General features: G+C 40.5%; 3 protein-coding genes across 9 annotated transcripts; 2 read left to right on the forward strand and 1 right to left on the reverse strand.

Annotated features, from left to right (window-relative positions):
• Nucleotides 1-1,427: 1,427 nt before the first annotated feature.
• Nucleotides 1,428-45,374, forward strand: GUCY2C (guanylate cyclase 2C; the record flags this gene model as incomplete). The annotated part of the gene is made up of 27 exons (XM_083860602.1): nucleotides 1,428-1,638; nucleotides 2,565-2,677; nucleotides 3,881-3,948; nucleotides 5,840-6,055; nucleotides 8,400-8,521; nucleotides 9,384-9,480; nucleotides 12,154-12,283; nucleotides 13,548-13,683; nucleotides 15,420-15,505; nucleotides 15,933-16,044; nucleotides 19,397-19,478; nucleotides 21,688-21,793; nucleotides 22,321-22,383; nucleotides 22,930-23,001; nucleotides 23,943-24,047; nucleotides 25,217-25,303; nucleotides 29,419-29,551; nucleotides 31,333-31,470; nucleotides 35,702-35,790; nucleotides 36,544-36,635; nucleotides 38,155-38,313; nucleotides 39,699-39,891; nucleotides 40,278-40,452; nucleotides 41,368-41,466; nucleotides 42,238-42,332; nucleotides 42,960-43,036; nucleotides 45,200-45,374. The coding sequence occupies 27 exons, from the start codon at nucleotides 1,428-1,430 to the stop codon at nucleotides 45,372-45,374; spliced, it is 3,231 nt and encodes a 1,076-aa protein (XP_083716728.1).
• Nucleotides 45,375-48,288: 2,914 nt separating this feature from the next.
• PLBD1 (phospholipase B domain containing 1) lies at nucleotides 48,289-85,930 on the forward strand. Its single transcript, XM_083859737.1, has 11 exons — nucleotides 48,289-48,382; nucleotides 54,910-55,129; nucleotides 61,171-61,254; nucleotides 63,103-63,241; nucleotides 69,603-69,767; nucleotides 70,938-71,082; nucleotides 77,717-77,917; nucleotides 78,026-78,166; nucleotides 82,377-82,562; nucleotides 84,227-84,333; nucleotides 85,682-85,930. The coding sequence occupies exons 1-11, from the start codon at nucleotides 48,304-48,306 to the stop codon at nucleotides 85,847-85,849; spliced, it is 1,635 nt and encodes a 544-aa protein (XP_083715863.1). The 5' UTR covers nucleotides 48,289-48,303; the 3' UTR covers nucleotides 85,850-85,930.
• Nucleotides 85,931-89,636: 3,706 nt separating this feature from the next.
• ATF7IP (activating transcription factor 7 interacting protein) lies at nucleotides 89,637-150,683 on the reverse strand. 7 transcript variants are annotated; one of them, XM_083859735.1, is made up of 15 exons: nucleotides 141,619-141,696; nucleotides 135,410-136,464; nucleotides 131,092-131,169; nucleotides 128,990-129,135; nucleotides 127,706-127,843; nucleotides 126,515-126,580; nucleotides 125,909-125,982; nucleotides 125,313-125,401; nucleotides 123,349-123,987; nucleotides 121,769-121,836; nucleotides 105,639-105,717; nucleotides 99,846-100,028; nucleotides 98,779-98,964; nucleotides 96,431-96,540; nucleotides 89,637-95,040 (listed from the first exon to the last, which is right to left on the reverse strand). In XM_083859735.1, exons 1-15 carry the CDS (start codon nucleotides 141,636-141,638, stop codon nucleotides 94,624-94,626), a joined length of 3,348 nt encoding a protein of 1,115 aa, XP_083715861.1. In that variant the 5' UTR covers nucleotides 141,639-141,696; the 3' UTR covers nucleotides 89,637-94,623. The 7 variants fall into 7 exon arrangements, with proteins under 7 accessions (XP_083715861.1, XP_083715862.1, XP_083715860.1 ...); XM_083859736.1 differs by having other exon boundaries at nucleotides 99,846-100,025; nucleotides 141,619-141,695; XM_083859734.1 differs by lacking the exons at nucleotides 89,637-95,040; nucleotides 96,431-96,540; nucleotides 98,779-98,964; ... (1 more) ...; nucleotides 105,639-105,717; nucleotides 141,619-141,696 and adding exons at nucleotides 114,094-120,335; nucleotides 150,573-150,683.
• Between the last annotated feature and the right edge of the window lie 123,096 nt (nucleotides 150,684-273,779).

Genomic DNA, 273,779 nt, shown 5'->3' on the forward strand with positions numbered 1-273,779 from the left:
ACCGTATTATTAATTACAAATGCTAGATTAAATATGCAACATGTTTATGGACTACTTTTAAATGCTGGGTCATGGTCTCAGCACTTCTCTGGGTATTAGAAAGATTCAAGCAATAGTAATTTGGTATTACAATAGAATCATATAAAAGGTCTGTGTAAACATATCTGAGGTGTATTCAATACCTTCTAAATATAGGCTTTGAAAGAAGCCATGAAATTGCAGTCTTGTTTATACCACAAGCCGTTACATTGTTTTTGATTTATTTAATTATTTGTCTTAAAATTATTTCAGGAAGGTAATAAAAGTTAACTTTTATTTGATTCATTATCTGACAGCCTCAGTGTAGATTTCAGCAGAAAAACAGAAGCTGTTGTATGTGTGCATAAACACCTCATATTCAGCAAAAGCACACTCTGTAGTTTATTTAAATTTGTTTTCTTTGTGCCTAGAGTGCCTAGAGTTTCCCCTAAGTTTTTGTTTGTTTGTTATTTTGTTGTTGTTGTTTTGTGGGATTTTTTTTAGTGAATGCCATTTAAGATTTAGCTTTGGTCCTGCAGGTCTGAGAGACCTTCAGCTTTGCTGATCCTTACCTGATGCAAGAGGTTCATCACATAAAGTATGAGTATATAGGCCCCCCATTGAGGAGGTAGGAATGGACGATGAGAGCTGTACTGGCTGGGAGCACATGTGGCTGGGGCAGATCTGGGATGCTTTGTTGCACAGTGCCGGGCGAGAATGAGTGGATAAGCCTTGTACTGAGTCTGTAAGAAGAAGGAAAGGCTTTGGTCTGAAGGACTGCAAGTCAGATATTTTTGCCAACATAAAAAGTACTTTACTGTTATAAGCTAAAGGAATGAAATTGGTAACTTATCACAGAAGAAAATACGCCCTCGATTTATGAGCTCAATCCGCAGAGATGGTGTGGCAGTGTAATCAAGAGATGTAAGGCAATGCAAACATGAAGTAACCATCTGTTTTCCTCTAGGCTTTAACAAACCTTATATTTTATTTCCATTTTGAAGAGTTGTCTTTATGGTTCATTTGTCTCCTCCCCTTTCTTCCCTCAGCTTATGTCTGTGAAGTGCACTTATCAGGCAAGATTTCTGGTAATGTTTCGGTTTATTGCCTCAGCCTTTCCATGAGCAAACATTCTCAGCAACCTTTAGCCTTTCTCTTTTCCTGAGTTTTGCTGCTTCTAGTTTTTCACCTTGAAGTGCCACCTAGTACACTGGAGGGACGGGCAGAGGTGAAGGAAAGGAATAGGGAAGTGCAGGAGAGAAGGATCACATAGCCCGTCTTTGAACCTACAGAGTGCAAATCTTTCTTTCCATCCAGGAACTAAATCAGTGTAAGGTATCTGAAAGAAAGAGAGTTAGAAGACAAAAAGAAGTGGGAGAGCACGCACAATGGGTCTAAACTGAGCAGTGATGAAGCAACTGGTATTGCTGCTGGCCATTTGGCCTTTATTATCCTCACTGCAGCTGCTGAAGCGAGTGGGTTCAAATCGGTGTAGCAACAACAGTTATGTGATCAATGTGATGCTTATGAATTACTCGGATTTCCCAGCAAATACTGATAGTTTGAAGTTAGCTGTGAAACAAGCCTTGGAAAGGGTACAAAAGGAATTCCAGATGACAGGTAAGCCAATGGGTGTTATACCCTCTCTTTGTGTGATTTCTTGCCACACTTTGTGTCCCAGTTTTATACTCATCTGACCTTTAGCAAGGTGCTTCTCAGACAGGCTCCTTGCTTGCCCATCTTATGTAGATCTTATGAAAATAATTACCTCTCTTTGTATAAATAGAAGTGCTCTACAAATGGACAGAACCATATATGTTTTCATAGTGTTTGGGCAGACTCTTCCTGCGTGCTTCTCTGGACATGTTCAGCTGAGTTTGGTAACATGGAAATTATTGAACTGGATCAGACAAGACCAGTGATCCATCTAGTGCAGTAATTGGGTTGCTCTTGCTTCCTCTCCTGACTGAATTAGCCTCTATTTTCTGAAAATAGTTTTCATCTTGACCCTATCTGTTGATCACATCATAATCTGAAGTGTGAAGTATCTGCAGTCCATATTTCCTTCATTTAGAGTTATGTTGCTTTTATTTATTTTGATATCTTACCTCTCCTTTCAACATTACCAATCTACTGTCATTCTCTAGAATATCATGGGAAAGAGATTCCAAGGAAGTAATAAAAGAAGTAGTATCTATTCCCTATCTGCCTTCTAGTTTAAAAGTTTTTGTCCAATTTTATTAGAAAGTGGTCTCGCAGTTTCTTCTTACAGAGCCTTAAAAATTTGTCTAGTAATGGCTAACACTAAAAGTACTTTCTACTGAAAGTACTAACACTCAACAGAAATCAGCAGTCAGCATTGGAGAGACTTCACAGTCACATCCATAATAGTGGGGGCTGGGTTGTAGGGAGACTTTGCAGAAGCAGGGAGACCTCATAGTCCTGTGTCAGACCTGCTCAGACCTGAGTCAGAAGGAGAGGGGTAATAGTGTATTAGTGCTTATCTGCAATTCATGATACTGTTTGCTTTTACATTTGTGTTACAGGAGAAAATGTTACAGTTGATGCCATCTTCCACCACTTTACTTCATCACTCTATGTCTCACAAGGCTGCCGTACTAGCACCTGTGAAGGTGTGGAGCTCATCAAAACCATTTATGTGAGTAGCAGACTTCTTTCCTTCTGCTTGAGTGTGCATGTGTGTCTCCGTCTTTCCTTCTTAACCTTAGATCCTGCTATTCTGTTCCAAAGAAATTGGACAATGAAGTGAAGTTTTCAAAGAGAGGGTGTTCCTGTATGTTTTGTGAAAAGAAGTAGGCAAATACTGGACAGAGATTCTGTGAATGCTTCTCAGAGACTGCCTTCAGCTTCTGGCTCCTTTTCCTATGCTTAAGTTGTCCTCCTTTTTATATCTGCACAAGTCTTTGTGTAGTCAGACAGCCAAAGCAATCCATTAAAAAAAACCCCAAATAACAACTAAAAAAACCAAACCAACAATTCAAACACTCAAAACAGCCCAAGCAGAGCAAAAAGATCCATTTCCAACTGATACAGATCCTAATCTGGTTCACCATCAGTTTACACAGTATACAAAAGAGAGAGCTATAGTGAGGATAGGGACATGTGGGCAGGGAAATCGTTAGGCTGGGTCTGTTACCAGTGAAATGGTTATGGAACTATGCCCAAAGGTCAAAGATGAAGTGCTTGCTTCTCACTTGAAATCACAGAAATCATGTGAGAGAAACTGTGTGAATACTTCAATATGAGGAAAAGCTTCAGTTAAAATCAGTGCATTACAAGAAGCCATGTTTTTGAAGATTTTCACACCTCTGAGTGATACTTGGTCAATCCAATGAGAATTTTCAAATCTACTAATCTATGACCATGCTCTAGTCTTTGCTAAGAAATTGTCCCTCATGACACACAAAGATACAGGTCAGGCCTCATTTGATAGTCATGGAAGGATTTTTTAAAATATGAGTTTCATATGCACTTAACTAATAACTTTTCTGATACACAGAAAAGTTATTGTAATACCAACCACCCTGTCTTGTGCAAATACAAACTCTTCTGGGGTGCATAATATCAAATGTGCAACTATAACAATATTTTAGTCCTTACTCGCTGTCAGTGTCTTAACAAATGTTGTGTTCTATCTTTTTTTTGGCTCTCTATGGTTTTTTTCTCCTCCTCTTTATGTTTGTTCTCCTAAACTTTCTGTAGCTCCTTTCCTACTCTTCTCGTGCTTTTGCTAAATAAATTCTGTGACTCCTCATATCCTACAATTTTCTTCATTCTCTCATCCGCCTCTCTCTGCCAGTTTTCTGCTTTATCCTAAATGACCCTTTTTGATCCCTTGCAGGATTCTGGCACACTTGGCTGTGCTGTTATAGGACCCGCTTGCACTTATGCCACCTACCAAATGATCTCGTAAGTTCCAATTCTTCCCTCTTATATTGTGATGTTAAGGATGTCAGATACTGAACAAAGTTGTTTTGTGAACAACAAACCTGCAGAGACATTGTTGTTTAGAGTACTTCAGAGACCTCAAGGTCTACAGTCAAGGCAAGCAAGACCTTTTTGCATACCTACTCTGTTTGGTGGGTGGAAGAAAATCCCCTTCCAAAGGCCATGGATAAAATTCCAGCTTTAGCAGGGAAACTTCTAATTCCTGACAGTAAGTTGAATGGTTGATTGAGGAGCAGCTGCAAAGCAGCCCTCCAGAAACAGATCTGGGAGTGTTGGTTGGCAGCAGTCTCCGCATGAGTCAGCAGTATGCCCAGCAGTGCAGAGGGCAAACCCTCCCCTAGGGTGCATCAGACACAGCATCACCAGCTGGTCAGGTGAGGTGATTATCCAGCTGTACTCAGCGGCGGTGTGGCCTCACCTTGAGCACTGTGTGTAGTTCTGAGCCCCACAATTTCAGAAAGATGTGAAGGTCCTTGAATGCTTACGAAAGTGGTGAAAGGGCTGGAAGGCATGTCCTGTGGGGAGTTGAGGGCACTGAGTTTGTCTAGTTTGGAGAAAAGGAGGCTGAGGGGAGACCTTGTTGCTTTCTACAGCTTCCTGAGAAGGGCAAGAGTAGAGAGAGGAGCTGATCTCTTCTTCCTGGGATTCAGCTACAGGACAAGTGGGAATGATTCAAAGCATTGTATATAGGTTGGACATGAGGAAGCATGCTTTTAGTGAGAGCATGGCCGAACACTGGAACAGGCTTCCTAGAGAGATGGATCATACCTTAAGCTTATCATGTTTAAAAGGCATTTGGACAATGCAGTTAGTAAGTGGTCCAGTGGAAGGTATTTCTGTCCATGGCAGGGGATTTGAAACTAGATGATCTTTAAGGACTCTTCCAACGCAAACCATTCTCTGTTTCTATGAATGACATGCATTAGATTTTGGTCAGTCCTAAAGTAGTTAGGACTGTATGATTTTTGTAGGTCCCTTTTAACTGAAATAATCCATTCTCTTCTATTCTAAGTCTGTCAGAAAAAAAAACAAACCGCCTGTTTAACTAGTGAAATACTCTCACAGTCATTATTTATTACATCATCTATGTGTTTCTGTTGCAGTAAGTAAAAACCCTGTAACTGGGTAAGTGGACTTTAACTGGAAAATAAAATTTTGTCACAATAATGCCAACAATTCTTATGGCCATGGTTTTATAACAGGCAAAATTCCCTGTTATAAAGAAACACTATACAAGAGCAAAAATATTTTGAGTTCAGTCTGATGACATAGCAGTATCCAGGGATATACCTTTGTCCTTAAAAGTTTACTGTCTCTGTTTATAAAATGATCTTTGTTTTACAAATTCCTTGTCAGCAGAGGGTTGCCTTAATTTTTTCTTCCTGACTGCTGCTGTTGTACAGCTCCTAAAATACACCTTTGTGAAGCGAAAAGATTTTTCCTTTGAATTGTAGGAGTAAAGCTTTTTTGATGGCAAAAAGCTGTCACCCCATAACACTGTCACAATAAGGAGATTAAATCCAGCCCATGGTTATGGCAGCCAGAGAGCAGATGCCTGTCTTGAGCCTTTGGGCTCCTGCCACAACCCTTAGGGTTGAAATGGTTGTGGTACCCAAAAGGGCAGGGGTAATTGGGGAAAGAGAGAAGCTGCTGAGAGCAGTTCAACAGGGCTTTTTGGTACACATACAGACTTGAAATCTGCTTGTGTTCTTGAGGAGCCTTCTGGTTTAGGTTCAAATTGTGTTAAACTAACTCAGGGCACAAGAGGAGAGAGGGGTGAGGATGAAAATCAGGTAGCTGCCTTGGTGCCACAACAATCTGTTCAGACTTGTCCTCTTATCTCTTCCTTCAGACTTGAAACAATACTGAGCCTGCCTCTGATCTCTGTAGGGAGTTTTGGACTGTCCTGTGACTACAAAGTAAACCTAACCCGCCTTCTGACCCCAGCCAGGAAACTGAATCAATTCTTCTATCATTTTTGGAGACATTCTGAGCTGCCATTCAAAACCACAACCTGGGAATCTGTCTACATTTACAAGAGAACTGAAACCTCAGAGGCATGCCTCTGGTAAGATCTGGATTCGCCTCTGACCCAACTGTTGATAAATGCTGTCTCCACCCTCAGATATGGTTTCTGCAAAGTGTTCTTTCAGTCCTACACTTTGGGAGGTGTCTTACTACCGAGAAATGAAAGAAAAAAGGAATTGTACTTTTAGCTGTAGCACTTATCTGAATGTTTCTCTCAGTCTATTTTAAATATTTGCAAGCCTTTGCTTTTCCTTTGGTCAACATAACCCCCATGTTGTCTGTGATGAAAATACTTGTTTACAGCATCCTTAATATAAATAGTGTGACATGAGAGGCTCCTCTACAGGCTTCCAATAGATGCTTTTTTTAGGTCAGGGGTCTTAGTAAGGTCTTAAAATGTTTATCTGCATTAATGGCTTCAATCTGTAGACACTATTTCCAAAATTCAGACGGTATCTTTCTTCAAACAAAATCGCCCCAGTGACTGCAGAGTTTAAGCTATACTCTCACCAGTTTGAAGCAAAGGAGACAGCATTCATTTTGTGACCTGAAACAGCAGGCTGTGCTTGATTCTCAGAAATGCTGGGTTTTCTCCTTTCCTTGGCTGCTTTTAGACAAATAGGCTCTTTTATATAGTAGTATTTATAATTACTTTTCTGTTATTGAGTCTTATTTGAATTTCAGCTCATATGTTTCTATGGTCCTTTTATTTTTTTAATTTTGCAATATAAAAAGCTGATTAATTAAAAAAAAATCTGATTTCTCCCACTTATTTTATAAATGTAGCTGAAAGGTAGCAAAGAGTTAATGGAAATAACTATTATATATATTTCTAATTCATAACCTGAGGGACTTGCAGAATTCTAAGGAAAATTTATGATTGTGTTTGTTTCAGATTGATAGAAGCATATACTTAAGGAATATTTTGGATACAGAATTAAAAGGGACTTTTTCTGAATTAAGAGACCTAAAATCTGATTTCCATTTAACTCTTTTATAGGTATTTATGGACTTTTATTGTTTCCTTCTTCTTTCTTAGTATAGGTAGCAACTTGATTACATGATGTAATTGCTATGATTATCTCTCTTTGATGTTTTGAAATATCAATGCACTTCGCTCATCTCTTACTTCAATCCCTGCTCTTCCATGTTTGCAGCTGTAATTGTCAATGCACTACACACACATTAGCCAAATCCCTTTAATTCTGCAGGTTTCACACCTTTCAGTGAAGTGATTGCATGGAAGTTATTTCTGACCTTTCCAAGTGTTTCTTATTTCACTTTTTTAAATGCTTCTGACCAGGACTTTCTTTATGACTTCAGAATTGTTCAAGCCCCTTTATTGTTGAATTAACAATAAAAAAATTAATTTTGTATCTCTGCACCCTTTTCATCCTAATTTAGTTGTAACAATGCAAACCATCCTGCCTTAATAGAAACTGCCAACATGAAGGTTTTTGAAGTCTAATTTTAAAAGATCCATTTTCTCTAAAGCACAAGTATTACTGCATAAGCTAATTGCTTTCCCCTTATAAAAATAAGTGAATATCCACAGTGATAGCAAAATTAGGTTATGTTTCAACTATGCATATGTTTCTGCAAATTAATGGTTAATGATTCTGTTCCTGAAGGAAGCAAAAGGTATTTAGTAGCTCATAGGACTGAGATCTCAGTGCTGGTGGATCAAAGGTTATGTACTTTGAAAACAAAGAGAGTTCTTTTGGTATTCCCCCTGCATTAACTTTATTTCAAAAAGAATATCTCTTCTCAGAAACAACATATTAAAGCAAGAGTAGAATTTAGGAGCTGACTGTTCTTCCTTAATCATTTGGCAAACTTTACTTGCTTGCTTTTTTCTGCTTGAGCTCATTTTCTCCTTCAAGTTCTAACTGATTCTGTATGGGTTTTTTGTTGGTGCTTTTCTTCCTTTATTTCTCTCACAGTCATGGTACATGTGTAGTTTTTAACTCAGTTCTTTATGTAGTTTCTGTTTAGTCCTTTGAACTTTCACATGTGCCTTCTTGCATTACCACTTATGTCTTAGATAGCAAAGCTTCCTGGCTGTGCCTTGCTGTTAGTCTTACTTCCTGCAATTTCCTCATAGCCCTGATTTTTTTTCTTAATTGTTAATGTCTTATTACATAGTTGCATTTTCCAAATCCATCCTTTGTATGACCATGCTTAAATACCTCTGGTTGACTTTCCAAGCATTTCTGCATCTTTCATGCCATATATTGATTCTTTCACTTTTATTGCTGCAGAAAAACTTTCATACCAGCTTATAAACAATCTTGTGTGCTATGAACAGCCTATCTTGAACTATGGTTGATTTAGGAAATGTGAGTTAGGAATTTCCTGACCATATCTTTGCTCCCTTGTGCCAGGTACATGAATGCTTTAGATGCTGGAATCACAGAGTTCTCTGAAAACCTCAAGTTCAAGGATATTTTAAGAACTCCAGAGCTGCTTAAAAAAACTGTGAAAGATCCACACCGGAAAAGCAATGGTAAGGAGGGGTTGAGGCTACACTGTCCCTGCAAGTCAGTTGCTTTTCCAAGGAAATCAAACCCACTTCTTAGTTGGGTTATAGGGAAAGCCTTTCACCAGAAATGGTGGAAACAAAGGTATATCATTTTACATGGATGTAAAGATTAAATGGCCTAAAATTCCTAGATTCCTCTCTTCATCCTCATAAAATACAGGGGAATATCCTGGTTCCATAGAACTTTTGGGGTAAATTATCCCATCTAGGCACAAGCTCTTTTTTGTGAGAGATTCAGAAATCCAGGGATCACAATTTCTCTAGAAGGGCTTTAAATATTGCAAGAATATAGATACTGCAAGCTCTCTATCATTCATGTGTTTGCAGCCCTGGTACATTTATGGACCTCATTTTGCCATCAAGGGGCACTTCTGGGAATGATTCATCTAAACTAGAAAATGAATTAATAAATGCCTCATCTTCTCCTAAGACTAAGCACCTGGTATCAGCAGGCCAAGTGAGTGTGAGAGTAAGCAAGCTAATGAAACCATTACTTGCAGGCCATTTAACCTCGAAATGTTCATAGAGAGTAGCTGTTAAGGCACCACAACTCCTAATGCTTATTTGAGTGAGATAATGGTAGTGCTCTGGTGCAATCAGACAGAAAATGGTGCATGTGTTGAAACACCTTTTACCACTTCCCATCAGATATCCTCGTTTTACTGCATAGAGGCTGGAGTTCTGTGCCTGGGCCCCAGTACAACACAGATAATGTCCCTCAGCCCAGAGTTGCTCTACTGCCTGCTACTCAAACATGGGGGAGCAGGCAAACATCTTCTTGTCTGTAAATCTCACCAATCTGTGTCAATTTTTGCCCCTTCTGTAGTGATCATCATGTGTGGCTCTCCAGAGGATGTCAGCACAGACCTAGGGACAGAGAAGGTGGATAATGACATTGTTATCATCCTGATAGATCCCTTCAAGTAAAGTATCACCTTTGCTTTTCTTCTTTTCTCTGCAATTTGCTAATGGATACAGATAATGGAAATAGTCTGAGTGGAACTGTTTTGTTGAAGAAGTGCTCTTTCACAAAATGTTTCTATTGCCATTTTTCCTCATGTCTTGCCATTTATGTAATGTGCATAGTGTTTAATTCATGGCACATTCTCTACAAAATCTGTTTTGGTTCATATAATATTTTTCTAAGGCAGTGACAGAGCAGGTAAGTTTAATGTCGTCCTTTGGGCTCCTCAGTACAGGAAACCATGAAAGAAGTACAGAGCCCAAAGTCAGAATGGTCATGAGATATGGTTCATTTGAGATATGGAACATTTTTCATACCCTCTATGCAAACAGACAATTATGTAAATAAGACTTACGGTATATTTTTCTAGACTCCCTTTATTCAAATTTTAAAATATTTATGTGATGTAACTGTTCTCCCAGTTTATAACTCATGCACTTCATAACTATCTCTTCAACATCTTTATAACCACAGAAACATAACTTCTCAGAGAAGCTTCTTAGTATACAACATAAATTTTCTATTGTTTAATTTCCTCTTAGTATTGCTAATTACAAAACTCTTTATAGAAGACATCTGACATAAATTGGCCTTACCAATGGTATCCTCAAAAGCCTTGGCTGTACAAGGACTGAGAGCTGATCTAAACCCAAGTGACACAGCAGAGATTACATCTGTACAATTAAGTGTAGATACCTAAAGCAGGTGTTTTTTGGGTGTAGCACCAGTTGCCATAGCAAGTCACAGTCTGGGAGAAAGTTAATTGCCTGGGTCAGTGCTGGTGGTGTGGATGGATGGGTGGATGGATGATCGCAAAGTAAATGTGTGTGCCCATGTCTTGATGTTACTTCACTGTTGGTGTAGCAAAAAGATTCCATGAACTTCCCAGCTCTTGTGTCTAAAGCTGACCATAACAGGTCAGTTCTGAGAAACTCTGGGTTAATGACTTCAGAGATTTAACCTTTGGTTCCAAACTGGATCCTGTTCAGGTTTTAACAGGATCTTCTCCATCCCGTATGCTTTCAGCTTCACCATATCTATTTTTCAGAAGTGCCTCTAAGAGCTTTTTGCATTCCATGATTTTTTCCAGGCACTAGGAATCCCCATTTGCTTTTCCTGAGGCAACTGGCCTTAGCTCCTGTTTCTTCGCAAATGCACAATGGGAGCTATGTATGTGAGTGCTTTAACACTGGTGTTGTAGGTATAATTGTTGTATTACAATAGGTGAGGGTGATTAGGGGATTCTTTTCTGTGATATGCATCCTTCTGATATACCCAGCTGCCTCAGGCTGCTGTATATGCTGCCCTTCTTAAACTTTCTACAGACCCCTTATTTTCTCAAATCACATTATTGTTAGAAAAAACAAAATACAGACAGCTGTATTAGATGAAAACTCAAGTAGGAGGGAGAGTAGGCAAAGTCCTGCACTTCTACAGGAGTGAAGTGCCTCTGAAAAAGTGATAGATTTAAATTTTTTTTGACTCTGAGCTGTCTGGCAAGCAGGACACAAACACAGTCTTTAAGCCTCCCTCAAGAGAGGTGGGGTCCTAGACGATTATCCAGTCTGGTGGAGTCTAATGAGGTTTCCTTTCCAACTGGATAGTTCAGTCCAAGCCTGGATGAAACACATTTTGAAATTCTTTAGGATGAAAAATGCATTGTAAAAGCTAGAAGGTTCAGGGAAAGGCAGGGGCAGGGCTCTGGTGTCAGAATCCAATTAGATGGCTATGGAGCAGAGCTTATGGTCTCCAAAAAGCCTTAACAGAGTACTGACGGTACTGTAGAGTCAGTACTGACTTACAAAATAAAAGGATGATCAAACATGAATAATGAGAGAAGGCTCATACAATTTATTTTCTTTCTAGCCATAGCAATGACAGATGCTGCCGGTTGACACTAATACCTATTGCTATATTCTTCTTTAACATGTGAATCTGGTGGTGGCCAGTCTGTGAAGCATTTCCTGATGGCCTGCCAGAGTGATTAAGCCAAATATGATACCTGAAAGCTACATCTTCTGCTTGTTTTAGCAGAGTTTTCAAGTTGACACAGTTTCCTCTAATTTTCCTATCTCACTGAATTAACCAAATGAATCAATAATCTGCCTGCTGCACTTCTGTGATTGTTTTATTTCCTCCTGTTAAATGCTTTTAGTGCAACTCCTGCTGTGCTTAATTCTAGCAGAAAATATCAAAATTAGAGGAACAAGCAAAAAGAATGCAAAAGAGCTCAGAAACAGGCACAGTAATATGAAGAAACTATGATTGCAATATTGTGGATTCCAAGGAGAAACTGAATTTTAATAAATGTAAACTTTGCTTGAAAAAAAAAAGAGGAAATAAACAGGACAGAAAACAAACAGTTAAAATAATAACAGTGGTTCACAAAAACCTTTGAGTGTCAGATTGGCAGATCTCCTTAATATTACCTTTTAATATATTTAGGCACAGAAGCTGGCATCAGAGAACAAATGATACAAAAGAGTTGTGTGCATAATGAAATTTTATTTTTAGAACTACTGTTTTAACCTGTTAAATAACAGTGCTGTTGGGAACAGGTGGGTGATTCTGTCATGCATACTACTGACCCTGTTGTTCAGTGTTCCTGGGGTTCTTGTGCTTTGCTTTGCAGTAATGTGTACTTCAAGAAGAACATCTCAGCTGATTACATGCACCATATACTTGTCCTGACTCTGCCACCAGCTAATTATAGCTACAATACTATAATTAGAGACTACGTAGAGATGGAGGGGAACATCCTGGTAAGAACACTATTTTATATCTGATTATTGCATTCAGTTCATTCCGGTTCATGTATGAGGAAATGAAAACTAAAAATGCAGCTGTAATCATCGCCTGTCATGCTTTTAAGCTGATATTTCCTTATATTATTGCAGGATGGTATTTTGTTCTGAAGAAATTATGTCAAAATATAGTATCATTAAAGTACTATCATCAGGCAGATCTGCAAGCTGTCATATTCCTGCTTTGTGAAGTTCAACTCAAACTTTTAATTTGTTCTACATATGTCCTATTCACACAGCATAAGGGAGACTTATAGGCACATGCTTTTTTCACTCCACATCTGAGTGACTGACAATCTCACATGTAGCTGCAAGGCACCACTCAAGAAAGATCTATAAGTGTAATTGAGATGTGAGCAGGGAAAGTTCAGAACTAATAATTGTTGACTTATTTGTCTGTGCAGATATGTCTAAGAGATGACAACCATTGCAGTTTCTTTCCAGTGGCTTTCCAGATGAGCTTCAAAAACAGGAACCGTTTTTTTTTCCGTAGGAAACAAGTTGGGTTTTTTTTAATTTCCAAAAAAGCAGAACCTTGGAAAAAGCTGTATTTGTTTAGTGAAACTGATACTCCTGCTGTCTGCCAGGGAATCAGGTCCTTCATGTAGAGTTCCTCCCAGGATTTGTGGCTTTGAGCTCCAGCTCTCCAGCAGGCAGCCTGAAGCTTCTGGCTGGATTTACAGCGCTTCTAGATCCTCCAGCATGGGCTCAATGCTTTTTGGGTGCCAGCTCTATGGCTGGCTGCTAGAAATTCTGGCACAGCTCCTTGCCCCTGAGCTGTGGCCACCAGGAAGCCCAAACTTGCTGACACCATACTGAATTAACTGCACAGTTAATTCAGCATGTTGAATTAACTGCACAGAAACCCTAATCCAAAGCCAGGGTCTTTGGGACACGGTGAGCAAAGCATAACTACCAAGAACCCACAGTGTAGGATTTCTTGAATCTTTTGCACCAGGATCAGCATGCCAGACCTTTACATTGGCCTCTTTTAAGTTTTCAGCACCTTCCTGTCTTCATACATCAAAAATATATTTTGTTTACCTTTCTTTTTCGAAATGCAAACACTCATATGGCATTGGCCATCTACTCACTCTGTGTTCAGCAGATTCTGGTCTTCCATGCTGGAGTTTCTTCCAAATGGAGCCAATCAAAGTTATTATAGCTTTATGACAGAAACATGAACTCTCAAACAGCCATTTTTAATTTTCTTTTGTTCTAGATGGAAGATGACTTTCTTGCTGGCTATTTTAATGCAGTGTTGCTGTTTGGACATAGTCTCAAGAAATTTGTCGTCTCCCAGAGCCCAGTGTCACCTCTCAGTTTAATCAATGAATTTCGAAATACCACTTTTGAAGGTAAAAAAAAGGACCATCCTGTTCATCCTGTTCACTAAATTGATGAGGGGAAAGAAATTTGATTTTAAACACTGTTAGGTTAAGTCAGTTCTACACTAAACAAGTCCAAGCCTTTCAATGAGTTTTATTCATAGATTTTTTTCTTTATATATAATTTATTATACAAGGGTGTTATCTTCAGTATTTGATGTTCAAAATGACTCTGAAGTCACTTGGCTGAGCTTTAATGAAGTGGTTTCAACCTTTTCCAGTTTACAAAGCCATGTAGGCCTGGGTACCTGCAGTGTGGGTGTAGGCCAGCCAACAGTTGGCTCTACTTAGTCAACTTCCTTGTACCTCTCACAGGTTGTCTAGCACTGGTGGGCTTTTGTTTTGTAGGCCATGGGCTTAAAATCGCAGAATTCATTCACTAGAAAAAGACAGAGGCAAAACTTACATGAAGAAGTGAAAACATTATCTCTCTGGGAGTATAATTCCAGTTGTCGCTTCACATCAGACATCTGTACCAAAATGATGACTGAAAGTTTTGTGTATATGTCCTAACTATGTTCAGCAAATATGTGTGTAGAAGTTTACCAGATTTTCATAAGATAGGAAAGGCTGAAGGCTGCAGTCTTATCTTTGCTTTAACCATGGTATCCAATACCTAGTAAAATATAGTTTACTAATTCCTCCTGGAGACAGCATCTCTTTTTGAATATCAGCAAACTCATCTCTTTAGTTTAAGTTTGAAAGTTAAGTTGCACAAAGATTTTTACTCATCCAAAATACAGCACTGTAATGCTCTTCATAATTTATAGGCTTAGTTAAAAAAAAAATCCTAGAAGTGATGGGTGTTGAATCACCTTCATTCTTTCTTGTGGTGGAATCTGGTACAGTATGGGTTTCATACAATAATTATTTTGATATCAAGAAGGTGGACCATGAAAAAGTTAGCATCAGTTTTTGAGGTGAAAAGGGGGAAGGTAATTCCTGAACTAAAATAATGCTGATACTGAACTTAGGAGAAATAAAACAAGTCATCATCAGCAGCAGCAGCAAACGGACAATGTGAAACTGATCAAAAAATCCTCCTATTAAAAAAGGGAAAAATGAAGGTGAGACTTTCCGGAGTGGTGGATATTAGCTAAGCTTGTGCTCATGTTGAAGCAACTGACTTCATGGGAGCAAAGTCAAGCTGTGCTGAGGAATTTGGGAAGTCCCACCTTAAAATCCTTATAATGTGGTACCCAGACAATTTCTCAATGAGCACATTTGCTGACATACAGAGAGAGAAGGCTAAAGGCAAAAAGAACATGGTTGAAACATTATTAGATTTTTCAAAAGAGTAAAGGAAATTAAAGTATCCTTGTATTTCCTTTATTGCTGATAGATTCAAACTGCAGGTGGAAACAGACTATTTTGCTTCTCACCTCCAAAATGGTGTCTTCAAGGGAAGTGACTCTGACATTCTTGGTTATGCTGAAGAAATCTGACAAGTATATTTTCCTATAGCTAGAGGGAGACTTTTGTCTTCAATGCTGTCAGTTCAACACATTTTATTGGATTTTGTAGAGAAAGTGTAGTGTGGTGTTAAAAGAGAAGTAGCACCACACTGAGCTGATATGTATCTAGCTCGTACATAAAAAAGAAAAGTATCCTAAGTATCAGAAATCCTTTTATTTATCCCACCCTTCCTGCCCCATATTTGTGTTTCTGAAAATGCAAGCCCTCTGACTAATTCCTTGTGTCTGCAGGTGTCATGGGTCCTGTGACTCTAGATGAATTTGGAGACATTGATACCAATCTGACTGTGCTGTACACATCACAGACTGCAAATTACGTATGTATGTCCAGGGTGCAACTGTTCAACCTTATATATGAAAGGAGAAACAAAATGCCCTGTACTATTTCATAAGAATGATGAAAATAATTACAGCAGGAGTGGTGGAGTGCCAAGGCATGCTGTGCGTGCCAGAAGGGGGTCATGTGAGGTGTGCTGGAGACTGACAGGATTGATGTAATCTGGTGGTACAGTAAATGAAGTGCAGCTGGTATTTTGTGGGATTGGTAAATTTATTTTCAGAGAGAGGGGAGGAATGAGAAAGAATATGGCAGCCAAACATATGGCTACACTGAGAAATGCACCACTGTAGCAGGAAAATTAATTTGAGTTTGGGCAACACATTTATTAAGGACAGTCTGAAGCATGGGACAAATGAGAATGAACACAGTTGCTGACTGCATTTCTTCCCTCCTCCCATGTATAGTTCAAACCTCTCCTGTATTTCAACACTCAAAGCAATGAGACACACGAGCTGACGAACAGTCCGGATTTTATCTGGAAGAACCACAAGCTGCCCAGTGATACTCCAGGCACTGGTGAGACACCCATTAAACCTACCACCTACCTCTTTGAGGATAAGTCCCACAGTCCTGTGATCCAGCATGCTACCTTCACACTGCCCCCAGCCAATGATGCCAAGAGCTAGGTGCAAAACATCATCTTTCCTTCTCTTGCCTCATTCCCCCATGTTCTCTGCCTCCAGTCTAGATCAAAACCTTTATTTCTGTTTGGGTGCTGATATTAAGTCTCTCAAAAACTCAATACTGTACCAGTGATTATGGGGAATACCATGAGGTATTTCAGAAGTCAACCCTGAAGAAATAATCTTCACTAGAGGATGGTAGTGGTGTGAACTGCTTGAAAGACTGTTCAGGAAAGGCAGCAGAATTAAGTTTATGATGAGTTATCTGACTCTGCATTTCTGTATCTGATGGAGTGTGGTGGCTTCTGCTTGACCCTTTATCCTTGTTGTAGGGAGCTGGGGAGAGGACACAGCACTGTGCAGATTCAGGGTGCTTCTCTGGAGGAGTCTCTGAGAAGAGCTGACTCTCTGAAGAAATACCATGGGAAACTAGGTTGCAGCTCTATTTACACCCAAATTAACAAATTTAAAATCTCAGAAATCACCATCTCATTTCCTTTTGAGTTTTTGGTGACTCCTGGATACAATGGATGAAGTCCCTTGTTATTCAGCATAGCAGAGTACAGCCTTGTCAGTCTCATCAGTCTGTGATTGTTTCCCCCTTTAAGACTGCTGTCACATAGTGATTGGCAATGGAAGAGCATGTGCATCAGGATATGATATGCAGAATAAAAATTATTGCAGTGGCAGTTATTGCAAGGCTTAGTGCACAGTGGGTTAGTGTTTACCTGAGTAATTCCATCAGTGAGAATCCAGAGATGTCACTATTAAAAGTCTCTGCTAAAGGCTTCCCATTAATTTGCTGTACTGCTTGCCTCCATTAGGGAATAGGCAAATCTTAACTGGAGAGGTAAACACCTTCTGCTAACTAAGAGTCCATTCACAGGAAGATGGTAAAATGTATTTAAACATTTTTATTCCTCAGTAAAGTAAATCAGATGCCCTCAAGTTAGGTTTTATCCCTCATAAAAGAGGAAGGAGTAGTGGTTAATTGCCATAGACCATGGGAGTTTCCAGGAGGAGGGAGGCGGCAGCTTTGAAAATACTTGAGTTAGTTCTGGGAAGAGCAGAGGGATTTCAGTGGAGCTTTCATTTTTCATCTCTGGTCAAATCTCATGGTATGGCCATGAGTGCTATCTGTGCAGAGACAGCAACATTGCACACATCAGCCACAGGGTCTCCCTGTACCAGCTCCATGAGCTCTGTGCTTTCTGGCTCCTGTCCTCTTGATCCAGTCCCATTTGAGAATCCATCCTTTGAGCCCCATAATCTGCTGTTTTGTCAGTGGATCTGAAATACCTTTCAGTTATTCCTTTTGGTATGTCCTTGTTTGAAGTTGCTGCACAAGGGGGAAAAAAAGAGAATTGCAGAAAGCCAATGTCTACAAATGTCACTAGCTTAAAATCTAATGCTTACCTAAAGCCTGTCACTGTGGCCAAGCCATACTAAACTAAAGTAAAACTGCTTCCCAAAGGCACTTGATTATTTTGTTGTCACATTTTCAAGAAACAAGCTTTAATGTGATCCTAAATAAATATATCCCTCCCACAAGGGGAATGGTGAAAGTTTAAGTAATCACTGTGCCTTGCTAAAGCCAGTCAAAATTTTACAACCTGGAATATCTTTTTTTCCTCCAGGTAGGTGAACAGCGCAGACAACCAGATCCCTGCTCCTTCCTAAGCCGTAACTGAGAACAGCTGACCCAGTTCTGCTGCCTACCTTCCTCCTAGTATTCAGTGAAAAAACCGGGGGTTCATCCATATTTCCCCCTTATTCAGAAAGTTTTAACCCTCATTCTAAACATGGCTAAGATCATTCTTCAATACACAAACGTTTCTGGTTCCAGAGGACCAGTTAATATGTGACGCACTCTCCCTCTGCCCGTTGTTAAGACTAAGAGCCAGAAGGTGGTAGCAGAACCTCAGGAAAGGGAAATTACAGTCCAATAGCACTCCCATGGGAAACTATAATCTGTTTATTGAAGCTGCATGCCACAATTCACAAACCTAAAATTTCAGACAATTTTCATGCAAAATATCTTTGCACATTCTCATTTATCTCTCATTTTATAGTGTGACTTAACTTGTGGAGGAAAACGATAGTACTGATGGTTTTCATCAGACAGCATCAGACTAATACTAAATTGTCGTGAGGCCCTTAGACTGATGAACATACCGAAAGAAGGTGGAGAGATGTGATACCCAGAACAAGAAAAATCAAAGCAGAAATCTGGGTCCAAAATCCAGAGGAGTTCATAAACTGAATCCTATGTCAGATGCAGGCACAAAAATTGGTATGTTGAAAATCCGTCCTCAATTGTTACTTGATTCTGAAGGTAGCTAGCGTGTGTAAATTTGATTTTTATTTATTTACTAATTTTTACACTCAATCACTTTTTCTGTGTGCCTTCATTTCTGTTTCTGGGCACAGACAGAAGTATATTGACCTCAGTGAGTCTGAAAAATTCAGCTCTTTTACTGTCCTTAATCAACATGGCGATCTGCAAAACCGGATTCTCCTCTGCCTTTTTTGCCTGAGACACTTGCTTGGTAAAGTAGGTACACATGTCACTCTAGACATGTGACCACCACCTGAAGCTCTGTGATAATGGCCTGTTACTCTTCAAATTAAGTTGGTGGCTGCCAGCTTTCCTTCCCAGTACCCTCAAGCTCCAAGAACAGATCCAAGAAAGGCTTCAATTTGCTTTTCCACAGTAAGACAATCAACATTAAAACCTTTGTCAGTTCCCAGCCTTGTTCATCCTGCCTGCCTGCTCAGGAATATAGAACCCTTGTGTGCTATGTGGCTTTTGGGTCTAAGTCCTCATATGCCCGCACCAACATGATTTTCAAACTGTTTGGCTCCTGGCAGCTTCCAAGAACACTTTATTGGCTTTGTGCTGCCACCAGATTAATTTCCCTCTATAGCATATTAATTTCCTACTGTAGAGTACGGTCCACCCTGTAGCACCATTGCCTGGGTGTCCCTACAGAATGCCTATACCTCAGATGGGGATATAAGACTGCACTGCTCTGGTCATGCTTTATCCCACAATGAAAGAGGCAAATGTCATCCCAAGGTAGTGCTGGACTTTACCAAAGCCTCTCAATTTGGATGTGACCAAAAAATTTTCTTGGTCAGATACTGTTACTTGCAGGTGTGTGTGAGGGTAATTTCTTAAATACAAGACTGTTTTTCAGCATCCTCCATGAAGTTGTTTATCTTTCATTTTTTCTTTTCTGCAGGCCCACATGTCTTGACTATTGCTGTCTTTACGCTCGCGGGAATTGTGATTCTGGTTCTGTTCATCTCTTTGCTGATTCTAAGGTACCAACCCCTTTGGCTTTCTGTTTGTTTGTCCTTGAACAGTTTTCCCACAAAGACAATGCCTTTGATCTCTTCTTGAAGAGCCATTCATTAGCTTACCTTACATACCTATGTGATTGGCCCTAGTGTGAACGCCTTGGTGTATGCCAAATAGTGCTTGCATCCATGGTGCTGTTATGACAGGTTAATAATCAAGGGAGAAGATGCAGCAAGGCTCAGTGTTGCTGCATCTGCTAAAAAGCTCTGATTCCTATTATACACAGAAATATAAGTTCTCAAACCAATCTTCAGAATTTTACCACTTTTATTACCCATCTTTTGCTTTCTTGGGATTCACTTATATTCCTTTAATGTATTGGTGAAATAGAAGTTTAGTCTAGAAGGTGGTATTTCTCTTGAGACACTGTAGGAGTCAAAACACCACGAGGTTTTGGTGTTTTCATTGAATGGATCCATTCCTTCAACTCAGTCCAACACCCTGTAAAAATTTTTCTAACAACTTGGAATTTCATGCAGCATTTCAAGATTTATCATTATGGAAAATGCAGAAATAGAAATCATTGATACCTCCTTTTGATGGAAGAAATCCCACCACAATTCCAAAGTATAGGATTTTCTTTAATCCTAAAAAAATATTATCTTACTTGTGCATTCTTTTTCAGTCTATATCTTTGTTACATATCAGAGAACTTCAGAAAAAGAAGAAAATCATATCTTAAGGAAGGTTTATTAGAAACAGATACTACTCAGGCTCTCTTATTTTGAGTAGACCAATCTGCCTTGCTAACCAAAACAAAGGTAAAATCAAAGATAAAGATACACAACTCTTACATATCCAATTGTACTCAAGATACGTAGTAGCTAATAATTGTCACATCTAAGAACTAAAATATAAGTAGACAGTAAATTTTGCAACACCTATGAAAATTAATAAACAGAAGTCTGGACTTGTAAAAGATTCTATACTTTTCCATATTTGCAGATGAATAAAATCTAAAGATTTTGTTTAGATTACTAGATTATTATTGTATACATATGTCATTGTGATATTCCCAAGCATCAAATATAGAAGAGATTTCTGAGAATTTTTTAGACTAAAACTTGTACTTATAGTGTCAAAATAATAGCAAAATTCTCAAATATAATTGCTACCAAAGATTCTCCCCTAACAAGCAAAGAAGAAAATTCCTATGAAAATTTAAAAAAACCCTCATTATTCATTCTTTATCTCTTAAGTTTCTAGGACATTTGAATTATTCCACAGCTACCTGTGAAGTTCTGACTGCAAAGTAAAAAGTCCAAGTCCTGAAAAACATATAACTAAATATTAGATCTAGTAGATTTTAATTCAGTTTGAAATGTTCTTAATCACCAGCTGATACCAGTTTGAACTCTAGTGCATCCTAATGACAAGCAGACACACCTTACAAGGTAGAACAGAGAAAAACATTTCTTACTGCAATTGTTGGTCTTCCTTTTCTTATGCAAATATATCCTAAAAATGTAGTGAACAAGGGAATATTTGTGTTATTAGTCAATAGTATAAGTTCTGTCATTTGGAGCATTTGCCAGCAGTAATCAGTGTGTCAGGATTCTCCTGCACACTCTTCAGTCAGTACTGTGTGGCTTTTTAGTAGAGGAAGGACTTGCATGAGTAAGGAGATATTTGGATGCATTTTCAAGGACTCTTCCCTCATTTTTACAAAATGTGCAGAATACAAGGGACACCCATAAAAAGGCACCTCATCACTCAACACCTCCTCTCCTGGCATTGTATCCACAGGAGTCTTACTATCCAATGTTGATGGCAGGACTTCCTTTGGCTTGCATTTATTTGTGGGGCCTCTCTTCCAAGTACATTTAATAACATGGAGGAGAAAATTATATAAAATCCAGATGGTTCTTTATGCTTTAAATTCTTCTGACCATCCCTTGAGACACTGGCACTTGCCTAGCAGTTGTTCTGCTAAATCTGTTCTGTTCTGCTACAGAATGAATGAGCATTTAGGATTTCCCTAAGCTAGGAGAATTAAAGAGTATCCTCAAACTGAAAATCTGGATAAGAGCCACAGGGCTTGTGCTCAAGTCTTATCAACCTGTAACACCATCCTTGTATCATCCTGACACTAGATGCTTGTCTGTCCCAATCTCCTGTTGAGGGTTTCGGTTCACTGGTAGGATATTCTGAAGGACTTCTCTTGTTCTTCAGGAAGTACAGGAGAGATAATGAGCGCCGGTGGAAGAAGTGGTCCCATATACCACCTGAAGAAATCTTGCCTCTGGAGACCAGTGAGACAAGTCATGTTAGTTTGAAGGTAAGGGAAACACACTGCCGAAAGCTGGGTCTTGGATTCTGTCTCCTAAACACAATCAATGCTGGAGTTCTGACGTGTTCTGACTACAGCACCCTATGGCTCTGGTATAGGACTTGTTGACTTTTTTTCTTTTTTTTTTTTTTTTTAATATTTTTTAACCCACACTTGCTGTATTGAAGAAATAGAGATTATTCCAACCTATTGCTCCCTAATAGGATATACCTGTTCAGATCAGTAAAACTCATTTTGTGATGGAGGAATGGGCTAGGTATTGACTTCCAGTCTCTGTTATAAATGATTTTCCAGCGCTTTGTTATGCCTCTGTAATGCCCAAGAGCATGAAAACAGCAGGTGGAAGGCCTAGGAGTGGCATGGATGTCCCCCACCTTCTCCAGCATGTAGTGACCCTCACTAGAGAGAGGCTTATGCTCCTCTATGTGGCACACAGAGACATTACTAATCTCTCTGGACTTGTCAAGTGGGGAGTAGGTGATAATTCCAAGTTAATTATTCTTCTTTGTTCTCAGATTGATGAAGATAAGAGACGTGACACCGCCCAGAGACTTCGACAGGGCAAGTATGACAAGAAGGTAACCTGACTGCGGTGTCCATGCTCCCTTCTTCACCTTTAGGAGGGCACTTTTTAGGAGGAGGTCATTCCAAGTCCCCGAACTTGCAAAATGGTTTGTTCTTATGGAAGGAGTAATCCATTTGTTCCCTATCAGCTGTTTTGTATTTTGTTTACTGACAGAAGGCTAAATATTAGACTCCATGAACTCCTAGCCTAGGAGCACAGAAGTATCAACACAGGGATCAGAAATCTGATACATTTTGGTACTGAAGAGGTGAATAGGTTAATGGAGGATAGGCATTTACATGGCAATTCTTGTGCATTCAGTAGAGCTGTCTGCCTGATTGAGGTATATTCTTGTTAAAATCTGCACAACTGATAGATCTAAATCCTTTGCAGAAAATATAGTTCTAATACTTATTAGCTGATTCACTGAAACTCCATCAGTGAGGGTAGGCGGTATTCCTGAAGTATTTCTTTGTATGGACATTTCTGGGAAAAGAAAGATTAATTGCTGTTGTACTAAACCTATGATTTTTGTCCCCTTCTGGTATTTTTCCTTCAGGTGGTGATCCTAAAGGATCTCAAAAACAGTGATGGTAATTTCTCAGAGAAGCAAAAAATAGAACTGAACAAGGTAACTGTTGCACATAGGAACTGGACATAGCAGGGTGGGATGGAGTCTATGAGAGAAGTAATTGCTTTCCATTGTCAAATCCAACAGCCATATGCTTGTGCGTGTTTGTGAGGTGGACAGATAATGAGTTCCTCAAAGGATATTGCTTGATGAACTTTATCTTTTTTATGTGATCTCATTACCACTTTAGAGTTTGAATTTTGTGCCAGTCAAGCTGAGGATGAATGAAATAATTCATGCACTGTCATATGGCCTTACTAAATTTTTATAGCTAAAGCTAAAAGGCAGTGCACTCTTTTGGTTCATATCATACTAATTCATCAGTAGCAGAATGTTGTAGTTAGATATTATTATTGAATGCCAATTGCAGCTCTTTAAATATAAGTTACTCTCTGCTGACTTCTGCATACAGACTCTTTCAACAAGGGAGATTAATTTGGCTGCAGTACTGCATCTTTTTTTGAATGGCTTTTCTTTTACACAACACTGCTATATTGTGAATTCAATTAACTCTAAAAATACCTCAAAGTAAACTACAGTTGTCTATTTAAATGGACAAACTCCATAATATTGTGCAGCATCATTAAATTTTTATTACTTGCTCCTTTACTGACTGATTCACAACATTCTGTCACTCATAATGGCTATTCTGATCAGCTGGGAGGTTTGATAGAGAGGCAATAATAGATACGACAGCGGGCTCTGGAATTAACTTGCAGTATCCAACAGCAACCACTCTTATCTCCCTAATCCAGAAGGCTCTGGAATGACAAATGTCTTCAAGTATTTCACATAGTGCCTTAGTACACTCTGGTTTAAGGGAAAGTCATACATCTTACCAGGGCCTGAGATAAAAAGCCATGTCACACAAATATCCATGTCCTATGTTTCTGTACTAAAAATGATTGCTTTTAAAAACAGATTAAATATCTCTGCTCTAGCTGCTGCAGATTGATTATTACAACCTGACCAAGTTCTATGGCACTGTGAAGATAGACACCATGATCTTTGGAGTGATTGAATACTGCGAAAGAGGTTCTCTGCGGGTAAAGAATGTTAAAGGCCTCCTTCTACCCCAAATTATCAAATTTCAAAGTAAGAAAAGAAATCCTCATCTCTGCGTCTTAGACCCTCATGCAGCAGCCATGGACTGAGCAAGCGGTGGCAGGTTTCTAAGTTTCCTCTCCCATGCTTGGTTGTCTCCATCCCTCCCCAGGTGCTGCTGTCACTTTGATGGTTCTCAGCAGCAAGAGGATGAGGTGAGGTAGAGCCAAGGAAAAGTACAGGCCCAGGCCATAGTAACAGACAGTATTTGTATTGTGTCCCCTATTGGAAGCATTTAGGATATAACTTGTTCTTTATTTTCCAAGCTCTAGCTTTTGTCTCTGCTGATGTGCTTGTGTACCACAGCATGTGCAAGGATAGAAAAAAATAATAAATTCCACATTAGTAAGTGAGAAAAATGGAAGTTCTGCATTATAAGGAAAAACAACCCTTAATTTTTGTTTATAAAAAGAAATGCTAAATTGATGCTGGCAAAAGTATGGAAAGACTTATGGTTTATTACTACCAATATTATTTCAGTGCCAATCATGAAGTGATAATCATCAGCTCTTCTGAGGGCGTATATTGTCTCTGCTTCTGTGATCATACAAAGACTGTCATCAGTAGCAGTGGTCTCTGGAACAAACTCACAGCAAGGCAGCAAAATAATTGTTCTCTCTCTAAGTTATTTTCTGGTAAACTGGCATTCTCATGGAAGTTTACTTGTATCAATGGATGTTATTGTGGCTGAAACAACTGTAAATGACTGGCAGGCAAAGATAAAGCAACAGTTAACTTTGAATTTGTAAGGCTAGCAGTAAATTGGTAGGAAATGGACTGTGAGCACAAAACATGGAAAATCCTCTCCCTCCCTCTTGCAAAACTTGACCATTTTTTTTCTCAGCCATCTTGTGTTAGTAAAGACTTGTTTGGAAGACCAAATTCACAACCTATTTTTAATTGCAGAAACTTCTCTCTTCTGTAGTCTCCACTTTTCTAGCTCTGTGTAAACTTAATATATATTTAATATTCCCTACTTTTTTGAGTCAACTTCTGTTTAAGTGCATGTACTCTCTATAAAAAGCAAAGTTGCTGGTTGAAAGGCAGGCAATTTGTATATCCATTTCTCATCTTCTGCTTTTTCCCTGAAAAACTTTTCTTCTCTTGACAGGATGTTTTAAATGATAAAATATCCTACCCTGATGGCACGTTCATGGACTGGGAATTTAAAATCTCTGTCTTGTATGATATTGCCAAGGTAAGTGGACTGCTGACAGTGCAATGTAAATCAACCTGTCCTGTCTTGTAAAACAGATCCTCTGAGGAGTGTAGCTCTCGAGGTCATCTTCTTTCTTAGAGCTATATGCCCTTCCAGTCTTTTCTGCTCTGGGGATAGGTATCTGAGACAAGAGAAGCCAGTAGCTTTTAGACTGAAGGAGGAGATCGGGGCGAGAACTGGCTTGGGGCTATTTACAATAATAAATAATAAATAATAAACAAACAAATGAAGTATACTCCAAAGAAATGTGGCCCAAAGATCAGAGGATTACAATCCGCTGACTGGTGGCTCCTATAAGTAGGTCTTATGCAGTCAAAAGCTCTGCAAATCACATTGCTTTGTGGTCTCAAGTAAAGCATACAGAGCAAAACTGTATTTTTTCAAATCATAGAATTATTCTAATATATATCCAGAGATGGGACCAACTTTTTCTAAACAAACTGCTTATGTACCATCCTGATTTTCTCACTAGATTGAGAAACTCTAGTTTATCACTACAGGTATCCATTTCAAGCAGTTTGAAAGGGAAAATATTAATCTTGTACAGAAACCAAGGCTGGTTTTCATTAGCTTTTAGTAGATCTTTGCTTTTTAGGTCCTTGTGGTAGGAAAAATCAATGTACACAGTAAAGGAAATTCTGTTCTACATTAGAGACTTATAACTGTTTAGCTAGTAGGTAAGGACTCTTTGTAATTCACTGGTGTAATAATTCATTATACGTCTATAGATAATGTAGAGAATACCCTCTGTCTTTTTGCTAGCTTTCAGCTGTTCTCCTCTTTCTATTGCTGGTTTGCAGTCAGACGGTCCTTCTGTTTCCCTACATGCACCAGTTCAGATTTGGTCTCCATGATGAATGACTCCACTGTGTCTGTTTTAAAGAGATATTGAAAATCTTGTGCTTTATTAAAGCTGCCTTAATCCAAATAGTCACAGTTTGTTGGCTTTGTTAATGACTTTCAAGTTCAGTTAACGTTCAGGTAAAGTTTCATTTTAAATAGCAGCAGAGGAGTTTCCCTTCCTTCTTAAAACATATCAAAACCCAGGGAATTTTTTGACCTCTGCAGTTCATCTTCAGATGTTTCCTTAGAAAATAAGGATGCTCCCACCATTTTTGAGGAAAGAGAAATCCTAGTCTGTCTGATAAGGGTGGCCAAATGCCCAATGACTGCATTTGTACTGAGATGTCACAGCCAGTCATTTGCTGCACCATTGGTAAAGGAGACATAGCATCTGAGGATGCATTGGCATACAGCATCTGTTATGTGGAATGGCTCCTGAGCATTATTAGCTGTGTTAGTAGGGATGGTTCACAAACTCTTTGTGAAAACTTGGAGGTACCTAGGAATATCAGAAAATTACTGTTGTTTGGATGATCTGCCAACCTCTCCTATTCTGTGACTTGATACTGTGGTGAAGCTTCTGGGACCTACACATTTCCATGAAACTAGTATTGCTTTTTCCAAACTATATCTTCTAAACGTCCAATTTATATTTACTTGAATGGCTTCTCTTTTTAAAGAAGTCATTTCATAGCCTCACAACTCCAGTTCCTCTTGTCTCAGATTCTATCCTTTTCAAGTCCAGCTGCAGCTCTCCAGGCTGTTAAAATACCTATGACCAGGTGCAGCAGTTCCTTGTTCCTTTTCCTTCCTTTTGAGATGCTTCTTCCTCTCCACACCACCACCTTAGTACACTCTGCTTTTACCAAATAGTCCTCATACCGTGCTTGCATGAGAAGCTGCTGCATTTGTTTCTGAACAAAGGTTGAGTCACTTGTATTCTCTGGTGCAAACAGCCAAGTGATGACTATTCTTGGAGCAGTGTCTAGTTCAATACAGAAGGTGGGGTGGCCAAAGAGGAAGCCCTAAATGTACTCTGTTTACTTCCCCCCACCCTCACCTTTTCTTTCTGTTTTGTTATCATAGCTGCCTCTAGGATTGATGGGACCACCTTGTAGCTACATGGATTTGGCCATGTGACCAAAGAGCTCTGATGAAAAGTCTGATGAGAGGGAATTGCAGTAATCAAGCCTTGTAGTTATTAGTGCATACACTGTTTTTGCAATACTATTTATTTAATAAGTGGCTGCTGCAGGATGTTGTGCAAGGGATTGTAATATTCTTGCATTGTGCCAGGAAAAGGTTTGTCAGTCAGAACTAAACTTTTGCTCCAGAGCAAAGGTTACAAGAATGCTCAAAAATTTGCAAATATTGTACTGAAAGTCATTATAAATTTTGAAAATCACATTGGGGGTTTTTAATAGGTTCTGTGTTTTCAGGTAGGTGCATAGGATAGTGGGGAGGAAAGAGGAAAATTTTATCAGGTATATCTATAAGACCTTTGCCTCTAGAAAATATTAACAAGAAAGCCTTGGGGTAAGGAAATCTAAATTACCTTTGCCTGTCATTTGAGGCTGATACTAATTGGGAATTCTGCTGCAGTAATGGGAATGTTTTGTGGCTTATGAGAGCAGGAGCTGGAAGGAGGCACTGCTGGAGGAAATAAGGCCTAAAGCAGCCAAAACATCCTGGGTAGTGTCGTCATGGCTGCATGCTAAAAGCTGCTTAATCAAGAAATGTGTTCCTTGGGCATAGTGTGCACACAGTCTCTGTAAATTTGGCATGGTCTAGATAGGTCCAGGATAGCTAGTCCAACAACGTTCTCCAGAGATTGCATCTTTTGCAGGCTGCTTGTGTCTCAGACATACATCTGCTCTGCCCAAAACTCAGCTCATATCTCAGTGATCTCTTGTAGCATTGGTGATCCATTCCCAGTTATGGGTAACCCGGTAATCGAAAAGAAAATCCAGCATGTCATACAGTGCATTCATGAACACATGGGCCCTGTAACCCTGATGAGATTCTATCTACCATTATACAAAAGGATGAGCTATACGTGTAGGAGCCTAAGTGGAAGATCATTCAAAAAAGAAACTAAACAGATATGGCATACCTGTTCTAGCTTCCACAAGATATAGATCACATTTCATATACTGAGTATGAAGAAAAGAGGACTATAGGGAGGAAAAACAACCAGCAGTAGGTTATAAGTAGGTGTGAATTTAAGTAGTTCAGAAAAGGGAGATGAAACAGAATAAATAATAGCAAGAGGGTACAAATTAGCTCAACTACTCACTTCTTCAATTGACACCCACTTAATAATGTTATTTTTGCTGTGCCTCAATGCTAGCCCCTTCTCATGTACTGCACTGTATTTGAGTATCTTAGACTAAATCAGATAATTTCAGAGGCAATGAGTAAAAAGGGGCAAGCCACACACCTCTGTGTGTGTTGTGAGTCAGGAGTGTGAATCTCAGGAAACAAAGATGAAACTGCATTGGCCAGGCCTCATGCTCGCTTCAAGTTTAGCTCATGGATAGCTGGTATGTATTGACTTACACAGAGAAAACCATAAACAGTCAGGTCAGTAGAGACCTTTATGACTGTCTAGTCTGATCCTCTGTCTAATCTAAGGCCTAGTGCATCATCTGACACTCTCTGCATTGACTGCTCTGGAACCTTCTGCTTTGCAGTTAGAGGATCTGCTGCAAATGTTTCAAATAACATCTCTGGTACATGGTGATTGTCAAAGATGATACAGACATAAGGAGAAATTCCTCTCACACCTCTTGTGTCTGTAGGACGAACGTGTAGTTGGAAGTATTTATTTGTGTGACATTCTAAGAAATCTTTATTAAATTTACCAAAAAACATTTATTGCAAATGCAATTGAAACTTTTGTGGAAGGAAATACATTTCCTTAATTACTTGTGTTCTAATATTGACAAAACCAAGATGCTATGTCAGATTGTTGTTAACTAAGAGGAAGGCCTCCTATGACATGACGCACTTCCTCAATGACATGACGCACTTCCTCATTTCTTAACATTGACTATTCCTAAGACCTTGGAAAGTCTCCTTTGTAAAATAATAATATGAAAAGGAATTGTGATTTATGCATATCCATTGCAGACTGTGAAGTCATTACTTGCACAGCTATTATGCTAATATTCACATTCTTTTTGAGTATGGTAACATCTGAGAGTCTCATATGTAGTTGTGCTTTCCTTCTCCTTTATTCTCAACCACAGGGGATGTCTTACCTGCACTCAAGCAAAACTGAAGTCCATGGTCGACTCAAATCTACAAACTGTGTAGTAGACAATCGCATGGTAGTGAAGATCACTGATTTTGGCTGTAATTCAATTCTGCCTCCAAGGAAAGGTAAAAAAATGCCCAACTGGACTCTCCTTCATGGTTTCCAACTCAGTGAAATATTCTTATCTTCATAGACTAGTAGGGTCTAATTTTACGTCTTGTACACAGTACAAAACAGTGCAACTCTTTCATATTATAGCAGCCATTATATTGTTTTAACTTAAGTAACACAATGAAAGAATTACTAGAAGGTAGTGAAAGAAATTAGGCAGTGTGAGAAGGGAGGAAAGATGAATATTCAATTTTTAGTTTAGAAAGCAGATTTCACCTGTGATTGAGATGTAAGAAACATTTTCAGTATCCAAGTCCTTCATGCAAACAACTCTTTTCAGCAGTAGTACTGAAACTGTATGAAGGAAAAAAGGAGTAAATTTACCATAAATCTTGTAATTTACTAGATATATATGTTACCATAGTACTCTGTGATATCATTTAAACATTAACAGGCATGACTCTGATAATCCTTGAAGAAATCTGTACTGATATGTGGTGATAACTATTTCTTATTCCTTAGTTAGGAATCTAGTAATATATGCTCAACCAGATTGGAATAATATTAATAGCTTTTCTTCACATTTTCTATTCACTTCACATTTGTAGAATATTTCTGTAAAATAGAACACTCATTTCTACTTATCTTTTCCTTCTTGCTAGATCTGGAATGAAAAGATGAGCCCATCTGAAATTATGTCATATGAATCTGTAGAGTAGAGCTTGGGGTATAATAAACACAGCACTGTGCTGTAACATATAACCTGAAAACAAACTGGTTGCAACTGGTTTGGAGAAAATTTTTACATTCAGACACAAACATACTCAAGAGTAGCAATAAGAACACAAAAAAGGACTATGAAAAGTGCACTGAACATAAAATGTTCTATTCATTCTTCATTTTACAAATTTTAAATTTAATTTTATATTATTATTATTATTACATAGTAATGTATTTATATTCTTTTATTGCTTGTAAGCAACCTCAAAATTTCTGGCTACTCAGTCTATGTCCTTGAAGAAAACTCACTGTTTCACAAGAGATCCACAGACTCATTGTGGCTGGATGTTACAGCCTAATATCATAACACTGTCTTCAGGGTCACTGTTCAGTGTTCAGTTCACTGTGTTATGGTATGTCACTAGCAGGTCACAGCTGTTGTACCATGGCAGCATTCTGGTTTTGAGGTACAATGGTGCTCATTGCACTAGAAATACATATCAATAATTTCTGTAGAAAGCAAGTAGTTATGAGCAGAAAATACTATGTCAGGCTCAAAAGCACTTGAGAATTATTTCAGTAGCTTCATGATATCAAGGCCATTGGGAAATATTGCAGTCTTCTCATCAGACACTGTGTATAAAAACTCCTTGCATCTCTTAGCTCAATAATTTATGGCTCACAGTTTTTTTTATTATAGCACTGACATTCCTTGGTCTTATCCAGATACATAGGCTATTTCTAAGAAGCCTGTGAAACGCAGCTAAGAAAAGCAAGTTCATTCCCAATAAACATAACATTTCTGAAGGTGTAAGAGTCTGCATCTACAGTGGAAAGTAGCAGGGTCAGCAAATCCCAGAAAATTACATGAGAGGTTTATCTAACCTGTATTGATATCAGCTTTTCAAGAAAAATGCTAAAGTAGGAAACACACAATACCAGTGGGCTCTGGATTGGATATGAAAAGAGTAAAAGAAAGTATCTTCATAGCCAGTGGATGGTCTGAGAAAGTTCACCCTTTTTGCAATTACTTTTCTCCTTTCCCTTTTACATCATCCCCCATCTGTATCCTCAGACCTGTGGACAGCTCCTGAGCATCTCCGGCATGCTGATGTATCTCAGAAGGGTGATGTATACAGCTATGGGATCATTGCCCAAGAAATCATCCTACGCAGAGAGACGTTCTACACTGGACACCCTTGGGACAACAGAGGTAATTCTAAAGATTTCTTCTTTATTGCAGCCTTCTGGAATAGTTATAGGCCAGCTGTAACCGGCCTCTTCTCACTATTTTGTGAAAGGCACTGTCTCTGATAACTGCTTGAACAGATGCTTCTTTCTCTGTGTGGTGATTGAAGAGCCTGTTTGAAGGATCTCACTGTGGGGGCAGGTGTCTCTACTTCTGTAAATAAAGTTTGCATTGAGATTTCTTGCCCTTTTTGTTCCCTTCTCACCTGGAACAAATCATTACGGAAGTTAACATTATACAATGCCGTCCAGACTTACTGTAACATTTAAAGGCCTCTAAGGTTTTTTATTTTGACTTGTAAGCAACATGTAATATGCCATTTATTTTAGGCAGCATAAATCACCATTGTCAACACAGAACAACAAAAACTCAGCTGCATGACACAAGAATATTGGCATTTAAAAACTGCCAATTCAGACTTCATTCAAGGTGGTTACAATTAACTTTAGCAATTTAACTTCTGTCAGAAAACTTATCTCCTCCTGTAGTGCATCTATAAAGTCCTGTATGGTGCAGTTTGTGACATTGTTTTTGAGTGGCTGTTGTGGTTTTAAGCCCAGCTGGGAATTAATGACCATGTAGCTGCTTGCTCAACCCCCACCTCTACTGTCCTTCCCCCTCGTGGAATGAGGAGGAGAATCAAAATAAAAATTATAGGTCGAGATAAGAACAATTAAATAATTGAAAATAACTTAAAATACAATAATAATGATAAATTATAGTAATAATGATTGTAAAGGAAAATCAAGTGATGAACAATGAAATTGCTCAGTACCTGCTGACCGATACCAGACTCCCCTTCCTGAACGCAGATAATCCTCCCTTCCAGGTAACTTCCACCAGTTTATATGCCAGGCATGATGTTCTTTGGTGTGGAATACCCCTTTGGTCAGTCTGGGTCACCTGTACCAGCAATGCTCTCTCCCAGTTTCTTTTGTGTACCCCCTCACTGGCAGAGGACCTGAGACAAGTTAAAAAAAAAAAAAAGTCCTTGATTTAGGATAAACACAGCTTAGCAAAATACCAAAACATCAGAGTGTTATCAACACTATTCTTATTCCAAATTCAAAACAAAACATGCTAAGAGTTTCTGAGAAAAAATTAACTACCCTAGCTAAAACTAGGACAATATCCACCCCTATCCAGCCCAGTCAATCCCAATTCCCAGATTCCAGGCATTATTATATACTAGAACTGACAGAGAAACATGTGTGGGTTTGGGATTTTCCTAGTGACTAACAACAGTTACTAACAACAAATTTAGACATTGCCTTTACCTCTGAGTCATTCTGTTAGATCTGCCTCACGTTTGTTAAAACATCTAGAGCAGCAGCTCAACAGCCTAACAGCTCTTTTACTGAGTTACATTTGAGAAAAATTTCTGGGGCATGTTCATCATCCTACATTATCACAAATCTGTGTTCATATTTGGGGAAACACAGTTTTTGACATCACCAACTCTATAATATAAATGTAGATCTAAACGAGATTAGAAATGGCTGTTCCCCTTAAAGCAAACTCTTCAGGATTCCATGCTTAATAAAAGGAAGAGAAAATAAAGCCTTTCTATTCCCATTTCTTTGGAAGAGGCAGGCACAATCCTTATGAATGCAAGAACTTTACAAATATTGCCAACATGGAGAAAGTGTAAAGCCCTACTTTGCTCATTTTGACTTGTAAAACAAATCCATAGCAAACTACATTCTTTTAATTGCTTGTTGAGCAGATGCAATTTTTCTGTGTTGTATTAATGGTTATTAAGTTAGCCTCAGACATAGTGTTTCCTGGCTTTTCCGAGATGTGGTGGCATCCTCACTGCTCTGTGTTTGACTCTGGCTGTCACAGTGGTTCCTTGTTTTATCTTTGACCTGTGTCTTAACACTGTATTCTGTCCTTTTGGAAAGACTGTCCCTTTCAAACAGCATGAGGTTAATCCATGCAGCTTAAAGAATTTGTAGCACCTAAGCTAGGTACCTAACAGCACTTAAGAGATGTTGCTGGAGATGGTTACATATTAGCATGTAAGACAACAATAAATATACTAGGTGTGAAATCCATTTGGTAATTCTGGATCCACTGTAACTTAAAAAAATAATCTGCTTTGTAAATTTCAGCTGAAATTTTCCATTTTCAATTCAGTGAGGAGATTGTTTTCTCCACAAACCTTTTTTTCTATAAAAGCATTATTAGATGCCTAAGATACATATTGCTGGTCTAATAGCTTCTGGTATTATTCTTGACTTTTGTTTATGCAATTTGAGTAAAAGATGTTCATCAATTCATTGAAGTTCATGTAACAGAAAGGAATTAGTTTTATTACATATTGCTGAAGTGGCTCCTCATTTAAATGCCTGATTCATTCATTAGCCAAGATGAGCAAGACAGTGAACCATACTTATTCAAACACTTCTGCATTTTGTTTGTGGCAACATCTGACTTTGGAAGACAGTAGCTCAAACTTGGGATGACCATTAATTTACAAATATCCAAGAGAAAAAGAGGGGGAAAAGTACTAAATTAGAGTCAGTGGTAATGGACAAAGAAATGTCCCTGTTGTATGTTAGATTAATTTGGTTTTTAAGTCATGAAAGAAATTCTTTCAATGGCTAGGCTACCAGAAGTTACTCTCTGCAAATTAGAAGACATGATATTGATATTTCAGGACAACTGATATAATTGCTTCTCCACGCATAAATGACAGCAGCAAAGACTGTGTTCAGACTTTAAAAGACTTATTTAACAAACTCCATACCTGAGCTTCATCCACGAACTTAGAAAAATGAAGCTCTACTTTCAGTTACTCAGTGAGCCAATTTTCTGAACATGAAAATATGTGTCAATCAACTTAACGTACAATAATATTGCTGCTAATGAGAGAGAAGAAGTCCCATTACAGGTATACAGAACTGGATTTCTAATGCGTAGAAGTAAGTAGGTCATAGTCCTCTTCACTGACATCTCTGCAAGAAGCTGTTCCCTGTCAGGTTCCTCCAAGCTTCTGCAGAAACACCTCATTCACTGCTCAAGACTGTAAAATCTGCCGTGTACCAATGCTCAATTCAAGCTACCTCCTTGTTTCACTGTTTTCTGCCACTGACTAATTGCAGTATTGCTAATAGGTGCTGTTACTTCCTCTCTCAGGTGCATATCCAAGCATGGAAATCCAGCACATTCCTCCTGCATACATGAGCCCTACACAGACTTTCCTGCACCTACCCCACAGATGACTTCTCAGCAGTTTCTCCACTCTTTAGCATTTAGGAAACTCAAGTTTTCTGCTCCTTCTCTAGTGTGTAATTTCTGTACCAAAAAGTTGGAAACTTCTGTATCATTTTGGGGTGATGATGCACATTGGGCATGTTTAGGCATCTGTAGCTGCCTTAGACCAGTGCAATTGCAAACCTTTCTCATGTCATTATACACTTCCTTCAGTAAAATTGTATCCCAAATATAATCAGACATTATTAATAAATAATCTGTTCTGATTCACAGATACCTTTCAATTTTCCTTTACTTCAGAGGTAAAAAATTACTTCTCTTTTTTAAACACCCCCCTTCCCCTAGAATTTTTGAAGTCTGCAGGAGAAAGACAAAGGAAGATATTTTTGCTTTAGCTCTCTCTTACTGTGCTTAAATTGAGTTGTGCAAATGCAGCCTGATTTTGATGTGTTCAGAATCCAAATAACCTTCATAGAATGTGTTTAATGACTAGGAGTACAAACGAGTTAACAAATGCAATGCTTTTAACCCATTTATATTAATAGCTTAATTTTAAGGAAGGTAAGCATCTGCAGGATGATTTGAACTGCTCTAAGGAGCAGCGTTATGTCGCCATGCTTTTGATCAAGTTGCAGTGGGCTTTTCACATTGTTTTTTATTATAATTATACTTCATGCTGAGAGGCACACTAATGATGCCCAACATTCATTTGGGAAGATGCCATAACCGTGTCTACTGTGACCCATAAATACTCATGTACATTTCTATTAATTTTGCTTTCAGGGGCTTTCGAGCCAATTTGTTTTGGTCTTGTGCCATATATTTAGAAATGCTCCAAAGTTGAAATTCACATCAAAATGAGAGAACTGTCATCAAGACTTCTGTTTGCATGGCACCTTGTAACATTATAGACTGTTATACACAGTGCCCTTCTTATGCTTTTTTGTTTAAAATTTTGATCTTTTTTGTGTATTAGAGAAACTTTACAGAGTGGAGAGTGGCAAAGGAGCAAAGCCTTTCCGGCCAGACCTGACCTTGGAAACAGTGGGAGAAAGACAGATGGAAGTAAGCTAATAATTAATGAAGCCATTTTCTGGGTGAAAGGTGGAAGTCCTGGCCAAACTAAAGCCTGTGTTTGGGCTTCCTTCATGGGAAGGTGAAAGTTATGTATTTTATGCCAAATGCCTTAACATGTGGGAAGAAATTGCATTCTATAGTTGTTACCAGCAATATGAAATATGACTCCTGGAAATTATTTCACTGGAAGGAAACAGACACTTATATGGTGTCACGCCTCTGACCTATTTTAGATATCCTTGAGATGGGATGAATTATAGTATAGTATACCTCTCAAGTATATCTCTCTCCACTGATATAGCCTCTGTGGCTTCTCATTCAGGTGAAAATGTTTGTATTGTAGATATTCACATATTCAGCAATCAACCCCATTCTTCTTGGCTGAATCACCAGTTTCAGAAAAATCCCAAACACGGGATATTGGAAATATAATTATGGCAGCATTTACCACCATGTCAGTTACTGTGTCTGACACCAGTCTGCAAGACAGGATCCATTTATTTGCCTTTCATTTGCATATTGCAAATGAAAGGCAAGTTAAGATCATGTCACTAGTCATCACAGAGTTAAGATGCCTGCAATGAGTGTTCTAACTATAGGTTCAAGACAGTTAGTCACACAATTTAATATGTTGCTAGTCAAGAATAACCAGAAATTCCCTAATGAACTAGTGCTGTTTAGCACTACTCTCTGTCTATATCCATTACTCAGGTATACTTTTCCTTAAATTTTTGTTTGAAGATATATACACTAGTGAAGAGCTGCTGGGAGGAAGATCCAGAGAAAAGGCCTGACTTTAAGAAAATTGAGAGTACCCTGGCTAAAATATTCAGGTGAGCAGCACAGGCTTTATTTTTAAGATGCTCCAAATTCCTCCTCTATTAGAAAGCTCATATTTTTAAATGTGTAAATTGATGTGATTATGAGTCAGTCAGTGGAAAACCCTAGTGTCTTCACTTAGATCCTCATTTATTCTTTGGCAGAAAAGTAGGTGAGCATGTGCATATGTTATGTATACATACACCTGTGTACAATGTACTAGCTGGTGAGGATGAGACAATCACCATACCTCAAACTGGTGCATTAGGAAAGTAGCAAGCTGGATAATTAGGGATTTAAGCCAATCAAGTATTCCCTCTCTGTCTCTAGTCAAGAGTTGGATGACCCATGTCATTTAAATTTTGGTAAATTAATGCACATAGATGTTTGAATGATTTGAAAGTTTGGATGGTGCCAAATTAAGCTGACTAGAAATGTTGAGTTGTAACTCACAAGAAGTATTAATTACGGGGCTTTGGTGGTAAAACATTGTGGGAAAAAAATAAGGGTCAGAGATGGATAAACCCTGTGGGGTTACACAGGCCTTTCATCTGGACAGTGCTGCATTGTTCCTGCAGAATTTTATTGGAATTAATTATTTCAATGACCAAACTGTGAGCTTTTAATCACTCCTCCTGGGACATTGCTCCCCAGTTTTTAAGGCTCTCCCCATCAACAAACCCCAACAGCATCATTTTACATTTTACATGGGCAGGACAGTTGTACTATGCATAACTGAATGTATCAGCTGGATAACCTTTCTACAGCCGAGTATAGAAGCTTCCAGGTACAGCTCCTAACCCTCCATCCTACATAAGCAAAGAGGTTGCCTCTTGTTACACGCAATATGGTGTTCTTCTCAAGTGAGTCTAAGATAATGCAAAATTTGTTTAAAGTAAAACTGATTTAGAAGTCCTGTTGGATACAATACTAATCTGACTCTTCTAGTCAGCCTGGTCCCAATTACTTCCAGACTGCTTTGGTGCATGCAGGCTGCCCAGACAAAAAGGGGTTTGAGTGGCTCATGTTACCACGCTCCTGCTTCCAGGGGTTAGTAGGCTTGAGTAGGCTTGAGTCGGCAGGATTTTGTGAGTAAAATTAGTCTTAATTCTTCTGGCTGAAGTCCCTATTTTAGATACATCATGTACATTTTGTACACTATGTACAATTATCTACCTATTATTTTTAGCTTTGTCTTAGAATCTGAGCTTCTCAGTTACTTTTTACAAATTAATCTTCCTGGATTACCTAAAGTAATCTGGAATTGACAATATTAGTAGGGTTAGGTGATTGAAGGGAGCTCTGAGAATTATCAGTTCCAACTGACAAGTGTGGATTACAGACTTTCAATTCATCTATGTAAGGTCTCCAAGCAAGCAAAAGAATGATGCACTTGAGGCACTTTGTGTTCTAACTACAGGGAAGTCAAACACTGGAGTTTTCTGTTGCTTTTTTGCCTCCTTTTAGTTGCTCCTAACAATGTACATCTATCAGTCTTTCTTCTTTACTCCTGTGTAATTCTGTTATTTGCAGTAATTTCTATGGCCAGACCAATGAAAGCTACATGGATACCCTGATCCGGCGTCTACAGCTGTACTCCCGGAACTTGGAACATCTGGTAGAAGAAAGGACAGAGCTATATAAAGCAGAGAGAGACAGAGCAGACAGGCTTAATTTCATGTTACTTCCAAGGTAACTGGCCAGGAGGATTTTCACTGGCATTTTATTTACATACACCCGATTCTTGCAGAGTAGGGGATAGGATTAATGTTTATATTCTATTTTCTTTCCATCTAATCTAATCCTGCGAGGAAAGCAAGAAGCAGCAGCTGTTCCTGAGCTCTCCACCCTATAGAGAGTTTCATGCCAAGATGGTATTGGGACCCATTATCTCATTATCTCAACATTTCTTCATGCACAGGATGCCCCTTTCCAGCACAAGCCTCTCTTTTACTGCCTTCCAGAGAGCACAGATCTACAGTGATCTCACATCACAGAGCTCTGCTCTGCTCCAGCACCTTGATGGTTAGAAGGAGTGTCTTCAGCTGAAGAGCAGGAATGGAGTCCAGCTTCAGGCTGGGGTTTAGCAATGCAAGAGAGGAGCTGAGGTTGGCTGGGCTGTACTGGATTAGATGGATTCTTCAGAGTATGCTATAGAATAAGTATTATTGACATTCTAATATTGGTAATACCAGTAATTTTGGTATTCCACACATTTGGAATAGTAAAACTATCCTGGTATGCCATTACTAGTTTCAAGGGCATTTCAGTAGTCAGGTTATTGATTTTATGACTGATCACACACACACACACACACACACACACACACACAAAAGTGTTTGTTCAATCCAGTTTTGGGGAAAATCAGGAATGATCTGGATGCATAGACAGTGCAACAAGGAATTAATGTCTCCTTCCACTCTGTTGTTCCTACCACACTGTTACTGTTTCATTGTAGATGGAACACAGCATTGTGCAAAACCTATTATTTTCTGTGTCCCTTTCAGTTCCTCTCTTCTAATATCACCACTAGGAACAGATATTTCCCTGAATTTAGAATTACAAGGAAAAGAAGGTCCCTCTTGAATAGACATTGACTGTCATGGTATTGAATTTTTCTTCCATAAATTACTAGACTAAGATATCTCATCTGAAATCAGGATGAGTTGATGTAATTATTATAATGAAATTACTTCTGTGCTGGGAAAAAAGAAAAAAAATGTCTGTTCTTACTTACTGTATGGGTAGAATATAGGTCTACATGTCAGAAAGTTCAAAATTTCAGTTTTAAATGTGACTCAATATCCCTGTTTCTGACCTTAACCAAGAAGCTCAGTTGCCTGTGTCTCAGTTTCCTCATGGCTATTCACACACGTGGATTTGGAAAGTCTGTAAGTACTTTGAGGTCCCTGGCTGAAAGACATTATGGGCATCTAAAATGTGATTACAATGGCAGTTCTCAGCAAACTATTTAATGTTTCCTACACAGAAAGTTATACTGTGATAGGGTTGCATGAAGAAAACCTTTTAATAGTAAACACTAGTCATCTGTGTTCCTGCCTTCTCTATTTCCACAGGCCAGTAGTAAAGTCTTTGAAGGAGACAGGCCTGGTAGAGCCAGAGCTGTTTGAAGAAGTCACTATCTACTTCAGTGACATTGTTGGCTTCACCACGCTCTGCAAATACAGCACCCCTATGGAGGTGGTAGATATGCTTAATGATATCTACAAGAACTTTGACCACATTCTTGACCATCATGATGTTTACAAGGTGATTACCTCTGTACTTCTGCTCATTTACAAGCAGTGGACACACAAATCAAATTGCATGATGTGGATTTGGGAATATGCCTTCCAAGCAATGCAAAAGAGAGAAGAACAGATCAGGATTACTTCATTTAAATATGCTTTTGCTCTGCCTACTTATACCAGATTTCCTACAGTAGGTGGTCACACATTCATTAATTGGAATGGTGGGTATAGTTATAAACACTCATATACCCAAATGGTGTCAGCTACCTTAAACTAATAATCCTGCTCTCAGGGAAAGAAATAGTTTAGTCATAAACAAGAGGATCTGATAGAATCTTTCTGTGTTTAACTAAAGAGGTACTTTTCTATGTCTGGAAATAGTGAGTTCTGATTTTATTTCCCCAGGTGGAGACCATTGGTGATGCTTACATGGTGGTGAGTGGTTTACCGAAGAGGAATGGCAACCGGCATGCAGTGGACATCTCCATGATGGCTCTGGACATCCTCAGCTTCATGGGATCTTTTGAACTGAGACATCTGCCAGGGCTGCCTGTTTGGATTCGCATTGGAATTCACTCTGGTACACAGTAGTGCTGGATCAACAGCAACAATGTTGTTGCCTGGTTTTGCACAAAATTAACACCCATACAAGATCTGGTAATACACCATGCACAATTGCCCTCCTCATGAAGAATCAGGTTGAAAAAGGTGTTCATAGAAGAAGAGTAACAGAAGTAAATAAGTGACTGTTTTGCTCCTGGTGTAGTGAAATAATTAATTCACAGCCTAAGTCAGTAGCTAGGATGAGCAACAGCCACTGTTCCTGGTGTGATTAAACCAGTTGTATCAAATAAGCCTTGACAGATTATTTCTCTCTGACTGATGTGGAGATCAGTCATGGCCAGCTATGCTTATCTAGGCAAAAAATGCAAGCCTGTGTTTTGTGCTTTTGGAAGCAAAACTTTTGTTGAGTCTGTGTGGGACTTAGTGTTTTAATTTACCTATAAAATATTTTTTGTCAAAGGGGAACTCCAGATAGCACAACAACTTCGGAAAATTCCTCAACCACCTCAACACCTGCTGCTGGCGGGGGGGAACACATCAGAGAAAGTGACTGAGGCACTGGGAAGCCTCTTGAGGCAACACTGTTCACCCTTGCATAATGAAACTTATTCTATTTTTCTCCTGCTTCCAAACCTGTCAGTTAATAAATGTACTTCTTTTTTTCTGCACAGAAATTGTGCTTACATACAATTAACACTGTGCAGCTGTGTCCTTTTTACGATCTTATTGGATTATGTCAGAAAAACAGAGCTTGGCTTGTTTTGTAGTGGTAGACCACAAAATTCTGTGGAAGTGAGGTAAAAAGTATTGCCATTTGGTGAGGAATGCCGAGTTCCCCCAGGCACTGCACTGCTATGCAACAGTGAGACACCTCCCAAATAAATCAAGTCTCTTGATTCACCCTTTTTATCTCTCTGCATCCCATTTCTAGGTCCATGTGCAGCTGGTGTGGTTGGAATAAAAATGCCTCGTTACTGTTTGTTTGGAGATACAGTAAACACAGCTTCACGGATGGAATCCACAGGCTTGCGTAAGGATTTAATTTTAGCTGTCAGTGTAACAGGACCAAAGGCTATTGGTTAGTTTGTGACCCACGTGTCTGTTTTCAGCTGAGAACAATTTATTAGCAGCTTGCAGAAGTTTTAAAGATAAAGAAGCCATATTTGTTTTGATTACCAATTATTTAATTGTCGAAAGTGACAGTGGGCACTTCACTGGGCAATGAAGAGTTGTTCCTTGTTTATGCTTCAGCCTTGGTAACTGGGAATTTGTAGGCTGGTTCACTGCCTGAGTTCCTCTGGAAGATACGATATTTATATGTCTGGAATTTAATTTTACTGTATGAACCACAGATTTTAGTTTGACCTAGAATTGTATTACAGCTTTGTTGTGTAAATATACTGACTGTGTATTTAAAGTTGAAGCAATTATGTCATCAACTTCACCATTAGGGAACTGTGGCAAGAGCCAGTTTTTCCTCCTTCTGCTCAGTGTCTTCACATGAGCATTCTCTTATGTAGGTCACTCACAATTACTCTTTTCCCTTTTGACATATAACTGCTACAGATACCATTGTCACCTGTATTTCAGATCAAGGGCTGTACCAGCTATTCCTGCTTGGAAATGCTCTATAGTGGAGTCAGATTTTTCATACAGCAGTATAATTGCTTCTCATTTAAATTGGCTCTCAGAATTTATGATGATAACAATTGAAGGAGCTTCTATTATAGCACCACTTTTCACATTTACTTAATGCATGTGAGATGTTTCCAAGCTGAGCTTTCATTCTTTATTTTTTTAGCTTTAAGGATTCATGTAAACGGTTCCACAATTAACATCCTGAAAAGAACAGACTGCCAATTCCAGTATGAAGAGAGAGGAGAAACGTACTTGAAGGTAACCTTTACCATGTGCAAGCATGAACACAAAGAAGAGGAATAGTAAAAAGCATTGTATAACTGAGAGTACCCCAGAACTTAATTAACAGCTGGGGAACAAGGTTTACTGATCAACTGATATCGCAGTCTCTAATGGTTGAAGACACTTCTATAAGGACAATGAAGGCAATGAAGAGCTCCCTAACTCATACAGTAAAGCAACATAAAGATGTGGAAAATAAATGAAACATACCATTTAGAACAGAAGATTGTAGAGTGAAGTCATCTGCTGAAAGGGAAGTTGAATCTAGTGTTAATTTGTTAATGCTCCAATATCTACCAATCCATATATCTCAATCTATTACATTTGTCTGTCCTTAGGAGTTGATGGCAGGCAGCACAGTCTACCTCTCCTACAACTTGCGTTTCAGGTCATGGAACAAGGAAGAGAGTGTGCAGCTGCATCTCCCCCATTCTTCTTCTCACATCTAATTTGTAATCCCTTGTCGTTAGCATCAGTTACTGAAAAGAAGGAAACGCAAACATAGCAATGTGCAATAGAGTATTATTTAAGTAAATTAACTACAGGAAATTACATTCTAATCCCAAAACTGTGCTCTCTCTCTTCTTTGTCATATATATTTAGGGCAGAGGAACAGAAATTACCTACTGGTTGACGGGTACTGAGGACAAGAAATACAATCTCCCAACACCTCCTTCTGTGTAAGATGGTCTTTTTATAAGAAAAGGGAGGAGAAATTCCCATTCTTTGCACTTTAGCCTTTATTGTTGCTCCTTGGCACTTGCTGTGGATTTTTTATTACCACTGAATTTTCCTTCAATTGTTAGAGGCTTAATAGTGTATATGCATTTAAACATGTAAATATTCATTACATTGGACTATGTGTGTGCTGAAGTGTTGTAATTCTCTAGGGGAATGGTTTGTCCCTTCTGACTCCCTGGAGTTCCTTACCACTTAGAGTGACCCTTCCTTCCTTCTTTGACCCCATTGGCTGTGGTCCAGCTATCTCTTCCCTGAGCTGGGGGGCTATAAATTGCCTCCCCTTTCTTTGTTCTATCTCTTTCCCCCCTGGAATTTCAAAGAATAAATGCCTGTGACAAAGGTCCCGGGGAAAGGGCCTCTTCTGAGATCTCACCTCGTCCTTGGTATAATTCTCTCCAAATCCTCCTAATAACTGAGCTAGCTAAAGCCCCCGAGAGGAGGGCAGGAGAGTGAATTATACACTGAAGGTTGTTCGTCTGTATAAACGTTTAGCAGGTTCTTTGCCTTGGAAAGGGTATAATACTTACAGGACAAGTTGCTGATGCAATATTAGCAAGAGATGGACAGGAAAATTAGAAACATTAACATTCCCAAAAGTTCAGTCCTAGTGGCACCTGTGTGTCACACTACAGGACGATGATAACCCCAACTCAGTGTGCAGCTCTGTAATACCATGTTATACCTGTGAGCTCTTGTTGAGGAATTTGTAAGAGGAATGAAACTTGCAGGACTTCAAGCACTATTCTGCTACAACAGGTGGGCAAAGTTACTGTAGAACTGCACAGGAATAAAGCCTTTAAAAATTAAACAATCGCTTACTTTCTAACATTTAGAGAAGTTATCAGGAAAAAAAAATATGAGGTTCATGTTCTGGAACTGAGCCATCATTTTGCATTAGAATTGAATAAAATATAGCAATAGTGGAAGTGATGTTTTTGAGCAACTGTAAAACTGAAGTCAGGATAACTTGTTGCATTTTTTTAGTATATTTTGCATATGAGTACCTCTTTATTTCCTGCAAACTCACTAAATGTGGAAGTTCCTCACTTTCTGCTCTAAACACCTGTGTACAATCGCTCTTCACTAAGTGGGAATTTGTTGCCATCTGCTTTGAAATGACAGTGTTTCATTACAAATTGAGGCAATGATATTGCAAATTGGTGTTTGCCAGATACATGGGGATCCCTTCTCCTGAAACACATAAGTAAATGCTACAGCTTGCATCTACTGTAAGTTTTGAGTCTTACACAATGTGTCCTTTGCACAAATAAAATTCTCTGTCCATTTATTCCCTAAGAGAAAAGAAGAGATAAGGTGGAATATGAGTTTTTTTAAGGGCATTTGCAAAATAGAAATAATCAAAATTTTAATCTGCTACAGAATCTCATGACCTTTGCAATTTTTTAAATGGAAAGCAGAAGTGTTTGGGCTGAGCAGGAAATACTGTCAAGACTACCTCATGATACACCTCTTTTGTAAACTCAGAACTCCTTTATAAAAATAATGTGATCTGTTGAGACTACCAGAATTATTGAATTGGCAATCTTCTGGAATTCAGAGGTACTATTAAAAGTACCTCTTGGGCTGGATCACAGTGATGTTTTTGTTTTCTCTTCCTCACATACAATTGCCCCTTAAAAACTGTCATATGTGGGGTACTCCAGCAAAAGCTAAATACACTGAAGAAACTTCTGAAACACTGGCAACTCTATTACCGAAGGCCACTTGAAGTTGAATATGTAAAGTCCTGGTGCCAGTAACTGTGTTGAGAACTAAAACCTGTCTTGGTTAGGATTACTTCTAATTTGTGTCTTCCTTTTCGTGCAAGTGATCATGACTTTTAAAGGTCAGTAATGACACAGCTCCTCAGACCTCTTGTGCGAAGACACTGATCTATACTATCTGTAAAACTCACATGAAAATCCTGACTTCTGTTCCCAAATTCAGAACCAGAATTTGGTCGTGCCCACAGTTTTTGTCAGTAGTGTGTGAATGTCATTAAGAAAAACATGGGAATAGAAATGTTTCAAAATCTCTGGGACCTGAGGATCACTAAAACCATATGAATCACTGATTTTTTTTCCCCATTCTGTTGATTTTAGGGAGAATCAGCAGCAGTTACAAGATGATTTAGCAGAAATGATAACCAATAGTCTTCAGAAAAGGGAAAATGAAGGATCCAAGGCACAGGAGCTTTCACGGGTAGGTAGCTACCGATCAGGTACCCTGGAATACCTGCAACTGGTCAGCACAGAGAATTTTACCACATATGTTTAAAACTGGATGTCTAGTGTGACTCAAAAAGCTGCAGCAACTCTCTGGACAACTTCATGTGGAGGCTGGAGGCTTATAGACTCAGTTAGAGGAAAAATAAAACACCTTTTCAAGCATCCTATTTACCGTCTGACCTGCTATCAGTAAATTAAACCTCTCTTCACTGTAATATTGAAATTGTTGGATGACTTTGATAGAACACATGCAGTATGATTTGGGGTAAATTAAAGTGTTTGCACTTGAGTCTGGAAAATAGTGGGGGGTTTTGTTTTAGTTAGTTTTTTTTTTAAACTGTGCTAGCCTGTTCAATAATCCACCTCTGAAAATATTCACAGCAAAACCTTAGTTTGTCATGATCTTTAGATGTTGTATCCAATCTGTAATTTTTATTTGAAGAAAGATCTGGTGTAATATATTTGAAAATATAATTAAACATATCATATGTAAAACCTGGATATCTTGCGATTTTGTTTCTTCTGCTGTTTTCCTCTGTGTTTCACATGTTTTCTTTAATCAAGCTGACTTTGTTCAAGAGACAACACTTCTGTTATTTACATTGGGAGGTTATTCCAGAAGTATGGTTTCTAAAGTTTATCTGAATTGCCTGGGCCTGAAAAATGAAACTGTTATTCTTGCAAAACAAGATACTTTCATACCTTTTCACTACTTCTGCTTCTGCCCCCAAACCAGAAGTGAAACAGAATTTAAGGAAATAAAATTATCTGGACTTCTTAACCTCAGACCTTTTCAATTCAACTTTTGGATGCAGTTTTGCAGTCAAGCAGGTTTTACTCAGATGACTCATTCTTCAACTGACACCATGGCACTGATATTAATAAACAGCTTTCCAGAGCAACAAAAGCACAGGGGCTGCATTTAAAAGAAAATCAGCATTCATATGAAGAAATAATATCTAGTGAATGAATAATATCTGCTTTTGCAAGAGTCTTTTGTGCACTCTTGGCTTTCAAAGTGGAACTACTTCCACCATTGTCAAATATTGGTCAGCATTCAAACAATAAAATTAGTGCAAAATCATTATTTTACAGTTTTGAACAGCATTCTTGCTCAACTAAACAACATAAAAAGAACTAAATGAGAGCAATCCAGTTGCCTCTGTTTTTTCTTTTTAAGAGAAGCTGGCTTTGTATGAACACACACACGTGTCAAAAGAACAATGTAGATGTAAATAGATCTGAAGTGCAAAGATTACTGGAAAAATTAAACAAAGTTCTGTAGGGCTTATACTTTTACCTAATAAATGTAAATTCCTACACTCAAGAACATGATACAGAAAACTAGCAGAAAGTGTGTATCCACAGCTTTCACATTATATATAACCAATATGAAACTCAAACTGGCATTAATACTATACCATCTTCTGTCTATGTTCTAATGGAAACATTCACTGGGATGAGGATAGAAAAAAAACCCAACAAAACAAAACCCCAAACCCTTGAAGTGCTAAAACTGGTTTGTATTAAAAAGAGTATGAGTACAATGAAAATACAAAGTCTGCTATTTCCTATCTCATAGTGCCAATCAACAAGCTTTTCTCTATGTCTGGGTTCTTGGGCGTGACTGCTTCTCTACTGGGCACTGCTGGGCTATTCTGGTTGCTGTAGCTGAAACACTCAAGTGTTTCACAAGCAAGTGTAGCTGCAATGTAGTGACAAGTGCTGGATTCATCAAGCCTGAAGATGACCACTATGATTACCCCAAGCAGAGCTGTTCTGATCTTTGAAGTGATACAAGTGACCTAACTTCTCTTTTTAAAAAAGAGTTTTATGGGTTTCATCCTTGACACCCCTGAGATATAAATTATTTTAGAGCACACGTCTGCTGACATTGAGAGAATTAGTTTATGCAGCGCTTAGTTTTCAGTAGCCCTCATCTTTCCAGTGTTCTTCAGATAATAAATTTTGTATCATTTTGTGAAAAGAAAATGTTACCTTAGAAATGAACTGATGGACCCATCTTCTGGTAATTTCTTTTTCACATGATTCTGTACCTGCACGTATCTCTTACCTACACATCAAAATAAAATCAACTTTGACTACTCTTTTAAAAAATCCTGGTTTCTGGTTTGAATGGCTGGTTTTTTTCCTTCTCTCTAAGTGAAAAGTAGCCCAGAGCAAAGCAGTGATAGGTATGGAAGGATCTCTGCAGCCTGGAGATACAGTGCCCTCACCCTGGGCTTGAGGCCAAGGCTTGCTACATGGTCTGAACTGGCTGGCATGTGACCTTATCCTATGAGGCTATTACAGGCACCGGTGTCAAATCCAAACTGTCTAAAACAATCACCGAAACGCAAAGTCCAAATAATAGCCCTTTTCGGATAATGGCAGAATATCCAACACCGGGTGAGACAAAAAAAAACAGTGCCCCAGAATGGTCTGAAACACGGGTGCAAAGGAAAACCCCACGGAAAGTTGTGTCTATCTGTAAACTCCAGGAAAAGTTCTGTCCCTCATTTCTTCTGCTGGGACACACACAGTAGCTGCTGTTCCCAACAGGGCTGAAAGCTGCCCTTCGCGTGATGCAAAACCGCACAGTTTGGCAAGGCATCGCCCAGCTCCTCTTGTGTCTTTTCGGAGGCGTTTCTCGGTAAACCTTCGCCCCTTTTAGGTTAATCATCCTCAGGGCCCCACAGGTTCCTGCCTGGTGACCCACCTTCACTACCCTGCGGGACCGGACTCGGCCGGGAGCGATTCCCACACCTCAGCCAGGCCCTGGGGTCTCCAAACCCGCACCGGGGCAGGAAAGACACGTCCCAGGACCGCCGCGGGCGGCAACCGTCCCCGGCAGGGCCACCGCCAGCACGGGCCGGGGCGGGCGCCGGAGGAGGCGGGGGCAGCGGCGAGACCTGCCCTGAGCCAGGGAACTTCTTAAAGTCCCGCCGCCTCCCGGCTCCCGGCGGCGGAGCGGCGGCATGGCCCGGGCGGGCGGCGCGGGCCGCTGCTGCTGCTGGGCGCTCGTCCTGCTGTGGGCGGCGGCGGGCGGCCGCGCAGGTGAGGCGGGCGGGGGGCGGCTGCCCAGAGCCCCCTCGCCGCGGTGGGCGGGACGAAAGGAGGCAGCGGGGCCGCCCCGCCAGTGCCCGCAGCCCCGGGGTTGCCGGGCGGTCGAGAGGGGCGGCCCGGGCCGGGCGGGTCTCTCGGGGTGGGGAGAGGCCACACGCCGCCCGTGGCAGCCGCGGCTCCTCCTCGTGCTGCCCGGGACGCGGGTGCGAGGCCGCTGGGGCCCGCTCCCCACGGCGGGCCCCCGCTCCCCACGGCGGGACCCGCAGGCCGAGCCGGTCCGGCCGCGTTCAGGTCCGTCTGCCCCGGAGCCCCTCGTGCCCCGGCGGCCGGGCCGAGGCGCCTCGTGGGCGTTCGGTACCGGCGCCTTCTGATCATCCCCCGGCGCCCGGGAGGGGCGCGGGGACTCAAACCGGGGATCCAACAGGTGGGAAATTGCCTTGCGCTCCCAGCCGAGCTTGTTTTCAATGTCGTGGGGCGGCACGTGAATCATTCCGGGTGAAGACTTCGTTGTGGAGCTGTGGCCCACAGCGTGCTGCGACTTGTGACTTAACAGAGTTCTGGTGCTGCCTTGGGGGTGTCGGCCACGGCCAGAACTCATAAGAATCCCAGAATGGTTTGGGTTGGAAGAAACAAGGATCATCTTGTTCCAACCGCTCTTCCTCGGGCAGGGACGCAGTATCTCGGTCTTGTGCTGCTTTCAATAAATTCTGTAGGTTTTAAGGGCTGCATTCGGTGCTTATCTTCCAGGAATTTCCCAGTTAATTGTATTAAGTGCTACAAACCAAGGAGAAATCCATGTAACAGCTGTTTCAATGTGTGCAAAATTTTATGACCATATAATTTTGTGGGCAGTCCTATCTCATCTTGCAGATATACTTTTAAAACTTTACCTGGATTGGCAAAAACTTCAGTTGGTAGGATGGAAGGAAGGGTCAGCTGTGAATTATCTAGAGGAAATGAAGTTTAGGGTATGAGGTAGTTCCACCTAATGCCCCACTGATTTCCAGCATCATAATTGAATTACTGGTAGAAAACTACAAAGGAGCAAATAGCTTTTAGGCTATTAATTAGAGTAAGTAGTTTTCAACATTGTGAATTGTCTATATTCTGTTCTTTTGTTTTTATTAAATTGGTTCATTGTTCTTTAGCATTTTGAATGCCTTGAAGATGACTCATCACACACTTTGGGAAATGTTTCTAGAGAATGTTTTTTAATACGACTTAAATCAAGGTGCTCTGAGATTAGTGAAGCTACTTATTGAATGGTTATATTTGTTTCCTCTGGGTGACCTATACTGGGTACCTATAACTGTTTTGGCAAATTTGCTGCATTTGCTAGGCTTTACTAGTAAGTCTCCTTGTGAACATGAAAGCCATACAAGACTGAAACTCTTAATTGATAGGTCACATTTGAATATTGCTTTTCACTGGTGTAAGCACAATTCAGGGGATTAGGCTTCAAATAATGACAGGCCTGTTGGAAGCAGATTGAAAAATTACTTAGACCTGAAATGCATGAGGAAATAGGATGAATTAAGGCCAGTAGAATAGAAAGCACAAATAGCTTATATTCAGGCAGACCAAGAAAGCATTTACTCCTTTATTTGAAAATTACTGGGCTTTGTGTTAATTTCTTGTGTGGTTTAAGCTAATCTCTAAAGAATCCCTGAAATACTTTTGTTTTGTAATAGATTCCAATTGTAATCATATATTGAAATCTCCCTTGTTCTTTAGAGTTATATAGCCTTTTAAAAACAGTTAAAAGGATGCTTCTAAAAAAATAAAGACATGGATAGGCAGGATCAGAAGAGTGCCACAAAGATGATCAGAGGGATGGAGCACTTCTACAAAGACAGGCTGAGGGAGCTGGGCTTGTTCAGCCTGGAGAAGAGAAGGCTCTGGAGAGACCTCACTGCAGCCTTCTAGTAGGTGGTGGAGGCTTATAAAAAGGAGGGAGATTGACCTTTTATATGGCCATGTGGTGACAGGACAAGGGGCAGTGGTTTTAGACTGAAAGAGGGCAGACTGAGATTAGATATAGGAAGAAATTATTTTCCATGAGGTGTTGAGGCATTGGCACAGGTTGCCCAAGTAAGTTGTGGAGGCTCCATCCCTGGAAATGTTCAAGGCCAGGTTGGATGGGGCCCTGAGCAGCCTGGACTAGTGAGAGGTGACCCTGTCTGTTGTAGGGAGGTTGGAATTAGATTGTAATTAGATAATTTTTAAGGTCACTTCCAAGCCTTAGCATTCTATGATTCTATAACATTTTTAATAGAAAAATAGGTCAAGCACTTTCAAATTAAAAAATTGACCAGAAACACCCTTATTATGGTTGACCTGAAACATATGAATGCTATACTGTGATAATATAATCTTTACTACTGAATATTAGTTATAGGGGAGGGTATACTGAAATGAAATATGCGATTTTGTTCTAGTTGTTTAGGGGTTTTTTTGTATTTTGAAGTGATGCAAAACTAGTTTTCAGTGAAACAGGAGAGTGATATCTTCCCTATTTTATAGAAAGTTTATAGGTAGTATTTATGAAGAACCCCTCTACAAAAAAACCAGCTTCACATTTGGAAAGCCACAGAAAAAAATTAGTACTTAAATTAGTAAAATTAGTAGTTTAGGAAACCAGTAGTTTTCGTATTATTAGGAGATACTCACAATTTTTAATTTAGCTTGTTACATGTGAACTAACCAGTGTTCCCTTGCTTGTGAGTTGGCTTGTTTGTCAGACTAAGGAAGAACACAAATATTGTTTCTCACCCCCAGACCTTGTAGTTCTTTCATCTGCAAGGAAAAGAGTTCTACTCATTTCTCTGATTATAAAGTCCAGTAACCTAACTTGATACATCTATGTTTTGAAAACAACTTATAGGTGGAAAAGCATAAGGAAAAGCAGCTGTTGCATATTGCCAAATAAATTTTACTGGCGTCCTTAAGCCATGTCAGGTGTTATTTTGGTAGCTCTAATTTATTTAATAAATATTAGTAATAGCCTGTTTGTTAGATTGTCTTGGGCCATTTCCATAGTGCTTTTCTTTCATTTTTCATCTTCCTTGTCAATTCTGTTCTTTTATTGCAAATTCCTGCTATTCCTTCATGTACTCTTCAGCATCTGCTTTCCTCATCCTTCATCTTGTGTCACTCCTCTATCTTAGTATTTCCTTTAAATGCTCTTTTCATATTCTAATGCACATGTATGTATTTCTACTCCCCCGCTGCCACCAAGTAAAAGACAATGTCCAGTTTTAACATTACTTTGGAAATGCCTGTACTGAGCCCAAAGGGCAGAGAACAGATTTCGTTCTTGCTATTCCTGGCTGAAATATGTTCCTTTTTCCATTATTTAGGGAATAATTTTGTCAAAAAGCAGATGTTTCTCACTTGCTATAGGAATTCCAGCACTCTCCCAGCTATAGTCCCTGTTTCTGGATCTATCTTTGGCAGAAGGGTTGATGTGTCTTTAAAAGCAGGCAGCTTGAGCGTGGGTTCCTCCAAGTCTGCAGAAAGGAGAAGAAACTTTTTTCCAGGCTTGTTCTATCACTGCACTTCTCCACGTCTCTCTCCCACCCCCTTGGTGGTTGTGGTGGAAACTCTGCATTGCTGATGCTGTGCAGTTCTCCTGGCTGGCTCATGGAGGGGAAGGGTGATTCCACTGTCCTACCCTATCCCCTGGGATTTTGACTCAGTAGATAGTGGTGTGCTTTGGTGTGTTATTGAGGTTATTCTAAACAACACTGTTGTGGAATAGTTACAGATTGTCATAGTCTTTGATTCATCAGTCCTAGTAGGCTGAACACTTGGAAGTCTTAACTTTGATGATGAAAGGATGATTTGTAGGTTCATGGAGACGTTGCAATTGTTTTATATGCAAAAATTGGCCAATACGACTGCTGGGATAAGAGGTGCTAGGGCACCTGCCTCACCATCTAAAAATAAATGTAGAAATGCCAATATTATTTAATAGGAAGGCTCCTGTTTCAGAACTCAAACACGACTGATTGAAAATGTGCACATGCTTCTTGTATATCTGTATTCCGTTTTATACTTCTGGATGGTTTTCTTGGCAAAGGCAGTCCTGCTCATTTAGATGAACACAGAATAAAATTGTAACAGATTAGATGGCATGAAATGCTTTGTTTACATTGTAGTATAGACAGGTTTATAAGCTTGTAGTTTTAACTCCAACTGCAAGGTGAAATGAGATAATGAGTCAATCAAAAGGTAATGCAGTAATGGGAAATAGTGTTTTCCTGCATTGTTGTTAGACTATAACAGCTATCTTGATGCTATTTCTTTAAAGACCTCTCAAAGTTTGTTCCAAATGATCCTGTAATTAATGTTTCCCCTTCCCTCTCATCCTCTTTGAGTCCTGGTTTTCCTCAAATTAAATTTGTTATGTAGAGAAGTTGGCACAGGGCAAACTCCAGGGGTAATTGAAAAGTTTGCTCTGAATTTTGAAAATAGCTCTACATGTTCATGCTCTGGCAGAGCATAAAACAAAGAAATGCAGCCTGCTGTGTAAGAGTACCTGTGTCAGATGCGTCTGTATAGCTTTGGCATCAACTTTTTTCCTAAAGGAAAGCAACAGCTGTTTTGCTTTAGGCAGACACAGTTTCTGGATAATAGATATTCTGACATACCTGTTTAGTTTGCAGGTACTAATGACAATATGCAGCTGCCCTGGTTCCTCTTGACTTCTAGCCACCTCTCCACAGCCTCCTAAAGAGATGGAAAAATGGTCATGGCTTGCCTTACTTTGTTCTTTCTCTTTTTATCCATTCCTCAACATCTTTGTTTACTGTGCAAGTAGTCTCTCCTCTGCCCTGCAATGGGCTTCTTGGCTGGAATCAGCCCTCCCATTTACTGCTGGACAGGTGAGTCGTGTTCTGCTCTGACCCCTTGCATCACCCCCCTGCCCCCCCCCCCCCCCCCCCCCCCCCCCAGAACTTCCTTTTCCCTGACTTTTTTGGTGGGTAAGCTTTAGCTTTGTAAGGTGGTCTTTGGCTTTCATCAGTGATGACCCTTATCTTCTGTTTACAGATTTTTTAGTCTGAGTGATTCCCATGTCTTGTTTTAACCTAAAGTAGAAATTACTACTTCTATTACTAGAAGATAGTTAAGGAGACAACAGAAGACTAAGCTCTTAGCTGCCTGAAGAGTTACTGAAAATCTGTTATGTCTGTCCTTTAAATAGCCTCAGTACCTGGCAGATGAAAACATGTTTTTAAACACTGTGTTCCAAATCCCTGAAACTACTTAATCTCTAAACAGATTCATGTAACAATTTATTTTCATAGAATGTGGAAAAAGCAAAATTCTTTCGCTACTAAAGTTCTGGTTCTGCCAGTGCATTTTCTGTTCCCATGAGAAGTGTCGCTAGTACATCATGAGGACTGACCTAGTGCACAGTGGTACAAAGCCTAGCTGGAGGATGGTAACAGCAAGTGGTCTGTGCCAGTGGTTGATACTGGTCATCATCTTCCTTGATGACCTTGGTGATGAGACAGAGTGTACGCTCAGCTACTTTGCTAGCTAGTTTGCTAGCCAGAGAGCTGTGCAGCCTTTCAGAAGGGCTGTTTATGAATTTATCCCTTAGAACTTTTCAAATAATTCTGGGACCTCTGACATACGATTTTTTAACTCTTCTCTCAGTGATGTAGTAGTGATTTGATCAGTCATGCATAGAGAGCTAATGTAATCACAGCCCATCTTAGGGAGGATTCAATTAGAATTGTAGGTCGTGGGAGTTTCTTGATTTTGTTGTTGTCTGTTGGGTGGTTTGGTTTGTTTTTTTTTTCAGAAAGCGGTTCTTCAGCTTTGCAGGATTAAAACACAAGTAATCAAGAATGTTTCTTAAAACAGCAGTCCAAATGGAACTCTGGGAAGTCTAGTGCCCTTCTTTCCTGTTCGTATCATGCTTGAGATCAATTCTGTTTCAGATGGATGACAGACATTGTGTACCTTGTAAAAGATTGCTGTGCTTTTGTCTTTAAGCTTGTGATCCACTGAGTCCTGGTGCTTCTGTTATGCCACCTCAGGGATTGATTCCCCAGATGGTCAGTGTAGAAAGCTTTTGTAAATTCTTGAATCTTAAGATGGAAAATTAAGTCATCAGTAGCTTATAATCCTTTGCAGTTGCTAAGTTGCTCTCTTCTAAAGTTGCTTTCAGTAAGATTTGTTTAGATTGTCTTCTGGGTCCGATAAGGAAATACTTCTCAGTTTTATGTCAACAATATTGAAGCTGTACACTGAAAGAGTTGTTGATAACTTCCAGAAGAATAACATGAGAATGTTTAGCTGTGAGCTTCTGTAAAACCGCAGTTAGTCCTCATGCCCTTTTTCAGTACATTAGCATTAGTGTTGATCTCTGTAGTAGAACTAAGCCTGATGGAAAGCTATAAAATTAACTTTTTTAAATTGCCAAAATATTGTCTTGACATTTCAGTATTTTGTAGGAAACATCTACTTATGTTTGTTTCCCTTATCTCCTTTCTCCTCCACCACAGAACTCCGCTATGCAACTGTGTACTGGAATAAAGCTGAAAAAATACTTCAGGTCAGGAATACACTGGACAGGAGCGGAGATGCTTATGGCTTCTACAACAACAGTCTACAGACAACAGGCTGGGGAGTCCTCGAGATCAAAGCAGGCTATGGCACTCAGACATTAAGCAATGAAGATATTATGTATGCTGCTGGCTTTTTGGAAGGCTATCTCACGGCTCCGTAAGTACCTCAGGAAGCAACTTATGACACTTCCAGTGGATTTCTGTACTTGTGAGGTTTTTTATTTGCTTTCATTGCCCTAAGTCCCTTTCCATTTAAACTAATGATACATTTTGCAGTTGTGTGCTGTTCTTTTAATTAGTATCGGGTACAAAGTATAACTTCTTCCTTGTGGGAGCAGGATGCACCCTCACCTTCTCATCCTGCAGGATCTTCCAGCACCTTGGTGAGATAGATGGGTACTGTATCTGTATTACTGGTTAAGTCATGTAATCACAAAATAATCTAAGTATAAGGAAGTGCATAAAGAGTAGCAAAAATTGTGGTTATTTCCCCAGCCTGTAGTTAGGTGACTGATCAGACGATTGAGAGCAGATCAGGCAGGGTCAAATGTTGCTAGCAAGGTCTGCAGGGCTTCCTTAAGGATGTTTTTCAGCAAATACTGTCAGGAAACTGCTGGGGAGCAGATACTGAGACTTCAGCATGGGAAGTTGTCTTGGCCAACTTGAAAAAGAAAAAAAATAAAATATACACTATAGGCCTGAAGGCAGACTGGAGTGTGTCTAGAAGGGTTAGTGTTTTCCTGAAAGCCCTGAGCGACTGAGCCTTTCCCATAGTGCACATCTATGAAAAGTGACAGAATTTTGTACTTTTTGTAAATCCAGTGCAGGATTTTTTTCCTATAATAAAACAAACAGAAAAATTCATAACCCCAAATGATAGCCAACCAAAGAAAACCTAACCAAACTTTGTTCTTTCTGCGGCTAAGTTGGAAGACAGAATGACACTATAAAATACTTACTGATAGCGAATGGTGTTACTAGGTTGGACTGGATGATCTTAAGGGTCTTTTCCAATCTAAGAGATTCCATGATTCTCTATAGCTGGTGATACAGCTAAGAACATGACATATGGCTTATTGTTGAACAAGCTCCATCTTTTGTTCTATCGACATAGTCATACAAAAAGAAAACTTCCAACATTCTTATGCTGGGACATTGTGGAGGCCCTTGAGCCTATAAGGGGAACTTCCAGGGCAATGCCCTGGAAGAATCTACCGTAGTCTTCAAAAATACCACATCGCTTAGGGTGAGGAGAAAGGTTTCCCCCATGGTGTCCTTGTTAATCTACCTAAGTTTTACTTTTCCAAGGCCTGTTGGTCTTGCCCACCTCTATTGTTCATGTATATCCCTGGTTTGAGAGGTTTCTCCTTTCTCGTTTCCTCATTGGTTGTGGTATCACTGATGGTCTGTCTTCTTGTTCTGTAGGTCATTGCCCCTTGCCCTGCCCTCATACCCGCCCCTGTGCCTGCAGACCACTGGCCTCTGACTCCATACTTAACACTAGGCATTCTTTTGATCTGGGTCTTTCTGTCTCTGGAACCCTTCAGTGTGAGTCTGCAAAATAAACTTTGCTGGAACTTTATATAGGAGACCCTTTCCATCTTTCTTCACTGACTTACCTGTGGTGTGTGAGTGTAGACTTGAGTGACTGCCTATGTGACCACCCGAGTGGCTTCTAAAGAAGAGACGCTTTTCTGGGAGAGGTAGTGGCAACAACTATCCATCTCCATGCTGCTACAGGATGTAGCTAGGAGAAGTTTGCAATGGCTGCTGTGACTTGACTTTTTGGCTTCACCAACTTTGCTTTCAGAATGCTGAAATAAATACCCACAGACTGTGTTGCACAGGCCAGCAAGGGAAAGTTGTCTGCTGGACATTTGTCAGATACAGTTCCAGGACAAGATTATATTCATTTAGTTAGTAAGATATTTTAAGATCGGCTAATATTTATGGATAGTTTTCTGAGCATATGATAATGTGATTTTCTAGTAGGTTTTGCTGGTGAGGCACCTAGGTGTCTGGAAGTATATAAAGGAAATTCAATAAAGTAATACTTGTCACTTTTCACACTTCTGAGAGAGTGAAAGAGTCCTAAAGTTCATAGTATACAACCTGTACTCCAGACAGGAAAGGAAATTAAGTTCATGAGAGATCTGTTGTTAGATTATTTGGTGTGAGAAGTTACTGCCTTGCACTATTTGCTCAGTTTATTCCTGAATCTGGGGAATGCTAGCATTACGTTTAGAATATTGTTAAAGTTGGGTATTGTTCAACAGGTTTTTTTTCCTAAGACTTTACTTGAGTGTGTAAATAGGTGATTAAGCTTTAGTTTTATCATACTAGAGGTAGCCCAGTCCATGCTAAGCTTAATTAAATGGCAAGTAGTGCTGTAGTAGGAAACACCTACACATTCATATGCTATTCCTCTTCTGCCTTCACAATAGATTTGTGTGTCTTCTGGGTTTGAAACAAACTTAAGTATACACCTGTTCCTTTTAATGTGGTTTGAATGTGTAACAGTGTCTGCAGGGATTTATCTGCTGTCTTATTCTAGGCTAAGTTTTAGAGAAAGGAGGTTTTCTCCCTTTTTTTTTTTTTTGTTTTGTTTTGTTTTGCCATGTGTGTTAATTGAAGATTTATAGAAGTAAAGTTATCCAACTTATTCTGCCCAAGGCTTTTGCCTTTTGCAGGTCATGTGCTTCCTTAGGTTGGTTCTGAGCTCTGGTTGCTGTTACTATAGGACTAACAGCTTCAGCACTGAGTGGCCCTTTGTAAAGAAGTGGATATAACAGAACTAGTAATGAACAGAAGTGAAGCTGAGAGTATTGTGGAAAAGTATGGCTTGAGACTTAGGCTTTTAAGCAATATGGGAAAGAGACTTAGGCTTTTAAGCTAAATGGGAAATTCAGCTGCTTGAAAGGAGATTAAGTGCAAGAGTGGGTTAGGATGCAAAACCAAAAGTAGCCAAAGCCTGTCTTTTCTGGGGAGAAAATCCACCAAGAAATCCCCTGACAAGTGCAAAACCTAAAAATACTTGTTGTCAATAAAATGAATATCAAATATTATAGATACTGTCTGAGTTCAGTTTTTTTGGCTATTTCTTTGCTCCATTATCCATGTGTAACTGCAGTGCAAGCGTATTTGTCACTGGAGCTTACAAACAAATTTTTTCTGTAAGGTTGTGTAAAGCTATTTTGGATAAAAGAGGGTTTTTCCAGAAGCTATGAATATGTTTTGATAATATTTTAGGTAAGGAGTAGAGATGAAATAGTAATGTACTTGACCCTTGATAACACAGAGGACCTATTACTTCAGGTTTTAGCTACATGACCTCGGTGGGTTTTTATTTGGCAAACTGCAACTAACGAATCCTTTTATTTACACTGCATTTGCAATTTCCTAAATTGCAGGAGAAGTGAGAATTTCATAAGTCTGCAGATGTTAAGATTGCATTCAGAACTCCATTTCTTCTTCATCTTGCCTAGAAATTTAGAGAATTTCGATTAACATGCAGGCAAGTGTTCTATCTATGGGACAGTTAAACAAGTCTTCTGAAGTAAAACTGGGGAACAACCTTTCTCAATCGGTAACTCTATTCCCATCAGACTGCCTGGCCCAATATGCCTGACTTAGGGAAACTCTAACACCATCACAACTTTCCTTAGAGAAGATGTCTCTAAACAGTCCTCCTACTTTTCCCTACGCTGGTGCCCACAGCTCGAGCTTCTCTTTTACTTCCTGGTAGGAACAAGGGAGAGTGTAGGTACATGTTTAGCCTTGGGGGAGGCTTTATTTCCATTGTCAGCCACTTAGCTGCTGGAGTGAAGCCCCTTATGTGACTTACTTGTACAAGAACCTCAGGTGGTTCAGGTAGAACCTTCCAGTGTGAAAACATTGGGTGTGCTTGGTAATAAAGGGCTTTTTAGTACATGGCTACCTGTAATCTGAACAACTCCAAGGTCTCCTGCTGTCTTGCAGGACTATGGTAAAGACTCCATGAAGCAGAGCCAGGGTGGCTCTTTGCAGAAATCCTAGAAGTCCTACTAGGAAGAGCTCTGATGTGATGCATTGATAGGAAGGAAATGTTGGTTCCTGAACCCACATTGAAGTACAGTAAAAATTCTTGATAACCTTGGTTAAAGGTTAAAAAAAAAAATCAATTCCAGGAATTGTCTGTCCTCTATTAGCAAATGAGAGTGAAAGCCATTAAAGAAGGTGTTTTCAGTCACATGGTTCTGACCTAACCCAGTATCTACATCAGTCATGACAGCTTAAAAATAGTACTGCTGTCAAATCTGCCTTGTGTTGCATAACCTTTGAGTGTAAAATAGAGTAGAGCTAATGGTTGAGTCTGGAAACCTGATCATTTGTCTTGGCCCAGGGCAGTGGTTAGGCCAGTGTCCTAGCTGGATTTTATCTTCCTCATCTGGCTCTAATCTCTAAATGATCATCTGCCAGATGAACCAACTTGTGCTATTTGCTCCTCTTTAGTGACATGAGACCTCTGATTTCTAATATGGAGTATGTTATGCTCTAGTTCCCTTCCTAAAATTACTTGAGATTTTTTTATTTGCTAAATTCCCTGTGAATATGCAGGGGTGGAGAATATTGATCTGTTTCTCCAATTTTCTTGCTGTCTTCTGGAAGTAGGTTATGATATTTTATGTAGTCATGTGTTACATGAGAGACAAGAAACTCTAGAACTAAAATTGTTGCTGGAGCTGCAGTTTTGTGAAAAGTGTAATGGTGCAAAGCTGTTGAATGCTTTCCTCTTGTCCCAGCATATCCCTTCCACAACCTAATTCAAACTACACATAAAAACAAATCACAATTTTGCTGGATTAATGTTCTGCCTGAATGTGTGAGAATTAGATTTGATTGTCAGAACGGTGCCAGAGCTGAGATAAGAAGCAGCAGGATCATGCTATCAAGTTTATGCAATTGTCTGGGAATAGGGCAAGGGACAGAAAGAGGGGAGATAGTCTGTAGTCATCAGCAAACTGTTCAATCATCTCTGTCTGTATTCTCTACTTATACCCAGAGGGAAATTGGGAAGATCCCTTGTCTGCATCCCTCTCAGAGAAAGCTGCCCTCATAAGTTTTACTACTGGAATTCTGCTATACTGGCATGTGCTTTCCTTTCCTTGAGGCTGGTATCTGTTTCTCAGTACTGTTTTCTTTCTCTCAGCACTTGGTAGGAGATAAATGTACTGTTGACTGATGTAATTCTATCTTCTATCAACTCCAGACTTCAGCGAAATAATTGTCTCCTGATGTGTCTCTCCTTTTTTAATTTTATCAGTGATTGGAAAAAGTGTTGGTTAAGTTTGACTCGCATTAATAGAAATGTTGAAGTTTTATTTTGGCTTGGAACAGACAATTATTTTTCAGCTGAAATGGAGGGGTGACTTTAGTTCTGGGCTCTTGAGCATTTCTTTGACGGCTGATTTCATCTTGAAGGACTTCACTTCAAGGAAACAAACAAAAAAGCTCTAACCAACCAAGCAACAAAGCCCGTTCAACTTTTGTTTTTAAATATTTGATGCAGATAAAAACTCTAACTGAATTTAACAACAGAAAAAATGACAAGAATTTTGGTCTCCATAAAGCTGAATCTATTTAGGGCTGCCATGAGTGGGAGTTTGTGGTAACATGTAGGATCATCTTATACACACTTAAAAATGGAGATACTTAGCTTAAGCAGAAAGGAACGTGGTTACTGGCAAGTAAGACCTGCTAGATATCATGTTGAAATTCTCTCTCTGAAGAGTGAAATTAACTGAATCAGCAAATTATATTACCTTTGCCTCTGTGTTTTGTTTTTTTTTTAATTTCAAATAGAATAGCTCTCCAGAAAAATATTTTTGTTGTGCTTAAATGAATGTGCTAATTCTTTCAAGATGCTTCTGGCCTACAAATATTCCCTGAATGTGCAGTTTTGTTATGACGTAGTTCAGTCTCATTCTTGCTTAACTTCTTTCCACTGTGCAACAGTTTGAGCAGACATTAACAAAGTGATTTAAGTCACATTTTAACAATCCTTTTGTGTTACTTTTGCTATTTTTCATGCACTGGAGTGTTTTCTGTGAGTAGGAAAAACTTCGTGGGCTGTGTTGCTTGTCTGTCAAGGCATGTTGATTAACTGATGGGTAAACAGAAGATGCAAAGGAATAATTCCTGTTACTCTTCTTCTTTCAGGCAAATGTATGACCATGCTGCAAATATGTATCCACAACTAATTAAGACTCCCACCATTCGAAGTGGAGTTCAGAATTTTATGGCGTATGTATTTATTTCCTAAAAATAAATCAGCCAAGACTTGGGGTTGGAGGATGACAGAATTTTCAACCTTTTTTATTCTCTTCCTTATGGGCTGAGGAAAATGTATGCTTCCTTTCCCTCTGTTTGAATGCCGTAATTATTAAAAGCAATTCTGAATATACATGAAGAAGTGTATATACCCTTCCCTAATTCTGATTCTTTCAAAGAAATGTTTAAAACCATTGCTGCCAAAGGATGGGGAAAATGTCAATGAATTCTGAAGGTCATTTTAGTAAAATTCCTTATTTGAAAAGCTGATATTTTCAATATCACATTGAACAGTGGTCTCCTGGCACCTTGATCTTTTTGGCGTTGTGTATCCTTCTGTTAGGTTAGTGTTTTATTCTACCACTAATGTAAATTCTATTCTAATCAGAGAAGTCCTGATTTACTTTTCTCTTTAGCTGCAAAAATCAAAAGTAATTCTGCTTGAATAATGCAGCTACACTGGTGGGGAAATTACAAGTAGAAGAAACAGGCCGGATGCTGGGAAACTCAGCTGTGATTATCAATTATTTTAATCTCCTTAGACTTGTGGGTTTTTCCATTCCAAATACTTGTATGAAATGGTCACTTTTGGGGACTATTTTTTTGCCATCTTTGCCTTGTCTTGCCCTTTCCATAAGGGGTTGAATATCTGACTGTTATTGGTGTGCATATATAAAGTCAATTTGATTTAGCTTATCCAAAAAATAGAACAAATAATTTTAGTGCTCCCTTGCTATCATTTTTCAGTATTGCTGGGCTCCTCCTTGTGAGAAAAATGGGATATCAGCGTGTGTGTGTTTTCTCCTAGAATGACGCAGCATAGCAGTTGTATTCCCCAAGATGCATTGTTGGATGAAGGGGGAACAATATTAGGTGGCCTTGTATTGCTTTTCTATTGCCTCTGTCCTCAACTCCTGCATCACTACTTTATAGCAGTTTTCCAATATGGGTTGCTGTGTTGCTTGGAAGTCCTTAGCCTGTCCTCTGACCATATCCTTATTTCACTGGACATACTTCTTGCATCTTGTTGTTTCTAGAAAGCTAACTCTGGTTGGTTTTCTCACCTATATACTGTTGGAAGAGTTTGCTTCCTTTACAGGTTTATCCTCTCTATTTTGCTACTTTACCTGATGCTGGATGGATAGATACAGGAGGATGGAAGAGGCCAGCATCCGATCCTTGTTTCCTGTCACTTTCCTGTGGCCCTCTGTGCACAGCAAAAGAGAGAATTCTGAGAGATCCTTACAATGTTGGTGGCTCCTGCCCTAGCATGTGCTCACCTCATGTTGCTTCATGCTCTAAACCTCAGTGATTTGGCTCTTGACTGGACAGGATACAGTTGTTTGGCCCCCACATGTTACTCAGAGGAGCATAGACATGGTTCTCAGGCAACATTTGAGCACCTAGCAGAAAGCCTTCATTGTATTTGAACCTGGGGAGAGGAAGAGGCTCTTCAAATGTCAGTCTATTTTTATTCTTAAAAAGACATTCAAAAGGGAATGGTTTGTCAGACCTGTCAAATCCTTGTTTCCCGTTACTGACTGGATCTGCTAAAGCAAAGTCCCCCACAAACATGGAGTCTAACTCCTCTTTGACACTATAATCTGATAGAGCACATGACTGTAGGGTATTTTGCTTAAGTTTGAACATTTGCACTTGGGGGATGTAATGTTTATATCTGCAGGATTTCCAGAGCATGATTTACCTGAAATCTTTAGTAAGATTGGATCATCTGGGTCATAATGTATTTGTTCCTTCCCTGCATTATCAATTATACTCTAAAAACCCCAAGAAAACCCCAACCTGTTTGTTCCTCTGCAGGAAACAAGACCAATGGACAAGACAACAAATCAGAAATAATAAGGATGACCCATTTTGGAGGCATGCTGGCTATATTATTGCACAGTTGGATGGTCTGTACATGGGAGCCCTCGAGTGGGCTAAACTACACAAACAAACAGTAAGACTACTGCACCTCTTTTTCAGTAGCTGGGGCTGGGATGTCAGTGAACAAACATGGGAGAAGGGGATCCTCATTTTAAAAACAAAAAACGAAAGTAGGATACTTACTGGCAAGTACTCATTCTGCATACCATTCTGCAAAATCTTTGGCTGTGGCTGTTCAGTGTAGATAATGTGACTGAGCACTTGGGCCATGTAACCACAGATTCTTCTCCAGGGGCTTGGAACCCTGGGCACTGTGTGATGATTAGGTTGGGGGTGGCGTTTGTATCCATGTGAATGTTGGAAGGACAGGCACTTCACTAAAGTGCTTGTTGCTGTCACTTTACAATTGTTATTAAGCAAATGACCCTTTAGATATAAAGAGTACCTGCAACAGCATGAATTAAAGCTTTCATTCTTATTTCCAAGCATTAGATTTCAAATCGTAAAAGCCTTTCTGTCTTTAGAGTATGTTTTACTTTACTAAATGACTTCTCCTTTTCTGTCTTCTAAGTCTAAAAAAAAACCATGGTTACAGAAGATGTGGTCTATGTTGTGGCAGGTCAAATGGGATAGATTTTGGGGTTTTGTTGGGTGTTGGTTTAAGTTTTTTTGTATGTGTTTTTTCCATAATTTATTTTTTTAAAAAAATTCAATTAGAGTTGTATTCCAGATCATCAGTTTGTATGTAGTACCAGAACTCCTTTAACTCCAGTAGAAATGTGACAATTATAATGCTGTCCTAAGGTCTAAGATCTGATAGGTTTTTCAGTGTGAGAGGAAGGACTTGAGTAATTGTAGTTGACCTTCTTACCGAGGGTAATCATACGAAGAATTTTGAGAAGTTGGGAGTCCTGAAATATAAACAATTGCATTTTAGTGAAATGTATATCTTTCTTGCAGAGAAGTCACTCTGGGGCTTTCATGAATGGGGAGCCAGCTCAAACTGGGGAAAAAAAATAGCATTTACTAATCCATCCTGAGGGACCTGAGTTTGCAGGGGAAAACACTAGAAACATTGACTTTCTAGGAAAAGAACACATTAATATCCTTTTGTAACTCCTGTATCTGAGGAGCCCTGTCAAGCTCATCAGGTTTGGGGCTTTTTTGCTACTTCAGAATCTTTTAGATTCGTGTGAGGGGAAGTGAAAAGTGCTGGTTTGTGTCTGAGTTACTTCTTTGTCATAGGTGTGTCCTACCTGCAAAGTGTGTTCTCTGATGCTTTCTTATTTAACTATCCATTTGATACTAAAAAGCAATGATCTCTGAAGTGTTTGAATAAATTTTATCCTCTTTTTAGAGATCTCACCAGCATGTCCATATAAAAATGATGCATTTAGTGAAAGTTCAGATATATGGTCCAGGCTGAAATATTTGTGTTCTCCATTCTTGAATTATATGCAGGAAATATCTATTTTTTTCTTTTCCCAAATATGCTTGCAGCAGTTGGTGGGATTTATTTTGACTCTTTTCCATGCCAATCACAATTTTAGCTTTGGACATTATCATCTATGTTGAGGTGCATATACTTATATACAGAGCAAAAATGTTTACTGTGTGTGTATTTCTTACTTGAAATGTGCAGCTGTTTTCTCTCTTTGCCACAGCCAGTAAGTTAACATCGGTCCTTGTCTCGGAGTATGTTTTGGACAGCTGCTCTTGCAGCTAGGTCCTTGGTTTTCCTTGGCATCAAAATGACACCTGACAATTCTGTAAAAGTACAGGAAGTTCATTTTGTTGGACACCATGATACTTTTCAAGTACTTTTGAGAGATTAGGATACCACTGTATGTACATATTTACTGCTGTTAGGATCTCCTTCAGGAATCAGCTTGAAGGCTGTTGCTCCAAGCTTACATGGGCAATAAAAACAGGTGTGGATGCAAAGCTCCTGGCTAGTATTCTGGCTTTGGCACATCCATTTATCTGAGAATCAACTCAGCTTCTGTAAAGTGTTGGCACTTAAAAGCCCCAACTAAACTCGCAAACCAACATAACAAATAAAAACACCATCAGTATCTTCCTTATTCCTTGTGATTAAAGAATCTGCCATCCAAAGTGCAAATAAATTCACCTAGTAGGTGATTTTTTTTCTTATTTTTAAGTATTGTACTTTGCTTCAGTTAACCCAATTGTTTTGATTTTGTTTGGACAACAACTCCAGTAACAAGTACTTTTCTGTTACTCATTTCTCAAAATAAAACAATCAAAGAAATTTCATACTGAAAATCTCTGTAACAAATGCTGCATGTTTTTAAAAGCAAAACTCATTCCTTTTGCACATTTTCCTTAGTGCTTTGAAAGTCTCTTTTTACCTCTTTGCTTTAGTATAATATACTGAGGTTTTTTTCATTAAGAAAAGAACCCTTTCCATGTGTTTATTGTGTTTGGATTATCATCATCAGGAACAAGTTTATCTTTTGATCTCTAGTAGTTCAGCAGTTTGGATTCATGGTGGTAATGAACATCAGAAATATTAAAAATACCTCTAGTTTGAATTGTGGCATTTTTCTTTTCCTTTTTTTACCCACACTCAAACAAAACAAAAGAAATCCCCTAAACCCCAAAGAAAACCAAGCCAAATGTGACAGTCTATTTTGTTGCCTGATGTTCTACTTGCTTTTGGGAAAGCTATGTTTACTTCTAAAATCCACGTATTATTCTTTGTATGTAGAGGACAATTGTTCCCACTGTCTTAAGCCTAAAATAAGATTAAATGCTGTAGAAGAAAGGCTAGGAAGCTCTTCCCCTTAACTCCCAAAATACCAGAGACATGAGAAAGAAGGGGAAGACAAGATGGGTGTCAAGGTTCTTATGTTTCCCTGCACCATGAATGATCATACGTAGACAGGATGCTCTCGTGAACATTGGGAAGTTGTTTGGTTGACACCAATAGGCTAAAAGAGAGAAAGGAAATGAAGAAGAGGAACTGTGTTTACAAAGTCTGTGAATTGTAACACTGAACACTGGGCAAAGTTGTATAGTACTATTTCCTTTTCAAGAGAATGGAAACAAGCTGTTTCATAGCTAATCTGCTTTCAATTTTTAAATTCTGTTTTCTGGTACTATACGTGCTAGTTTGAAACCAGAGCCAGATATGTCTTAAGTGATAGTTGGGTTATGTGCACACAAGTAACTCTGAAATGTTCTGTTTTTCTGCTCTCCCCTAAAATTCAGATCTGCTTTACTTGAATATTGTAGAACCTTTGTGTCTGTCACAGGTAACTGAGCCTTACTGCAGAAAGAAAATTTGGGCTTTGAATTGTTTGACCGTAGCACTAGTATATATTTTTTTATTCTTTATGAAGGAAATGCTTTGTATCGTATTGTTCTAAACTTTGGGTTTTTATTGCATGCAGTCTGTCCTCCTGAGGACTATTTTGGGTAGGTGCTTCCATTAAGACCTGCATGAAGGCAATGTAGATTGTAGACTTCTGTATTTTGAATTTGATATTTACAGGTATCATTAAGAGTGATGTTAAAATTTGAATACATCTTTATGTTAAATTGTGACATTATTCCATCTGGTTTAGCAACATTTTATGTTCAGTAAACAAACCCAACCCTTTTGTCAAGACAATTTCTGAGGGAGGGGCACTCAAATAACATAAAGCCTTTTCATCTGTCTAATGCTCTACCAACCCTGTGATTAATCTTGGGCTTGTCTACACAAGGATATTACTCTTGAATAAGGAGGTGTCAGAATTTTAAATACTGAAATGACTGTAGCTCTCTATTTGTACTTCCTTATTTTGTACTCACAGTGCTCAGGTATGGAGAAGTTACTGGAAAATAACTGTTATAGAATAACTTGCCTATTTTAATGTCCCACGTAAACGAGGCTTTAGGGCTGGTTCTCTCCTTTCTGCTGCCATTTGTAAGTTTATTTCTCCCTTCCTTGGATGTAACTCAAACTCAAATTGATTCTTTGTTTTGCTGTTCAGGACAGCACCCTAGAGGAGCCACTTTTTCTAGAAAAGGACTTCTGATATGGCTTTACCACCTCTCCACTTGTCGGTTTAGTTCATTCATTCTTCTTCTTCTAAATGACGTGTATAAGGAGTTTTTCTGACATCGCTCTGTGAGATGGGAGAAGGTGGTTACAAAAAATTGTAATACACCCTATATTGCGCACTTGTTATAATGCAGTTTTTTTATTTAATTCTTGCTAGTGGGCGGTAGCAAGATTAACTCCTCATAGAGAGGATTTCTCCATATATCCTGGAAATCAGCTGTAGTTTTTCCAAAACTGGGGCTTTTAGCCTTGTTGTGGCAGATGCTTCAGACCATTCCTAAAATTCTCAAAATTGGGCCTGCAGTGCAGATTCCTATGTCTTCTGTTTTAATGCATTGTTTTACTGAGACCCAGAGGAGAACAGTGCTTATGTGATGTCACATCTGACAGTCTTAAACACAAAACCAGGTTTATTCAAGGAGAGTAATGAATTTTTGGAAATAAACTGGAACAAAATTTGCTTGACCCTTAAAAGGAGAATGAAAACAGAACCCTAGGGAATGCTTAACAATCTAGACCCTCTTTTGCATCTCTGATATTTTGGCTGGCTTTGGCAGCTGGCAGCCTAATCTCACCCAGTGCCTTAGGAATTTGCATAACCTGTGCTTTGATGGGTCTCTCCTCCTGCTCTCTGGGCACCTTTCTGTGCCTACTGTTCTAAAAGCTTCATTGCTTGGCACTTTAGTTCTAATTTGAATGGGCTTCCCAATATTTACAGAGGTTTTGATTTGGAGTGATGGTAAGAAAGCACAGAAATGTGAAACTTTTAAAAAATACACAGGCAATTCTGACTGATGCTGTAGCAGTATCAATGTAACTACCTGTAGATATCACAGTGAAAGCAGGTTTTATGAAGGAGAATATGAAGTGGTAGCAATTGGATGTCAAGTACAATTAAAATGTCTTGGGGCTGGCTGAGCAATCTCATGCAAGCCACTTTGCTCCCTTCCTGGTGGTACTGCACAGTGATGCCTGTGTGAATCAGACACTGGAAAATTGCTTTTTCTTATTGTGTGGTGGGTTTTCAGTGCAGCTGCATGGGGGAAAATGGTGCTGAAACAGTGCCAAGTCTCTCTAAATGGATTTCAATGAAATAGAAGTTGTGACTGGTTTGTAACTGATTCATACCTCTAAGTTGCTTAAAACTATCTAAAGACATGGCTCTTGATGTTGCTCCCTGTTTGGATCCTTACAGCAAAAACATGATGATCTAAAGCAATGTAACATACATGAAAACTTGTTTTGGATTTCTTCCTCAAACTATAGCTGCTGTTGGGGCCTTCTGCCATGAATGGTTTTAGTTGTCAGAATGGCTTATTTCTCTTCCATGCAAGCATTGTGGGAAGGTTTAATTCCTTCCCATGGGATACATGAACTGGAGTTTGCATTATTTCTGGTTTTCCTGTTGGTTATTTTTTCTGCCAAAGCAACAGATAGATAACACAGAATTCAGCCTTCTGAATAGAAAGTAAATGGATTTGACACTGTTTAATTTTTCCTTGTCCCCCTTTCCTGGGGATTGTAGAGAGGTCAGCTGTATGGTTTAGTAACAGTGATTTATATTGCAAGTAATGTGTTTCTTTGCTATATGATTATGTGGTATGATAAAGTTACTATTCACAGCCCTACAGTGCTGTGTGTTCTGACTTCTTTTCCTTAAGCCTTGCCTTAACAAAAGGCATGGTGAAAGCAAGAACAGAACAGATTTAGAAAATGGTATTTGAAGGTTGAGGTTAAATCGCTATTAAGCTCTTACTTTCGAAGAGGCAAAGTAAGAGGAGGTTCTAATGAGCGTATTGCACAACCAGCTGTGTGTAATTAACCCTGGCTAGCTCCAACCATAAGAAGTTTTCTAAAGCACATAGCAGAATACCTTTCCTTTTTCAGCTAGTTTGATTGGTATTGTTAACACTGTTTCCCTCATTTGTTTCTCCTTCTCAGTCCTGAGGATTTCCTAAATTGCATAGTTTATAAAAACGCAAGAGCTCCCAAGAGCATTAGTGTAAGACTCTTCAAAGATATCTAGATAAACAAAAAAATTAAATTTTACCGTAGTATATCTGTAACAACAGACGGATTGGTATGCTGCTTGCAAACACACACCAAGGTTTCTTGAGTTACAGTTACATCTTCCTTTGTGCCTCAGAAATTGTAGCACTGATAATGCCATTACAAGGGCCAGATCATGATAGTTTCCTCAGTGTCTGGTGCCACACTGAGTGTGAGCATCTGGGCCTTGTCAGTAGGCATTTCATAGACCATAGAAGAGCTTCCTTCAGGAGCAAAAGAAAAGTTCTAACCACCGAAGCTGTCTTGATGTTTCCGTCTCAAAGTGTTTTTTGTTGTCTTCTCCTTTATTTAGCCATTGAGCAACTTCGATATCCAGTTTCTGAATGCAGTTGGAGACCTATTGGACCTTATTCCTGCATTATTTGATTATTCTGCACGGGGTGGACAGTGTAACGTAGATCCAGGAGGCCATGGGAGATACCAGTGGGACATGGGACACTGCTCTGCACTGATCAAGGTGAGCACCAGAACTTCAATCTCCAGTGACTGTGTTGATTTGCAGTGTCACGAGTCTGCATTTCTGGAGTCTGCCCTGTTTTGCACGTGCATAAAGAGACTTCTGTCGGTGATCAAGATGCATTTATGCAGTTGTCATTTGTGCCTCCATAGGATTTTGAGCCCAGTTTTTCTCACTTGTGTTCGGGGGCGGGGGGGGGGGGGAGGGGAGGGAGACTAAAAAAACCACAGTTGATGGATGATGAAAAGCTGCTAGAATTACTAGGGAATGAGGAACTACCAGGGAAAGGAAACTGGATGAGAATAACTCATTTCACCTAGAAAAGTGAAGGCTGAAAAGGCGTATTTTGAATGACTACAAATACATTGGTCAAATAGGCAGGGAAAAAAGGAAAAGGATTATTTAAACTAAAGGACAGTGCTAACATAAGAATAAATTGGTGCAACTGGCTGATGTCTTCTGTTATTAGTGATACCTTTGAATTGTTTTTCAGTAGGAGTGATGACAGAAAAAAACCTCATGTTTTTAAGATAAGTGATTGATGCATCACAGTGGCAATTACATTTTTCAGTTAAAATTATTAAGGAGATTTAATCAGCATCCAGACACTCAATATATCACAGAGAAACAATATTCACCTTAAATTGAGAAAGAAGCATTTGCCTACAGCAAGAGGTTTCTGAACTAACAACAAATCATAAAACCAGGGAAATATTTTGAAGAGATGTATTATCAATATATATATTTACCTTTTCAAATTGAATTTACTTGCATTTCCTTCTGTATTTCACTTCAAAGTGAACCAGAGGAATTCTCACAGAAACAGCATGTTTTAAATGAATGTTGGATATGTTTGCGAAGATCTGATCTGAATGTGTGAATAGAAATATTCAAAATGAAACTGAGGGAAAAACCATACCATGTGATGCAGGTATCCCAAATAACCCCAAGGTGTTTTATTTTGAAAACTACACATGGGCAAAAATTGTTTCTAGATGTTTCAGAAATCACTTTAATACACACCTAAAAGCACAAGAATCTGGTCTTTCTTCAACGATGCAATTCATGAAACTACTTAAAACAAGTAATCCTCCCAGTTTCTATCAAGTAGAAAGTATGCAGAATATTGTGGCATCTGAGATTATTCATCTTTCTCATTCTGTTTTCCAGGTTCTGCCTGGATATGAGAATATATATTTTGCCCATTCCAGCTGGTTTACTTATGCAGCCACACTGAGAATATATAAGCATTGGAACTTCAATATAGTTGATCCATACACCAGCACCAGCCGTGTCTCATTCAGCAGTTATCCAGGTAAAGTCAAGAAAACCAAAACAATGTAGATACTCAATTTGGCATGAGCCACCTTACTGTCTTGTAGCTGTCCTGGGTGTGAAAAGGATGGTAACTCAACAAGCACTGCGTTCAATCTACCTTAGAACTTTTAGCCACCAAGAGGACAAAATGCCAGCCTGAATTTTCTGTCTTGAACATGATATTTATCTGTAGTTGTTAATTAATCACCTTCAATGCTCTGAATAGTACTGGTTAAATATTTTACCTCTGGCTCAAACATGTTGCTTTGAATTCTGCTTGTGCAGTCTGCAGTCATCTCAAGTACTGAACTCCTTACCATGCCTACAGCATTCACCTGTTTGGTAACAACAATTTTGAGCACTTCTGTTTACCACTGTGACATGACTCCTGCTGTAATGGATTATTACTGAGTATCAAACATTCATTGTTTGAAAGTGTATCGGCTTCTTTGATGTTGGGTTCAGAAGCCTTCAGTAGTTTTGCTGTTGGTGATTTTTTTTTTTCCCTCCACATCTTTCTCTTCCAGCTTCTCTATAAGCTGTTGCAGAGGGGAGTGTTTTTTAATGATGTTTTGGTGTGTTAGTAATATAGCCAGCCAAAATATTTAGTCTCGTTTGGGAAGATTAGACCAAAGGTTAGAAATTGCCAGTGAGTAATGTTTGAGTAGCAAAATATGTACTCTTGCTACAGAATAGCACCAAGAAATAGGAACATGAAAAACCAAAGCAAATGTGTAACTCCCTCTTAGAGCTGACATTGCGTAAGTTTTTAGAGGTGAAATTTCAAGTTCAAAAATACCCAAATAGTCAAGAATCTTCATAAAACATTTTAAGTGAAGTAAGTACCACAGGAGACTATCTCATTCTCATGAAATTTTGTTGGTTGATGATTTCAAAATGTGCTTTTTTGAGTAATGGTGCCTAACTATAAGGGCAAGGGTCTTTCATGGCAGGGGCTCCTGAGACTATGACTGGGATAATATTTTTAAAAACAGTTGCTTTCATTTCACATTGAAAACAAGCTTTTTTTCTGTGGGGATCTGACCCTTCTCAGTGACCCTCCTCAGAAATGCAGTGTTTTTTGACAACTGAGATTTTTAATTTGAGGAAGAAATAGAGGTAGTCTTAATGTCTTTTAGTGTACAGCCTTTCAAGAGCTTGGGTTGTCTGTGATTGCCTTGAAGGAATTTCACTCCCTTGTTGCAAGGAATTTTGCCAAGCCTGTGTAATTTGGTCGAAAGCAAAGGTTTCTGACCTCTGTTCATCATGTGAGTGTTTATAAGGTTACACTGACTCTCATATCTCTCAGCTGAAACACTGATGATAGCACTACCCTTGACAAGGATGTGGCTCTGTTTAGCAACTGTTGTATGCTACACTGTGCTGCAGATTCAAAACTGGGGATCAAGATCAGCCACACAGAGCATTTTTTATTTTATTTTTAGTGGGTGTCTGTGGTGATGTCTTTCATTTGTCCCTTTTCTATAAGGAAATACAAATATTCTGCTTTCATGAGACTGGTAAAGCATGGTGTGTGGCAGGATACCTAAAAATCAGCTACTGCTTTGCAGAAATGGTTGGGATCTGTTAATTCATTCAAAATCCCAGTGTGCTTCCCTGAAAATGTTGAGGTCTGCACAGATGGCTTATTTTAAAGCCTCCTATTGCCATGTGGACTCTGACACAGTGATGTGGGAAGGTGTACTTCTACCAACAAAACTGAGTGAGAACTGTTGAAAAGCATAGTTCCCATGGCTACGGTGAACTTTGAAAGGTCTGTGGTGTGCAAAGTGTGCTCACTGGCTGCCTGATTACAGGGTGCTATCACAAGCACTACACAAGCGTGGTCCATTGACTGCAGCAAATTGCATTAGTTGTGGGTGTAGTTCACAGACTTGCTGTTTTCCATGGGATGAGTAAGCACTGGCCTAGAAATGTTCCAGGAACATCACGTAGGAAGGAGGCAACTGCCAAATTCCTCTGCTCCGTGTTATGATGAGAGATGTTTTCAGAGCATCTGACTCTGAAATCTGCAGCTCCTGGCCATGGTTCAACTCGACAGTTGTAATATCTTCCTGCTTTTAGTTCTGCTTTTAGTCTCTGTCCTGATAGACACTAAGAACCAGTAAGAAGGGCCAACCTAGTAATCTCTCCTAAAAAGTAACATGATACTATGGACATATTCACTATTAAATTCTGGAGGAAACAGAAAGCATTAAAGGACAAGTGCCCTTCCAGGCCCTCAGTAACACTTAACTGAGTTATTCAAAGATTGTTGTCATCCAGTAAGATTTGATATAAAGTAAAACTATGCTGCTGTCCAAAAGCTGTGTCAGAAAATGTTAAGGGGTCATTTGTCTTCTGAGAAGGAATGTACCAAATCCATGATTTCTCCTGGGGTCACAGAGTAAAATTATCTGTATTTTTTTAATTATTATTATTTATTGAATTTCAAAAGACAGACTACTAGGTTGCAAAAATTAGTATTTGCTGTGACTCAGTTTAGAGGTTCTGTGGCTATTGACTAACCATGATTTTTGTTCGGGTGAACACTGTGGTACAGCTGGAGGGCCTTGCCCTGTACCATAATGCAAGGTGGTACAGTGAGCAGGTTGTGAATGAGCAGATAGGAGGACAGGCAGGGATTACAGTGTCCATCCCAGCTTCCCCAGCAGTTATCAGTGTTCTGCCACCAAGTTCAAATGTCCCTTGTTAATAGCATTTACTGCTTTCTCCTCTTCAAAGCAGCAATAGTCCTGCAGAGGCACAATCAAGTGAGAATTAATGGCAGTTGTAATATCTGGTTTTGCAGAATGATTTCTTCACTTGCTGCTCATTTCCACACTAACTCACCTTAATCTTCACTTGAACTCTGTTCATAGTCTTCATCTGCAGAGCTGCACGTAGGATAGTTCTGTGAACCTTTGGAAAGGAGGAATGTCTCTGAACTGAAAGCTTGAGCTTCATTGCCTTCTTCAAGCTCTGGACATGAGTAACTGCCTGTGGCTGGTGAATCAATGCACAGCAGAGAACAGAAATTGTACAGAGAATGTTACTGTTCCTTAAAAATGCTGAATGAAGCTGTGCTCATTTGAGGTAATAAAAAAGTGATCATAGAGACAAGGTTCTATGTTTTGCCCCGCATATCTAGTGGTGCATCAGACAGGAGCCTGTACCTCCTCTCCCTCTGTGCGCCTTTCCCCTCACCTCCAGTCAATTCTTTACACTGCCCATTGAGGCATTCAAAGAAATGAGCCAAGCTGGTAAAATTTGTGATTTTCTTTGGATAGCAGGGAGGTTACAGCTTCTGGGATTTTTATCCATTTGGATGGAGCTCTTTTGAGCTCCATTTAAGAATAGGAACGTGCCATTTTGACCAAGCACTCTGGTTTGGATAGTGAGCTACCTTCTCTGTGCTGACCCACAGTCTTTTAAAGTATGTTAATTTGATTTTAGCAGTTTAAACAGAACAGTTGAAGAAGAGTTGAAGAATTTTTCTTCTGCCTTTCCTCCTCTGGTCCATTATTGGGATCTTTCTTAGTTGAGCTAGGTGGTGATATGGGAGTAAGATGGGACAAGTTGTCTTGATGGATGACTATACATGTCATATATATATATCTACATGCTAAGGCAGGAGGGAGGGGTAGTACGTATCCCTTGCTTTGAAGGAATTTGGTATTAGTGCAGTATAATCCTTCCCCACAGCTTGAGGAAGAGCTGAGAGGAACAAACTATGGAAAAGGTAGTAGCCTTTGTTCTCAGGAACACCTTGCTCATGAGGTATTGCCAGACCATTTCAGACTTCCCTGCTTCCTCCAGCATCTGTTTAAAACCTGGAGGAAAGCAAAGGAAAGTGTCTGGTGAGCTTTGAAGATGAGACCAGAGCTATAGTGTGGGATGTGCTGTTTCTTAGTGCCTAGGACAGATGTGCAAGTGGACGGAAAGCAGCTGATGGGTGTACAGTCTTGACATGAGAAGCAGCTGCTGATTCTCTGCTAATCTGGAGAATATCTTTACTTTCTCATATTCAAGTGTGTTTATACACCAGAGCATTGGGCATCTCAGCCAGGAGCTACACCCATCCGTGAGAGGTGGGCTAGACCTCATAGCTTTACCTTCCAGCCTGTAAAGCTGACCCCTTCTGCACTTGAATGAGCACAGTGACCTTTTAAAACACAAAAAAAGCTGATGTCTGATTCAGAAAGCCACAGTCTATCTCTTTCAGAACAATAGCAGCCAGGAACCTGATGTCACCCACGTGCTCTTTGATATGTTGACTTTCTAGCGAATGCTTTGGCTCAGATTGCAAAAAATGCTTTGCTTTGCCTGGCTGATTAATTTCTTGGTGAGTGAAACTGCAGACTCTGAAAACTTCCGTTTTCTACTACCATTTGGAAACTGAATCTAAATGGCTCAGATCCAGAAAATACAATCAGAGGAACTTTTGCTTGTTTCTCTATAGGGTTGTCAGGTTCATTGGAGGGAGTGGATGATTTAAAAAAAAAAAAAATGGATTGAGTGTTCTTAACAAAAATGGAAAGTGTGTTTGCAGAGATGGTTTTACAGGAAAAATGCAGAAGTGTGCAGTGAGATAACACCTTCAATTACAACATATTCTCATACACACTTAGAATGGCTCAAGAGGACATCAAACATTTGCTGATATCTCTAGACTTGTCTACTCAGGTTTTATTTTTCTGGGTGTCTTTACCATGGGTAACCTCTTGCTTGTGTTCTAGTTTCCCTTTGTTTCAGAGTTGCCTGTCTTAAATCAAAATGGTATATGCCATTAGGCTAGTAATGATGTATCATAGAGGGCATGTTGTGTTATAAAACATTGCAGGATTAAACTTGGTAAATACTAAGGCCCAGAAGGAAATCCCCTTCTTTTCAGCTTAGCTGAGCTTTGCAGTTTATTTGAATTACAGAGTTCAACCTTCAGTTAATTCAGCATCATTCCTTGTATTAGCACTTGCTTTGAGTCAGGTTTTTCTTTTCTATCTCAGCTGTTGCTTGAAATTGAAGAAATAAACTACTTGGTTTGTTTTGAAGTAGGACACTTGGCATTGTCACCCACAGGAACTGATGCTCAATTCACATAATTTAACAATTGTTAAAACAATTGTTTTAATAATTTCAGTTATTGTCTCAAGTGGGCAAGCACCACTTGACTTGTTATGCAGCAGATTATTGCTAGAGTATCCCATGTCTTTGTATAAAATAGACTGGCAGAGCCAAGTTTAGGATGTTTCTCTTGTCCTTACTTATTTGAGAGAGATCTCTACTGATAACATACATAATGTATTGACTCTCTCTCTCCATGAATAAAATACCAGATTCCTGGGTGTTCAGTCTATTCTATACTGATACTTTTTTTAGAGAACAGATGACCACAGAGTGTATTTTCCTGGATCTGAACTCGAGAACTTGTTACTTTAAAGAAATTTTGCTGAACTAGGACCCTTAAACATTACTTTTGCTTGAAGGTGGTCTGCCTTTTGATAAAAGCTCTGGAATAGGAGGCAAAGCTGGGTTGTCTTTCTTGCCATCACAGGTTGGTGACCTTTGCAGATTGTGTTAATAACACTTGTTGTGGAAGATTTCATAGAGGAACTCAATTATTATGGTGTAGTGCAGCATTTTAGCATTTTGTACTCTTTGAAGACTGATGCTGTTAAAAATTTCTTAACAAGAGTTTAAGTTCTGTATGACCTCCTCACCAGGAGCTCTGCTGAGTAATCTAAAAGCCAATTTATTTCTGCTGTACAAGTAGTCCCCATGCTATCAAATGCATAGCTGACCTTTGCAGCTCTGTATGCCACCTCCTGGTGAAGGGTTTGCAGCTGGACCTAGCACCTCTGTTGGCACGTAACCTGCAAGGGAATCCTGCCCACAGATCCATCACTGTACTGACTTCGCGGAGCTGGCAGGCATAAAAAACCCCAGTGAGAATATGTCAGAAAGAGGAGTAGGTAGAGCTTCTCCTCATACAGGATGTCCTTTATGATATTAGAGATGCCTGTGTCTTGGAGATGCTTTTAAGAATACTTAGGAAAAGATGAAACTAGAAGGAACATTTTTTCTGGCCAATTTAATGCAGAAGGGGTTAATTTAGAGGATTAATTCAAATTAATTAAATTAATTTGTTGTCTTTACAGAATAAAATCTAAAACTGCTACTGGCTGATAGAAACGTATTTGTGGAGTTTGTACTTTGCTTTGGTTTTCATTCTTGAATTTTTATATTTTTTTAGTTCTCTTCTTTGTTAGAAACATTTAATAGATGTTTAGTATGTAATATATAGTTAGTATGTAATATATGTTAGTATGTAATCCTTAGCAAAAGACATAGGTTGACTTATGGAGAAGATTTCAGGCTTGGCATACAAATCAAATGCTTTAGACAAAGAATTAGATGTCTTGAAAGCATGACAGTTTCTCATTTCAAACTGCATTGGCAGGTGGGCCTAAAGCCCTTGCAGAAGTTACTACCTCATCTTTAATCTTTGTACAGTTTGAGTTCATATACACATGCATTGACTCATTAATATCCTTATGGCTTGTCTCTGTTTTTTTCTATGAGTATATCAAAGGTTCACAAAGATAACAAGCTTTGTATTATTGCTGTTTAAGGCTTTTTGGTGTCCCTGGATGACTTTTACATACTAGGCAGCGGCTTGGTAATGTTGCAGACTACCAACAGTGTTTTCAATGAAACCCTTATTAAGCAAGTGGTGCCTGAATCCTTATTAGCTTGGCAGAGGGTCCGCATTGCCAACATGATGGCAAATGATGGCAAAACTTGGGCAGATACCTTCTCCAAGTGCAACTCTGGTAAGTACATCTTCATATGCATCTTAGAAAAAAAGATGTGTTCCCTCTATCTCTTGTACTTCTTTCCTTCCCTTGGCAGGACATGTAACTCTCTGTTCTCATACCCAGGAACCTACAACAATCAGTACATGGTTCTAGACCTGAAGAAGGTCAAGCTGCAGAGGAGCCTTGATGATGGTGCATTGTACATTGTTGAGCAGATCCCAACCCTTGTGGAATATTCTGATCAAACAAATGTTCTCCGGAAAGGTAATAGTTCCTATAGTAGTTGCTGGCTTAGGAAAACCATCTCTTTATGGCAACTGAGAGTTGTGTTTTGTACTAGGGAAGGATTTGTTGAACACTAGTCCTGAGTTTAAAGTAAGGAAGCCTTTTGTGAGCAATCCTCAGCTTTGCATGAGCATCCCTCTGTAGCTGGGTCAATTGCAATCTATTCATTTATCTGGTATGCTATGGCAGAAATGTAGTGAGCATCTGTGTCTCCTAGATGCAGAGGAGGGAAAAATAGACTGTCTCTTTGCTTGCTTGCATCCTTGCCTTTTTTCTGGTATTATTTTGCCCCGTCATAGAGACCAATGAGGGAAATGTGAGATCTGTTTGGAGCTAAAATACTAAATAACTATGACGCTGTGGGCTACTTGAAATGATTGTTGAGTGGGTCACCCTGCAAGAAGATGAAATTTTGAATACCAGAGAAGTTCTATGTTAAATTCATCTCCTGAACTTTTCTGGATCTGTTTTCTGGTAAGTATTTGCTCTTTAAAAGGTCCTTAAATTCCCTAACAAGACTAGCAACAACTTAATGGAAAACAAACAAAAATCCTGGTGAAGCTGAGGACTTGATATTTTCTGAGCTTGAGAAGAGCTAGCTCTTCTCAGGGGAAACTTTTCAACAGTTTTCTTTTTCCCAAAACAACCTTGTGTAAACAATATTTCTTTCCCATAACAACAGGGATTGTTGCTATTTCTGTTACTTAGCCAGTGGGAGAGGTGTCAGTCCTATGGACCAATAACATGCCTTTTAGGGTAGCATGTTATAAAAGGGCTGAATGAAATTACAAATAAAGCCTTCTGATTTCTACTGCCTTCTGACTGGAGTCAAGCATCTTTATTTTGTGTCCTAGTGTGACAGCCGAACACTCACTGTCAGGTTTAATTCTCAAGTATTTACTAGACATGTCATTAACAAAAAGCCTGAGCCTTAAGTGTCTGGTGCTTTGTGCTCCTTTCCCTAATCACATGCTGAGGGGATAAATTGGTGAATTGCTCATCATAATGATGGGAAATTTGTCTATGTTAGCAGCTAGGGTTGCTTCTCTTTGAAATTTTTCCTTGTGTCTAGCTTCTTGGAAAGTTCTGGCTTATTCCAGGCATTGCCATGTTGTCAGTATGGTTTTATAAGATATTTCTTATTGATAATTTGTAAAAGTCCCATATCTCTCTTAGGTATCTCTGTATCTTTTGGCTTCCTTTGCCTTGGGCTTCTCAATGCTCTATTGTGTGTGGGGTGCAGACAAAGAAGCTGATAGAGACATTCTAGCTCTGGCACTGGAAACATTGCAATCCCATCATGGCAGTGCTATACCTGTGCAGAGAGGCCAGGCTTGGCAGGTACCCTGAGTTCCTTTTCAGCAATGATTTTGGAGCAGTGTGGTATTCTCTGTAGGACTGAGCCCAACTCCTGGGCTTGGGGACACAGTGACTTCTTCCCTCTGAGATGTTGTAGCTGCTCTGTTCTCAAAGGTAGCAGCATGTATTAGAGGCTACACATTACTTCACACCTACAGTATGCCTTTTCCCAGGTATCTAGATGTACCTTGTGCATATTGGATAACAGAGCAGTCAGTCTCTGGGACTTTAAACATTAGGAGGATAGCCTTCAACACACACGGTGGGCTAAGCACTACCAAAGTGCATTTTTGGAGACCTCATCTGCTGTAAGCAGCAGATCTGAACTCCTCCATGCTGTGCAGAACACCAGACAAGTCCCATCAAGGCCCCTGCCTTGTTCCCAGGTGCTTGGAGCAGCTCAGGTAACGGAGTTTTATCTTTCTCAAGAGTAGTGCTGGCTTAAAGTCTTTGTTGAATAGCTGACCCTGGCACACTTCATAATTGCCATTTGGTCAGAATGAGTTTGCCACCAGCATTGGCTTTTTAAGTCTCTTAGAAGCATAAACCTAGAAACAACAGAGAATGAGAATTGAAATCTGTGGTGAACAAAGGCAGGTATTACTGTGGTAAGCCTTGTACTGAGGAAAAATGAAGCATTTTCTTATACAGGTTTAGAAATTGAAAGATTTTTTTTCTTTATGGCTTCTGCCATCTTGTTTTTTAGGCCAGTGCAGATGAGTTCTCAAAACCAGGCATCTCTTACGTTGCCCTTTCCAGGCAAAGATGTCCAGGTGCTTTCTGTATATTGACAAAGAAAACTGAGAAATCCTTTAGGTGATTTCTAAATGTGAGAGAGGGCAACTGTCTGGGGTTATGTACGTAACCAAGACAGCAACACGATCTCGAGTGAAGGAATATGTCACAGAAGTAGGCTGTTCATGTTTCTTGATGATGAATGAGTAATACATCAAAAGCAGCACATCAGAGCAAAACCTGGGATCTGAGTGGCTTCCACCACATGTACAATATTCTTATTGCTCTGTCTCTTGATATTGCTGATACCTTTTGCTCTCAAGGGACAGAGGAGGAAAGCATTTTGATTCAGGGATTTTTTGTTGCCTTCATGTCATCCCTTCCTTTCAACCTCACAGTCTCTCTTGACTTGCTTTTTGTCACTGTTCACCCTGCCAGGTTTCACTGGCTTATAGCAGCCCTTGGGTAAAGCCTGACTTAGATTGACTGCTGCACTCTCTGCATGGGGTTTAGAGTCTTGCAGAGCCCAACAGACAGAAGACCTCTTGCTGGAGGAGAACTTCAATAGCTTCCTCTGTTTTAGCAATTTTAACAAAGTTTTTCAAAGGTAGGAGAAAGGGGTCATATTACGCACTGTATTCATGTGAGACAATAGTTCCTTTTGGAATCACAGCTAAACTTTACTGGTTTGGAAGCTGATGTATCCGTATCCTCTGGCCTGTGTTGTTAGAGGCTGACAAGTTGCTCATTTCTGGAGGATGCCTGTATTACAATGTAGCCTGTACACAACCTGTTTCCTTCAGGAAGGCTTTAAGTCATGTAAGCGAATGCCAGCAGACAAGGTATTCCAGTCTTTCCTATCCTAGGCAGCTTGGGTACTGCTAGTGAGGCCTCCACTCAGACAGTGTTCCAGTGCTTATGCTATCTGCGTGTCTTTTGGTTTGTGTTTGTGCCTTTTGCTCCCAGTGAGTTCCAGTTGATTTTCTTGAGCTTCTTACACCAGACTCCTCACACTGTGCTGGGCTGATCTTAATATGTGGAGGCCTGCATTTAGCAGTGCCTAGATAGTAAATCTCTAAGCTAAATCCTGATGTGTGTGACTTGAGAATGAACAACAGGGAATGTTGGTGCTTTGGATACAACTTGAAAATGTGCTACTCTTGGGCCTAGCTCATGTTACATACTTGCTGCCTAAAAAAAAGAAAAAAATAGATGTTAAGGTATAGATATCTATTGAGATATTATTAGATAGATATCTATTGCTTATTCCAGGACTTGCCGTACCCACATTCTGACCTGGAAGGTCTCCTGGCTCTTTACAAGACCTTTCCACAGTGGTCTTCTTTCAGGCAGTTTTATGTCACCTACCTAAAATTCTTCTCCAGAATCCTGCCTGGCATCCTTTGCTCTTCAGAGTTAACAGAACTGCAGGATTGCTTTTGGAAAAGTTAGAGTAAGGCTCTGCTCTGCTGATCAATCACTTCTTAACCTTCAAAGGCAGCTACTGGCAAATGTGCAGCAATCCCCCATCTTTCTTTATCACTGTGTGTAACCCCCACTGCACAAAGTATGTGTGTGGTGGCCTGCCTCCTGTTCACCCCAAGTAGCTCTGTGGTCTTCATGTGTTTGTGTGTGTCAGTCCCTTCCTGACACCTCATCATGGGGTGTTGTTCTGCTTTGCTGAGCTGGGAAGGGGGCAAAACCAGACAGGCTTCAGGCCTCTCATTGTGAAGTTTGGTGAAGGTAAATGATCTTGCAGTCCTTTGAGGTTCATCAGGGAAACCTCTGCAACAGGGCTGTGGCCATGCTGCATGTTTAGGCTCCTGCATGTCTGATCTTAGCTGTTTTGCAGGATGAGTCCTGAGGGTGGAAGTCTGGGGGCGAGTTGCCTGGGCATGCACAGTCTCCAGTAGTGTTACACTGGGAGTCAACCCTGGTCGTGCCAGTGACTGTTGCCTTACTGTGCTCAAACCAGTTTTCTATGTTGTTCCTAGACATGCTATTAAGGCAATGCAACATGGAAAATTATTTAGTTTTCTGATACAAGCAAGAGCATCCAGCTTTTCCAAGTGATTAACAGATTTGTCTCTGGCAGGTTACTGGCCTTCATACAATATCCCTTTCCATGAAAAGATTTACAATCTCAGTGGGTATGCATCATACGTTGTCAAGTATGGCATGGATTTCTCCTATGAGCTTGCTCCAAGAGCAAAAATCTTCCGTCGAGACCAGGGCAAGGTGACCAACTTGGAAAGCATGAAGTACATCATGAGATACAACAGTAAGACACGTGTTCATGCGCTGTGGAGCTGATCTTAATAAGTAGTGTTACTTTTATTTCTTGGGTTATAGTGGGAAGCTGCAGCTTCACATACGGATCAGTTATATTGTCCTAAGTGCAGAATACACTCAAAGCAAAAAAGGTAACAAAAGCATACTTTGTAGGTAAGAAACTGGGCTAAAATTGCTCTATCAAGAACAAGGCCCCTTTGGCTTGTTACTTGACTTTTCGAGAAAGCTTCTGACTCCAAGAGACTTCATGGACCGCTGTTACCTAATACATCTACAGCCTGTCAATCTTGAAAGCCTTAAATCCTAAGCTACAGTTAGATGTGATCAGACCTGAGAATTTAATGTAAAACTTAATGTCTTTTGCCATGTTCAGGTAAATGGTCTTTTTCAAGTGGCATAGAGTTAATTTTCTTAGTGGTTAATACAGTAGTGTGTTTTGGATTTATTATGACAGTAATGTTGATAGTTTAAGTATTACTTAAACTCTGTTGTTTTAGTTGTTGATAAGTCAAGGACTTTTCAGTTTCCCATGCTCTGCCAGCGAGCAGGTACACAAGAAGCTGGTAGAGCATGGCCAGGACATCTGACCTGAAGTGGCCATACGAATGATATTCCATACCACTAAACCTCATGCTTATTGCGTAAACTGTGGGAATTGGCTGGAAGGGGCTGATCACTGCACAAGGATGGGCATTGCACTGGTCAGCACATGTTGCAATTGTATTGTCAGTCACTTGTTTCTCTCAGGGTTTACTTCTCTTGCCCTCCCTCTCCTTTTAAATTTTTATTATTAACAATTCAGTTATTGAAATTGTTGTAATCTCAACCCATGGTTTTTACCATTTTCCGATTCTTTTCCCCATCCCATGAGGGGTGGGGTTTGGAGGGATGTGGATGAACAGTTGTGTGCTACTTAATTGCCAGCGGGGATTGAACCAGGAGAGTGGGTAAGACTGTTTTCTCCTGACCAGGGTTCTCCTTAACTGGATTAAACCCAGTTTAATTAACTTCTGGCTAAGCCCATCTCGAAGTACTGATAGCTTTAGATGTATATTTTTGTTCCCAATTATAGGAAGCTTGCTTATTACTGGGCTTGAGGTTTGGGAGGCCTCTCCCTGGGTGGGGTATTGTTCCTGTCTGGGCTGTGAGTTGCAGCATGATCATAGATGCTGAGCTCACCACCTTCCTTCCCCTCCTGGCTTGCAGCTACTGCAGTAGGTGTTCAAAGGTTTTGCTCCTTGACACTTATTTTAATCCAGAACACGAAAACAAAGGCTCTCATTGCTGCATTTCCCCCTCTCCCAACCCCCCCTTCACCCCCACAACCTGCTACTTCCATTTCTCTCCTGATAAAGTTTCTGCAAGCTTTCGTCATGTGGAATTTCATCAGGTGGAATTGCAGATATTTGTGGTTAGAGGTTGGCAGTGGTGCCCCTGGGATGCAGAAGTAGCTGTATGGTCTTGAATTAGGAGCTTGTCTACTTAATGTCCTGAGTGCTGACCTGTAGCTGGTACCTAGGGAGAAGCACAAAAGCAATGTGACAGAGTGCAGTAACTCACCTTTTAGTGGCTCTAGTACTTGACATCAGCTTTTTGTGAGGGGGCTAACTTTTTTTTCTTTTCTTCTGCCCTTCCCACCACATTTCACCCCAGACTATCAGCATGATCCTTATGCTGAACACAATCCTTGCAACACCATTTGCTGCCGGGAAGACCTGAATCCTTCTTTACCAGTGCCTGCAGGCTGCTATGACTCCAAGGTAAAATTACCTCAATTTCAACATCTGCTGAATGTTTGCTGCAGCCTGTTTGTGCTTCTGTCGGACCTGTAGCATGTTTCTCTGCACCAGGGCAAGCATGGCCAGGCATGTCTGTTCCTTCTTTTCATGCTGTCCCAGTGCTTGGGTACCTCCTCAGATGGGAATTTTCTGCAGAGTCTCATTTTCTGTCCCTGGCATTAGTCCTGGCATAGTGGCAGAGGATACAGGGAGAGGTGTATGAAACAACTACTTCCGTGGGAGCTTGTGGTATTCAGGGGTTAAACCTCAAAGCCTTACAGCAGGAAATGAGTCTTCAGCTCGATCAGGGAAAGAGACTGTTGTCTCAGCCTCCTGTTCATGAGGACTCTGTGGGTGCCTCCCAGAGCCCACAGGAATGTGGTTGCAGTCTCACTTTAGGTTTACATTTACAACAGCCTGGCTCTCTAGTAAGACACCTCTCTCTGCAAAATTGCTTTCTGAAAAGTTCAGTGGAGATCACTTTGCATTTTAGGAGGGTGTGGGAAAGTCCTTAGACCCACTGTCCTGGAGAAAGTGGCATTTGTTTTAGGCAGGTTATATGGTATTTTCACTGTGAAGAGCAATGCCCAAGTAAGCAGCTGTGCAGCCCTGTTGTGCTCCCAGAGCTAGGTAATACAAGAAGAATGCAGAAAATGGCTTTGTAGAGGAGTCTGGTAAGGGAGTGGTCAGTGCATCTGCAGTGCCTTAGCCAGCAGTTAGGCAAGGGGAATGGGCTGGGCTGGAGGTGAAACAGGGAACCTAAGAGGGGCATTGAAAGAACCCAAAGCACAGGCCAAACTTCTTCTAGTTATAAACTCTACAGACAAATTTATTGTTTGAGTTTGGCAAGATGGAGCAGACAGGAGACCTTTTTGGAAACAATGAAGGAACAGTGCAGAGCCTGAGTAGCAGTATTAACTCTGTGCTGCATTTCTCCATTCCCAAATTGCCTTGACATGACCCAGGGGATGGCCCAAGTGCTCAACATGCAGCAGAGCTTAGGGCAGACCCCCTCATCTGGCCTGCTGCAGCCCCATGAAACCAGGGAGGGTTGTCCTGAGGGCCAATGCTCTGGCTCTTTCAATCTGGCTAGTGCAAGGGCTAGACAGCAAGTGTGGACTTTGTGGTTTGCTGGTGCCCTCCAGCACTGGGTGCTGCATAACTGGAGATGCCTCTGCGCAGGGGAGGAATTGCTGCCTGTGTATGTTTCCCTCTGCTCACTTCCCTCACCTTATTATCAAATCCCACAGAGCTGTTCCTGCTGTCTGGGATGGCAATGTGTCAACCCTCACACTGCCCTTTTGCCCTGGGTTCCTGTGCTTTGTTCCAGGTATCAGATTTCAGGCTGGCTGCAGCCTTGACAGCCTCCGCCATCAATGGCCCTCCAGTGCAGGGTGGTCTCCCCGTCTTCAGCTGGAGACGGTTCAACCGCACGCGGCACCAAGGCCTGCCGGAGTCATACAACTTCAATTTTGTCACCATGAGGCCGATCCTGTAAAACGAGCATCAATTGCCACAAGTGGATTTTTTTTTAAATGGAAATTTTATTTCTTGTGAAATAAATTGACCTAGATGTCCACATCCCTGTGCCTTGTACCTGCCTTCCCATGTCCTGCCTGCTAGGCACTTTGTACTGATATTGACTGCTTTTCTGCAATCCAAAGCACGTTCCTTTCTTCTGAGCTGTTTGGTTGGCCCTTCCTTTGATTAGGATTGATGAGAAGCAGGTGGCACAGCTTTCTGTTGATCTGAGCCATCCTCACAGCTGTTCCCAGAGCAGGAGTGAGGAGCAATGCCACCAGTGAGACCCATCTGTTTCTAGTAGCAACAGGGCACCTGTCTCCAGGACTGGGCCGAGCCAGGTGGCTGTTTTGGGCCATGATGGCCTTACCTCAGTGCTGGCTTGATGTCTGCTTTTTGTCTGAGTAGTGTGCTGCAAGTTGCTTCCCATCAAGTGTGTGTTCTCCATGGCAGGATCAGTCTGTTCTATACAGGATGTGGCTTTCATTGTCATTGTCAAGACTTCCTTTGTGTGGAAGGAAGCAGCTCACAATGTCAGGCTGCAAAAGAGGATGAAGGGAAGCAGCCTGATGCTTTGGAATTGCCCCCACCCCAGGCTACAGGGATGGAAATGTAATGCAATGGATCTCGTACAAGGGATCTCTTGGAATAGATCAGCCCATGCAGTTGGTCAGTGCCATCTTTACCTGCTCTCTCAGCTGTGGCAGGGGAATGTGACAGTGAAATAGATGGCTGTGAGGGCCAGGGCTGTGCACATTACTCTTAGTTACCTGTGTTTACACCAAGGAGTTGAGTCACTGGGCTGTTTTGTGCTAGATATTCCATGTGTAATTAAGTAAAACAAAATAAACAGCTCTTTCCTCATGTCCTTGAAGGTCCAAGCTAAACAGTGCACAGAACTGCCTGTGTTATGAAGGTGAAGAATGATGAGCAGTGTGAGGTTTTAATGAAGCCTCTAGAGTTTAGCATGTGTGATGGGGAAGTGAGCAAGTTATGGCAACATGGGTGAGGTTCTACCTAAGTATTTGGCTGTCGTGGTAAGGGTGATTTTTGCCAAGGGAAGAGGGAGACCAGAAGTTACTGTTGTTGACGATGAAAAATCCATGAAGGGTTTGAAATGATTTGTTTGCTGAGGTAGGTGTGAGATGCTGTGTGCACAGACCTCCTTCATGTGGTGGTAGAGCCACTGCCACAGGTTGGATTGAATTGACCTGGATTGAACAGGCTGCAGCAGGCGTTGAGGTGGACGCTTAAGGAATGGAGTTTGGTCATGAAGAGCAGTGCAAGGATCTGAGCTGGCAGCAGAGGACCAAGAATCAGCTGCTTGTTTGAAACTGGAAGTACAGAGGGGCTGGAGGATGGCTTGACTTCATTGTCACTCCTAGACAACACAGCAACATTGCAGGATGTATTTACTGCTTTTTCACACAGTTTTATATAAAAATGCAAATTGAGAAGTACTGTTTAAAAGTTGGTCCCCAGGAAATTGCAATTTCCCCAGGAAATTGCCAATGGATGACTGCAGTGAACAGTGATTTTACCCAGGACACAGCTAGATGCTTCCACCTGCAGGAAGTGGAGCTGTGTGGCACCTCTGATGTGCCCATGACATGACAAAATATGCCTGGAAATGGCAGCTCTGCCCTCCTCTCACCTTGAGCTTCCTACCCTGAGGTATGACGTGCTTTGTGCTCCAACCCTCAGTTGTGGGAAAACAGAGCTCTACTATAAGAGTCCCTTTCTGTAATTAAATATTTACACCAATAGGACTTTGTGAGCCTTTGGACTCCAATCTCTGTGACTGTGATTATTGCTTTTGCCTTTGGTTGTGCTGCTAAAGGCTGCTGCATTCCTTTTGCTGTGCTGTACTTTGTGCTCTCTTTGTTGCCAGGCCAGCTGGGTCTAGCTCCTCGTCCCTGCACAGCTTCATTAGTGACCAGAGGAGGCTTTGATAGGGATTCATGGCCCTGTAGGCAGGTGCAAAAGAACTGACAGCTACATGAAGTTTAAAGGTCTTTTTGAGTATCTTATTTCCCTCTGCAGATCCCACTTGGAATAAAAATAGAAGGTATGCTCTAAGCAGAGGATTTGTGCAGAAGTTGCCACCTCTTTCATACCCTGCTTCCAGGTTTTTCCAAGTCTTGTGGCTTCTAACACTTTAACTTCAGCTTTCCAGGTTTGAGACTTAGTTTGTGGGGATGGAAGTGGTTGTGATAAATTTCTCTTGCCATAATGAAAATTTCTCTTCAGTCAATGCCTAGAGGACATGACTCAGCAGAACTATCAAAATTGTCACATATAATGCAAGCTTTCACATGCTTTACCATTCTCCTTTTCTGAAACTCCGTAGCAAACTCACCCCTCCTGGTTCTAGTGGTCATACTCTGCACAGCCTCAACTCTTAACAGGGGCCAGTCTGTCACAGCATCCTCTCTCTGTAGCAGGAGACACCTGGGCAAGGTCTTAGCAGTGCCTGTCCAGGCCAGGCTGCACAGCACTTCTTTGGCGGTCTCCTGGTGCTGTGCTGCTGGCTCAGATTTGCTTCCCAGCCGACTGCTGGGGTCCTTTCAGTTTCCTTAGCAGAAGCATCAGTGGTGTGCAGAAATGCACTTCACTGTTTGTACATTCTGCTCTGGGGGTGTAGCACTTACTTCCTTACCTACCATGGAATGTGTACCAGAGCTACCCTGCAGCAGAGTGAGTGTTCTGCATGTTCACGTTCTCATCTTGCTTTTCTTCAGCAGAAACCTCAATTACAGCAGTGCTTGAGCAGAGTTGTTATGCTGTATTTGATGATAAAACATAGGTTCTGCACTATGTGCAGTACATATGCTCTTAGTCTAAATAGGCAGTTTGAGAAACTCAGGACTTTCAAGTGGGATTGTGCTGAGGCATCACTTCACAAGAGTCCATCATCTTTTGGTCAGTGACTTGAAGCAAATTTTAGCAAGCACATGGAAACTAATTATTACCATCACAAATTAATTATATGCCCTTGAAGTACAGGCTCAGCACTAACTCAGAGTAGGCATGTCATAACTCCATGTTCTAAGTACTTTGAGTTCTCTACAATTTGGCATCAGAGTTGGGTCTAAGAGGCAGATTTTCCCAGACTGTCTTCTAGTCCAGCTGTTTATTGGTCCCATATGAGTTGCACAACATCTGTCCTGGTGGCGTTCCTGGCTTCTGCCCTTGAAGCAGCTGAGTGGGGTGCAGAGCCCTTCATAATACCTGCACTGAATCACGCTTTTATTAATCCTGATTTCATTATCCCTGAGTGATGCACTTCGTGCTGTGCACAGCAGTTGCTCCCTGGCCAGGTGAGTGGGCCCTCATGCTTGAAGGGTGCTCTGAAAAATTCCAGTACTTTGTCCAAAGCCTCTTGCTGAAAGAATGACCATTGCTTCAGAGGTCAAACTTGATATCTTGGAGGGCAAGGAAATCAGCACCACCAACTGGATTTCCATTCCTGTATTCATTTGAAGCAACTTGGATGTGCAAGTCACTATTCTGTCTGTCCATGCTTTGCAAGAAATGCATGGAAGGCACCTTGCTGGAAGTTACAGCATTGCTTTGTTTTTTTGCTTCTGTGAGGGCAGCACCATGCAGTCGACTTCCTGGGAATGACCAAGAGCCAAACCTTTGCTGCTCAATGTTACTTGAGCAAGGTGGCAACGCCTCTGAAGAGGAGGAGCAGGGTCTGGGCTCTTTTTTGAGAGTTGCCTTCTGAGGTGTTAGGAACTAAGCACAGATGACTCAAAATGTTAAAAACCCAGTAGTTTTATTTCAAAGTATAAATTCCAGGCTTGTCAGACAAAACCCCACTACAGTTAACACAGACACACACTAATCTACAGTACATACAAAAATGGGGAAAGCTGGCAACTCCCCAGGTAAAGTTGGACATTAAATCAGTCCTACATTTTTTTCTTCTGTATTTACAAGTCTAGCTGCAAAACAAAACAAGAAATGAGATATGGAGTTTTTCAACAAAAGATTTTGCACATTTGACTTCTGCTAGCAAATAAATTACTAAAGCTGAACAGGAATCCCTGAACAACTACTAGTCAGCTATCTTATTTACAGCTATACCCTATTAATTTAAGACAGCAGTACAGATATATATATATATATGTGTGTGTGTGTATATATGTGTGCGTATATGCACACATCTATACATATATATAGGTATATGTATATAAAAGAGAAGAAGAAAAGAATGCTCAGCCTGCCTAATGACAATGACAAAGATGTCTTTTTTAACTTAAAAGGGATGAAAAGGAAAATTCATTGATTTGCTTTCTCCTAGCTATCCTTAATTTTTTCCTTCTCCTCTCAGAATGTGTTTGGAAGGAAATAGATCTGCATGGCAGGGCTGGCTTAGTGTCATTTGATCTCCTCTCCCTCCAGTGTTTTCATACAGTGCCCACCCCTACCCAAATCAACAAATTAAAAAAATATATATTTAATATATCAAGCTTCTATTTAAAATATCTGCATAGGTATTTTTGACAAAAGGAGAATACTCAAAGGGTGTAAAAGAAGGCAGAATCACAACTTGATTTTGTACAGTGTATTCAATACTCATCCTGGGGACTGACTGCCTCAGGAACAGACGTGACTCATCCCTACATATAATATCAGTTTTTACTTATAAATGTACAGTGACTGTACATTTAAGACAGCATCAAGGAAGGGCTGAAGTGGCTATTTATGTTACAGTACAAAATGATGTTCAGATGCTACCACTGAGCTGAGTCATGGTCGCAGTGAAGACTGAGGCATTTTGCCTTTGTTTTCAAAGGAAGCAGGGTAAGACTCCTTAATTTTACAGGGAGAACACTATGGGTGTTTCGAGCCTTGTGCTAAAAACTTTGGGAATGGGTGTCTCAGTGCTTATGCTCAATGGTTTAACATGGCCAAGGGCAGCACAAACAATTCCAAGGAGCAATGTCAGACCAATGCATAGGGAAGCTGCTCAGAGCATGGAAATAATTACAGGCTGAGAGCTCTGTATCCTTGTGTTTTCTGAAGCTGCCACTGGAGACATTACAGATGCTATACCTACAGTCTACCCTCTCTTAGCATTTATGTTTTTGTATCCAATGAAGTTTTTTAGCCGTGCTGCAATATAAAAGAGGCCAGTGAAGCTGTAACTAGGAGAAATGCAGAACACTATTTTGTCATCAGCACTCCACAGCAGGGCTCCTTTCCAAATAGATGAACTAAAATTACTTTCAACCTGGACATCCAGATGCCCTTGTATCACACAGAGAAAAAACTCAAACCTAAAACAAACCAGAAAGTAAATGAGGATGGAAAACAGACGTGTAGTCAATGCTGTTTGCAAAAACACGGGTAACTCAGTCCAAGGCAGTATGGCTGAAATGTCATGTACCCAGAGGCAGCAGCAGGACACAGGATCACAGAATTCAGATACAGAGTTAGGAACAACTTTACACCAAGATATTGAAAGATGGAAAAACTTGCATTAAGTCCAGAGAAGAAACCAAACCAAACACTTCATTTTAAAAGCCATATGGAATTTTTTTAGCACATTTAAAAGTGGATTATTGGAAGGCTTCAGCAATTGACACTTTTCATTAATGAAGAGACCAGTCTAGAAGTTCAGTATTAACACACGTGTACTGAATGTTGCAATATTTTGGTAATACTTTCAAATAAAATCTGTAAATGAAACAAACTGTTTCTGATTGATTGTTGCTAGCAGAAAGTTTCTCAATAGTTTTAATCTCTCTGGGAGGTAAAGGATAATAAAACCATCAGCCACTTGATTACATGGGCAAAACTGCCATGAGGGAAGGAACTGAGCACTACTTGTGTCTGTTAGCAAACTCACTGCAGAGATCTGCTCCACAGTGACAGTGACTGCACAAAACTGGCATAGTTCTCCGAGCATCAGTGATTTAGGGACTAGCTCCCTTGGAGGTCTCCACAGCAAACTAGGCACCTCAAAATTAAGCCATGCTTTATCACATACTTCTCCACCAGTACTTGCTCAAGATACTGAAATCAGACCTTTAACTGCCCTACTGGAATAAAACAACAGGGAAGTAATCTTTCACCCCAAAGCTGCAATGTCTTTAGTCAACAAGGGTGTCTCAGAAAATCCTTCCAAAAACCCAGAACTGCTGCCACATAGACCAGAAATGGATCTGTCTTAACAGAAGCCAGTTTTTACAGTCAGTTCAGTGAACTAAACCTTTAGTAAATAAAAAATAATGTTCTTTCTCTAATGATGCAGTGCACAAAGCCTCCAAATGGAATGACAGACCATCCTTATTAACACCTCCACTGGAGAAAAGAAAATACTCTAATTGCACCCCCTGCCTATCCCAAAGGAGACAAAACTAAGAACAAGGGATATCTAAATGGAAGCTCAAGCTATAACAAAGCTCATGTATAGTTTGGGCTGGAATCACAACTAAATAAATGAAGTAAGTTCTAGGTTGTATCCTCATGTTTATTTTAACTTTCAAGCAGTAAAATTTCATAGTACTGATATGGCCAATAGCTCTTTGGTACCTCAAAGACACATTAAAAATTGCCCAAGGACTTGACAGCCATCAACTGGAAACAGCTGTTCTAATGTCTATTACAGAACTCTTTATAAGAACCCATAAATATTCCATAAATAGACTAAATGCATTATTAAATAATTATCCCTTGAAATAAGCAAATAAAACATTTACTTAAACACAGAAAAATTCAAGGCATTTTTGATAATTGGCACCAGAAATACAGGGAAAACTGCAGTTCAGAGGAAAGGCTACACATTGTTCATACATGGTGTGAACCTTCTCTGAGGATACTTGGATTTAGCCAGAATTTTTGCTTGCCCAAATCAACAGAACTGCTATACTTTTAAATGCAAGTTTCCATACAGAGAATATCCATTACTCACCTGAGAGAAGTGACACTAACAGCTACATGAAGCAGTGCAGTAAACCAGATAGGTCTACACTACCATTACTTTCAGTGTAAAGGTTCTAAAAAAAGGAACAACACAGAATCCATAAACTCAAAGCATATTTCATCAGCCCTGTTTAGGGATTTAACTTCTCTCTGACACTTCTTTAATCTTGCTTCACACTTCAACGTGTTGGTTTTGAAAAAGAGAGCACTGAAATGAAAAAATGTCATGCTCTGCAGTTTTGCTATATGGTGAAGTGGATTAGAAAATATTCTTTCCCCTCTAAACCCACAGTTTGGTTCTATTGGGCAGGAATGCAACTGACAATTGCCAAAATTAAAACCTTGCATCTGTTTTTTTGTCCAGGTGCATTACAACTTTGTTCTGCAAAAAGCAAGTTTAACATGTCAAGGACAGCAGGGGAGATGCACCAATTTCTTTTCTCAGCTCAGAAACATCATGAAAGCATCTATTAACATTTGCAATCACTCACAAGGTTTAGGCCAGTGTCTAAAATAGTTTCTAAACCCCCTTGGCTGTGTTTGCTTTCTGCAGAGGCAGGCAGGTGATGGGAGAGAGAAGCACACTAGGAAGCCATCTCCTTTTGTACTCACTGAGTATCCAAACGAGTGCAAAGAGGTAGAAGCTTTCATGGCACCGCACCATGGGGGTTTCTTCTTTGGCTGAATTGCAGCATACAGCTTTCCCAAAAGAACCAGGAAAGGCTCTGGTGGAAAATAATGTCTGTATACTCAACATTCTTGACAGGACAAAAACAACTACTCAGGAATTACAGTGGGGAAAGGGTTGAATGATACTGCAGATAAGAATAAATTCACCATCAGCAGATGTTACGCTTTCTTGTCTTTACAGAAATACTAATTAATTACTGCAGGCCTGGAAAATGAGAAGCACTGATAAAAGATTAGAAGGGTAAAGGGAAAAATAACTCCAAGCAAATAAAAGAACACCACAAGGTATTCTGGCTACATTTTATTTCTGAAATTATTCTTTAAGGCACAAAATAAACCTAAAAAATAGGGCTGGATGTATGAGGGGAGGGACAGAGAAACTGTCTGAACTAGAGAGGTGTGAATGCAGTCTTTACAAGTTCAGATCTGATCTGGGAAGGCTCCCAGAGTGAGTAGGGGAGGATGGTGAAAATAGAGGAGCATTCTTACTTAGAAGAGGTAGGAGGTTGTGGGATAATTTACTTTTTTTTTCCTACCACCTCCAAATTTACACAGGTTCCTGGCCAGACTCAAGTTCCCTTCCCTCCCCTCAGAGAGCTTATTACAGTTTGTAAGGTAAGACCAGACCACTCAAGCCTCCAGTACAAAAAGTGAGACCTTGAATCACACTTCATGTCACAGCCTGCTCATAGAATGCTGGGGGGAAGAGGGAGATCATTCTTGCTCTTGTGTTGGTGTTTCAATAGACATTACAGATGTGTATGTTTTACTTCAGACAAACTGCAATTTACTATTTTGTTTCCACTCTGAAGCAGAATCCCAGGCATTCAGGATGCTCTTGGATAAAGGATAGCAGGTATCTAGGTAGAACACCTGTCGTGGAAGGAAAAACAAAATTTTCAAACGGCCAATGACATGAACTATTCAGAAGAAACAGGCTCTCTTGCTGCAGGTCAGACTTTATTTTTCTTTTGGTTCTGAATTCATGTAGTGTATCACACGACTGTCTAAAATAATCCTGCAGAGTGGGTTTAAAGGTGAATTACATGCATGGGATCAACTCCTCCCAAAACTCGGGTAATTCTTGATAGCAGGATAGGTTTAAAGGGTCCAAAGATCTCTAGTTTAACTGCTCTGGGAAGAGATGACATCTGTGGACTGGGGGTCACAGAAGGGTCCAAAGCGTCCATAGATATCCTTAGCCCGGACTGCAAAGTAGTATTTGCTGCCAGACACGAACTGTGTCAGAGTGCATGCCATGGGCAGTGGCAGTGCCTTCACCTCCCCAATCTTCTTCCACTGTGAGGGCATGGTGGCACTGGGGTCCTCATGGTAGGCATACAGGTGGTAACTGTCCACAGTGGCACAGCTCCGGTCCACCTCCATCACGCTCCATGACAGCACAATCCCATTCTGGCTCTGTACCCGAGCCAGTTTCAGCTGTGGTTTTTGAGGTGGAGAAGTGCTGGCAGCTTCGGGGGGCAGACGTGGTGGCTGTGGTGCCTCTGGAAGTGGGGCAGGATGTATAGGGCGTGGTGGCTCCTAAGCAGCATAAGAGCAATAAGGGAAAGGTCAAAATCTACAGCAATGCAAGGAGGCTTTAATTCATCATTCCCCAGGTAACTGGAAACAGATGAGCCTGCAATCACCCACCCATCACAACTCTCAGTCCTGTGTGCAGAGGCAAGGTGGCAGCAGCAGCAAATGATTAGAAGGGGTGGGACCAAGGATGCCATAAATTCTTAAGTTATTCTCATATAAAAACCTAGTTGTGCAAATGATCCTTGCTACAGTAATTTCCCTGTATCTTCTTTGCTTCCCAGTCAGGAGGGTATGAACTCAACACTGTGCCCTTTACCAGGACTGAGCAAGCAGGTTCACCATGACTTTGAGCCAATCTACGTTTGCGCTCCTGTTCCCACAGCACCTGACACCCCAGGCAGGGCATTAAACTGACAGCTCATCATCTTTTCTACAGACAGGTATTCAGTCACAAAAGAAAGAAAGGGTAATGGTGCCACATAGATTGTATCACCTTAAATTGATCACAAAAGCTCAGCCTCACTTCCCGCAAAATTTTGAAATGAGGGTACAAATGTGTCTTTCCAGTGATACTTCTTTTTTATACAGCAAAAACAGTCCTAGGTCTCTCATTTATATTAGTTAAGATGAATTTAGGAATGGGGTTACAGTGCTTTGAGCCTGAGATCTTTCAGGCTGGCATCTGGTGTAGTTTTTGGCATCTTAAGTGTTCTATGTGGTATTTGCTCAATTTATTCTCATTATTTATCACTGGAGAGTGCATTAAGTTGATGGTGTCTAGATGAAAGGATGGTAAGCCATCTTCTTGGTAATATATTTATCATTTCAGGACACCATAAGTAAAGTGATTGCCCAACAGTGAGTGTACAAGCAACATATTTGAAATTATATTAAATGAGTCAGAGAAAATTCTTGAATTCTTACCAAAAGGGGTTTTAAGTGATGCAGAAGTAATCACCCTCAACATTGACTAAAAACCTCTGGAGTTGACAACCTTGGAGATTTGGTCTGTGCCTTGTTCTCCTACTTCAGTTCTGCAAACAGCTGTACTGAAAACTGGTCACCCAATTCATAGCCAAACCATGACTAAACATTTTACTTGCAGTTCTTCTGTACCCTTGACTCCATGAGTCACCCACAGACAACTCATGCACTAATTTTCAGTATGTTCTCTTGGTAATTTGGAGAAGGCCAGGGTGAGCTAACAGATTGCACAGCTTTTACCATTCTCATTCTGGGCAGGAGTTGCTGTGGGTGACTGGTGGTGCCATGTATGTGAACTGGCTGAGAAGTGCCAAGAAGGCATTTCACTGTTCTGCAGCTCACACTAAGAGCAGCGTGCAGAGACAAGGCAGTACATTGCATTGGGTGACTGGAAAGCCCCACTCACAGTGTGTGCTTGTGGTGGTCGATGATGCACCGTGAGCTGAGGAGCTCCAGAGCCCAGAGCCAGCCCGTTGTTCACCACGTAGGTTGTCTGAGGCATTCGCACAGTCACACCTGCAAGGAGCACAACGAACACTGTGAGTATTCAGTACTTACATGCAGCTAAACAGAACCTTGGAAAACCAACTCCTTGGTTCAGCTGGATGAAGCTAAATTTCAGATGAACTCCAGCTGCCAGCAGATTGATGAAGCGCTGCGTAACAACAAAATCACCTCCCATATTCTGAAGCTATAAAAGTGAGAGAGAGCAAGTGCTTGTGTTTGCAGAGGGGACAGAATGTTGTTTTAGCACTTTGTAGCATGAAAGAAATGGGTAAGGAGGAGAAGCGTGGGAGATACAGGGAGCTTAAATATGAAAAGAACAATTGCATCATTTTGGGATTCAGAAAGGAAAAGAGACATGCTACTGAAGCACAATGTTATCCACTCAGAAGGCTGTGCTGCGGATGGCACTGAAAGCAAAAAAAGGTAAGTCACTGTCCAAGAAGCTTGTCCTCCCTCACAGAACAGACTTTATGATGGGCACTACTCACAGGCATCACCATTTCAGTCATTCCTACAGCAAACTGACCTGCTTGGCAGGAATAAACTCGACAGTTTCTATAGCTTTGTAAATACTATCCAAAACTCTTGCAAGCTACCAAGTTTTCATTCATTTTATACCACATTTAATTCTCTAAGTAACACTTGATCTATTCACTGTTGGAACATGTATGTTCTGTGAACTCAAAGCTTTTGCACATTGTTATGGATTGTCCAGGTTGTCCCTCAATTTCTGTCTAGAAATACAAGATTTGGAGCAATCTCTACAACACTCTAGTTCCACACTTGTGTGAGACTGAAGCATTCTAATACTCCAGAAGACAAACTCACAGAACAACACATTATCAGGAAACCACAGCTATTGTATGGCAATGTCTTCTCTTGATAAACGCTCATGAAGCTACAATCCATAGGAGATGAGTGTCAGAAGATGGTGCAATCTGCAAGTCCAAGGCAGGGAGCTCAGAGTGCTGAATTGTAATGCTTTAATTATAAAGTGCTAAACACTGGGTATGTGCTTTGTATCTTTTTCTTACTGGAATCTCTTCAAGAAGCTGATGAAGATGGGTGAACTCCTGTGGGATAAATAGTCACCTGACCTGGCTACTTCTCCTCTATGAGAACCCAGTAAGATATGCTGGTTTAGTTCTGTCTCAGGAAATTAGAACCATCTGAAGATGGTCAGAAATGTCTTAATAAGACATAAGATACAAACACACCATCACTTGTAGGTACGGATACTATTCACTTGAGGCAGAAGTACAAAACTGCAACTTGCAAAACACTTTGGATGGGTTCTCACAACCCAGTCAATTTTTCAAAGACAAAGTGCAGCAATCTTACTCAAGAAGCATCTGCTACTGGCACTAAAGGCTGTTGCAATGATAATATAAACCGATATACATCAGTAGCAGTATCACTACACCAGGACATCACAAAAATAGGCACATACTCATAAAACAGGGGAATTTATGTTAAACATAAAGGTGTTAAAATAACCATAGTGTAGAAATTGTGGGGAGCAAGAAAAAAAGACAGTTAAAATCTACCACTTTCTAACAAAATATCATTTAAGTTCTTTATTTTTGACGTCTATTACTCATTTCAGAAAATGAGTTTGCTGCTAGCAGAAAGTATCAGTCATGCATTTGCAAAGTCAAGGGGAACTTGTCCACATATCTACTCAAGGAAACTCAAGCATGTATCAATTTCTGATACATCCAGTGAGAAATTTCATCTCTTCAGATCTTGAGAAAGGAAGAAAATTTGCTGAGCACAGGACGTCAGAGATTGTTAAGGAATTACATTAGCGTGCCTAACAGAAATGTAACTTTTAGACAGGAAATCAAACATGATTTTCTACGTAAGTATGCTTTAAAATTCTGCCATAATAAAAAAAATAGTCTCTATCTTTCTCAGAACAGTGGTGCTTGTCACATTACTTTCCAGTGCATTGTAAAGTATGGGGCATATCAACCACAAATGCCTAATTGGCAGAGCTAGAGCCTGGGATGACTTAAATCCAATTTTTCCTTATTGACATAGCTGCAAGTGGATTTTCTTAGTATTTCTTAGAATTTTCTCTAGTCTGTAAGATGGGAAAAAAACCCCTAACCTCTTTAACTAGGACCAGTATTGTAAAAAGACCAAACAACAAACCCAAATCAAAAACCTGAATGCCACATCCATCAGGTAGAACATAACAAGCTCTGTCACGGTAAGAAGCACATGGAAGGGACAATTCCCTACCTCCAGTCTGTGGGGTGACTGGCCTTAAGCCTGGGCTGGTCATGACAGCTCCTCTTCCAGGATTCTGAGCTGGTGGTGCAGGAATAGTGGTATAGACCACCTGATGGTTAGTAGGGGTTCTTGGTATAGGAAGCTTGGGAACAGCTGGAGCCATGGGCCGATGAGTTACATTCACTGTTGTTGATGCTGAAAAAAAAAGACAGAGCACACCCTAAATCTGAATTCCATGACTCAAAGCCATATGCCTATTCCAGCATGTACATCTCCTTTGGAAAACTGACTCATCTGAGCCATGTAAAATAAAAACTGTCACTGTCTGCTTTGGGTACTGCAAGAAAAGTGAAAACAGCCCAAACAGTATTTTCACCTGAAATATTCAAGTCAATATAGATACAGCTTCCTAACAGAAAAGATAAATATAATATCTCCCCCACTCCCTGCAAAGGTCCTGTGTGTAAGGACAGTGGAAGAATATAAAATCCACCAGTCTGAAGAACGCAGCTGTCATAAGATAATTCCAATGCCAACTAATGTTCAGCAGTCATATACAGAAAAAGAATGAAAGAAAAAAAACAAGAGGATCCATGTTTCTTTAGAAAGGGAAAAACATAATCACACTACAAAGTAATATCTAACTAGGGCTAGAACTTCAATGTCAGCCTTGCCATTCCCTCTGCCAAAAGAATTAACTGCCAAGTGCACAGGGACAGACACAGGAGGGATGCTAATAATGTTTTTCCCCCATTACTTTAAGAAGGTACAGGTCTCTTCTCCTTCACTTTTACTAACAATAGTATATTTAATAATTTCCATGACCATCCTTAGCAGGATTTCTTCCTCTCCATGGAATTAAATTGATCCTGAATTCTTTCCAAATCAATAGTACTATCATTCCCCTTCATCAGTTTAAAAAAAAAAATTGTTATGGGAAACTGACTAGAATGAAAGATTATGAAGTGACTCAAACATTCTGAATATTCATTTTAAAGATCAGCACCATGTAGAACACAGCAGTCAAATTCAAGAAAAAAACCCAGCCACTGCACTCCCACCCTGATGTGAGTTACCTGTGGATGGTAATACATGGATGGTGGTCTGGGAAGGGCCACTTGTTGGCACACCTGGCTGCTGCAAAGGGCTTGGCTGCAAGGGTGGCAAAGGCTGCAGGGGTCGAGTCAAGGGCTGGGTGGGTATGCTCAATCCTGTCACAGGTGCCTGGCTCTGGTTCTGCTTCTGCTTTTTGCCATCTGCTTTGAAACAAACAAAAGATATAGCCAATAGCAAACAAAAATTTTCATTTCTAAATCACAGTTTCAAGCATCACAGAGGTTTACAATCCTTTCTTTCCTCTCCCATTTACAGACTGGTGAGGATATTCCAAGCATGACATTTCTCTGACCTTTTTTGCTTATGCAAACAAATCTGCAGAAAACTCATTCAATTCTACTTGCTTTCATCACTGCAATCTCTCCTGTCCAGACATACTCCACAATGTTTTATTCTATTATCATGAAGTCCACATATTTCAGAGCAATTTGGAAACTCAAATTCAATGGAACACTGCCAAAGTCTTTAAAAATTTCTATTAAAAAAAACCCCTAAAACCTTTAAAGGCCTAAACACTGCAGTACTCAAATTTTGTTCCCTAAATAAGTCTTGTCTACCTTTGATGTTTACATCTTTTTATTTGCTGACTCTTTCCTTTGTTCAATCTATTAGTCAGTCCTCTTGCTGCTATTTTGAATTTTCATATTTACTTAAAAAAGGGGAAATTGCTTTCTAATTTATAGAAAACTTTAAAAAGAAATTTTGTTTTATCACACTGACACCCTCCCTCAACATGACTTACTGACTTGTGATACTGACCAAATATTGCCTGTATCTGTAGTTTACTACAGCAATACCTTTTCCTGATTTAGTTCATTTGTGACTACATAAAATATTCATTACAGTGCAAGTCTGTATCTAATCAAGACTTTGCACAAGTTGAATAAAGAAGAATTGAGAAGCTTTCATCTGGACATTAAAGCAGTAATGGGCAAAGGAGGCATCCCTGAAGAACTAAAAAACACAAGATAAAAGAGTAGATTTTAAGGGCAGTCATTTAAAAGGATTTTTCCCTAATAAAACTGTACATGCATCAGCCACTAGTTTAGTAAAAGAGCATAGAGTATAAAGATGAAAATGTGTAAATACTCATTTTACTCTTGAGAAAATATAACAATAAAATGAGGACCACATTTAAAATGTTCTGTTAAGTACACCAGCTAGATTTCAAGCGTTAAGAACAGGTTTAATACTGGCATAGCTCAAAGTGTTGGGGTTTTTAGCAGTTTGAGACTATTTTGATGGTCTCACTATTTTGATGTGTTTCACACTAGCTGCTAACAGCTTGAAGTGGCAGTGCCCTTCACAAACTGCTGTACGATTCTATGAAACACAATTAAGAATCACAGAATCATCAAGGTTGGAAGAGACCTTCAAGATCATCTAGTCCAGCCATCAACCCAGCCCCAGCATAATCACCCTCAGACCATATCCCCAAATTCAAGACCTCAAAAAAAACCCACAGTATGAACTGCAGGCCATATTGTCTTTCTGTAGACTCAACAACCAAGCTACTTCACTGAAGCCATTGGATGATGTTCTTTTTTTTTCCCCCCTAAAGTCTATAAAAGGAGCAATGAAGGGATGCCTATTTTGATAACAAAAGGTGAGATCCTTCCTGCTCTTTGATCAACTAATAGGCCTTGTGATTGGTTCAAGCTTCTTTTATTGTCCATAATTGTGAGAGATCTCCTAGTGTTCAATAAACTACTTGACTCTGAAGAGATTCCTACAGAGATGCATACATCTGTTTACTTCAAATATTTACAGACTGAAGCACATCTCAACTACCACTGAATAATTTCAGTGATGTGAGTGCATTCTTAGTCATGACTTAAAAGATGCACTTACAATCCAACAAGCAAAAACCTTTACACCCTAGTGCTGTAAATGTGGTTCAAGGAAAGATGACAGTCTGGAAAAATGTGAGGGCATTTCAAATTTTGTTTTTAATTTCAGACAGAGCAAGTTCATTTACCCTTGACAAATCAAGGAGAGCCCTGATGACATTCCATGACTAGAAACTAGGTCAGTGTTGCACCACCCACAGGAAATGATGTCAGATAACTAACTAGACATCATTAAATAAATGGAAAAAAATGGCAAAGGCTAAGTAAAAAAAAACAGCGGGGAAGACTGGGTATGTAGTAAGCACAGGACTAAGGTTAAAAGTCATTATGGAACAGTTTCAAATATTAAATGAACACAGCATCGTATTACTAGCACATGTGGACCTAGAGGAAACAGAAAAATATAGAAATGAGCAAAAACCGGAAATTGTTACTACTGGAGATGTAAGAAAAACTACTGATTTAATACACAAAACAGAGAGAGGGACTAGCTTTCATGCCAGAAACAGTCTACAACACTGTAATTACAGCACAAAGGAGTTTTGAACAGTGTTCTAGTTCATAACTGGTATAGATGGATTACAGAACAGCAAGCATGCCACAGGTATGTTCAAGAATATGAAAAAAATTATCCAGAGATCTATAGATTTGTTAATCAGATAAAACCTCATAAAATAAAAAATACTATGTATTTAATGTTTTTCCCTACACAATAATAAAAAAGCAGAACATAGCTGTTTTATTTTAAGAGTACATTTACATATCTTTCTTAGACTACAGACCCACTTTAGACTAAATCTATTAATTGTTTCAATACTCATACAAAATAATTTTATAATCCTTTTATAAAAAGGCCAGTAAGGCCCAAAGTGCAAGTATGGCAAGATACTTGCAGACAGAAAAGTATCTAATTACTCTTATCATGGTTTCTCAAAAATTACACACCACTTTCATTAATAATTTTTGCACAAATCAGAAGATGTTATTAGATATTAGTAGATATTATAATCTATTTAAATACCTTTTACAAGTAACAGAATTAGGTTTACTTTTTACATGAGTGACAATGCTGTAAAGAAAATAATCAGGAACTGAGTGTTCCTAACAACACAATGTAAGTGTTGCTCTTCAATTTGAATTAGTATTGAGCTAATATTCCTGCAGGAAACACCATAAGGCTGCAAGTATTTTCTCTCCTGAGGTTGTGTAAATCCAGGAGAAAATAAAATCTGCTCCACATTTGCTGTAAACAAAGTGCAGCAAAAAAAAAAATTGGTCAAAAGTCTACAGATGCTTATGATCATGCAAAAATTGTTACAAGTGTACTCTTCCTCTGTTTAACCTTGAAGTTATCAGACTACATTCCTGAGAAAGTTGGTCAAAAATCCTAGTGCTGTGTTCTCACTGCATGGTGAAACTCAAGGTTTTATTAGAGTTTCCCATGTTTCTACAGCTTATATAAAAAGCCACTGACTTCTCACACAAATTCTAAACTTGAACTAATCTACATTGGCTTCATACTATCAGCTTCTGCTTTGCAGTGAAGAGACACACAGGAGCTAACCCAGCACAGAAGTACTCCACTAACCTTTCTCCTAATGGAAGGACAATATTCCAAGACCTTACAACTAAGGGGAAAGAATCTCAGAATATCCCACTGCATAAATTTTAAGATACTGGCTCAAACTCCAAAAAACCCCCAAAAAACTAAGGAAGAATTAAGCTGCAGTGGAGCTATGATTCTGTAGCACTCCTACCCAGAGAAGCAGTCTTGCAGTTGTATGTGCAACTGTGGTATTGATCCTTTATAGCCATTGTGAGGTGAACATCTACTTAATGCAATTAGGAAGAAAAAAGCTTTCTGGAAAAGGTTATTTTTAGAAACTTTTAGATAGAAAAATATTAGCTGAAATATATTACAATACTGTGACATGCCACTTTAAAATGATTCTATGAAACGCAAATCCATTTTAATCTATCTGCTGGGTGTCTTTTACAGAATATTAAACAGGACTGAGGAGGATAACCTTACCTGACAGGCTTGCACAGTCCCAAGGTAACCATCTTTTTATCTTTTTGAGAACTAACCCTCAGAAGAGATGACAGTGATAAAAACGTGATTGCCTCAGCTATTCTGCCACTCAGCTCGTCAAGTCAAAATCCTGGTTGAAAAGGACCTCTGGTGGCTATGCAGTCCAATTTCTTGTTGAAGCTGGACTGTCAATAACTTATTCAAATGATCTGTGGTTTTGCCCTGGTGAATCTCAAAAAGATTCAAGAAGACACTTTCTACCATCCCTCTGTGCAGCACTATGGTGACTTCTTGCCTCCTCAAGTTGAACGTCATGGCCACTGCCCCTTAATATATCATCTGGAACTACTGAAGAGAGTTCTGCTCTATCATTTTTGTAAATATCCTCCAAGTAGCTGTAGGCTGCTCTTACATTGTCTCTTGCTTAGCTTTTCACCAAACACCCTGGTCTATTGATCTCTTATGACAGGTCATGCACTCCAGGCCCTCATCATCCTGACATCATCAGTGGGGGCCTCTCCAGTGCTACCACAACTCTTTAGAGCTCGAAGAAGAGGGAGCCAAAACTGAACACTCTATTTCAGCTGTGGTTCCACTAGTGTCAGTTTGGGGGAATAATTAAATTTAAATGAGAACCCACTGTTGGCTCATACTCAATTCACTGTGCATCACATATCCTGTACTGATAAGAGAACCAGACACTCAGCTATATGAATTGCATCATGCTTCCCTAATACTTGTGTACATCACACACTCCCTTTTTGGTAATAACATCACATGGAACTGTTCAAGGCCAGGCTGGATGGGGCTTTAAGCAACCTGGTCTAATGGGAGGTGTCCCTGCCCTTGGCAGGGGGGATTGTAATGAGAACACCTTAAAGATCCTTTCCAAAACAAACTATTCTATAACTCTATGATTTCTTTCTCATTTCTTTCTGGAAGAAATGCTACCACATGCCAAAATGATTTTCTACATTTGTGTAATACAAACGCAAGGCAATAAGCTATTAAGAATGTTTGCGTAGAACTTGAATGCACAAGCTAGAGAAATAACTTATCAAGGTTGTCCAGAGGAATCAAACTTCTTGATGGCTGGACTTGAGAATGTAGCACAGGGACATGCATTTAGAGACCTGAGAGAATGGAAATTTTACCTCCAATAGTAGAAATATGATTTTTTTCCAATGAAAATGACAGCACAATACAAGGTCTTACATAGAGACTCTTTACTTCTGTTAAGTACTATCATTCTTCACTAATCCAATGCTAACTATAATTAGACTGGCCTACATTTACACATGATTTATATAAAAGGAAATGTGTTCTTTTAAATGACAAAGTGCATCTGAACTGCCAAAGTACATAAGAGCACAACTGTATTTACTCTGCTCTTAGCATACAGTCCTAAAGCAAGCAACAGTTTGCATTTGGTCTTTAAACTCTTGCACACAAAGTGTTAGTTAAACAAAAGATTAGAAGCTGTAATACTCTAATGCCTAAATATCAAATGTAGAATTTAAAAGGCCTTTAATTATTATCAGTAAACAGAACAAATAAATACATCTAGAAGAACTTTTGGAAAGATCATCAAGAACTCAAGCATCACAAATTACTCCCCAAGCCTGAGGTATTTAAGCACAGATAGCACTAATGCTTAAAGTAAAGGAATGGTAAAACTCTTTAAGACTGTAAGCAAAATTTATTTCATTTAACACCTAACAGAATTTTTTTAACCAGAGTCCTATCTAACAGAAACACTGAAGAAAATAGACTAAGCAGAAACAGAAGTCCATTTCTTTCTGCCGTTCACAGGATGAAATAACACTTATAGCTCAATTATCCCTGCAGCTAGGAAAGTATTTTTCACCCACCTTGAGAACAGCTGTCATCCTCTTCATCCAGTGTAAGATCAATGACACCTCCTGATTCATTTCCTGTGAATTTCCCGCTCTGAAAGACAAAACTCCTTTGTTTTGCAAAAGCAAATCCAGGGAACACAGGTGGAAAAGGGACACACTGAACATTCAGAAGGAGAAGTCTCAGAATTGATACTTATTAGAAAGGAACTGATGAAATGAGGAAGAGAAGGTAATTTCAGGCGAGTATCTCAGGACTTGAAAAATGGTCAATAAGCAAAAAACTGTATTGCAATAACAAGTATTGAAGTATTTTCAGCTTTGTAAAGAGTAAGAACCCCTGATGAATAGTAGCATATTGCTGTTTTACAGGTAAATGCATAACAATTTGCTGTTATAAAGTATATTTCAACTATGAACTAACATTTTAATCTGGTTGTAATCTGTCCTTTCATCCGTAATGGCATAACTTTCTGACAGAGCAGTCATCAGGGCAATATATTACTTATCTTGAGACAGCTTTGCCTGTGTACTTATAAAGACACTGACTTCACATTAAAAAAAGGGAAAGCTACATGGAATTTGTATGCTTACAAAACACATCAAAAAGCTATCAGAAAACTCCAATTGTATTCAGTAATTTCATTACTGTATTCTCACCCATTATGACAAAGCTTAGCATTTATCATTCTATATACAAACCTATTTTTAACCTTCCCTTTAGAGAGCATAAAGGGATCTTTTAAGCTATTGCTCAGGTTAAATGTTTTAACAAAAAGCCCTAGAAGACCACCAAACAAGATTTATCTTCTAGATTAACTGCTGTCCCTTGGCCGGTCAGACTCTGGAGATCACTGACATTTTCATTAGGTGATGAGAAAAATATGGTGGAGGTCTTATATATTTCTGTGGTTTTAAAGGTACTTTCTAGAAAAAAAATCATGATTATGAGTTTCTACTTCCTTAAACTTGCTACAAAAATTAGTTGAGGTTTCTTCTTTTTGTTGTTGTTTTGTGGAAGAGATTATCACTTATTGTTGGACTGAACTAAGATTTATGGATTAGAATCAACAAGTTTCCTTAGGACAAAGAGTTACAAAAACATAATTATCAAAAATCTTTGAGTAATTAACATGGAAAAAACCATAAGTTTTGTACCATTTGTACACAGTCTGTACAAATGCTGACATGATACACCCTAGGAATATTAGAGATTTTTCTGTGCAGTCAGATGGCGACAGATGCACAAAGCCTACGCATTGAGATTATCTGCTCTATGACCTTTCATTTGGGTAAAACTAAGCCTTTTAAGAGGTCTGGAAGGCAATTCTCACACAGACAGGGTTCTGAGGAGAGGCAAAAAGAGGTATCTACGTATGATTATTAAATGCAAGTGGAAGCTGCCTGGACTATCAGTCACTGAATTTGGAGTGCCTGACATGACAGTTCTCTTTATTATCCATTAATACAACCTGGTTTCTTTTTGCCTTTAAGTTCTGATGCTGCCACTGATGAAATTCTGCTAATAAAATACAATACCAAATTTAAGTAAGAAATATCTAACTACTTATGTTCACAGGTGATAGAGATCTCTTACAGGAACTCATCTTTCCTATAAATAGAGAAATGTATTTCAGAATTATTAACTATGGAATTCTTCTGTTGAGTGTTGCTATTTAAAATACTTTCTAGCTTCAGGTTTCTTAGTATGACGAGCTGATTTAACCACTTGAAGCTTAAGAAAAAGGCATATTAAAATAATCAATGATAAATTGATTTGCATTAAGTCAAGAGAAATTTATTTCCAACTGGATGATTTTCCCAGCCAACAATTTTGAACCATGTATTGTGTATTTTGAACCATGGCTCTCTCTGCCAGGATAAAGCAGATTGAAAAATGGAGAGGGAGATTTAAAAGGAACTAGAGAAAGAAAAAAAAACTAATATCAAGCTATTTATTTCTTTCCACTAAAAAAATACATTAGTCTGAAATAATTTCCTTTCAATTCTTCCTCTGCAAGGAAATCAAAATCCTTAGAAAAATACTCCGTATGACAGCTAACTGTTTTGAAGCCCTACTTAACTGTGCCAATTGAGAAAGTTCCTTGAATTTCCAAGTCAGCAAGTGTCACAGCATGCATTTCTTTATTTTGATGTGTATGAAAGGCCAAAATCTTGAGTTAATTAAACAGGCAACTATTAAATCGACTCAGCCAACAATGTCTCATATATGCAATTCTCAGGAAGAAAGACCTCTTGGGCAGCTACACTATTCGAAGTTTTTTATTAAATGACCCTGGACAGCAATGTCCTCAACAGGAGCCATCCAGAAGTAGTTAGGCTTTTTCTTCAACCCACCTTAGCAGCTGCAGATAGATCTTTAGGGCAGCCTTTGAGCAGAGCTCTGGATACACCCCCAGTCCTGGTTCCAAGACACACATTCCAGCTACTCCCAGCAGATGCTGTACTCAATTCACAGCACACCATGAAGTCCTGTATCCCCAGCCTCCCCAGCTAGACTCCCTGACTTCACCAACCATGTATTTCCTTCAAATGAAATTTAGGGGTTCAGAAAAATCTTAAGGAAACTTGAAAAACCAAAAGGGCTGAACATTGTGTTTCCTACCTAGAGGAGCATGTAGGCAGAGTATTCCCACACAAAACAGACTGCTCATTATGCCTATCATAAAGGTCACGATTTTGACTATTTGCAGCATCCACCTACACTCATAAGGAGGAGGGGTAGTATCCATTTCTGTATCCCATAGTGTTGGCACACACAGTTCAGATACTTGTAGATATCGCAAATTCAAGAATGAAAAGGAAATTTAGGAGGAACTGGCAATCAGGTGTTAAGAGGACGGGTCAACACTACTTTCCCATGGTAAAATTAGGTATCTCATGATCTGAGAGAGCAACTTTATCACCTTATCCCAGATGTTTCTGGAGTACTGACACCACCAGAATGGTTAAGACCTACAAATTTGACTACAGGGCATCATCTCTGTGAAATGCAAGTAATAGTTTTCAGAAAACCCTGTGCCCAACCAAACAAGAAAATAAAACCAACCTTTTTTTAGTACAGTGACTATTTTACCCAGAAATTCTCTCAGGGAAATTTTTGTAGTACAAGGACTTGTGAAAACTTCAGTTTACAACAGAGCTATATTTGAGGACAGACTAAAGAGAAACGACAGCTCCTTTCTTCCTTAAAAAGAAGGGAATAGGATTCTTTGGAGAAGATTGCCACATTACACATTAGAAATGGAGATTCAGACGTGCTGCTCTGAGCAAAATTAGAACCCAACTTCAGAATGCTTGCAGCCCCGATGAAGTCAAGAGGGAGCCCTAGCACTGGGCTTTCAGTCATATATGAACAACACTTCTGTTTGTGTCAAAAACTGAAACAAGAGAACAAGTCTTTCAGTTCCTAATACTAGATTTCAGCAAGCATTTGGGTAGAAACTGGTAAAGCAGAAAAGTGTAGTCAAAGCATTCTGGTGTGCTATCACTTTTTAGCTATCTCCAAACACAGGAAGCCAACAATATGAAAGTGCTTCAGCTGCTTTTTGCAGAAGAACAGATTAAGCCATCTTAACACCTTTCTATCAGTGCAGCCACATTAGTGAAATAATTAAAACCATTTAACAAGAACCTCAAACATATGCCTGATGGTTTAGTTCACATATTGCCTAGCAAGTCTTAGTAACAAAGGATTCACACACCTTAGAATACAAATAAGCTGAAATAGAAACAAAACAGCCACAGCAATATAAAGTGATCTGTATATATTTTAAATGTTGCAGTTATAAACACAAACCAAACACAAAATCAAACAAACGCAACCAAAGCAAACAAAATCACAATCCCACAAGCCAGACTGTCATCATTTGTCACAACCAGTGCACCCGTCTCCATATCAAACAGAAGCTTTTACCAAACTTAAAACTGATTTCTTAAAACAGCATCTGGGCAATTTCTAGTAATCTAGCAAAAAAAGTTTACATTGAGATTTAAGAGAAATGTAAACTACCAAATCCCCTTTTCCATTCTTTTACAGCTCATGTATCTTAAAATATGTGCCTTTAAATTCCAAGTAAGTAGAAATCCTCCAAAATATTGTCATTTACATTGCTATTTTGGACCCGTGTTATCACAGCAGGTGAGCAAAGCTTGTATAGCCTGGAAGAAGCAACATCATGAACAGAACCCTCCAGTTAATCACAACTGTATCTGAGCTGCCTCAGCTTAAGTATCTCTCCTTTCATAGGGCAGTCAGCAGTGTAACAGCTTTAACACAAAACAGTGGAATAAAAGAAGTGAATTAGAAATGGAATTAAAAAGTCAACCTAACAAATCCCACTCTGAAATGACAGAGTTTTAAATAGATACGTAAAAAAAATTTAGAAAGAAAGTAAGAAAAATACAAGACTTCATCTTTTCCTGACTTTGCGGTTTTAATATGGTCACATTTAGTCTTCAGCTGGTAGGTGCACTTCAAATTGCAATTAAAATGTTTTGCATAAAAGCAATGTGACCTGTAACTGAACATTTCATACCGAAATCTAGTGTAGCTCCAGCCCAAGACAACACGTCACTTGGAATTGAAAGGCAAAACACAAAGTGAAGTGGAGGGAGAGGACTGCAAGGTATGACTAAGAGCAGAAACAAAGGTGAAAAAAGGAAGCAGGAGGAAGAAGAAAGGTAGCAGGGGAAAAGAAAATAACAAGCCATGCAGCAACTGAGCCTGCACCACCATAAATATGGAAGGATGGGATAAGTGTATTGCAAAGTTACTTTGCTATTCCCAGTGTTGTGCATTTTTCCTGAAACAGCCCACTGATGAGAAGGCCCTTCACATTTACAATCTTCATCTGTTTTGAAAAGTGCGTTTTTTAAAGAAAACCTTGTCAAATTGCAGCCCCTCTGCCCCAGCTGCTTTAGCCTGCGAGGTCTTCTACACACCTACTGCAATTACCAACATGAAACAATCTGTTCCTGTGTCAGATGCCTCAGGCAAGCATCTAACTTGGCAAGTGTGAAGACAAAGCATTTTAATGGCAAACACAGAACTTGTGAAAGCAACAACTAAAAGACCTTAGAAGAAATGGCAAAACTGAAAGTGTAAACACTCATCCCTTTCAAGTATCTGAGTGAAACCTGTCGAGTCCTGAAATAGACATCATAACCTCTTCTAAATTCCTCTTTATCAGTTACATGAAAACTGCTTTATAGTGAATATGGAAGTTAAAACAACGAAAAGTATGCATAAAATGAATGCAACTATTCAAATTTGTGCATTTTTTCCTACTTCATATTAGAAATTAGTATTTCTAAGTGTTCTACTAACTGCAAAACTTTTGCTTAAAACACTTTCAGATTTTCTTGACCATGAAAACGACTAGAAACAAGACTTGTTTTTAATTAACTACACAAAATCTCTATTCATATTTTAGTAATTACACTTCAATTCAGGGTTTTCTACAAAGAACCAGTAAAAATTACCTATGCTCACAATTTCACGTATTTTCTACTGCATATGCATAGACAACATAGTATCTGCTTTCTTCCAATCCCAGCCACTAAAGTCTTTTTAAGAATGGAAGAAAGTACTGAGAAATAGATCGACTGAAAAATAAGATATACTTATGGGGATAATTGCTAGGAAAAAGCAGCAATAATACAGTTTTCCTTGAAAAAGAAAATAATTAGACATTGACTTTCTAAAACCAGTGTCATATGATATTAAAGAAATTTAAACAGTAAGTATAATAGAAAAGGAGTTCTTAGAGGTAATAAAAATCACAAAACTTGTCAAAATGGATAAATACAGGGTCACCTGAACTTGACGTTACAATTAAGATTTGCAATAAAACCAATGCCAATGTTTTAAAATTAGGAACTTTTTTCCTTCTATTGGAAAAATATCATAACATCTCCTATGTCACTGACTGCAATATCAAATAATTAATCTACACACTAGCAAACAGTATATTAATAAAGGGGAAGCAGAAGGTCATCAGCCTCGCAATAAAATGAAGGGCTGTCTGGTATTCAAGTGATTCTGAAGCAGTTTCCTCATCTCCCTCTAGAAAAGTAGGGACATTGAGACAGGCTAGCATCATTATATGTGTTTTTCCACTTGCAGTGACCATTTTACAGTGTTGTAAAATACACTGGAGTGGGAGAAACAATATTACCTCAGCTTTGCTATCCAGCAACTTTTTCAGCTCATTACTGCTGCAAATTAAGTTGATTCATAATTTTCAATTTTGAAAAGAAAGAGAAAGCTTTTTGTAACAGAGACCCATCCCCACAATTTTTTTGTATTCCAATACCACAAGGAAAACAAAGGTAAGGAGGGAGACAGTTTAAGGACCAAACCACATATTGGTAGACGTGACATTGAGAAAAGAGGTTATCTCCCATAACTGCAATTGTGACATTTAAAACAGAAGAAGTTCAAACACTACAGCACGTATACACCAATGGCAAACTATTGTAGAAAACTGGAAAGAAACCTGTAAAGCTCAAAAGGAACAGCTCAACAACATGCACATGTATTATACCAAATGAAAACGCAAAAGCTACAAATTAGTATTTTGGAGAAATTTCTCAATATGTACTTCTCTACACACACACGATTTACATGATTTAAAATATTTTGGTATTATATAACACCATAGTTCAGTTCATCACTAAGAGATAACAAGGTTGTTGATTGTAATGCCACCTGCTTTTCATAAAGGAACATTTCAGTATGTAAAAGTGAAAAATTAAGGGGAAAAATGCAACAATGAAAAAAATACACTGCAAAATAAAAAAATAATTTCTGGGTAGTAAAGAACAAAATTCTGAAGAATATGTATGGCACACTGACACAGTGCAGACAATTTTATTAATAGTTTCTAGTATAACACACTAGAAAAAAATCTGGAGGTTGCAAACCAGACATTTCATAAAGCATTACACCTCCGCAACAATACCTGACGCACCAGGGCGTTATATAATAGCAAAATCAATCTTAAATTTTGGAGAGTGATGTTAAAAATACATCTTGGGAATGGGATGCATGTAGAGAGGGTAGCAATACTGTGTATGCATAATTATAAGGTCAATATTTCATTTTGAGTCATCTGTATACAAAATTACAGATTTTAAGCAGCTGTGAAAACAACTTTTTTAATACATTTTGAAGCATTTTTCAGTCACAGACTGTTTCATTGTCAGATTTATCACTCCTCAACTGTTATTTTTTTCCAATACAGTAGCTCCCACAAAATTGAAGTAATTGTCCCCGCCTTACAAAGATGTCACGAAAATCTACTCAACCAAGTACCAAATATATTTGTTCTCTCTTACCAAGATAAAAAGGAAAATGATAATGTAATAAAGGAAGCAGTTTACTAAGATGAAAGTTTATACAAAATTTCACAGTGCTGCAATACACGTTTTGATAGTGTGTGGTTACATACTAGTGTAGTACTCAGAAACACTTTTATGTGTTCCATTCACGATTGCTCCATTCCCCTTACCCTTAACTGGTACTGTGCAACACTTCCTACAGAACAAGAACAATGCAAGCATGGGAAAAAAATTAATAACCAGTTATAGTAACCCCTAAGTATTATATACCCTTCTCATTTCTTTGGTGCAAAGAGCAGATGTCGGCTTGGCTACCTACCCTTAATAACAAGAACACAAATAGAGACTGGTTGCCAGAATAGCTGGTTTTAGATGCTAGCGATCCTAGTCCTGATTAGAAGTTACAAAGAAACACTTGACATGATGCTAGAAGTGATTTTCTACAGCTGTGATTCCCCTTTTCCTTTATCAGAGTTAAAAGGATATATAATAAACACAAACATACATGCGCACACACACACATGTCTCTTTACTGGTTCTTACTCTTTGAAGGTTAAACATCTACTTTAATTCCCCAAGACTCACTGACTTTCCCAACAGTATCATGTGGGATGGCCATCTTATTGACCAGTAAATATATTTATATTAGTTTTCAGTTTAGTTTACTGTAGCTTTTAAAATGGATACCATTATCCATGCCTGGAGTAATGGCATAATCAGTGAGATTGTTTTAATATCTGTCCCAATTTTTTTGGCCTCAAAATGACAAATTTGAGCCTATAATATGCAAGTATATTTACCCATTAAAAGCTTTCTCAGTACTTGGGCATAGTTTAAGTAATACAGATACAGTTGCAGGGAAAGACAATCACTTTAAAAGTCACATCAGAATGGATTCACTTTAACTGTGTTCCTTTAAACAGCCATCCAATTCAGCTACAAAATGTCCTGCTAAGTACTTTAAAATTTAGTTTTCTAATTAGTCTCAGGCAAAGGTTCCACCTCAGAGATGAGAGCCAGTGGCATTTTAAACAACCCGAACATAACCCCAGGGTCAGAGACAAAAGTCAAGCAGCCCATTTTACATACATAACTATATGTTTATTTTGAGTGACAAAACCATGAAATCCAAGAAACATATTCATCAATAATGCTTCAACAACATAGAATTAATAGCTGCTTATAAATTGCAAGCTGACATATCCACTTTGCTCACATTATTTCCCAAGAGACACTCATAAAGTTTGTTATACATTGCAGAGTAAAGAGATAGAAGTTATAAATGTACTTTATTAATGGTTTACCAGATTAATTTCCAACAGTCAGCAAAATAGCTTAAACTGTAGTTCAACCAAAGAAATCAAGGTATGTCAGAAACAATAGGAAATTAATAGGACAGTGGTGAGCTTTTATTTAATAAGCTAATAGTAGCTGCAACGTGAAATGCACAGATGAAATTTAGACTGAAAAACAGATTTACTCCTTAAGAGGACAAGGTGCACATGAAGTAGGGAACAGGGAATAAAAGACTATTCACTTGACCTAGTGTTTTAATAAATACAATGCAAACATTCTTGAAGATTGACTTATGCCAGACATTTTCAACACATCAAACCCTGTTAAAATTTGTTCACTGTTACTTTATGTTACAGTGCAATAAAACTGCTTTAATAGATTCTCTCAGTATACCATAGCTATATTTATATGTAATATATATAAATCCTGTATCTATAATGGGGATTTGCACTAAAATACTTTAAAAACATTCTAACGATTTGCTATATAATTAGAAATGCCTTTGCCTCTGTAACAGTAACATTTGCCCCAATACAGTAAAAGTGCTTGTCATTCAGAAATGCAACTCAAGGACCCGAGGCACTGGAACGGCCATTAGTAAAATGACTGCGACCGAATAAGAGCCCTTGAATTTCTGTGTACACAGAATAAAGGTGAAGAAGATAGACTAACACAAGTAGTAAGATGTCCCCTTCCACATCCCTGCAGCCACTCCTTGTGGAGCAAGAAGGAGAGAGAAAGGCTGAAAAGAAGACACAGTCATACAGCAAAATCATATACCCAAGCTGCATACTGAAAACTTTGACTATATTGACCTAAAAAGCAACTACTGAAAGTAGTAGTTCAGTTCAGGATAACTGGAGGTGCTAGACTAAAACCACAACAAACCCAAGAACAAATTCAATTTCAAAGCATCCTTCCAATGCCTTCAGGTATTTGACACTGTGCACACTGGAGCTCTTCACATGGTACAGAGAAGGTGCATATAAGCAAAGAAAATTTAACATGCTTTAAGATACCATGCCAACTTCATAAAAAGAAAAAGTAATTAAGACTACCCCTTAAAGTAACAGCTGAGATTTCCAAACTTAACAGGAAAACAAGTTCTATATTCACAACACTAGTACCAAAGCTGAATTATGAAAATGAGGTGCAAAACTAAATTTATGCGAGCATTATATAAGGAACCAGTCATTCTCCACTGTTTTCAGGGTCTTCTCCATCAAAGAAAGTGAAATTAAATCAATAGCATAGCAGTCAGTATTAATTTAGTTGAATTAGAGTAAGTGCTGGGGCAGGTGGGGGGCCGGTGATGTTCATTCGTTTGTTTTTTGTTTAGTTTTGGTGGGTTTTGGTGGGGGTTTTTGTTTGGTTGGTTTTGTTTTTGGGAATTTTTTTGCAACTGAAATGAAACAGTCTTATTTTAGGAGAAGATCTAATTAGAAAATTCAAGAACCATATAAAATTTTTTCAAGAATATTTGTTATATTTGGATTTTTAAAGTGCATTTTAAATGATGACTGGTGATTTTGCATTAAATTTGCAGCTGAAGTATAAATCCACGTTTAGACAAACTATACTCAAACTGTTAGTTCACAAATAGGCTCGCTTCTAGTGGAAAAATAATGGGAAAAAACCCAAAACCATTGTTATCCTGCTGTTTGAGGTTCTCTGCTGATACTGCAACTGAGGAGTAAAATTCATGTCCATTTTGATAGAATTCATTATGTTCACACAGCATAACCTGTACTGCCATGAACAATACCACCTTGAAATTTGGCTCCCTGCTCCCCATATCACTGTACTCACAGCCAAAATTGACTTTACAAAAGCTGCAAAATATGCATTTGTTTTACTTCAGTTTTTCTAGAAATTAAATACATGTAGGAAAGATTCATTTAACACTTTAGGTGACAGGGGAAACAGGAGAAGGATTTTTTCAGTTCTGGAAGGTTAGAAAGATGTTCTACTAATTTGAAATAATTCAAAGTTTACCAGAAAGCTTAGTAAATAATAATCCCAGGTCTTGTGAAGCAATAATACTTCTAGCCCAAATGAGGAATACTTCCTCATTAAAAAAAAATTCTCCCACACCAAAACCCTGAAGGTAGTAATACTGCAGTTAGTAGCTTTGAAGTATCAGGTTCAAACTGAATGTAGTAAGAGGACATTATAGTTGGTGCCAACAAAATTAGAATTTAACAAATGAGAATCAAAAAACACTCAATTATAAAACAGCAGAATGGAAGTCAAGTTAGCAGCCAAATGATAACCAAAAAGAATGAGAGACATTGGCCAAGAGAGTCCCTTTTTCTATTTTAATCACCGACTAGATTTGTGTTGAAGAATGAAGGCATCAGCAATTTGCTGTTGCACTAAGTAACCCAAGATGCAGGTAGAACCAGAGCAGGGCATGTGGTCAGTATGACCACAGAATGCAGCAAGAGGGAACACAGAATAATCTCCCAGCAATATACTTTCCTTGTTTCTGGAGAATAAATGTTCAATGCCAATATGCTGGAAAAAGCAACTACCTGAGACAAAGATGGGAACATTTTTTGCGAGGGGGGGTAAGTAATACATACCCATCCTGGTGAAAGTTTAGATTAAATTTAGAAATTATTTTTGCCAGTTTTCCTGAGTTATTAATTCTATAAATCCCTAAGATTTGGAAATGTATGTTATCCTAAAATATCCTAGAATAAGTCCGGCACAGTTCTATATTTTTAGAACTGTTTGCCCTTTGTTTTTTTACTTTTTCTTCTTCCTTTAGAAAGGATCATTTCTCTACCATCTCTAACTGATTTACTTTAGGCTTGACAAAATCCATGCTTTCTTTCCTCTAGTCATTGATGTAATGAATTAAGGCTTCTACTAAGGAAGTAGGACTGTGCAGAAGTAATTTCTATATTAACAATAACATCTGATCAACCATCTCGATCATAGATGAGTTTAAGATCACTAGAGAACTTTTGAAATCTTTTAACCTTTACCATGATCCCTTAGAAAATGAAGCACTGTGTTGGTCTTACACTTTGGAAAACTGATGCAGTAAATATGAATAATTGATACAAGGCCACAAAAATAAATATTGTCAGCCAAGATAAAAACTCCAAAATTCAGGCATCAAGTCCTCTGTACAGACTACAGCAGTTTCTATATTGACTATACACTGTAACAGAGTGATAACTCTCATTCAAAATTTGAAGGCCTATCCCAGCAAGGAAGTTCTCCACAGAATTAAGAGTTTATCATTATCAATTTGTCATTTCAGCTGGGATTTTCCTCTATTTTGTCCACTGTTGAGCAACGTCAATACTTCAAGTGAAGTCCTTAGTGTGATAAACTGTGAGTATGAAGTGCATGTGTGTAAACACATTTGAAAAGGACAAAGCAATTTCCATTTCACTGTTAATATAATGGAATACAGTTTTAAGAGCTACACTGTTTCTTCTTCCAAAGTGGACCAACCATAATCTGTGATTCTATAACCAGTTTTCTATTTTTATTTACAGGGAGATCTCTTGTCAGAATCTGTGATGAAAATTATTCACATCCATTATGCTGAGAATTTCTAAGCTGTAAAAATCTATGGAAAAGATAATGACAGGACCAGTTTACTAATCTTTAGAAGTTAAAACAAAAATAATATTTGGACAGGGTTCAGTAGGAAAGAACAAGATGTACTTCTTGGGAATTATATATATTGACAAACACTAGAGTGCAAAGATGATGTGACATGTAATGAAGGGGATTGGTGAGAGGAAATACAAAAAAAAAAAACCTCTCACAAATTATGCACAAAGACAACACAAACATTAATTACCTGGCACTTAAACAAGAAATTGTTTTCAGCTCTTTTGAGAATGTCTTCCCCATTTCAAGCACAACTGAAGAGATCCCAATTTTAATACCACACGTATCAATAGTGGCCTCGGAGAACAGAATGACTGGAATGTTAACCCAAAAGTATTAAATAGGAAAGGAAAGACCTGGAATGCCAATCTGCAGCTCACAGAGAAAATCAATTTAGAAGGCGGCTTAAAAAACAAGAAAATAAAGGCACAGTCAAAAGCAGGTCTGATAACAATTTGAACAGAGGGTGACAGTGGTTAAGAAATTCCAGGTGTTTTCATGCATATGTATATATTTGTAGTGCATCTGTGTCTATTTCATTCAGCTTCTACTCTTGGTGCTCTTCAGTAATCAAGTTTTTGATTTGTAAGATGCTACACTAGTGCCAGTGTAGCATCTTACACACAAAATGGTATGATAAATAGCACTCTTCACAAAATATCAAAGCCACACTCTCAGTGAAGAGAGCATATATTCAGCTAGTGGAAATCAATATCTCCCTTTAATGTTTTTTAAATAGCTCTGCTCAGCCACTTGGAAGGGTCCCAGCTGCCACAAAAAGTCATACAAACTTCAAGCCCTGCTCTGTTTAAATTTCTGCTCCATAGCTCCCATCTTGAGTGCAAACAGGATACTTCATGCTGAACTAGACCATAAGAAATTTACTTAGTAGACCAAGTAAAAAAAAAAAAATCTGGTAATTTTTTCCATTTTAGCAATTAATCTAAAATCAGTTGTATTACAGAAGCATCAAGTCATTGGTTCTTGTTTTATCGCATGCTTTATAAAGACAGGTTTGCTACAACAGCCTTGAAGAGGACTGGCAGTTAGGTTCACACTGGTCGTGCTCTTGGGGAGAAACACCTTGGATGAACTGCAATTCAACCCAACTGGGCTTTTGCAATTCAGAGCTGGGTGTCCCTCAGGGATTAAAGCCACAGAGTTAGTGCCATGTGGCACCACAGATTTTGTCGGGAATAAAATTTTGTTTTGTTGTAGAGCAACACATTTTACAGAAGAGGTGGACACACCAGGTTCTGATTCTTTTATCACTTCATTTGGGATCTTGCTGTATCGATAATTGGGGGCATTATTTTTCATTATATCTGACCAAGCCCTGTAGCAAACCTCTGCAGATCCCCAGTAGTGCCTAATAGCAGACTCGGAGCGATGGCCTGTCACTGCCATTATTTCCCTAGGCCCCAGTCCCGCTTCACAGAGAAGCTGGATGGTGGTAGTTCGGAGAGAATGATTGGTGTACCGCTGAGAGAGCTTGGCTGCCACACTTATCCTGGGCATCATGGTACCCAGGTAGTTCACACCCATTGGTTCTCTTTTGTACCAGACAGGCTGTTCTTGCATTTGCTCTGATGTTAGCTTTAGAGGGTGCAGGTAAAAGGCAGGGGGCTCTGGAGGCAACTTGGACAAATAAAGTTCCAAGGAAAAAACAGGACAGTTTGGGTCCCCAGGCATATCATACATTTTACCCATTTTATGAGGATCTTCTCCATTTTTGCCTTTGCCAGGATATCTAAACATAGCATATCGACGCCCGTTCTTATCCTTCTTAACAACAAATGCATCGGGAGCCAGATCTCTTAGAATTTCCCTCCCTCGCTTGGCAAAATGCAACTGCAAATCAAACCACACCTTGTTGATGAGTGCCAAGGGACTGTGCAAACCCAGCACACCAGATTGCTTAATCTTACGCAAGTCCTTGGCAGCTATGGGAGGATGATGGCGAGTCTCATCCTTTCCCTGCATGCGCAGCATCTTCAGTACACTCACAAACACCGTGTTTGCACTAGCAAACTCTTTGTCCTTCATTAAGCAAATCTGACGATTATAAGGTGGCATTTTGAGATGCCGGTTTAAGCCAGCACGCATCGACTTGTAGCTTGCCACACTGTAGGTATTTCCATCATGATTTCTTATTGTGTAATAAAACTCTCTTAAGATATCATTGAGTTCACTTACTGAGACCAATTCAAAGCTAGGATCCTTGCCATTTTTGGCCAGCCACTGTTTTAATAGGTTAGCTGCCCAGCCAGTCTGCTTGTGGGTGTTTTTGATGCTCTTAGCATCCTCTTCCTCTTCCTCCAAGCCAAAGAGGACATCCTCAGGGAAGTAAAAATTCCTCTGTGCTCCTCCTACTGCTCCTTTATTTTCTGATGAGGTCTCTTCCTGTTTCAACTGCTTTTCGAAACAATTGATCAAAGTTGTACCATCAAATATGTCACAGGTATACGGCACACAGAGAACTACTTTTTGATCTGAGAGCTGCGAAGTGTGGAGTAATACACAGTATTTTGGATTTTACGTAACAAAAAGCAGGTGGCATTAACTGGATTTTTCAAATGAATGGCATGTCAATTCCATATCTCATTAGCCAATTAAAATGCATCAGGTCCTTTTTTAACCATGGCATTACACATCTTTAACTGATTTCACAGAATGCAAACCTAGAACACTACACAACAGAAGACTGAAAACCAGAAAATGTCCTATGTCTTTTATTTCTCTCCTCTTAGCTCACTTTCCACTGCTAAACACCATTATCATACAATCTGTTTTTCTAACTTTTTTCCAGGTTTCAGGCTCTAACTGAAGAAAAATTCCAAAATATGTGCCTGAAAATTAAACCTTAAAACTGTACTACTGTCATACATTATGGTACTGGATTTCCTACACATCAAGTACTGACAAGGGTTTTTAATAGCTATAATCCACAGGTATCTTTGAAAAGTGAAGTTCCAAACAACTTTTCTTTATGAAATGCCTTAATAGAAAGATAGAGTGAGGCATAGTTTATACTCTAAAATACTGGCTACCTTTGCCAGACTACTTTCAGCAGGTGAAAAACAGAATATTGTCCAGTATATTTTCTTCTTGCTTTGAAATACAATTTAGATTAACTGTACCTTGAGACATTAATGAATTTGGAAATGTTGTCTAGAAGAAAGTATTTTTATTCCGCTTAATAAAATGACTTCCGGTTAACAGTAATAGTTAAATATGAGGTGCTTTGTGAAACAGCTATAGACAGACAGAAAATTATTAATGAAGAATTTTAAACAGCAGAATTTCAAATTTTAAATTTCAAAGCAAGTTCAACGAATGTTAGACAAGGAATCCAGAAGTATTGCAAGTTATCCTTTATTATGAAGTAGCTATTCCTGAAGAAGGTTTCTTTTCCTTTTTTTTTTTTTTTTCCCTCCCATGATCTATGACAATCAAACATTAGAATTCCAGTTTTAACTTCCAGGTAACTATGGGAATGAGAGCACTACAATAATTTATAAAATATTTATAGCTGTAAGTTCAAGCCATTCAGACAAAGATTGGGCAGTCTTTTCTTTGTATGCCAGCTCTGTTTTAGCAGACGAGTTTTAGTCCTGATTTACCAACTTGCCTATCTACAAAAATCCATGAGAAAACTTCTGAAAAAACTATCAGAAGTTTATGCTGCCAGCAACAGTGAATCAGAAGAAGAAAAATATAAACTGAAAGAAACTAGAAAGGACAGCACAAAAGAAACTAAACTTGTTTCATTATAATCAAAAAAGGTAAAGAAAATCTCCTGTGGATTGTAACTTTAGAAATTTATATAGAAACAATCAACAGCCTACCTGGGTTGCTCCCTCAGCAGGTCGCTTGTTTGCCGAAGTATCTGTTGGTGGCCTGCTTGTCTGGTTTTCTGAGGGGTCAAGAAATTGTTCATTTGCAGTATCTCATCAGTACTAATTATTGCTACCCATTATATTTAAAGGCAATATTTAAAATTGTTTGACACTAAACATTCAGTATGTGATATATTTTACATTTAGCCACAGTTTTCAATTTTAAGTATTCAAGTTTGATTAATGTGTTCCTTTCCTTGTAAGTTTGACAGTATATTAAGTGTTTTATGAACAATTTCTTGCCTAAGCACAAATTATAACTCCAAACTCTCCTTCCTCTGTATGCATATTGATAAGCTATTCAACTGAAAACCAATAAAATTATTAAATATTTCTGTACAAAAAAAGGCCTGACTGAAAAAAGGATGTTTAAACAGACTGCAAAATATATAACAGAGAGGGAAACTGAGTACCCTTTAGTAGCTCAGCCAAACATTAAACTAGCAATTTAAGAAGCTGCTTTAATATTTGATGTAAATAGATAAATTCAAATGCTGTTCTCATTCCTTTTCATTTGAACGAGAGATTATCAGCATCAGTGCTGGCCCAAATCAGTGTTTTAATGCTGGTGAGAAAACTACAAGGGTATAAAGTAAGTCTATGGAAACTGCATAAAATGAGGCATTCCTTGGACACATAGGTCGTCCCTTTTGTCATTATATCTCATCAGTCCCAACTCTTTTAATGTTGTCTTAAATCACTTCTATTTGCTTTAGAGCTAAGAGTCAATATAAAACATAAATATCTAACTCTACAGAGCACATATTTTAGCATAGGTAACTTAGATACAGGAAAATGAAATGAAACTAGTTCTGATGTCAAGTTCTGCTTGATTTGCTTTTAACATTATGTTGTGACAATGAGGCATTTGCTGTAACTCCAACTCACTTACAAATCTAGAAGACCTCTTATAAAAAAATTCAAGGTTTGTAAAATCAGAAGTGCAGACAACCATCAAGACAGGACCAAAGACTGAGAAAAAAATTTTAAAGAATTAATCTAATTATTGTTATTTGAACAATTATTTTGTTTAGAGACTTATTTAAATACTGTAAGTGTATTCCTTTGGAACAAGGTTTGTATTTAGTTGGGTTTTTCCTCCCATTTATTTACTTCTAAGTACTGTGAAAATTAAATTACAATTATACTTTACTTTCAGTACGCCTTTGCTTAGAAAGGTAGTTCATATTATTCTGAGAGGCTGTATTAAAAATAAATATCAAGTTCTTAATGATAAGAGTTTCTGACTTCATGCTAGGAATTATATAAATCAAATTCCAAATAAAACAAAGCTTACAAAGCCACACTGCTGACTCCCTCTAAGTTGGGCAGTTAGTTTATTTTCAAAAATGTCTGAAACAGATGTGTCATAGCAATTATTTTGATCTTGAAAATTTCTCCAGAAATGCAACCTAGAAGAACCATCTATGTAAAACATATTAAGAAACAACCTTCCACAGAGTGCAGTTTAATGTTTCTCTCTGACCACCATCCTCCTCTGCCAGTGTCAACATTCAAGCATAACTTACCAATCTTGGGTGCTGCAATGGTGGGTGATTCAGTAGGAGCTGTATTACTAAATGCAGAGAGAGGAATCTTCATCTGTAGGGGCGCTCGACCAGTGGTCGTGTTATAAAGTCCTGGAGTACCCACTGTAGGCAAAGAAGTCCTTGTGGTCTGGGGAACAGGATGTGCAGTGGGAACTGCCTGTACTGACAACGTTGTGCCTATTGACCCAGCACTGGCTGTAGAGTTCCTTTGAATACCAGGACTGGGCACATGTGGCATGTTATTTGGTTTGGTTGTGTTAGTTGATGCCAAAGACACTGTAGTTTTGGTAAGGCTACCAACTGTAGACGAGCTTTGTACAGATATAAATTCAACATTGCCTGACTGCTGGTTAGAGACCAAAGTCCCTGGGTGGCCTTGCAGAAGCTGAGTCTGGGATGACACTGCCACAGGTACATGCAGGATTACAGGCAAAGACTGCAGTGAGACAGACACTGACTGAGGGCTGCCAGCGGGCACTTGATTAGTGCCCACAACCGTAGCCGTGTTAGCTGTGGGAAGCACTGCTGTTGTCAAAGAGCTGGTGGAGGACACTGGAGTCTGAAGCTTAGGATGTCCACTGACAACTGCTGGAGAAGCAGCAAGACTGGAAGCAGGCACTACACACACACAAGAAAGAAAGAAAAAAAAAAAAAAAAAAAAAAAGAAAAATGAAGCGCTTGAATCAAGTCCAAAGTTTCACTGCAACACAATAAATGGAAACCATTCATGATGAGGGCAGTGAGTCACTGGAACTGGTTGTCCACGGTGACTGTGAATGTCCTATCATTTAAAATGTTCAACGTCAGGCGGGACAGGGCTTTGAGCAATTTGATCTTATGAAAGATGCCCAGGCCCATGGTGGCAGGGTTGGACTAGATGATTTTTAAAGGTTCCTTCCAACCCCGATAATTCTATGATTCTATGAAAAATGTAGTGTATAATTACTTCTTTTTGCCAATAAAGGTTATAGGTACTATTTTTCTGTTGTACACAATACCCTGGTTAAAGATATACAGTCAATACTACATTTCTGTTTATAAGAAATGTCAGAAAAAACCCATATATATAAAGAATTATGACACAGGCTTGAAAAAAGCTCCAAGATTAAACTGCTGAAAACACAAAATACAGCATTTTAAACACCCATTACAGAAATGGCAGAGCAACTGGTGTGTCACAAAACACAAGAAAACAAAAACCTATGTAAGTTGTGACTAACTTGACTTGTACAGGTGGGACCTTGAATCCAGAAGGTTCTACCAAAACCAAGTATTAATGTGTCAGAGAAGATATTGACTTTATGTAACAAAATTTCAGGATTAATTCTAAAGATCAGGACAAAATACACTACTGAAAGCCAGTACATGCAAACTATAACATAATCCTGTGGGAAAGATTCAGCATTCAATATTAAACTAACTATTTTTACAACTAAGGACAGTGAAACTATAATGAATAAATTAATTGTGAGTTTGAGTCTATATTCCTAATAAAATTTTAATCTAGAAATTCCATTTTTCAACATGACTCCTTTAAGAAATGGAGTTTATAATTGCTGTTTAGTTTCCCACTCAATTTCTATAGTCATTAGACAGAGGAAAGGATATCATCAGAACCTATTATGATCAAATACAATAAGAGGTCTGAGATGTGTTTCAGTCCTTGGCAGCTAGTTTTGCTGCCATACCCAGCATGCAGTCTCCTGAAGCATCTAATTTACCACAAGTTTTGCTTGGCCAAATCAACACATCTTTTCCCATCCCTGGTAAGCACACTACACAAATATAAACTGAGAATGTGCTAGAGAACTAAAAATAATGATTTTTTTAATGTCAGAAAAAAAGAGTAAAATCAGTTTTGCTCTGTTTAGTTAGTTACTTCTTTAATGGAAAACAATAAAACATTTAAGAAATATGTTTATAGTCCATAGGGAGTTTCTTACCTGGATTCACAGGGGCTTGAAAAGTTGCTGGTGTGCTCTCTCCTACATTCCTCTTTGACTCCAGCATTTGCCTCACTGTGCCAGCATTTCTAAGGAATAAAGTTTGAGTTGACATTTCTCTCAATAAGAAACATAAGGTGTATTTATAAACAGTACAATGGTGAAAAAATCCCTAATTTTACAGCTCTTCTTTTCTTTGAGATTTTCTTTTCTAAATCCATTTTTTACTTCTCAAGCAAATTAACTTTGGGTATTTCCCTAATAAAAAGAAGTATAGAATTATTTATAAATTTTCAAGTCCTTGCACCAAGCTTGTCTTGTACCATGAGAATTTTTCTGTTCTTGAAATTAAACTTCCACTATTTACCTATAATTTTCTAAACACTGAAACTGATGCTAAATAACATCTAAATTTAACCAAATTGGGTTTAATTCTGTCAATTTATGACTTCTGTAAAAGCAAATCAAATTTTACAAGTGAAGAGTAATGAAGGAAAAGGAAGAACACTTTAATTTAAAAAAAAAGGAAATACAGAGATTATCTGAAGTGTCCTTTTGTAAATTTTAACATGGTCCCAGTGATGTGCTTTGCTTACCGATAAGTGGCATTGTTTACGTTTGCAGTGTCAGGTGCTGCTTTCCCTGGAGATACAGGTGTATTTGCCACATTCTACACAGAATGAGAGAGAGAGAGAGAGAGGCCGTAACAAAACAACTCTAAGTCAGCTTGCAAATTTATGCTTTCATTATATTTCATATCCATTCACTGCTATGTGAGAGATTCATTTTCTGACGTCAACAGGGGAATTTGACATATTTTACAACTACCCAAAATCTCCTTGGTCCTACTGCCTCCGCCTCCTATATTCTGTCTTTCCTCTTCCCTCTTCTCACCCCTCAGAATCAAGGTAGTGAGATGCACTTTTTATTCACACTGTACTCTTCATACTGAAATAAATTAGATTCAGTTACATACAGTTTAAGATGTTTCCACACTAAAAATGGCTAAAGAAGCTTCTGTATGAATCAGAATTACATAACAGATGTTAAGACTTTTTTAACCAAACCAGACAAACCTGCTTTGTCAATGCCATTAAATGAACAAGTCACATCTTTCTGCACATAAATTTTCTGTATTTTCCAACACAAGGTTCAGGCTAACTCAGAAGAAAAACTCAGACCCCAGTGAATCTAGTTCTTACATCCTGTCTCTTCTTCAAGTCCTCCTTGGCTGCTCCAACCCTCTTTGTCAGTCTCGCAATCTTAGCCTAAACAGGAAGAAGATGAAAACAAACAAAATCATAAATCCCCAAGAACTATCAAAGAAATTCTACAAACTAAAAGATATATAACTAAGACATCAAGTCAAAGGCTATTTTCATATCAGGGAAATTATTGTTCCTTGAAATACAGTACAACTATGTTAATTTCAACTATATTATAGCAGAAAGACAAACATGCATCACAATCAAGGTATCTTAGAGACAAGTTAATTATTTTCCTTCCTATTCACAACTTCACAAACTGAATCCATCTTGCATGATCACACAAAACTACATAAATTAAAGTCTTTTATGATGTTATTAATTTGACACTCTAGTTGATGGCTAAAGATACTGGTAAACAAGTATATTGAAAGTGTCTTAGAAAGCACTTAAAAAGACAACATAAAATGTCTGTGGCAACAAGAGGAAAGAGTTTTACAGTGGGAACTGATCTGGCGAACTCCATATTTCTTATAAGGAAAAAATTAAAATTGTCTTATTGTTGGAATTTGTTATGAGATAAGCTTTTAATTGTCTTGTCAGTTCAAAATTCTTTGCATTTTGTGATGTTCTTCATGTCACCAGTATGTACATATTTTCTACAAAGAATGCAGGAAAGCATACAGCATTCAACACTAGCTATTTGTTTCCTTGCTAGAACATCAATTATTTACACTCTGGGAAAACAACATGTTATTTGTATATGTAGAATGTTTAAAGTCTAGCACTACTGTCCTCTCCTTTCTGCATGTTCTCATTTTTCAGTAAAGTTCCAGCTTCATAAAGACCTCAGATACCTTCATACTTGGCATTTTTTTTTTTGAAAAATGTCTAAATGGAACAGAAGAGTTAATAACCAGTCTACTGACACCTAATGAATCAGTTTGCCAGAGGGAAGATTCACTTTGGGGTTTCTATATGATTAACTGGTTGCTTCCCTCCTTCTAAGCAGGAAAAGTTTTACAACTCAAATGGAACATTAGTATTTGCTGCTCCCCCCACCACCTCCTCCCCTTGCAGAGTAAAAATGATTTCCCTACTGGCAATTGTAGGAACCTTACTACTAAATATTGAGAAAGTTAATTAGGCATTTGATCCCAGTATGGAGCTGAACACACAAACACTCACCTGCATTTCAGTAAGCACAGTTTTATGCCTCTTGTTGCATTCTACCTTCTCCATTCGGGTTTTCAAGTCTTCCAGAGTCTTGTCAAATACCGCACACTGTAAAGCGTTAAGTTTTTCTTCTAACAGTCTCTGGATAATCTGCAAAATCGTTATATTAAAAAAACAACAACAACAATGCAATCCCAAAAATTGGGGGACCATCTACAAAAATATTCTCAACTCCTAACAAATACCTGCTATAAACAGAAAAATGACAACTCTTGTGCCATGTCAATCAAATAAATCTACACTCAGCAATAAGCATGTGGTTGCATAGCTAAGTTTTTACATTGTTTTGGAAAATACAAATGGTTTGCCATTAATTCAACAAATTAATTTCCTCGCAGTATGATAAGGGTATAAAGTCTTACTATATATAAAAAGAACCTTAACAACAGAAGATTTTTTTAAAGTGCAGTGCTTACACAAATTAATTGTTCTCCTTACTTTTCTACTTTGAGAGGTACATTGGCATTCAAGAAACAGAAACTTAAGACAAAAACTTTTTTCTGAGATGCATTTTCCCCAGGCAAAAATGCAGTGTTGCCTTTCTTGCATAAGCTAAAAAACATAAGAAGACTGGTTTTCACAAATTTTATTTCCTAAAAATTATTATTTGGTGTTTTTCTCCCTTCTGTACCTACTGCAGTGTAAAAAGTTTTCTTAGGAAACAAAAATAAATAAGCGACTAATGTGGTTCAGTTTTTGCCATCCTAAATTAATGAAGTTAAAACACATGCTAGCTAACGAACTAACAGAAAAACAGCACAATTTTCTTTTCTTCAAGACCATAGGTTCCTTATACAGCAATGGTGCAATCAGGCTATTAACAGCTCTACAAGAATCTGCAAAATGCCAGGTTGATTACACTCTTGTTTGGAGACTGCCTTTTTTAAAAAAAGCTAGGCACACAATAAAGTGCATCACATATAAACTTCATCATGGTGAAATACATCCTTTACTAACACTTTCAGTCTAGAGTCACATGAGACTTTATGTATTATACATTTCAAATATAACTCCTGCAGAATAGTTTTCAAATGATATTTGGTCTCTTCTTAAAAGGAGGGCTACGTAGAACTTCATATGAATTAAGCACCTTTGTTATTTGAATTACATCCAATGTTCAACCACAAAAAAGAGAAAGTGTTTGGGGACACAGAGTGTGTGAGGAAGGACTGCAAATTCAAAGATGGAACACAAGTGACAGGTGTGTATGTTCTTTGTTCTGCACCTCTGTTCTACCTTTTGTAATTTTAGGTCAACATCCTTCCTGGTTGTAATTTGTACTTGGAGTTCTGCTTCATAATCCTCTCCCATGTACCGACGATGTTTAGAATGAACATTGTCCATGTCCTCAGATTTGGAACGCTTTCTCTTTGATGCTTCACCTGGAAAAATTAGATACAACTGCTCATGAGGAACTCCTGGAAAAACAGGTATCTTCAGAAAGCCATGATTACTATAAAGTTGTTCTCACAAAAAGCTTTTTCATTCTAAGCCAGTAGGAGTGCCTTTGGAAAAACATGCTTGATGATATCAAAGTACAAAACCAGTCCTTCTAGTATCTGTACATTGCTGCCCTGTCAGTGATGTTCTGCTTTGTGATTCACCCAATCGCTGCCCCAAATGCAAAATGGTTCTAGTACCACCATTCCCCTCTCCAGAACTTCCCACCAGTTCTTCTTGCTCCATCCTGTAATGAAACATGGCTTCTAAGAAGCAATTCCTTTTCCTTCTTCCAAAAGAGGAATCCTCTTTTTAGAATTCCAGCCAAATAAAACTACATCTCATTTAACTATACCAGCAATTAACTGTATTTACCTACCATGAAGTTTTAACTTGTACCTCCAACACCTGACTGAAAAACCATTCAAACTCTTTTTTTCACTTCTTGGTTAAAAAGGAAAGTAAAAATCTAACAAAAAAACAGGCTCAAAACAGAACTAGACCTCATTCACTCCTCCAGCTCCTGGTACTGCATCCAGAAGATTCTTGAGGACAGGAAGGACATCTGCTTTTAAATAATCTTCAGACTATGTAACAAGGACCCAGGGAACTACAGGATTATCAGCCTTACCTCAGTCCCTGGGAACATGATGGAGCAAGTAAGTCTAGATAGATCTCTAAGCCTATTAAGAGGGCAGGGATGGGGAATAGAATGGATTTATCTAGGGGAAATCATGCATCATCAGTCTTATACAATGAGACCACTGGCTTGGTGGGTGAGAGAAGAGCATCTTTAATAATGCTTCTGACACCTAAATCATCCTTAAATTCTTGATGTATGACCTAGATAATTGGACTGGCTCGACTGTTGGGCTCCAGAAACAATGATTATTGGCACATAATCCAGCTAGAGCTCAGTAATGCACACCAGCAGATGCTACTGGTACCAACACTACTGTCTTCATCCATGACCTAGATAATGGGGTAAGAAGATATCTGCAGCAACTTGCAAGTGATACAAAACTGGAAGGAGTGATTTGTACACTCCTAAGTGGTTATGCTGCCATTCACAGTCACACACAGATTGGAGAAATGGGCAAACAAGAACCTCATGAAGTTTAAGAAAAGGATATACTCAAGTACTAAACTTGGGTAGCAATAAAACAGGCTGGGAATTCACTGGCTGGAAAACATCTTTTCAGAAAAGGCCCTGATGGTCTCCACGTACATGAAGTTCAACATGGGCCAGCAATGTGCCCTGTTGGCAAAGAAGGCCAACAGCATCCTTGGCTACCTGAGAATGAGTACTGACAGTGAGTACTGACAGCAGGCTGAGGGAGGCACTTATACCCCTCTAACCAGGGAATGTGAGCCTGAACCTTGAGTCTTTTGTCCAGTTCTGCACTTCCAAATACAAAAAGAAAAGCATAGTGGAGAGAGTCCAATGTAGCATCACCAAGATGTTTTAGAGATAGGAGCATTCATCAAGAGCTGGAATTGTTCAACTGGAGAAGACCATTTAGGGAGACTATCATGTTTGTGAATTACCTGAGGGGTGGAAAATGATCAAAGAGCAAGACTCTTAGTGAGTAGCAGTGACAGGACTAGAGAAATGGTTGTAAACTGAAATACAGGAATTTCCACTCAAACATTTAAAAACTTTTTTAGTGTGAGGGTGGTGAAACACTGGGACCAGAACACTGGAAATTTGTGGAATCTTCACCTGTGGAAATACTCCAAACGTGTCAGGATATGGTTCTGGGCAAACTGCTTTCTAGTTGACCTGGTTTTTAACAGGGGCATTGGACTAAATAATCAAAGGCCCCTTCCAAACCTAATGATTCTGTGCTTCTAACACATACAACCCAGTGAAACATAGTGTTTTTAATATTACATACTTTTCTCTATTTGTTTCTCTTCTTTGTGGGCCTCTTCTTCTTCTTTATCTTCACACTCCTTTTTTCTCTCCCCCTCTTCTATAAACAGAAGAAAAAAACCTATGTGACACTTACTCAGATCTACAAAAGTCTTGTAACAGTCCTATTTTGACTAATGAATTAAGAAAATTTATTAAAAAAAAACAACATGTGAGTAAAGGCAAGAGAAATAAGTATGACAAAAAGGGAATGCAGATATGAAAAAATAAGGGGATATCCTCAAAACAAAAATTCGAGCTGTCATTAAGACTCACTCCTGAAGCTGCTTAACATTTAAACCAGAATTATTGAACTTTAATTATGAGGGTAACATGTATCACTTACCTCTGAAACGAAATGATGTATTTTTAATGTAGCTAAAGCTCTCAACTAATTGTTGTAGCTTACATTTCAACTTAGGGAGAAAGTATAAAAATTTCAGTAACAAAATACTAGTATGTTTCTCTATTTACAATTGGCAACTTCAACCATTATCTTAATGGTAGGAAAGACCTAGATTTAGTTTAATAAATATAATTTTAATTTGAAGTTTCTTGCTAGTACAAAGTATCACAATTTAGGATTAGTCATTAGGAAATGCTTGAACAGAGAAAAATCTGAAACCACCAAGCACACAAAGATAAACATGGTAGTGCTTCCTGAAAAATTTTATTATCTGTTCCATGAGCTCTCATTATGTGTTTCATACATGTGTATGAAACAAGCTTCCATTATGTTTCTGTGTTTGCTAGATACAACACATAACTATCACTTTTAAGATTACAGTAAAATCTATCCAGAATATAACAGAGCAAGTAAGGACTTATGCAAGGTGTTATGCACACCCTGATCTGTACACTTCTTTATTTTCCTATATTCATTTTGTTATTACAGCAGTTAAGTAGCTTTTCTAAGGAAAGTTCTGGTTGCAAAGGTATTCTTAATGCTCTCAAGTCTCCCTTCTATTATGAAGAAAATTTAAATGATTCAAAACAATTTACCTAATAAATCAGAAAAAGGAAGGAGTCAAAACCCAACAATCTGGCATTATGAGATTTTTATTTTTTGTATTAATGTAAAAAAAAATATGCATAATACAAATTCTTCAATCCAAATATTATTTACTTTTAAGGTAATAAATTAGCATAATGCCTAGGCCACCTGCTTTTTAAGACTTAGAGATAAGCTTCAGGTATTTAATTTTTATGAATAAAATAGGATTCATTTTCCTATGAAACTGAAGGAGAATTGCTAAGTTCAAAACAACTTTTCCCACAGTCAGAGATTTTAATGTTCAGCTTAAAGATACAAACATTCCATGGAAAGATACACATACCTAGAATGTCTTTAAAATATGTTACAAACTTTAAGAGGTTTTTTTTCAGTTCTATATAGAGCACAAGTAATTTCAGGGATGAGAAGGTTGTTTCCTTATTAACTTCCATTACCATGAAAAAATCTAACTCATTTAACTAAAACTGGTTTAAACATGATGCCCAGCTAAACTCTCCAGTTAAGGAGGAGAAAATTTCACAACTGGCTATCAGCTTAGCTCACTGGTAAGCTGTGATCTCATTATCCTGATGCTAGACAGGCAAAAGCAATGAATGCAACCTTGTTGGCCTCCTATGATCTTGGGTGTCTAAAAGTTTTCCTCAGTTTCTTAATTTATTAAAATAATTTTTCAAATGCTTTCTTCAACTGTCATTTTGTTGATGTTTCCTCAAAAGTACCTACTATAATCGTGAAATATTTTTACTGAGTGGTGAGTCAGTTCTACCTTCTGATCAAGTTGTAAGTTTTGCACTCATGTGCACCACTTCATAAATAACTTCAGTGAGCTTCATCTGCCATGTTTGCTCCTCAATCAATCAGCATTGTAAAAGTCTTGTCCTGTTCTTCATATCAGCAAACTGTCACTTCATTAGTTACCATTCATTTTAGGCAAATTATTAATTCTGTCACACAGTCCAGTCTCTGGGACTTGTCTCTGCAACTCTGAATTTATTTTTCAGCTGATTATTTCCACCATGAGGACTTTCCATTTTACAGTTTCATTTCCAAAAGTTCTTGGTAAGAAATCACTTGTGTTTGGATAGCCTAGAGAATTCCCATCAGGGCTTCCTTGTCACATGCTTGTTTGCTTCCACAAAACGCTCCAAGGCTTTTTGATGTACCACCTTTTATGACAAAAATCTGTGACAACATAGCTATTAGAGTTACTAATTCCACTTGGGAAAGACATTCTATCAATCTGTCTATTTGAATAAAGTCTTCTAGTACCATTCTTTCACTGTTGTATAGCCATGTTGGTTTTTATCTGGACTTGTTGAGATCTTACTTCTTAACTGAGCAGTTTGCACCTGTTTCTCCAATACAGAATCTTGAAATAATCTCCATATGGTCTCCACAATTTTAATTTTCACAGACTCTTTACATAAGTTACTCTTTATAAGGTAACTCTACCTGTTTTCTCATACAACTGTTTTCTGCCTATGCAACCTCTCCACTATTATCTTTGTTGCTGGTTAAAATAGAACATCATAGTGAGAAATTTTTATTAAATATACAGTCTCAGTTACAGCCACACAACTGTAAGGGTCATAAACTGTTTTTAGCCAATAATTAAAACAACTAGTCAAAAGAATTTGTCTTGTCACCAAAACTAAGAATCTGAAAAAGTATTGCTGGCTACATTAATTTAAAACTTCTGCAAACTATAGTCCAGTATTTAATATTCATTTCAGCCGTTTTGCTCCATAGCAAATTCCTCTGTGACCCCAGTGTTTTTTTATTGGGTAAGATGAAAAAAGTAAATCTAATGGCTTCAATGAGAGAACCCTTAAACTGCAGTGGGAACAAAGATAACCAATTTATTTGTAATGTTCATTTCATAAAAGGGACTCATAATACTACAATCTTGACACAACTACACAACCTTCTTTGCCTCTGCTTCCCCCACCTCCAATAGTTTCTGGAAGACCAAGTGCACAACAAGGTATCACTTTTTCAACCTCATTAACAACAGCTAATGTCTAAATAGGTCCCTTATCAGAAACTATGGAACCCACCTTATCTCTATTTAACTAGCACAATTTAAAGGTAAATACTAGAAAAGGAGGAGCCTAAAACAGGGCTGAAGAAATGTTCCTATCTGTTTCTCTAGCTGTTTTAGAGACTGAAGACTCAGAATGCCACAGTCTCATCACTACTAAAACAAGATTTGAGAAACTATGGTTACTAACTTCCCAGAGACTAAAACCTGAATCTTGTTTAAGCTATGAAATTTCTACCCAGTCAGCCATATTTAAACACACTTGGGTTAATATGGTCATAATTTAATAAAAGCTATAGAATAGGGGGGTTGGGGAGAAGAGGGAGAGGGAAAAAAAACAACAAAATAATTCCAACCCCAAGACAATTTGAAACATCTTTCTTAATTACAGACAAAAGAACAGTGTCAACATATCTGTAAATAATTTTATTTTGAGAAGTACAATGGTACAGCAATGACTGTCCATTGTCAAAAGGAAAAGAAGCTTACAAAAGTTTATGAAACAGTACACTACAAAGGACATCCATTCAGTTTAACTTAGAAAAATGTTCCACTAACTACATGAAGAGATCCCACACAACACTTAAAAGCATCAGTTGTCATAGCCATCAAAAAGACTTAACTAAAAGACCACTGAGTTAAATGAATAAAAGCTATATGAAATGAAAACAATACATGACAAGCGTTTTTCATTAAACTTTTCCAATACTGTCTTTCAGTGGGAAAAAGTTAAAAGAGAAGCTGAGGCACACCTGGATTGCATGTGTTTTCCTTATCAGTTATTTGCATGTTAAAGAAAGCTGAAATCCTTTCTTCCCTGTGAAAGCAGTAAATGAATGCATTTCTCCTCTCCCAAATCTTTCTGTTCCCTTTCTGACAATCATCTTTCCTTTTTCCACCCCCTACTACCTCATCCAAGTTGGCACCCAAATTTACAGAGTATGAAAAAAGCCCAAAGCAAACCAACAAGAAAACAAAACAAACCAAAAAAAGCCCTCTAAAACCGAAATCCAAAACAAATAAACAAAAGAAAATCAAAATAACCCAAATCTCGAAGATAACCATTTTTCGGTGCTAAGTTTTTTTCCTGGGCCTCAAACATCACTCCTGAAAACTAAGACTACATAACATTACTGGTGGGTAAGACTGCCTTTTTGATTTAGAAAACTGCCACAAGTGTGTCATTCTAAGAAATGAACAAAATCCCAAACTTGAATGGAAACTAATGATTTAGAAAATTCCTACCTGGAAGACTTGACCTGTTTGATAGTATCCCTTCAACACATTCCTCCTTCTCATCACAGGGATCCTCTTCATCAGACAGTACTAAGAATGCCTCTTTTGGCAGACTTTCAGTGCTTTCCTGCTTGGATGGTGAACCCAAACAGTTGTCTATTTTCTCTTCTAAATCTGGGACTATGTCATCCCCTGGAAGCAGAGAACTTTTAGAAAAACAGCTCAGATCATCTTCAGCAGGGGCTAGTTTTTCCAAAATTGGAATAATGTCATCTGTTTCCATACAGTCAGTATTGTCCATGATACTTTCACTTGGCTCATCTATTATTGTCTTTGAAACAGTGGTTTCTGAAAGTCCTGCACCACCTTCTTGCTTTTCCTGGTCAGCTTCCATACTGCTAGAGATGGCTGCTTCTCCAACAACCTCTTCAACGGTTACTTCTTCAATCCTCTCTCCCTCACCAGATGAACTGGAATTAACAGGTAAATCATTTGTTTCCCCCTTCTCTTCAGAAGGGTCACTAATATCACAGACTGATTTACTTTCATCTTCCAATGGGATATCATTCTTTCTTTGGTCCAAATGACCTTTTCTATTATTTTCTTCATGGAAGTTATCTTTACTGCTACCAACTCCATTTTCAGCCTCACATTTTACTGCAACGTCAGTATCTTTGACTTGCTCGGGAATAACGTTCTCAGTAACACTCAGTATTAGTGGTTTGGATTCTATGTCATTGACTGTGTTTCCTGCCTTACTTTCAGGGCTTTTGGTCTCACTAATTTCATCACAAGCTGTTCTTCCTTCTTCAGAGTTAACACACAAGTCAACCACGCCGTTAATTTCTTTCTTGTCTTCCGTACAGTCTGTATTGCTCAAAAGGGAATTTATATCAGAATCTCCATTCTCATGTTTACCATTTAACAGTTTCACTTCTGTTGTCTTTAATAGCTCCTCTTTAACCTTATAGACAGCTTCAAGTTGTTGTCGATCACTTACTCTCATTGTTTTTCGTGCTTTAAAGACTTTTTTCTGAGGTTCCTCTGTGCTATCCATCTTGGCCCTTAAAAAAAAATTCAGAAAGAACTGTGAAGATAAAAAAATTATCATTGTCATATTACGCTGCTTAGAAAGACTGTAATGTTTAGCACATTTAAAAGTAAACCAGTTGAAATGTTACTGACAAAAACAAAGAAACACGTGCCAACACTTAAATTTTATCTAACTTCCCAATAGGCGAATGCAAGTTTCTCTATATGCTGCACAAACTCGTTTATGTGAAGGTCACAGAGGTCACATTTTAACATCATGCAGTAATATTCTAACAACACATTTTAGACCACTTGTCTCCTTGTATTCTATTAAAAATAGATATTATACTAAGGTAAGAGCCAGGAGCCTCTCTTCTCATAAAAAGGCAAAAATAAATGTAAGCGGATGGATCAAGAATATTTCCATCCTTCTAAAAATACTTAATTTCGTAAGTTTCAAACAGAATTAATAATTGGGGTAAATAATGAGCTTTTTCTATCAAGTCGCTTTTAAAAAAACTTACACTGAAAAATTCTTTGTATATAATGATCATTAAGATACTTTTTTCTGCATAAATAGAGTAGATTTTAATCCTCCATATCTATACAATGGTTAAATGAATTTGGATTTTTAGACCATTCATTCAGTTTGCAGTAACATTTTGTTTTGATTTTATTAAAGTCAACAATTTTGACAGACCAACATACACATTGGGTTAATTTGTTTTGATACAAAAATTCCCTTTTTTGTTTTAACCTTTAAAGTCATATATAATTAGTCATGTGAACACATCTTTAGGCACCTTCCTCCATGATGAAATGTCATGACAAAACGTGTGCTTAATGGCACAAAACGTGCCAGTGCAGCTAGGAGTATGGGAAGGTCTCTTTTCTGAGCCAATTAAAAAGTTTACCCTCTACTTTCTTATTTTTTATTATTTTTACTCTGTAAAGAGATTACTGCTCTAATGCAAGGAAGGATTGTATTAGCTGGTACAGATCAGCCTATGATCATGTGCTCAGGTAAGCAGCCCATGAGCTGCTCAAAATGATAAGCCAATCAGCAAGGAGCTGCCTGAATCCAGCCTAGGGACAGGCAGCAGACAAAGGGAAGGTCATGGCAAAATGGGAGAACGGAGAAGTTGCAATCTAAATAGTGTGTAATGGGGTTTGCATAACATCATAGGTCTGGAACAGCACAAGCAAAGGGCTCCTGGAGGGCAGGCAGCACTAGCCAAATGCACTGCAACCATAAAGTGCTTGCCAAAGCACAGGAACTACGTGGAGTAAGTAAAGTTCACTGATAATGAATATCAGAGCTCAAATGCACAAGCCTACTTAAAATGTAGCACAGCCAAATCAAAGAAAGTGAAGCAAAAAATGGTCCTAAGTATTGTGTTCTAGATGGAGAGTTCCAGAGAATGAAAGTGGTGAATAAAATCTACCTTTTAAGTCGTGTTTCATAAAAAGCAGTTTTCAGTTGAAATCCTCCATAGCAATTTTGAGACAAGTTGTCAGAAATTTAAAAACTATTTTCAAAGAAAAAAAATACTGTTTAAGACCTATTCTAATAAAAGATGTAATCAAATAATGTGCCAACAATTTGGTTTCCTACCAGTAATATAAGTCAACTGATCTGGCTGAATGGAATACACATCACCAGCCTAGTGGGCTCCACATACAACAGTGCCTTTGTTTTTAAATGTAATCAATAAAATAGAAATCACATGATTACTGAATGCGCAAATAATAGCTCTTCAAGCATACCACAGACAACATAAGTTTTTCTCCTTTTTAGGCTGAAGTTATGTTAGTGTTAGCTGAGAGTAGGGAGAAAAAATATATCATTTTCTAAGAAAAAAATGACGTCACCATCCTGTCCTATTTCATCTAGTGCACACACAGCAGAACAAGGTGAAATGTAATTAAACCCCCTTTAGCCCATCCCGAACTGCGGTTCGCAGTGCGGGGAGCGAGGCACGCTCCCCTGCGGCATTATCCCCGACGTCCCCCAGGGGGCGCCCGCGGGGCCGCGCCGGCCGCCGCCCGCGCCGCGGCGGGACGGACCGGCAGGCCCGCCTCCCATTGGCTGAACGGAGCAGCCGCGCGGCAGCCAATCAGACGGGACTGCCTTAAATTCCACCCAGCAACAAAGGCCCGCACGGCAGGCGTCGGGCGGGGATCCGAACGCGCGTGTTGAACCAGCACACTTCCCAAACGGCGCGATAGAAAGCCCAGGGCTTTCCGTCTGAGACCTGCAGCTGCACAACAGCGCTGACCCACGAGGGCGGGCGCCCAGCGGCGATAAGGAACAGGTGCTTAATGCGCGAGAGCATTTTCAGGCGATCCCTGAATTTCTGCGATGTTGAATGATGAATCAGAAAAACCACTGAGATCCATCCTGGATTCAAGTATGGCAGCTGGAAAACCTTCCTTTCTTCAGAGCCTATGCAGTGCCACTGCTTTTGTAGTACTGCAGGAGAAAACTGGTGTTTTGTCCTGACTGCAGTATGACTTCTGCCTTGAAAGCAGAGACCAATCTCCCTCACCTTTGCAAACTTTAGGCAAAACATTAGGCCCACACATGCATCTATGCCTAAGAAAAACACCCATCGATATGGCTAAAGCCTTATTAAACCAGAGTAAATCCACAGTACAGTGTCAAAGAGGTTAGTTGTGTTTATTGTATACATGATGGCATCATGTACAAACTTGGACTATGCTCTCATCGTGTTGGGGTCACAGCCAGGTAGCACTTCTCTACCTCAAGAGGATATACCTCCTCTGACATTGGCTCACAAACCTGGTTTTCATACCAAATTTTCAAGTTTTTTTCACATGAGGCTTTGACACCTTGTGGAAAAAACTAATTCCTCATGGGACAAAAATGACAGACAAGTCTATTTACATGGCTAAGATATTTCATCTGCTGGTGGCTTTGCAGAGTTGTTCTTATATGGTCATCACTTTATGCCTAGATAACTGCATTCTTTGGAACATGGAAGAATGGAAAACAAGAGTCTTTCCCAGACTCAAGCAACTCAAGTCCCTTAGCACATGGAATTAAGCTGATTCTCCAAGAAGAATTTTATCTTTTTCTGTATACTGAATTTTAACAGCTACTTAGATTGTTAAACTAGTAAAACTGCATGACCGGCACTCAGTCAGAGCAACAAGGCCATGATAATGTGTTTTCTTACTTCCCACAAGAGTTAAGAGATTTCAGTTTTTATCAACAATTCAAAACATCAGCTTTCAATTCAGCTGTGACATCTCCAAACGCTAAACAAGTCCTGCTTGTTTTAAACAGTGGTATCAGCAAAACTCAGCTTTCTTACAGAAAGGTCTTTTTAGCACAAGCTAAAACACTAAGGATTTTTTTTTCATTAAAAAGAAGGATATACTGAATATTAAGTTGAAATAGTGCATTTAAAGATACATTTGATAAATACAGTTCCATCTCTGGCACAGGATAAACAGCTTGAATTTCCTTACTGTTATCCTTTAATAGGAGTAGGACCTAATAATTACACAGATGTGGTCACTAACTGCCAAAACATATCTACAACTAAAATCTTACCCAACTTCTGATACTCCAAAATTAAAACCTGAACAACCAGAATTAATTGTTCATGCACATGCAGATTAAAAAATGTAACACACTCTGTGGAAGAACAAGAATCTTAGAAAGAAAGCAAGATCTGCTGATCATGCTTAGGCTTTTCTAGGTATTATAAAATACAGTATTTTTTCCTTTTATAAGGAAATTATTTATAAATTTTAAATGTATAATTGTAATTAATTCAATGGGTTACAACTCTGACATGGTACCACTAACATAAGCACATTTGCATCCCTTGTCTACTATTAGGATAAAATGCAGAATAACACTATTGTAATGAAAAATATTAACATATTTACCCTGAACAGTCTATTGCCTAGACTAGTTCCTGTATCACATATGCAACTAGCCGTAGTGATTTAAGTTTAGCTTTCCAACTGGCAGCCCAGTGACATCAGAATTCAGGGATGAGCTACCTGATGCTGACAGTGGTCCCAAGAGTCACTTCTCAAATGCCAAAAGAAGCAGAAGTGAAAAGAAAACTTGCAACAAAAGAGGCAGTGCTGCACTGAAATGTTACTGTTTGCCACACATACAAGCACCTTTAATGAGTTTTTTTGCAAATATTGTGTTTTCTCAGTAACAAAAAAAGTAAGTTTAAAATATTTAGTATCTTCTTTGTAACTTCAAGGCTTCAAAACTTGAGTTACCTGCATGACCTTGTAACATAATCTCACTTTTATCTAATATAACCCCAAAATATTTACTATGAGGCACCTTTTTTCTTTCACTATGATTCTGTTATCATTATCACCTACATTACTGTTAGAATTCTCAATTCTTAACAAATCTCACAGTTGTTATCATTTGCTTTACCAGTCAAGGTTTTCCTCTCAGGAACATTTTATTTTAATCAGTTTTCTACATTTTTCATGCACCACTCAATGCCATTTTTCCTCTACCATCCTCACACTTACACTTCAGAGAAAGGAGGGAGGGGCCCTAAACTGCTTCCTTCATATAGCAATGCAAGCAAGACTGGTTCTAATGGAATTTGACATTTACGGAAAACTTTACAGTGGTTAAAGGTGATTTCTAGTGTAATTTATTTAGGAAAATCTACCACACACCTGTATTTGTACTCTCACATACACACACACACATCTTTGTACTTTTTGTAGTCCAGACATGCATTAAGCAGATTTCTAAATGACAGGCAAAATTTTGTCCATATCAAATCTTATGTTATCACTAAAAAGTTGTCAAAGGTTTGAAAGTGTATTAGCTAACTACAAACACAAGTCTTTTGGCTCATATTGTAAACATGCAGCATTTCTCTCTGCCATATGAATAGAGAAGCTTACCTTTCTCTATGACCGTTAAATTCTCTCCTCCACAATGTCAACCAGTTACAGTTCTCCTTCCTAGCATATTTACTCTAGAGGCCTTAATTCCCAGGCCATTTCAGAATGCTTCCAATATTTGCACTATCACTGCCATTTTACCCCGTAATAACTCATCTGTTTACTTTTTCCTTCTACCTCTTTTGTTTCATTCTCTTCAATTAATCTTATTATTCCTTCAACCAAAACATGCCTGTCTACTTCCATTTCCACATCCCTACCTTGAGCTGATGTCTGCCATGTTTTGTTGGCTTGTTCATGCATCTCCAGTTATCCCTTTTCTCTAGGCTGATGACCATCCTTTCAAATAATTTTCTTCTACCATCTCTCCTTTCCAGTCTTCCATGCTGTCACTACTTCAACTTGTAAACTAGAAACAATGCAAATATATTTGTGCAGAACTAGCACATTTGCCCCATGCAGCCATTTAATGCACTACATACATACCCACAACAGAGCATATCATGTAATTAGGAATATTTAAATTCTGTAAAAATTTCCTGCTCTAAGGCAAGGCCCTTATCTTCTCAGGGGGGAGATCATAAAAACACCATATTCCAATCTAGTTCCCTTCTTACGAAATCAGCTTTTTAAAATGTACATATAGGCATTTAAGAAAGTATATATACTAAAAGATACATGGACAACAGTTCACTATCTAATTGTTTTAACAGCTTGTAATCTGAACAACAAAAAAATTCAAACTACAACCAGGATAACAAAGATCCTTCATAACACTATGACGCCAAAATGCAATTGACGGATTCAACTTTGTCAACTCTGCACCCTTTCCAGGGTTAGCTCTCACTATTGCTGAGCCTCCATGTGCATCAACTAGTGTCACTATAGAGACAAAAATAACACACTAGCAAAACACTAGAGGTTTGAATCAAACAAAAGCAGTAACATTACCAACAAAAACTACAAACTCGAATTTTGAATATTTTTTAGCTACTTAGTTTTAGTAAAGTAAATAGTCTACAATAATTTCTAGATAACATTCCATCTAAAAGCAGCAACCCCAATATAATTACAACCTGAAAAAAAGACTTTTGGGTTTCCCAGAAAATGCAACTTACACTCAAATTTAATGCCTGGCATTGTGCCAAAGTGGGAGTGGGTGTGGGGGGATGGGCATCTAAATAAAAACTAAAGTCCTCTAAAGTATGAATGCAGAAAATAGGTTGATTCTCTTACCTGGTGAGAGGACGGCACGTGCAAAATTAGCTTCCTCCTCTGAGTAAGCCTCTGACATGCAGCTCATTTGCATAAGTATTACGAGCTACAAGTAGACTTCCAGGTCGGCCATCTTGATACTAAGATATTGTTTTGTTTACATAGCAGCATGAGTACTGGTTTTTAGCCAGTCTGAGCTATGCTGTTATACCTCTCAGCTAGTAGCCTACATCTGTTAAAAGACTGCTGGAATTCCTACTTCTCCACATAGCAGCTAAATGCGTCAGAGTGTCCCTGCAGCTCACTGAACATGCCACAGCCTCTAAGCAAACTGTTGCAACTGCAAATGCCTCCAGTTGTACTCTTTGTACAGCCTTCTGTGCTGCCAACTATTAGTGCTGCAGCAACTGTGCAGCGAAGTACCTCCCACATACCACACAGTAGTACCAACAAGCATAGATTTATTACAGCACAGCACAAGACAGGACACTGAAAAAAAAAACCAAGAAAGCTGAAATTCCAGTATTTTCACTTACTAGCAATCTAATTACACCTAGATCCCATTGTACATCTTATTCACATTCATCAGTGCTGCTTTTTCTGTCCAGAAACCAGAGTGCTCCCGCAGCCCGTGTGAAGCAGCAATCCATGACACATGTTAGCTGCTGCCGACACAGAGCCAGACTGCAGTTACAGCTAGCTGGCGCCAGTAAAAATTTACATAAAGGGGCCTGATTTCAAGACTAAATTGCAGCAGGATATTGCTGAGCAAAGCCTTGCCCCTCCCCACGGGTTCTAGAATAGAATACCTTTCTAGGTATTTGCTTACTGATAATCCAGATCCCTGTCAAAAGTCAAGAGCTGTTCTCATTGTTCATATAAATGAAAATTGACGGAAGTGTCTGCCAAATAAATTTCACCTTGCAGCCTGTTTCAAGTAGGATGCTACACACATTGTTCACAGTCATTGTCTAGTAATAGAAATAACATGAGAAAAATTGCACTATGCTTGGCAATCAGATATTCTTAACCTAGTATTTCCAGTATTTTGCAGATTTCCAACAGGAAATAAATATTAGTTTAAAGTAGGACAAATTCATTTTTTAACCTCATACTGACAAGTAATATGTCTGGCCATTTAATTTGTTATCTCTATTTCACATTTAACCTTTCTTAATTAGTTAGTTGTAGGAGGAAAAAAAAAAATCTCTCAACCAGAATTATCTTTTCAAGTACCTCTAAAGTACAGTGACAGGTAGTGGCAGAAACTTGGACTTCAGTCTCACTTGACTAGTTTGGCTAGCTACACATTTAACAATAGGCAGCTCTAGTGGCAGCCTGGCACCATTTAGTGAAAAAGCAAAGTAATGGAGACAGGGATGTCTATTGATTTGAACATGGCAGAGCATCTCAGGACCAGAAGAGCCTGCTTTACATCCCTGGCCTTTTCTAGGTCCCTGCATTGTTCCTCTTTAGAACGCCAACAGTGTCAAGGCTATATATAGTCAAACTATATGTCCCATTTTCTGCTGCAAGCATGATTTGCCCACATATGGCTGGTTCTAAGTTATTTGAGCATAACACAATATGCTCATCTGTAATGTCAAAAAGATACTATTTTTGTGTCTGAAAATATTTAGCAATGCAAATTACTCATTTGTTGTTATAATTTATCCTCACCTTTTCCATCTAAAACCCTGGAATGATTTGTAAGGGAAAGCTAATTATTTTTCCAGAATGCCTGTCACATTAAAGAGACAATCACTAACATCCCTTTTATGTTTTGACTTGCTTTACTTTCAGACTGATTTATGTACAAATGCACACAGAATACATCTTTCAGTGATTCTGTTGTCATTTGCAGAACGAATCATCGGATTAACAGCTTCTGAGCTTAAAAAAAAAGGCACCAGTGCTGCTTATTAAAAAAAATAAATTTAAACCCCTTAGATTTCCCCAATACAGCCATGTCCCCTACTCTCCCCCCAGTTCTACAGCGTTATGCATGAATACCTGAATAGTATGGTTCGTAACACAGTAAAACACATACTGCAAAAACAAGAGCCTTGGAGCATTTTCTGTTCCGGGCTCCAGTCCGCTCTGGGAAGTCCATGCCAGAACTTGGCGGCAGCAGCGCGGGCGAGCTCTGCATCTGCAGTGCGCGGGAAGCACCGCCCCCCTTCTAGAACTTTCGGGCACAGTCACCCCCCCCTCCCCCACCCCGGCTGAGCTTTCCTCCCTGCGCCTTCCTCCCTGTCACACCACTTGCTATGACAAAGCTCAGTTGCAAACACAAAACCTTTTCACAGAGAGGAGGAGCCATTGGTTTTGGAGTTAGAAACGCACAAACTCGGTTACCCAGGGCTGCCTTGGGTAGGGCTGAGCCACAGATCAGCGGCAGCCTCTGCCAGGCACAGGGCTGGCAGCCAAATAAAGTACAGGGAACCTTCAGCAGCCTCCAAAATACGGGATTTGGGCAGGAATTTTTTTTTTTTCTTTAGCTTGGCCTTTTTTTTTTTTTTTTTTCCTTGGGCGGGGAGGGGAGGCGTGGGGGGAGGGGAGCGTGGTTTGTTTTGTAGTTTGTCTTGTTTGTTTTTAATAGGAGACTGAGACAACAAACCAGGATGTACTCAATAATAATCCTCGGGTGACTACCCTACAGAAAAAGCCAAAATGTCTGCCTGCCTTTTCCACGTTTTGCCCATGTCGGTGGAAACACCTACAAGCTATTATATTATTGTCAGAGCCAATTCTCTTCCTCTAATATTCAAACTACTTCCTACTCCCCCATAAGAAGTGACCTGAAAGAACAGATGTTGCAGTTAAAAGTAATAAGACCAGCTGTGTTCAAAATAACTGCTATTAACTGTATAGGTTCAATAGGTACTGATCAAAGACAACATCTTAAAATATCGGTTCAGTTTTCTCAAAATACGTCAAGAAAAAAAGTCACACAAAATTATTTCCCCAGTCCAGACTATTTTAATTATTGAAGTATTGAACTGACAAACTTTGCCTAAAATAAAAAGGAAAAAACCCCATAAATCCAGCCATGATGAAATCTGTCACTACTACCTTGACCTAAAAAACTGAAAACAAACCTTTAACAAACAAAAACCACTTGCCACGCAGCAAATGAAAATGAAAGGCCTTGAGCCTTCTGACACAGAAGTCCAAAACACCCCTTTCTCCCACTTCTTTTCTCCAAAACAAAACCAATTAAATTACTATTCACTTAAGAGTCAGCAAAAACTTTAGTAGTTCCTAACATTTTCTCACATTAGTGTTTGAAAGACACAGAAAATTATATACATTTCTGAAGCCAAAAACTGTCTATCAAATCGTTATCTTAGCTGCTGTGGTTTATTTGAAGATATTTTACACCAGAAGCCTGTATCAGCAGAAAGAACAGGAAGCGTAGGAAAGGGGAGAGAGAGGACTGAAAATACTTTTATCCACTTTTCTGTTGTAGAAAAGGGGTGAGAAAGTGTAAACTTTCCCCACTTAAACTGGGTAAGTTCCATGCTGTAACAGTGTAATATGGTGCTCTCCCTTTATTCTAGGAATGGAAAATCCTCAGTATGACTATTCTCATCAAATTCAAAACTCTCACATTTTGCAAATTTACATGAAGATTTTTGTTATTTACTAAACAGATGACTGATCTCAACCTGAAAATCAAGATGACGGAAGACAGTAAAAAATTCACCTTACTCATAATTCCTTCAAAGACAGCACATGCTTTAAAAAAATCTATTAAATTTTACAGCTAAAAAGTAAAGGTTCAATTCAACTGTTTAGTAACAGTCATAACACGATTAAGTATTTGAGATTCCAAACAGTTCTAAGAACTTGGTAACCATTTACTTCCACTGAAAGAAGCAAACAAATCAGCTGTTTTTAAGTGATTTCCATACATTAAACAGTATTGCATTCATTCAACAGTCTGTTCCAGTCCATTTCAAATCCTGCCTGAAATTGTTTGCTCCCAAAATTTCTACCAAAATAAAAGATGCAGCTGTGCAAATTGTTACAATTCTGAATTTTAAGAGGAACATAAAAAAATAATCAAGCCATGTTCTAATGGTTCCAAGAAACTATGATTTAGTCACGAAAAACTATTCAAATAGTTGCCGCATAAATGAAAAAATAAAGTCTTTACAAGAAAATTCATATCCTTTTACAGTACAGCATCTGCAAAGAAAAAAAAAGGGAATCTATATACTTTTTCAGAGTAAACTACTGGTTTTTCTTCGTAGATTGTATTTCTCTTGGAAAACCATGTAGATTTGAGACTACTACCCTTTTGGAAATTTATTTAACTTTTGATAGTCTATCCTTCAAGTCTACCTATTAGCAGTACAAAGCTAATTTTTCTAGAACACACAAACACAAGAATACTGATCGCAATCTGACAATGCATCTTGCATTAAAACTGTATAGCAATCAATTCTGTTGACATCATTACTTCATTACATGTATCTATTTCTAATTCAAAACATGAACATCTAATTTATGTATTAAATAAAAGTGGTGGGGGGAAGGGGGGTGTTTTTGCATCCACTCAAGTACCCTGTTCCTCTGCACATATATCAGTGGTTTTCATTTTGCTTTTGATAATTACGACCCAAACTATTAGCACTATGGGAGTGAAGAGAGAAGAGGTTATGCTTTCAGCTACTAGTACTACCATAAAAAAAAAAATTACCATGTACTTGGATTTGTGAAAATGGGAGTGTATCTCATATGCAAAGCAGGTTTCAAAGTCTACCATACTTTTAGAATTCCAACACCTACTTTAGGAAAGAAAAAAGAAAATCAACCAAAAAAAAACCCCAAACCAAACCACAACACCCATACAGTTCATACAACGAAACACTACAGTTCCCTGCTGGGCCAGTCAGTCATTTTGTACAGCACTTCCGAAAATAGATCTGTGTTCAAAATGGCCTGTTAAAAAGCAAAGGAAACCAAAACCAAAGGGAATGGGAAACACAGAGACAAGAGCTTTTCTTTAAGCTCTGGCAATCGCTCCATACCTTTTCTCTAAAATGGGAGTAAACTTACTCAGCTCACAGAAAAAAACATGGGCAACAAAAAGTCATTAAAGGGCAATATAAAAGACGTGGTCTGGAAATACAGTATTTTATTCAAATGTAATACATACGAAAAAATAGTCCTTATAGTGATCATCCAAAAGACTCTTTTCATGCTCCCATTAAACCAGAGTTTACCAGAGAAATCTTAAATCAACAAAACAAATAGCACTGGGCAATATGTATATGCCTGCTGTTTTCTTTAGAAAAACACCAACCAAAAACCCAACCCCCAATAAACCAACAAACCACCACAGGATGTGTATGGTAAAGGATGTTTTAAATATAAAATTTCATACCCTTCAGAGACTAAAAAGTAGGATTTTGGTGATCTCAAAGAATTAAATGTTTCTGCTTCATGTGAATAATGTAAGTTACTAACATCTGGAACTAATGAACAGTAATTGACTAAAAAACACACAAGCACAAACGTCACTAATCATTTTTAAGACTGGGGAAAAGGTAACTCAGAGTATTTTGCAAAAAACCAGAAAGATTATTATGCACTACATTATTAATCTACATTCATTAGATGAGATAAATGTATGGCAAAATTTCATGTTTTACTGAGATAAATGTGTTTAATTAAAATTTGTGGTTTGAATTTTCAGACATTTTAAAATACCCAAATGTTTCCAAGACCTTAACTATCTTACCTATTCAAAAAAAAGCCACTATGAACTAAAATCTGCTGTAAATCAAATTCACTAAACAAAGTTCCACTAGCCATAAAAATAATAAAACTACCTGCTTTTCATCACCATCTCTTAACCACATATTTGGATCACTCTTATCTCTTACCCTAAAGCAGAAAAAGTCTATGATCAGTTACTTAGAAATTTACTGTTAATTGAAGCCACCAATTCATCTCACCTGAAAAATTCTGTATTTTACTGACTTTATTTCTTTTTGTCAAATGAACAGATAATCATGGAGAAACAACTCCTGAGGACTGACATGTAAGGTCTGCACAGAATACTTTGTGCCTTTATAAACACTGTGTTGCTATTAGCTGTCTAAGATAATATATGAGAATAGGTATTAAAATTAATTTAACCACCAAGTGCTTTGTTATAGATTATACTGAAAGCACCAAATGAATGTGAAGAAATTCTAAGGACTAAACTTGTCCTTAGGCACTTAGACTAACTTTCACATTCCTAGCACTAAGTTCAACTTCAGCCAGGAAAATACTACGAGCTACACACTGATGAGTTACCCAGCTCGTCTACTGCTCCTGATGTATTTCTGGAGAACTTCAAGAAGCTTCCTGTTTACTTACTCTTGGTTTAACTTATGTGCAACCTAAGAAGTCATGAAGACCTCAATTGAGTAGAAGACACGGAACAAGACGATTATATGTAGGGTCACGAAGAAAAATGCCTTCTTTCTTTTCTTTTGTTGTCCAACACCCACCCAGTGAAGAAAATGGGAGCATTACTTTTCTCCTACCGTCATCCCCCTGGACACAGACAGTACTTTCTAATGTGTTTTAAGGATGACAACTAGGTGACCAACCAGAATGTCACAGCGGAATACAGGAGGCCATGTGAAACCACTAGCACTTTGAAACTCAGATTTCAATTAAGTTATATAGAAGAAATAACAACAGACCTCAAAACTTGCATGTTCTCATTTGTAGTACTTCCATAAAATTTGTAGTATTATTCTTGAGTAGCAAATAAGTGCTACCTGCAAAACCGTTAACGTTTATATAATCGTTGTTCTTGCAACGCATTTATTTAGGCATTGTAATTATCTACCATTGGAAAAGTTACACACTGAAAACATGATAATCAACTCTGATTGCTCAGTTACAAAAATTTAATAAAGTTTGTAAAGAGTTTATTTCATTTTTCAGTTAAAGTATGAGGCAAGAATTTGAAAAAGCGATAACATGGAATGAGAGCTCTTCCAGCCTGCTAAGAAAGTAAGCAAAAACAAAGTAATTTGATTAGCAAGACAGATATGATATTTGACCTGTCCTGTCCCACCTAATCTATCCTGTAACCGAGACAAGATAGAGGTCTACGTCAGTGAGAATACAAAGAGAAAACAAAAATAGCACAAAACAAAACAAAACTCCCAAAAAACCCAAACTCCAAAACCCAAACAAAAAATACACAGAAAACCCCAAACCCACTAAAATTGACAAATATAAAATAAAAAAAAAAAAAGAGAGAGAGAGAAGAAAAAAGGCAGCAGCGTTTCAATGTATTTTATATAGCTTAGAATAGTTAACTATGCCTAACCAAGGTTTTCAATTGTTTCTCAGCAGAGTAGAGGTGGTGCTCACCTCTAAGCTCTGGAGCACGTGATGCTAACAGCTCTGCTCATTTGCTCACACTCAAGCTGAACTGCTACACCGAAGAGCAGTTTTTCAGCCATTCTGAATCTGCTCTGTCTCAGCTGTACTGAAAGTTAGACTAAGATGGGTGCAGTGCTCACAAGACAAGCCAATCAGTGACAACTCAGCAGGAGATAAAACATTTACACAGCAGAGCACCTCCCTCGAGGTGAAAATGCTCTCGAGGCGCCGGGCGCGCCCCTGTCCCACCCATACACGCGCCGCCGTCTCGTCTCGCCTCGCCCAGACTGCGCGAGGCGGGTCGCGCCCAGGCGGGTGCCCGGCGCTGCCCGGTGCGCGCCCCCGTCAGACCTACCTGTGCCTGCGCCGCCACCGGCGCCGCCAACGCACGAGAGCAACGGGGACGCGCACGCGCGCCACCGCCGCTGCACTGGAGCCGGGTCACGTGCTCCCATGCATGCGCGTGTAAAGAGCTGCAGCTCCCCGGCGCATGCGCGCTTTTGTTGCAGCCACCGCCGCCGCCGCCGCCGCGCGGAGCAGCGACCGCTGCCGCTGCCGGCCTGCCCGCCCGCGCCCCGAGCGCGCCCCGCGGTACCTGTGCCCTCGCGTCCCGCGGCAGCTCCCGCCCTAGCGGCCACCGCCGCTGACGCCGCCGCTGCCGTGGATTCAAACCGGGAACCCGCTCTGGGCGCCAACGCCGCCTTCCCGCGTCGCACGCGCCGGGCCGCTATGCAAATGACCTCCGTGTCTCCTCCCCTTTCTGGGTTGGTCCCGCCCCCTCCGTGGGCTCAGGGGCCGGCAGTGGGGGGCTGCTCCGGAATCGGCCAATCGCAGGGCCGCCAGCTTGCTGTATGCAAAAAAGGTCCCGTGATATTTAAATGAGCGGTGGCCCCGCCCCTTGGCGCACAGCCGTGCAAGGTTAGGTGCAGTAAGCACCAGGGCGCGCTGCGGCCGCTGCCGCTAGGGGGCGCCGTGGCGGACCGAGGGGCGGTGCCGGGAGCAGCTGGCCCGGCCTTCCTTCCTGTTTTACTCCCTTTCCTCCCTCAGCTTTGCGCCACAGGAGCTCCAGGCTGATTGTCCTTGCAGCCTCTCTGACACTTTCGAAAGCCTGCCTGAAATCCGCCAGGCTGCATTGATCAGTGACCTGCATTGCTCACAGCTCATCCCTTATCATATTTTGTGTCCCGCTTCTGGGCTAGGGCTGTACCTGACCAAAACCCGGAGGATTTGGAATTGTTTAATAACCAGCATTGAGGTTCAAGAGTGCCAAGAAACCAAAGGGTGCCTGTTTGCTCTGCTTTCAGATGAATCTAAAGCACATGGGTTATCTTGGGTGAGCTTCAGGCCAAAACCACAAGTGGCCATTCCCCATCCACCCTCCATTTCTGCCTCATGCACGGAGGAGAAAAACACATGGCCTGCTTTGACGTGAGCTAGAACTTGGTGCTCTTTGTACCACAGCCAAAAGCAGAACTGACCAGCAGCTGGTCTGTCCCATGGGTCAGGTCTAGCAAAGAGACCTATGGCTGTGTCCTCAGGTACACAAGAAACCATGAGAGCACAAGAAGGGCAAGTGTAGACTTCTCTGCAGAAGTACTAGACATCTACTCACCTGCTAGTGAAGAATCCTATTCTCTCCTTGTTAAGGCAAATAAAGGTCACGTTCTTCATACTGAAGGTGTGAAAAGCAGTGTTTTGATTTGCTTTCTTGAAAAGCAAGCTAAATATTAATAAAATTTCTGCCCATCGTATAGGGACCAGGCTGACCAATAGGTTTCTCTGTGCATATATGTCATGAAACAGTATCTATGACACAGCCATTGTATGAGTCCTGTCAGGTGTGCTTGGTGGATTGGTTAAGGAAACTTTCCTGTCTGACTATCCAGGAACCACTCTGGCAGTCACACTCATACCACCGAAGCTGAGACTGAAACCGCTTTACATTAGGAGTAATGTGAGTTTCGTAAAATATACTGTTATTATCTATTATCTTTAAGGCTAATAAGAGAATTTGGGGAAAACTCCTGAATCTTCTTTATTTCTCTCTGATTTTACGTTAGTTTTAAAAAATAAATCTTACTAATTATGAAGTAAATATTCTCCTGCTCAACTGTTTTGTAATCAAACTTACTTTGTTGTGACTTTGGTGTAGTAACTAACTAATTTATTTGCTGAGCAGACATATTTAGTTTAAATGCCTACCGGTTGTTTTTCCCACTGAGTTGTTCTTTCTCACTTTGCTACCTGCCGCCTCTACCATAACAAACTATATCTAACTTAATTTTTGGTTTTAATAAGAAAATCTTATTTTGTAGCAGCAATATTTGTATAGTTCAGTGGTAAGTGCAGAGTCCAACTAGTGAAAAAAAATGTTTTTACAGCTTGTTAAATCTGTTCTACTAAAGTACCAATATTTTGAGATACAGGCAAGTGTATGTAAATTTTAATGCTTAACATCTAGTAAAGAGTCTGTTAGACTTTGAAAGAAAAAGTAATTTTAACAAAATGTAACATGATTGACAACTGGAATCTATTGAATGAAGATCCTTTCCAAAAGGATCTAAAAATAAAGTCAATTCTGAGCACCAATCAGGAACAATTTTTGGAAGGAATAGCTTATCTCCTATTGTCGCATTTGATATAAGAAAATTGGGAAGCCTAGTTGTATAAACAGTACCTCATTTACAGGATATAATCACTAGAAATATTCATGAGGTGGTCATAAAATAAGCTGGTTGTCATCAAGTGCATTGACTGAAACTTAGTTCCTGAACACAGTTCTCTTTTCATTACTTTGGGAAAATTGCTCTAGGAATAGCTTGGTTTGGAAGATGTCTTTCTCCCTCTAAAAATGCAAAGTAATACAGCATAGTCAGGTAAAGTAGCATTGTTATTGCAGTACAAGTTGAGAAATTAGTTCTCAATTTTAGCTCTCATAATACTTCTTCGATTCAGGATACTTTATCTTCAGACTACACAATTTTTTGAACATGTGTCTCATTAAGTTTTATCCAATATAAGTGTTTTTAGAATTGGGAAAAGAAATGTAAAGAATATTTTATATGATTCCTCCTTGGGAATATGTTCTGACTGGTTGGAAGGAGTCTGTCTGAACACATCTGGAATGTAATGCATATTGGATGTTTTCAGTAAATAAACTGATCATCTCATCTGCAAATCATCTGAAATGTGTGGGATGATTTTTGTCTATCCTATTGTAGTCTAAATAAATGAAAAATAAATGAAAAAACCTGACCTTGAATGTTGAGCAATGGAAATACTTTCTTTAAAAGAAAATTTACTATAATGGTAAAAAGGCTTACCCTCAGGGAGAATCAATTTTCTTATTCAGTTATTCTTCTTCTTCTCTCAGTTTTCTTATTCTCAGCTCTAGCCTTAGGCTTTTTTCAATGTCATAGATGCTTCAGATCTTTCTAGAAAGTGGAAGACTCATGGGTTAATTAATTAAAGTGATATGTCGCGATAAATTATGTGTATCTGGAGGAAATTGCCAGTGAAGAATCAGATGCAGAGTCATTTAGTAGCAATGGAAAAATGTAAAATACTTGGGCTTAGCAGCAGTGAACTTTTCAAGATGATGTTAATTATATAATAACTGGGACTTAGGGTATCTCATTATCTCAATTGTATTCTAAAGGGTCTCTTTTTTTTTTGTCAATCCCAGTACCATCAACCTTCTACAGACTTGCTGGATACTTTGTAAATAAAAAAATTGGCTGACAGATGAAGGGTAGAATGCAAAAAAAGAGCTTGTTTGAATTTATTTACTTATAATTATCAGTTTTGTTACTTCTGTATTTCCAGCTTCGGTTGAATTTTCTCCATGATGTCTTAAAGTGGAAATGAAGGATAACTTAAACCTTACTTCATTTGTACAAACCTAAAAAAACAGTAGTATTTCTAAAAAAAATCCCATCCAGTTTTGTGTTTTGTCTGTATTAAGTTGGCCATTATTTTTGCTGGAAGTCATGGTCTTCCTTTAAAGCCTCTTCCTAATTGAAGTTGTCATCTGGTATTTTTTGGCCAGACTCTGAGTACTTTGTCATTACTTCCTCCTGTAGGGTTTGATTATGTGGTAAACAAAGATGAATATTTCTTGTATAAATATAACTTAGATAACATCCGACTATTCTTCCAATACTGAGGCATGTAATTAATGAAAACACATATTCACTGGTACTGATTAAAGTCATCAACAAATGGAGGAGTCAGCACTGCCCATTGGCAGTTACCACGCTCTTAATCATGCATTTAATTTCAATGACTTAGTAGAATGATTTTAAATTATTTCTCCAGAACCTTGGTGTACCTGGGGAAGTGAGAAAGAAAGTAAGGAGGGAAGGTGGGTAGGTAGGTGGGAAGGAGGGAAGGAGGGAAGGAGGGAAGGAGGGAAGGAGGGAAGGAAGGAAGGAAGGAAGGAAGGAAGGAAGGAAGGAAGGAAGGAAGGAAGGAAGGAAGGAAGGAAGGAAGGAAGGAAGGAAGGAAGGAAGGAAGGAAGGAAGGAAGGAAGGAGCCACTGATGAGACAACCTACTTAGAATTTGGCTAAGAGGCTAATGTGTTCAGGCAGAAAAAAATCATACCCTTCTACCACTGTAGCAGAGCCCTCTCATGGAGACATTCCCTATGATACAGGGATCTGAAATCACAAAACAGTCACTTTTGTCATTAAAATATACATTAATCCCACATTCTCCAAAAGCTTCACTTATAACATTAAAAAAAACCAACACTCCCCCAAATAAAACTTCACTCCCTGGCAATGTCCAGTTCAAGTTTTGTGCACTCCCTCTCCCAATTACTGTCATCATCTCTAATTCCTTCAACCACATGCTGGACCACAAAACAGACTGTGATGGCTTAGCCTTGTTTAACAGTCACATCCCTAAGCAGCTGATCTCTCACTCCCCCTCTTCAACAGGAGCAGCTGGAAAAAATATGGTAGACAAGCTTAGGACAGTCAAGATAGATGGTGAAATCACTTACCAGTTACTACTACTGGGAAAACAGACTTGACTTGAGAAACGTTCATTTATTGCCCATTAGAATCAATTAGGGGAATGAGCAGTACAAAAATAAAACACCTTTCTGCCTCCCCTATCTCAAACTAAGAAGAGCCCAAAGTTATTATAGTTATTAATAAACCATGTATTTCCCTTTATTGCCTGTGGATAAAAATGCTGAAATGTTAGTTCCTTTTAACACAAGCTGGCACAGGTTCTAGCTTTGTTTCTGTTTTTCTGCTATAGTCTTACAAATTGAAATTTTAATGTCTTTATGACATAGCTCATCATATAAGTCAAACTATTAATTATTAGCAAAATTATCTTTTCAAATGTAGCTCATTTGTTTCAAAACGAGGTGAACAACTTAGAAAAATTCAAAACACATTATCTCATCATACTCTGTTTTTTCATTATGATAGGGTAGGGCCATATTCATAACGCATATTCATATTCATTTTTTCTGTCAAAAAAATTATCCCTGTTGGAGCTGGAGAAAGAAAAATAGCTCATGCATATGGAAGATGTTATGCTGCCACTTGAGGAAATCATTTAGAGGTTTAGTGGTGAACGTGGTAGTGGTGTTGGGTTGATGGTTGGACTTGATATTAGAGGTCTTTTCCAACCTTAACACTTCTAGGATTCTGTGATTCAACAGCATGTTCTAAATGCTTATAATATCTTTGAGCAAATTCAGTCGTTATTTTGCATTTTCACCCAACTTTCAAATGCCAGTGCTACTCCTTAGAATTTATATTGAAAGAAAATGGTTTTACTTTTAGTTGTATTATATTAATACCACTTAATGAAAACCATTTAAAATATATTTCATTGAAAATGCAGACTTTTTTTAACCATTAAACACTCATTGTGTGACCTCAGTTTATCTGCATCTTTTGTTTCTAAAGATAAAACATACAAAGATCTCTAGAATTTCACATCCTAATACTGAGTTAAACAGCCCACCTTCATGATGCTAGTGCTGAGTTGCCTGAAATTAGAGGAATGCATAATTTTTTATAAATAAAACTTTTTGTGTTATAGATGACAGAGAAGCAAATACATCATGATACTTAAAATAACATACCTTCCATGCAGTGTTTGATTAACAACAGACCTGGACAACTACAGAAATAATTGTCAGAAATACTACTTGATTATTTGATATATTTTGAATGAATTTATCTATTAAAACCTGCTTAACTAATTAAACTTATTCAATTATCTTTTCTTTCTTTACATCATCCTCTTCATAATCACTCTTCCATTCCTGTCCCCAAAACTTGACCCACAAAAATATATTTTGAGATTGTATTGGAAACTGGTCATGAGTCACTGCCAGGGGACAAAACTCTGAGCAAAAGACATGAAACCCTCAGGTAAATAGTAATCTCCTTTCAGATTACTGAGGTTTGCTTTTTTCCCTCTCCAGTCTTCTGTGTAGTTCTGCATTTTGTACTAGTCTCATGCTAATGTCCAGCGCATTTACTTCTGAGGTGTGTCCACAAGCCATGTCTCTGTTTCACCTGCTCCAGCAATCCAGGGTCTGGTATCTCTTTTGCATTACCCTTTGCCCGTGTGTCCATGGCTTTCCACTTCTACCAGAAACATGAAACTGTTCAGGGCTTCTCAGCTGAGAAAAAAGCAGGTTCATTCACAATTTTGGTGACCCAACAGCAAAATCAGTGAGGAACTACATAACTACCAACTGGCAAACCTGAGAGCTACAGCATTAGAGCAACAGCAGAAAACCAAAGTTGATTTCTATATTTCCATCAAAACTGTGAGAACTGGAATTACCCTACAGTTACACTGAAAAGGAAGTGAAGTTATTTATGTAGGAAAACCACCTACATGTTGCAAAGGGGTCATAGGTTTGTGCTGTTTCAGATTTTGCTTGGATTAATAACTTTCTTGTGTTTTGCAGGCTTGTGGGTTTTTTTTAGTGGCCTCACTCCCTCTAATTTTAAAGAGGCTTCTTCAAATTACTCAAAAGTAATGTCCATTTGCAAGAAAGGTTTGGCTTTCCCTTTTAACATTCTGCTTCTTCTTACTATTATATACCATTCTACACCATGTTCTTCTATAGCATTCTTTTGCCAAGGATTAGCACCATGGTTTTACTTATTACTTACTTGGTACTTCACTGGTAGAGTGGTATTAGTAGTTCTCCTAGAAAAGGAAACCAAATGCTTTTAGGCATTTATTTCCCACTCAAGATGATCCAGTTGTTATAAAATGTTTCAAGAGGGGGTTTCTCTAGAGAAGTTTGATGCAAAGGTTGTGAGTTGCTGCGACACTGTATGGGTGTAAAGTGCTGTGTAACGAGGAAACGGGGAAAAAATTTTTCTTCACACAGGTTATATCACCCTGAACCATGACTGGTGGACGTGACAGACCAATCACTCGACGGCTTTGGGAAATGATTGGTCAGGAGTGACTCTTGTTAAAGACCAATCAGAGCCCTGACAACTAGCCAATCAGGAAGAGGATCCAAAATGCACCAATCAGGAGGAACCAAAGAGGATAAAAAGGGACTGTCAGAGGAGAGGCTCTTCTTTGGAACCTTGAAGATCTGAAGGAGCATCTACTGTGGTCTCACACTGTTTTTGGGTTTCTGGCTTGCTGAGAGGAACCTGGGCTTATCCTGGGTTTCTCTTTCTAGTGGTCGGTTACAGTTAAGTAAACGAGTGCCTTTTTTTTTTTTTTTTTTCATCCAAGTCCAGGCTTCGTTTATAACACCTTCATGATGTCTCCTCTTTAGCCATGCACATGTGTGTGCATACACATATGCAAACGCCCTTCAACTCCCATAAGTACCTTCAGAGAAAACTAATTCTGCCAATATATGGCATTCATGGAAATAACATATCTCCCTGTTGGCTGAACTGTGACCACAGTGGGGTGCATGATACTGTGTTGTGCAGGCCACCTGAATGCCCAGGTTCTGTGTTTAGTGAACAAAAATATGAACGAGATGTTTTCATTGCGTTTTTCCAGAGCCGCGGAGTGGCCAGTGGTCCCGGTTCTGTGTTTAGTGAACAAAAATATGAACAAGACGTTTTCATTGCGTTTTTCCAGAGCCGCGGAGTGGCCAGTGGTCCCTTAATCGTGCAGGGCAAGGCAGGGAATGCGGCCTGGGCTCGGTGACTCCAGCCTATGGACGGAGCCCCAGCGACGCACGGCCATGGCAGCCTCAGCGGGACCCATCCCCTGGCAACGCGCGAGGGATTCGGCGTTGCCTGGCAACCGGGGCTCGGGACGTGAGGTGCTTCCGGAGACTTCGGAACATGGCAGGGACTGTGGAGGGGCGGGAACCTGCCTTGAACACAGGCCCCCAGCAGGGCAAGCAGCAGGAGCAAGGATCGGCTGAGGCGGAAGAGGCACAGCCAGTGTCTGTAGGAAGGTGCTGGGTGTGCCGGGGCAGCATTGGCCTGGTGCTGCGGGATTCGGCTCCGGCCGTCCCTGGGCTTAGCTCCTGGCACGCACAGCTGGCCCTTCCAATCTGCTCTGTGCCCCCCTCTCCAATCCGTAGACAGGACAAGCTGAGAGACTGCTGGGATGTGAAAGGGCATTACAGACCATTCCTGCCCCAATTCTGGTCTTCCTGGTGGAGACCAAGATCAGAAGCAGCCCATTGGAGAGTATCACTTTCAGGCAGTGGAGTTGCTGTCTAAAATCAGGTCATCAGGGTTGTATTTTCTTTTCATCAGTAGCATTTTTAATGCAGGTAGGTAAAGTACAGTTCCTAAACCAGAATGTGCTTACAGGACTTCTGTTTAGCATGTTAGAATTGTCATTTTATTATCAACTTTCCTACTGTCTGTGAAGTGGGTATATTAAGGAGCAGCTGATGGGGAGCCAAGCTAGAAGCAAGTACGTAGGCAGATTCCCTGCCACAGTCTAAAAGAAAATTTGTGAAGTCCCAGATGAAGTGCTCCCTCACTCTCCAGTTCCTGTACTGCAAAAAAGCACTTAACTACCCCAAGTTCTTCAGCCACCAGAATTCTACTGGAAGTATAAATCACTGTGACTACAAGTTCCTTTTATGATTCATGAGCACACTTTATAGCATTTCTGAAGAGCAGAATTTTATTTCTGCTTTCTAGATGTGATAAAATGCCCTGCCTTTCTATCTCCCTCTTTATCACCAGCAGCCATTGATCTAATTATGGTCTTCTGCATTAGAAAAAATGTATGCTATTCTTTATCAGATATATGGAAAAGAATAATTCCATCCATAAATAGACCTTACTTTACACTTAGCTTGAGCTTAAATTGAAAACATGTTTAATATCAAGCACAGAACAGTAACAGTTTTATAGTCAACTGTGATATTGGAAGCACCATATTTTATTTCATGTATCCAACTATTATTGTATGCGCCCTCGTTTGCTATTTAGCAATGCTAAACAGTTACATTTGAGGGTGAGGGTTTCCTCTGCCCCACGCTTTACCATGTGTACTGATATATTGATTTGTTAATATACAGTTCTGATTTTGTAAATGATGCCATGAACTTTGGGGTAGTGAGACCCTAAAACCCATAAACAGGGTAATGAGAAAGCAGGACTGTAGATCTTTACGCTGTTATCTGACATTCGCCCTAACAATGAAACATTTTAGGAATAAACAGGCTATGTATCTCTGACTCTGGAAGCTTCAGGCTGACTCAAAATCTTGTCTCATTTCATATCACCCACAGCTCACGCACTGCCAGTGTGGTGGTGCTGCCTCCCCTCACTCTGGCACCCAAGATCACTCATGCCTGTCTGCCATGTGGTAAATCAGGAGTGGACAGAGCCACTGAGCCACTGAGCAATGACGGGCCATGTCCATGATACATGTCTCTCAGTGTGCTGTTCTTCCCAAAAGCAGATTTCCTGGCTGCAGCCTGGGAAGTAACTTGTCCCTTCCCTACTGAGGGGAACTTAGCACAGGACAAAATGTAGATCTTCTTTGACTTGGAAGATTTATTGCAGATGGATTTCAGAAGCTGAGATGCCTATGCTTGAGGAAAACAGTCAGCTACTGGGGGTTTCAACTAAAGCTGCCATACTGTGCACTAAGACAATTAGCAATGATGTCCTAGTTTCTGAGCATCCTAGGTTGGTTGCTCTACTTTAGGAATTAAAAGCTTGTTTTGCTGCTCAGCTGCAAAATAAATAGGTCATTTCTCAAGGACATAAAACTAAAGTAAGTGTCTTTCATTCATGTGAAAAGGCAGCAGTCATCCTTGTTTCTATTAACTCATAATTTCATTGTAAGTTTTGGAAATGCAAGGTTTTGTGGCCAAACAACACTCTAAGATCTTTTTATTCTCTATTTCTGTCTCAAGATGCAATGTAACTTGCATGCATCTAAAGTAAAGTGAGATATGGAAATAATAAACAGTATTGATTAAAAGTAAGATACAAAGGGCAAAACATCCCATCATAGTATCTTCCGAAGATGTATTAGAACAAATGTTGGAATTTATTGTAAAACCTTTCAGAGAAAAATACAGGTAGGATTTAATAATTCTCAACTGTGCAATTGAAGAAAATGGCTAATTTTCCATAATTTTTTTTCTGCTGGATAGATTTCATGGGCATGAATTTTTCAGTTGCCCCTAGATTCTTCTTTTTAATTGTAAAAAAAAACCAGGAAAGGTGTTTGTGTGGGAGAGAAAGAGGAAACTTTCATAAAGTTAAATAATTTTCAAGCTCTTTTATGCAGTGGTTGCACTTAAATATTCTATTGTTGGAATTGTTGAAATTATTTGAGGTTTTACAGTGCACTAACAATTTCAGTATGGAATGTAAGGAATGCTTAAAATCTAAAGAGTAAGACAGATGCGAAGGACAAAAAAGACACAAGTAGAGCAAAACAGTAGCTGATATTTTTGTTTCCATGATTTCTGTCTTGGTTTTTCAGGGTGTGCCTTTATATATATATCCATCTGCTTTATATGGTGGAAAAAAAGGAAGGGCTTGGTTGCAGGAAAAACAAAGAGAATGAGAGGTTGTGAAGGACCACTGGAGACAGGAAGTGTTATGTTGATGAAATAAGGAAGTGAGAGCCATAAGGGAAGCAGTCCATCAGACAGGGTCAGGAGAGTTAGGAACAAAGAGTACTGTGCAATGACATCACCACTGCACCCACTGAAATTGTTTCTGTGTCTCCCAAACTCTGGTGGAGTCCTTACAGGAAAATGCTTAGCTTTCCTTTTAGCTCATATAAACATGGAGTGTTGGTGGCTAAGAAAATGACTGCATGGAAACTATGTCACTGAATGATGAGGTGTGAAATGATGATTTTTCTCCTACAGCAAAGCTGAACTACAGCTGAGAATAGAATGCAGATAAGAAGGACCTATTTGCCAATGTTCCTGCAATTCTACTTCTGCGTACTTTGTAATTAAAGTAGAAATGTAGTTAATTAAGTCAAGATGCACATTTACCAATTCAGGATGCCTTTGCAATGTCATCTCTGTTGTGAAACCCCACTGTTCACAACAGTTCAGTTTTAACACGTTCCTCTAACTTCCTCTCCTGAGAGTCAAGAAAGCTAATGCAGCCTTGCACACTGCATACTCTCCTGCACAACATTATTGCATCTGTAAGCAGAAGGTTATATGTTCAAATCCCTTTCATAGCTGCATGCCTACACAGTAGTATTACAAAGTTGTATTAAATACTTAGAATAAGGCTCTCCTCAAGATCTATCTCTGAAGATACTTACTTTGTAAGCTACCAAGCCTAGTCAGTCTATTAACTACTAAGCCTATGTACTATTGTGGTCACCTTACCTGCAGGCAATAAACTTGGGTTAATATACCTATGAAAATATGTACACATTGAAGCATCCAAACCAAGCAAGGCCTAGCCATATATATGACCATTACATCACCATGTATATATATTCATCCATGAACAGACTTGTATGTTCCTAATTGGACCTTCAGCAGGTATCTCACATAGGTAATAATTATTTCCCATGTGGTTCTGTTTTATCATGGCATGCCTAAATATGTAATTGGTATGAACAACGTAGACAGCTGAGGAATGTTACAATAAATGTGTAAATCATTTCCGCCACAGACCAATGATCACAGTACTTAATTTCTAATGTAGGAAAACTCTCATTCTGTAAGGGAAACATGTATGAAGTGGAATGGTACTGGACATTAATGCAATGTTTCCCTTTTAAAAAATAATTCAAGGTCTCTTTAAATTGAAGTTTTTAAAATGAAAAGCATAGAGAAGAAAATCTAGACTTTTAACTGAAGCAAATGGGTTTTCCTTGGAAGTTTCCTGTATGAGCATGCTAGCAGGTGGGAACTGATTAACTTGAAAGCCAACATAAAATCCTTAAAAATTAGCAGCTCTTTCTTATAAATATCCATCATCAACAGGCAGAGAAGAGAGAATGTGGAATGCTAAGACAAATTGCACCCTGTGTCCTAGTTCCAGCCAGGACAGAGTTAAATTTTGTAGAGAGGATGGGATGTGGCCAGAACCTGGCAGTTATTCCATACCACCTCAGTCATTGCTGGGGGCAGGGAGGGGGAAGAAACTCCCTTGCTTCCAGGGTAGAAGGGGTTCCAGCTGGTCGAGCAAGCGTGATGGATGGAGCAGTGGGGTAACACTGATTCTGAGTAGAGGGAATGGTTAGCATGGCGTGGCTGTGGTCAGGTCAAGCTCTGCACTCTCTTTTTTATACACTTTTGTTAGTAATATTGTTTTTGCTGCTGTTCATTTTCTTATTTCAGCCAATGATCTTTGCCTTTTGTGCCTACAGTTCTTCTCTCCAATCCACCACTGCATGGAGGCAGAGAGGAAAAGAGGAATGGACTAGCACCGTGTGGTTTGGAGTTTCAGTGGGAGCACTAAATTGGGGAGTGTCATTCCTACAACACCATGTTAATACTAGGGTATCCTACCAGTTTATCAATGGATTTAACATTTGCCACCTGATCTCAGACAGATTGTTATTAAATAATTATTATTTGTTCAGACCTGTAGAGCCCAAATAAAATAATTTGGTTTCCTTTTTCACTTCCAGAAAGTCTCAACATCCACTTCATGCTAAAAGTCACACCTGGGGAACTTAAATAGACTTCTGAGGACTGTGCAGATAGCTGACATTGGGTTGATGTAAATCTGGTTACTACTTTAAAACAGAACAGAAAAACTGACCCTGATGCAGCCAATCTGATGCAGCCAATGATGACAGGATATTTTTGAGACTGCCATATTGTAGGCAAGAGAAAGTGTAAGTCCATAGGAGGCAAGATCTGTTTGAGAACTTAGAAATATAGTGATGCTATAGGTATGTGTACCTGAATCCAAGTCACTTTTTATAGAAATAATTTTTGAGGGGACAAACCGCCAACTTCCTCTCCATGTTACAAATGTAATTTGCCTATCTCCTTCCAAAGAGGAAGGAGATAGATTTTTTATCTAGAATCTTTTCTAGAATTATGTGGTACTTTCCTTCATATGTCTTGGTTTCAGCTGGGTTAATTTTCAGCTGGTAGAGTTAATTTTCTTCTTAGTAGTCAGTAAGTGTTGTGTTTTGAATTAAGTATAAGAATAATAATGTGGTTAAAAAATAACACTGGGAAAAAAAAAAAGATAACACGGAAGTCTATGACTGTATATGACAGGAAAAAACCCAAGGAAACACAACAAAAACAAAAACCCAAATCTGGTTCTGGAAGGCAAATTGAAATTATGATGCCCAGGTTCTAACATCAATGTACACCTCCTAAATTAACATGACTAACAAAGAAAAGGCTTGGAAGACATTTTAAAACAGATTGATGAGCCAAAATGAACATACAATTGCCTTAGAAGTGTTTCATCTTTTGCCTAAGAACCCACTTATTTTTTTTAAAGAAAACAAAAGGAACACTACTGAGGAGTGACATAGTTTCAGGAAATGGCTTTATACCTACTGCCAGATGATATCAAGAGGAGAAGGAATGACCTCATTACATCTGAAGACCAACAAAGAAGAGACCATTCTAACCTTCCTGCTGGTTTCTGGCTTCCCACAGAAGCACTGACAAATATATCCAAGAGTCATCTCACCTGTTTCAGTGCTGTACACATGAGAGTCCTTCAGGAAACAGGGTGACACTGAATCCACTGTATGTTTTAGATGAGCCATTCTGCTTCCTATCACTCTCCAGCCGGCATTCCTCCACACCTGGATCAACTTCTCTGTTTACTTGCGTACAGCTTTCTCCTGTTTTCAAATTGTATCAACCTGATGTTAACCTCCCGTCTAAACACCAGTGCACCATGCAGTACAAGTGTTTGCAGTTACAACTTGTTTATGAAGCTGTGCAGAAAATGGTACAGACCTCCTTAGAGTGGTCACATCTTTCTTTCCTTCTGTGCTTCAATATAGCCCCATCATGATCCCCCTGACAGATTCCTGTTCTTTCTCTGGGGGATCCTTCAATCATTAGGCCTTGCTCAAGCCAGCTGCAAAGATAAGCAAGGGGTCCAGCTCATTTTTTTCTCAACCAGCCTCATCAATTCCCCACCAACTTAGGGCAATGCTGCACAATTCTGATCATTTACCACAAGGTCTGAGCGTCCACTTACAGTTACAGCTGCAGATTCCTCAGATGCTCTCCAAGTGAATATCAATTCTGTATAGGCTTGATAGTTGCATAGAAATGAACTGCAAGTGAAAAAACTGTTCTAGTTCTTTTCAAGTGCACTTCAAACTGGGAAAAGAAGTCATCAAAAAGTGATAAAGAAAATGCCATCCTTGTTGGCACTTGGCCCAGTATTTAGGCAATAAAGATTTGTTCCTTTTTTTCTTTCCCTATTTCCACCTGCATATCTCTACAGATAAAGGTCGTCACCTGCTGAGTAGCTGAAAAGCTCCAAGGAAGAAAGAAGGTTGAAGGATAAACTTGCTGAGCTCACATCTGTATCTCAGCAAAATGGCCAGAAACCTAACAAGTAAAGAAGGCAGGTATTTCACAGCCCTCCTGTTAAGGAGATATTCCTGTCTGACTATTCGCAAGCACTCTGGCAGTGACACTCTCACCACCAGGGACTTTAACTAATGGGATGGAGGCCACTTTGCAGAGAGCAATGCCAGTGAGCAGCCTGATGCCCTACACACCTCACTCTCACACAGTCAGACCTGGTTTCCTTACTAGTTCAACCTCAGGGTTCTTACAGCTCCCAGTTCCTGCTCTATCAGGCTATTTTGTGATCTTAGAGCAAAAAACTCCAACAACCCACGACCTGGAATACTGGCTGGCAGATTTACAGGTTAAAGAATTTGCTGCTGGTTTGTTGTTGTTGTTCTTTTTTTTTTTTTTTTTTTGGGGGGGGGGGGTTGGTGTTTTGGTTTTGTTTTCTGTTGGAAAAGGTCTTATGATAAATCTCTTTTGACTATGGAAAATTTTGAAGAAAATAAAAATCTATCCATTCATGAACATCAGGGTTCAAACCTCCTGCCTTTTATTTCTCTCAAGTTTTTTATCCTGTGCTGTCAGCAGGAACTTGAAGGGGACAAATTGATGTTATTACAGTGGAATGCTGAGGTATATATTTGCTTGTTCCTGAATTGTTAACAGGATCTGAAGAGAATCAGGAGATGAACCAATGGAGATTATCTACCGTGAAGATGAAGAAAGGGTCAAAACCAAAGTCTACAGAATTTTCTAGCATGCTCAGGTTCTCAGTTGGAAATATCAATTCTAAAAAGCTCAAATTCACGCAGCACTAGAGCATGAGAAGTAAACATCATGCGACAATTTCAAGATGTCCTTGGTTGAGATACCTTGCTAATGGAAATTCAGTGGTTAACTAACAGCATAGGGGAAATGGTGCTTAGCAGTTGAAATTTCTTGCAAACTATATGGATCTATTCTAAAACCTGGGCTAAAGTAATTACATAGAATCCAGAATTTACAGTATAAAAACCAGATGGAAGCCATTTCCAAGACATAGTGCAATTAAATCTGTTCCCAACTGAGCACAAGCGCAACCCTCAGCAGATGAGGCTGGCTAAGAGAAAGGCATGGCTGAAAGGAATTCACTGATGTGATGCTTCTCCTTGACATAACTGTTGAATGAGAAGAAGCCTAACTGGGTGAAGCTGAAAGAGCTGAGATGGATAGTTTTCTCCCAGGACACCAGCTGAAACCCTTTTTGTGCAGAACTCATCTCAGCCTCTGCATAGTTCATTTGACCCTCTTCAAACCCCTCTGTGTGACTTCTCTCCAGTCTGAAGCAGAGTCCTAACCCCTCAAAACGGGAGGTAAAATCTACCACCTTACAAGAGGTCTCCTGACGTTTATATATGCCTTGTGTTTTCCAGGGACATTGTGTGCTTTTGATAACTGGCATTTTCTTACAAAGACACTTTTTCAATGCTCTTGCAAAGGGAATATACTGAGTATGTCAAACAAGCACCTGCATAGTTTGGGGTTTTTTTGAGCCTTTCTCTCTGTGTGGTAGATACATAAAAGAGTGAAACTACGTCAGACTTTGTCTCTTCCTTGTGCTTCCAACTCTTCTTCCAACTTGTATCACTGCAGAAAGATTCAGGGTCTTAAATTTATCCAGCAGCATTTTGTAGTTTTGTTTGCACCAGGAAAGGGAGATAAGATTTGGATTCCTTGCAGCCTAAGGACTGTTTTAAAACATATTTCTCTCTGATTAGAAATGACTTCTGACAACCAGTGTTCAGAGTTCCAGGATAGATAAATTTTCTGGCACTTCAAGGCTGAACAAATAATAAAAAAGGTAGATTATTTCCAAGATGACCCCTGGAGACTTAAGGAGCTGAGAGGATAAAGTGTAAGATCACCATAATTAACTGGTGTTATATTTATTCCCAGTTCAACTGAGAGAGGTTACCGGCAGGGAAATTTATGCATTATGAACCTGTGAACTTACCATTTTATGCACAGTCAGAATCACAGTTTGTCTAAGCAGTATTTGTATTGATGGAAGGACAGTCTGAAAACCAGGAAAATTTAACTGTCAAAAACTGATCCAGTACAATCATACTCAGGAGTGGTACTTGGAAAAAGTAACTTTGAAACTGGCTGCATCAGGGTCAGTTTTTCTGTTCTGTTTTAAAGCAGTAACCAGATGTACATCAACCCAATGTCAGCTATCTGCAAAGTCCTCAGAAACCTATTTAAGTTCTCCAGGTGTGACTTTTAGCATGAAGTGGATGTTGGGACTTTCTGGAAGTGAAACAGGAAACCAAATTATATTATTTGGGCTCTACAGGTCTGAACAAATAATATATTTTTTTGTTTTTTAATCTTCATGCCTAGGCTTCATGCTCTGTTCCACATGAATCATGGCTAATACTGTTGGAAAATGTGACCAGTATTTGGACAGAACTTCTCAACACATCCAGGTTGCAACTCTCCAGCAAAGGTGGGGAAGCAATGAAAAAAGATGGACCGTGGAAAAAAGCTATTTGGGTCACCACACAATTTTATCACTTATTTAGTTTTAATCAGAATTTGCACACTACCTACACTTCATTATGTTCTCTAGTTTCTGCACCTCTAGACAACTTAGCAAAGAGTAATTTGAAACCAAGTGGTTTCTCAAAAAGGATGGCTCCAGATTTTTCCTAGCAGATTTAATTATTTAATTTCTTGTTACTGGATTTTCCTTCTTTTTTTTTTTTTTTTTTTTTTTTTTTTTTTTTTTTTTTTTTTTTTTTTTTTTTTCCTCCCGGGATATAGAATTCCACCAGTACTTGTAGCACTCGAATTCTAAGTGTAAGCACTCACAATGTGGAATGCATTGCATTCTGGTATGCAGGACATTCTGTACATGTTCTTTTGACCTACATATGCCTTCCGGGGCTTGCATAAGGACACAAGGCAGCCCTGTTTCCTGCTATGAGTCATCACGCAAGAATTATATTTAAATTGCAGGAGAAAGGAAGGGAAAAAAACAACTAACAGATTCCAGAGAAAAGCAAGTACCAGCCTGTCTTTTTTACAGACAAAACTGGGGGGAGGGGTGGGTGGTGGTGGTGGTGGTTCTGTTTTAGTAACCATCTTGCTAGGAAATCCAATGAAAGTTAAAGCCTTGTGGTTTTTGTTACACTACATCTAGCCTAATGAGTGGAAAGACTGTATCAGACTGTATTAGACCATAATGCTGACTTTGTCTAACTGTATTCAAATAGTTATTGTCCATATGTTTGTCTCCTCTAGCATTCCACAGAGAAATTTTAGGAATGCACACAGACACAACCCCTTTTTATCAGTGAAGATAGAACTCAAAGAAGAAACTTAGAATCTGGATCAGTTGTGTGATGAGTGCGCAAATTAACCTTTACAAATATCAGGTCCTCAAGTTAAATGGCAAGTGAAGACAAGCTCTGTTGGAGGATAAGTGTTAAAGAGACTTTTTCTGGTTTAGTTAGCTGAGTTAGTCCTCAGCTTGTACCTTCCTCTGAAGCAACTAATACCTATTACTGTAGGACAGAGTATACTAGATTAAACCACCCTACCAAAGGAATGTTTTCCTTGCTGTAGAATGGCCAGAGAAATATCTTGCTAGAAACAACTTTTCCCAATGCTTTCTGCTTTGTTTCTGTCAAAGCGTTTTTCTGTCTTATAGATGACTTTCTCTCTAGGGATGATGGGCTGGCAAACAGAATTGGTATTTTTTTTCAATGTTGTAAAAATTTAATTCTTGTTGTTTATTTTTATAGTAATGTTTGACAGAAACAGAAAAAAACCCCCGAGGAATTTATGTGATAATTAAGATGTGGAGGAAGAGAGGAAAGAAGGTGGAAAACAGCACAGAGAGGAAATCCAACTCAGCTGGCTGAGAAAAAGAAATAGAACACGGCAGAGGAACAACAGCAAGAGGTAAAAGGAGCAGTCAAGGGACCTTCTTGTGCTCTTACTGTGAGAAGGCAGGATGGTGCCACAGGTGTTAAAAAGCTAAACTAAAAGGATTAATAAACCAGAACCTGTCACCCAGGTTTTTCCAGCTGTTCTCAGTCTTGGAGTGACCGAAACTTACTCATCTGCTAGGTGGTTCTAAGCAGCCTGTACAAAATGAGCTGACAGCTATTTTCTGAGGAAGTAGTGTTCATATCCCTCTACTTCATGTACTGCTTCTACAACACAGTTCTTGTGTTGAAAACATCTGCTGGAAGTCTTCTTACAGTAAAACCATGGCAACTACACTTCTTTTTGCTTTAATTCTACTATTATTAACACTCAGCTGGAGGAGGAGGACAACACGAGCTGCACCATCACACCACAGGCTGGCTTTGGGGCTTATGTCACCTTAAGAAGAATGAAAAGATCAGCTGCTTGCTCCTACCCCTAGTTGCCTGACACCCCTTTTCCTGTGCTTATAAACCCTTTATAGAGATGCACTTTACACCAGACAACAGAAATTGTCACTTTGAAATGTAACTTTACAGAGGGGAATATACTTTGGGTTGGTTTTGGTTTTCTTCATCTCTTCAGTGACCTAATTAACAGTGAAGCTTCATGCACCGTTGATCTGATTCTCTGAGGAGGGATAAATTGCATTAGTGAGGGAGACATATGAGAAGGAATAAACACCTTGAGGTTTGGGATCTGATGCTGAAAAAACAGTATTTGGAAGAACTGTTTTGGGTCACCTGTTGAAGGGCTGTCTCTTTGTTGGAGCACTGGGAGAAGCTGTGTCAGATGAGGTTTCCAGACCCTGAAAAGCTCTTCCCCATGACACTATCCTTGCTCATGGCTCTGGTCACCAGCAACTCTATTACTTTCCTAACAACTGTTCCCATGGCACTGCCATGCAGACAGTCATCCTGGCTGGAGAAGATGGTGTACAAAGGTGTAGGCACCAGTGCCAGTCACCTCTTGTGGGGGAGGGCAGCAAAAGGAATCTAGACAGGACTGGTTTGATGAGGGTGTGGCCTCTTTCAAGAGCTTATAAGCACAAGGTCCATATTCAGCTGAACTGGCTGCTGCTGTATGCATTCAAAGCCATTCCTTCACTGGCAGTTGCAATAGTAACATAGTTCCATTTTGAGATCGCAAGAGCTTAAGCAAAAAGCAGTGGTTGGAGGAATTCTATTGCTCAGAAATCTCTCCCCAGATTCCTTGGCATTGAAGCCTGAAATCAGAAAAAAAAATGCTATGACTTCCTTCCATCCACTTTTGGAAGGACATGCCACAAGCAGCACTATACACAGGCCTTCCTGCAGTGCCAAACAGGAGGCCTCCAGAGCAGCTCTGGAGCCATGGTAGTGCCTTGGAGCTGATATACTTGTGTAACAGGTTTAGCAGGCTCTTACATAAACACTCTTGGAGTTGTCAGCATTTCCAGCACAGTAGCCATCATCTTCTGGAACCTGTGAACTGACAATAGCTTCTTCCCCACTTGAAAAAAAAAAAAAAGAGAGTAACAAGGCTCCTCCGTATGCCTTCCCATACAATGATCTGTGCATATGACTGCCTCTCTCCATGGGCTGGGGAAAATCCTTCAGTCTAACAATAAAGTGCCAAAAAGATAAAGGCAATGGGAAACCTGTGCACACAAGTCTGGACCTGTGTCCTCTCTGAAACTGCTTTGATCTGCTGAGGCTGGGAGATGGCACTGATACTGAATATTCTCAAATATATCAAGTCAAAAACATTTGTGACTCAACACTTTTAGACTGAGGGCTCATCAACATATCTGTTCAAGGATCTCTAACTCTTTAGTGCCTAAGAGAGCCCTTCTTCATGGTTAACTGCATTCTCCGACCTCTTTAGGTCTGGCTTAAAGATGGGTCCAGAGCCAGGGGGAAAATGAAAGATGGCTTGAAGACCTCCTCTCCGACACCTTGCTTACATAATGCTCTAAACTGTGCACAGGCACGGTCTGGTTCAGTTTCTTATCCAAAAGAGAAGCTTAGATCTTCTAAGTGGAACAAATAAATAGCCACTCATACAAATTCTGTAACTTAGACTCTAAGTAAATATTTAATTAATACTTGCTTACACATGAAGCTATTGCTGATTAGATCCGTGAGTAAATATTTTTGTTCTAAATAAGGAATATCCATGTGCAGTTACTGAAGACCAGCCATTGCACTTTTAAATTCATTGCCTCTTCCAACTCAACCTAATCTCATAGTGCTGCTAAAACAAACATTGAAATTGATAGTTTGTCTACCTGCCAATATAACATTGATAATCGAAAACAATATGAATGCTCTCCATGTTAGTTAAGAAGGGGTGAGAATAACTGTTGTGCTCTTCAATTTACACCCCAGCTTCCTTCACAGTTTTTCTTTTATACAGACAGCCCTTGACGATTTTGTTTTTATTGCTGTGTCACCCTAAAATACTGAGCTTTGGTAGGGAAAACTCTCTTCATTCCACACTTACTATGATGACATGATATAAAGAATGCTTATTGGACAAATATTAATATTTCAAGGAAAAAACATATCTGAATGCTTATTTGAATAAAAATTCCTGTACAATAGCCAATGCCCCTGGGCTTAATTTGTTAATCTATTTCTGGATGTTTGAGTTTATTATGTTGCCATTATGTCACTCTATGTACAGCCATTTTTCCAAGTAATTTCCTTTGCCTCAACACACCTAATTCCGTGGAAAGGTCCTCTTGCAGTTAAATGTAAAACTTACCTGGGAATCAAAATATATTCCAAGCCCAGTGTGCACACATTAACACAAATGCTTCAATTATGGTTGATGATTAGTAGTGAGTGAATATTCATTGCCAAAGAAAATATGTAAAAGAAGAAAAGCAAAAATATCCCTGGCTTTTATAAAACTTTTCTTATATTGAATTTTTAATTTCAGATTTTGGAACTGTTCTTCCCAATGTCTTAGAGTTTGACTGACAAAGCTAAAGGAAATTCAGCCATCCCAGTCTCTATGACTAACAGAGCCATGAGGCCAAAAATGCAAAGGAAAGATGCAGCCACAATGCAAGAGGCACTGCTGTCAATTTGTTTTTGTTCAAAGCAGGGGCTAAAGACCCTCAACTATTGATACATATCCACTTGCAGTGTCTGCTGGTACAAAATGTAACTATCTAAATAAACATTTCATAGCAGAGGAAATACCTGATGTTAAATGACCAGTGCCCAAGGACAACAGTGTAATCTTGGTGCCCTTTTATAGACTTTGCTTTTATTTATTCATGTCTTCTCTGGCAACCAGATGTAAGCAGATTGTCTAAATCACATGAGAACAACAATCTGGATTTGGCTTTAGGACTTCATCACATGAAGATGTGACAAAGGCAAGTTAGCTGCCATGACCTACGCAGCTTTCTGGGAGGAGATGCAGCCTCTTGATTATGATAAAGCCCTCATGTAGGTTGGTACATATTACGGTTTTTATGAGATTTGCTATACCAATGAGGAGTAGCAAGTTCATCTCTTATGTAGAAATCTGTCTTGTCCTGTGGGGAGGGGGGCAGGAGGGGGAAGTTAATGGTTGTGCCTCTGTTTGTTTTTGAGCAACTAATGCATTCCTCCTAGCAGCTCTCAGAGTCTGCTAGAAACCAGGTCATCTCTCAAATGCAAGGAGGGAAGGTCAGTCTGGAAGGTGTGGGAGAGGATTTCCATTCCAGGCACAGGCTTTTGGTTAGAGCGCTATTGTTCACTTGTGTGTTATCTGAATGATCAATAAGTAAAATTCTTCCTCCTTCCCTCTTTTTTTAAGCAATCCTAACATAAGCGTAAAGGAAGATAAACACTTTTTTCTATTTTTCCCTGGTTTCAGAGTCCTGAATGCATTGAGCATTTCACAATAAGACTTCAAAGTTTGAACTTCTGCCTTTTCATTTTACATCTGGCAGTACGGTTTGCTTGAAAATGTGTCCTGCTCAAATAACAAAGAAAAATTTGGAACCATGACATATGCCCACTAGCAAGGGGCATTGCCACATTGTTTGCCGAGGTTCTTATTGCTGTGATTGAGAGCCCAAAGTGGAGAACAATCTCTCTTGCTCTTGAAGATTTGGAGAATTTTGGTGCAACAGTAAACTTGCCCTGAAACCAGACGACTTCTAGTCTTAGTTATCCCAAAAGACCTAACACTCCCTTTACCATTGGGAGGTAATTAGAATTCCCTAAAGTAAGTGAATAAATGAAGCAGTTTTTACTCTAGCTGTTAAAGATAGCTAGATTATAATCAGAGAACTACATGTGAGGTTTTAACAAACGTTTTAATCTATAAACTGCTCTAGAAAATGAAGCAAACAGAATAACACAGATAAACAATTACTCATCTCAGAAGTATATCCATTGTCTGTATTTTAATCCTCAACAGTAACAAGGCGCAAAACATTTCCTAAATGCTATAGCAACAAAGAATTTGATTTATTTTGCATGCATAGCAAAAATGAAGAAACCTTGCTGAATTCTTAAGAAGACAGAGGAAGCAAAGAAAATGCCAAATAAGTAGTGACTGGCCAGGATCAAGATGTCCCCAAAAAAGGGGAAACAACGCACTGTTCAAGTGTTGAAAAGTAAGAACTATCAAAGAACCCACATTTCTTTGTGTTAGCAGTAAGTTAAAAACCAAACGCTAACAGAATGATTCAGGCTTTTTTACAATTAAAACCAACAAAAGCTATTAGCCAAGGTCCAACTTAGTAACAAATCTAAAGACTTCACAGAGATGTAAATTGTTAAAAAACGTGAGCAATGCCCAGACTAACAATGGTAGCCTACCACACAACTTCTATCTTCATCAAAAATCACAAGGCTTTTGTGGATGTTTCTTTTGTTGTATAATTTTGATTATTTCTGTACATTTCATATGGCCAAGATCTGTGAAAGAAAAGAACATGTACTGGAAATGTGGGAAAGAAGTATTGGAAAAGACCTCTAAGATGTTCAAGTCCAACCATTAACCCAGCACTGCCAAGTCCACCATTAAACCATGTCCCTAAGTGTTACATCTACGTGTCTTTTCAATACCTCCAGGGATGGTGACTCCACTGCTTCCCTGGGCAATCTGTTCAATACTTGACAATCCTTTCCATGGATCTTTTTTTTTTTTTTTTTTTTTTTTTTTTTTTTTTTTTTTTTTTTTTTTTTTCCTAATATCCAGTCTAAACCTCCCTGGTGCAACTTGAGGCTATTTCCTGTTGTCCTGTGACTTGTTACTTGGAGAAAAGACTGACCCCCACTTGCTACAGCCTCCTTTCAGGTAGTTGTAGAGTGAAAAGATCTCTCCTGAGCCTTCTGTTCTACAGGCTGAACATTCCCATCATCCTCAGCTGGTCTTTGTAAGACTTGGGCTCCACCCCTCCACTTCTGGTTATCCCTAGGAGGTCTGTCTGCATAGTTAAAATTCACCCAGGTCTGGGGCAGAACAAAGTACCTCTGTAATTCTGCAAACATGCTGTATACCACAGTGCTTAAATCTTGAGCTGACCAAATGTAATTACACAAACTAAAGTTTGATCAAGATGTTATGTTCAATGACAAGAGAGTGACAAAAAAGAAGATGCTTTAAGATCTTCTGGAAGGGTATTTTGCTAGTTTGTTTTGGTTTTATACTTCATTAAAAACATCAGGCAAACTGAGAACTAAATAAAATAATTCCATTTTTAAGTATTCAATTTTAGTAAGCAATGCTTTACTGTATGCCTGAATATGTAGAATTTGCACTAAAAAGACTGTATTTCTCTTTCATTTATCTTGCAGGACCCATGTTCAAAGTTTGTTGTTTCCTAAACAACAATGGATAAAATGCAACGAAAGCAAAATATTTCACTGAACATCCTATACAGCTTTAGACACTTGTGGTATTCTTAATTGTGTCTTCAGCTATGGACTCTTCAATTCTAATCTTTGCAGATAGGTAAAAAATGACTGCCAATTCAATTTTATTTGAAAATCTAAACCCCAGTAATCTGAGAAGAGTAGCACAGCCTAGCAGTTAGCTGTCAGATGATGGATGATGTCCTGTGCATGACACGACTTGCAGTGACCTTCAGCAACTCCCCTTAACTCATTCTTGAGTGAACAAATTTTTTTTCATGCCTACCCTATAAAATAATCTGTGACACAGGTGACACAATGTTGTTCCTTTAAAGTGTTAAAACATAAACTCACCATACAATGCATTAACCACGACATCTGAAATATGCAAATAACAAAGAATCTACTTCATGTTTGACTCACTTATTTGACACTCACTCTTATGGTTACACCACAATGATATAATAAACCTCTGGGGGAAATGATAGGATAAAAGAAGAGAAAGAATGGTCTTTTATAATTTAGACACATTTTTTTCTTATAAAAATTCAATACACTTCAAACATGACAAAATTAATACAGCAAGTCTGACTGAAGCAACGCATATTCACCAATATTTAAGAGACACAGGCAGGAAACAGCTTACTCATTGAGTCACACTTCTCAAATCAGCATGGATAAAAATATCTGTATGGAACAGGAGTCTACAGTTCTGCATTGGTGTCACAGATAGTCAGGTCTAACTTTCTGAAGTGCAGAAATGCTTCAAGACACAATATTCATGAAACTGAAGAACAGAAATGTTGGGTTTAGTTTCTTTCTTCCTCTGATGAGCCACAGGTACACATTATAAAAATAGAAAAAAAAAAACAAACAAACCCAAAAATGCTAACCCAAAGCAGAAGCAGAGCTAGGAGAATAAACTGTTCCATGGATTTCAAAGTGATTTTAATTCTGCAGTACGTGAGGGGACTCATCCCCATCCTTTGGCAATATGGAGTATCAGAACAGTACAGCACACGTACCTTACCCAAACTGCTACAGCTGACTGTAGTGTAGTAACCAATGTATATAGTAAGAACATCTCTTGTTCCAGTAATTTTTCTATCATGAGGATCAAAAATACCTGCTGCTAAGCTGTATTTACTTGTGTATCTTCTTGGAGGAAAATAAGGATATGAGCAACTGGCAAATCTCTTTCACTAATCACATTGTGCTGCAAACAAATACTTCTGGCCCAGTGACGTCGTCCATAACTAGTGCTTTTAAAACCTGAATTTGTCCAAATTGACATATGCTGACTCCTCTGCACTTTTGAAGAACAAAGTACACCTCCTGTTGCTTCCTACACCCTTAGATTCTGCCTGAGCTAGATTAAGTTCTGTGACCGCTTCGGAGTTATCAGAGCAGCTTCACTTCTGGCAAGATACGTGACAGTACTGCTGCATGGCCACAATGGCATCTCTAAACGGATCTACAGAGACTCTAGATGGGCCAGAAAACGAAGCAAAGGAGCATGTTGTCTGCATCACTATTCCCACCTCTGCCAGCAATGAAAAACTGACAGTGACACACCAAGGAACAAAAAACTCCCAACAGAAAAAAGCAAACAATTAGTAAAACCACTGTTAAGGATGGACAGGTGGATAGAGCGCATCTCTCATTATTAAGAGTTATCTGGAGAACAGCATAACCCAATAGGAGACACAGGGATGGAAGTCTGAAACTACAGGCAGATCAAACGCTCATGAGGAGATTCAAGACATATGAACTAATAGAAAAAGAGGAGACAAAGCTGTTTTTGCTCTTCAGTATGATGATTAAATTATTTGAGTTAGCTGCTAAGTTGAAACACCACAGGCCAGTGTATATGGCTGTTACCAACCCAGTGTGACAGAAAAACCAAAAGAATATGAACACCAGTAATTGACTTTGTCTCCATTCAAGTAATGGGAACAGGTGAAAAGTGTACCATTTGTTAGAAGTTGATGAATTTATTATGCTGTAGATTTAGGAAAGTGGATTTGGGCGTTCAAAGGCTCCCCCCAGGATGTCAACGCGGCGCTGCCTCACACAGCCTTGTCATCACTACAGCACGCTGGGCACACCCTGGGCCAGGGCTGCTCCTTGCGCCCGTCGGGCAGGAGCGGAATGTGCGCAGTGCGACCCGCCCCGACGGTCGGGGGCAGCTCCCCGGGGGCGGCTGGGTCGTGCCAGGGGCGGTCACTGCCCTGCGGGCTGCCTTGGGGGGTGGCTGGGTCGTGGCAGGGGCGGTCACTGCCCTGCGGGCTGCCTCAGGGGGTGGCTGGGTCGTGGCAGGGGCGGTCACTGCCCTGCGGGCTGCCCGAGGCAGCAGCAACTCAGGCCCGGCCCTGGGGCCCCTTCCCCCGCCGCTCCCCTCCCCGGCCGCTCCTGCGCCTGAAACCCGACACCGGAGCCTTCTGCCCCACCGCCCGTCTGGGGCCCCGCGGGGCGCGGCGGGAAGCCAGGAACGGATTCCAGCTGGGGGCGGCTTCAGCTCCCGGCTGCAGCCTGGCCTGGCCTGGCCATTCCGCGGCTGCCGGCGGTGGCGCGGTGCTCCGCTCCGAGGGCTGTGGCGATCCGTCCCGGAGAGTAGCGCCTGCCCGGCTGCGGGGGCGGCTTCAGTAGCTTGCAGCGCCCCAACCGGCCTAAACCGGCTCAAACCGGCCCAAGCCGGATCTGCTTCCTTCTTCCCCAGCGTTCTCCCGCCTCCTCCTCCTTCTCTCCCCCCCTTTCCCTGGTCTGCTTCTCAGAAGCATCGGAAACTTGTGCTGGCCTGAGGCTTCCCCACAGCCCGGCACGGCCCCCCTCCACTGCTCCTGTGGGGCTGCTGCTGCTCCTGAATTTATGTATGGCGTCTCTCTGTCCTAGCTTCCTAACCACATTTCTATATCCTCCACAGTGAGGGAATTACGTGATTTTGAACATCTGGGTTTTTTTCCACTTGGGGAAGAAATAAACAGAACAAGCTTTTCTGTTTTTGGTGCAAGCTGCATCTCTGCAGGGACATGGCTGCTCCTGGGGTGTTCCCTGTCCTTTGCTCCCCTCCAGCTTTCATTCTTGCCTGTCCCAATCTGGGATGTGACCTTTTGCTTCACTAGCACATGACCCTAGCTGTTCTGTTCCTTTTTATCACAGCCCTACAAGCAGCGTGTCTCCATTGTCAGCTGCCACCATGGCAAAGAAAGGCCTCCTTGTGCTTGCCTATTTCCCCCAGTGACTCCCATTAGTACAGGAGACAAACCTGGGTTTATCTTTTCCCTTCTGCACCATGCAGATACTAGGAAGACAAGCACACAGTGTCTGTGTCAGCCCATCACCACAGAAAGCACTTATTTTCCTTTCCTTCCACCAACACATTTGCCATTTTTACAGATTTGGAGAAATCGGCCTATTCTATGTTGGAGAGGATCTTCTCTGGAGGTTTGAGTTACATTTCCTCCAGCAGCATCTGTAGCAGAAGGGAGAAAGCGTGCCTCCCCCTGGAGGTGCCATGGGCTGTCTCTCAGCTGTATGGAGGCAGTGGCTGGCACAACTTCTCTGTGGCTGAGTGGTATTGTCAGGTATGATTTTATGCCACATTGGAGTGGTATATGTGCCTGAGTTTTAGGCAGCTCTGCTGCATTTTTGCCAGTTTTGGTGCAAAGTTTGTTTTTAGACCTCCACGCTTCTGAAGGCATTGAGGTAGCAATCTTACACACCTGAGGGAGAGGAGTAGGTATAGTATGTATACCACTAATTTCCCTGGCTTTGGCTTGATCTTCAGTTGAGTTGATCTAGCAGGTGGCTACTACTGAAGATATTCTGCACTTTCACCTGCTAGCTTTGGTATTTGTCAGATGCCTCCTAAGCCAATTTAGTTCACTGACATTCTAGATTCTGCTTCCATTCTCCAAGGGAAATGTTCTGCCAGATCCATGAGTTTAGCTGGCTCACCAGACATTGTAAATGGGTCACCCAAGACTCTCTTATCTTTGTGTAAGAAAAGCTAATTCTTTATTCACACAGCTAATTTTATACAGTTTTTACAGACCTTGTGTGCAACTTTAATTGGTTAATAGCTTTCTTGCCAGTTATTGGATAGTAAAAGGTAGTTTACTTGTCCATCAAATCTCTCTATTTTTGGATTGTTTACATATTTTATTTATTGGTTTTTATGGGACAAGTCCCTTGTTATTGCAAGTGCATTTGTTTTTGAACACAAGAATAGGTTGTTGTGCTAACAAGTTCTCATACCAAGATTGTTTTTGCATGGGAACTTGCCAATTGCTTAACTACACTTAGATGAATAGGCTAGCTATTAATTTAATAGAGCAGGCCTGATTTTATGAGGCCTTTCTTTTATGATTTTTCTACCTGTCATGGCATCTCCCCCTTTTTGTTAATTTACTAATGTGTTCTGGTGTTAAAACAGTTTGCATCTTATTACCAGTTATCTATTGCATATGGGATAAGATACATAAAAGATCTATTACAATCAACAAAACTTACTAGATCAAATCATGTCATTGATACAGCGTCTCGCAGTATAAGAAAAATAAAAATGCCCAATGTCTCTAAGGAAAAATGAGGCAAATGACCATTGTTTTAAAGTCCAAATAGTTGAGACTCAGGAGGAAGTCCATTAGCTGGAAATGTTGATCTTTGATGTTACTGAATGTCATTTTGGATTCTGCAACAGGGAATAACTGAAGAAGGTTGGTAGGAACACTATACCATGATGATGATATAGGGCTTGTGTCAGCAAGTTGCCTCTGTATGTCTCCAGACACGGCCGTGTTCTGGCCGTCCTACTTATTTTCCTGTTCTGGCCACAAAGGCTGGATGGTGATTACGTAATTTCTCACTGGGCCTCATTTTTTTCAGAGGTGATTGGTGTCTAATTGAATGAATAAGTGACTAGTTTGAATGTGATGATGATAAAACACAGGCATATCTTCTCTTTAAGTTAATGAATGAATTAGGCTTTGCTGTTGTACACTCAATTGGGATTTAGATTTGATGATAATTTTTCAAAAATTTTAATGTAAATATTGCATTATTCAAAATGTTTTGTTGTCTAAATTTCTAATGTACATGTTGCATTATTTGAATGTTCTTAAGGTGTTAAATTCCCCTTCTTTTTGTTTTCTTGAAAAATGAGGTGCTTGTCTTTTGTTATGAGCATGAAGGGAACATCAAAACAGAACAATACACATAGTGAAACCAGAAACTTACAGCAATCAGGAATAATTCAGATACAACAATCAGGAATATCTCAGATAACAGACATAATTAATAACACATGTCAGATTAGGTAATTAGCAATCTCTGAACTACTGTACAATCATCCCAGAGTCTGCAAACAGCTGATAAACCTGAAATCAGTGAAGAATTGGATAATCATCTCTGGAAAATGATTCCCAAGCTCACTTCAAAAATAGGTCCTGTGTGGAGGCCCAGGGGACTGCTGCCAGGAGAGATACCCTTTTGATTAGGGTGAGAAAACCCTTCCTCCCATGGGCCTTTGCAGCCATATGTTAATATTTCTTAGGTTTCATTGGTTTATTAGTTTGTTAAGTTTATATCAACCTGTTCGGCCTCTGTTCACCATATATGTACCCTTCCTAGAATGTTCTTCCTTCCCTTGGACCCCATTGGGTTATTTTGCAGTACCCCACCCCTGTGATCCTATAAGTCCCCCTGGCTCCTAGCCACCCTATTGGACCCTGACCCTCAGGACCACTTCTTTTATCTGCTATATAACCCTGGATCCTTGGCCCCATTTTGGCTCTTGTCCCTAGAATATATTCGAGGCTGTACCCATGATGCATGCACCAGTAATAAACAGCGCTTGGATTTCCAAACAGGACTCTGTCTCCTTGCCTTTATCGTCAGCTCTTTAATACCACAGTGCCCCGGGCCCTGAAGACACAGGTTGCTCTCAGAGTACAATGGTACAAGGTCCGGCTCTCATATCGATTGGGTCAAATTGCTAAGTCCAAGTGACTTGAGTGTTGTTTTGATGGAGAAAACAACTGAGTCTGTTGGCAAATGTCCAGATAGAGCTAGGGCCTGGCCACCGCGCAAGCTCCAAGTGGGAGAGAATTCCTGTCGCCCCTGATTTTCTTGCTTTCAAGTGTTTGAACCTTTGCAGCACCATTCTCATGCTGCTTCACGTAAACAATATGTATTTTTAGTCTATCTATGTGTTTTGCATAGTTGTTCTCGAGAGAGAATTTGACTGATGATCATAGTGACCAATGGGGCCAGGAGGTTGTAACCTCCTTGGGCCAATCCTGGCCCTCTGTAAAAAGTGTATATAAGTTAATTTGAGTCAGAGAAATAAAGAGCCTTCCATGTTTCACCCTGCTGCTTGCCTGCTTGTCCTCTGTGAGGGTCCACACCCACGTTGCAACGTGTTACCCCTCCAAGTGAAGGGGTAACAAATTCCCTAGACATATTTTAAAACAAGGCTCTTAAGAATAGCAGTTATGAATAAAGGTCTTGGGGGGAAAAAATAATTGAACCATCTAATTGCTGGTCTTCTCCAAAATTCCCTCAGGATAGAGATGTTTTAAACACAGCAAACTGTTGGAGTGCATCTTGCCTTAGTTTGGAAAGACAAGTGTCTGCCAGGGAAAAGAGAGAGCTTCCCTTGGAATGGAGAATGTAAACCCCCTCCCTCTGACTTATTGTAATTTTGAAACTAAGGGGCTTTCAGACAAATATATAGAAATAACAGTTCTTTACTAGAAATATTAAAAATGTAGGAGTGCCAAAAAAGCAAACTAACAGAAAAAGAAAAACACTGAGAGAGTCAGAACACGACCTGACACCCTGTTGGTCAGGGTCTTGGTAGCAGTCCAGTTAAGTCCTCCTGGAGTGACAGATGTGGTTTTGTCTCTGTGGTTGGAGTAGAGATGATCCTGTAGAGGAGTCCAGTGGTGGTGAGATGTGTCCGGTCTTCCTCTGCGAATCCAGTGGAAAACAGGCTGTCCTGCTGTTCTGAATCTCAGTTTTTTCCCAGGTAGGAATGCTTGGCTCCTTCCACTGGGTGAAGCATCTCACAATGGGATGATGTAATGTTTTCAGTCATGTGGTGAGCCTTAATGGCCCATTAACAGAAGATATCCCTCTGGAGAGAGGATGGATTGTAGAAGAGATAAAGAAACACTGCCCCACATGCTTTTAACGGCTGGCCCATTAATAGAAAGACACCTGCCCACTCCTCCCCCTGGAGTTATGAGATAAACACCTCTTGAACTGCTTTGATCAAATGGGAATAGAACACATCTTGCATTACAACCCAAGACACTTCTGTAATAAGAATTGAGACTGCATCTGTTTAATGTGAGTAAATACCATCAGTTCAGAGGAGGCTTTTGCTGAAGCTCAGATATCGTTTCCTGGAACTCTGAAAAATACTTAAAAGTCATGAGATAGCACTGGGTCAGACCACCAGGCCAGTGCAGAGACTAGCTAGAGAAGTAGGCTGGTCTAAGAGATGCGTAAGCAGCTAGACAGCAAAAAAGGATCCTGGAACAACACGTCTTGTAGATAATTACACAAGGAGATGATGTCGTGTCGGATTGGTGTGGGGTGGAAGAGTTTGCTTAGCTTGGCCCACCACAGCCCTCCTGGGGCCGCAGCACCTTGGTTATCCCCCCGCAAACACCTGCGGTGGAAAAGCAGAAGGGAAAAAAGCAGCACAAAAAAATCTCTAAAGACCACAGGTAGCAAAAGCAAGGAAAACACCAAAAAACAATCACAGAAAAGGTTTAAAAGGCAAACCTGGTGGCGCTCCGAGGAGAGGGGCCACCGATCCAGGGACCCACCCCAGCAAAGCTGCTGGGTCTGTTGCTACCAAGACTAGGAAGGAATATGACTGGAACTTTCAGTTCTGGAAAGGCATCGCGTTGCAGTAAATGCTGTCGGATTCCTGTCTTCTTCAGAGTTTGCAAACCATATGGAGCTGCGGACTGACCGGTGTCCAGGAGCTCGGGTTTCTGGAGGACAAGTCTCTCAGACAGCGACTACGCCGCTGCCTGCCACCCCCTGCAGCTGCTGTGGCTTCCTAGAGGTGGAAGTCAGCAGCCCTGTGCTGCCAGTGTGTTTTATCTGGGGTGTTGTTGGGGGTTAGTTTTGTTTCTTACTTAGAGAATTTTTTCCAGTAAATTGCTAGGAAACTAATTACTGGGTACTTATGGGTACTTAAGCAAAAAACAAAAGAAGTGGTCAGAGGAGAGGAGTGTAGCACCTGGCTACACTTTTTTTGTCTCTGGGAGTTTCTCTCAAAGGGAGAAGATACTTCGAGTTTTGGGGGCAGGTAAGGGATGTGCCTTTGGAAGGAGAGTCAAGCTGTTGCTTACTGCAGGGAGAATTCACTGTTCACTACTGGAGTCCAGTCCTAGGAATCTACCACCATCTCCTCATGTGTCCAGGAATTCTGAGCTTGCCTTCTCCTGCCCTGCTGGAGCTGGGCTGCCACTATCCCACCTCTTCTTCATGTTATGTCGCTTCTTCATGTTATGTGTAATGTCTGTATAAAATAATTCATGCTTGGAAATTAAGAAATACAGAATTGAGGATTAACAAGCGGCTACCAGAGAAAGCCAATTTGCAACTGTAAGGGGACAGGTGACTCCAAGGAGGAACCATGAATTTACAACAGAAAAAGAGCTGTGGCTGATGATGATGAGCCATCAGCGATGGTGAGCTTGGTTCCACCTAAGTGATTGATACCAGATATGTATCTAAGAATCATCAGGGGTGTGCATCCCAATGCCGGCTTCTCAGAAATCTAATTGGTTAATCCTTCGCCTCTGCCCGGAAAATTTCTCTGCCTGGAAAGCGCCTCTGCCTGGAAAGCCTTCTTGGAGAACAGAAATCCCAAAGGAGGACACATGAATATGTGATCTGAGCAGCAGTGGACAAAGAAACCCTGCCTCAGGGAAAATAAACTGTATGTAAACTGCACCTTCGGTGGCAGGATTTGTGAACGAGGGGGGACTGGTGCAATAGAGGCCAGTCCGAGGTTCACCCAGCTCCGATCCCGGGATCGGAGTTGTCCTTTTTATTGTGGTTTTTCTGAGATCGCTGTTACATGAAATAAATTTTATTTTTGATTATAAATCTGGCTGATTAGTTTATAACATTTGGCACTGCTCTGGTCTTTTGCTGAGCTGTAGCACCACACCCCCTGTCCTGCCTGGACGTCCCACAGTTGAAGCTACCACTGTGGAACTTCTGATACATCTTATCCACCAGCCCGGAATTTCTGCTCATTCCTGCTTTTCCAGCTTGGTGCTCCTCAGAGTCCTGCAGGGGCACCGGGATCAGACTGCCTCAGGGTTTTGTGAAGCAAAGCCTCTCCTCCACCTCTTCCTGTCTCAGCCGAGAAGGCTGTTATGAGGTTCTGTTTTGTTGTTAATACCATAGTTACTCTTGTTTGTTTACCTTGTTATACATACTAGTAAAGAACTGTTATTGCTATCTCTCATATCCTTGTCTGAGAGCCCCTTAATTTCAAAATTATAATAATTCGGAGGGAAGGGGTTTACATTCGCCATTCCAGGGGAGGCTTCTGCTCTTCCCTAGCAGACACTTGTCTTTCAGACTATGACAGGAATGAATTGAGTTGTGTGTGAGTTATATTACAGGTGCATACAATGCATACAACTATGTTCCAGCTCCAGGCTCTTGGTTCTTTTTTCGTTTCCCCATGCAGCTGACATCCTCACATGGCTTAGACTGAAAGCAGTTTCAAAGTGGCTATAATATTTTTTTTACCAGTCTTTTCAACATGAGAAATAGAATTAAAAGGTAATTTTTCCATTGTTCATGGGCAGAGGGAACAGAAACAGACCTACAGACACAGGAGATATTGACTGAGATGTCTCTGAAGCCCATGGGGGAGCATGGATGCTGCAGCAGCTGCGGTCCCTTCAGCAGATTGTAATTTTAAAAATTAATTTCTAATTAAATACCATGTAGGTAAAGGTTTTGTGGCTACCATATCATCCCCTATGGCCGCTACCCACAAAAACCTCCCCAACTTGTCCCACTTTTTGACAGAAAAAGCATTTTGTACATCTACTCTCATGCTATGCTTTTTAAACCATAGCAATAAAATTTGCAATTTCCTTTTATCCTCTTTTATCCCTTGTTCACCCAATATATTCAAACTCACAGTCTGGACATTATCTCATGGCCTCACTTTGTCATGTATGTCCATTCACATGTGTGCGCTCCATGCCATGATTTGCTCTATGGCATGTTTTCTTACCATTTATGATAACATCTCCCCAGCTCAAGGACTGCAATATATTCACCAGTTTTTAACCTTTCTCCCCCATCTCAGTGGATGTGATGTGTTTTCCAGTCCATGACCTGCTCACTCACTGCAGTTCTTTAGACTGCTGTATCCCCCGCGTCTCAGTGGACACAATGTGTTTTCTGGCCCATGACCTGTTCACTCACTGCAGTTCTTGGGACCGCTGTCTCCCGATGGTTCAAGATGGCTTTGTGTTCAGTTGATCTGTGACTGCCCGCTCTCTCCTGGGAGGCACCTTCGCAGGAGCCATGTTTGCTTTTGTGTGTTTCATGCTGTCTACGGCCCTGTGCACTCACTGCTCAGGTCCCGCTCCACTGGCTGGTTCTTGTCTTGCTTATTTCACGCCATCCCACAGCTGGTTGTAGCTGTAGCCTTTCTCTGCTTTGTATATTCACTGCTTGAGTTTTGTTTTGCTGCTGGCTGTTCGTTTATGACTTTGCGTGTTCCATGTCTAAGTCCCATCTCGACTTGGTTTGCATCCTTTTTCCACAGCAACCTCCCATGATTGTGTCGTGTCATCAGATGTTGTAATAGGTCAGCTGAGACTCCATTATCTTCATGCCGAAAAACTGATTCTTTATTCACACATCTCAGTTTTTACAGACCTTGTGTGCAACTTTAATTGGTTAATAGCTTTCTTGCCAGTTATTGGATAGTAAAAGGTAGTTTACTTGTCCATCAAATCTCTCTATTTTTGGACTATTTACATACTTTCTTTACTGATTCTTATGGGACAAATCCCTTGTTATTGCAGCTGCATTTGTTTTTGAACACAAGAATAGGTTGTTGTGCTAACGAGTTCTCATATCAAGATTGTTTTTGCATGGGAACTTGCCAATTGCTTAACTACACTTAGAAGAGATGACTAGGCTAGCTATTAATTTAATAGAGCAGGCCTGATTTTACGAGGCCTTTCTTTTACAATTTCTCTACCTGTCACGACAACTAGAGTCCAGCAAAATGCTGCAACCAACTGTAGAGTAGGTCTGTGTAGTGGTTTTACACTCACCAAATTTAGTATTTGCTCTTTTTTTCCTCTGGGAGATAGGATTTGGGAGAAAAAGGCAAAACAAGCTTCAGCTTAAGGTAAACAGATAGATTTTATTAACACCCACTAAGAGAAGCAAAGGAAAATTAAAAAAAAAAAGAAAAAAAACCACAGATGAAATTTCTAACCCAACCCTTTCTTTTACTACAAACTGTTCATTCTTTACAAACCATGTAAAGAGGCAAAACTCAGAACTCTAGGTTTCATTCAGTCTTTGAGAGAGAGAAGTCTCTCCTATTGTTTGGTAACTTTCTACAAGAGAAAGACTCTGTTTGTGGCTTCTAACTTACACAAAAGCAGCCTGCTCAGGAAACTTCTGCAGTTGTGTAACTTCTCATATCATGTAGCGTTTCCCATGACACATATGAGTCATAGACTTACACATATATATATTGGGGTGGCACTTTTTAAAGATAGGCAACTTCAAAGGCAAAGGATTCTTCAACTTAGGGAACAGAGATGTCTTCTTACTTCTTTTGCTGACACAGGGGGCTTCTCATTTCTCTCTGTTCAAACCTCTCATGGGATCACTCAGATCACAGTTCTAATTCAATATTCTCTCAGTAAATCACCCATACCTTTGCTCAAAGAATCCACAAATCATCTCCCCAATTCACATTGTCCACGATTTGTTGGGAAAGATGGGACAGGAAGGGCTTGTGGGTATGATTGCCTGGCAAGAAATACTGGAGATGTAAAACCTGTGAGTGAAATAGAAATGAAAGCCAGCTTTGAGATGTAATCATGGCAGGCAGGAAGACGGTAATTAGCTGGAGATAGGTTGAAGGACAGAAAACAAAAGGACCCAAGGATGTAGCCCCTCTCCACCCTGCCAAGGTATTAGGGAAAAAGTAGATAAGAAAAGTAGTCTTTAGAGTTTAGAATATAGGATGATATGGTAATATAGTAGTTCTCATAGGCTGCATGCAAAGTTTGTAAGTTTTGTATCTTGTGCCGGTTGGTCCCTGTAAATTAGAATATTCAACACAAAAGGAGATATAATGTATTGTAACAAGGTCCTCGCTCTCTCTCTTACCGGTCTGACCCCTGCACTCTTCTTACCTCTCTTACCCCTCTTAGCTCTCTTAGCTCTTTTACCTCCCTTACCTCATACTCTCTCTCTCTCCCCTTCTCTTTCGGGCTTCCCTTCAGCCGAGGCTGGTGGCTGAAGGCAGGCTCTTTTTACCCACGACCCTTGCAATAAAACCAGGTGTTTCCAGAATATCTCAAGTCTGCAGAGTTCCTTCTCCCTGCTGTCCATGGATGATCCTACAATGATTTAAAGGATTATTCTAGCATATTCATTTTATAATCTGTTACCGTAACTCATAGGAGATTTTTAGCCTAGAACCAGAGTAACTTGTCATTTCTTCCATCTAAAAAGTCACTCTTCCTTTACTGACTTTGAGATCTCCATATTGTCTTTTTACATGTCTCCAATTTGGCTGTCTCTCTTTCTCTAAGGAAAAAAATCTGGGCTTTGGAAATTTCATTTGTGCCAAGAAAGAGTTAAAGAGTTAAATTTGCCCAGGTCTTTTTTTCTCCGGCAGCAGCTGACTTCAAGGCTGTGCGGGCGGGCCGATGGGGGAAGGCAGGGGGGAAGAAACTCATGTTGATCAGAGCAGCTTGGAGCAGCTCAGGCAGTCACGAATCTCAGCTGCAGCCTTCACCTCTGGCAGCTCATGGGGATCCTAGAGGCACGGCCAGACCAGGGCTGGTTCCCCCCTCGGCCAGCCTGGGCCTCTCTTCAGACCTATGTTACCTTCTCTGGCTGGAAGTAGGAAAAAAGGGCCGAGTCACCTGGCATCTCTGATTTAAGCCTGGATCCTCCAGAAGCATGAACAATTCTTCTCTTGGTCACCCAAGCTGCCAATCCATGCTATAACTTCTTTAGGAAAAAAAAAAAAAACCCTGTCACATCTGGGCTGGCCCACCACAATCATGTTACACAAGTGGGTTGTGGCAAAGGAGTAAACAACTCTGTTTGTGGCAGCAAGCCATGGCAAGCAGGGTTAATTTGTTTTGCTATCAAGCTGATTGTGAACAATTCCTCCTTAAAAATGAGAGGCAACCATGTGTACCTGCACCTGAATCTCTGGGAGTCGAACATTTATCATCCCTAGGGGTATAAGGACTAGATGTAAAGATTTCTCCCACAGGCCTTTCACAACTATGTCTGCATGCAAATATATGTGTATTGATTTTAAGGATGGCACAAAAATCAGGCAAAAGTCTTCTTATTGTCATGTTGTGACAAATGTTTTCAAAATATAGAGATGCTTTAAGTAAAATTTTTACTTTAGTTTCTGACCCAACTACTCCTATGCTGCCCATCCACAGCAGCATGGTGGACAGTGTTAAGCAAGACTTACAGTAGCTTATTGTGTAGCTGCAGTATGGTTGCTGATTGAGCTCTGGGTGGCAGGAAGTGCCTGGAGCACCAGGCAAGAGTCTGTGAACTAGTGCCAACCATTTGCAAAACAAAGGGCACAGGGAACCTGTGGCTCAGCCAGGTGACCAGAGCTCAGACACAGCAGGAGCCAGGGTCCCATTTGGAAGACCCTAGACTATGATGCATAGGGTGAGTGTATAAAAACCCAGGGCTTCCTTTGTTTGGCTTCCTCATGGGACCCGTTCAAGCTATTTCTGCATTACTGTACCAGGTAGAGGACTTTGCATTTTTCTTTTTCTGTGAACTTATAAACTTTCTTTTGACTTATTTTTCCATTTTGTCAGACTACTGCTGAGCAACAACCCAATTTGTCAAGCACTTCACCTCTACTTTTCCTGCAGTTTTCTGGCTGCAGCAAGAGAATTCCCTTCCCCAGCTGCAGTTTTACAGAAGGCTGTTCACACATTATTCTCACTGTCTGCTGTTAGAGGAGACACCACTACTCACAGCAATGACCTGACAAGAAATTAATGTGTGCACAAACTTGCACATGTACATGTGTGTGTGCACACACACACTCCCAAGTTAAGCCTGAAAAAAGTGGAATTCATTACACTGTGGTGGTTTGCAGCTATGCTGCATATTTCAAGGACTTTCCTGCTCCAGGAGTAGAAGAATGCTGCATTTCAAAACACCTGGTTCCTTGCCTAACTGTAAAACAGATAATTTAAGAGAAAAAAGGGAGAAAAAAGTCTTACTCTGATCTCACAGAAGGATGTGTGCAAACAACCGTTTTCTAAAAGGACTAGCCTCTTTGTAGAAAGTACTGCTTCCCCTTCCCCACCTCATCCATTGGCTTCAGCTCTCATGCCAAAAGAAAATACTTGCATTTTCACATTTTTTTCTTACATTTGAAAGTATCCTCTCATTTTCACACCTTATTTCTAATTCTGGAATGTTCACAAACCTAGCTGTGGCTCTGGAAGACCACTCCAACAAAGGGAAAGTCAGTGCTCTACCTCTCTTTCGTGTTCCCTTGCACTCTCTCCCTGGTTTCCTTAGAAAAGACAGGTCAAAGTGTCTCTGAAAGACTCAGAGACGAGGTCTGAGTTTTTATCTGTAACTTCACAAATAAGACTAACAAATAAAAGAAAGGAGAAACCTTCAGGAATTTAAGGAATCAGGAAGCAATTTTGCATTATAACTGAATACAGATTATTTTGGAATGGCATGTACCGCTGACCATTTTTGAAATGGGACTTGAAAAAAATCTGTCTATGCAATATGTCTTATTTAGGATCAGCACTAACAGTCCTGATTTTGGTTGTTCTCATCTGTCTCCTTCTCCTGGTCAATGGCAGGGTTTTTTAGTGGAATTTTGGGTAGAGTAGTCTTTGTTTGGCTTTTATCCATACACAAAGAACTCAAAATGAATATGTGGCTTAGCAAAAGATTTTATGTGTACATATTTGTTCCAAAGTATTCAGTGGTAAAATAGGTATTTAGATATTTATATATTTAAAAATTCACCGCTGCAGTCTTGGAATGAAAACATAAGTATCACCGTATCTCTGAAAATGAGCCAGAGGAAATCAGGAAAGGGGAGTACTCACTTTCAGTCAAGCTCAGAATGCTGGAATGATGTCAAGAATAGTGGAGCTGAGAGGTGGAATGATTTCTGAAAACGTGGTGACGAGAAAAAGAGCTGGAGTTGGTGAGTTTAAGGGAATTTGACAGTTTTGGTGTAGATGACTGATTTTTTTTTTTCCTGGCTTTTAAAGGGTTGGTATTGACATAATACACTCCAGACTGCCAATATTTACCTTTTGCTTTAATCAGTCATGTAAAGGAAATGTGTATTAAAAAAAGAATTAATTTATTGTTGTGTATAATGAAACACCTGGGAACAGTCTGAGGGTTACTCAGCTAATAGATAATCTTCCTGCTCTAGTTCAGATGGTGCCTGTTACTGAGGAGGGATATTCTTTTGATGCTAAGGCAAAAAAGGAAATGTATGGTCATTAGGAGCAAGATCAGTAACATGGGAGGACTACAGAGGTGCCGTTCTCTAAACTGGAGTTGAAGCTGGCTAGTACTATGGGAAACAATAAAAAGGGCTTAAAAATATTAATAGCAAAAGGCAGACCAGAAATAGCATTGGTCAATTACTTGATGAGGACAGTCACTTCCCAAACAGGAACATGAAGTAGACAGAGATGTTTAATGATTTCTTTGCCTCAAACTTCTACAATGCAGATGGGATCTGGGACCACCAGAGCCCTGAGCTGGAGGACCACAACTGCAAGAATGCTTTGTTGTTGTTGTTGTTGTTGGTTTTGTACGTTTGTTTTACTTTTTCATGTTAGCAATTAGCATTGATGCATTCAGGAAATAAAGGGCAGAACTGTAAAAATGAGTAAGTGTGGTGGTTTAAAACCGGTTGGGAATTAAAGTTAAAAAAACCACTGCACTTCTCCCTGAACCACAGTGCCCTGTCCAGACTGACTGCTTCTGAACTGCACTGCTCTATGGGTTCAGCTGCGTTCAGTAGTATTCGGCTAGGCTTGACTGTGTTCACCACTTGGAGCTGCATTTCTCCTGAGGGATGAGAAGGGGCAAGCAGCATGGAGAGAGGGGCAGAGTCCACCATGTTGGTTGCTGGCAGGTTCTTTGAGGAATGAATGGAACAAAATGGCGCCCTCATAGTGTACGTTCATCTTTCTCTTCCCCTCAAACCCATGGCTCCCAGTGATGATTTCAGGATACAGAATAGCAGCTTACCCATGCCCACACAGTGCTAGGCTCTGCCCTCTTCCCAACACACCTGCAAGTAAAACTAGGGCAATAAGGAATGTCAAAGTCTTTGAGTTATAAGAAAGCAGCCAACTGGAACATTTTTTTTTTTTGTAGCAGGCAAAGGGAAAATCAGACCAACGTGAAATGAAGTGAAAAATTGCTTCAGAGAATATAGAGTGAAGAAGAAATGTAATAAAAACTCAGACAATTCTGTCCCAACATTTCCTTTTAAAAAGCAAAGCAAGCATTCAGCAACTGTGTTTTTTATGAAGAGCATGCCCATATTTTTTCTGAGTGGAGAATATATATTCTCAGAAAATACAGTTTACTGGTAAATCAGAAACAATCCTTTAGGAAAGCTGTATGTCAAATATTTTTTAAATTGTCCTGGATTGTTTTATGATAATTTTTCAAAATTTTCAGCCCATTAAGCTCACTCAGATCTCCTACCCTGATATAACAATGGGATTTTCAAACATGTATTGTTTTTTCCATGCTTTGTCGTAACTGAATTTTTTCCCTTTAGCAAACAAATGTTCTACTATGGAATTCTAAAGGAAAGAAATGTTCCTGAAAGACGCCTCCCTCTTTTGTTCCAAATGGTTTAGGCTGTCACTGCGCTGCTATTTTAATCTGGCACAAGTATGGGTTGCTGTTGAGAGGAACAGGCTGACTTTCCTTCTCCTACTGTCTTCTGCCACTTCTTCCCACCACTTCTCATGTGCCACTGATATACAGCCTGAGGCTGTGTAATGTCTTGCTTGACGGTGTCACTCCAGTTGAAAGCTCATTTTTCTTTTGCTAGCCTGGTTTTCCTGACTGTGAGGAGTGTAAACAGTAATGGCAGCCCAAGGGCAGCAACAGGTGAGGAGGTGAACAGGATTATTCTTCGATGTTTAATGGTCAGTTTAAGCTCAACAGGAATTTAAAAAGTCATTATTTGCTAATATTACAAAGTATTGATAACTTGATTGAAAACTGGTTTTCAGTTGAATTAATTAATCTGGTTTTTGCACTCACACCTTTTGTTTTTCAGTAAAAGACAAATTGCCAGAGAACCACACAATTTCAGTTTGGTTAATCAAATAAATTGATACAAGTGTTGGGTATATAATCTTGGCAAGCCTCTAAGGATCTTTTGTGGTTTAGGAATGGAAACCCCAATTCAGTGTCCCCACCAGACATCTCAAACCATGCACCACTCTCTCACTCCCCCACTTTTCCCCGCCCCCTCCCTCCTGTGGCTCAGTGGAGAGGAGGATTACTATACCCACCCACTCAATGCCATGTCCTCTAGCCCAGGTGTTTATAAGGCTATTCTTGAAATGAATCCCATTGTCTGACTCAATCCTTTCAGGGGTACCATGCCTCCAAAGGACTTGCTTTTCAAGGCTCAGGATGGTGTTCTGAGCAGTAGCATGAGGCACAGGGTAGGTTTACAACCATTGAGTGGTGGGTTCTACCATTGTGAGCACATAGTGCTCGCCTTGGTGGGCTTGGGAAGGGTGACGTAGTCAATCTGCCAGGCCTCCCCATACTTATATTGGACCACCACCCACCATACCATAGGGGCTTCACCCGCTTGGCCTGTTTGATTGCAGCACATGTGTCACAGTCATGGATAACCTGAGAAATACTGTCCATGGTTAGATCCATCCCTCAGTCTTGTGGCCACTTATAGGTTCTATCTCTGCCATGACGATCTGAGGCATCATGGGCCCATCAAGCTGGGAACACCTCTCCCTTGTGTTGCGGATCTATCTTTGACACCTCTATCTTCACAGCCTGATCTACCTGCTCATTGTTTTGGTGCTCCTCATTTGCCCAACTCTTGGGGATGTGGGCATCTACATGGCAGACTTTCATAGGTGGCTTCTCTACCTGAGTGGCAATATCTTTCCACTCATGAATAGCCTAGGTTGGTTTTCCTCTACGCTGCCAGTTGGCCTTTTTCCGCCTTTCCAGCCAGCCCCACAGAGCATTGGCTACCATCCACAAATCAGTGTAGAGGTAGAGCTTTGGCCGCTTCTCTCTTTCAGCAATGTCCAGGGCCAACTGAACAGATTTGTGTTCAGCAAGTTGACTCGATCCACCTTCTCCTTCAGTAGCTTCTTCGACGTGTCATGTGGGGCTCCATACGGCTGCTTTCCACTTCCGGTTCATCCCTACAATGCGACAGGATCCGTCAGTGAAAAGAGCGTAGCTTGTTGTATGGTGGAGCTTCTTCGGCCTGTGTCACTTGCTCTTGTTCCTCTTCATCTGTGAGACCAAAGTTTTTCACCTTCCGGCCAGTTGGTAATTACTTCCAAAATCCCAGGGCGATTTGGGTTTGTAATACAGGCATGCTTCGTAATGAGGGCAGTCCATTTACTCTGTGTGGCATTGGTGGTGTGGTGGGTAGAGGGAACCTTTCCTTTAAACATCCACCCCAGCGCTGGTAATTGGGGTGCCAGGAAGAGTTGTGCTTCTGTTCCGATCACTTCTGAGGCAGCTTGAACTCCTTCATAGGCGGGAAAGATTTCCTTCTCTGTGGGAGTGTAGTTGGCTCCAGACCCTCTATAGGTTTGGCCCAGAATCCCAGTGGTTGGTCTCGAGTCTCCCCAGGCACCTTCTGCCAAAGGCTCCAGGACAAGCAATTGTTCCCGGTTGCGGAGTAAAGCACATTCTTCACATCTGGTCCCGTCCTGACTGGGCCAAGGGCTACTGCATGAGCAATCTCCTGCTTGATCTGGGCAAAGGCATGTTGCTGTTCAGGGCCCCAGTGGAAATCGTTCCTCTTGTGGGTAACCAGATAGAGAGGGCCCACAATCTGGCTGTACTCATGAATGTGCATTCTCCAAAAGCCTATGGTGCCTAGGAAAGCTTGCGTTTTCTTTTTGCTTGTTGGTGGAGTCATCGTGGTGATCTTGTTGATAACTTCAGTGGAGATCTGATGCTGTCCATCTTTCCACTTTACTCCTAGGAACTGGATCTCTCGAGCAGGTCCTTTGACTTTGCTCTTCTTGATGGCAAAACCAGCTTCCAGGAGAATCTCGATGATCTTCTCCTTTCTCAAACACTTTTATTGCTGTGTTCCCCTACACAATTATGTCTTTGATGTACTGTAGGTGTTCCGGAGCCTCGCTCTTTTCCAGTGCAGCCTGGATCAGCCCATGGCAGATGGTGGGGCTGTGTTTTCACCCCTGGGGCAGTCGGTTCCAGGTGTATTGCATACTCCTCCAAGGTGAAAGCAAACTGAGGCCTGCATTCTGCTGCCAGAGGAATGGAGAAAAATGCATTAGCAGTGTCAATAGTGGCATACCACTTTGCTGCCTTGGACTCCAGCTCATACTGGAGTTCCAGCATGTCTTTTCCCAGGGTTGCACAGGAAAGAGCACAGGTCAGCTTGTGGAGTGTACCTTCTCTCTCTAGCCGGGGGACGTTGAGTTCTGACGTTGGAGCCTGTGACTCACATCAGTGCGCCATGGGAACTGTTCCTCCTCATCTCCTCCCTCATCTCCTCCCTCATCCCCTCCCTCATCTTGTCCCTCATTTCATCTTTGAGTTCCTTAACCATGATGCAGAGATATGAGCCTGCATTGGGCCACTGATCATACTTCCATAATTTCTGAGCTTGTTCGCAACAGAACCCACTGTCTCTTGATGGTCCTTAGCATTAATTGTTGCAATGAAGGTGGCGTATTGAGATGGCCCTAGAGTTGCCAGATTCCGCAATATTTGCCCTGTGCACCTGACTTTGTCAGGGTCATTATCATGCTCCCAAAGAATACCTCCAATACTGCCACTTCTCTCAGCTGTTGGATCCCTTCCTCAAAGGTCTTCCAGTGCATTCTATGATGGTGCTCCTGCATTCTCTCTCTGCAGACAAACCTCTCCCTTACCCTCATTAAAAGCTACTCCCAGAGGGAAAGGGGCCTTGGCTCCCTTACAAATACCTGATTCACACCTCAGTCCTGGGTCAAAGGTCCCAAATGCCTTGCCTCACTGCTATCCAATTGCACGCCTGTATCCATAAGGTCCCAGACCTGGAGTAACCAGGTGGCGTAAGCCTCACACCCCCATTGCACAGTGTCTTTGTGCAGATTATGGAGACTTTCGTATGTCAGGGACTTGGTGATGATCTCAACCTCTGGCTCCCTCACGGGTTGTGAGGGCCCTCCTTTCTTATTTACTGGGTGCTCTGATTTCACCTTAGACTTCTTTGTTTCTACAGGGGTGACTGCTGCTGGCTGTGACTGTTCTTACAGTTCAGCTGGAACCTGGATGGTTGTAATGTCTGTGGGTTCCATTGCTGCACCATCAGACTCTCCTTTTTCAGGGCAGGGGGAGGGTTTCCCCCCAGCTGGGGCTAATGAGGCCACCATGGGGGAAATGTGCTCCTTCAGCATCTGGCTCATCTCCTTCACCAGAACCCCCACCCAATCCAGGTAGTTAATTTCTGAGATGGGCTGTGGGGGAGGGTGTCAGGGTCCGCAAACATATGCGGGGAACCTGATGGTTCATTTTAGGGATATCAGAGCGCAAAAGACACAGCGGGAGACAACTCAGTTTGCTTAAACAAAAAATGCACCTTTATTTAGTGCCAACAAATGCGATAATGGGGAGAGAAAATAGAGAATAGTGAGAAAGATAGAAAAAGAGGGGAACGGGATTATCGCTACCAACGTGGAGGGACGAGTCCTCGAGGCTTAGAGATGCCTATAGACGCGATCTTCTCCAGTGGGGTGATCACAAAAGTGAGCGGGGGTCTCCAGAGTTTTTATAGGTTGGTCAAGGCAGGGACCAAAGCAAGTGGCACAGAGCCAAGGCAGGAAACACCTGTGTCGAGGTTGGATGCTTAGGAACAAGCTGCAAGCCATTCCTCTAGTACGGACAGACCAGTTAGGACAAGCACCCTCGGTTCAGTCCACCGTAACCAGTTCCATTGTTCTTGCACTCCGTTCTCATGAAGATGCATACCAGTCCTCCAAGACTTGGCAAACGTCCCACCTCAGCCAGGCCAGGGTCTCCCTTCAGAGTTTGGGGTCCCAGTCCCCAACCATTGGAGGCAGTTGTGAGGCATATCACATCCTTGGACAGGCTCTGGCACAGGGTCAGGCTCTGTGGCAGCATCCCTAGTCTATAGGGCAGTGTCAGGGTCTGTGGCAGCATCCCTATTATAATCAGAATCAGAATCATTAAGTCAGAAGAGACATCCAGTGTAGATCCAAAACTCCAGGATCAAGTCCAACCCAACCCTAACCTCAACTAAACCATGGCACCAAGTGCCACATCTAGTCTTTTCTTAAACACATCCAGAGATGGCAAATCCACCACCTCCCCAGGCAGACCATTGCAATACTTTATTACCCTTTCTGTAAAAAACTTTTTCCTGATATCCAGCCTATATTTCCTTTGGTGCAGCTTGAGACTGTGTTCTCTCCTTCTGCCAGTTGCTGCCTGAAGAAAGAGACAAACCCCCACCTGATTATAACCACCTTTCAGGAAGCTGTAGAGAGTGATAAGGTCACCTCTGAGTCTCCTTTTCTCCAGGCTAAACACCCCCAGTTCCCTCAGCCATTCCTCAAAGGGCTTGTACTCCAAGCCCCTCACCAACCTTGTTGCCCTCTGAACACCCTCAAGCATCTCAATGTCCTTCCTAAACTGAGAGGCCCATAACTGGACACAGCACTCAAGGTGTGGCCTCACCAATGCCGAGTACAGGGGAAGAATGACCTCCCTACTCCTGCTGGACGCACTATTCCTGATCCAGGCCAGGATGCTGTTGGCCCTCTTGGCCACCAGGGCACACTGCTGGCTCATGTTCAGCTGCTGTCACCAGAACCCCCAAGTCCCTTTCTGCCTGGGCACTGTCCAGCCACACCATCCACACCTATAACATTGCAGAGGGTTTTTGTGGCCAAAATGTAGGACTCAGCCCTTGGACATATTAAACTTCATCCTATTGGATTCCACCCATCCATCCAATTGTTCCAGATCTCTCTGGAGAGCCCTCCTGTCTTCCAACAGATCGACACACACTCCCAGCTTAGTGTCATCTGCAAATTTACTAAGGAAAGATTCAATAGCCTCATCCATGTCATCAATGAAAATATTGAACAGAACTGGCCCCAGCACAGACCCCTGAGGGACACCACTGGTGACTGGCTGCCAGCTGGATGCAGCACCATTCACTACCACTCTCTGGGCTCAGCCATCCGGCCAGTTCCTAACCCAGCAAAGAGTGCTCCTGTTCAAGCCCCGGGCTGCCAGCTTTTCCAGGAGTGTGCTGTGGGAGACAGTGTCAAAGGCCTTGCTGAAGTCCAAACAGACAACATCCACAGCCTTTCCTGCATCCACCAGGCGGGTCAGCTGGTCATAAAAGGAGACCAGGTTGGTCAAACATGACCTGCCTCTCCTAAACCCGTGCTGGCTGGGTCTAATAACCTGGCCATCTTGTAAATGCTGCATAATAGCTCTCAATATAAACTGCTCCATTATCTTATTTGGTGCTGAGGTCAGGCTAACTGGCCTATAATTACCTGGATCCTCCTTTTTACCCTTTTTATGAGTGGGAATCATATTGTCCAGTTTCCAATCATCTGGAACTTCCCTGGTAAGCCAAGTTTGTTGGTAAATGATGGAGAGTGGCTTTGCAAGCTCATCTGCCAGCTCCCTGATCCCCCTGGGATATATCCCATCTGGGCTCGTAGATTTGTAGACATTCAAGCAGCTCAACATTTCTCTGACTGCCTCCTTCTGGATAACAGGAGGACCACTCTGTTCCCTGACACTGTCCACCAACTCAGTATGACAATTATCCTGACGACAAGCCATCTTCCCACTAAAGACTGAAACAAAAAAGGCGTTAAGCACTTCTGTCTTCTCATCTGCAGTTACTCAGTTCCCTCCTGCATCCAACAGATAACAAAGGTTGGTCTCATCTTTCCTTTTACCATTAACATATTTGTAAAAAGATTTTTTGATTATCCTTTACAGAAGTTACCAAATTAAGTTCAAATTGAGCTTTGGCCTCCCTAATTTTATTCTTACATGCCCTAGCAACTCCCCTAAATGCTTCCTGAGAAACCTAACCCTCCTTCCAGAGATGATACATTCTTTTTTTATTCCTAAATTCTTTCAAAATCTCATTACCCATCCAGGCTGAAAGTTTGCCTTCTCGACTCATCTTTCAGCACACAGGGACAGTCTGTTCCTGTGCCCTCAAGATCTCTGTTTTGAAGCACGCCCAGCTTTCCTGAACTCCTTTGTTTTTAAAAACTACTTCCCAAGAAACTCTCTAGACAAGCCTCATGAATAGGTCGAAGTCTGCCCTCCAAAAGTCCAGTATAAAAGTCTTGTTGATACTCCTCCTAACTTCGTCAAATATTGAGAACTCTACGATTTCATGATCACTATGCCCCAAGTGGCTTCCAACTACCACATCTCCCACCAGCCCATCTCTATTTGTAAACAACAGATCTAACATAGCCCTACCCCAGGTGGGCTCATTCACCAGCTGCAACAAGAACTTGTCCTCAGTACATTCTAAGAACTTCCTAAACTGCCTCCTTTCTGCTATATGAAGTTCCCAGAAGATATCTGGTAGGTTAAAGTCACCTACAAGAACAAGAGCTGCTACTCCTGAAACATTCTCCAGCTGCTTATAGAATAAGTTGTCCACCTCTTCCTCCTGGTTGGGTAGACGATAACAGACTCCCAATAGGATGTCGGCCTTATTGGCCTTCCCCTTAATTCTTGCCCATAAGCAGTCAACTTCATAATCACTAGTTATAATATCTATGGCATTAAAAGCCATCCTAATATAAAGAGCCACCTCCCCACCCCTTCTCCCTGTGTGTCATCTCACCACATTTCTGTGATAGTGACTACGTCATAGTTCTGCTGTTGCACCAAGGTTTCAAGCTCTTCCTGCTTATTACCCATGCTGTGTGCATTAGTGTATATGCACCTCAGCTGGGTTAATGACTTCACCCCTAACTTAGGTTTATCATCCTTGGGCCTGCCCTCAGATAGTCCATCCCCTTCCCCCTTCAAACCTAGTTTAGAGCCCTCTCAATGAGTTCTGCCAGTTCGTAAGCTAAAAACTTACTACCCTTTTCAGAGAAATGAAGCCCATCCGGTTCCCACTGGCCAGGCACTGAAAAAGTTGCCCCATAATCAAAGAACCCAAAATTCTACTAATGACAACCACCCTTGAGCCCACTTGTTGACAGTGTGAGTTCTCCAATTCCTTTCATCATACTTTTCTGCCACTTAAGGGATTGAACAGAACACTGTTCGACCCAATGCCCTAAAGTCCCTTTTTATTGCCTTAGTACTTCTCTTTTCAATCTCATCACTGCCAGCCTGGAGTATCAGCAGTGGGTAGTAATAAGAGGGCTGAATCAGCCCAGGAAGTCTCTCAGTAATATCCTGTATCTGAGCCCCAGGGAAGCAGCAGACCTCCCTGTGGGTTGGGTCTGGTCGACATATGAGGTCCTGTATTCCTCTCAGAAGGTAGTCACCCATGATGACTACTCTTCTTTTATTTTTAATGTTAGAAATTAGAATCTCTGGGGTAGGTGTCTATGTGGTCATCCAAGTGAACCATACCTTATCTCTGAATGCTAAATAGCTTGAATAGGCACAAAGAACTGGTTGAAGGGTTGGGAGAAAACTTTCCCTGCTGTCATGTCCTCATAGAAAGTACCATTCTTAAAGTAACCCCAAAAACATACACTTAGTCTGTGATAGCCACATATCCATGTTCCCACCTTCCAAAGCAAGGTGAAAATCCATGAATTCCTGATCTTATTAACCCATAAAGCAAACTGGATAACAGCCACAGTAGCCTTAGTTATAGGACCCATGTTTAGATAAGGGCCTGCAAATGAGAGAAATACAGCCACAACCACATGCCACCCGAACCAGGGTGAGCTGGATCGCATGGTGTTACCTAACAAAGTTTCTATATACAGCACACACAAAAGAAAAGTTAGGTTACTCAAGAACCGTTATTCCTTTTTTTTACCCTTCTTTTCTCAATGCCCTTGAGCCCCGCATTTGGGTGCCAAAATCTGTCTTAGTTTGAAAGACAGGTGTCTGCCAGAGAAAAGCCATAGCCTCCCTTGGGATGGAGAATGTAAACCCCCTCCCTCCAAATTATTATAATTTTGAAACTAAGGGGGGTCTCAGGCAAAGGTATGGGGATAGGAATACAGTTCTTTACTAGTATGTTTAACCAGGCAAAGAAACAACAACTACAGCATTAACAACAAAATGTGACCACAGGAACCCAGTAGCAGCTTCCCTGACCGCAGGCACTTTCCCCTTTGGTGCAGTTCCGATTACACCTGGCAGGGGGCGCTGGCAGGCTCCTGTGGGCGGGGCAGGTGCGCTGATCCCCACAGGCTGCAGGGGGCGCTGTGGGCTGGGCTCGGGGAGGGCGCGGCAATGGCGGCTTTGTCTGCGATGGAAGAGATGGATCAGAAACTCCGGAGCTGTGGCTGAAGGCGTGGGAGGGCTGGGCAGGCAGGGTAGTTGTGAAAAACAAGGTTCATTTTTTTGGTAATTTTTAAGAAATAGGTTTAATAAAAAAATTAAGACAATTAGGAGATAAAAAGCAAAGTACGGCTAGACGGGTGACTTGGCACGCAGCCAAGTTTACACCCTGCTATATCAGAGACATTCTTTAAATACCCTTTCTATTGCATGGGTTTGTGCATATTCATATTTTTCCATAAACTAGTTTCCATATTCCAGGAACTGTTTTGCATGGTCCCTCCTTGGGTCCGCCTTTTTAGAGCCTGTGTGTTTCATGGCTGTGTCTTCATTATCAGCTCCAGCTTTGGCTTTGGTCCATCCTTTCTTCAAATGGTAGATGCTAATAGTTGGTATATCAATAGCAGGGTCTTCTTTACATGTCCACTGGATGTTATCCCGACCAAATAGACAGTTTAAGCATACTATATCAACTACTACCATTATGCCTAATTTTCTTTACTAATAGCAGAATTAAAAAACTTATATCCTAACCACAACGTTATTAATCATATAGCACACACCTTGTGAAAAGCCAACTTTATAATATGCATTTATAACAGTAGTGAAAAGATTCAGAGCAGTGCTGAAGGAATAGCAAGGGACGGGACAACAGTGACCCTGCTCCCAGTGTAGCGATAGGTTCCTCTCTTAGTGAGAGAGGGGATAACAAGTTCCCAGTTCAGTGGCTGCTCCCAGGAGCAGAGGCTCACCCCGCACCAGAAGAAACAGGACGGAGCTGGACTTCTGCTGCAGCAGTGAGGTCTTTTCCCAAGCAGCAGCTACACCGTCAGGTCTGAAGACTGTGATCAAGTGAGTGAGTTTCCTCTCCCCAGCTATCTCAAGCACCCAGCCATCAGTGCTTCTTAGCAACACAATGGGAAAAATTCCACTGGTAACAAGTAAAGAAAAGGAAAGGGCAAAAACTCCCAAAACGCCACCCCCAACATATGCCGATAAATGTATAGCTAAATAAGTAAGAAACTATGGAATGTACTAGTGTATTAAAAATAATATCTTGAAACCAGTACTCAAAATAGAAAGACTGGAAGTTCAAAATTCACATGTGTGAATGTAAAAACTTTGCTTCATACTGATGTGTGAATTTGCCATGGTTACAGAAATTAGCACAGGATTTAAAGTAGAATCGGTGTTTGAATCTCTATGTGAAAGTATGATAATACTCCTGGAAACCTAGGTTTAGAGGATAGCAAGAATTTGTCTTGGGGTCTTTCTGCATCATCTCTTTTTAGATTAGTGTCATTCTGAGATGTCTTGAAATACTTTAAAATTCTCAAGATGGTCAGTGAAATGTTGGCTGAAAAATATACACAGAAGAAGATGTAGTGCTGTTAAACCATTTTTTCAACACTATATTTCAAGTGAAAGAACCATAAAATTTTATTCATTAATCTAACTTTGCCACAAAAATGTGGATTAAAAATGTAGGAGTGAGTATTGGAAAAAGAGGTCTAATTTTACTGATTTTTTTCTTATCAGCATTCCTGGGGAAGTGTTCATTTATATTCAGGAAGCTTGGAAGCAGAATAGATTGATCAGGTGGTGCAAAATAATCTTCAAGAGAGCTGAGAGTTGAAAGGGGGTGGAAGTTGAGATGCAGGCAAGATGAGAAGGGGAATGAACAGGGGTAAGGAATTGGAAAAATCTAGTTTGAAATTTTTTCTTCGCAAGTGATGAAGCCTGCAGATCTCTGATGTTATATATGATATATAAATAAAGTATTTCATGCCTAGAAATTAAAGAATCAAAAATTGGAAGTTTACAAGCCACTACCTGGGAAGACTGATTTACAACTGTGAGGCACGGGACGGCACCAAGGAAAAATACAAATTTACAACAGAAAAGAGTCGCTGCAGTCAGAGATGGATCATTACCAGGGCTGAGTCAGGCCACACCTGGGTGATTGATACCTGATATGCATTTGGCATAAGACAATCGAGTCATCAAGGGTGTGCATCCCAATGCCGAATTCTCAATTCTCAAATTCTCGTAAATTGAATCAAGCTCTTGCCCCTGCCCAGAAAACATTTTCAGAAAAGAGAACTTAAAAAAGAAGACACATGAATATGCCAACTGAGCAAAAGTGGACAAAGAACCCTGCCTTAGGGGAAATAGACTGAATATAAACTGACCCCTCAGTGGCCAGATTTGTGAACGGGAAAGGTTTAGTGCGATAGAGGCCGAACGGAGGTTCACCCAATACCGACCCCGGGATTGGTGTTGTCCTTTATATTGTGGCTTTCCGTGATTGCTCTTTGTAGCGAAATAAAATTTGCTTTTGGTTATTAATCTGGCTATTTCATTTATAGCATCTGACAAGGGATGCTTGCTAAGACATGAATATACTTGTTGGTTGCTGGCAGTACAAGAAAGCATCCTGGCATGCTCCCCTATAGCTGCTGACATATGAGTAGTAATGTTTGTCCTATGCTTTCCTACAGCACAGCATGACTTTCAGAAAAAGAGAACAATTTCTGAATCTGGAAAGAATTGGAATTTTCTATTAAAGCAAAAATAAATTCTTGGAAAGAGATTGTGCTTTCCTGTCCGAAAATTGACATATTGCATATCACTCCCTTTTCTTGAGCTTGATGAGCTTCTTAACATTTTTGCTTGCATGTTCCTATACATTCACAGTCAAACTCCTGTGAGCTTGAGTTTTTTATGTTGTTTATGTTGAGTTGTTCAAATGAGACCTTTTCTTTCACCTGTTTTTCAGGCAATTAGCTTAAAAGCTTTGCATTAGCCAGGCAAATACATTCTATGTGCTGACTTTTCATGCTCCATGACATTTCTTTCATGTTAATTTCAAACATGGTTACAGAGATAAAATTGACATTCTAGAATGACAGCTAGGCAGACTGTAGTATCCCAAAGTCTACCACTAGGTTAATCAAGAGAGAGAGTCATGCAGTCCTGATGAGCCAGTGCATGTGTGACTGTTGGCTTGAGTAACCGAGAACTGGCTCAGCAAAGTAAACCAGAGAGAAAAGCTACTCTTGTGTGATTTCAAAGCCTGTAAGCAGAACAGAAGGAGGTGAAGAAGCAGAGCAGAGTATCTTTGTAAGGATTTAGAAAAGAGGCAGTGTTGTGGTTTGAAAGCAAAAGGAGTGAGAGGCTCCAAGTCAGAAATACAATTTAATAAGAAGAAAGGTAAAAAAGTAAAATAAAATAAAATAAAATAAAATAAAATAAAATAAAATAAATGCAATAATGCAAAAGACCACTGACAGAATCAGAATACAACCTGAGCAGGGTGGTGGACGCAGTCCAGGTGAGGTGGTCTTCCTGAAGCAGTGATCCTGTAGAAAGGTCGGGTAGCTCTGGTCCTCTGGGAATCCAGTGGGTAAGGGCTGCTTGTCCTGTCCCAAATCCCAGATTATATCCAAGTGAGAATGCTTGGCTCCTCCCCCTGGGTGGAGCATCTTACAATGGGATGATGAGTTGCGAAGTGAGTCCTTGATGGCCCATTAAACAGAGATAACTCCTGGCGGGAGTTACCTGTGAGTCATGGGCAAGGCATTGATGGGCCATTAGCAGAAGACACCCCAAAGGCAGGGGGCCTGGGAAAACACTGCTCCACCTGGTTTCAACAGTTCATGAGGATGGTAATAGAATAAATACTTTGTGTACATCCTACACTACAACCCAGGACATAATCCACCCCTTATTCTATTACCATCTACATCATATCCAAATCAATACATTCTTACAAAGATATACATATACATACATAGATATACATATATATATATACACAATAAAATGTTACACACTGTTCTCACTTAAAATTAAGTTCCCCTGTGGTACACAAAGGGTTTCCCCATCTTTCTGCATTACCCACCAAGTGTAACCAGGTCCTTGAGCAAAGACAATCCCATAGATGGGTCTGCCTTTTCCTGAGGTGGGATTAATCCAAACAGTCTTCCCTAAAATGCCTTCATATGTACCGCAGGGACTTTGTCTCCACCCACTGTGTGCAAGGGTTCAGACTGGGCAGGACCACCTCGATTAATAGACCCTTGGGTGTTGACCATCTAGGTAGCTTTGGCTAAGTTTATTTCCCAATTCTTGAAGGTCCCTCCGCCAAGTGCCTTCAGGGCAGTCTTTAGTAGTCCATTGCATCATTCAACTTTTCTGGCAGCTGGTGCGTGATAAGGAATGTGATATATCCATTCAATACCATGTTCTCTAGCCCGGGTGTTTATAAGGCTGTTCTTGAAATGGGTCCCATTGTTCGACTCAATTCTCTCAGGGGTGCCGTGTCTCCACAGGACTTGTTTTTCCAGGCCCAGGATGGTGTTCCGGGCAGTGGCATGAGGCACAGGGTAGGTTTCCAGCCATCCAGTGGTGGCTTCCACCATGGTCAGCATGTAGCGCTTTCCTTGGCGGGTTTGGGGAAGGGTAATGTAGTCAATTTGCCAGGCTTCCCCATACCTGTACTTCAGCCATCGTCCACCATACCACAGAGGCTTCACTCGCTTGGCCTGTTTGATTGCAGCACAGGTCTCACAGTTGTGGATGACCTGGGAGATGCTGTCCATAGTAAGGTCCACCCCTCGGTCACGGGCCCATCGGTATGTCGCATCTCTTCCTTGATGACCAGAGGCATCATGGGCCCAACAAGCTAGGAACAGTTCTCCCTTGTGCTGCCAGTCCAGATCCACCTGTGATACTTTCACCTTGGCAGCTTTGTCCACCTGCTCGTTGTTGCCATGTTCCTCATTAGCCCGGCTCTTGGGGACGTGCGCGTCCATGTGTCGAACCTTCACGGTCAGTCTCTCCACTCGGGCAGCGATGTCTTGCCAAATGTCAGCGGCCCAGATGGGTTTTCCTCTGCGCTGCCAGTTGGCCTTCTTCCAGCGATTCAGCCATCCCCACAGAGCATTAGCTACCATCCATGAGTCAGTGTAGAGATAGAGCCTCGGCCATTTCTCTCGTTCAGCAATATCCAAAGCCAGCTGGACAGCTTTAAGCTCTGCAACCTGACTCGACCCACCTTGTCCCTCGGTAGCCTGTGCAACTTGTCGTGTGGGACTCCAAACTGCAGCTTTCCATTTCCGGTTAGCGCCTACAATTCGACAGGAGCCATCAGTGAAGAGAGCGTATCGTCTTTCAGTCTCCGGTAGCTCATTATATGGTGGGGCTTCCTCAGCACGTGTTACTTGCTTTTCTTCTTCTTCGGACAATAATCCAAAAGTCTCACCTTCTGGCCAGTTTGTTATAACTTCCAGAATCCCAGGGCGATTTGAGTTTCCAATATGGGCGTGCTGTGTGATGAGAGCAGAAAAAACAAGTGCTGAAGTTGGGGAAAGAACTAAAAAAAATGTAAGAATGACAAGAAGAAAGGACTCAGGAACACCAAATATGAAGGAGCTGTATTTGCATGGATCTCTGCATTCTACTGTTCTGGGTGCTCAAAGACTGCTGAGATATCTGATAGCTAGGATTTGTGAGGTCAGGTCACGATGGATAATGGGTAACATTAAGGGATAATGGATAATAATGGATATTGCTTTGTTTTGTATAGTTGTATCTTGTGTATCCAGTAATGCTTCTCTGTTAGATGATGGAGTGTCTGTCTGAACTGCTGTCTGTTTTACTGACTCTCCCCTGATTTACTGTTCTGATAACCACAAGAAGACAGACTGTGGTCTCTATCTCTTTCCAAGTGTCTTGGTGAACGGGGAGAGGTGGGAAGACATACAACAGAGTCTGCACTCAGGCTTGCAACATCAAGTTGTTGACATCTTCAGTCTGAGAGTCAAGGGAGCACCTTAAGGACACTTTATTGATAGTCTTATGTGCGAGGCTATGAATCATTTGCCCACCTGACTGATTTATGTTGCTCAGTGTGGGAAGCACTCATCGTCTGCTACATGGTTTTGGTCTTCCTCTTGCCTGTGTTGGACCTTAACTACCAAAACAGGAAATGCTGATAATTTTCTTTGTTACTTGTGACCAATGAAGGTGATGCACTGACTGTGTCGTGATTGTCTGTGATTTTATTGTATGAACGACATAATAAATTTTACCATTTGTCTGCTTGAATTCAGGTAACTGCTTTTCTTCTCTGTAAGCAGAAGAATGTGCTTTGTGTAGGGACTCCTTATGCTGCCTTCTGTGAAGATGAGTGGGAGACCCATACACTGTTGCCTGTTTGTTAGGCTGCCCTCTATGACAGTGCTTTAGTTCACTTTTCTATTTTTCATGAGTTTTATTCTTGTGATCCTGCTTCAGAAAAAGGAGAGCATAAGTTGAAGTTAGAGATTACTGTGAGATACTTGGAATAGCTCCTTGCCCTCACAGCATCTTTTTAGCTTCTCTTGACTGTGTGAAATTGGGAATGCTTCACATATCCTAGGTTCAGCTGTAAGTTAAAGAGAAAGTGGAAGAGAAGAGGAGGATGGCAAGATAGAAAAGAGAAGTAAGTGAGAGTTGAAAAAAAAAAATAGAATGTAAAACTCCATAATCCTCAGTACAGCAGAACAGTCATAGTTCTATCTGGAGCAGCTAGTAGGAAGCAAATATTTTTGTGTGTGATTTGAGGTTTTGTATGAGGGTACATTCCTTTCCCTAAAGCTAAAAATTAAAAGCCTATACTAAAAAGGATGTGAGTTTGAAAATATTCTATGATTTTGAAGACAGTACTGATATTCTTGTGGGGAATGATGTGACACAAGAATTTTGTATCCTGGTTTTGGCATTATGAAAATACTTAGATGGAAAAAGTAGTGAGTTCTTCATGAGAGACCTGTGACCAGGACTGAATTAACAACTAATGATTGCAGTAACAACTAAGAGGCAGTAGAAGGGTGGGAATAGAAAAAAACCCAGCAAGATGTAGCATAACAACCTATTGGACTGGATATTACATTCAAAAAAGCTTTATTTAACAATACAGAGTTCTCTCATGGCCAGAACCTGTAGTATCTAACAACTTTAACAAGTCAAAGGAAGTAAATTTTCTTGTGGGATAGCTTGCTGTTATTTATAGCACAAATTGCTGAGACTTCCAAGTGTTGCCCATGTCTTCATCCTTTTTGGAAGCATCACAACAGGTGTGTTTTTTAGGCTCTTTCCTCTCCTGCTAATGCAGTTTTGGTTGGCCCAGGTCACCTGAGATGAATTCTGCCCTTTTGAAAATACTTGAGTTTAAATACTGCTTATTTGACTAATTGCAGAAATAATTGCCAGAGATTTGGGAAGCTGAAACCTTGTTCACCTGTCTGAAAAGGTGAAGGCCCATGTGCTCATAGGAACTTTGACCACCTACATCTGCATTTATATTAACTTCACTATGTCTTCATTTTCCTGTATTACAAATGAAGAAGGCATATGCAAAATCTGGATAATTTGGGGTATGTTTTCTTGTGTCTGTGTAAGTGAAACTAGGATGTTCTGAGGCAGGCATAAACTTTTGGACAAGCTTGCTTAATGGTGGTGTGTGTTTCTCTGCTTACAAGACAGCTGTGGAACAACAATGAAAGTAAAGATATGCAACTCCCCACATAAGTGCTGGTGAAATGACAAGGAAAATAAAATATGTCATCTTGAGAATTATGTTTGTTATAATTTGTTTTAAGGCCAGATATGAAAGGAACATATCTCTGACCTCCTGTTTTAGCAGACTGTGGAACTTCCCTCCATACTTTTTAAAATCTAGCTCAGTAATTTCGCCTTAAAATTTCAAAGTAATAGTCATTCTTGAATTAAAGATTTCAGTGAGTGTCTCTAGAAACATTGTTTCTATGAATAATTTATCTGTTAGATTCTGTTTTGCACTCTTTCATGTTAATTCAAGCTGTGTGCAACTCCCAGCTTGTAGCATCGCATGGCTACAGTGTTCATCGTGGCCAGGGGGATACAGGCGCCGGCAGGGAAACAGACGAAACAAGTCTCTGTTTTGTTAAGCATCAGAGTCCATTTTATTTCCCACCCCCCGCCCCGAGCCGGGGAGGGAGGAGAAGGCGAAGAGAGCAGAGGGCGAGAGAGAGAACCCCACCCCGTCTCCCCTTAGGTAGAGGGTCTGGGGGCGGGGCAAAGGGCGGGTGAGGGCATTGACCTGGAGCCAATGGAGACACACCCAGGGGAAGGAGCCACAAGGCCAAGGTCATGGAGGAGAGGCAGAACTGACCAAACCACTGTGCACAGAGCACATGGGAAGTATCCCCTCGGGCAGGAGGGGCAGCTGGGGTCTGTCTTGCCAAGGCCAGACCTTGGGTATTACGTTGAGTGGCTGAAGGGACTCTACACCAGCTTTCTGCATATCTGTAATTGCTTTCCTGGGAGACCAAAGGACACTGCCCTAAGAAAAACATCTCATCACATAAACACATCTCAGTTACTGTGAAACAGATTCTTACCTTACAGAGCTGCAAAATCTTTTCTTATAAAGGAAGCAATGACCTTAGTAAAAAATTAAGCGAAGAAAGAAAAAGTTACAGTGTAATTTAAATTGAAAAAAATCACACGGTAGCTAGTATGTAGTGGGCTTTAAAAAATTACCTTAAACAGCATATTATATTTTAATGAGCATGTAACTAAAATATTTTAACTTTGAATAGCAATAATAATGTCACTTTAAAGAACAGCAATAATAATGTCACTTTAAATGTACATGTGAGCAAAGGTCTGGCATTTTCTAATCTTTAAATGGTGAAGGCATTGTGGTAGGATTTCCTCATTGTTTTAAAGCGTTATTAAAATATCGGTGGGACATTAACCCTAGGGGGCATTGTATTTACCTTTTTAGTAAAAAATAAAACAAAAAGGTCATTCTCTTCCAGGAACAGAGAGAAGACTTTTTTCCTTTTTCATTAAGATTGTATTTTACTAAATTTTTGAAAGACTGCTTAGTTTTATGTTCCACATTAGCTTTCTTTAATTTCTGTTTGGGAAACAGCAGTCCTATAAAATCAATGAAGAACCTTTGTAAAGGGGTTAATATTTTAATTTTGTTTTTTTATTCAGCAGTTATGCTGTGTACAAAATGTACTTTTATGTTGTAGAAGGAGCAAATCTGTCTTCTTACCAGTATTATGGTAAAATGCACCTACCCAGTTTTTGTGTGAGAGAATATTTTTGTAAAAATTCTTGCTTTTTTATTTCTATGTGAATACATCCAGCTAGTTTTAGAGCAACTGATGGTTATTCAAACTGTTTTATATAAAAAAAAACAACACCAAAAACAAACAAAACAAACAAACAAACAAAAAAAACCAACTCAAAAACAAAAACAAAAAACCCCACCCCCCAAAAAAAACCACAAAAAACAAAAACAAAAAACAAAAAACAAAAAACAAAAAACACAAACAAACAAACAAACAAACAAACAAAAAACCAAACCAAACCAAACCAAAACAAAACAAAACACAAAAAACCCCAAAAAAACCCCAAAAAAACAAAACAAAACAAAAAACCCACCAAAAAACCCAAAAAACCCCCCCCCAAAAACACCAGGAGAGAAACCTGTTCTCACTTAAAAAAATCATTTGACCAATATCCACAAATATTTGGGCTTTTGTGCAACACAGTTCAGGTGATTAAAATAGTCTCTCTAAAAGAAAATGCCCTTTGGTCTTTTGGCAGTGTGGTCACTCCAAAGGTCTTTTCAACATTTAAAAGATCTGTGGTCTGCTTCCAGGAGAACAGAAATATTGAAGAAGAGCAGCCAGAGGTCTCTTTGCTGTTCTGCAGTTAATCCAATGTGGTGTGGGTTATGGGTTATCAAGTTTTTGTGTTAAAACATCTTTGATGCCTTTGATCAGGAAAAATCAGGTCTCTATAGTATGAATACTTTATAATTACAGCTAGAAGTACTCTCAGGTATTGAGAATACCATTATGAAATACGTGGAGTGCCTTGGAATTAGAATGATGTCATAGCAGTTGGAAATGAACCCAGCACTGGCTGCTTGGTTAAGTGTTTGTGTCCTACATGTAGAAATACAGTCACACATTACGAGCAGTTAGGATTTCAGATTTTCAAGAAACAATGGAGGAATCCAGCAATCTTTTTGCCAGAGACAACTGTATGTGATATTATATGAGGGTGGACTAACTTATGTAGAATAAATTTTCTATATTATCTTCACAATTCTTCTGCTCTCATTTTCAGTGATTTAGTGGGTTTTAATTTTCTGTGTCCTAATCTACACTGTAAATTTCTTTCACAAGGACTGCCTTTTAATTTGTGCTTTTGCAGCAAGTCTACAGTTTGATAGAGTTCTGATTGGAACACTGGGGGCCTACCATGGGGAATTATTATCTTACTATCTTTATTGTATGTTCAAAAGGAGTGTGACTGGCAGTTTTAGTCTTTGAAACATGGCCTGTGTTTTGGTAAGAAGAGTAGTAACTCTCTCTTTTCTAATACTTCTCTCTCTCTCTCTTTTTTTTTTTTTTTTTTTTTTTTTTAACCAGCAAACAAGATCTGCAAATCGACAGCAATTCAGGGAATGTTTAATCAGAACATTTTTGCGGTTGGGGTTTTAGCAGTAATGAAACAATGAATTGAAGGGGTCTGGCTCAGCACCGAGGAGAGGCTGAGCCGCGAGATACTTTACCAATGCTGCCACCTCTTGGCCTTCTTTCGTGTTGCCACTCCTAAAAATCCATGGGACAAACGGTCAGATCCTTAAAGGCAAGCCCAAGATCTTTTCCTACAAAACCTGGAGTTAACAAATGACATCAACATAATTTTTTCCCCTCTAAGACCTCTCAATTTTTATTTAAATAAACTCCTTAAACACATAGCTTCATTTACCTCAAATAAGGCTGTTTTCAGCCTTTTATATTTTTTAAAAATTTAATTTACTGAGTTCTACTACCTTTGAGATTCTTTTGTGTTGCTGTCATTCAAATTAAAAACAAACACGGAGAAACAGAGAAATCAAAATGGGCAGAAAAATCAAAACAAATCTATCCAGTATTACTGTATGCTCCTTGAACTCCTAAGAGGTTTCTTTTATTACTGGAAGCCATGATGGGAATAGAGAGTGCAGAGTCGTCTTCTGAGCTCACCCAAGTTTGAAACCTCACTTTCTTTTACCAAGCAATGGCTGCTTTGATGTTTTATGAAATAGGGTCTTAGCTTGGTTTCCAGTGGGCCATCCAAAATGTTGATTCCAAATGATAATTCTGTGTGGGTATTTTAATAGTTGTGTTTTTTTTTTTTTTTTTTTTTTTTTTTTTTTTTTTTTTTTCTACTTTCTTTGTCCAGAAAGATACCAGTTTCTATACCTGAATAAATTAATGGGAAAGTGTGGATGGCAGTAGTGGTGTATTTTTCCAGAGCTTAACAAAAAGGTCAGTCTGGTTTTGGTGCTTGTTTTCCTCTGTGGTTTATCAGTGTTTTAAAATATGCAAGTTTAAGATTTTAGGTTAAAATGACAGTTGTCTTTAAGCTAGTATATATAAAACCCACTGAAATCTGAGGGTACAATTTTGAAATTATTGAGATAGAATAATTCTATAGAAACCTTCTGAAATAATTTCTGAGTTTAAAAAAGGTTATGTTTTGATCTGTCATAAAAAAAAATATGGTTAGATATTAATTTGAATGGAAGATAACATTTCTCAACAGATCCCACCTCTGCTGCCAGATGAAAATGAACTTGTTTCTAAATATACTCTATCCTGGACAGCTGGTATGATTGTAGTCCCTGTCTTGGCAAATGCATTTGGTAGGTAAAGATAATTATGCCTGTCTAGCTGTTTCCACAAATGCTTGTTTAAATCCTTTAAAAATACCAAAATAAGTGGTAAGCAAATGCAAGTTTTAATTTTTTTTTCTGTTTTTCCTCTGATTTTTACAATATAAGGTGGTTACATTTCCAATGAGAACACTTTGGGGTTTTTTTGAGAGCTGATCTGAGATTTGCAGTACTGCTGAGAAGTTATGTGATATAGAATACTGGTTTGAACTGGAAGAGAACTGATGGTTCAGAAATTCTTGGATTTGTAATACAATTTCATATCAAGCCTCTTAGAAAACCTGACTGTAATATTATTCTGTAACTCTGCTACTCGGGCATTGTAGTGGTGGAGGAAGACAACTGGGTTGGTTTATTTTTACATTGGTTTTTTTATTAGTGTTTTTCTTTGACTCCTTCTGGTTTTGGTGTTCTTGGGTAGGTAATTTATGGCCTGGTAACAAGCTCTAGACAACTGTCCTGGTTGCCAGAGGCCTGACAGTCAGATGAGAAGTGTTTTAAAGACACGTTTGGTTTGAAATTGCTTTTCTGTTCTTCCCCAAATGAAACCCTGCTGCTACCTGCTACACGCTTCTTTTTTGATTGGGAGAAGCAGCAGTGGATCAGGGATGGTGTGTGTTTATAAGGACACCTGAAAAACAAAGCTTTTTGGAAACTGAAGCTTGCTGGGGAGACAAGAAGTGGGCGACTTCTGTTTGGAGAAGAGGTGGAGTTTACAAAGACAGATGGGTGTTAGGGTCATATTGCTGAGGCCGTGGCTCACATTTGCATTTGTGCAAGCTGAAGTAGTGACCCTTCGGTGTCTCCTCTGAGTCTCTGAATGCACACTCTGTAGCCCTGGGCATGCTGCTGTCCTGAGGTTTGCTGCAGAGGAGTAGCCTGTGTCTGTCTGTGATCCTACACAGATGCCTGGCTCTATGCTGCTGCCCCTGTTGTGTGTGGTACAGCTCCTTGCTCAGCAGGTTGCATTGGCCATGTGGTTTCTGCATCATCATGCTCTGAGAACAAGGTAATAGTGGCATTGATTGAGAGCTCTTCAGAAATGGAACAGTTTTTCTTTGGTTTATTTGAAAGAGAGCAAGGAGTGCAAAAAAAGGGTTTATCTTTGTGTGAGATACAGCAAGTAGAGTCAAGGCTCTGGTGGTATCATGAAATCTTGTGGTTTAATAAAATGATAAGCTTTTTAGGAAACTCTAGAGGGAATCCTGGTAGCTTTTTGTTCCTTTTCTGATTGCTGCTGCTTTCAAACAGCAGCTCCTAGGTGCTCTCATTTTCTTTTAGTTTTGCGTGGTACTTATGAAAACTCTCATTCAGCTTCTCAGCTAATCTTTGTGGGCACCTCTGCAGAATTTACCAACCAAACCTGCTCTGCCTTTCTCACCTGATTGCACTATAGATTTCCAATCTCTCAGCTGCTTTTATACTGAGAAAGGACATGATGTGTTCGCAACAAACTGTGTGAACTGATAGTGACCTCTTTGTAGCAGTGTTTTAGCTGTCTCCTCTTCCCATTAGATATTCTCTTTGTAAGAAGCCACTGTATTAGCTCTGTCTTGTAATTTTCTTCCCTGTTCTTTGCTGACCACTAAACCTTGTCCCTTCATCTGCATTCTGTCTCCCCAGCCATTTTAGCAGTCACATGTATCACACAAATCCCATTTTTACTTTTTAAACACCTTATTATCCTTCTTTTTTTTCAGAGTGTCTCATCCTCTCTCTACTTGGGAGAATATCTGGTCTCACTTGAGAAATGGTGTGACTTCCTTTCCAGTATTCAGAGTGTGCCTGTTGTTGATTTTGGATCTGGGCCCTCACCTCAGAAATTAGGATAAATTCTTCCATCACTTTTGGATACCTCCAGAAGCTGAGCTTCAGATTCCCATAAAATAGGAAGTTTTCTGATGGTATGGTTGTGATGTCTTCAAGCTGCATTATCTGCCCCCAGGCTGAATTTTCTGATGTTTTGTATATAAAACTGATGTCATCAAGATAACTTCTACAATAGAAGTTGCTTGTTAAAGAAAAGAACTTTGTGTTTCAAGCATTAAGATTGCATCAGACAAAGGAAGCAGATGGCCTAGCAGCAAATGGCTTGAGGGAAGATTGACCCTTTTCTACCAAGTGTGTTCAGAACAAGCTACAGACAAGTTAGTTCTCAGCCTGTGCTGAGAGCTGGGCTAGGCCCTGCAGTAGCAAAGTGAGTAAAGCAAAGACCTCTTTTCTGCACAACTGGGAGATGGGACTTATAAGGAGGAGTGCAAAAAGTAGTCCAAGCAAGAATCCCAAGCAGAAAGAAATCAAAGGCCCCAGCAAAATGAAGTCAGAGTTGAAGTCATTGAAGTCCAAGCAAAAAGGGGTTGAAGTTGGTTTATTCTCACTGTTCAGTGTTATATACTGTTACAGCTCCAGGCAGCCACAGCCCCAAGCAGTCACATCTTTAAGCAAAAATTTCTCACTAGTTAGAGAATCAGCCTACTGTTTGTGTTTCTTGGCAGTCTTACAAAACTACATAGTTTCAAAATTCTTGATATATGCATATGCTGTACTTTCCCAGTTCTTCTCCTATCTGTAGTCGCTTATCTCACAGCCTGTATCCCACCAAGGCTAGGATATCATTAAGCTCCATTGTGCTCTCTGTTCTGTCCCTCATTTGTTCTCCCATATCTCTTTCCTCAGTGAATCATGGTGTGTCTACATGGTGTATTATGGGCCAGTATGAGCTGGTGATACCAGAAATATGTTGCATTATCATACCTGTAATAAGTTGGTCCCTGAACATGTATGTATTTAGTATGGCAGAATGTTTGCATATTGGAAATGATGCTGTCAACTTAAACATACAGAAATCATGTCCCAAGCCTCCCCTCCAAAATATGATTGCCTTTAAAATTACAAGATTAAATCACTACCAATAACTACTGAAAGCAATACATTTTTGCTTCTTTTTATTTGCTAGGCAGTGTTAGAATATTAATTGTCTGCTTGGAAGTATGCAAAGTTGTATTAAATCTCAGACGTAGTTAGTTGATTACAGTCTTGGCAATATTTACTAATACTCATTAAGTACCTCAAGAGTTGTGCTGAGTGTGACTACTCTGGATTGTGCAACTGGGGAGATTCACACCTCTGTGCTGTGAGGAACCTGAATTTGAATGCCAGGGTGAAACATGCACATATTACATTTTGAGTAGAAGTAGGTTTAGAGAATGTGCAAGTTGTCTGAGTATTGTGGGCAGGCTTTTTTGAGTCTAAGTAAGGTAGTTTAAGAAGTTCTCATCCCCAACTTCTCAGTTTCCATCAAAAAGAGGATGGAAACTGAGGATTTCAGTCTTTCCAGCTGAGCTAGTGAAGTTGAAAGGATAGTATCATCATCCCCAGCACCTTAAGCTCAGATAATGGGCTTTGAAGAACAGCAGGTGAGGAATGCTTGCATCTTTTGTCCTCCTGGCAGTGGGAGTGAGTACCCTACTGATAGGAGTGAGGAGATTTGGGGTGATATGCATCTGAGGAATGCTAATGTCTTAAATCACTTCCAGTTTTCTGTAGAATAAACATGTCTAACCAAGACAAGGCTGGAAAGGTGCTGGTAACATGGCTTGATAGTACAGACACTGAAACTTCCTCTGAGGGGCTCCTTGCTTTCTCAAGAGAGATTGCAGTAATGTGGGAAGGAGTGTGCGTGACAAGCAGAAGATCAGGTGTCCTCTCACTGAAATTTGTTTGCCCTCTAGACTGAGGCTGACTTAAACCGTTTGGGTTTTATTTCAGCATTGGGAAGTGCTATGTCCATGGGATAGTGATATGTCAAGTTCTGCTCCATCACTATTCTGCATCTATCCACGATTAAATCCACACGGAGCTGTCTCATCTCTGTCCAGCTGCTGTTATTGCTTTGATTTTGATGCCCTGTGTTTGGAATCAGATCTTAATCTGTGGGAGAATGGATTGTAAAATAACAGATACAGTGCTGCAGGCAGTCTTGCCCCTGATAAGTTGCAGCTGTATAAGACAGTGAACAGCATTGAAGGAGTAGAAGCATGGAATGCTGATTTGTATTGACCAATCACAAAAGAGTAAAAGGGTACACAGGTGTTACGCATGTGAGGAACAAGGTATAAAAGGTTGTACTGAGGAATAATAAAGTGCTGACGCTTGTAACTATCCTTGGCATCAGTTGTGTGTCCTCTGTCACTAATCCACATCAGAAAGCAAACATGGCAGGAGCTGGAGTGCAGTTGATTTTTTAAGATAGGCTTGACTGGATGTTTGCTCCATTTCTGACATTTATGCAACACTTGCTCTTGTCCTGGGGGTATTACTGCCCAGCAAAAGTATATAATACAGATCTAAGGATCATCCATTTAATACTCATTATAATTTTAACTAATACTTGCCTGATCTCATGTATGGGGAATGATCACAACTGTTCCTGAGCATATGTGGGGTTATGTACTCCTCCATACTGGCTGTCCTGTCCCTGCCCTTCTGTCAATGAACCAGCAAAATGACTTTTGTGTTGGTCTCTCTGTCAGTCTCCTGGAGTTCTCAAATTAGATCCCTTGGCTGAGATGGAAAGAAGGAAAAAGTGTTTTTCTCTGACCCTGTGTGGTAAAACTTGGGAAGCTGCAGGAGAGATACGGAGGAGTGAAGTCCAAAAGCTGTTGAAAACAATTGGGAAGAAAATAAATACTGTGCCAAGAAAAACATTGTTTTCAACATGACAAAGAAACTGAAGTTCTCTGTTCGTATCCATTACTATGGGACAGAAAACCATGTGCTGGATGAGGTTTGCCAAGTTTGTGGTATGAAGACATGTGAGAGGGAGACTGTTCAAATCTTTAATCCTTTCAAGGAAAGAGAAAAAAATGTTCCTAGGGTATGCGTTTTTGCCATTACTACCCAACTTTTCATTTCACTGTTGGGAATGTGTGTCCTGGAAAAATTAATAGTCTGAAATGAACATTTTCCCCTTTTACCTGTTATTTGCAGTCAAGTAAGGACTTTGTTTTTAAATGTTACTGTTCAGCATTCAGACATGTTCTCAGGAGGAACTGGAAATGCTTTTGTCATACATCAGATGTGACTGTGAGCATTCCCTAATGTGCAGCAATGCAAAATTGCCTGTACGTGATGGGAAGGAGGGCTGATTTTTCAGGGTGGCGAGTGAGGAGTGTTGTGCTGGTTCCCACCGGCACCACTCTGATTAGCCCATCAGAGCACTGAAGATGTGTACAATGAATGCTAAGTACATTGTGCAAATAGGCACAATAATAATAATAATGTTGAAGATAGGAAATGAATAATTTCTCTAAATGAAGCTTGGGCAGGAATTCAGATAGAAAGTATGTAATTAAACCAAGCTGGAACTTGATCAAAATACTGAAATGGTACTAGGAAAAAAAGAGAAAAGTTATTTAATGACTGTTAGCAGGAAGAATCTTGACTTTCTACTTCATCCGGAAAGAAGACAACTGCCAGCTCCAGAAAAAACTGAATTCCCAAGAGAATGTTCCTCCTTCTCCTAAGTGATTTTCCCATGGAGAATTTCTGACTTGGGCTGCCAGGATAATACTCACCAATTCTGGAGGTGGGGCAAATATTTGTGAAGGAGAGAGACTTCAGGGCTTGGACCCAGAAGGACAGTGAGATAGCTGGTGGCTGAGCTGAGCATGGCCAGTGCTGGTCCTGTCTGAGATGGCAGGGAGTGGCAGTAGTCATGGGTTGATGGTGGCCGGATGCCAGGCACCCACAAAAGCCACTCACTCCCTCCTTTCTGCAGCTGGACAGAAGAGAGAAAATATAACAAGGGGTTCATGGGTTGAGATAAGGACTGTGAGACATCACTCATCAAGTACCATCATAGGAAGAACAGGCTCGCCTTAGAGATATGAAGTGAATTTCACAGAATCACAGAATATGTAGGTTGGAAGAGACCTTCAAGATCATCGAGTCCAACACAGCCCAACACCTCAACTAGGTCATGGTATTTATTATTAACAAAATCAGAGCAGGGTAGTGAAAAGTAAAATAAGCCTTTAAAAACACATTTCCCCACCCCTCCCTCCTTCCCAGCTCTCTCTCCTACTCTAGTGGCGCAAGGAGACAGGGAATAGGGGTTATGGTCAGTTCATCAGCTGCGGCTTCTCACGCTGCCCAGGGAGAGGAGTCCTTTCCCTGCTGCACTATGGGGTCCCTCCCATGGAAGACAATTTTCCCTGAACTTCTCCAATATGAGTCCATCTCATGATCAACAGCTCCCTGTGAACTGCTGCAACATGGGTCCATTTCAAAAACAACAGTCCTCCTCAAACCACTGCAGCATTGGGTCACTCTTCACGGGGTGCAGTTCTTTACAGAAAGGCTGCTCCAGCCTGAGGGGAGGGCCCCTCTCTCCATGAGTGTCCCATAGGCTCACAGCTATCTCTCACTCATCCACCTACTCCAGCGTAGGGCTTCTCCACGGGCTGCAGGTGGATCTCTGTATTCCCATGGATCTCCATGGGCTTCTGCGGGATGGCTGCTTCACCATGGCCTGCAGAGGAATCCCAGCTCTGGAGCTGGGAGCACCTCTCCCCCTCCTTCATTTGCCTTGGTGTCTGCAGAGTTGTTTTTCTGTGTTCTCACTCCATTTAAAATTGCATAACCGCTTCTTGTTTATCTTTGTTCTTAAACGCGTTATCACAGAGGCGTTACAGCCATAATTGGCCCAGCCTTTACCAGCATGTCCATCTTTAGAGCCATCAGGGGTTGACTCTGCTGGATGTAGAGGGAGCTTCTGGCAGCTTCAAACAGAAGCCACCCTGTAGCCCCCTGCTACCAAAACAGGTAATGCAAAACCAATAGACAGGTTTAAATAGCTGGTCTTACTGAAGTGGATGAAATGACTGGTTACACAGTCCTGTGCCCATCTGAACTCTGACCAGACCAACTTTTTCTTAACTTGGACCCTCCAGTACCAACAGTCCTGTGACAATCTGTGGAAGAAGGGTGAACAGCAAGGATCTTCACCCTATCACAAACCACAAAGGCCCATTTGCTGCTGTGTGATAAAAACTCAGAGCTGCTGCTGGCTTTACTGGTTAGTGATTGCTCCCTCTTCTGCTTCTGTGGCTAGAGGACATCATAAATTACCAAGAGAGCCCTCCCTTTAGCTAGGCAAGAGCTGAACTTTGGTTGTGTATTTGAGCTCAGTGTACAATTAACCTGGCACAATTCATTGAGGCATAGTTCACTTTAAATCCTTCACAGTAAATTAATTGTAATCAGTACATTTTGGTGATGACTGAAAGGCAATTTGAAGACTAAATAAAGTAGGATGTTGAAATTTCAGAGAGTAGGTATTTTGAAAGGATTTCAGGCAAAAGGAGTACCTGCAATTCTCTGCAATGCTTGTGATGTGGCTGTGTGTGCTAGCAGGATGGTCAAACAGAAAGTGGCTGCATGGGCTCATGAGGAGAAGGGAGGATTGAGCCTTCATTCCTGCAGTGGAGACAAAGGAGGTTGAAGTGCATTGTCAGACATGTCATGGACCCATGCTCAGTAGTGCTGCAGCCCATTTCCAACCCCCCCACCTCCCCCCAATTTTCATAAAAAGGATACATTGCTTAAGGCAGGGGTTTATTCCACTATCGTCTTGCTGCTCATTTGATCCTACTACAGCCAGAGTGTCACTTAGCTGCACTCTGGCTATGAGGGATGGTTTTACAGCCCCAGACATGTTGGTGTCTGTGTGAGACACAAGGGGCAAGGAGGACTTTGCAGAGAAAGCCATCATTGAATGCCACAAAGCTTTAGCAGTGTTAAGGTCAGTAGTATTACAGGAGCTTCTAGCAGGTGGCACTCTGCCCCTGGCTCCCAGGTGATGGTGATTCAAGACTGTGACTCCCTGTGTCTTTGCTAAGCCTCAGAGAAATTAAAGCAGCAGGAGCAGAACTGCTCTGGCTGGGACAACTGAGGAAATGGAACCTTAGTTCATGCCAGTTACATAGGAGTACCAGAATGGGAGGAGAGGGAGTTCACTGTGATGATTTTCATAAGCTGATCTATGAATTTAGACTTTGTTTATCATTGGGCTGTAACCTTCTCCTAAGTTACTGGGAGGAAATCTACAATATGAGCTGTGCTTGGCTCCCTGCCGTGCTTGCATGATGCGGGCTGCACTGGGGACTTGCTGTGCTTAAGGTGCTATGAATTGGATCCAAGCATGATTTAAGGCAATTTTCTTGTAATTTGCAGTCAAGCAATGGAATAGATCTGTCTTATGAGAATCAAAACTATTAATAACTCCCTTAGATACAATTTGAGAGCAAATGAATACCTACATTTTTTTTCTGAATTTGTGAGCGTTATTTTACTGTATGGAGACGAGCTCCATTAGCAGAACACATGAATTAAAACAAAGCAGCTTTATTTGCATTTTAGTTAACTGTTCTTCAGACAAGAAAGCTCATATAGTTGTGAATATGTGGCAATGAAGATTATAAGTGATGCAATGGGGCTTAATCTTTAGGTTTTATATTTCTACAAAATGGCTCTCATACAGAAACATTTCCTTACCTACAGCTGAAATTTGTCACCATGGTAACTTTCTGAGTTTGGAGGGGTGGGGTGCTCTAGGCAAATATGGTTACAACCTCAGAAATTGTTACCTTAACTGAGTTTCATTTCTCCTCTCTTTCTTTAACATCTATGAAGTTTTGCACACCAGACACTGCTCACGTAACCAGATCAGAGAGAGGCTGTATGGTTTTAAACTCTGTTTTCTTTTTTTAAAGGAGCAGTGTCTGGGGCAATTTCCTCCCTTATTCGACTGGCTCCATCATTCTCTGGCTGCAGCTCCAGACCAGTTTGGCTCTCCAGGAGCTGCTGGACCATGCTCTGCTCTGGTACCTGCAATGTCACGCACTGTTACTGGGGGAAAGCAGAAATCCCGAAGAGGCCCCAGAAGCTCAGCAGTATGGAGCATACTGTTTATTTATTTGCCTCAGTATACACACAGTTCTATTTTGTTCTGTTTGACATACATGTCTGAGAGCAACTTCAGGCCTTAATTTTTTTTTTCAGTTTATTTATTCTGAAGAGTCAAAATCCCCTCACACAAATGTGATTAAGATTTGAAATTAAAGTTATTAAAGCTGTGGAGAACCCTTGGCCACAAAATTGTGTCAATGCAATAATATTTCCATTGTGCAATAATAACATATCAACATTCTGATCATTAAACTTCTGAGTTTTATTTCCCATTTATATGTCAAACTTCTTCGCAATGCTTGCCCATGTTCTAATTTTGGGTTGTAGGAAAATGGAGGAGTTTATGATTAAAGCTCTGGACAAAGGCTGTGCAGAATGTAGTTGCTATTAGTGAACTACTGACTGCCACTAACTCTTGACCTAACAATGGCTGAGTCATTCCATGTGTTTCTGCCTTAGGTCCTTGTCCATAGACAACACCCTCTTTCTTCTCCTTTTGCCTGTTGTATGGGCATACAGTGTGGCAAGAGCTGGTACCAGAGATGTTCCTAATCTGTGCAGTAGTGCCTTAATTTTATCTGAGGCTTCTTGGTATAGCTAATAAACAAACAGTGAATAAAAATGATTCAAGGGAGTGCAATAACAAGCAAAGTGGTGACCTGTTTATTTGCTTTTTGTGAAGCTCCTGGCCTGCCACAGGAGCCACCAGTAAAAAAGGTCCTGTCATCTGAATATGCTCGTGCCTTTCTTCTCCCTGTGATGGATTTTTACATCTTCTTATCTTTTCCCTGTAGAGTGGAGTAATCAGAAACGTTCCTTCATGTCAAGGCAGGATGTGTTTGAAAGTGTTTTCTGGCCCAGGCTTCTGTGCCTATCTTTGCTCCTTTGAGGCCACCTGCTAATCTGAAGTACACCACCTTTAAGTAGGAAGATTAGGTTTAACAGCCTCAGGGCCACTTGTAGGCAGAAGGAAGAATCCTTCAGGGCAGTTTGAGCACTAGGTCCACTTCCTGGCATCTAGCACATGAAGCTCAGCTGACTATAAATATGCAGCCACTCACCACACTGCTGTTCCAGTAGGGACTGGGGGCAGAAAGCATCATTTGGGGGCAAAATTTACAAGGCATTTACAAGGCAAAAGAATATGGAACACAAAAAATAGCTGTGTTCACAGGTTACCATCCATCTCCCTTCCCTTACACTATCTTCTCTTCTTTTCGTCAGGAGCAACACAGCATGAAAGGGGAAAAAGTCACATCCTGAGGCTGCAGTAAGCTCTTGGTGTCTTCTACCTTCTTTGCCCTCTTCTGCTATACACACTCCTCCTTTCATCTTGTTTAGGTTGGAGTGGTGGATCACAAACAGACTGTTATTAGGAGAAGGACCTTGCCATTCAGATGCTTATAGACACATCTCTCAGATTACTGACATCCCTTGCATCTGCAAAACTGGGTAGGGAAATGTCTAAGAATGTTTTTAATCGAGAGATTTTTGGACACATCTTCCTATCAGGTGTATTGCACAGAATGGCTCCCTCCAAAGGAGGGAGGATCTCCCAGTGAACTTCCACAAAATTTAAGGCAGGGAAGAGGAAGGTGAAAAGCAATGATTTCCAAAATTATCTGAACATTTTTTTCAAGTAACTTAAATTGTTTGCAGGCTCAGACTGGCATGGAGGATGGACGGAGGTTGTGCTGGGTGCCTGTTGCATTCAAATAAATTGCTCCTTTCCCCAGAGCCCCATTTCCTCTGTGCAGCCAAATCATGTATGTTTGCAGGAGACAGTGTGCCTGTGTTTCTCCCACGACCCTGCTGGCTCATTAGTGTTATTTCTGGAGGTCTTGTTTCCACAGTAACAAGCAATTACCATTGTTCCTTGGACTGCCAAAGTTACCACCAGAAACGCAGAGGAAGATGCGTTATTCTCTATATTGGGATAAAATGCCTTCATATGTCTTGCTATTCACTGAATGCCAATCCTGACGCAGGTCCTGTGCAAATAGCACACTCCTCCCCTGCCAATGCTGCTTTTGCTGGTATTAAGACATGCCAAATTCTGAAAAGATCCAAAATGGTCTGTGGCTATACTGGTAACGACAGGGTCAGGATTTCAGCAGCAGGATGACTGTACCAATGGTAGCTCTAGTAGAAATATAAATAGAATAGCTTGGAGGCAGTTCTTTTTGCAATTGTGCTTAGCCCTGCTCTAAGTAATGCTGGCTAATGACGTGAATGAAATACACTCTCTGTATTCACCCTATAGGTCCTACCAGCCCTGTGGTGGAGCTCCCACATAGGAGTTTGGTGGTCGTGTGCTGGCAGGATGCTGGATCTGTATTGCATAATCCTTCATCTTCCCCAATGGGTAACGTGTGTGCATCAGCTCCAACCATTTCTTCTGTCAGTGGCTTCTCCTTTCCTGTTTACCTTTACATTGTGCACAGACTGATTCAGCTAAAATGGTCTTTGAACTCTATAGAACATATCCTGAATTCTATGCACATCGCAAAAAGAGTAGGCAGCTGGGAAGGTGAAACAATATGGGCTTTTGTAGGTGAGAGCAGTGGGATATTGGAATGCTGAGGCAGCTGGATCAGGTTTCATGCCTTGGTGAGTTTATATGGTGAGTTTTCAGTGATTCCAGTTTCCAAGTGACTACATATTCTAAAAAGCTCTAGGGCCCTGTTGTAAGCTCTGAGCTCCTCTTAACAGAGTTTTCTTGTGAATGGGTGTATGTATGGATCTACATATACACACTCACTTGCCCAAATGACTAATAGCAGGTGTTGGAGGGAGAACACAGCCTGTAGCTTCCATAAACCAAAGCACAAGGAACCTTGCTCCAAGGAAGCTGAAGCAGAGAGATCAAGAGAAAAAAACCTGATGAACTGCCTTTTGTGAAAGGTCTTGGAAACACCTGCACTAGAGATTTTTAAAAGCTGGACTTACCAGAGAAGGTAGAAGACACTTTCATGTCAGGTCACTGTATGAATGTAGAAGGGTGACAACAAAGGGTGCTGCTTTGACAGCTACCAAGATTGTACTGCTTTAGATGCCCTTAAGGAAATAAAAATCCAACAGCAAACACACTGTCTTTTCATAGGATGGAGAAAGGGATAGGCAGAAATAATTATTGATAAGGTCTTTCATTCTTTGTTTTGATTAAAGTCCCACCAAGTCTGCAAAGGTTGTCTGGGAAAAAAAAAATCAAAAAAATCACAGGGAATGAGTTACTCATGATGCAGAATAGCCATCACCTTGATATGAAACAAAGGTGGAGAAAGGAGCCAAACACAAGTGGAAGGAATGTGCCTGTCTATCACATATCCAACCTAAAGGCTGTGCCTAATTTTTAAATATCTCTTAATTAGTAGAATTGAAGTGTTAGAAAGTCACTGAGTTTTCTTGTGGGCTCACCATGAAGGAAAGTCAGCACCAGAGAAAGATTAAGAAAATATCCTTGGGCATATGAGAGTGGTCCTACCTAATTCAACAAGCTTCTCTTCTGCTCTTTTCTGTTGCACCCACCTAAAGCCTTGGATTTTCGTACTGTCTGTATGATGGGGAAACAAACAAACAAACAAACAAATAAATAAATAAATAAATAAATATCTTATTTTCCACATGTAAACCAGAAATTGGTTAGTTCTAAGTGACAGCTTGGATGGCTCAGGGCAGCCCTGGCGCCCCAGCCTTGCAGCGGGTTGTTGTGCCGACTGGCCGGCAGACACTAGGTGGAAGCCTAGGGTTGCAGTTCCACTGCAGCTGCTGATGGCAGGAAGAAGAGGAGCTGTGCTTTCAGAAAAGAGAGCTTTATCTTTTCTTCTTGCATTCACATGCTAGAAAGGGAACTCCGAGCTCTTCTAATGCAGCATGGGGGGAGCAGAGGAATGGAGGAGAAGTATCAGTCCCATCCCAGATCCTCCCTGCAACGGGATCATGTGAGCAGGGCTGTGGTGGGAGCCTTGAAATCTTCTGTGTCCATGGGTGTGGTCGGGTGGCAAGATTGATTTAATCTATCCTGATTTATTTTATCCTCATTTATATATTCTGATGAGGATAATTTTGAGATCCCTGTGAGAGCATAAAAAAGAATTAATACTGGGATGAAAATGAGTACTGATTAGCTGCTTTATCTTGCAACAAATGCTGGTAGAACCAGCTATGATAAAGTGCCTGCTGAATTTATGATGATTGCTTTCAACAAGGCCCCCAATCTGAATACTATTCCAAATAGGGAGATTTAGCGTTAGTACAAGAAATGAATCACAGGTTAAGTAAGAGCCAGATGAAACTTGAAATGTTCATTGGAGAGAAATGTCAAAGTTTATGATTTCATGGCATCTTGTTACTTTTAGTGATAAAAATAGTATTTTCAGTGTATTCCTAGAAACTAAAAATTACGAATGTTTCAATTAGATACTTTTAGAAAAAGAATTGATATTTTATTTTGAAAATTAGTAAAGTTTTGGTATCGTTTAACATGTCAGTTGAAATGCAGAGTTAGGTTATGCCAAATCAAGTCTCATATGAGGCCGTGTTATGCAATCCTACCAGCAACATAACAAACCATGAATATAATAATTAAATATTATCATATGATTTAGTACAGATGATATTTTATATTCAAAACAAGTGATTTTTCTACAAAGTAATGGATTTTCTATCAAAAGCATTAGCAGCTTTAATAGTCTCTGCTGAATGAAGCAATTTAAATTTTTGCACTCTGAAATAGAAATGTTCTGGGTACTAGTTAGGGACCGATTGTTTTTAATATCCTGGAAACCTGATTCCAGGCTAATGGCAGGATATTGAACACATCAATGTCTCTCATTATTAACTGAAGAATGTAAAAACAATACAAGCAGAAAAATATGTTAAAAAATTAAAAGGTTGCTTTCAAAAAATATTTTAATTTGAAAGATAATCTGTCATTTTTTTTTCCTTAAGGCAAACTTTTCAATGTGGAAATTTTTGTTTCAGCCTCCTTTTACATAGGGATTTTTCATTTATACTTGGAATTTTTTGAAAATGTTGATTTTATCATAGTGGTATTTTCTGGTTGAAGACTGTTTCAATTAAAATTTTCTCACTAGTGTGAGCTGTTATGACACACTCCTCCTCCACCCTCTGAGCTGCAGTAAAAGGGTGAGTGAAGTTATTGATTTTTCTTTCTTTTTTTTTAGTGCACTGACTTCGAGAGCTTCATGGCTGTTCTGCAGACAGATGCACAATTGTGAAGCATCAATATGGACTGTAAATCTTTACTGTCAGTCAGCTCCTCTTCCCCTCTGCATAACGTCATCCATATTGCCACAATGCCTGCACAGATACACAGTTGCGAAGATGTTTTTCTGGAGATGGCGTGCATAGCAAACACTCCCTTACTTGTTCTCTTCTCTAGCAACATTATAAGGAGTTTCAGTTCACAGTTCCCTGTGTTCCCCCTCCTACAACTAAAATGCAGCCAACTCTGAGCTGTGGCTATTAAATATCACACAAGCAACACCACAAAACAGATTGTGGAAAGCACAGGAATTCAAAGAAAAGCAACGAATTGAGTGAGGTCTGGGAAGTGATAACAAAGGATCATAGGGAATGAATTACTCATGATGCAGAGTAGCCATTACCTTGATGTTCAGGTGATACCAGGATGCAAGGGCAAGTTTTTGAGGGTAGCACAAAGAGATGTCACTAGGAGCAGTCAGGTTTCAGTCAGGGAGATGAGTAAGTCAGCTTCCTTAACCCACTGAGTTTTGTCAGTCTTTCAGAGTCTGAAGGAAAGGGCTGAAGGCATCATTGCTTGGGGTTTTTAAAACTGGTCAGTTTCGAGACAGGTCAAGGCACTTTCAGGACAGATGAATAAAACAAGATGGAGCAAATACTGTATCTATTCCCACTTTGTATGAGTCTCAGAAAACAGTTCGGAGAAAGATGGAATGGTCTAAAGGAATCACATATTCAAAGTTAGAAAGCAGTGTGAACTGGTGTGATAATATCTGTGACGTGGCCAGAGAAGAACTTCCAAAGACAGTGCTCTTCTTTGACAAGAAGGTCATCTTCATAATGACCTTAAGGTGAGAAAGGAGGAAAAAGGGGAAGATCTGCAATTAATCATAGGAAAGAGAAATGTATGTGAAGGTATGTAGCTGTTTACATATGTGTGTAGGACAACAGGAATCTCGTTCAGATTGGAAAAAGCATTGTAAGTGTCTGCATCTCAGTTTGTTTACACTAGTGGTGTGAAGAGGGCACCTTGGCACAAAACCTGCACATGAATTCCTGCTGCTTTAGGTAAAATGATGAGTGGGGAAGGTTGCCAGACACTGTCACAGAATATTCAATGGACAACTGAGAAACAACTGCAAAAGTCTGTTCCCAACTCAAGTTGCATAGCAACACTAAATCGTCAGATTGCTGTTATATCAATCCCTTACATTACCCCCATTATTACAGCCAATTTTAGGAATCACGCAGTATGATGTTACTAGCCCACTTCACAGCTGGATGTGTGACCTTTGTCTCTTGCTGAATGATGCCATATAATTTGCTGCAAAGGTGTCTCAAAGTAGTATATCAGAGAGGAAAATCTTTGAGGATCCATCAGCACAGACCATAAGGAGCAAAGGATGTGCCTGTGCAGCATGAGGCAGGAGAAACAGATCAGGGCACATCAATATCTTTAAAGAAGTCTTTAAAGACTTGTCAGGATGTGTGTTATCCTGTCACTTCTCTGAACTGACTCTTCAATGATCCCGTTGAAGGCCTATATTAAGGGGTGAGCCACAGTTGTTCATGTGTTTCAAATGCTTCCAGTGCATGCTTGTGCTTGATGCTTGGATCTCTCCTGTTGCTCACATTGCTGCTGTGCAGCTCTAACTTCCAGCCAGCTGTTTACTGCTTTTCAGTGTAAGCACCTTGTGAGCTGTTTCCTGGTGGAGATGCTGTAGTACTAAAGTAGTCACAACATCATCATCCTGTGATGTTTCAGACACTGCTAGACTCTGAAAAAATACCTAGAAGTCTGCTTCTCTTGCAGGATGTTTCTAGTAACCTGCATAATGTCTTTCCTGGATGTCGTTTGTAGCACCACATCCTCCTCCCTTTTTCATCCTATTGCTGCTTCTTTTGCTGGCACAAGATCTTGAAATGACCCACCATCTCTTTGCAGCAAAGGCAGCCAGGGTCACTGGGTACCAAGGTGTGGCTGGAGCTTTAAGGATGCAAATAAAGTTCCTTTACCACAAACATCAGAGTGGCATGGATTTAGGACACCAGGTGGAATGAAAATTACGTTACAGCCTTCTGCACTGGATGATGGGGAGAGTGACCTGATAAACAAGTAATCTCCTTTCTGAAGAGTGCCTGGCTGTAAACTATGCCAGCTTTTTCAAGATCACCACTGCAAATTATGAACCAGCAAACAGACCTCAGGAGTGCAAGACAGACTCCCTGTTCCCTCTGTATAGAGTAAAAGAATTATTCTGCTTCATTAAAACAACTGATGAGAAAGAGCCTCAAGATTCAGTTACTCTGTTTCTGTGCCTGGAATGCAAAGCAGACAAATGGCACAACACCTGGACCAGGACTTACAAGTCACTCTTGTTTGATATCAAGGAGACTGAGCTCACATGAAGTCTAACACAGCAGATGATATCCATCATCCACGTATGACATTGCTAAAAGAGATCTGATAGCTGTGGAATTACCCGTAACAAAGGAACATCTCTTTAATGCAAAATAGCTTAGCAGTTATTATTAGCAGAAAAAAGAACAAAAGCTGTTGTCTGATTTTCACCTTTCTTCCCTTTTGTACTCCCCTAGACTACTGGATGGGACATTCCAAAAACCTTATTTCCCTCTCCAGGAGAGAGTCTCCTCTCTCTGTATTTTCTATGTATCTTGTTTCCTTGTGAGGATGAATGATTTGAGATCACTGGTAAGACAGCAGGTGTTGGAGTGTTCACTGGCACCCACCGGATTTGTAGCTCAGTCATCCTGAGGACCACTCTAAGGAGGGATTTTTCCAAGGGCTCTGCAGAGCAAATAAGACTTGTAGCTGCTCTGCATGTGTTTGTTGACAATCCTGGCAGTTCAGTGGAGTCAGTACTGAGTTTGAGGCTGTGTCAGCCTCACAGAAGAGTTTTGTGTAACCCTGCTGCCATAGACTATCTGGAAGTACAGATACGAGAGACTGAGCCAATTCATGTTTGATAATTAATATGGCTTTTCCTTTTTAACTTGGGTCTTCTAGTTTATGGTGGATAGGGCTGAGGGTCCCAACTGATGAGCGGAGAATTCTTTTGTCAGACTTTACACTATGGTCAGACTTCTGTAAGATTTCTCTACATACATCTCTATCAGTTTCAATCTGTATGTGTTACCAGCTACCATCTTTGCAGTGCCTCTGCTTTATTTGACAATCTGAGTTTCCTATGACCTTTGAGGATAACATTTTCAGGTTAAAATGTGCTGAATAAGGACAAATGAGAAATGTAAAAGTCAGGTTTTAAATGAAAATAATCAGGTTTAAAGAAAATTGTCTTCTGTCAGCATTGTTTGCATGTGTGCTCATTTCTTATAAACATTCAAAGTTTCCTGTTGTTAATATATGTGGAAAACAAATGTCAAGACTGCACATGAGTACTTTCCATAAATTAATATTAAATGTGCAGACTCATTTAATCTCAAAATGCTTGTACATTCTTCTTGTCAGAAAGCAGAAGAAATGCTGTTCAGAATCACCACCTAGGACTGGTTATTTCCACCTGTAGTTATGAAAATACTGTACAAGGAAGGTCAGGATCATAGCCTCCAATTGTGCAAATAGGACACAGTTCCTCAATAAACCCACTTGTCTGGCAGTCAAAGAGCATCCACCTCTCTATCGAACCTGCAGAGGCAAGTGCAGATGCACATTTGATTATTTTCACTTCTGTCCTTAACTACCCCTTTTAAAAGGAGTGACTTACCCTTTCATTTATTGCTCAGGATGTGAGGTTGTCCATCAGCATTCAGCAGAGGCTGCCATCCGTCCTGTGAGTGCATGTATGCTTACTGGCATGCATTTTCTCTCTGTCTCTCTTTCAAGGAGGAACTGAAGGCCTTGTAAGCATGCCTTACTGGTTTCCTTCAGGTACCTCTGCTTCTGCCTTCAGTACCCCTCACTGCAAAGGATCTCTTTTCCCGTGCATCTCTTTTGGGCTGGCCAGAGGCCACCTTCAGCAGATGTTCTGGCAGAGTCCTGATTGTGTGCTTGAGTATTCTGTACCTTTCCTTCTGTCCTTGTCTTGTTCTCAGGGGCCTCTCATTTTCCAATGAAAATGAGGCTGTCAGACAAAGATTTGTGGTCTTGAGTCCTCTCTGCTTTCTTGTGTGTTTTCATCTTGACAGTCCCCCAGACTATGCAGAGGTGCAGGAGGGTTATAGGGTGAATGTGTTGTTTCATGCCAGAGAAGATTTTGATAATGCATTTTACAAGGTTCCCTAGGAGGATGAGCTTGGTAGTGGCTTCAAGAAATGAAATTCATTCAGAAGAAACTTGATCAAAGTAACTGAAGTAACATGTATTAGAAGAGGTCTTGTTAGGAATACCTTTTCTTCATGTCTTTCCAGAAACTAACAAAGGGCCATTTGGAGAAAAATCGGCAAATGCAGTAATTGGCTACTTTACACAGTGATGACTAAACCATGAGGTGTGTTGACACTATGTTCTGGAGGCTACAAATGGAAGTAAAAAATCCCAGTAGCTTTATGGAGTAAGCCAGCTTCCAAATTCCTGGGAATTAAAATGTTTCTTGAGCTGCCTTGTACAACTTCTTCTCAAGGGCTTTGGGGATACCAACAACCCTGATTGTCCATGCCCAGCATTTCTCAGGGCTTCTTCCACCCTGTCCAGATCCTAGGCCCTCAGGCCCCCAGGGCCATCAGCCTCTGTCCCAGTGATGCTGCAGCAGGGATGTTCTCCAGCTCCCCACTGCTCTGCCCTGCCTGGCCATGGCCCCGCTGCTCCACAGAGGTACCTGATGCCATGGGATGGGGTTGCCCCTGGTTCTCCCAGATGTTCTGCTTCTCAGCTGGGCTGTAGGAATGTCCCTGTGGAGCCCTCTGCCTTCCTAGGGCCCTGGCACTTCTTACACAGTTTTCTAAGGCTGCAACCTACTCTATAAAAAGTATATACCATCACATGCCATAGTCAGTAACATTTCTGAAGTGGATGATTCTCTCCCAATATGCTGCTTTTATGAAAAGGAAGAGAGTTAATGCCTGCCAGGATATAGAACTTACTGTAGAGACTGCAAATGTGATACTTGGACTAGTAAGTAATTTTACCAGTGCTCTTCCTCTTAAAAGTGACCATTGTTAGAAATCATTGATCTCTTCCTTGTCCTCTTAGTATGACAATATCACAGCTCCAAAATGGAAAGCCTTACTGTGTGAGCAGAGATACACAGATCAATATCCCTTCTTGGGGAGCAAGTGAAAATGTGTGGTGCAAAGGTAGACTTCCACAATCCTGTTAGCAGGAACAGCTTGGATGTAAGCATCAAATGTCATAGCAGTTGAAATGGAAAAAATGAATATAGATGTTTATGGTGCCAATCTGCCTTATTTGGAATTATTATTAATCCTCCATCATTATTTGGAGGATAGTTGCAACGTTTTGTTATAAAACTGCTGGAATTTCTAGGGAAAAGGAAGGGAATGAATCTAGAAATATCTGTCAAAATAGCTGTATCTCACAGTGTTTGGGCACATTTATTTCAGAAAGGCAGGTAGTGACAGGATTCAAGGGAATGCCACAGGTAGTGGCAGGATTCAAGGGAATGGCCTGAAGTTGTGTCAGGGAAGGTTTAGGTTGGATATCAGGAAAAGGGTTTTCACACAGAGGGTGTTTGAGCACTGGAACGGGCTCCTCAGGGAAGTGGTCACACCATCAGTCTGACAGAGCTCAAGAAGCTTTTGGCCAGTGATCTCAGGCATATGGTGTGAGTCTTGGAGATGGCACTGTGTGGGGCTGGGAGTTGGATTTGATGATCCTTGTGGGCCCCTTCCAACTCAGCTTATTCTTTAATTTGGTGATCGTGTAGTCAGTCAGAAGAGGCCAAGGGATCCATGCTTTAGTTAATGCACACGCCTATGCTTACTGAAACTGCAGGCTAAAATGTCTTCTAGGTTTACCAGCAGATATATTGAAGCTCAACAACCAAAGTCTTCAACACCAAAATCCATGAACCAAAGTTTAGTCTTGGTACAGCCCAGGTAAATGTGGTTCTGGCTCTTCCCTTAATGAGATATTTGAGCAAAACATGTTGCATTCATTCTGAGAATTTTCTTGCACCATGCAGGACAGAGGGATCATGGACAGATTCAACTATTCAACTTTTTTTTTTTTTTTTTTTTTTTTTTTAGAAAAAGGAAATAACTTTTCAGACCAAAGAGTAAAATACTGGTGTCCTGACTTCCATCACTTCATTGTGTTGGGTTGTTTTGGTGTCAATGCCTTGGTCATATTCACAGCCTAGCTCCTTCTCATGCTTAGGAGGGGATAGCTGCGCTGCCTTTCTTGCATGCTGCTTCATGGTGGTGGCAAATGTGGGATCTGATTGTGCATCAAGTCTGAGGAATCCCATGGGAAGCCTCCACACGGAGGATTTAACTTGTGATTAAAAGCAAGACAAGGCTGCATCTGTATTAATCTTCTCTCTGCAAAACCCAAGATGATCTCCCAACTCTCTCCTCCCCAAACCTCCACCACTTTTCCTTTTTCTTTGATTTCTCAGCTAAAAATAGGGTGACAGAGGGACTGTGGGGTGAGCAGCTGGAGTAGAGCAGGAGCCAGTTGCCATAGAAACCAATGAGCCACTTAGCACACTTGCCTTCCTTCTTTGCCTGTGGATTTATTTTTCCCTGCTGTTCATGGAGGGCCAGTGTGGGGTGGCAGAAGTCCCACACCAGCTGAGACACAGCTCCCTGCCCCTGTGGCCAGCTGGGATACCAGCGTTCTCTCAGGATCTGCCTCCTAAGTGAGGAAGGGGAGAGGGAGGATGGACTTCAGATGGAAAAAGGGTCTGGGCTTCAAGGCTTGTACATATCCTGGGTTTTTTCCCCTCACCCTGGCATCTTGTTTTCCTCTCGTGCTAGATAGTACAAGAGGGAAACAATTTGGTGCCCCAAATATTCAAAGAGGACTCTTGAGGCCACTTGTGCCTTGCCCTGTCTCTAAAGATGGCAAATAGCATCAGTTGGGTTTTATGCATATAACCATGTGCTGTATTATACTCCAGGCTCGAGTAGCAAAGACAGTAGTTTTGAGGTGAACATACAGGTTAGAAGAAGAGAATATTCCTTTCTTCCCAGGTCTTCCTTCCATCACGAAAAATTAACATTTGGGTGATTATTTAAAATAGATGCCCAACCTACTTTTGGTTCACATGGGGCTAAAGTTGCTTTAATTTCACTGCATATACATTTCTCAGTGGGGAAAGCCTATTTCCTTGAAAGATCAGAAGCTCTAAATGGAATACCTGAAACATATTAAGCTATAATTTGGCTACACCTGATTTGGGTTTGGAGTGCTTGATATTGAGTAGGGTGGTTTTTTTTTTTCTTTTTCTTTTTTTTTTTTTTCCCTGAGACTGAAGAGACATACATTGTTAGGTAGCACATACTTCACTAAGTTTAAAAATAAACTTAGGAAATATTATCACTAGCAGAAAAGGACTAGATTGGCAGCTCTTGGAGAATGAAATCTTCTCTTCAGCCCTGAAGTGACAGGGGCAGTTTTGGTAACACCTTCCCACACTGCTCCTCATCTGTATGCTCTAAATGTTGTTTCCTCATAACCTTAGTCATGTGAAAGGGCCCCAGCTGCTCACGCCTGGATGCAAACCCCACGTGTCTGCTGGCAGGTGCTATTTTCTTTCTCACTCTGCAATATGTGGAAGTGGTAATGGGAAGGACAGTCATTAATGGGTGCTGCAAGCACAGTAAAGCTGTAAGGAATTTGCCACCAGAACCATGCCCGATAAAGCCTGGTGATGTAGTGCTGCTCCTTCAGGTTGCATGTTACCAGCATTTCTGAAACTTGAGAGAAAAAGTCTATTATCTAGAAATCATAGTAGATAAAATTGAAAGCACTTTCTAGAAATTTGGGCTGGATAGTTTTCTTCTGAATAATCTGAAATAGGGAGTTTGTGTTTGATTTCTCCTCTGAACATGAATGGAGGACTGAAAGATAATAAATGGCATCAAACAGCAGTACATACAGGGAAGTGTAAATGTTAAATAATGAATCTTTATGACATACCTCCAAAGTCAAATGTATTATTTAACTTCTACTCATCAGAGAAGGCAAGGCAAGATGTATGATGGAGTTAGAACTGGGTCAAAGGCATACCTGGGAAGACCTGAACACCTCCTTCACTGAGAAGTGGGCTGGATATCCCAAGGATGCCATTCTGCAGCTGCTTAGAAGAGGTCAGCTTTGGCTCTTGATACTGACTTTTACTATTACTCATCTGTACCACATCACTGACACTAGCAGGACCTACCTATGCTCTAAAGAGCTGTGTGAGCACTTGTGCTGTTGGGTGAGTTCACTTCAGGTCTGTGCAGACCCACAAAGAGAGCATGGCAGAAATATGGGCAGAGTCATGCTGTGTTCTGGTGTTGTCCTGGTTGGCACAGTAGTCTTTTTACAGCCCTTGCTGTCAAAATAATGCAAAACAACCTTGGGGTTTTGATAATGTGTCACATCAGTGTCATTTATTTAGTTGCCCATGCTTTCTTCTCTCCTCATTTTTGCCCAAGGTCTTGTGCAGCAGCTCACGTGCAATTAACTGCTTTCCAGCATTTAACTGGGACTGCAGTGCAAAAATTTGATCTGAATGAAAATATATCCCCAGATTTAGGCAGCTTGATCCAGGTTTGGTGGTGGCCTATTTCTCAGTGAAATGTGTAACAGCAGCCAAGTGTCTTTTCTTGTATATTATTATGTTTCTTAATTTCATGGTGTGATTTCTTTCTTTGTTGTAGAAGCCTGAAGTCATGCATCAAAACTTACTGTATTCCAGAAAACATACCAAAGGCAAGCTTCACTGGCAAATTAAATCTTCTCTGTTGCACACTGGCATGATAAATATAGATTTAAAACAAAACAAAACAAAAATTCTATTATAGAACTTCTATTCACCTGATGTTATCAGAAGGGTCTGGCCCAGGAGGCAGGATATGCTGAATGCTACACAGTTAATAGGAGCAAGAATCTGGGGCAATTGGGTACAAAAGTAAAGGGATGTTTGTACCCAGAGGAATTTCTGTATGCTAGAAGAAAAAAGGTAAAGGTTACAAAGCAAATTATTCTATTGGCAAGATCAGAAACTGCATGTCTTCTGTTCTATTTAGGAGTCATTCAGAGCTGCAGCTTGTTGGCTGCAGAAAGCAAATGAGATTTGGGAGGAGAAGCACTGAACCCCACAGCAACAGCTTGTGATGGAGGGGAATAGAGAACTGTCGAGCACACTGAGCATCAACAACAGATGGGTTTTATGCAAAACATGGTATCATGGTTAGCCTGGGAATGAAAAATGATGGCTTTCCATCTCAACATCAAAGCATTCAGGAAGAATAGGTGTATTCTTGATGGTTTGAACTTACGGGGAGGATTGGCTCATTTCTCTTTCCTCTTCTTCCTCCTTCCTAAAGAATCCATTTCACTTTTTCTATATATTTTCCTCAGGACTTTCATCTATGCAGAAAATCCTAACTTCAGCCTCTAAGGGACTGAGATTTTGGCAAACTCCAGTCCCTAATACTACTCATTACTTCCCATTTAGCTGAGCTGAGGTTGATGCCCTTTCCTTCAAATCCACAAGCTGATGTCCACAGATTATTGTATAGAAGCATTGCTGGGAAACTTATGATAGTAGAGGGAGTGTGCTTGGTAAGCAGAAGAAATAAGAAGTGACTGGGCAAGAACCAGTCAGGCTGTATTATTTGGAGGAACCAGGTCTGAGATGGCCTTGCCATCCAGCTGCTAGAAACAAAACTCAAGACCCAGTGACTAGGACTTAATGCTGCTGGAAAACTCCTTACTTTGCATAGCATGTCCTATTTGTAGTAAAAATCTTAAAAAAGAAAAAGTATTTACATATAAAATTATAATGTTTTGCACAGCATCTCTCTTTTCAATGTGAAATGAGTTTTCATACTCGTTGCTGTTCACTGCTGAACCAGCTGATGGAGAAAGCAATGAGACAAGCAATGGTAGCTTGGGGTTTGGTAAATCAGCCACTATCTGTACTGGCTCTAAGGAGCCCCTGGTTTGTTCATCTGTTTTCTCTATTAAAGGGAAACCTAATAGAGCTAATAATTTTGTTTTAATTATCATTAGGTGCCAATAAGGAAAAGGGAAGATTTTATGCCTTTCTCACATGTACTGAAGAGCCCCAGAGCTTGCTCAGACATAAGACCTCCCTGAGGAGAATGGAAAAGGGTCCTTCCATGCTGATTGTGGATTCAGGAGGGCAGCATGGCATCAGATCGCATCTGTTTGGTATTTTAAGGTCTCTTTACAATCTTAGAGTAGAATGTCATTACCTGAAGAATGTAGACCTGCCGCTTAAGAGGAAATACAATGTATTCCATAGAACATAATTTTGCTGTGGAAAATGTGGGGCCTTGTCAGAAACCTTCTACCACAGATTGAAACTGCATTCCAGACTCCATAATATTAAGCACGAGGGGAATGGATTCAGCTCTCCTGCCCTTTTCAGTGAGATTGCAGCAGACAGTTCAGGCAGGAGGATCTGTGCAGTGAGTAGCATGAAGTGGGATAATGCATATGAACACTGCATGCTAGGAGACTTGCATATGCCTCTTGTTCTAAATAGTGCCTTCAGACATAGCCTGTGGACTATGTGTACAATGGCTCTCTGCTGGAATTTTTGCAATGTATAATCTTTGATGAGAAGTGGTTGCTTCTGTATAAGTCTGCATCTGCCCTTGCAGACTGCTAGGCATGTTCTGTGCATAATGTTGTGGTGTTACTGCATATCTACATTGCTAATGCCTGGACACCCTTCTGAAATGAGGGATATTTTTTTCTTCATTATGATCTGGTGTAAAGACAATTCCTCACCAAAGTGTAATCTCAACTACTTGCACTTCAGGAGTGCAAAAATATTTGATTAATTATTTGTTTAAAGGCTGTAAAGATACTTTCTTCCATCTCTCCCCCATTCATTCTCAGATAACTCAGGCATAACATCTTTGAAAATTTTTCCTGAGGCTTGCCAGAATACTTTATCACTAGGATGAGGCCCAGGTATGTGCAGTCATACTACAGAATCAAAGGAACTGTTTGAGATTTGTTTATTTTGCAAACAAAACAAAGCCTGGTTGCTTTTTGTTGTTCTCTTTTCTAGGCTGTTAACTCTGGGTATTGTTCACTGTCAGTGCTAGCAGAAAATTAATAAATTTAAAATACGGCTCTTTTGAGCAACTGAACAGAAAAGTTCCTTCTCAAAATTACTTACTGCAAACCATTCAGAGCTTGCTAGACTGCTCTGTTTTCTATGGTGCTTTGGATCGTGACAGAAAGAAACTGTGTAAAAGTAAGATATTATTATTAGCTCCATTCTGTGTTCAAGCTGACTGATAACAGCAACTGTCCTCTCCTTTCATTGATCTACTTGTGAGATCTGTCAATCAAGGCTGTGTCAGCAGCATATGAGGGGGAGGGTGCAAGCGTGTTTATTTTTACTGTCAATTGTATTTGCTAATGAGACTGGAGTCCATTACTAGAGAGGGAGCCTGTGTGAGTTAGTGACTGAGTCAATTCGTTATCAAGTGCTGGCTTTTCATGCCAAGAATTGCTGGGGAGAACTGAAAATCATCATTCCTCTACCCTCAGCTCCCCTCTGTCTAATCTTTCACATTCACTCCTGATATTAACTGGAGATTGCAGCTGCTGGGAAACTGGCAGATACAATTTTACAAATGCATGTTGTCTGATGTCAACCTTTCCTCCTTCCCTCCTTGAGCATCTGACATTTCTCAACCAAATGGACAGATGATAGAGCCAAAATGGGATTATTTCTTTATGTTCGTAATAATAATAATGACTTACTTTCAAAGTGCTTTTTCTCAGTAAGGAGGGGGGATAAAATAGCATTTATCCAGCTTGCATTTCCCATCTCATCTGCTGTTTTTTTCTGGCTCTCAACATCCTCCTATTTCCACTTGATCTTCACCTCTTCTTCCTTTTTATCACTTCTGGTCCCTTGAACATCATATTACTTTGGTGGTGTCCTCCTCTCCTGAGATCAGACATGGTCTTAGACCACTCTGGCTTTACAAGGCACTGCTTCTTAGTCTTTCCTGAACTATTTTCCTGACCCAGCCTGCCTCTCCACAGGGCATGTTTCTTACTACCTGGGGAGACACACTTCCTCCTCACTTGAAATAAGAATATGTGGTAGCTGTCTTTGGTATGAGCAGAGTTACCTGCAAATGCTAGATAGAAACATCAGTCTCCCATACTGAGAGCTCTTGGAGACACTGCCTCACCACTGCTTAAAGCAGGCAAAGCCTCATTTTGCATGAGGCAGGACTTCATAGTCCTAAAAGAATGAAATCATGACAAACTCCAAAGCCTTGGGAAGAATTTGGGGCCATCTGGCAGACAGTATGCTTAGATACAGTCTTTCAGGGACGTGCTCATCCAGAGCTGTCTCTGGTGACAGAGTTCTGCCTGCAGAGCCAGCACAGTTCCTCCTTTGTTTCCTCATGGTGCTTGTCCACTGCTGGCCAAATCCAGGCTGAGCTGTTTCTGTGGGACCAAACCCCATTACATGTAGGATAACGTGTGTGAGCTGTGCATACCAATTATCTCAATTGTACTTCCAGAAAAGCCCTTTTTAAATTCAGATCCTCTTTGTCCATTGCAACATCCTTCTCCAGGTTTGCTCTCCTCTTCTCTCCAATGGAGCAATTCCTGTGTGATTCATGAGGTAATTTTTGCATTGTTTCATTATCTCACACCCTCTTCTGGCCTTACCTAGCCTGCCCACTTGACTGGTGTGGTTGAAAAAGGCCCCCTTATCACCTCACACTATATGCCAGAGGACAGTTCATAGCTCTCAACCATGACCCTAATTTGTTGGAGGAGGTGGCTACTGTTTTTTTGGTGGATTCTGAAAAAGACTGGAAAACTGTTTTTAAACTGGGAGGAAGGACAGTGGACCTCCTGTGGGCAGATGTTAGAGGGAACAGATATTCTGTTCAGTGCTTTTCCCTTGTCACCTTGGGGTAAAATGGGTTGACTTCATTTTACTCCACTCACTTTTAGCATTGTAGGTGTGGAAAAGGGAAAAAGTGAGATTCCAAATCCTTCTCTCCCACAGGCAAGAAAGAATCAGGAAGTCTTGAATGCTGCTGAGGTTGTGTAGTTTCACCTCATCTTATTCCACCTTGGTTCACTGCAACCTATGAGATAGACTGTTGTAGGGGTCGTAGAGCAAAGAGGAATCTCAGCAGAGGCAGGTCAAGGAATAAGGGGAAGAAGTAGAAAGTAAGCTGGGACAATATCAGGAGAGGTGGGGTTGAGAAGTTAATAATTCACTGCTGGTCTTGCAGATGAGGAGGTGTGTGGAGCAGAGGGAATTACTGACACTTGTGGGGAGGAGCTGGATTTTCTGCATCTCTAAGTTGCCAGAGTTACTGCAGAGATGATCCAAAGTCACCATCTGCTTTTGGGCATGCTGGTGACTCTGTAAAAGTTACATGCTGGACAGCTGGGAATCAAGCTCTCCAAAGACTTGCAGCTTTTCCAGAGGGACAAGTATGAAGACCTTGTAGTGACTTTTCTGGAGTCCAGCTCCTGGATTTTTTTAGTCTTTGAGGTTGGTTGTACTGTATTTGCATTCCTAAACGTCTTCACTCTATTAATCCTTACAATACCCCGTTTTTAAGTTCTACTCTCCCACTACAAATGCAAAAGCTGCTAAACAGAGGAATTTAAAGGACTTGCCCCAAGACTCAGCCTGAGGCAACTTTATGGTTCAGGTTCCTTGCTCTTGTCTGTTATATCTTTCAGACCATAACCCCCTACTGACCCCTCCCCGCCCATGTACCACCTTGCTTTTTTCTACTTATCTACCACAGTTAGTGTGAAACCCTCCTGTAGTGTTCATTTAGCCATATAAGAACAGTTTTACTGCTTTTCTGCCTCAACTAATTGCTTGTTAAAAAATTTCAGCTGAAAGTGCATCTTCATAGCCTACGCTCTTGAATTTTTCTCTTCCTCTGCAATTATTTATCCCTCAGAAGTGGTTTTATTTAGCTACAGTATGTACATTAAGTATGAAAATGTGGTTGACTTATTTAGAATAGTTATTATTGGATGATTCCAAATTGCATGATAAACATGAAGTAAATAAGCCTTGCTAAGTAGGTAGACAGTAATAGTCAAGGGTCACTTCAATATCTCACAAGCTTTAGTTGCCCCAGCCTTTGAGGGTATAGGCTAGGAAGTAAAGTTCAGTTGTAATTTGCCAGTGGATATTTTCAGGTCTTTGCCTTTCTTTTGTAGTTTCTTTAGTTCCTGTATGTTGTGCACTTGGCTCTCAGCATGATTTATGGCACAGCCCAGAAGGATTGTTGGTGAGGAAACTTTTGTCCTGCAGAGGGGATTAAAAAGCAACATTTTGTACTTACCTGGGTATATGAGTACAGAAACACCCCCAAACTCCAGACCTGGAGAATACACCTCCAAAATTCAAGGTACTTTAAAAACTTTCTCAGTTAAGTTTGATTTAAAATTTGCTGGAGCTGTAATTTAGATCAGATTTTAGGCAACCAGAGCCACTTTTGCTGAGTGGTTTCCAGCCTTATGTGTAACAGGCTTTGTAATTGGCTGGTTAGAAATACAGCAGATATCTGATGTCTGTGGCAGCACAGCTGATTTTGGGATTTGTTTATCTGAGCTAAAGCTGGCGTGAATTATGAAAAAATGTTTCCTTTTACTGCTCTGATGTAACAACATCCTTAACATCCTTCCATAGTGGGCAAGCATGATTTGTTCCAAGCACTGATTTTTTGCCATTCTGTCCCATCTTCATCAAGGGCCTGCAATGGACTGCATGTACTAATCTCATTAATATATTTGTGTAATGTATATCTATTTCATGCCACATAAATTTCTACACCTTTGCATGCTTTTCAGTATCTCAGTTCATAAGGCAGCAAGACTCGAATCCTCCCTTTTATTTGGTAGGGTGTTAGGACTTTCAGCCTGGAAAAAAGATGTCTGAGTAGGGCATGACAGGGGTCTAGGAGGATCACAGAAATGGGTAGGAAATGACTGTTTTTTCTTAATATGAAGAGTAGGAATCCCTAGTAAATTTATCAGTCAAAATCAAAAAGAGGAACTTTTTTTCATCTGGTGCATGCATGAATTGTGGAATTCACTGGATGGTGTGAAGGGCAAAATTATAAATAGTTCTAAAAGCATCTTGACACATTTATAGAAAAAAAAAGGAAGGCCATTAAGATCTACTAAGCTTATTGACGCAGATGTGATCTTTGGCTCAGGAAACTCTCAGCCACAGACATCTGGCTGCTAGGAGAATACAGTGGGAGAAGTATCACTGTATATTTGCTGTCTTTTCCTAAGCCTTTGCTGCTTCTTTCTGTATTCAGAGCACTGGGCTGGGTGGTTCTTTGGGTCCAGTAGCATATGCTTTGACAGTCTTAGCAATATTTCTTTAAGAAAATTAAAATGGTTTGTTTGGAGCCAAGTTAAACATTGGTATTTAACCACCAGAAAAAAGGTTTTTTAACTATCTTGTCAGGAATTGTTCCTAGATATGATCAAGGGACAACAACAGCAAGTTAGGACAGTCAATAATAATTTGGAAGAAATGTTAACATAGCTTGATTAGATAGTAATATTATGAGTCATAGAGAGTCCTTGGAGATTGAGGAGTATGGAAAGAAGCCTTAACCTTCAGTGGAATTTTGTGAGGGAGCTATATATTTAAGGTAAATAACATATCCAGAGTCTGAGATACATATCCAGTATCCAGTGTCTGAGAAATACCCAGGACAAGAGTCTTGCCTGGGATTTGGATCCTTAGTACAAGGACTGTGTTCTAGGATCTTTTAAGCTGGATGATGCAGAGAGTGAACTTCCATCAGCTTAACTATAGCAAAAGCCTGGTTATTTGTCTCTAAGCTTAGCAATTCTATTTTTAATATGTGGATAGTGGAAAATACACTATATCTTTAATTTTGTCTTAACCTTTTTGTCTGCTATTGGATGTGTCTTCAGGGAAGGTTGAACTCCAGAATCTCCATTCTGAAGGGAATGTTGAACCATAAACCACTCTCAGGATGTCCTGGAATGAATTCAAACTCCCTCATTAAACTTTCTGGGCTTGTATGAGATCTGACAACAAAAGATGTCAATCTGAGAAAGACTTTTTTTCATCAAAAAATTTTCACAGACTACCATTGGCATGAAATGAAACAGTCAGATGAGTTTCTGAACCTTAAGGCTCCTCCATGAGTTTACAAAATCAGGCCAAGCAAATTTGGAAATGGTTGGGAGCTGCAGTGGAGGCAAATCTTGGAGAAAATTAATGCAGTTGGAAGGGAAAAATGCACTTTTTTGTGCTTTTTTTGTTCAGCAAAACCATTACATTTAGCAAAGGCATTTGTTTTAAAGAAAGAGTACCAGTACTGGTGTGGATAAAGGTAGAGGTCTGGTGTAAGTAAAGGAAGATTTTGTAACCACTTACGATGTTCCCAGTGTCTGTTTGAGACCTGGAATATGTCATGAAAGTAATGAACATTTCACAGCTTCCAATGACCTGAGCTTTGATTCATGCTCACAGATGTGCTGTGGGAATTCCGAGAACCACACATACCTTGTGCCCCAGCTTATTGCTTCCCTGTCTGAATTCCTTTCAGCTCTGGTATCTTTTGCCTTTTTCTATGTTTCCCACCAAAAGGGCTGACCTACCAAACAAGTGGTTGTGTCTGACATGATACCCATTTGCTCTCTCCCTTCCCATCATGATGCAATATATACTAAGCAGACTCTCATTATTGTTCTCTGGTAACTAGGCAACCATGAAATATCAGCTTGGCCTAAATAAATAAGGCATACATACCTTTGTGATATATTTGGATCTACATACATGTCGTTATCAATATATGAGGTCATTTGAGCATGTCTGTATATGTGTGAAATCTAAGTGTGACAATATTTTGCAGTTTCACCCATGATCTTGAAGTTTTTTGCTTAAGTATACCGATGCTCTTGTGATTGAAATATTATCACTACCACTAAATGACAGGTAAGTAAGTGGAGGTATAAAGAAATAAAGTGACATTTCAAGGTCACAGAAATACCCAGCTGAAAATGCAGGAACAGCTTCTTGAAAAATATGTGCCTGAATATCCCGTAGCAGGTCCAAATCCTTCATCCCATCGCTATTTCCAGAATTGCAAGCAGCAGACTGGCATCTCCCTTGTCATTTCTCTGTGCATCTGCTCCTCTTTTCCTCTCTCATTTTGCTCACTCATTGCATTGCTGTTGTTGTTCCCCAGATTTTTCCTGTTGTTTCCCAGTGACTGTTCCCTTTCATCAGACATCCTTTTACTTCATATAGACACCCTTTCCTTAGACCCTCTCTGGCTTATTGTTCCTCTTTCTTCGCTGCCACATCTCATTTCTGTTTTCCAGCTCTACTCCAGCCGGATCTTCTTCCACCCTTCACCCGCATGCAGAGATTGACTGACAGGGACTCTGCTATGCCAGCAAAGCAAAGACTTTATTACACTAGGTTACTAATATTTATAGATCAGCCAGCCAATCAAAACACAGAAAAGGACCAAAAGATAAATCTTTTGTCCTCGGAGAACCAGTCGATCATACATCCAGAAGTGGTTGCAGGTCTGTTACCTTCCTTTTCTTGCTTGGCCTTTCACACAGGAGATCACCAAGTGTGGAACTCTATGCGAGTGTCAGAGTTGTGGGTACCTTTAGTATTGTGCATCTCACAAAAGAAGAGCTGATTGTCGGCATTGTGATCCTTCAAGGAACAGTCATTAACGAATTAAACAGCTGGTGTGTGGGCATTAATATGGTTTGCCTGAACATCAAAAATCATCAAGCAAACAGTGGCTTGCCATTGCCTCCTAGTAATGTTTGGTTTATGCTAGCAAAGGTTTTTTTAGTATTAGTGCTTCCTTCTTTTACTTTTACTTGGCCTGTTAATCAGCCAAAAACAAATGTATGTATAACTTTAGCTAATTCAACATGACGAGATACTTTATGCTTTGCTACAGCCTCTCATGAAAACCTATTTCTACTTGTCTTATTGGTTTACCTTTAGCTACGCTATAAACTTCACATTATTAATTTCTTATAACAATAGAATTGTATCTTATAATTTAAAGAAATATATTTTAACAAACTTATAACTAATTTCACTGAAACTTAACATTACTTAAATATAGTAGAAAGTACACCTAAGAGAACTTAAAGTTAATATTACTGAATTGATCTTAATAGCACTTAGCAGAACTTAAAATAACAGAATTTGAAATGAATAACACTAAAATTTAACTTTGCTTAATCTTACTTCAGAAATTAATCTTAGTAAAAATTAACAGTACTTAACCTTAACAGAATCTTAATTTAGCAGAACTTGTATGTAACAGAACTTCAAATTAAAAGAAAGTAAATTTAGCATCACTTAAATTCAACAGAACTGAATTTTATGATCACTTAAACTGTACTAAATTGAAACATAACAGAACTGAAAATTAATATTACCTAAATTTAACAAAAGTAAAGTTAGAATTGAGAGTGCTTTTTTAAAAGCTCGAGATACAACATGTAATATAGGTTACAAAATTATTCATGCAAAAGAATTAAAAACTACAGCATTCGTATAACCAACACTAGAGAGGGGGAAAAGCAGTTTGCATCAAGTGATAAGGGAAGAGAAATGCAGGTACCAAGTGAAGATAAGCTGTCTCCAAAAATGTTGATTCCAGAGAATTTCTTCACTGACAAGGCCCCAGTGATATGCATTCGATATGCGCTCACGATAAGATAATATTCATCACTAAGAATGTTTATTCCTGAACAGGATTCCAGTAAGAAAATTAATTATTTACCCCTTCCGGGAAAACTTTTTGTCAGACCGGCAGCAAGAAAAGAAAATACATGAATATACTAAAAGGATAAGAGCAACAAAGGAGTGAGAAGATCCCCCCGCTCAGAGGAAAAATGTATAAAACAGAACCCTACGAAGGCAGAATTTGTGAACAACAAAGGTTTGAACCATAGCATTCAGATCTGCCTCACCCAGTGCCGACCACCTGGCTTGGCACTGCGTTGCTTGTGGCTTTTTCAAAATTTATACTTTGATTATTTAATAAATTATCTTTAATTATTAAATTGGCTAATTTGTTTATAGCACAACAGAATTTAACTTTTTTTGATTCTATTGTTATGAAAAAGTTACTGTAAATCTGTCATACAACAGTTACACATTAAGGTAAATAACTTGGGGTAAACAACTTTTGTAATTGAGATAGCAGCAACATGGAGGTGGGGGCAGGCATCAGCACCGTGCAGAGGCTCAAGGCAGGCCACTGCCGCTGCCTGGGCTCGGGAGGAGGTGGGAGAGCTCTGATGAGCCGGGAGGGCCCCCAAGCCCGAGGGACCAACACCAGCCATGGGGCCAGGCATGCGCTGGGGGATACTCCATTCTTAAGACCTTTGTCTTGGAAGCATACCCAGCCAGGTTTGTTATCAGTATTTTTCCTAGTACTCCAGCTGCAGCTACTTGCAGGAGCTTTTAATCTCAAGGTCTCTTTCATTTAGGAAAGAAATTTTTAACCCGTAATAAAAAATTGCTTCAATGTGAAGAAATTACTGTAATATTTGTAAGTTACACTGACACTACCAGAACAATTCCCAGTACTCACAGTTCTGTGATTTTTCATCCAACGAACATCACTGGCCTAATTTTATTAGCTGTGCCAGCATTTTGCTTTCCATTGGATTCTGGTTTGTAAAGAAGATGCCTTGTTTCTGTAGCAGGGTTCGAACTCTGCTCTCTGCCTGAGGGTCACAAAGGTTTGCTCTGCTGCGCCGCAGTCCTCCTCCTCCTCCTCACTGCAGCCGTGTCTCTTGTTGTTTGTAGACAGAAGGAAGATGTTAAAGGTTCTTTTGCAGATTCTTCCCCTGTTACTGAGGAGGCTGCACAAGACAACTCTTTCCCAGCACCCTCCTGAGCTTTAAGAGTTTCTAAAATAGCTGGCCAGAGAGGTAAAAAGCCAGTGGCAGTCTTATTGCCTCTCATCACTTGGTCTCAAAGTCTCACTCCTACTTCATTCCACAGCTCCGCTGTAGAAGCCATGTTGGTGTTTAACTTTTTAATGTGTGACTTTGCCCAGCGCAGAATCAGCTTAAGAGAATGGGAAACAATTATTTTCCCCTGCTTCTCTAGAAGTTCAGACATAAATTCAAAACCATGCTTGTCTTCTGAGGACATATTATTCCCCACATTTCCCCAGCTCACCTCCAAAATCTGAAGGCAATAATTTCCTGGCTGGCCTCCTGCTTCTTTTCAGCTGCACCTCAAGTCCCGAGGGGTGTCCCCACAGACACCAGTATAGGTGAATCTTCACTTCCTCACACAGAAGGCACCATTTGCAGGGATTGACTGACACAGACTCTGCTAAGCCAGCAAAGCAAAGACACTTTATTACACTAGGTTACTGGTATTTATAGGTCACTATGTTCAAACAAAATTTTCCACTCCCACCCCTTTGTCCCAGCCCCCTTTAGAAGCACAACCTTCTGATTATTCTTCCTATGCTAGTAATGTCCTTTGTTATCTCTTTTGCCAGTAAAGACCTTGTTGCACCTTCTTTCATCAAAGCGGTCAGTGTTAGAGGGTCAGAGTGATGTCTTCACTTCTATTCCTGCCTTGAGTTTATCTCTCCCTCAGCTTTCACTGTACCAGGGCCACCCCAGGGTTACTATGATGCTTGTATCCCCAATCCTCTGTTCTGTGTGTGCTGTATATTGTGTTCTGTAACTTTAAAACTGGTTCTGAGAGTGAAGAAGGGAAAGAAGAAGCACACAGTTTGTTTTGAAAAAACAATGTTCATTCCTCTGCATTTTCTTCTTAGGACGGTGTGTTCGTCAGATGCACAGACAGTGGCCAGAGAGAGGTTTTTCTTGCTTTTAGTCAGTTTAGCTAGCTGAGGCAAAGAAGCTTCCTGGACTGTTTTTTTTTCTTTTTCTTGGGACTGTTTAAATCTGCTCTGGACTGAAAAACCCAGAGGAGGACCAGGATCTCGTGCCCGCAGCCCATTGGGCTTGGACCTTGGCATTTTCCAGCATCAAAGGGACTGGGACTGATAAGAGACTGAGAGAGCTGAGCTATCTCATGGCAAGGACTTCTCTCAGTTTTGCCATCTTTCTTTGGAGTGGCGAGAGGTTTTCTTGATTCATAGTATTCATTCCTTATGCTTGTGGGCATTTTGTTTGTCAAATTTAGTTTTCCACTTTTCTCTGAGGAAGTTCTTTTCCTGGATTGGCTGGGAGGAGGGGCCATTAGGGTTTTCTCTCCAGAGGAACTCCATTCGGAGGTTTCCTCCCAAATTTGCCCTAAACCAGGACAAGGTGCTACCCAGTTCAGCTTCTGTAGCTGTCTGATCTCTGATACCCACATATACAGAACTTGACAAGATGTAGAAAATAGTCATTCCAAGAGAAACTGTTGGCATGTCCTTGGAGTTGGGAGCAGCCATAGGCGGCAAAGAAAAGCACTCTCAAATTGGAGGTGGAGAATTTCATACCTGGGGAGGATGAAAGAAAAACCACTAAATTTTGTAGTTCCTCTCCTTTTCAGGAGAGAAAAATTTCAGGAAGTTTGTTCCATGTGACAACGCATCTATGCAAATATTTGTTATAAGCCAGACTTAAGTCCTTGCTCTGCAGTGCAGGACTAGTACCTTGCTATTTCAGCACCCACCAAGAAATTTCATTATGTTTAAAAAGCCTTTTAGAGAGCTGTGGGCTGTTCTCCTCACCCTGCCTACAGGTTAAGGCCAGAGCATCTTTGACAGTCCTTTGTTGTCATCATAGACCTTTCCCAACATCAGTTCCAAAACAAAGCTCACCTCCCCTGTGAGGGCCTGGAAATTGCCCAGGATGTCTGTTTCCTGCTAGTGTGTGTTTCCTATAGGCTTAACCCATATATGGTTTGGTTGCTGTTCAAGACCCAGGGTAGAAACTGAGTCAGGCAAACATAAGGTCTCAGTGGACCTCTCAAGCTCTTCCTTGATTGTCTAGAGAAGAATACAGGTTTCCTAGGCTAAGGATCACTGCACTAAGTTGTTCAGTAGTGAGAGAAACCAGAACCCTAGTTAAAAATAGGGATCAAGGGCTGGAGAGTGAGGTTTTTTGTCCATTTAATGTATGCCTGCCAAACAATAGCAAAGGGGTATACGTACGGTTGTATGCTGAATTTTGCTTAGGAATGTGTTTATGCAAGAAAGAGGTTTGCTCTAACATAACTGCAGCTTATCCTGTGTAAATTGAGTGGGCTTAAAAGACTGGTGGGCAGGAAAAGAACTGCAGCAGAGCTGGAGGCAAAAAAGGGCAGGAAGAGCTACCTTAAAGCATGACTACTTAAAATTTTCTGACCCATATGGGCATTACTCTTCTCCCTTAGCTGAAAACGCACATTCAAGGCTATGCATCTGCACAGACCTTCCATCACCCACATTCAGCCATGACAATCTTCAGCAGGTCCATTGTAAGCCAGAATATAAACCAGGACAGATCCTCAGCTGGCTGCAGACACCAAAGTTGCCAGGGTCCTTTAATGGCTGCAGCCACAGTCCATTGCAGATGGCAGGGTAGCAGCAGGTAGATGGGACTCTGTGGCTGAACATGTAAGAGATGCAGTCTTTCCAGGAAGGCAAGATCTCACTGCCTCCAGGTCCCTGCTTCCCCTGAGGTGTGGTGGCTTCTTTTCCCTGCACAGTGAATGCTGAGGGAAATGACCTGCCCTCCCATCCCACCCATGGTTGGTGAATAACAGCAAATGCTGATCTTGGGAATCTCTGTGAGAACACTGGGCAGTCAGGGCACTGGATGTCCTGTGATGATCCCAACCATCACACTTTTAGTGCAACCCCCAAAACGTTTTTAGGCTGTGCCAACTTGCAGACAAAGCCTGACTCCAGCTCATGGATGGCTTCATCCAGAGAGGTGGTTCCAGGAGATGTGAAGAGGCAGAAGAGGAAGTAGCTCTAGGGACATGAACCACACTGTGCCACTTGCCTTGAAAATGGGCACTGGCCCGTTTTAGCTCTTAGGATTGACTGAACCCCCTAATTGCTAGTGACAGAGGGCCAGGATATGTGTTGAAATATCAGTAAAAAGATCACAAGGGAAGGCAAATGAGCCTCATCCCTGACTTGGCCAGCCAGGCTAGGTCACCCAATGATGTTAAATTGCTTAAAAAAAAGAAATAATGGCTTTTAAATGATGCTTCCAACAGTAATTCCTCCTTTGCCTTCTACAGGGAAATATTTGGGGCATCTGGTGGTGTAGCTCTGTCTACCAGGAAGCAACAAGTCAGGCTCCACTGTCAGTCACAGATGGTGTAATTAATTCTTCTAGGTAGTGTAATTAGTCTATCAGCTATTAGTACTATCAGCTATGTATTTTCTCAGTCAAAATTATGCTAAAGCTAATAATACATAAAGCACAGAAAACAAAAAGAAACCCCCAAAAAAGGGGAAGCAATAATGGGAGGAGAAGGGATTAGCACAAAATTTGCCAGTGTATAATTTTTTCTTGCACATTTCCTCTTCCCTTCAGCTTCAAACACAATTCAGAACAACTGGTGAATGTAGCGAGCAGAATGAATACAAATTGGCTTACTTTAAATAGCAACATGTAGGACTTAGCCAAAGTCTGCTTTCAGATGCTGCGGCAAGACAAGGCACAGATTCTACAACGAACTCTGGGTGGGCATTGTGTCAGGGCTGGGCTCCTGCACTGTGCTCTGCCCCAAAGTCTAGGGGGTAGGAAGGCAGTGTGTCTGCTGTCCATGTGTGCTCCTCTTTGACAGAGGTCCCAGCAGGGCAGACCTGATGGCAGGACTGTGTGGAAACCTGGGTATAACTCTCCTGCAACACAGCGTTGGGGTGCTTTGGCTGTCTCTGCTTCTGAGCATAGAAGCAGTGGTCATAGATTTGGAAATTGGTCCCCAAAACAGTGAATTACCTGGAACAGTACCCGTAGGAGAGGTATCAAGTCCATGCATGGGTGGGGGCACTGTAGCTCAGAAGACCCTTGTGGACTTGTTTCCTTTCTAGCTCAGATGCTAGTGCAGAACAGCTCTCTCAGGTCCCCAAAATGTAGCTGCTGGGGTAATTTCCTTAGGTTTCAGATTTAACGGATGATCCTAGAGAAAGGAAAACCAAAAACTGCTTGGTGAAACCTTCCTCACCATGCCAGGAATTGTTTGCCCAGAGATTGGGCAGGCATGGGGAGGAGGTGACAACTGGGCTGAGCTAACTGGAAAAGGGGGCTGTGGTGCTCTGCAATGAGCTCTGCTCTTGTCATGTCACCCTGACTTCCTCTGAGCTGTTTTGACTCCCCAGCTTGCCCAAGGCATCCCATGGACTTGCAGTACCCATAAGGAGAGAGGATGGAGGGTGATTGTGAGGGGGGATGGGGATGGCGTAGTGCAGCTGGGGAGGACTTCTTGGTGAGCAGGACATTTCTGGCTCTCTGTGGTAGGAAAGAGGGCAGTGAATGATTTTGCAGAGAAAACTGATGCTGAGAACATGAAGCTATTTTGGGCAAATAAGAAGAGTCAAAGCAGACTGCACGAGTCACTCCCAGTAATGAGAGACTTAGCACAGTCAATCTCTGTAATCACTTCTCCAGAGCCAGGCAAGCTCACAAAGGTGCTGTGTGGCTCCCACACAGAGACCAGCACGTGTTACCTTGGAGCATCCTGTGCTCGCAGAGATGCAGACCTGGGATGGCCCTATGAGCCTGATGCCCCAAGGTGCCTCAGCCTTGCTTTTGAGTGACCCCATAGCAAAAGGAGAGGGGGAGCTGGCTGAGTCCCTGTGAACGCAGAGAGCCTGTTTCCCTGGAGATAGAGCTATCTCTTTCTAAGAGTGGATTTAGCCAGATGGGAAAAAATTGCTGAGCGGGAACAAAGTCCTTTTTTAGAGCTTGAGGAGGCACAGCCTTCCCTAGTGCTGACCCTCAAGTCTCTGAGAGCACCCTCTCCTCTGGAAAGAGGTGGTGAAGCAGCCTGGCTATTCTCCCTGGTACTAAGCCTGTCACCAGCAGGAAAGGCTGCAGCATGGTGTGTCCTGGGGGAGGGTACAGGGCTCTGGCCCTGGATGAGCTCCATCACCTGGGCATCTCTTGGTGTCATGCCTTCCAAGCCTCCCAGTGGCTTCAGTTCAACCAACTGAAAATCAGATGTGGTAGTGCTCACTTGTCATTCCTCAGTGGGCATGGCAAGAACTGTCTTGTGGCTACCTCTTGACAGAGCACTTTGCTCTGGCTGGTGAGAAGCAGAATCAGGGTAAGCTCATGCATGGCAAATGACAAAGCCTTTGGTCATAAATGAGCTGGTGCAGAGCTTTTAACATGCAGATCAAAGCACAGGAGCCTACAGACCTGCAGTGTGGCTCAAGAGGTAGATGGATGTGTCCCTCACCCCATGAGAGGTGTTCTTACTTTCCCAGGAGTGCTGAAGTGCAGAAGGGACTCCGCTACCCACGAACCTTGTCCTTTAGAAGCTCAAATAGATTCAGGCACCGCATCTTTCTCTTAATCTCCCTGACAATTTAGTTTCTCATCTCATTTTGCTTCAACATCTCTCCTAACACCCCTCCATCCATCTGTCAGTCTTGTTGCTAGGTGAAAAACTTGGATCAGCAGTCATGGAAGCTGACTCATGGCCCTGACATGGGAAACAGTATTGCAAGCTGCTGCTGAGCCCCACTGCTCTGCTGGGCTGCAATTGTCCTGAGCACCTCACCTGGAACCCCCAGCCATTCACCCTCACTGCTCCTTGGCCTGGGGATGCACTCTAGCTTCAGCCTTGCTCTCAGCATGAGCTGTGCAGGGAGTGGCACAGCTTTGGTGAATCTTGTTGTGTTTCCTAGACTGACCTTGGACTTCATTTGTGGTTGTAGGGTGACTGCTGTACTGGCTTTGCTCAGATCCTGTGCCTGTGTTGGTGATGGTGTGGTCCTGCAATGTCCAGCTCTTCTTACTTTTCCTTGTGGAGTAGCCTGCCCCTTCTGCTCCCTCAGAACCTAAAAGGTCTCATATCAGGAACCACCCCCAAAGGTGGCAATTTCCTCTTCTCCATCACAAATACTTTTCAAGGCATTACTGAAAAGAGCACTGGTACTTTTTTGGCTTTCCTTACACCACTGCAAGAGCATTCAAAGTGTGGCTATAATGAAATGGCTGTTTAGCTTCTTCCTAGAGACCAAAACCTCAGTATACCTATGAGCTTCATGCTAATTTTCTGGCAAACTTGAAGTTCTTGCTAATTCTGGGTTGCCATCCTCTGCTAGTGACCTGGAAACCTTCTGCAGCAACAAGGATGATTTTTCACCTTGGACTGTGTTTCTCCTACAACAGGGTGGTGCAAGGCAGTGAATAAAAGGGACCAGAAAGAGATGAGACTTGGGCACTGTGATGCTAATGTTTCCTAGGAGAAATATACAAGGTGGACTAGGGGGGCCAGGTGAGTAATAGCCAGTAAAAAATAGTATTTAAAACTCTTCAGATTTTTCTTCAAAGTTGAAATTATGCAGGAATTTAGAGTGTCCATGATGATCTTTGGTCACATTGATAAAGATGACCTGATCATCTATTACCTTAGCATGGCAATGTTTCTTTTTGGCACATAATGACAAGCATTTAGGGTGTTGTATCTGTTCAGGTTGCACAGATATCTAGAAGGCTGGTGTGACAACCACCAGCTCTGGAGCTGTCAGCCTGGCTTACACAGGCGCAGGGGAGGGGCATATAGCTCTCCATTATAGCTTTCCACTTCTGCTTCTGATCTCATCTAAGTATTAAGGATACTTCAAATGGATACTCTTAAATCTTCCTAGAGTGCAGGACCAAAGGCTTGATTTGGAGGCAGGTTAATTTGGCAGAGTAATTACTGTTCTCAGTATCATGAGAGGAGACAATGATTTATATGTGTAATTTTGGGGTTTTGTCATGACTACTCATTGCACAGGATAGGAGCTCATTACATGCTATTGAAGCAGCCTGGGCAGAACTTGGGGAGATTTGCATGAAAATCAAAGAATCGCCTGTTTTAGGTTTTTGCCTCATTCTGGGAAAGCAGTGCTAAAGTGATGAGAGTGTACTGGCACTCTGTGCACAGTGACTGGAATAGAGCACTGAGAGTAAGACCAAAGAGGAGATTGATCGAGGGAGGAAGGGCAATATACTGTCAGTATAGCTAGAGATCTCTGCCTGGGTATGTTGCATTGTATGCTCTTGTGTTTCCCTTGTGCAGTTCTCCTATTGGTATCTGTGGTGTTTCCTCATACATTGACTATGGCTTTGAAAATGGACCTTAACTGTTGGTCAGCTCTGTAAATGAGAACAAGATTTGTTCCTTGCTCTGAAAAAGGACTTTAATTTGGCTTTTCCATGAGGTGCAATATCGGGCGGTATTACATTTTACATAATAAAATGAAGTCTGTTTCTTCTCTTACTTATGTCTATAGCATGCTGCTTTAAATAGTAGATATTTTTAATGTTTCAATAGCTTTTTATTAAATGAAAATGGAAATGGAAACCACATTTCTTAAATGAATTTTATCTCTATAGCAGTTCCAGCGATTCAGATCTGTGTCAGTGCCAGTTTATTGCAGTCTATTTTCTCCTCAGTGAGCATCTGCTTAACAGTTCAGTGCAGATACAGACGGATAGGAATATTCTAGCATGCACCTCTAGCATGCCACCCTGGGGCATGGTAGAAGTTACTTAGGGCACTGATTTGTCTTTTTAAAGCAAAAATATTTTGGTCAAGCAAGATGTTTTGTCCACCGAAGAGGTTAAAATTATCTTGGAATAACAGAAAATGAAGATTGTGTGCTGTCCCTCCCACTGTTTCCTTAACTTATTTTTTCCCTAGAAGCATTATTCAGGCAAGTGGTTGCATAAAATTTGTATTAATCTTTGTATGCTTTACCTTGATCTACATATCATTCATTGGTCTTGTAATGTAACCTAACTGCTATGACCTATTATGACAAGTTGCAGAGCAGAAAGCTACAAAGCTCCTCCAACTCACATTTTTGCCCTTCCTCCTTCTCTCCATTCACTACAGGATTAAGTATTTTTTTAATGTTTATACACTCTCAGGTCAAGAAATGGACCTTATTTTCAAGTGGAAAATAAGTACAATATTGAAAGCAAAGTGCTCTTGTCTGTGTTTATGGAATTGTTTAAGAAATAGCATTTTGGTTAAGCAGAGCATAGAAACAGGTATAATTATCTGTGGTATCTAGACTGGAAAGAGGGAGGGGAGGAGGAGGAGGATGGCTTCCTACTCCAGTAAAGGCAGAGAGGTTTTCCACTGTGGAAGAACTGTCCTTGCTGCTTAACAGTGCCCAGTCAGCTACAGACTCATGGAGCAAAAAGGAGGGCGAGGTTTTTAAACAATAATGCCCAAAACAGGAGTCTTCTCTTCTTACCTTTATGCTCCTTAAAGAAATAAACTTCTTTCTGAAATGTTTCTCTATCAACAGGCTTTGTTGGAGCAGTGATCCTGGAAGGGAAGGATTTGATTTAAGGGTCCTGCTGCAGGTTTGGGACATTGCTGAAGGGCCCTCCTCGGTCACTGGGCTCAGTCCCACCTCTCTGAGGGGCCCTACTTCATACAGGCACACAGGCAGGTATTTGCTGATGGTGATGCTGTTTTGGCATGCCTGTGCATGACTACACTGGCTATAGGGGTGCTTGAAGAGCTGGAGCCTGTTCAAAATAGTTCAAACTTGCAACTGGAAAAACACACACTGAATTATATGTGCTTCAGATAGAAGACTTCAGAGTCATTTTCGGGATTCCTACTGCTGTGTCACGATCTTATCTCAATGAAGGGACCTGGCTGTTGTCTCCCATGAGAGGCGATTGCAGGGACACAGCATTATACCTGCCAGCAGAAGTTCTGCCTATGGGAGCTACATGATGAGGCAGGGGAAAATCTCATGGGTGGCTTTGGGGTAGTACTTGGCAGCACTAAGAGCAGCCAGACCAAGGTTTTCTGCTGTGCCTTGGTTTTGCTTTTTTCCCTCCTAAGCCTTATCTTACTTTGTAATTTTTGCTCCTTTTACTTGTCACAGCAGGGGGAAGCAACAGGGATTTCATTCAGCCTTGTCTCTTCCTGTCAGACAAGTGAGATACCTATGCCACTGCAGCTCTGACCTTGTGGGGGTCTTTTGAAGTCACCATTAGCTGGCTTCTGATGGAGTATTGCCTTAGCATTGCCCATGCTGCTGGCTGCAGCTTTATGCACACAAGAGACCTGGAAAGGCTGCCACCTGCTTCTTTGCCAAAGGTGTGGTACAACTGTCTGCAAGGGAAATTAGGCTAAAAATCCCTCTGGATAAGAGAAGCACTGGTGAAGATAGAGCAGGATCCCCACAGATGAGGAGGGATCCTTAGGGCATGTGTTTTGAGCATTGTGATCCCTCTGGGAACTGGTAGCTGGTTCTCCTTGGTGTGCTACAAAAAGCTTTGAGGAGAAAAAATAATTTCATCTGCAGAGGCTTTAATTAGCACTCACCCCACATTGACTTGTAGTGGGAGACTGATATAGGGAGAGGGTCCCAGGGGAGGTGTGTGGAAACCCAGCCTCCAAGCATCTCCAGCTGCAACTCCCACAGCAAGAGGAGTCTTTGAGCTCCTTGTGTCCCCGTGACCTTGGTTTGGCACAGAGTGAATACAAAGCAAGGAGCACTTTAGTGCTCAGAAGTGTAGCCAGCTAACTACAGCTGTCTTAGATCACTCTTCTGTGAGATCTACAGATTGCAAGGCAGGAATGGGGGTGGGGGAAAGGATTTAGTCAGCCGATGAGCCTGGCTTCTATGTCTCTTTTAAGAAAGCGGATTTATTGGTATTAAACATGTCTCTCTTAATGTGGGTGATTTAAAATGGAAATTGCCTTTGAAAGGGGATTTTCTATTAACTAGCTGAGAAAGAAAAATAGGATAATACCATCATCCCTATACAGGATCCATAGATGAGATGCTGGAACAGAATTATTTGGTTAACTGCTGCTTCTTCAGAAGTTATAGCTTCTCTGTCAGAGCAAGACTTGCTCAAATTCCTCCATGAGGAATGGTTGTATAGATGCTTCCATAAAGTTATTTTTATGGAAAAAGCAGCAATTTTACTGAGTCCTTTGGGCTTCAAGTAGGAATACAATAAATACTGATTCTGAGGGCATGTTCAGACATGTGTCCAGCTCTTGCAAGTGTTATATTTGAAGCCAGATAGAGACAGAGACACTAGAAGACTGGACTGAGTAACTTTTTGTTACCATGCAGTTAATGCCAATCAAAGCTTGGATTAGCTAATGATTTTAGTAAGAAAAATAAAGCCTTGTCTATACCCAAATTTGCACTAGTTTAGTTCAGGTTGGCCCAGTTATCAATTTAATTAAGTCTATGCAGCCTCTTTATGTGGGAGGATTGATTTACTTAATCTGAACTCTTTCAGTTATCTTTGGTTAAAATACATCTTTACAAGGCTGTACAGCCAATGGAGATGGAGGTAGATGTATGTAACCTAGGTCTGGACAGACCAAATCTGGAATTCCTATCAGCAAACTAGTGCACATGGGCTGATTGATGGCATCATTGTATGCCACAATTAGGATTTTCTAATGTCAGTTACTGTATCAGGGAGCAGTCAAACACTTGATGCCCTGTCAAACCTAACAATCAATTTGGAAACCAACATCCTTCTCCAAGTCTCTCAGGACAAAAGGAAATGTGCATTGGAAAGAAGCAGCCACTAAGTCTTCTGTCCCTAGATGGTCAACTTGGAGCAAACCATGGAGGTGATCCCAGCCCCTAATGGTAATACATCTGGTAAAAACACTGTTCCCTTTAGTTATTGGGGCTGCCCTCGTAAGGCCACACATCCCAGGCTGCTGATGCCAGCACAGGAGCCCCTGAGCTCAGCCTTCTCCTGGGGTGACTTCTGAGATTGCCCAAGGCAGCCTGGGGAGCCTCTTTCTCAGCTGTGCTGAGTAAAGACAGCAGTTGGCTCATCCTGAAATCTCCACACCTTCTAAACTCAGCTGATTACAGGCAGCAAGGCCAAGCTTTCAATTTCTCCTGAGTGCCAAATGCCTTCCAAGACTTTACTGCCTCTCATTTGCTCACAGTATCTGCTTAAAAACTCCAGGAGAGTGAAGCACAGAAATGACCTTCTGTCTCCATCTCCCTTGTACAGGAAGTTATGTGATTGTGAGACAAGGGATTTGGTGTTTGGGAGCCACTAGTGTTGGTCCCAGGAGGTGCTGTGACTGGCACCTTAAGAAAAACAGGAGAGACAGAAAAAAGAGTAGCAAATAGTCACTTGTGGATCTTGGTGCTGTGTGTTGGTCTCCTGCCTTTGTGGTTTACAGCTCCTGAGAAGTTTGTTCTCCCCTGTGGCTCTGGTGGCTGGTTGAACCACTGTCCTCCCCAGGATGATCATGTCATTGCATCTGCTGAAGGTTTGCAAGGACAAGGTGTATTTCCAAAGGCAGATAAAAACATTTTGCTTAATTCAAAAGATTGGGCTGAGGCTGGAGGAAATATTCTGTGTATTGCAACAATCTTGTGGAGTGGAAGGAGGACTTAAGGCAGGTAGTGGACACTTCAATCATTTGTTTTGGTCTGATGAGAGGGTGCTGACCTTTAGTGTATTACATAGAATTGTAATTTAGGTTGGAAATGGCAGGAGTGCCTGAGATGTGCTCTTGATTGATGAGGGGAGAGAATAGGATGGATCTGATTGGAACTGAGCTATGGCTGGATGGAAGAGGTCCTAAGAGACAAAATGGTGTCAGGCCCTTAAGCTTTGGAGTGCGTTTGCAACAGGTTGCTGTGATCTGCCATGGCTGGTTGCTTGGAGGATTCATGTTTCTTGGCAACCCTGTTGTCACCATCCAGATGCAATATCTGTGGAGGGAACTTCGGTGAATACTCACTGGCAGGAGAAGGGGGAGCTGGGGGACAAGTGTGGGTACAATAACCACAGTGAAGATGGGGAGCTGGTGAGCATATTGATGCTGTACAGGGAAATGGACAGCGCAGGTGATGAGGAGGATGGGCACTCTGTCTCAGTACCAAGCAGAGTTTTGAAGAGATACATGAAATGTGAGTGTGTGGGGATTCTGGAGCGGGCCTTCTCATGCCCTTTTGAAGGCATGCTGGTAAACAAGGGAGCTGTCTGTTCAGCCAACATGGTCTTAGAATTTTGGGCTCAAAGACCCTGTGGGGCATACTTCCATGCTTCTGCAGGAATTGACTGAGGACAGGAAGGCAGTGGGGCAGATTGCCCAGAGAGGCTGTGCAGTCTTCATCCCTGGATATTTTCAAGACTCCTCTGGGTAAAGACCTAGGCAACATGTTCTGGTTTCACAACTGACCCTGTTTTGAGCAGGAGATTGGACTAGAGCCTCTTGAGGCCCCTCCCAACCTGAACTATACTGTGATCCTAGGACTGCACGGTGGTGAGGAGGGGCTGCTGTTACTTTGTCTCTGCTGTAAGATGCCCATAGATTTCAGGCCAATACAGCACCTCCGCAGTTCCCAGCCTTTGCCGCCATCAAGAGGAGCTTGAAAACAAAAATGTCACAGATGCAATGACAGTCAGATATGTACTTAATACCAAAACCAGTTGTTCCTATTCACTCCCTCAAAGGAGATTATACTTCTTTCATTGCAGCACACAGTGGCACCAAGCAGAACTCTGTCAGACTTCAGAAGAAAGAGCAGATTTTTTTAGGAGACATTCCTTTCTGATGAAAACTCTGAAAGGGGTCTTTTGAGCAGTAACTCTGGGGGACATCTATCACCTGTAAATATGCAAGATTCTTATTATCATACAGCTTGGGGCCTACCATTACAACCTGAGATTGTGTGATTAGTTATTTCAGTTCTATGCAGTAGAGCTACTGGTAGAGAAGAATAATGCAGATCCTGGTGACAGTTTGGGAAGATGGGGTTGTCATCAGCCTAGTATTGTTCTTCTGTGTCCCAGGAAGTTAGCCAGTATCAGTGATTTCTTCATGCTGTTTCCATAAACCATACCACTCGGTTTATCTTTTTGTGAGCTGGTTTCTTTACAGCTAGTAAAGTCCTTGGGCTAGTGTGCCTAAGGACTTGTTTTCTGGATTACTGTAGAAGCAGATGATCATAAGCAGTTTCTCTGCTCATTGCCTTACCAGTCAGGAGACACCTAACTCTGCTCCATGTCATCACTGCGTTCAAGTGCACCAGTGCCTCTCAGGTAAGCTATCCTTTCAGATCACAGGGTTTTGAAACAGTGGTATCCTGTGTGGTGCAGATTTACTCAATGCTGCCTGCAGCATCAGGTAACCAGGATCATCCACTTGTGTCTAGTGCCCTCTACCCAGTATGGCCATTTCAGATGGGGATTCCTGCAGCCACTTGCACAGTCCTCCTCCCTTCTTCCCAGAAGATTTTTTTACATTTGGATGTTACATGTGGTCGTGGGTTGGAGACAGGCACACTACACTGTACACAATGTCATCAGTAAAGAACATGTTTTATTGTTTGGATCCTTCTTACATAGTGGCTACAAAACCCCTGGGTCCAGACAACCAGCATTAAAACCCAGATTGGCCTGGGTTTTAACACTGCCCAGCTCCCTGACTAGTCATATATCTGCCCTCTGGACTGAACATGATTGGCTGAGGTCTCTGGATGAGTTCCATTGTTCACCCAGGGACTTGTTTCTAGAACAAGGCAGGTTAGCCGAATTGGATTTGTTATGACCAGATTTATTTTGTCCAACTACAGACCAGGTGTGCCATGAGAATTCCTCCCTTTGTTTTTATTAAAAAATGCAAAGTGTTCTCTGTTGTCCTACCTGCAAGGGCCCTTTGCAAACAGGGTGGCAGAATTAGACCCATGACAGCATGGGTCTAATTTGAATGAGGTTTTTGACAAACCCAATACCCCTCAGCCAGCGAATTCCATGTACCACTGGAATTGCAGCACTCAATTCCAGGAGCTGTCAGGTAAGATCACAATCTTTCAGGCTAACATGCCATATGTTAACTACTTGTCCTGGATTGTAGTATAGGATGTGTGCAAAGTATTCTATCACCATCCTCATGAACTGTTGAATCCAACTGTTGGAGCAGTGTTTCCCAGGCCCCCTCTCTCTGGGCTGTCTTCTGTTAATGGTCCATCAATGCCTTGCCCATAACTCATAGGTAACTCCCTCCAGGAGTTATCTCTGTTTAATGGACCATCAAGGACCCACTTCACAACTCATCATCCCATTGTGAGATGCTCCGCCCAGGGGGAGGAGCCAAGCATTCTCACCTGGATATAATCTGGGATTTGGGACAGTACAAGCAGCCCTTACCTACTGGATTCCCAGAGGACCAGATCCTACCTTTCTACAGGATCACTGCTTCAGGAAGACCACCTCATCTGGACTGCATCCACCACCCTGCTCAGGTTGTATTCTGACTCTGTCAGTGGTCTTTTGTGTTATTGCATTTATTTTATTTTATTTTACTGTTTTTCCTTTCTTCTTATTAAATTGTATTTCTGACTTAGAGTCTCTCACTCATTTTGCTTTCAAATTATGACACTACTTAAAGGTACAAGTTACAACTTAACACTAAAAACAAGAAACCATTTAACCCTTAGAACCGTTAAAAAAACCCCAACGACCAGAAAACAATTTGTAAACAGATAGAATCCTTAAATGAAGTGTCACTTCAAGAGTCCCAGATTTTCATGAGGTAGGTGCACAAGTTGTTTCCATCACTGTTCCACACATGACTCTGTGACATCTGTTGACAGGCCATCAGGAGGATGCTGTTTGTGGTCTCGGGCTGGACATAGGGCAGGATGGACACATCTGGCAGGTATCTAGTGAGTTCAGGTGTCCGTGGAAACACAGGCGTATTTCCGTCCCCTGGTAATGAGATTCCATGGGCCTCCCCACCTATTGGTGATAAGGTCTCATACCATTACCTTGGTTTTGAATGACTGATCATCTTGATGATTGTAGTGATAGAAAGTGATTTAAAATGACTGCGTTCTGGGACTTTTCTAATACTCTCAGATGATTTAGTGTATAGATAGCTTTAGCTACCTTGCTCTGTGGGGATTCGCCACACATTCCTTTCTTTTGTTTTTCAAATACACATTTTAAAGTGCTATGCACTCTCTCTCTCTGGTGGCTTGTCCTGTTGCTAACCAGGGGATACCTGTGTGGTGTGACACACCCCAGAGTTGTAGGAAATGTCTCATCTTCTGTGAAATGTATGCAAGACCATTGTCTATTTTGATGGTACGGGGGGCACCTAGAGCAGCAAAGGCCAGTCTCCAATGTGCAATGGCATCCCAACCTTTTTCTCCTGTGTGTACTATAGCCCATACTGCTGATGAAAAAGTATCAAGAGACAAATGCACCTTTTGCATTTGTCTATTTTAGACGTCCGAATCCAGGGATGTGTGTGACATCCATTTGCCGGACTTGCAAAGCACGTCGTCCATGACGTTTACCCCCATCTGTAATGGTGCAGTGTAGCCTTGGCAGTCAGCACAAGTGTTAACTATATTACAAGTCTCTGTGTTTGGTAGCTGGAACTATCGCTGTAAAACTCGGACACCTTGGTGGAAAAAACCATGTGATGCCTTTGCTTGTCTGGCTGTGATACTGTCCAAGCAGGGCCAGCTAGCCTATCTGATTGAGCATTGCCCTCTGTGACAAAACCTGGTAAATTTATGTGACTTCTGATGTGTTGTATGTAATAGGGGCAAATTCTGGCTTGAATAGTATGGCACATAGTTTTTAGTAAGTCAAATAGTTTTGCATTGTCAATCTCCTCTGGTAGTGCTTGATCTAATCTCTGTGTGATATCAGCAACATAGGCAGAGTCAGTCACAACATTTAGAGGAGTGTGGGGAAAGCCATAGCCACAGCACACAGTTCTACTAACTGCGGTGATCCATTTTCATAAAACCTCCAACATTTGCCACACACCTTTCTCTTTCCATGTTACGGTGGCCTTTCCCATTTTCCCAGAACCATCAGTAAACACTGTAACACTCTTTAATGGTGTTCAACTATTTAGAGGTTTTAGAGAGAGTTCAGTTTCCCTATTTAACTTCAGCAATTTATGGCTTGGTAAATGGTAAGTGATTTGTCCAGAAAAATTTTGCAAAGCATTTTGCAAGGCTGTACTGTTAGCAAAACACCATTCAAACTGCTCTTGTGTCACAGGAATAATAATTTTGAAGGCTCTCTAGCATTCAATTGTAAACACCTGTGACGACATTTGATAATTAATTGTGCAATTAGTTCAAAGACAGTGGATGCCATCTTTTTTGGTTGCTGAGGTAAAAATATCCATTCTAGAATGTGCAAAGGATCAGGCCAGTGAGTATGCCACTACCCAATAATACCAGTAAGATGAAGATTAACAGTGAGAATAAACACAGTGATATACACACCTCTGGGCATATCTGGTGGACTTGTCTGTTTGTGTTAGCTTGCTCGCTCTACTGTTTTGAGAGCAGCTTTTGCCTCTGGGGTTAATTTTCTGGGGGAAGTTAATTCAGGATCACCTTTTAGGGGATCAAATAAGGATGCTATTTGTGAGTTGGTCAATCCTAAATAAGGTCTGACCTAAAAGTTTTTGTGCATTGTTTAGAGTCAGAATTTTGGTTGAAAACTGAATTGTTGGCAGCTGTATAGTCTGGTTCATTATTTTGAGTCCCAAATATTTCCAGGGTGCTTGCTGCAGCACCTTCTCTAGTGCAGCCTGCAGCCCAAATGTTTTTAATGCTTGCAGCAGGCTTGGCTGGATCTGTGAGAGTTCTTTTTTGGTTTGGGTTGCAATCAAAATGTCATCCATGTAGTGGTAACACTATGCCACTGGAAATTGTTCTCTCACTGTTGAGAGTGCCTGTGCAATGTACCACTGACAAATTGTGGAGCAGTTTTTCATGCCTTGTGGAAGAACTCTCCATTGATAATGCTGTACTGGTGCCGCATTATTAATGGAAGGTACTGTAAAAACAAACTTTGGGGTATCATCGGGGTGTAATGGAATAGTGAAACAAGTCTTTCAAGTCTACAATCAGGATGTCCCAGGAGGAAGGTATCATTTCTGGAGATGGCATACCAAGCTGGAGGGCGCCCATGCTCTCCATCACGGAGTTAATTTTTCTAAGGTCACGGAGTAGCCTCTATTTACCAAACTTTGTTTTTATAACAAATACCAGGGTGTTCCAAGGGTTCATAGATGGCTCCATGTGTCCTTGAACCAGTTGTTCCTCATTTTTAGGGCATCTAGTTTCTCCTTTTCAAGGGACCACTGTGGTACCCACACAGGTTGAGTAGTAAGCCATTTTAGAGCAAATGTGGGATACCTTATGCCCTCTAATACAATGGCCCCTGTTAAAAATCTGTCCTCATCTGGACTTCCCATGCAGATAGAACAACCCTCCCCCATAGGTTAAGTGGTGCTGTAGTGATGTAAGGTCGAATTGTAGCTGTTTGTCCCTCAGGATTTTTAACCAAAACAGGTTTGCTTCTCAAATAGCTCTGTGGGGTCCCTCCAAGGCCAGCAACAGTGGATCCCACAGGCTTGGTGGCCATGATGGAGGCTAAGTGTGGGCAGAGATGATGGTGATGTCTGCCCCTGTGTCAATCACCCCACTGACCTTTATCTGCAAAGGCTTTGCTTGAGGCATCGTAACAGTACAAACCATATTAGATCTTTGATCACCTACAACCTGAGTCCAGCATACTTGGAGCTCTCCTGTTGATCTGAAGCCTTGATCTCCTCACTCCCTAGGATCTGTTTTGGGGACAGAAGACTTAAAAGGAATGAATTGAGCAATTCTGGTTTTAGCAGGGATAGTTATGGGTGAAGTAGGGTTTGATACCGTGGCTTGTATTTGTCCTGTAAAGTTGTCATCTGTGACACTGGGGTGTACAAAGATACCTTGCAGCATGGCACTGGATGATCCTAGAAGCAGTGCCCTCACTCCTCTCCCAGTGGGCCCCTGGGTTTCGAGAGGGACTTTATGTACCTGTAATGAGTTTATGGTTATTGGGATTGAGGTGGATACATCCATGCCAGCTGATCCTATTGTCCTTGCTGTGAGTTGGTCACACAGGCTTATACCGGAGGGTGGGAAAATACTTGTGTCATCACGTATTTTCCTTTCATGCTCGGTTTCCCATTTCCCTGGTTCTTGAGAGATTGACCATTAATATGAAATTTGGACCTGCACACCTCGGTTGCAGTTTGTATTCATACCCCTCTGCTCTTCAAGTGCCTCCTGTGGTATGGACTGTTGCGGACAGTTTGCCTTCACATGGCTTTGTTGTCCACATTTGTAGCAATGGGATGTTTGTTTAACAGCAGCTGCAATAGTATTAGCTAACATATCCATGTTGTGAGATCCAGTCCCAAACTTAGCACGTGCATTTAGCATATCCTCTAGGGGTGGATTCTCCTTAGGTAAGGCATCTATAATCTTTCTACAGTCCTCATTTGCATTATCTCATGCTAACTGTAGTATTAATTGGCTCCTTGCTTTGCTTTTTGCTATGTGTTTTTCCGCAGCATCTTGTGAATGTTCTATGAATTGCATATATAATTCATTGGAGTTTTGTTTTATACTTGAATAACTTTGGGTAGGCACAGGCATATTTGTAATTTTTGTTAGAGCTCGCATTGCTAAGTCCTTTGCTTTGGCTAGGATTAAGGGATTTAGGCATGCTTGGGTTTGTGGGTCTTCCATGGGAGGCAGTCCCATAAATTGAGAAATCCCTGCCCCAAAACATGGGTCCTGCTGCAAAGCTCTTGAATTTTGCAATCCCTGGTCTTCTGCATAAGACCTCCAGGCTGATTCAAACATCATATATTGCACTGGAGTACAGAACAATTTTGCAATTTCCTTCATATCATAGGGGGTTAATTCAATAGCGGTTATGAATGGAAGCATATTTGCAACAGCAGGCGACCCTAGCCCATGTTTAGCAGCCAGTTGGCATAGCTCTGAAAGGATTTACCAGTTAAAGGATACACACTTGATGGGTGTTGTGCCATTACCTCATGTAACTGGGAATGCTGCAACTGCTCTCCCCTGCCACCAGTCTTCTGATGATGGTGAATACATGGATAAGAAATAGTTCAGCCCCCTCTATATCCCCACAGTCTATTGCTTTTTGTTTTACCTCCATCCAAAAGATTACCAGGTCTTGAGTGGGGATGGTTTCTGCTCGGAACATCAGTGAGGCTGGAGCTGGTTTTGGCAAGGTTTCAGGGGCTTTCAAATCAAGGGCAGCCTCTTTAGTTGTGTCTAAATCCATGGTTCTTAGCCCACGTTAGTTATGCTAACAATGCCTCTCGATCATATTCTACCTCCCATTCTTCTAAAAGAAGCGACCATACCTTCAAAGTTGGATGTTCCTGCACAGAGATCCATCCCCCCATGGCTCCAATGGTTGTTTTCTTTTATTTTCAGGGGTAGGTGTTGCCCTGATTTTTCAGCTTTCTGATTGTTTTTCATTTCTACTGGAGCTTTCTCATGCTTCTAACAAAACCAAAAACTGATATTTTGTAAACAACACATTCCTTCCAGGAGGAAGGACAAATTGATAGACTGCTTGTTTGACCAGTGGGGTCTGAGGGGTGTCAACCTCATCCCCCCAGTCACTGGTCAAAGTCCAAACGCTATTTGAACCCTGAATCCAAAAATAAAGTCCTTTTTCTTGCTCTCAACTTGATGAGTGAGTGTGGTTCTTTTTGTGTCCTCTTGTGGCAGGTAAGTACCATGGAATTCCAAATTCGATTGGTTTTCCACTGCAAAAAACTCTGCTTGCTGTATTATTGCAAATATTCACTTCTCTGGCTCCTATGCTGCTTTTTTGGTCTCCTCTGCTCTGGACACAGAAACAGCTGCTTTCCTCACACAGGGACACCATGTGTTATGTGTGGTTCTGTGTTAGAGACAGGCACATGACACAGTACACAATGAGAGTCATCAGCAAACAGCATGTTTTATTGTTTGGATCCTTCTTATATAGTGGTTCAAAACTCACGGGTCCATACAACTGATTGGTCTGGGTTTTAACACCACCCAACTCCCTGACTAGTCATATGTCTGCCCTCTGTACTGAAAATGATTGGCTGAGGTCTCTGTATGAGTTCCATTGTTCACCCAGGGACTTGTTTCTAGATGTTAGAGGTTAGGTTTGTTCCTCTTTTTTTTTCCTCTGAAGAACTTTTTCCCCATAAGTTACGAAGGAGATTAAGTGTTTGGTACATGAGTTTTGGGGCAGGTAAAGGACAGAGCTGGAGGCAGCTTCGCTCTCTGTTTTTTTTCAGCATTTGGGGAGAGTGAATGGTTGGTATGCTGCTTGCTGTGAGAGGAGTTCACTGTCTCTGGAGGAGTCCAGTCCTAGGAGGTCTGCCATCATCTGCTTGCCTGCCCTGGAATTCTGAGCTTCTCTGCCGGCCTCTGCCTGCCGGGGACATCCTGCCCTTCAGCTACCAGCCCGGGACTTCCCAGTTTCCAGCTTGGTGTTCTGAGAATTACTGCAGGGGCACTGAGACAAAAACTGCTCTGGGTTTTTGTGAAGGAAAGCCCTCAAGGTTCTTGGTACTTTTTTTGTTATTAATGCTGTAGTTGTTGTTTTTGTTTGCTTTGTTATACATGCTAGTAAAGAATTGCTATTCCTACCCTCAAATCTTTGCCTGAAAGCCTCTAACTGCAAATTTATAATTGGAAAAGGGTGGGGAGGATGTGGAGGGGGGTGGTTTACATTCTCCATTCCAAGAGAAACTCCAGCTTTCCCTGGCAGATACCTATCTTTCCAAACCAAGACACTAAAATGAGCCAGATTAGCCAAATTGGATTTGTTATGACCAGATTTATTTTGTCCAGTTACAGACCAGCTCTGCTGCAACATTTGGAATAATGACAGTTGAAGTCAGACTTCTCTGCAGCTGTTATGGTCCCTTAGTCTTTTTTTAGTATGCTCAGAAAGGAAAAATTCTCAGTTTGCATTTCTGGGAGATTGTGCTGGTTTAGCATGGAAGTGATTTTTTTTCCAAGGAAGTTATAGCAAAGTATTGACAGCTTGATAGACCAATTAGAGAGTTAGAAATGCCTCCAGACTAGACAGGTTAAAAATCAGAGAATCTTGGGAGCTGGCCTCTTTTCTGTCCAGCCTGACAGCCTCCGTGCAGCGGGCAGGGCCAGGCTGAGCCCTCGCCACTCCCCCGTGCTGGCAGGTCTAGCCCCTGGGCCCAGGAGCTGCCAGCTGGGGGAAGGGGAGGCCGCAGCTACTAACATCCAACTGACCCTAAGGCCTGCTCCTCTGCTGGCCAGGCTGAGGGAGATGTCCCCCAGATCCCCCGGGACCAGCTCCGAGCCTAGACTGGGCTGGGCCCACCCCAATGTCACCAAGGGTTGGGGGGAGATGTCCACCAGCCTGGCTACTGAAATCCTGGCACTGTTTCTGAGTGCCCCTCACCATCAGTGTGGCTTTGAAATCCAATATCATGAGCCACAGCCTAAGAGGGAGAGACCTGGGCAAGAATTTAACTCTTTCACTGCACAGATGAAACTTGCAAAGTGCTAACCTTTTCTCTGAGTCTTAGGAAAGCCAGAGCGGGACACGTAAAGAGACAATATGAAGATATCATGGTTAGTGAAAGAGTGACATCTTAAATGATGAGATAGAGCAGATGCCTTGGTTTTTGGGCTGAAAGTCTTTTGTGAGCTGTGGTAACAGACTAATATGCTAGAATATCCCTTTAAACTGTGGAAAAATGTGCACTGGGGAGATGATGAGAGTATTCAGATTGTAGATTAGAGCAAAGGTATTTGTGATGGACTAAGTAAATATTGAAGTACCTGTTATCTTAGGAGAAGATTGAATAGAGTAAGATAAAGTGATATGAAGCCCTCTGCCCCAGGGAAAAAAAAAAAAGATCTGTTTCTTGAGATGGAGATGATTTTAGAGACAGATGAAAAACCTTTGCATTTGGAACCGTTCATCTTTAAAGTGATACCCTAATGAACTTCATGGGCTCATATGCAGCCACAGGAAAGGCTGCAAGATATGGGAGGGTTTTCACAACTGCAGATTTCTCCGGGAGGCTGTTTTTGTGAGTGTTAAAAGCCATAAGCAGATTGTTCTTTCTTATGGAAAGTTACTATAACAGACCAAAAGAGACTTCTCTCTCTAAATGGACTGATGAAAGACTATTTTATAAGTGGTACTGACCTAGAGTTTCAAGTTTTGTTTTTATATGTTGTCTGCGAGAAAGAAAAGAAGCTCTTGGGGGGAGAGGGAAGTGTTTTGATGGTTTTATTCTGATTCTTATTAATTTCTTCTCTCTTGTATTTGTGTTAATAAACCTGTCTTTATACCTTAAAAGTTTGAGCCTGCTTTGTTTTTCTCCAAATCCTATCCCACAGCAGAAAAAGAGTAAATAATTCTAATGGGCACTCAGACCACTACACTAATTTTGGGAAAGAGAAATTGGTGAATGTGAAACCACTACATGGATAAAGGTTGAGGGAGACAGTGGGTATAGCCTGAGGAACAGAGAATAGTTTGAACTCAATTTTTAACTTTATGTTACCTGAATGCCTGCACCCAGCCACAATCATCTTATCCTATTGCATGTTTTTGTCAGGGATCCTATGATGTGGGCTGCTGGCTTTTCTTCTGATGGGGACCTGGTTTGGGACCAAGGCTTTTTCCAGAATCCTGTCTATTCTTGACTCTGGGACCCAGTATATCTGGGCAGACAGAAAAACTAGTTATGGAGCCCTAGTTTTTTTGAGGCACTATTTAGATATTTTTTTTCCCAGCTGCAAGTGACTGACTTGCAAGATTCTTGCCTTTGTGCTGTAGACCATCAGTTCTGGGAGACATGGACCAATGCTCCAGAGGTTCATGATGTTCTCTGCATCTGGTAAGGCCAGCAGTAGTAGGTAAAGGTGCTTGTATACATGTGAAGATCTTCTGAGTTGCTGTGCTATGAATTTGCCCACATCCAAGACTGTCAGTAGGCAGCCTTTAAGGCCAAGGGTGCAGAGGGACAGCTATCAGCTTCTGTCAATGGGCAGCAGCCTCAGTTCATCACTGAGGCTGTCACAGGAGGGGTAGGCACTGTTGTAGTGCTCTCTTTTTATCCCATCTTGATATTCCTCATGTCAGCACACACGTTGTAGTGTCCCAAAGGGAGTACTAATGATTTTAGTCAAATTAATTCTCCAGTTGCCGGGCCCATGGGCCTACAAATTGTCAGCTTGAGGTGATAGCTCACCAAATGAAGGAAAAGGAGTCATATGCCATTATAACATAGGGACTAATGGATGGTTGAGTAGGATGTTTGACCTTCTCTATGGGCATTAATGCAGGCAATATTGGGTGTGTGTTGGATGCCTTCATAGTCTTTGTTGCTATTGCCAGGTTAGGCTTTTCTGCCTGTGGACAATAACTTTTCTAGCGCATAGCCACCAACCTGAATTCCAAATTATGCAATGTATCCTAATTCTTGCATCTCTTCCTGGCTATTTCTGGCCATCATGGATGGAAGAGTTTATATTGAGTGTCATCACACAGCACTTACAGGATGACGAGGGTATCAGACCCAGCCAGCATGGGTTTAGGAGGGGTAGATCATCTTTGACCAACCTGATCTCCTTTTATGACCAGCTGACCCACCTGGTGGATGCAGGAAAGGCTGTGGATGTTGTCTATTTGGACTTCAGCAAGGCCTTTGACACTATCTCCCACAGCACACTCCTGGAAAAGCTGCCAGCCCGGGGCTTGGACAGGAGCACTCTTTGCTGGGTTAGGAACTGGCTGGATGGCCAGGCCCAGAGAATGGTGGTGAACAGTGCTGCATCTAGCTGGGGACAGTCACCAGTGGTGTCCTTCAGGGGTCTGTATTTGGGCCAGCTTTGTTTAATATTTTTATTGATGACATCGATGAGGGTTTTATGATTTTTACGGATGACATGATGAATCTTTCCTTAGACAACACTAAGCTGGGAGCAGTGTTGATCTGTTGGAAGGCAGGAGGGCTCTCCAAAGAGACTTGGAACGGTTGGATGGATGGATAGAGTGCAATAAGATGAAGTTTAATAACTCCAAGTACCAAATCCTGCATTTTGGCCACAATAACCGCCTGCAACGTTATAGGCTGGGGATGGTGTGGCTGGAGAGTGCCCAGGCAGAAAGGGACCAGGGGGTACTGATGACAGCAGCTGAACATGAGCCAGCAGTGTGCCCTGGTGGCCAAGAGGGCCAAGGGCATCCTGGTTTGTATCAGGAATGGTGTGGCCAGCAGGAGCAGGGAGGCCATTCTTCCCCTATACTTGGCACTGGTGAGGCCACACCTTGAGTGCTGTGTCCAGTTCTGGGCCCCCAGTTTAGGAAGGACATTGAGATGACTGAGCACACCCAGAGGAGGCAACAAAGCTGGTGAGGGGCTTGGAACACAAGCCCTCTGAGGAATGGCTGAGAGAGCTGGGGTTGTTTAGCCTGGAGAAAAGGAGACTCAGAGGTGACCTTATCACTCTCTGTAACTTCCTGAGGGGCAGTTGTAGACAGCTGGGGGTTGGTCTCTTTCTCCAGGCAGCAACAGACAGGAGAGGACACAGTCTTCAGCTGAGCCAAGTGAAATACAGGTTAGATATTAAGAAAAAGTTTTTCATGGAAAGAGTGATAAAGGACTGGAATGATCTGCCTGGGGAGGAGGTGCAGTCACCATCCCTGGATGTGTTTAAAAAAAGACTGGATGTCACACTCAGTGCCATGGTTTAGTTGAGGTATTAGGGCATGGGTTGGACTCGATCTTGAAGGTCTCTTCCAGCCTAGTAATTCTGTGATTCTGTGATCATGGACATTGCACTAGGCCTTCAAGTCTTGTTGACTTGTCATAATTCAGTCAGTCACCTGTAACAGCATCCCAGGGTTTGCTGACATTTGTGTAGCATGTGACACCACAGGACAGTGAGGCCAACAAGGAGCCATTTCATCAACACTGGATTTGCTAAAGTAAAACCTACCTTTGCTCAGCCCAACCACATCACTGTATTGGGTGACTCCTGGTAGGTAAAGGTCTCTTTTGGTAATATAAATGCCCATGGCAGAAAGGAAGTGAATGTAATTCACAGTTATAATTGCCTAGTCATAGAATCACATAACAAGCTGAGTTGGAAGGGACCCACATCAAGTCCAACTGCTGCACTGGACACCCCCAAAGTAACACCATCTGCCTGAGAGTATTGTCCAAATGCTTTTTGAACTCTGTCAGCCTTGGTGCTGTGACCACTTCCCTGGGGAATCTGTTTCAGTGCCCAAATACCCTCTGGGTGAAAAACCTTTTCCTAATATGACACCTAAACAACCCTTGACTTAAAATCATAGTTTCACCAAATACTGATCTCTTCATTATCCTCTCCCAGCATTTCTCTCCTCTCTGCATCTACAAGGAAAAATATAAATGAGACACAGACCCTCTCTAATGTTTTTGAAGACAAAAATATCTGGAAAAAGTGGCATTAGTGATACCCCTCTTCCCTGTGCTTTTACTTCATTAGGTTATGGACTGTCCCTTTGTTGTCTGTGCTACTGAGACAGTGTTCTCTGCAGAGGCTGTGCTAAAACAACAAAGCTGTTAGGCAAAAGATAGGGGCCTAAAAAAATTGAGTCATGTAAGAGACACCAGTCAGTTTATGACAAAAATTGTACAATTCCTTCAAGTAGAATGAAAACACATGGCTGTCCTTGGCCTAGGATAAGAACATGACCAACAAGGGCACAACAGCCTGCAGGTTCCCTTGGTGTCAGCATGAGAAAGCCTGATAGCAAATCAAGCCCAGGGTTCTGACTCCTGACTGACAGAGGGGCTGGAGCAGAGATGTCCAGCTGCTCTTTTGCCGGAGAACAAGCTATAACTCCAGAGGAGCTTTAGGTACTTGCACTTAAAAGGCACAACAAATGACAAATGGCTTTGTTGTAAACCCACAAAATACAGTCACAGATTTCCCTCTACTCAGGCAAACCTATCTACAAGGGCCAGAGGAAGCCAAGATTTTCACTGTGAGAGCTGCTTTAAGCTGTCCTTCCAATAAATGTTGCCTTGCTGTAATGCCCAGCCTCTGTCCTTGGACTGGGAAAGTTGCCAGAGTGTGGATAAAGCTCTAGGTGGACATTTTCTCAAGATGATGAGGGAAGAGGGACAGAACATCATGTGCTTTTCTGAATTCAGTGCTTAATAAGGAGTGAGGAAAAGACCTACCCCATGCATAGGAAGGGTTCATATTTTACATTTTCCCACTGCTAGGGCATAGAAACACAATCAACACTTGAATCCTGGAAGTAACATGGCAGGGAGAGGACATATTTACAGACTTGCTGGAAGATGGAGGCTGGTTAGCTGAAGATAGCCCTGGCTCTGAGTTCATAATCACCATGAAGGTGAAAGAGAACTTATATCTGAGTAAGGCCTGGTCTTGAGGTCAGGTTTACAGCTAATGTATGGAAAAAAACCCCAAACAAAAAAACATCAGAGCATGAGACATTTTGTGGATAGTGCATGCCATTAAAATGCTGAGGTTTGAGTTTGGGTCAGACCTAGCATGAGAGCAAAAATGGGCTGCTGGGCTTCAAAGCTGTTGAGACAAATGCCTCCATTTCAATCTGATGGTAGATTAAAAGATGCAGGTGAAATGTACTAGAGGTGTTTTGCTTATTGCCTCTTCCTAGATGTCTAAGTAAAGGAGAAAAGAAGGTGGCAGTTTTCTTTAGAAAATAGAATAATCTGACAGAAATATTAATGTTTTTTCCAGCC

Source organism: Zosterops lateralis (genome assembly GCF_965231275.1).
Source record: "Zosterops lateralis genome assembly, chromosome: 4".
Lineage (NCBI taxonomy): Eukaryota > Metazoa > Chordata > Aves > Passeriformes > Zosteropidae > Zosterops > Zosterops lateralis.

Bases quoted from the DNA above. Each gene is read 5' to 3' on its own strand.
- ATF7IP (XM_083859730.1), bottom strand. From the start codon at position 141,638: ATGGCAGACATCAGCTCAAG. The intron at 126,581-127,705 runs GTGAGTGTTTGT...CTTCCTGTTTAG, and splicing joins CTGTGCTTACTGAAATGCAG to GCTAAGATTGCGAGACTGAC. The intron at 123,988-125,312 runs GTAAGAAACTCC...GTGTGTGTGTAG, and splicing joins TCAAGCCCCTGTGAATCCAG to TGCCTGCTTCCAGTCTTGCT.
- PLBD1 (XM_083859737.1), top strand. From the start codon at position 48,304: ATGGCCCGGGCGGGCGGCGCGGGCCGCTGCTGCTGCTGGGCGCTCGTC. The intron at 69,768-70,937 runs GTGAGCACCAGA...TCTGTTTTCCAG, and splicing joins ACTGCTCTGCACTGATCAAG to GTTCTGCCTGGATATGAGAA. The intron at 84,334-85,681 runs GTAAAATTACCT...GCTTTGTTCCAG, and splicing joins CAGGCTGCTATGACTCCAAG to GTATCAGATTTCAGGCTGGC.